General features: G+C 44.1%; 12 protein-coding genes and 2 long non-coding RNA genes across 45 annotated transcripts; 7 read left to right on the forward strand and 7 right to left on the reverse strand.

Moving 5' to 3' along the window:
• Window positions 1-470: 470 nt before the first annotated feature.
• Window positions 471-9,667, reverse strand: VRTN (vertebrae development associated). Of its 3 annotated transcripts, none has more exons than XM_085061794.1 (2): window positions 9,530-9,667; window positions 471-6,118 (listed from the first exon to the last, which is right to left on the reverse strand). In XM_085061794.1, exon 2 carries the CDS (start codon window positions 6,115-6,117, stop codon window positions 4,090-4,092), a length of 2,028 nt encoding a protein of 675 aa, XP_084917920.1. In that variant the 5' UTR covers window position 6,118; window positions 9,530-9,667; the 3' UTR covers window positions 471-4,089. The 3 variants fall into 3 exon arrangements, with proteins under 3 accessions (XP_084917920.1, XP_084917921.1, XP_084917919.1); XM_085061795.1 differs by lacking the exon at window positions 9,530-9,667 and adding an exon at window positions 9,103-9,492; XM_085061793.1 differs by lacking the exon at window positions 9,530-9,667 and adding an exon at window positions 8,667-9,079.
• A 7,982-nt stretch (window positions 9,668-17,649) lies between these two features.
• On the forward strand, window positions 17,650-33,466 carry ABCD4 (ATP binding cassette subfamily D member 4). 6 transcript variants are annotated; one of them, XM_085061799.1, is made up of 19 exons: window positions 17,652-17,748; window positions 17,967-18,091; window positions 18,209-18,336; window positions 18,551-18,690; window positions 21,873-21,989; window positions 22,270-22,395; window positions 23,253-23,303; window positions 25,909-26,003; window positions 26,949-27,070; window positions 27,907-27,998; window positions 28,181-28,270; window positions 28,539-28,747; window positions 29,030-29,121; window positions 29,324-29,360; window positions 30,500-30,549; window positions 30,831-30,883; window positions 31,235-31,311; window positions 32,465-32,580; window positions 32,747-33,466. In XM_085061799.1, the coding sequence occupies exons 1-19, from the start codon at window positions 17,654-17,656 to the stop codon at window positions 32,840-32,842; spliced, it is 1,911 nt and encodes a 636-aa protein (XP_084917925.1). In that variant the 5' UTR covers window positions 17,652-17,653; the 3' UTR covers window positions 32,843-33,466. The 6 variants fall into 6 exon arrangements, with proteins under 6 accessions (XP_084917929.1, XP_084917925.1, XP_084917924.1 ...); XM_085061801.1 differs by lacking the exon at window positions 17,652-17,748 and adding an exon at window positions 17,784-17,865; XM_085061803.1 differs by having other exon boundaries at window positions 17,650-17,748; window positions 32,465-33,466.
• On the reverse strand, window positions 31,347-44,910 carry LOC146436152 (acetyl-coenzyme A synthetase 2-like, mitochondrial). The gene is made up of 14 exons (XM_085061797.1): window positions 44,598-44,910; window positions 43,130-43,226; window positions 41,743-41,942; window positions 41,162-41,337; window positions 40,176-40,328; window positions 37,963-38,110; window positions 37,463-37,600; window positions 37,171-37,263; window positions 36,647-36,759; window positions 36,024-36,150; window positions 35,228-35,355; window positions 34,632-34,695; window positions 34,178-34,299; window positions 31,347-34,089 (listed from the first exon to the last, which is right to left on the reverse strand). Exons 1-14 carry the CDS (start codon window positions 44,908-44,910, stop codon window positions 33,916-33,918), a joined length of 2,046 nt encoding a protein of 681 aa, XP_084917923.1. The 3' UTR covers window positions 31,347-33,915.
• Window positions 42,829-45,137, forward strand: LOC146436153 (uncharacterized). Its single transcript, XR_014852547.1, has 2 exons — window positions 42,829-42,961; window positions 44,227-45,137. It is a non-coding gene; the product is annotated as an uncharacterized LOC146436153 (long non-coding RNA).
• Window positions 45,138-46,943: 1,806 nt separating this feature from the next.
• On the reverse strand, window positions 46,944-69,792 carry VSX2 (visual system homeobox 2). 2 transcript variants are annotated; one of them, XM_085061805.1, is made up of 5 exons: window positions 69,089-69,792; window positions 67,802-67,886; window positions 64,837-64,960; window positions 49,697-49,877; window positions 46,944-48,646 (listed from the first exon to the last, which is right to left on the reverse strand). In XM_085061805.1, the coding sequence occupies exons 1-5, from the start codon at window positions 69,525-69,527 to the stop codon at window positions 48,315-48,317; spliced, it is 1,161 nt and encodes a 386-aa protein (XP_084917931.1). In that variant the 5' UTR covers window positions 69,528-69,792; the 3' UTR covers window positions 46,944-48,314. The 2 variants fall into 2 exon arrangements, with proteins under 2 accessions (XP_084917931.1, XP_084917930.1); XM_085061804.1 differs by having other exon boundaries at window positions 46,944-48,709.
• A 42,601-nt stretch (window positions 69,793-112,393) lies between these two features.
• On the reverse strand, window positions 112,394-152,597 carry LIN52 (lin-52 DREAM MuvB core complex component). Of its 11 annotated transcripts, XR_014852548.1 has the most exons (7): window positions 152,446-152,597; window positions 152,289-152,363; window positions 152,071-152,108; window positions 151,534-151,600; window positions 150,440-150,523; window positions 138,075-138,965; window positions 136,068-138,016 (listed from the first exon to the last, which is right to left on the reverse strand). XR_014852548.1 is itself a non-coding variant. In XM_085061809.1 (6 exons), the coding sequence occupies exons 1-6, from the start codon at window positions 152,462-152,464 to the stop codon at window positions 113,871-113,873; spliced, it is 339 nt and encodes a 112-aa protein (XP_084917935.1). In that variant the 5' UTR covers window positions 152,465-152,595; the 3' UTR covers window positions 112,394-113,870. The 11 variants fall into 11 exon arrangements, 10 of the variants coding, with proteins under 10 accessions (XP_084917935.1, XP_084917939.1, XP_084917936.1 ...); XM_085061809.1 differs by lacking the exons at window positions 136,068-138,016; window positions 138,075-138,965 and adding an exon at window positions 112,394-113,926 and having other exon boundaries at window positions 152,446-152,595; XM_085061813.1 differs by lacking the exons at window positions 136,068-138,016; window positions 138,075-138,965 and adding an exon at window positions 113,946-116,322.
• LOC146436156 (uncharacterized) lies at window positions 140,593-142,168 on the forward strand. The gene is made up of 3 exons (XR_014852549.1): window positions 140,593-140,734; window positions 140,860-141,014; window positions 142,090-142,168. It is a non-coding gene; the product is annotated as an uncharacterized LOC146436156 (long non-coding RNA).
• A 116-nt stretch (window positions 152,598-152,713) lies between the features above and the next one.
• Window positions 152,714-163,256, forward strand: ALDH6A1 (aldehyde dehydrogenase 6 family member A1). Of its 2 annotated transcripts, none has more exons than XM_085061825.1 (12): window positions 152,714-152,824; window positions 153,005-153,067; window positions 155,191-155,265; window positions 156,621-156,782; window positions 157,366-157,444; window positions 157,985-158,287; window positions 158,992-159,113; window positions 159,355-159,544; window positions 160,247-160,428; window positions 160,840-161,019; window positions 161,212-161,310; window positions 161,751-163,256. In XM_085061825.1, the coding sequence occupies exons 1-12, from the start codon at window positions 152,768-152,770 to the stop codon at window positions 161,853-161,855; spliced, it is 1,617 nt and encodes a 538-aa protein (XP_084917951.1). In that variant the 5' UTR covers window positions 152,714-152,767; the 3' UTR covers window positions 161,856-163,256. The 2 variants fall into 2 exon arrangements, with proteins under 2 accessions (XP_084917951.1, XP_084917952.1); XM_085061826.1 differs by having other exon boundaries at window positions 153,005-153,064.
• A 120-nt stretch (window positions 163,257-163,376) lies between these two features.
• LOC146436158 (uncharacterized) lies at window positions 163,377-169,259 on the reverse strand. Its single transcript, XM_085063790.1, has 3 exons — window positions 169,244-169,259; window positions 163,748-167,022; window positions 163,377-163,685 (listed from the first exon to the last, which is right to left on the reverse strand). Exons 1-2 carry the CDS (start codon window positions 169,257-169,259, stop codon window positions 165,887-165,889), a joined length of 1,152 nt encoding a protein of 383 aa, XP_084919916.1. The 3' UTR covers window positions 163,377-163,685; window positions 163,748-165,886.
• On the forward strand, window positions 166,395-196,411 carry ENTPD5 (ectonucleoside triphosphate diphosphohydrolase 5 (inactive)). Of its 8 annotated transcripts, none has more exons than XR_014852551.1 (16): window positions 166,858-167,001; window positions 168,755-168,868; window positions 171,761-172,038; window positions 173,112-173,191; window positions 175,135-175,278; window positions 175,649-175,724; window positions 177,324-177,359; window positions 178,210-178,298; window positions 180,917-180,996; window positions 182,506-182,567; window positions 183,974-184,075; window positions 184,924-185,064; window positions 185,409-185,465; window positions 186,970-187,085; window positions 187,246-187,396; window positions 191,258-196,411. XR_014852551.1 is itself a non-coding variant. In XM_085061837.1 (15 exons), exons 3-15 carry the CDS (start codon window positions 171,822-171,824, stop codon window positions 187,330-187,332), a joined length of 1,287 nt encoding a protein of 428 aa, XP_084917963.1. In that variant the 5' UTR covers window positions 166,395-166,516; window positions 168,755-168,868; window positions 171,761-171,821; the 3' UTR covers window positions 187,333-190,320. The 8 variants fall into 8 exon arrangements, 6 of the variants coding, with proteins under 6 accessions (XP_084917963.1, XP_084917965.1, XP_084917967.1 ...); XR_014852552.1 differs by having other exon boundaries at window positions 195,182-196,411; XM_085061837.1 differs by lacking the exons at window positions 166,858-167,001; window positions 191,258-196,411 and adding an exon at window positions 166,395-166,516 and having other exon boundaries at window positions 187,246-190,320.
• On the reverse strand, window positions 190,842-200,172 carry COQ6 (coenzyme Q6, monooxygenase). 2 transcript variants are annotated; one of them, XM_085061828.1, is made up of 12 exons: window positions 199,984-200,172; window positions 198,033-198,167; window positions 197,321-197,379; window positions 196,104-196,227; window positions 195,535-195,665; window positions 195,114-195,221; window positions 194,959-195,021; window positions 194,528-194,635; window positions 193,935-194,137; window positions 192,671-192,786; window positions 192,096-192,262; window positions 190,842-191,002 (listed from the first exon to the last, which is right to left on the reverse strand). In XM_085061828.1, exons 1-12 carry the CDS (start codon window positions 200,159-200,161, stop codon window positions 190,973-190,975), a joined length of 1,422 nt encoding a protein of 473 aa, XP_084917954.1. In that variant the 5' UTR covers window positions 200,162-200,172; the 3' UTR covers window positions 190,842-190,972. The 2 variants fall into 2 exon arrangements, with proteins under 2 accessions (XP_084917954.1, XP_084917955.1); XM_085061829.1 differs by lacking the exons at window positions 195,535-195,665; window positions 196,104-196,227.
• Window positions 200,173-200,305: 133 nt separating this feature from the next.
• On the forward strand, window positions 200,306-208,181 carry FAM161B (FAM161 centrosomal protein B). The gene is made up of 8 exons (XM_085061824.1): window positions 200,306-200,650; window positions 201,838-202,400; window positions 204,104-204,441; window positions 204,837-204,964; window positions 205,250-205,417; window positions 205,926-206,025; window positions 207,438-207,568; window positions 207,785-208,181. The coding sequence occupies exons 1-8, from the start codon at window positions 200,502-200,504 to the stop codon at window positions 207,873-207,875; spliced, it is 1,668 nt and encodes a 555-aa protein (XP_084917950.1). The 5' UTR covers window positions 200,306-200,501; the 3' UTR covers window positions 207,876-208,181.
• Window positions 208,182-210,232: 2,051 nt separating this feature from the next.
• On the reverse strand, window positions 210,233-227,849 carry ZNF410 (zinc finger protein 410). Of its 5 annotated transcripts, none has more exons than XM_085061835.1 (10): window positions 227,780-227,849; window positions 226,393-226,610; window positions 217,896-218,031; window positions 217,359-217,516; window positions 216,877-217,068; window positions 215,871-216,030; window positions 215,370-215,551; window positions 212,591-212,680; window positions 211,376-211,501; window positions 210,233-210,870 (listed from the first exon to the last, which is right to left on the reverse strand). In XM_085061835.1, exons 3-10 carry the CDS (start codon window positions 217,916-217,918, stop codon window positions 210,686-210,688), a joined length of 1,116 nt encoding a protein of 371 aa, XP_084917961.1. In that variant the 5' UTR covers window positions 217,919-218,031; window positions 226,393-226,610; window positions 227,780-227,849; the 3' UTR covers window positions 210,233-210,685. The 5 variants fall into 5 exon arrangements, with proteins under 5 accessions (XP_084917961.1, XP_084917960.1, XP_084917959.1 ...); XM_085061834.1 differs by having other exon boundaries at window positions 217,359-217,544; XM_085061833.1 differs by having other exon boundaries at window positions 217,359-217,592.
• Window positions 227,850-231,585: 3,736 nt separating this feature from the next.
• FBXO33 (F-box protein 33) lies at window positions 231,586-251,095 on the forward strand. Its single transcript, XM_085061827.1, has 4 exons — window positions 231,586-232,134; window positions 238,543-238,653; window positions 244,059-244,744; window positions 248,689-251,095. Exons 1-4 carry the CDS (start codon window positions 231,620-231,622, stop codon window positions 248,958-248,960), a joined length of 1,584 nt encoding a protein of 527 aa, XP_084917953.1. The 5' UTR covers window positions 231,586-231,619; the 3' UTR covers window positions 248,961-251,095.
• Window positions 251,096-253,663: the final 2,568 nt, after the last annotated feature.

Below are 253,663 nucleotides of genomic sequence, written 5' to 3' on the forward strand. Positions count from 1 at the left end.
GGGAAATGCAATGAGGGGCTGCCAGCAGGAATTGCTGCAGGCAGGGAGGTCCTCAGCTGGCAGCAGCCAGGGAAAGGCCTGAGCCATTGCCCCAGCACAAAAATGGCAGATCTGATGTTTGGGCAATTGGCTCAGCAAAAAAGTATTCGTGAAGCATAATGGCAGGGCAATGATGGGCCACAGCTGGACTCCAGAAGACATTTTCAGCCACAGCACATGAGGTGAATTTTAATGGAAAGGAGGCAGAGCAGGTGGTAGAAGAACAGGGAACAGGACCTGGCAGTGGCTGGTGTCACCTGCTGGGACAGAGGCAGATGGTTCCCCACAAATATGCCTGGGGCACAGGAAGAAAGATTCTGTTTGAACAACTGAATTGGCTTGGCAGCACTAGTTGCTTGTAGTCTGGACCTACGGAGGGAACTATTGCAGGGGACTGATAAAAAATATCCCTTTTTTCCTCCCCATATATATATTCTTAATAATTAATTGCTGCTGTGCTTGTCAGCCCATGAGCAGTTTTGAATGGTGGCTCTGGCTTCTCTATCTTCCTGCTGCTGCTACTTCTCCACTCTGATCCCAGCAAAGCACAGGAGCTATCCTGTGAAATGCAACCCTTTCACCACCTTGATGTGCTTTTAAGAACAACACTATTGCGCTTTGCACCAAGCCAGCTGCCTGTGCAAAATCTGGAGGCAAAGCCAGGCTTGAGCTAACACATATCCACTAAGTGCCCCAAAGCTTTGCTTGGGCATAGTCAACTATTCCCACAGCACTTGGGCAGGCTCTGCTGCGCTGCACTGCCCACCTTCCACACCCCTCCCACGGATGCAAATGAGATGCCTTAGTGGCAGAGCAGAGCCCTAAATTACAGGTAAGTGAAAGGGTGCTCCCCATGTGCTTTGCAGCCCCCCAGCCTCTGTTTTTCAGTCATCTTTTAATTTTCATCTTTTCTGAGGTCAGTATTTATAAATACCTGTCTGTGAGGGAGTTTAGGTGGCACCTGAGCTAAACCTTACTGCCCACATGCAAAGGGAGAGATTCACCATCCTGTGCCTGACAGTAATGTGGAGCAGCAGAGGCTGCCTCAAACTCATCTCCCACCACCAGCTCAGTGTGAGAGCAACATGACAGTTACAAATCAAGTGCTACAATTTCCCCCCCATTTAAGCTCTGCTTAGCCATAAATGACACCAATAACTAACAAGCATCCACCATTTAGGTGGTGCCAACTGGCAGTGACCCAACATGGACCACTGCCACCGAGGCATAGGGAGGGGATGAGTATTATTTTTCCACCATGCCTCACCCAGGCATCCAGCTAAGGGCAGAAAAACCATCACACCAGATCTCTTCACCAGGGCTTCTAAAAATTGTCTTGCAAGGGGTTGGAGCCCAAGGTCAGTAAGTACCCAGAAGAGATTCATCCTGCAACTGCCCAGGTGTGATGCATGCAACCTTCCCAGTTCAAGGAGAATTGGGTGATGTGAAGCAGAAGCCATTCCTTCACCCTGCAGAGCACTGGGTCATACCACAAAGGCTCCACCAGACCCTCCTAATGCCCACCTGCCCCCAGCAGCAGCTGACCAACACCCACTGTGCTGTGCCATACTGATGGATAGCCCAGCCCTGCTGTCAGGCTCAGTCTGCCCCAGCCTCAGGGCCACCCAAATAGGGCCCATGTTGGCACCCACTGTCAGAAAACCCACTCTCTCTGCTGCTTCTCTTGGCTTAGACCACAAAGGGAACACTCTGGGGGATTTTGCATCCATTTTCACAGCTGCTGCTGCAATCACCACCACTGCTGAAAGCAGCTATCTCCAGCCTCCAGCAGTTTGGAGACATAGTTAATCTTTCTGGAATAATTACCAGCTCACTCCCTTAGAGGAGTTCATGGATGAGTCCTCCCTGGCAGCTAATTACTTCAATTACTTCCTGACACAGAGCCCAGGGCTCTCTGCACCAGCACACAGCACTGCTTGGCAACTCCCTGCCCCTTATGTGCCTCCCTTCCCAGGGCACCCAGTGCCCCAGAACCCCTCCTCTGAGACCACAGGGAGCACACCAGAGTAGATGGGTGGTGGGGAGATCTCACCATCACCAAGGACAAGGAGCTAAATGGTTTCTTAAGAGATACCCCAGATGCTGGTTCAACATGGCTGCCCAACCACAGGACAACCCTGAGCACCCCTTTCTCCTGCAGGCTGCTGAAGAAAGCTCAGCAGAACTTTCTAGCATAAGGCCCCTCTGTCTAGGAGGCTCACAGGGAGTGAAGCCAGACTACGTCAGGAACAGGACTGGGCTGCAGCAGCCAACGAGAGGTTCCAGACACCTTAAGAAAAAACAAGTTATTTGCGAGCAAGCTTGAAAGGGGGGGGGTGGGGGGAGGAGGGGATGGACTGGGGACAGACACACCACATGTGTTATGGCATCTCCTCTTAACATGGTCACCAAAGCTCCTACTGCCCTGTCAAAGGCCTCAGGATAAGACAAAACTCAGTCCTGCTGACCCAGCCTCAGGAGCTGACCTTGTAAATGCAGAGCTTGCGAGGCTCTCCCACCACATTTGTAGGTTGCTCTGACTTCTGACAGCTTCCTGGGAAACCAAGAACAGGTACTGCAGTTGTCACCACAACCCTCAGTGCTACCAGTCAGCCCCAGACGTCCCACAGCTTAGACCTGCACAGCCATGATGACAGACACCACAGGAGAACTCACACACTAAGGGGCTTTTTGGACTCAGGCAGAGACCTCCTCAGCCTTATGCCTCAAGATGCTCACAGGACAGATGCAAACAGCTGGTTTCAGCCTCTCAGTACAGCACCACCACTTCAGGGCAGGGCAACCAACACCTCAGATATTGCCTCTGCATCCCTGCTGTCAACACAGGGCTGTGCCCACTGCATTATCTCCGACCTTGCATCTGATGTGGAAAGCAAGCCCGGGCCCCTTACCAGGGAGAGCACAGCTCCAGCCAAGCCTCCAGAGAGGCAGCACACAGTCCCCACAAGGAACCAGGAAAGGACCTTCTCAGGAGCAGGGACTGAGGTGTGCACAGGCTCTCTCTGCCCACAATACAGTTTTGGAGAGCAGAGAGAGAGAGGAAAGCCTTGCTGAGAAATCATGCAGCAAGAGTGAGAAACCGCACAGGACTAGGAGTGGAAGAATCTTTATTGCTTTGGTTTCTTACAAGTGAGATATACACATCCATGTTGCTTGCTGGACAGCATAGGGGATACAGGAACACTGGGTACACAACTTTCAGTCTCTCTGCATTTTCCTAGACATCAGGGAAGAGAGACTTTAGAAAAGTAAGGCAGCTGCCAGCTGAGAGGGTAAAGGTTTGTGTGAAAGGTTATTGCTACAAGACCTGTAAGGCCAGGGACAGTTTCTCCAGAGCCTGCAAAAGACACTGACTCCCAGCTTACCATTCCAGCATAAAGATTACAGTGAGGACACAAAGAAGTCCCCTCATCTACCAGCCTCTGCTCCATCTAGGAAAGATCAGGGCAGTTAGAGGCATGTATTAAAAGCCAGAGCTTCACTGACCCCAAGTGAAGCTTTTATTCCCCTCAGCTGGGAAGAACCCAGACAAAAGATGCTTCTTACATAAAGCTGAGCACTCTCCAAACCTCTCCTCACCTACAGCTGAGCCAGTACTGCTCTGCTCACTGAGGAGATGCTGGGCACCTCCATACTAATGCTGCACATCCACATTACTTATTCAAGCAACTGCCTGGGGCAGAGAGACTTTCACATGCCCCATCTCATGAGGCCCAGCAGCACCCCATGACACTGGCACAGTACTGCCTCCCTTGCTCATACTCTGAGCACAAAGAGAGGAAAATTACCTGGCCCCTCTCCTTTGGGGCACTCAATGCCTTCTCCTTCCACTCCTCCAGCCTCTGGGGATAGCCACTGTGAGGATGCTCCCATACCTGATTGAACCACACAGAAAAGAAACCCAGAGACTGGGAAAAAAAAAACCAAACCAGAACAAAAATTAGTGAGGCCCCAACCTGGGCACCCCACCGGAGAGCCAAAGGGCACATCAGCAGAGGAGCTTTGACCAAGACAGCTGGCAACAGGCACTCAGGCATCCACCAAAGTCAGCCCATCATGCAGGGCACGCTTCCACATGTAATAGGTGGAACGGGCTGTGAGTGGGAAGCGGGCACTGAACTCTTTGTAGGTCGGAAAGGTCTTCGACTCAAAGCGCTGCTGGAGGAACAGCTTGGCCTGTGCCTTGAACTGAGCAGTGGCAATCACATCCATCACAAACATCCGGCTGTTGGCTCTCTCTGACATGGCATAGCCCGAAATGGTGGTGCTGCACGGCATGGCAGACACTGGCTTATCTATGTGCTTGGTGGCTACCTCCAAATGGCACTGCGGTTTGAGGCCTGGCTCCACTCTTGGAGGTGCCAGGGAAGCCACACGGTTCAATGGCTGGCTGGAGCTGCTCCAGGGCAGGCGATGCTGCCAAATGGCCTGGCCACTACCCTTCCAAAACCAGTAAGCTGTGGAGGAGAGAGATGGGTAGCGCAGGCGGTACTTGCAGAACGGCAGCTGCCATTGCTGGACCTGCCTCCTGGCCACATCTCGCAGCTGCTTTCTCCAGCACAGAGAAGGCTGGAGCTGCAGGAGACTCCTGGGTGCTGGCCGGTCTCCATTCCGTCTTTTCCTAACAGGCACACTGTTTGGCTTCAACTGCAGGAATGGCTTTCCTATAGCTAGAGTTTTCTGGTTATCCAAGGGTGACTGGGGGTGTTTGAAGTTGGGGTTCTCCTTGATTGCTTTTCTTCGCCAATTATAGTAAGTTGACCTGGAGATGCCAGGGAAGCTGCGTTTGAAGCACCTGTAAGGCACCAGAGTGTTCATGGAAATGCATTTCTCCAGGTAGGATTTGGCTCCTTGCATAAAGATTCCTGCTTGAATGGGGTCTAGGGAAGGACTTGAGGATCTTAAGCTCCCCTGTGGATCCACTGGCTCATTCACATCAGCCTTTTTTGGGACAACCCTGTGAAGCTCCTGCAACCTGTGGGGCTCAGACAGAGCAGATGCATTGCCATTGACCATGCTCTGCATCTCATGTTTCCAGGCATAGTATGTGGATCGGGAGATTTCTGGAAACATTTGTCGGAAGTGCTGGAGGGGGATTATATTGCCCTCCTGAAAGCAGGACTGGAGGAAGTGTTTAGCTGCAAACCTGGCAGCCGCTTTCTGCCGGTGTTCACGAGACTGGCGCTTCCAGCGGTAGAAGGTGCTCTTGGTAATGCTGTACCGGTCACGCAGGTTGGAGTAGGTCAACTGGGGGTCACTGTTCAGCAGCTCAAGGGTCTTCATGGGCTGGACAGGAGGCTCTGGTGAAGGTATTGTGGGTTCCAGCTCCTCCAGGCCAACCACAGCCACGAAGTACTGCGCTTTGAAGACCTGCCGGGAGAGCTGCTGCCCTGACCACATGATGTGTAGTGTGGAGGTTCGTGGGCCACACTTCCTGGGCCGGATGAGCCGGTTGAAATAGGGTCGGATCTTCAAGTTGCTCATGGGATAGATGGAGTAGATGTTACACTGCAGTACTGAGGCAAGAGCATAGACATGCCACATGTTGGCAAAGGTACCGGGAAAACAGGTAGCTTTGATATCAGCATCAAAGATGGCTTCCAGGATAGCCATGGGGAGGCTGGTCATCTCTGGGGTCTCCTCAGTGCAGAGGGAGTAGCGGGCAGCCTGCAGCATCACTTTGGAATCAATCATGCCATTCAAGTAGTATTGCTTGTGCAGCAGCATCTCCACCACCGTACGCACCTGCAGCTCCAGGCTGAGGCTAGGGTTGCCCCAGAGCAGCACACTGGCAGCCTCAAAGAGGCGGTTTCCTTCACCTTTGCAAACAAGAGGCAGCATGTTACTTGGGGCATCCTCAGGATAGAGGCTCCTGGCTACTCGGTCAACCTCCAGCTCCTCTTGGAACTGACTCCCACAATAGCCAGGCAGGGAGAAAGATGACAGGGTCCTCTCTGCCTCCAGCGCAGCACTGGTGAGGCCCTCCAGGCCAAAGCATTCAGTGGCTTCCTGTAGTTCCTGCAGCACCGACTGCACCAGCTGGTGCCTCTGGATCATCCTGAAGGATGGCAAAAAGAAAGAAGTCAGTGGAGATGAAGATAGTGCACACTCCGGACTGCCAGCGGCCTGACCTCCAGGTCCAGCTCCTGCCCAAAGGACCGGGTGGGGGAAAAAGGTAGAGGAAAGGCCACCACACACATTCCAAGGACAAAGGAGGAAACCTTGGCCCTCACCACGCAGACCTAGGAGCGGGACATGGGCTCAGCTTGCTCACCAGTGACCTCCTGTGGGCAGCACACAAGCACACAGCCTCCACATGTCTAACGGTGGGAAGCCAGGTCACCTCCCACCACTGAACGCCTGGCTTTGAGCCTGGCATCACCCCTACACCCACCTCTCCCACTCGTAGTTCCACCATTTCAATTTTACTAGCCTCCTACCAGCACCCAGAGAGAAGGGTTCTTCTCAAAGGGAAAAAGCTTGTCATCTCTGCAGAAAGGGACCTGTGACTGAACCACACTGCGTGGGGACATGGACACACCTGGCTCAAGCTGTTCAAGCTCAACAGAAGCACCAAGGAGCTTGCCCTCTCCCTCGGAGCAGGGCATTGCAGCTGCACCCATTGAATGCACCAAAAACTGTCACAGAACCTGGGATGAAAGTGACAGAGCCAGCTCAAGCCACAGCTAGTGCTGCATGAGCCGACACTAGATGTCACTTGCTGCTCAGCAGACACACACCCCCCCCAGCCAGGGAGACGGCACAAAAGGAGGGCTTCTCCTAGACAAGCTACCAGGCAGGAGGCAACCCAGAAGTATAGGCAGAGTGGGTATTTCAGACGCTGTAAGGAGAGCTCCTCCCTACCTGAGCTGGTCCCAGTCCTGTCCTTTGCATATCAATTCCCACTCATAAAATGCAGAGTCAAACCTGCATTGCACTGGTTGTCCAGCTTTCAGATACCTACGTGGCTCTGTCCCCACCACTCCAGGGGCTTTCATGATGGCTGCCACAGCTCTTAGCCCTAGCTTCATCAGTACAGCCCTCTTCAGCATCCTTTCGCTGCCAGCCAGCTCAGGCCCCTTCCCAGCCAGCCTACTCTCTCCCCCTTGGACCAGTTTTCTCCCAGGGACCACAACACTTTGCTCAAATAAGAAGCCAAATCTTCTCCATTTTCTCCTAAGTGTCATTCTCATATCACGCCTAATATGTACAACATCACTTTGCAGCCTACTCAATTCACATCCAAGCCAGAGCCCACTTTCTCTCAGCACTTCACAGGTATCACTATACACTCACAGCTCTGTGGGGACATGAGGAAGAGCAGAGGCAGGAAAAGCAGCAGCTCTACAGTAAAGCAGACGTCCTGCCTGAACTCTCCCAGTTTTCAGCCCTGCTGCAAATATGGTTATTATTGCTGTAGCATCTGTGGTCCCTAGCCACGACCAAACTGCAAATTATATGAGGTGCGACAGAATCAAATGGACATGAAAAAGCTCTTCATCACAAGGAGCCTCTGTGCTGCTGCTACCCACTGCCTTTAATCAGATCACAAGTAGTCACCTATCGAATCCCTTCCCCTGCTCCAAGCTCCTCCAAGATCTCCTGCATGTCAGAAGCCAGAAGGTTCTTACAGCTGTTCCCACAGCTGTAGGGCATCAGTTATTAGAGAAAAACACGAGAGAGTGCACACAGCTGTGAAGCAGGGAAGATAAACTAGTCCTAAAATCCTGGTCTGATAAAATATGGAGTTGTCACTTCAGGTCACATCTGCATTGTTTTCCTAAAAGTTTGTGGAAATTTTCAGTAGCTTATAAAAATTTTGACTAAGCCTTTGTTGAGTGACATGTGCTTGAGGAGCTGAAGTAAAAACATCCCTCAGGACAACTATAGGGCTGACAGAGCCCAAGTCCTCCCTCACTGTGGTCTGTCAAACACTTCAGGGGCCAGCCACCTCCCCCTGCAGCAGCCACCACCTCCCCTTTCAGCAGCCAAGGCCTGCTGAGCACTGTCCCCTCAGAAGTGCCAGGAAAGGCAAGATAGACTTTTTTCACCCTGGAGAAAGTGAGGACATAGTTGACATAAGCTAGAGAGCATCAGCAACAACCCTGATACTTCTGTCCTAGTGAGCATTTCCCACCCCCTTATAGACTGGGAGAGATACAGAGAAGGAGAGCTGGAGGCATAGTTTAATGGCCATTAATCTTTTCCTTCAGCAATAAATCCATAGCTTCAATGTCACTGTCAGCTCCTGCTGCCCAGAGCAATCCTAAGGCAAAACCCACAGCTGAATCAGCAGCAGGGAGCTCCCGGGGCAGGTGGAGAGGGGTTTGGGTAAATCAGAAGCAGAAGTCAGACAAGCTGTGGGGCTTGGTTCATTGCGAGATCAAACCCAGAGGCTCTCAACACAGAGGACCTGATGCAAAGGGAACACTTCTCCCTGCACACCCCTAGGGAAGCATGCTGAAGACGACAAATGTTCGCTAAACCACCTCGGCACCAAGAAGTAACGAAGGGAGCTTTCCGCAGCTGATAAAGGTGGTTTTACCTAACCTAGCCACTTTGCATTGTAACAGATAAGGAAACATTTGCAAGTCACGTTCCCTCACCTAAACTGATGGGCTGGTGGCATCCAGTAGTGCAAGTTCCCCCAGCCAGTCCCAAAAATGCTCCCACCAGCAGGAATCCAGGAGACTTCAGCCCCAGCTGCCCAGGACCATTGGTACCTCACAGGAGCAGGGGTGCCGATGCACCCCAGTCCACCTAGGTTAAGTGGCTTACTTCCCAGTCCCAGCTGCAGGTTCAGGCCACCCCAGTCCTAAAGGCTCTCATTCGAGAGAAGAATATTTAAACCACCGTGACCGTACAGCAGCACAGAAGTGGAGTCTCCAGGAGCTGTCTAGGCTAGAAATATCACCAGAGGAGCTCCAGGGGTGAGCAGCGAAGGCAACAAGGAGGCGGCTCCATCTGCGAAGACCCACATGTCCCCCGAAGCTCACGAACGGGGACATCGCTCATCGGGAGAGGGAAAAGCCTCAGACCCACCTTAACCTAGGCCGAAGCGCTGCAGCCAAGCCCGGCTTCGTCCGCCCCTCGGGGGGGAGCACTGACCGCTCGGGTGCGGGCGCGTCTGACAGACACCCCCAGCCCCACGCACCCGCGGCTGCTCACGCCTGTCCCGAAGGCGGCGGAGGTGGCTCTGTGCGGCTGCCCCGCGACCGGGACAGCCCCGCACCCCGGGTGAGAGGACGGGCGGTCGCTCCCCACGCCAGGAGACAAAGGGACGCACAGCCCCGGGGCGGGGGAGAGGCCGCCGGTGTCCGGGTAGCTGCCGAGCGGAGACCGAGGGCAGAACGGGACTGGACGCTCGCCCGCCCGGGGAAGGTGCCGCCACAGCGAGACAGCCCGCGGGTTTGGAAGGGATGGTGAGCAGCCGCAGCCCCGACGGCGCCCAGCACGGCTCCGCACTCACCTGACTCCACGGGTCAAGTCACGCCCCGCCCGCGTCCTGGGCCGCCCCGCACCTTTAAGGGCGGCGGCAGGAAGCGGCGCGGAGCCGCGGCCGCCCCGGTGCCAAGCCCCGCAGTGACCCCCGGGAGCGGGCGGCCGCGTGCGGCGCCGGGCCGGGCCGACCCGGGCCGGGCCGCCCCTCCCCTCCCCGCCGGCCCCCGCCCTCCCCTCCCCCGCCAGGAAGCGGGCCATCCCCGCGGCCCCGGCCCAGATGAAAGCGGAGCGGGCCGGGGGTCACTTCCAAAGCTAAAGTGATAATGGCCATTGTCCCGCCGCCGCCGCACTTAAAGGGCCCGCCGCCTCCGGCCGCCCTGCCCCGCTGCGCCCGGAGCGCCCGGGCACCCCGCGCCCCAAAGCATCCTCTTGCCCCTCACCCTGCCCGGGCTTGCAGTCCTGTGGCGAGTGGTGGAGCCCACTGGGGCCACGGGGTGGGAGCTGGGCGCCTGCGTGGGGCACACGGGGGATCAGGCAGGTCCCAAGTGAATGGCACTGCAGCCCAAGGGTTGGCACAGCCTGTATGTGTGTCTGCTCCCTCTCCCCACTCGCTCCTGATGAGGCCACAGTCCTTTTGTCCTGCTAAGAGATACTTTTCCCTCTCCCCTTCCCAAGTGGTGCCTTTTCCCCAGCAAGGCCAAGCTGGTGGGACCCCCCGGGCTCCTAAGGCAGATGAAGCTCAGCTGTGCAGCCCTTCAAAACCTTCTTGTTTGTCTCTGGAAGGCACCCAAATGACAGAAATCTTTTCTCTGTCCTCAGCTCTGGGCAGCTTCCTGGACATCCTTACATCTGCCTGCTGATGCCTGGTGGAGCTGTCTTCCTCCCCACTATCTCTGCCCTGCTGCCTCCTCAGCCTAATCTCGGGGGCGAGGTGCCCCTCCTTAACTCCCACTCTCACAATGGGTTCATCCTGTCCCTTGGGCATCACGTGAGGCTGTGCAAACAGAATGAGCATCAGGCACCTCGTTCCAGCATTGCTAAAATGTCAACACCAGCTCCACCCCATGGCCTCTTCACATGTCCAGAACTCTGGAGCTTCCACCAGAACCTGTCTCATCTCAGTCTACACCTCCTCAAAACAGGAACCCAAGGAGTCCATCTGCTCTTCGATGTGAGGCCTGGGTGCATTTTAATGACAGGGGTCATAGTTTGATGAAAAGGGAAGAGCTGGGATCTCTGCTAACTGGTCTCAGTGCTTCGTGTTCCTTGTGTATGTGCAGGCAATATCTTGTTTCCTCTCCCTCTCCCCAGACTATCCCTGGGGACCAGCCTGAAACCTGCCACAATCCTCCCAAATCCAGTGAGGAGCACAAAGTAACTCCTGATGCAGAGACATCAAGGGCTTCTTGCCCTGCATGCCACTGCACTTGAGGGACCTCACTGTGGCACTCACTTCTGCTGCAGCATATGGCAACGAGAGAGCTGGAGGGCTCATGGAGACACCATGAACAGGATTCTCGTGCAATTCAGGAAGAAACTAAACACAGATATTTCAAACAGGGTAAATATATGTGCCCAGCTCTCTTTTGTGCTGCCTTCCCTTCCTGGACACCTTAGGTCCAGGGGCAAGCATTGCCGTACAAATCAAGGCATACCTTCACTGCCCAGAAGCACACACCCCCGAGCATTTTTCCCCACTTCTCTTGTCTCACATTTGAACCCAGGAGGAAAGGGGGAGGCCAGGCAAGGAGGGTTTGACAGGAGGAAAGGGCTCCTTGGAAGCTGCAGACTGGCTGCTTGAGAGTCCTCCCAGCCTCAGTTAGGAGTCACCACCCTACATGACACTGAACCCCGGCCTTCAGGGCTCACAGGGGTCACTCTCACTGGACACAGAGAAGCTACTGTGCAAGGAAGAGAGATCTAAACTCTTAACTATTCCCTGGTGAGCTTTTTCCCCTTCGGACAATCTTTGTATCTCCAAAGCCAGCTCCACTCTCGCTATCAACCTGTCCAATCCTGGCTCTTTTCCCCTCCAGCAGGCTGGTGTTCATATCCGCAGCTGCTGAGCTTCCCTTCTCATCCTTCATCCTTTTAACTTCTTTGGTTGCAAATGCAAAGCGGTGCTCACAGGGCAGTGAGACACTGGTAAATGCCGGAGTCAGCAGGGTCAGTGATTAACATAGGAGCTGGAAAACACACAAAGAGACAGCTTGGGCAGTTCTGTTATGCAGATGACTGCACACACCCGCTTCCAGCTTATAAACAAGTAGTTAGCATTTTTCTGTTCCTTGGAGGAGTTCAGTGGGGGACCACAGTGCCTCCTGCTTTGGTGTAGGATGCTTCAGCATTACAACCACAGAGACCTTTGCAGTTTAGCTATGGCTGCCAGGAGCTTTTCTGTCTGTTGTGTTTTAACCTGCCTGCTTATAGCCCATTCTCTCCCAGACAAGGCTCAGAGAAAAGGTGCAGAGATGTCCAGCTGTGGGGGGTCTCCAGGCACCAGATTACCAGACGTGCTGTAAGGCAGATTTTACTGCTCCAAGTTTGGGCAGTCTTCTCCCAGGTCAAGAGCAAACTCTTTGTTCAGCAGATAGAATTCTTGTTGGCTTGAACATCATGAGAAAGGATGTCTCAAGGACTTGGTGCTGAGTTCTTGTATAATAAGATAGGGCTTGCTCTGGTTCTGTCACTGGAATGTGACTATCTTGACAGTGTCATACATGGGGACAACATTAAACACTCAGTTATCCACCCCACCAGGAAAGCTCCCCAGTCCCACCTAGGAGACTTCCAGGAGTGGAGGGAGTCAGAGCACCCTACCTACTGCAGGGCTGTCCATGGGTGGGACCAGACAAGACTATTCAGATAGGATGGGATATGACTGAAAACCTGGGCTGCCGAATGCCATTTGGGGCAGGTCAGACTGTGGACCAGTTGCCAACAACACCTCTGGAGCCGGAAAAGGTTGACCCACACTACTCTATGATACATTTATGATCTATACATGAGCTAAATTGAATGTCCATCCCCTTAATGTCCATTAATGAATGTCCATTGCTGGTGCCCTAGCTTCTGTTTTTCCCACCTTCCTCCCTCCAGAGCACTGCAGAATTTGAATCTCTCTGGGAAGTCAGGGGAGCTGGGATTGTTGAGGGGCTGATGGAAGTGAGAAGATGAGAGCTTCTAGGAGCATCCTAAGTGTCTACTGTCTTGGCTGGGTTTCTCTCCCATGCCTGGCATTGCTCCACAATGAAAGAGCAATGAGCAGAGCATGTAGCCTGAATTGACAACAGAAATAAGGGTGCTGCAGCTGCAATATGCCCACCAGTCTTAGTGAGAAGGAAGGTCAAGTGGTTTTGGTGTGATTTTGCCCAAGAGTGACCTGAAAAACATGGACTCCATCCCAATTTTTGTAGTAACTTGTTTACAGCCAATGACAGAAGTCCTGTTTTGGCATTCACAATATCTAGTGCTTCTCATTCCCAGTCCTGAAACCACCTTTGAACCCACTGCCTCATGCTTATGCTGGAGCCCTTAAAGTGATGTTCAGAGAGACCAGCTGTTGGGCTCTGCAGAGAAGTCCTGTGACACACCTTCCAGTCTGTGCATGTCTGGGACAGTGCTGGACACCAGCAAGACAGGTCTTCTCACATCATACTGAGAGGGAAAGTAACAAACTATAGGAAGTTCTCAGCCAGGAGCAGCAGAGCTGGAGTGATTAAATTATAAATAGGAGATGATGTGAGGTAAAGATCTTTTTAGTGGTGCTGAAGTGAGAACTGGCAGGCAGGGACATCTAAGTGCATTAACCTCAGTGAGGGAGAGCAGTTAACAGGAGTGACTTCAGCTGTGTGAAAAAAAAAAAGGGGGCAGCACAGGCAGCAGAAGTATTTGGCCTGAACTCTAGGACAGCTTGAGGGCAAGGCCCAGTCAGGAGTTTCAATTCCTAAGGGAAAGGGGAACTGGCCTAGGCATCAGATCCCACCTTGGACAAGAGACTGGAGGCCCCTAAATCTCTCCCACACCCTATCGCCCTCTTCCTTTGAAGTGAATCAGAACTCAGGGTTGCTCCCCATCCTCCAGCACCCCTCAGTGCCACCTGCTTCCCATCCTGCAGAGAATACCAAGGGCTCTCATTGCTGTTCTCCTCTCTCTGACTTAAAATAACTCTTTGTGGGACCAGGTGACATCAGCACTGTCTCCAGAGAGCCTCTCAGAGTACCCTGTCCCTCTCCTAATGGTGACTTCTCAGTTCATCTTCTGGGTAATGTTTGGCACTGACCAGTCTAATGCACCAGGAATGCACAGGTTTGCCTGTCCCCCACCCTGGGGTACCAGAGCCCTAACAGTAGGTCCCATCTCTAATTCACCTGCGTTCAGCTTGGGACTCTTTTTCCTTCTGGCTTCTGGCTGGCTGGGCTCCCTCTTTCTTCCCATTCTGTGAGATGGGAGGGAAAGTTTGAACTTGGTGTTGGCACTGTGCTCTTGCTTCACGAGGCCTCTGCAAGGCTCCCAAGCACACAGGAGAAAATTAAATGTGAAGCACCAAGCGCAATACCACAGCACCAAGCAAGGACTAGGAGGCCTGGCTGCATCCTGTGGTCCTGGCTGTAGGTGGGAGGCTTGAGGAGAGCTGGGAACTGAAGGAGATTCAAAGTCAAGATCAAAGCATTTCCCTCTGAAGCCCTAACACTCTCCTTCCCTCCCACTTGCACATAAAAGCACTCTGCCCTCAGCGGGCTCTTCTCTGGGGAGGGTGGTTGGAGGAGGGGTACATTTTCCCCCTTTTTCTTTTCCTGTGCTACTAATAATTCTTCTCATAGGAGAAATGGTGAAAATCCTTAACATCTCCTCCCCCATGCCTGCTTCTTACCAAAGGGCCCAGAACCGTTTCAATGACTGTGAGTTCATGGCAGACCTGGCCTGCTTTGGGGGTGTTACCAGCCAATGCCAGCATGGGGGAGATGCAGCAAGCAAAGCCTTTGAAGTGTACAGTAGAAAGACACTGTTAGAGGCAAAGCACAAGGAAGGAGGATTGAAAAGAAAGCAGAGCAGTTTGGCCCACAGGAGGGGGAAAGGCTAATTAAGACGCAGAGTGTGGAGAAGGAAAAGGCAGAATCATTAAGATATCACAGCAGGAGCCTGTGGTGCGGCTCCATGGAGGTTTAAGCCATGCTAAGCCTGGCCTATGCTGTTTGCTCCCCCTCAGTTTCCCATTCCCACTCTCTGCTTTGGGGTGGCACAGGAGCATGAGGGACTCTGTCAGTCAGTTCAGCTTGCTGATCCAGTTGAAAATTAGTTGGTTTAGGTCATACCCTAATACAGACAGAGCTGAAACTCAGGATGGGAGTCTTCATTACCCCTTCCTCACTAATGATCTAACAGGGGGTTAAAGCTTGTAGGTGATCCCACATTGAAGAAGCTTCAAGCTCCAGTGAGGACAGGTACCTCTGAGGAGACTAGAAATTGGAAACACGGGCAGGAAATGGTGGATTCCGTTTTGGAAAGCCCAGGAAGGGGATAATCTGGCAGTGCTTCATTACGCAACATCACACAAAGCCAGCAGCATTAAGAAAGACCTGGGAAAGAAAGCAAGCAAGCTGCAGAGTCAAGGCTGCAGTTCTGTGTTTCTTTCTGTGATTACAGAAGTTGCTGCTTACTTCAGAGAACACCCAGGGCCACTTACCCCACAAAGGCAGTGAAAGATGGTTTTGTCAAGCTTCTCCCTGCATCCCAGCTACAGGCCAGCAGGCAGAGAGGGACCACAGGGAACTGGAAACATAGAGTGGCAGTGGGGACCGACATGAGGCAGGGGCTGAGAGGCCAGGGAAGCAGGAGGATCTGGCTTCACTCACTGGTCCAGGGCAGGGCAAAAATGCATCGGAACAGCAGGCTGGGGAGGATGGGGGATGGGATGTTTCACACCTAGCAAGCAGGAGCAGCTGGGGTTCCAGTTAAACACCACAAGGAATTAACTTGCACGGCCTCAAGCAGCCCAGGTCCTAGCAAGCCATGCCCAACTCTCGCTTCCCTGGATTCATGGCATACGCTTTAGTGACAGGTTAGCAATGCAGAGGGGTTTTCTCTTGGGTCTGTAGCTAGTCAGGGAGCTGCGATACGGCCCTTCAGTGCAAACAGACCCATAAAACCCTGCTCAAGTTGTGATTCCCCAGTCCTTTCCCGAGCCCTGCCCCCAGGCACACACTGAAATGGCCATGGTGTTTGCTGGGGGAGAAACGTGAGAAGTAGAGCTGGAGTGCTGTAAAAGATGTAAATGTTTCTGTGCTGAGAGCAGCTAAGTGTCTAGGGCACAACCTCGGAGGGGGGATGGAGAGGCACCGAGAAAGCACTTCTCTTTTGTTCTTGATCTTGGCTGCCTTAGGAGGGTTCCCAGAAAAAATCCTGAAGCTGATACACCAAGGGAAGTTCACAGCGTGTGCTTTATCAGGTGCTGGTCGTGGGGTGCCAGTAACAGAAACAAGGGCAGCGAGAAGGAAGAAGTAGGAGGAAGGGCTTGGGATAGACAGTTATGGCCATCTCATCTCTGTGTCAGATCCTCTGACCCCCCCTGATGCGGGAAAGACATTTCACCAGTCGAGGAGGGAAGGAATATCCCCTCATCATAAAGTGGACAAGAGAGCAAAGGCGTCAGTTAAGTCCTGGTAACCACTGACAAGGTGACACACGCAATTGCCACAGCTGCAGTACTGCACCATGAGAGGATGTGACTGCCTAAGAGCAGCTCTCACTCAGGTCTGATGCAACAGCTGGGAAAAAAACCCCATGATTCTTTTAACATAAAAGTTAGTCATCACTTAGGTCAGGTTTTCAGAGGGCTGATCTCTGCCCTCTGGAGCTTAACCTTTAGGTATGACTGATAACATTGTGAATTCCATCAGTAAAAGAGCTGAGAGAAGGGAGATGAGAGCAAGGAGAAAGGGGCATTGCTTAGAGACAAGGCCATTTGCTGAGGAAACACACTGATGTGTCTCCTTTCATCCCTGGATGCATATACACTGATTTTGTGAGTGTGAAGTATGAATTATCTGGACCATTGGGCAGGTAGCAGCAGAACAAAGATGAAGGAGATTAGGATGAAGGAAGAGAAAGAGGGCTGGGAGGGAGGGAACTGGCAGAAGAACGAAGCTACTTGGCGTATGGGAAGAGGGACCCACAAGGTATGTGCAGAAGCCCAAAGGCTCTGCAGAAGAAATGGCAAAAACAGCATGGTAGGTGTGAGAGACACATGAGTAAGGAAGGCATGACAGCTCTTAGGATCGCTCATCTCTTATCACCAGGCTTGTCCAGAAGTTTATTTGTTCGAAACATTTCATAACTCAGAGTTTTGGGTTATGAAACCAGATCCCAGCCCAAATCTGAAAAAAAAAAAAAATCGGTTGGTTTCTGTATTAAACTTGGGGGTCACTGAAAAGTCAGAGAGGTTCCATTCACTGATAAAGGTAATTTCTGCTTTCTTAAGTCCCTCCATCTCTCTGCCTGGGGGTTCGCACTGCTCCGCTACCCGTTCCTGCAGCGGGGCGGGGAGCGCTCACTGCCATTCACCATCACGCTGCGGATTGCTGCCTTATCCCAACGTCCCGGCTTGAGAAATCCCCTGCAGTGGCCACTGCAAGTTGCGTGTCCTTTGGAGGCAACAAGAAACTTCACTGCCCACCCCAAAACAAGCCAAATGTGCAGAATCAGTACTGGTACTTCTTATCTCCCCTGTGACAGGTGGGCAATACCTGCTGCCCACGGCGACTGTCCTTCAGCCCCTGGGGCTCCCAGAGGGATCAGCTCGCGCCTGTCCCGCTCCTTCCTCAGGAGAGGCGTTAGTGCCGGGCTTCTCCGGCCCTGCAGCCTGTGGCTCGGCCCTGGACCCAGCCCGGCACCACGGTCCGCCGCTGTGAGCAGGCGGGCGGGGAGGAGGTGAGGGACGCGAGCACATCCACCGCGCCGGGACAACCCGCCGGGATCACCTCCCGGCTCCGCTGTGTGGGGACCCCGCGGGCGGGGCGGGGCGGGCGCTAACCAACCACACCCGCACGGCGCCGCCAGGGAGCGCTGTGTCCGCGGTCAGCGCGGCGCCTCGCCAGGGGGCGCTCCCGCTCGGTCTCGCGCGGGAGGGGCGGTGCTGGCGGGCGGGATCTCTATGGTGACGCCGCACGAGGAAGCACGCAGGAGCGGCGGCAGCGGAGGCCGCCCCCATGCGGGCGGGCGGGCGGGGCTGATGCAGGGCGAGGAGAGGTGATGAATATTCATGTCAAACGCCCGCGGGGGCGGATCTGGCCCGGGCGGTCCGGTCCGGCGGGCGCTGATGGCGGGGGGCAGCGGCAGCGCGGGGGGCGCCGGGGCCGGCGGGCGGTGAGGACGGGCCGGGCCGGGCTGGGCCGGGTCGTGGCGGAGGGGAGGCGGGGTGGGACCCCCGAGCTCACTGCCGGTCCCCGCGTCTCCCTCCGTTGCAGGGCTGGCTCCCGGCTGGACGGGTTGTTCCTGCGGCGGTTTCTGCGGCTCCTGGCCGTGCTCTTCCCTGGATGGCCCTCCCCGAGCGCCCTCATGTTCCTGACGCTGCTCGGTGTCGCCTTGCTGGGTGAGGCTGGGTGGTGGGGATGGAGGACTGCACCCCACGTCTGTTCCCCGTGCTCCCCCACCTTGCCTTGTTACCGCTGTCCTTCAATTCCTTCCTTTGCTTGCCTTTCTCCTCCAGAGCAGCTGGTTATTTACCAGGTCGGCGTCATCCCCAGTCAGTACTATGAGGTCCTAGGGAACAAGGATTTCTCCGGATTCAAAACATTGACTGCCGTTGCCGTGACTCTGATCATTGTGAACTCCACGGTAAGACCAGAGCCTCATGTGTCTTGGAACAGGTAGGGAAAGCTGCCCATGGCTTCTGGCATGATCCTGGTCACACAGGATTCAAGTCTGCCCATGCCCATGCTCCATTAGGTGTGAGATGGATCACTAGTACAAACTGCTATTTTTAATTTCATTTTGGGAAATGTTTGTTCTCACCTATCTCTATCTGTCTGTCTCTTTGCCCTTGTTTCAGCTAAAAAGTTTTGACCAGTTTATCTGCAACATGATGTACGTGAACTGGAGGAAATCCCTCACTGAATACCTCCACAGCTGCTACTTCCAAGGCCAGGTCTACTACAGCCTGCACGTGCTGCGTGAGGACATCGATAACCCGTAGGCTGCCAGCAGCTTCTTTCAGTATCTTGCTTGGCTTCTCCTGGGCTGCTGCGCACCTTTGCCTGACTTCTCTGTGTCTCTGGGTAGGGGCTTGAGCCCTAGAAGCTTTTACCATCTAGGCACAAATCTAGGCACCCTCTTCTACCCTGATGGGAGGTGATACCTGTTGCTGGGAGCTCCTGTGACTGCTGGTCATGATGGTTTTAGGGGCAGAATGTTTCAGTTGCAAGGAAAATGGATGCTCATCAGAACAGGAATGTTTATAGTGCTGCTATAAAACATAACGTCTGCAAAGTCAACCCTTGACACTCAGTGTGACATTGCAAGGGGCCTGGCTGGAGTCAGCAGTGCCTCTCCATGCCTTCACACAGGCAGTGCATTAGTCCCTGTTCTGTTTGAACTTCAACCACCAGAATTGCAGCTGAGCACAGTTCAGTTGTTTTTTTAGTGGTTTGATAACCCATGTGAGCCACATCCAGGAAGGGCTTTGTTTTGCGCTGTATGAGGGCTGCATTTCCCTTTTCCTGTTCCTAGGAAGGAAGTGTCAGGGGTGCTTTGAAATACAAGAGAAGGAGGAACATTTAGTCCCTCTTTGTTTCTCCCAGCCCACCCTGAAAGTTCCCTCTCCAGTTTGCTTTGTGCAGTGTCCTGCTTACTGCAGAGCTGCTGGTCTACCCAGGCTGTGCAGCAAAAGTTGAATGCATCCCTTCCTTACAGCTGCATGTGGACCTTGGCCTTCCAGCCTGTCCTTGCATACAGGGCACTGCTGTCAGAGCTGTGCGCTTGAAGAGCTAAAGATCCTACGTTACACATCATGTGAGAGGTCACAGAATCACAGAATATTCGTAGTTGGAGTGGACTGACATGGATCACTGAGTCCAACTCTTTAAGTGAATGGTCCACACAGGGATTGAATCCATGGCATTATTAGCACCATGCTTTAACCAACTGAGCTAATCTCAACGTAGAAGCTTTTTTCCCCCTCTCCAGAATTTGAAGTTGTTATTATTAAATACTTCATGAAAAACTAGAAATCAAGGGGTAATGCTTTCCAAATTATGCATTGTTATACAATTGTTTTGAGACTCAAAGCTCTCCTCTGCTGGAGGGGGCACCTGTTACATGGAGTGGTGCCATTTACCATGTTGATGGCACCAGAGGAGACCAAGCCCAGGGTCCTGGTGAGAAATTGCTGTCTTGCAGGTACTCTTAAATTTTACTAATAGTGGCAACTTCAAAGAATTGAAGCAGCCTCTGCACTTCGACTGCCTGGTGCTCCTGACTGCCTGTCATTTCTCCTTCATTGCACAGCAGGGTGGTCTGTGTGGCTGCTGCAAGGAAACATGCTGGGTATCTAAGGGGGAGCAGCAAGCAAGGAGAGAGGGCTCAGCTTGGATCAAAGAGCTCTACATGTTTGGCAGTAGATGATCATTATCAAGCTGATGCACTTTCAGGCTGCTGTTGGGTTTACTCCCACTGTCATTAAATGCTCATTTCTGACAGTGTTTTGCAGTGGTGTGGAGTTGCAAGGAGAGGTTAAAAAGCCATGTGTGATACCAGGGCATGCAGCATTTCCAAGACAGTGCAGCACACTGAAGCCAGCAGCTCTTCCATGCCTGTATTTTTCTTTGGAGCAGGGAGGGGAGACGGAGGACAGAGGCCCCTTACCACATGATTATTCTGCTCAGGTTTATTTTTAACTAGGGAATGTGTTCACATTGTACAGTGAAATGTAGGAGGCAACTGGGTCAGTCTGCTCTGCAGCAAAAGAGACAACTTTGCTGACCTTTGCAGACCAAATGTGTGGGATTACTGGGGAGTATTTCTCATTACACCTTGCTTCTGCTCCAATGTTCATTCTTACTGTTTAGTGTATTTTTGGTGCCACTGCAAAAATTCTCATCATCTTGCAATTCCTTGACAAGAGTCTGTTCCCTGCACCAGGTACTTAGAGAACAAACTAGAGCAACAAAGAGACCTCCCATTATGCAGTACAAACCAAACTGAGTGTTAAATGCATAGAGTCATCCACTTTGAAGGAAGAGTGGGTTCTGAGTGGCATACAAACACTTGCGGCACGTAGCAAAGTGTTTGAGTTGATGCTTATGTGTTTTCATTACATGTTGCTTAATAGCTTGTAAAAAGCAATATCCTCCTATGAGTCTTTACCACAATTGAGTTACAATTTTATGGGAATAATTACAGTCTGAGGAAAAGGAAAAATGATGACTGTAAGGTCAGTCAGGGTGAGAGCTGCCCCAAAATTAAATCCATTGCTGTTCCAGAGCTGCAAAATTGTTGAGAGATGAATGTCATTGTGGTTGTATCTGCACTGAGACTAACAGGGAGTCCATGCTTGCTCTTTATTCTGGACTCCAGTATTCAGTTATGGCCTTTCTCCTGGAGCTTAGCACAGCCGGCTGAAGCCCTCATCCATATGCTCTGGACAGATGAGGTGCTGAGGGAGTAAATACACTGAAATTCTTTCTAGTTACCCCAAGTGTAACTCCTGCTCAGCTGTGGGATAGATGGGACTTGAGGGTCTGTCACCTCTGTACCTGCTGCCAGTGAGGTGAGAGGGCTTGGCGTGCTGCTGCCTGCTCTTGGGGGCTGGGGTGGGTGGAAGCACTTCCTTGCAGCAAAGGGACCAGAGGCACTCCATGCAGAGCCAACGGACTGGCTCTGTGGAAGGGCAGCTTTGATGGAAGTGTTTGCAAATATTCAACAGCTGGTGAAGACCTGGCCTGTGACCTAGCCCGTCCTGGTGGGTCTGATGGCATCTCAGCCCAGTACTGAAGGTTAGAGGGGGAGTCAGTAGTTTTTTGTAGTATGGGAGTTGTTCCAGGAGAGAAGTAAAGGACAATGATGTGGGGACCTTCAGCACAAGTGCTGAACAAGGTTGTTGAAAGTGGAACAAGGGATAAATACAAAGAACAGTGTGAAAGCCATGGCAGGAGCTGTTCTTCCTGGGTGCCTAGAAGGCCCTTTGGTGGGTCCTGCTGGGCCATGAAAATGGTCTCCTGTGGGGGAGCTGCAGGTCCTTCCCAGGCAGGGTTCTTCACCTACACCCTGTCTTATGTTCATGCAGTGAAACATGGTGGTTTGTGTCCTGTTAGGGATTTAGTACTGGCTCTTGCTTCTGGTCTGTAACGGTGTCAGTGGCTCTTTGTGTTGAGCAGGGACCAGCGCATCAGCCAGGATGTGGAGAGGTTCTGCAGGCAGCTCAGCTCCATGGCCAGCAAGCTCGTCATCTCACCCTTTGCACTGGCCTACTACACATACCAGTGCTTTCACAGGTAAGGATGTATCCTGGCCCTGCTTGCACATCTCTTTTCTGTGTTCTTTTTTTTGAAGCCTGCCACCCAGGTGACAACTCCCAAGAGGGATGTTTGTACACAGGAGTGAGAGGTCTTTACACTCCAAAGAGAATTCTGCGCTGAGGATGTTGGGGTGTGCAATGTTGGCCCCCAAACTTCTGTGAAAGCCAAGAGAGCTGACAGCTGATTGCTTGAGCCTAATGGTGCGGGAGTATCCTTTTGCTTGGATTATTAACTGATTTCTCTTTCTATTCTGTAGCACAGGCTGGCTAGGTCCAGTGAGCATCTTTGGGTATTTCATCATTGGGACAATGGTAAACAAAGTATTGATGAGCCCAATTGTGTCTAAACTTGTGCAGCAGGAAAAAATGGAGGGGGATTTCAGGTGAGTCCTAGCAGAGCTGTGTTTTCACTCTCTCCTGGCAGCTCCTATGAAAGCTTCATTTTTGTCCCCATTCAGTGCTGTGTATGTAACTACTTCTCTTGTCTGTGACTTTCCCCACACTCAGAGTACACTGCCTGTGCAATAGTGCCTCAGAGATGGTGTACTGAGCCCCTGCCAACCATACACAGCGTTGTGTCATGGCAGACAATGCCTTTGGTTCAGTCTCACAGCTCAGTCTTCAGGCTGTTTGCTCATTGCTGGTGCCTCTGCTAGGGATGTGTTGAAGAAAACTGCACATGGAGCTTCCTTGGGTGCAGATGCAGGTTCAGTGAACTGCATCTACTGACAGAAATCAGGTTTCTGTTTCACCACCACCTTCATCGGTGTTCCTAAAAACAGCCCAGTCTTTCCATTTGCTCTGTAACTTCCTCCCCCTTGCTCGCAGAGTTGGCTGTGTGCTTAGCAGAGGCTTTGTAGCTTTCCCTGGGGCTCAGGGCATCCAGGGACAGCAGCAGAAGCTGTTGTGGCACAGGGAGCCCAGCCTAGGGCAGTTGGCTGCGGTGATTCTGTATGGTGGAGATACTGGACTAGCAGCAGACAGGAAGCCCAAAGGCTAAGAAGATGTGTGCAGAGAGCAGGATACCAAACAAATGCATCACTGAGCTGGCCCAGAATGATGGCACCTTGTATTAAGCCTTGGTCTCTGGTGCCTTTATGAGCCTGTTGAGTATTTCTGTCAAGAGATGCCTCAGATTACTGCTCTAACAGATGCAACGCAAGTTTTCTCTGGGAATGGTTTTAGCTACGTAATTCACTGAGTATTTTTGCACAATTATGATGTTTTTTTGGTTGTACAGGTTCAAGCACATGCAGATTCGTGTCAATGCAGAACCAGCTGCTTTTTACAGGTTAGTGGTGATAATTTCTTTATATCCTCATAAGGATTGTCCAGTTCAGAGCATCCTTGTTATGTTCACATATCCCAAAGGATCCCAAATTCTGTTGCTGCAGCCAGAGCTTTCTATCCCTTCCATTCCACTGCAGCATCAAACTGCCCTGACACTGTTCTTTGCATTCTGTGCATCATCTGCAGAAATAATCCACAGCAACTGGAGACAACTATTTTTCCTCTGCCTCCCTTCTAACATCCCCAGAGGCTGATGCAGATTTGGTGCTGGCTTGGAGACCACTAACTGACGTTTTCCAGGTCCTTACCTGGAAGATTGCTCAAAAGTCTTACTGCATCTGGTTCCTCCGAGGACTTGTTGCATGTTGCTTCTGGCCCCATCCTGCTGCTGCTAACCTGCATGTCTTCTGTGGGTGTGCTAGCTGCTTTCTGGCCACGTTACCTCTGCTTGCTCCTCTTGGTCAGTCTGTGCCCTGACCCTCCATACACTGTACTGGTGCTCAGTGCCATTTACCCCAGAGCTGCGTACACAACCATGAGCCTGGCAGTACCTTCCCCATTTGGTGATGGCTTTGAAGCCTGTTGAGCTGCTGCTTGTTTCACAGAAATATTGAGAACCCAGGAAAAGAGCCATGAATTTGCTGTAGCTTGTCTTGGGGTGGCAGGAGGTTGTTGCTTCTCTCTTATCACGAGTCTGCCTTTGCCCTGCATGTTGTGAAATTGCACTTCTTCCAGGAACTGTAGCACCTGTTCTCTCTGTTCTCTCTCTGGTCTTCCCTGCTTGTGATCTGTATTTGGCTCCTTCATGCTGTAATGAGTGGGCATTTCAAGTGTTGTGGTGCTGTCCCCAAAGTGGTCTGATTCAAAATCACTGATTTCATAACAACTTATATTGACAGGCATGAAACTAATTTAAGTAACTGAAATCAATCTTGGTTTGCACTGGCAAGTCTGAGTTATTTCTTTGTGGACTGGTTGATTCATACTGGTTGATGATAATTTTTTGTAATGGAGAAGATACGTTAATCACATGCCCTTATTTAAGCTGCAGTACTTTTCCTTACAATTTTGATTTTTTAAAATTCTATTACTAAGTAGAAAATGGAAAGTGGATTATTATACCAGAAAACAGAATGTCTTGGTTCAGTAGTGTTTTAGTAGACAAGCTTTACTTTGTGGGAAACTAGAACTTAACTGAGCTGTACACAACCAGGCATTTTCATGGTATGCATCATAATTAAAAATAAAGGAATTTTTTAAAAGGTTGCATTCCTAGAATCCTGCAAGAGGAGGAGCATGTGGTGAGCAGCTGGTTTTGATTGCTTGACTTTTCTAGCTTGTGATCTTGTCCTCTTAAAACTGTTTAACTGTTGTTTTGGTAAAGAAAGAAAACAAAAGCAGAGCACTGTCACCTTTTTACTTCTTTTGTTACTAAGCCTTTGGCAAACTTGCTTTAAAAGTGAAGTGAATGGGAGGAAAAGAGGAAACCAATACACCAATCTCTCCTCATCTCCAGCAGAATAATAGCTCTGGTCTCCAGTTCCTTTCTCGCCTTTAATTCATTGCATCCAAGGCTTTGTCCTTTCCTATTATGTGGACAGCAAAGATTGCAGCTCAGTAGTTACCTGAGATGTGTTATAAAGTAATGCCAAACTGAATTCTAACCAGCTGCATTTTTGAGAAAGAAAATGTATTTTTCTATTAACTGAGAATCTTTAGAAATGAGACTTCAAAAGTCCTAATTTGGATGGTTTTGTGCTGCTTCTGGCCTTATCTTCTTGGGCCCTAACGACTCCCCTGTTGCATGGACCACAGTGGCAGCCTGGTTTATGTAGAGGGCACAAGCCCGTGTGGCATGTCAGGGGCAATAGCTGCCATGGCAGGTGGGAGTCTGAAGTGAGATGTGGAGCTCTCTCTGCATTTTGCCACCTGAGGGCAGCCCAGGCCTTGTGAAGCAGCGGAAGGAGCTTTCTGAAGGTGGTGATTTAGAGACGAGATGTCTCCTTGCTCCTGGCTCAGGCTGGCCACTGCAGCATCACCACTAACTTGTGTGGTCAGTGACCTGATGGAGATAGCCCTGGGAAAGGGGGAGTTGTGGGGCTGGAGTTCCCACACTGGGAGTTGCACTGCTCAGGACTTGCCTTTGTCCCACTCCTGTGGAGTGGGGAATGGGAAGAGATGGACTGGGGCTGCTGGCCATGCAGGCCATGTGGGCTGATTATCTTGGACTCTCCTCTGCTTTCTGCTTTCTGGCTCCAGTTGTGTAGCAGTACCACCCCTCTTTTCCAACAAGGCTGTGTTTGGGAACTGTGTCTGACCTTGGGTGTGCATCGCTCTAGGCTGGAGCCTTGCTGACAGTGTCTGGTCTGTCCTCATCTGCTACTGCAACAGCAGTAGCCATGGGCTCTGAGAGAGATTTGCAGGACTGCTTGCTTCAGCCAGAGTTCCTTGATGATGCTCTTCAGGAAGGCACTCCTAGCTGTTCACTTCCTGGTCAATAAAGAGCTTCTTAGTTGGAGGCAAAGGTGCCAGACCTGTTCCAAGCTTCAGTTTTAAAGCCCATGGTCCTGGGATGTCTGTGGCATGTTGCAATCTTTCTTTTACAGGGCTGGGCGAGTGGAGCATATGCGCACAGACCGGAGGCTGCAGAGTCTGCTGAAGACACAGAGGGAACTGATAGGCAAAGAGCTGTGGCTATACAGTGAGTGACAAGTTTGGGGGGTAAAGTGGGGTGTGTGGTAGCTGCATTGTGGTGGCCCACAAGCTGGGGAACTCTACTGGTAGAGCAGTTGGGTGGGTGCTGTGTTTGCTTCTGGTTCTTGCTGGTACATGAAAGCCCTGGGATGAACAGAGGGTGCCTCCTGCAGTGCTACATGGGAATCCTGTTGTGTAAAAGCCTCATAAAGAGGCAACGTTGTGGAGGACCCAGAATCTGCAGGAATCTGGCTTTTTGTGAGGCAGGTGTCCAAAGGCCAGGAGAAGAGGGAAGGGGATTTCTGGGGAAGGAGAAGACTGTGTATGTGGTTTGGAGCTGTGAAAACTTCTTTCCTATAGAGCTTGTCCCTTAAGCATAGTTGTCCCCTGAAAATATCCATTCCCCCTTTTTCCTGAGTCCAGGTTTTGGCTTTAAATGATCTCTATAAAGACAGTTCTTCCCAATCTCAGCAGCATAGTGAGCTTCTGAGCAGTGTATGGGAGGGAGAACCCTGAACAGAGGTGTCTGTGGGAATTTGGGATCTTAAGTCTTTCTGCCTGTTGTGTGCTCCCAAGACACGCTTCATGGCAAACCACCTCACCCCACAGCTTCCTTTTTGCCCTCCCCTCCTGTTTACTGTGAGTCAGCCAGGCCCCTGAAGTGTAGCAACAAGCAGGCAAAGTGGCTTTTGCCCCACAGTAGTCTCTGCACTGTGTGTCTGGATGATGTTTCTCTGCTCAGGGGCCTGCTCCAAAGTGCTGTTTGCTTGGCAAATGGATTTTCATCCTGGTGCTTGTGCCTGTGTGAAATGTTTTTTCTGATCTGGTTCATCATAAAGGGCTGAGGCAAGCACATGGCTCTTCCTCTGGGCTCAGGGGCAGCACTTGGGCCTCGCTGGGAGAGAGGTTTCTACTTTAACTCACTGTCTTCTTTCAATGTGCTTCTACCCAGTTGGGATCAACACCTTTGACTATCTGGGCAGCATCCTGAGCTACGTGGTGATTGCCATACCTATCTTTTCTGGGGTCTACGGCGACCTGAGTCCAACAGAGCTCAGTGCCCTAGTCAGCAAGGTGAGCTAAGGGTGATCTCTGTGACCCCGTTGTGGAGGGTGAGCAGGCACTGAGGATGGAGGTTTGATGTGGGGCTGGTGACCCTGGGGCTAGATAACCTGCTGCACTTGACCTTTAGATTAGACTGTCCCTACGCACAGTGTCATGGAAATGGGAGCTTGTGGCCAGCTGGTATATGATTAACTTGGGCGTGAGAACTGTCAAGGACACATCTACCTAAGCATTTCCCAGCTCAGACCTCTATGTCTGAAAAACCAGGAGGTCAGAAAGTCTCTGGTTTTCAGCAGTGTGGGTGGGGATGGGATCTGTGCAGTGCTGTGGATTTGGGTTATGCATTGGGCTACTGCCTGTGGTGATCCTGGCCACCAGTGAGGCTGAGCTGGCTTGCATTCACCTTCCTGACCTTACTTGTTACCAGTTGCTCAAAACTGGCTTGTGGTAGAGAATGCAGAGCTAAAAATAGCTAAGTGGACACTGCAGGCTGAGGCACCCTGTTCTGAGCCATATACGGTGCTGAGGCAGGGTTGGTGGCATGGATCTGTGTGACTTGGGGCAAGCATGCCCACAGGTACTCTGCAGACACCATCCCTGGGTGACAAGACGTGTCCACCTGGCAAAAACTGCTGTACTGAACAGGGATGCCCTGCCTCTTTCGGATGTGGTCATCTTCAGTTCCACCAGCCTGGGTGACTTCACCACCCCTCATTCAGCTTGCTGAGACAGCTGATGTGGCCAAATGTGTGTGGACTTCTTGGCCGCCTCCTTGCAGTCATGGAGTAAGGGTCAGGGCCCCAGCTCAGCACTTACCCTTGCTCTGGCATGTGATTTCTCCCCAGAATGCCTTTGTTTCCATCTACCTCATTGGCTGCTTCAGCCAGCTCATAGATCTCTCCAGCACTGTGACTGATGTAGCTGGCTACACACACAGGTGAGCTTCTTTCTGGGCACGTCTCTGGAGGAAAGGGGAGTGCAGGACAAGACTCTGCCCAGGTCTGTGCTAAAAAAAAAAAAAAGAAACAGTTGTTTGTATGAAAGTATGGGCGAGTTTGGATATTGTGAGGAGGCTTCTGGAATTGTCTCTGGCATTCATGCAACCTCTTGTGTGTCTAGGATTGGTGAACTGCAGGAGACCTTGCTGAGCCTTGGCAGAAAAAAAAATGATAACTACTCAGAAGCCAAAACCAGTTGGGATTTGGATGGGTGAGTTGCCTCTCAGCAACTGGCTGGCTTGCAGCTTATATGCCAGAGTGTGGGGTTGCCATGGGATGGAGGTGGCCCTTGGTGTCACAGTCTGTTGCATGCGTTTGGTTGGAGCAGGCATTGCTTATTGTGAATTGTCATTCCCAGGGTGTGTGGGGCAGGGCTACTCTCACAGAGGCACAGGAGGTCTAAGGTGCCTGATCTTTGCCAATCTCAGCATGATAATTTACTGCCGGATCTCTTGTTCTTTGTCTTGGTGGTGGCCCAGCAGCCATTCTGGGGAGGACCCAGTGCCAAAGGACACGGCTTTCCTTCTGGAGCGAGTGACACTCTCAGTACCATCCTCAGGCAAGCTGCTAATCAAGGACTTGAGCCTCAGGATCTCACAAGGAAACAGTGTGATGATTGTGGGAAACACTGGTACAGGGAAGACATCTCTCCTGAGGGTCCTCGGAGGACTCTGGGAGAGCACACGGGGTAAGGACTGCTACTTGCCTCAGCCTTCTCTTTCTCAACCAAGTTTGGAAAGTGGCAGTGTGGCAGTTTGTGAGGCCAGAGCCACCATGTGATGTTAAATGTGTCACTGATCCACTGATTGGAGCTACCCATCTCTATCACAGTCTCTGGTTCTCGTTGCCTTGCTCTGTGTTGCAAACACACTTTTATGGGGACTTGCTGGCTACTTCATGGGACAGGGCTACACGGGGCAGTGGGGAGTTGTCACCTGGTACTGCAGGTGTGATGTGTGTCTCTGTACAGGGAGCATCAGGATGCTGACTTGCTTTGGCCCTCGGGGAGTGATGTTCCTACCGCAGCGGCCCTTCTTCACTGATGGAAGCCTGCGCGAGCAGGTGAGCCAAGGGGCTGTCTCTGCTCTGGCTTCAGCTCTGCTCCCAGCTGTGGTCATGCCCTACAAACCTGTGGGGTGCAGACATGCCTGCAAGAGAGAGGATGCCTGTGACTGCCCCTCTTGTGCCTGAGGTCATGCTATTTCATCTCTCATGGACAGTGTCCAGCTCCCTCTGACATGGTTTCTTTTGCTCTGTTAAACAGGTGATCTATCCCCTGAAGGAGATCTATCCACTTTCAGGTTTGTGGAAATCCATTAGAGCAATTAACCAACCCTGTGGTATTTGCTCACTGTTCTGTACCCAGTGCAGCTCCTCCCCTGCTGTGTCCCATCAGGAACACTCAACTCATCCATTTTGCTTTTGTTGCTCTAGTTTTCCCTAGATTTGTGTATGTTAAGGTCATCTCTGTGTCCCCTCCCTTTAGGGAGGGAACATACTCACTTGATAAGAACTTACTCTCTTAGTACAAAGAGGACGAGCTGGCCATGCTCTTCTTACTGTGCTAGACATGATTTATGTTGCTGTTGAGATACATCTGATTTGTTTGGTACAGCCTGACTTTCATCAAGCCATATTTGCCTTCATCTTATTTTCCATCCACCTCCATCTTTTACTGTTCCACATTTTCAAAATTATGTCCCAGGGCTTTACACACTGTTGTGGTCAAAATATATGGATCTTTTCTCTCCCCAGCCTTCTTCTGAAGCCAGACCACATGTGGTCTGCTGTAGCTTGAGATGTCCAGCAGTGTTACCTGCTGCTTTCAAACACTTGGGAGTCACAATCTTGCTAAGAGTAACTACAGCCATCAGCTACTGTTGCAGCTCTCCAGCAGCTTCAGGGAGGTCCATGGCAGATGTACGGCCCTTCTACTCAACTGCCACAGATGCTGACTGTAGCAGCTCAAGTATATGTTCTGCTCCACAGCTGACTCACCCTGAGGTTTTCCTCTTCCCACATAGAGTCCTTTTGCTGGCTGTTACCTGAGCTCCTTTCCCATGACTCCACCACTTGCAGTATGCACTCTCAAGCCTAAGAGAGCAACTGCCGGCAGGGCCTTGGCAGTTGAAGCCTGGATCCTCGTGCTCTGGCTGTGTCTGTCTGTAGCCTTGGACTGAGGCAAATCTCAGGTGTATCTGTGGAGCCCAGCTACCTCCTGGCATGCTGCTCATAGGCATGGTTAACATTCTTAAGGAAGGTCAGTCTTGGGGCCTATCTGTGCCAAAGCTCAGGATCTGGCATAACTAAGTGGTCAGGTCAACTACATTGAACTTCCTGAGATCCTCCAATTCTTCCCTCCTGCCCCACCAACTCCTCCATGCAATGAGTGGCCTCAGCACACATTGCCTCTGCTTATGCTGTATGGCTTTCTTCCTAGGGTCTGCAGATGATGAGAGAATTGTGCGATTCCTGGAGCTGGCTGGGCTGGTGAGTCACTGGTAGCACTGCTGCCTTCTTTCGCAGTGCCACCAGTGAGGGAAGAAGGGATGATGTTTTGTGGCAGCACAGCATGACTGTGTGCTGGACTTACATGGAGACATGGACTGTAGCTGGGACTCAACTGTCTATAGAACAGAAGGAGGAGGAGAGATGGTAGAACTTCAGCTCAAGTGGGGAAAGGGAGACTGGTGAGAAGGGGTGGTTATGCTCAGGGCCATAGGCTGACAGGGTTGGGGACCTTGTTCACAAGTCTGCTGTGCTCTCTGTAGACTGATTTGCTGGCAAGGGCTGGAGGACTGGATGAGCCGGTGGACTGGAACTGGTAAGGGAGCTCACCATCTGTGTGAATTTGGGTGATTTCTGAGTGGGGAACACTTCTAAGCAGACGCACATTGCTGCTGTGTTTATGTGTCTATCTATGTCCTGTGAGACGTGGACACTATACAGGAGCAGAGCCTTCATGCCCCAAGCATCTACACCAACAATCACCAGCTGTGGTGTTCTGCAGGCAGCTGACTGTGCACAGGGGTGCAAAGTCAGTCCCAGCATGGAGGGAGGCACAAGGGACACACAGGGATAATTGTTTGCTGGTCTCTGGTACCAGAAGCCATAAGATTTTCAGCAAATGAGCTCTGTTTCTTGAGGGAGGTGTTGAATCTCGACCCTGCTGCAGGTATGACATCCTGTCCCCAGGGGAGATGCAGAGGCTCTCATTTGCACGGCTCTTCTACCTCCAGCCAAAATATGCAGGTGAGTTACTGACTCAGTAAAAGAAAAGAGGGGCAAAAAAAAGGCAAGGCCTTTGATACAAAGAGAAGCTGATACAGAGGCAGCTCATGAAATCTGTTTTGTGCTAGGAACATGCTTTGTCTTGGCCATTCTTTTAGCAGCATAGCACACAGAGGATTCAGGTGTGAAAACATTTCATTCTTTGTGTGGAGGGTGGTAAATCAAGAGGCTGTGTGTAACACATTTTCATCTTAGGAAGCTAGTGATTAATGTTTGTGGTCCAGGTCCAGTGGCACCAGAAGTCCTTTGTCATCTTGCTCACCAATTGCTATGTAAAGAAGTGCATATGCTGGGGAGAGTGGCAACAGCTATCATATCTGAAGCTCACAAACATCTGTAGGGTTGTGGGGCAGTATGGAAAGTTTAGCCCTGGCGTGGCAAAAGACAAGGAGCAGTGGGAGAAACAGTCCTGAGAGATCACAGAGGCATCTGTGATTATCTGATAAGGCCGATTCCTTAGTCTCTGCTAGGGGCTTGGTGAGCTGTTGGAGGACTTGCCATGACAGCCAGGTTGGATGTGGGTGAACAGAGCCAGTGTTGGTAGCAGGTAGCTACATGTAAGTACCTCTCTTTACTCTGAAACCTGTAGCACGACTCAGTGCTGTCTGGGCAGAGGGAGCCTGTGGATTGCAAACTAAAAGCTGTAGAGATTATTTGAATTTATTTGCTCTGGGTCTGTAGTCTTTACCCTTAATGATCAGAAAAGTACCACAGGCCATTCTATGTGCTCCAGGTAGGGTCTGTGCTGGAAGACTGCACTGGCTGCTGTTCAGCCTGACATGCTGGTACATGGCCGGCCTGAAGAATGTCATGTCTTGGCTTTTGCAATGATGGGGATTGAGGCAGTGACTGGCAGCTGTTACAGAAGAGGAATGAGGTGAATGGTGTGGTTTGGTTGGATTCAAGCACTTCAGGGGAAGGACAGGTTTCCTAGTTGACTGATACCAGCTGTGGCAGAGAAATACCAGAGTCCAGGTTTCTTCTCACTTGCCTTCTGCAGATGCTCTTGGTGAACTCCAGTTAGTATGTGAAATGTTCTTGGGAAGTGCTGCTCTTGCCTGCAGGACATGTTTGGTTGGGAGAGGATTTGTGGGGCTTATGACTTTTCTTTCAGTGCTAGATGAAGCCACCAGCGCCTTGACAGAAGAGGTGGAGCATGAACTGTACCGTCTGTGCCTTCAGCTGGGCATGACACTGATCAGTGTGGGACACAGACCCAGCCTGGAAAAGGTGAGACAGGGAGGCAGTGCTCCATGCCTCCCTGGTGGTGGCGAGACAGAGGATGTAGAGAGGGTCTTTGGTGAGCAGAGGGGAGTGACTAAGGCTAGAGGACTTCACTGTGGGTGGACCATGCCCTTGTAGAGACATCATTCAATGTTGTGTTATTGAATTGCAGTTCCACAGCTGGATTTTGAAACTTCATGGGGAGGGAAGATGGGAGCTCACTCGATGTGAGAAGATGAAGCGGCTCCCTGCTGGGGAAGGACACTGAAAAACATGCCCTTGTCTGGTGAGCCACAGAACCTGCATATGTGTGGAACAGCTCTCAATAGCAGACATGGAGCTGCCAAGCCAGCAGCTGTGTCAGCAAAGGATTCAAACAGTGCAAGACTGGTTCTGGATTTTGTTGATGGACATCGATTATGTCTGAACTCATGGTGTGGGGTTCTGCCAAGAGCAGACACAGCTATGCTATCCTTCTCCCAGCCTCATTCTGTCTCCCTGGCTCTCACGGGGGAAAGGAGCTGAGGTGCTAGGCTGCCCTGAGAGAAGATGCTGCCTTATGGGTCTTGTAGAAACAATGGCCAAAGAAACCTCCACTTTGTCCAGGATGCAGTGGTGTGAGGCTAGAATGCAGCCTCCTTTTCTGCTCTCTGTGCCTTGCTAGGAGCTCTGTTTTTGATACACAGCTCTGCAGAACAGATTTATGTACCTTCTGACTCTGTTGAGAATTGTGTTTCCCAGCAGGAGACAAGGGGAGGAGAATGCAGATAGAGAGAAGGGGCATGTCTCTGCTCTTTTCATAACACACAGTTACAGGTGAGAGAAGCATTTTTATATTAAAATCTGGGGCCTGTTTTCAGACTTTTTACAGAGAAGAGTCAGTATTTGTTAACCAGACTGCTGTGTGTTTTCTTTCTGGGGTTTGCTTTGGGGGAGATGCTTGTATATTGGCAATGGTCCTGAACAAGATTATTGCTGAAGAGCAGAGCAGAGGTAGAAGTAGTACCTCTATCCAGGGCCGGACATCCTGCCTGCTGCTGCCTCTGCAGCTACTCCAAGGCACAAAGAACCTCAAGGAGGGCTTTTTGCCCTCTGCTTTCATGGGAGGAAACAGCTTGTCCCCCCCTTACTGTTCTGCCTATATTGAGTTATGTTCTCTCCCGTCTCACATAGGTGTGTGGAGACAGTTTTGAGGGTTCCTGTGTTGTGGAGAGGCCACTTCAAGACTGCAGTGAAGGTGCAGTCTGAGCACTTTCTGGCCACCACTTGCTTAGCAGCTTTTCTGGATGTTTTCCTGGTTTTGCAGTGAAGGAGGAGGAGGTGGCTGCTGGCAGACCCAAGTTAGTGGCCCTTCTGCTCCACAAGGTGCTTGTGTCCCTCTATGATCTGCTGCACAGCCTCATGGTCATCCAGGGTGGTTAGGTCCCCAAGCTCACTGGCCTTGTTCTCCACAATTTTCCGTAGCACCCGACGCATAATCTTACCCGAGCGTGTCTTGGGCAGCCGATGTGTGACCTGTGATGGGGAGGAGCAGAGTCAAGGCTGAGGCAAAGGGCTTGGCCAATCTGCCACTGTGGGTGTTGGACCAGTTTGCTTGCGTTACCTGAACATAATCTGGAGCTGCGTACTTGGCAATCTTCTTTGAGATGAGCTCCTGTAGCTCAGCAGCAAGAGTCTCCTGTGTGTAGCCACTGTCCTTCTTCAGCACAACAAACACATAGGCTCCTGGCAGAAGGACCACCACATTACTGAGCACTGTGCATAACATGCTCCTGAGACCCTGCCTGGACCTAGTGCCAGGAGGGTCCCTCTCTGCTGGTAGCCTCAGGGGATGGTCTGTAGTGAAATCTGTGAATGCTTTTGGCCATGGTGGTGCTGCTGCCACCTTATGCAAAGCCTAGCTGGTCTCCAGTGCAGATGCAGGTTGTGATGGCAGTGCTGAGACCCGCCCTAACATGCTGTATGGTGTGGACCCAGCATTACTACCAGTGCCACTTCCCACTGCAGTGCCCTAGCCCCAGGAGAGATGTTCTGGGGCAGGAAAGAAAGCATCTTACCTTCTCCCTTGATCTCATGTGGGTAGCCAATGACAGCAGACTCCGCCACTGCCACATGGTGATTCTGGAAGAGAACAGGGCAGGGGTTTGGCTCAGAGCTTTTGGCAGGCTGGCTGCCACCTGGGAGCTGCCCTGACCTGGCTTGGCTGCTGCAGCCCACAATAATGCAGAGAGATATGGAAGGGCCTCAGGTGGTCTCCATCCTTTTTTCCTTCTTGCCTCAGTAGGTCTGCAAACACTAGTCTTTTCCCCCTGTCCCTGACTGCTTTAAGCTTGAACCTTGTAGAACTTGTTCAGTGCCTACAGATTGCTCCACCAGGTCCCACAGATGCTCCTCTTTAACGTATCTGTTTGCTTCTTTGGAATTCACACACAGAATCAACCTTTTCAGCCTTTGTCCCTCCCTCACTGGAGAGCCAGAATGGGAGGGAAAAGGTTGGGAAGCTGTTCCCACAGGCAAGACTGCATGACTGTTCCCTGCTGCCACAGCAGCAGCATATTTCTCTCCAGGTATTTTTCAGAGAGTCCTCCTGAGCACCACCAGTGCACCTTTGCTGTATCCTTGGATGGTTTTACCTCCCACCCACACCTCTTACCACAACATCCTCCACCTCTGCAGTGCCCAGCCGGTGCCCACTGATGTTAATGATGTCGTCCAGCCGTCCTGTTAGCTGGTAGTAGCCCTCACTGGTACGATACACACCATCTCCAGTGAAGAAAAACCCTGCAGTGGCCAGAACCATGCCATAATCACTGGTTGCAAGGAGCATGTGAGCTGCTCAGCCGCCATACTCTCACCTTTCCCCCTCCTCCCCTGTGTTGGCACCAGGGCCTGTGTACTCTGCTCCTTTGTCAACTGCCTGGGGTAAAGGTGCCTATCTTCCTTGTTAGTCTTCTGCCTCTTTTGGTACCTGCTCTATCATCAGGCTTCTTCCCTCATTCTGCAGTGTACTGGCTAATGCCCTGCCTACCTCATCACCATGTGCTGTGAGCACTTTACTCCAGTGCAGGTGCCTGTGGTCTTGCTGCTTCTCCTCTTTGCTTCACATCAAGACACACAGACTCTTGGTATTGCTCAGTGCCTCGGGGTGACTGACAGAAGCTGACGGGGTTTGCAAGAGATGCACCAAGAGTCTCAGGGGAACTGGGGGCAAAAGGACAAATGCACTGCCTTCAAACAATGTGTGAGCCAATGGGGAAGGTCAATGAGGGGCAGTCCTGTGATATCAGGCCCGGGGAGACAAAAGGCCTCAGTACTGTGGAGGGGCTCTGGAAGAACAAAGCAGCAGTACCAGCTCTCCTGAATCCTGCCTCCATACAGAAAGCCACCAAGCAGACCAGTCATACCCAACCAAATATGTCTGCAAATGTCCTGCCACACATTTTCCTTACCTGGATAAGGAGTCAGATAAGTTTCCAGAAATCTCTTGTGGTCATTGTAGATGGTTCGTGCCATACCTGGCCAGGCTTGTGAGATGCAAAGAGCTCCAGAGACATCATTTTCCAGAAGGACATTTCCCTGTAAAATAGTTTCCTTTTAGTAACCATGCCTGAAGGCACTTGGGATGTTTAATGACTGACTGTTAATCAACCCTGTGATGGAAATATAAGGGAGGGCAGTGAGGAGGGTCCTGCACCTCTCATTTCAACAGGACAGTTTCTTAGTCTCTCCCAGCATATGTCTGCAACAAACTGCCTCACATGGTGGGATGCAAGGCCCCTCCAAGGAGGCTGGCCATCCCTGCCCAGCTACCTCACCTTGGAAAGGCATGCAGGGAGCCCAAACACAGCCTCACTGGTCAGGACAGTTCAAGCTAGAAAACAACTCAACTCTTGCACTAGTTGGAAGAATAGCTTCCCTGTTTGTCCCTTTCCAGTAAGGAAGGTTGCTGTCTAGCAGAGATGAGCAGGAAAGACACTCTTACAGATCTCCAGTCCTATCAGCAAGTATGCACTGCAAGCACCTGGGGGAAAGGGGGCTGAGCCAGTGCCAGGACTGCAGGTTATAAATGTACCTTGTCATCCAAGAGGGAGGGGCTGATCCCAAAAAAGGGTCTCATAGCCATGCCTGGAATGATTTCAGCGCCAGGATTAGAAGGACGGGGTGAGATACAGATGCCTCCTGTTTCTGAAGGAAAAGAAACCTTAATGCTCATCAAAATCAAGGACAAGAGGAGCACCAAGTAGCACTGCTTGGCCAACAACCTTTGCCCTGTTCCTTAGTACACACTGCACAGGCTTGGGCTGGCTTTGCCAGAGAGCTCGGGAAGGAACTTTGCAGAAGGATGATTGTGCTCATTTAATTCAGCAGGGATCTGCCAAGATGTACCATCAAATCCCTGTGTTTGTCTGGATTAGCTTTAAAAGGTATTTTCCTCTTTTATGTTTGGGTGCTCATGAGCCCTTACAGCCTTGCTCATACAGGACTGACAACAACCATTATCCCTTGGCCAGCAATGCAGCAGGTCACTACTAAAGCCTGGGAGAGCAGAAGCTGGAACAATACAGAAGCTGGAACAAGGAATCATACACATCTCACCAGTTTGCCACCAAGTGTCAACTACTGGGCATCGTGTCTCGCCAACCACATGGAAGTACCATTCCCACGCTTCTTTGTTGATGGGTTCCCCCACTGCAAGGGGAAAGACAAGGGGGCAGAGCTGAAAGATCAGGTTTAGCACAGAGCTTCCCAGAGACAGCTTGCAGCACCATTCCCAAATAGCAGTCTCCTGACTTTGGGGTCTCATGTGCTGCTGCTCTTGGCATTTGTGGGAAGAGGCACAATGTGATGTCCAAGGATTTGCTGCTCCAGCCCATGCTGCTGCACTTACCTGAGCCAAGCACTTTGAGAGAAGAGCGGTCGTACTTCTTCACCCATTCATCACCATATCTCAGGAGCAGGCGGATGGCAGTGGGTGCCCCATAGAATTGGTTAATTCTTAACCTCTCTACTGTTTCCCAGTAGCGGCCTGGAATGGAAACAGGGCCAGTTAGCATCCACACAGGTTAATATGATGGTAGGAAGGACAGAAGAAGTTCAGGAGCAGCAGCAGCAACCCCTTTTTCTTCACATCAGCTAGCTCTGCTACAGTTCCTGCTGCAGAGGGGGAGAGGGAGTAACAGCTGCACCCCTGGAGAAGCAGCAGTGGCCTCCTAAGCAGAGGAAAAGACTCTTCCTCTTGCAGCTCTGCACTGGGCACAGCCTTGGTCTGCTGCTGAGGCAACATAGCCTTTGCTGCTTGTGTCCTGACATCAAGCTGCCAGCTCCCTGCCTGCTGTGGGTCTCAGGGTGCTGTGGAATGTCCCAGCTCCCCTGAGTCATCTCACTCACCTGGGTTAGGATAGACAGGAGTGCTCTCAAAAAGGACTGTGGTGCCACCATTGCAGAGGGGGCCGTAGACTGCATAGGTGTGTCCCGTGATCCAGCCGATGTCTGCCACACAGCCAAAGATGTCCCTGTCATGGTAGTCGAACACATACTGAACAAAAGAAGAGAGACAGTGAGGGATATCACCTGGGTCTGTACTCCTGGCAAGGGGGACAACAAGGAGCAGAGTACTGTCTGTCAGCCCGAACATTACTGTGTTCTTCTGTCTTTCTACCACCTGTGCAGGGACACCTTCTTCCTGCAAAAAGTTTTTTTAAAAAATGTCAGAAAAAAATTTAAATAAAATTGAAGTTAAAAAAAACCCCATACTGTGAAGGTGCAGGAGACAGACACTTTAAAAAAAAAAAAAACCTCAGTCAAATTTGCTCTTTTCCAATGGAGAGAGATACAGCCTTTCCTTCCTTTTGCTGGTATCTAGACCAGCAAGGTTGACCTAAGTATCCTGTAGCATCAAAACAGAACCTTCTGGGTAAGGAAGGTTCCTCTCTACTTACATGACCACATGGAAGGAGAGAAGTTGTAGGCAAGGCCAAAGTGGTAGAGGACTCCATGAGCCTCCTGTAGGCACTGCTGGGCTCCAAATGAGCAGTAAACACTCAAAATGCCCTGAGCTCAGCAAGAAGCCCAGCACAGGAGCAGTGAGGCAGCAAGCAGAGGGACCATGTGATGCCTTGGCCCAGAGAAACCCCAGCCTGCTCACAAGAATTGGAACCTCTCCATCTCAGCTGAGTGAGTGCAGTCCTGTGCCTGCAGGAAGAAAGTAGAGCAAGCTCTTCTTCCCACTGCCCCATTTATTCCTCATGAGACCGATGGCTGCAAGGCTGGAACATGAAGGAGTGATGACTGCTCTGTGCAGGGCAGAACTGAGTGCTGCCATACTGGCAGCAACACAACCAGCTTCCTAAAGTGCTCTTCTTCCTTTCATTTACTCAGTGCCAGGAAACCTTCCTAGGGGCCACTCTCCCAGTAGCCTATCACTTCTTGCTTTCTGCTGATTTCTGTGGTTTCAGACCCTCTCATTTCTTCCTGCAGTTGCCTGCTGGCTTCCATCAGTGGACTCCAGGGCCTCAAGTGTTCCAAGGTGCCATAATGGAAGCCTCCCCTGGTTCCTCTGTCTCTTTTTAGTGGAGCAGTGAGTTACAGTAGCAGCAGTCTGCCCCATCCAACTGAGGGATCTGAGCATGTCAGCCCTGTGTCCAAGTTTTCAGTGCTCCTGGGAGCTAACATGGCCACAAGCTGCTCACTCCCTGCACTGCCATTCTGGAATGACAGCTCTAGCTCTTGCAAACCTGCTCTGATGGTCTTGAGAGGGTCACACATCATGCTGGGTACAGCTTTCACAGGAAAACCAAGGGCTTCCACACCTCTGGCACACACCCCAGGAGGTATAGCTGTCAGCACTCACAGCTAAGAGAGAAGACCCAGCCAGCCCTGAGCTTGCTTTGTCACAGGATATGTGGTCTGAGGTGCTACTGGAACTGCAGTCAGGCTCAGGAAGAGCCAGGTCCAAACTTAAGGGACTGTTCAGTTAAGAGCTCCCTCTTACACAGAACATTGTGTCATAGGAATGCTTCTTGCAACCACTCCTGCAGCCAAACACATCTGTGTGCGGGGCTCAGTGCCCATTTATTCAGCTCTGTTAGAGTTTGCTTTCTCGTGTGTCGTGCTTAAAGGCTTTCCTCTTCCCAAAGATGACCCACACTCTTCAGATATAGACCCTTTGTCATGAGGACACTCACCAGCTTTTACGGAGACTTGCAAATGTGCTCCTCCCAGAACACCACCTTTGATCTCCCACTTGAGTTGGGGTAGTTACTCTTAGGCAAAACAAGCCACAGTTTCTAGGAACAAACAAATTCCTCACCCAGTAATATAAAATTACTCTTGCAAGGCTGAGCGTTCTATCCAATGCTCCTGTTTAGTATGGGACAATGAAAGAAAGAAACAAGAAAGCCAAGAAGGTAGATCAGAGCAGTATGTATTTGGGAGACCCTGCTACAGAGCACCACCTGTAGGCAGATGTCTGCTGGAGCTTGGAGGGCTTCCCAAAGGCTTTGCACTGGATGCAGATGAGCTTGCAATGCAACAAGGAGCATGTCTATTCCCTGCACTATGAACTGCTGGCTCACGAGCATTTTGTGGCTGGGATCTATTACCTTGTGCGTGAGAGCAGCAAACAGCAAGTAACCAGCTTGGGAGTGAACCAAGCCCTTGGGTTTGCCAGTACTGCCTGATGTGTAGAGAAGAAACAACATGTCTTCACTGTCCATGACAGCAGGCTCACAGCATGTATCCTCCTTCATCATCTCCTGCCAGAAAGAGCACAGCAGTTCTCTCAGGGTCTCACAGCCTCCCCTGTATTGTCCCCACACCTGCTTGTGCACCTCTCTCCAGAGTGTCCCTCCCCTCTGAGCACCTGTGCCTCCCTTCTCCCCACAAACATCCTCCCTGCCAATGCACTTCTGCTCACCTTCCTCAGCAGCCTGAACTCCCTTTAGCTTTGCTGAGCTGACAAACGCTCTCCTCAGCTAGAGCAGACCTGCTGAATGAGAAGCAGCTATTTTTACGCTGCCACTGCTCTGACCAGCACAGAAGTCTTCCACAAAGCCCTTCTAGCAATAGTTTCTTGGAGATGTGATGAGCAGAGGTGGGGAGACTGCTATGCAGCTCCAGGGAGCCAGAAGAAATGTGTGGCAGGGGCTTATCTGTTCAGAAATTGTGCTCCATGCTGGTAGCCTAGCCAGCCTGTGTGCCCCGGATAACAGGCACATGCCAGGTCCACCAGCAGACCTGTGTGTGACAGTGCAGTGGCAGTCCAAGGCTGAGTTCACAAACGAGCAGGCCATGTCTGGTATGTTTCTAGCCCCGCTATGCTCTCTGGCTTGCACTGCCTGCCCCTGACAGTACAGGGCTGGTAGTGTGGGAAGACACACCAGCTGCCCATCCTGACGGCTGCTGGGACTGTCCTGAACTCATGTGCAGCTCTGACTACCACTGCTGCTGTGGGAAAACGTCCCCAGATTGTGCCAATGCCAGCAAAACTGTCATGGCCAGGCAAGATCCTCTCTCCACCCACTGTCCCTGCACCCAGAGCAAGCACTTTGCCCAGGAGAAGTGGCAAAATCGCTGGGCAGCCTCTCACCTCCTCCAGTGGCACATCTAGGGCTGTCATGGGAACCTTGCTGGTGGTCCTCATGGCAACCAGAACCCGTTTCACTCTGGGGCACTGCTTCACAGCCTGGTCCACTGTCTTCTTTAGCTCAATAACCTTGCCACCTCTTAGCCCCTGGTTCACTGTAATCACCGTCTCTGACTGGGCTGCAGAAGACAGAAGAGCCACGTAAGCAACTGTGCCCCTCACCACCAGTCACAGAGCAGTCTGGCTCTACCACAACCCTTCACCTCTCTCTGTCTCACAGCCCTTGGTACTCATGTCCTTCATTTAGCAAAAACAGCAGCCTTGCATCTTGGTTTCCCATTCATTTCTGCCTGTGTTATATCCCCTTACAGGAGACACTGTATCCCAGTCCTTCAGTCCCATGGATGAAAGAAAACCAGTTCATTATGTCAATACATTATGTCAGAATACCCTCAGAGTGCCCAGGGAGTCTTACTCAGCAAACCTTTGCCATCCACACAACCCTGAGCCCCCCAGGTGCTGAACCAACAAGCTCAGCACTGTCCCCCAAGGGAAATATGTCACTGTTACCCACTGGCTCTTACCATCCCGAATCCTGTCAGCAAGGGACTCTGCACTGAAGCCAGCAAACACCACAGCGTGCACAGCCCCAATGCGGGCACAGGCCAGCATGCTAGCCACAGCCAGTGGGCACGGGGGCATGTAGATTGTCACCCTATCACCCTGTTTCACCCCTTGCCGTTTCAAGGTATTTCCCAGACGGCACGTCAGCTCCAGCAGTTCCCTGCCCAAAGAAGCAATGACACAGTTAGAGACTTTCTTGCAAATCTTACCTGTGTGCATAAAGATGGGGGGCCTCAAAGTCACAAGGACACAGCTTATATCCCTACACACCCTAACCCTCCTCACTCTGGAAGTCCATGGGAGAACTGTAAAAATCAGTGAAAAGGAAAGGAGAAGACAGTCTCTAACACAGGCCATTATTTATGGAAAAGACATAAATTAGAATGATTTCAGTACAGCAATAGCCACTGGCAATTCTTCTGGCTCAGCAAACCCACAACACCTCAGCTGACTTTCCCAATGACAGCCTGCACATTTCTTACCAACCTGTACAACTGGTGTGACACATTACCCTGCACAACTGGAGGCCACATGTGAGAAGTTAGATATCTTCTTCCAAAACAAGGTCCCCTGCTTTGCTAAAGCTGAGGTCAAGTCCTTCAGAGCTTGTCCCAGCAAGAACAACAGCTGTAGGAAAGCAGTGACCCAAAAGATGCCTCTCCCAAGAAGGCTCCCTCCCAGAAACCACAGCTTGGCTGTCAGTGACTCATTTTGTGGAAGGGCTCTCCATGCACAGGGATTGGCAGGGGTGGATTGTTATATTTGTCATGTGAGGCCTGAAGCCAGAGAGGACAGAGGCACTTTTTTTGTATGTAGAGGGATTTCAGTGAATTCTGTGTCAGTGAGTCAGAGAGGAGGCAAATTAAGCTGGAAGGTGGGGGAGCCCAGACCAACCTAGCAGGGCGTGACAGACAGCTCCTCCCCAGAAAGCCAAAACCAGCAGCACTGCTGACATGAGGATGAGCATGGGATTTCTTGACACATTTTCAGCTGTGAATTTGGCCTTTTTTGCAGACTACTCACTCAGAAGTTTAGACAACAGGAACCTGGATGGGAAGGCACCTGTGTGACTTTCCTGTGTGTCTTACCAACAAGCATTGCAGTGCTGCCCCAAGGGGCTTACATCTCCTTCTGCAACTGGGTGGGGACTCCTCAGGGCCCAGAGGATTTAATCAGGAGGTAGGCTGAAGTGTCACATCGGCACAAGCAAGCCAACAGCCACCATACTCTGTATCCATGTAAGGGGGTGCTACAATCCCTCACATGAGAGATACCAGCAGATGAGCCCTGTGCAGTGTTCATGCATGCTGCAATATGCCTCTCATATGTTGAGAGATAATTACTGACCTGTATGTCACCCGTACCTCCTCTCCAGGTTCATCCTTCTCCCAGATTAAGGCCACTTTTTCTGGGGCAATATGGACATGACGGTCCAGACAATTCACTGGAAAGGAAAACCCAGCATTATTAACAGAACAACCCTCAGTACCTCTTACCTCTCATAAAGCCAACACTGGCAGTCCCATTTTCAGGTCAAAGTCAGGGCTGTGTGTGAGTCTTCTCAGTATTAGCCATGTGCAACCTTTGTGGATACCAGCCAGGAGATCACAAGCACCATCCCAAGCCCATTACACTCCTCACCACTCCAAAACCTGCCAATCCCCACTATCAGCTTCCTCCTTAACTGCAACCTCATGCAGTCCAGGGCACAAAACGCCTGAAGTCCCTTTGGAGGTCACATGCCCAGTGCCCTCAGAGTGCCTGGCAAACATTAACTAAGCCGTCACTTCCCCCAGCACTGCCTTGCAGCAGCCTCTAGGTTGAACTAGGACAGTTTTTTAGTGGCAGTGCTCCTAAATAACAAATGTAGGACAAAGCAAAGTTCTGCACTGGAAGGCTGCAGAGTGTATTTGTCCAAGATGGAAGAGAGCCAGGGTAAATAGAGAGTGCACAGCCCCTGGCTTTCCAGGGACTTCGTAAGCTGAGACTTTGGCTGCAGTTCTTCCACAACAAGTTTCCCACATTGCTGGCAGCTGTAGTTTCCTCAGAAGCCTTGTTCCACTCTGTGTTTTCCTTAAACCTGCTAAAGTCATGGGATAATGCAGCAGGCCCAGTTTGCACACCAGCTTTTTTCTCCTGACCATTTGTAGTTTTCCAGGAGAGAAAGAAATAAACACAAAAGGAGGAGCAGTAAGATATCAAATCCCAAAGGCAAGTAACTCTTGCTCTCTTTTCCAAATAGATTATGTAACACATTATTTTCTCAGAGGTCTGTCTCATATTTTGAACAGTGGGACCAACAGCACTGTGAGCAGGACACAGTGTCACAGCCCCTGTATCTTCCCTTGATAGCCCTGCTAAGGCAATAGCCCCAGTCCACAGAAGAGCCTCTCACGACAGTGGTGACAGTATGGCTCATTTTTCCTGTATTTTGCTTTCTACAGCTACATCTTGCCTTCACTGAGCAGGAATGACCAAGTGCAAGCCTGCCTGCTGAATGCACAGGGTTCGGTGCTACTGCCTGTGGTCATACAGGATGGAGCTGCTGCGCTGCTCTGGGGTCCTCAGGGGCTGAGGGAGAGCAACCCAGCTCCCAGCAGACACCAATCCTGCTGCAACCTCTCCAATGAAACCCAGTTGCTTCCTTAGGGTCAGCCACAACCTTACACTACAGCCACTTCAGCACTAACTGGACATTTTGGGGATCCCTCTCTCTCCAGACCTTTGTGTTCTGCTACATTCCCAGAGCTGAAGCCACACACATAGAAGCACCTGCAGGCACTTGGTAGGATCCCGTGTCCACCTCCCTCCTTACCTGTCACATTCAGCTGCCCACCCAGAAACCAGGAGATTCTGCCCTGGCACAAGTCGCAGTCCTGGACAGAGTGGAAGGGGGTGATCCAGGTGAGCCGGCTCCTTCCTAGTACTCCCCAGAAGATGTCACTCTGCTCCACTGACACCTTATACAAGTCTTGGTGGTCCTTGGGTCTGGGGAAGGCAATGGCTTCAGGCATGTAGGCAGTGAGAGGCCCGTGGCTCAAGGCTCTGGCAGCCACCAACCCAGGGGGGCATCTGGGAGCCCAAGAAAGAGCTTTGGAGCAGCAGGTCCTGGCCAGCAGTCTGGCCATCTCTGCAGGGTATCTGCCTCTCACAGAGGAGATGGGTGCCTGCAGCCCTCACAGCTGCTCAGGACACCTGGCCCAGGCAAGACTCAGGCCCCTGTGGAAGGTGGGGCTGTGTTGTCCTGGGCTGACTGGACACAAAGCAGCTCTCTCATGCAGGGTGCCCAGGCACCCCTTCTGCCCTGCCTTGTTCCTCTCCTCCTCTCTTCCAGAGCACTCTGGGAAAAAAGAAATGTAATCACTGTGAGGGAGGAGAAAGGGGTGGGCTGAAAATAACCTTCACACTAACCTGAGCCCTGACAGCAGTTCTTGAACAGGAGCCAGGTTAAGCGTGTGCCTGGGCTCCCCTCAGTGGCCGAGGTCCAGGCTCTAACAGCCTGCTCGTGCTCTCCCAGGGCTGTGCTGCATACCCAAACCCCTCTGTTTCATCCCCACTCGCCTCCCTCATACCTCCCTCTATTCATGCCCATCCCCTCACTTGCCGCAGCCCCCCCACTGCATCCCCCAGTCCTCTGCTGGCCACAAAGGCACCTTGGGGCAGGTCCCTGTAAATCTTAGCACCACCCTCATGCTCATCATGAGTCACGGGACCTATCTCCTTCCTAGAATTAAGGCACACTTCCAGCAGAGCACTAGGCTGTGGTGGGCCAGGGAAGGTTTTTCTCACTTGGCTGTCAGCTGCAGGAGGAAAATATTGCAGCCCATCCCACCTTTCTGCTGGGTGGCTGTCAGAGCTGTCCTCTCTGGCAGGCTGAGCTGGCAGGCTGGGCTCTCTGCCTCCTCCCAAGCACCACAAACTGGCTGTACCACCAGCTGCGCTGGGAGCACTCCATGAGGCCATGGTGGAGCAGCTGGGGGTGGTTTGGCATGAAACATTGCAGCCCATCTCCTCACGCTGAGACCTCCCATCACCCACTGTAGCAGTGCTAAGCTGCCTCCCTGCCTGCGAACAGGGGTTTTTTTCTGCCTTCCTTTCCTTCAGGGCTAATATAAGTTGTTTTTTAATGTAGAATTTGGAGGATTCCTTAATGTCATTGACCAAATTCCCTTCCCTTCATAGGGGGCACAAGGGAAGAGCAGAAAAAGGCTCTCCTTGCAGGTAGGGCTGTTCTCAGCCAGGCACACCTGAGGAATCAACAGTAGAGATGACAGGATCAATAGATCTCCTCCTTGCTCTTCAAAGTGCAACAGCACTCACGATCTGTGGAGCAGGTGTGTTTGGTGAACAGGCTGGACACCAGTATGGGAGACAGGCACTATTTCCCATCAGGTACACTTATCCCAGACCACACACCTGTTTTGTGTCAAAGCTGCCCTGGCCTTGGTGGGACCCTACAAGGGTGCTGTTCCCCTGGGGAAACACAGTGATTTGGGCTAACAGCCTCTCCTCAAAGTCAGGCCCAAGCAGCCTCAATCTTATTTCCTATGCATACCTGTTCTGCCTCAGCATTTTTCTCATCCCTGTAAGACATTAGGTTTTTCCACCAGACCATTCCAAGTTACTCTTAACAGGGCAGGAAATTCCTTATCTGGTAATTCAGAATAGGCTTCCACTGCTCTCACATTGGAGCTCACCTTGCTGGAAATCCTGTGGGTGCCCTTCCCTCTCAACCAGCTCCCCTGCACTTGCAGCATCAGGCTGCCACCTCAGCTCCTCAGGCCAGATGGGCCCTGCAGCCCATTCCTGGCAGAGGATGAGCCCCTGCCTGGGGATCTGTTTACTCTCTAGCGCCCGGGCACATGTGATATGGGGTGATCCAAAGCACCAGGGCTGCTCTGGATGCTGAAGTGACCTGTTCTCTCACCAGCTGTATGGTGTAACTTCTGCTCCAAGCACACCCCTTTCAGCTTTGTCTTTTGCTGCAAAGAGAGAGACCCAAGCCCCATATTCTCCATGCCTCAGTGGGGAGGAAATTGCAGACCTCTGGGCCACTTTGGATCTCTCATGTCTCTCTGGCTACAGCATGACATCCAACTCCCTCTCAGCTTTGGCTGAACTCACCCTCCTTGAACATTGGTAACTGGACTCACACACAGTATTCCCGTTTAGTTTTATTCTTCATATCTTTACAGAAAATGGCACATAAATCACAGATGCTGGATGACTAGAAGTTGTTACAGCTCCATATATCAAACACCTCAATACTGAATTATTTTCCCACTGTATGTACATTATTTACACTCCATGGGCTATCATCTAACACGTCAAACGACCGGGGGACAAAGACAAACAGGGGTTGGATGACTGGGCTTAACCTTTGACTGAAGAAAAACATTTGCTCTGGGCAAAGGGTGCTCACAGCTGAAAGCAGGACAGAAAGGGTCACCTGGAAGTCACTGTCCTACGGCTTTCGGAAGGGGAATAGTGCCTTACAGCGATGGGAAGGTGATGGTACCATGGAGTGAGTTTGGCTGTGTGGGTGTGCATGTGTTCCTATGGGATGTATATACATGTTACATGGTGTATCAGGGTGCATGTGCATGGCTGTCATTCCCTTTAACACTTGGAGGGTGAGTTGGACAAATTTAATTCAATAAATACATTAGGTGGATGTTGTTGTCGCACCTGCAATAATGTATTCAATAAATAAATTCACCATTTGTCCCCTCCTCAGGGGTGTAGGGTTTTGTTGTTTAGGGCAGAATCAGACCCAACTCTCCAGCCCTGCAGGAGCCAGTGATATGGGCTGGGGTTGCCTCAGTGTGCCAGGTGGGACCCAGATGTCATACCTGTGGACTAAACCTGCCTTTCCCTGCCAAAAAGAGGCAAAACATAACTGCTCTAAAGCTGCAATTCCCTCCCAGCAGAGCTCAATGCTGGACAGGGAGAGATGAGTGGAAGGTGCAAACCACCCTAGATGGTCATCATTTCATACAAGCACTGCCATGGGCTTGTCCTGCTGTAGCCTGGGCCAGAGGCAGAGGTGGTGGCCAGGGAAAGGTGGTGGGGCTGCCTGAAGCATGATGGGACAGGACGCAAGGACAAGGGGCCTGGGCAGCACTGGGCAGAGATGTGCACCAAGGGCAGGCATGGCAGCAGGGAACAGGTTTGCTTCAGGATGGCAAATGGGGTTTGGGGCTGCAGTGGAAGGAGAAAGCCCCAGAGCCAGTTGTGAGGCTGAAGGGACCAGAGCCTTGGTGTCATTGGTAGCAGTGATGATGTGACACTTCCCAGTCCCCAAAAGGAAGGGGTGGGGGTGAGGAAGGCCTGGTGGGGTGGAGGAGTGGGGGGCAAGGGTATGCTCAGGGGGAGCAGGCAGTGGGCACCCCTGCCAGGTAGCCCTAAACACAGAGACCAGGGCCCCTCTCCCTGGCAGGGGTGGCCAGGGAGGCCTGGCAGTCCAAGAGGGAATGTGGACCCCAGAGGACACACTGTCTGTTGGGGCTGGCTTCTGCCACCTCTCTTCCTCCTAGATCAGCTTCTCCTCCTTCTGTGATGAGTTCAACTTCTCCGTCTGTCTCTCATCCTCTGCCACTGTCGCCTCCTCCCCGGTCTCCGACTTCCTGCCTGGGGCTGGGGTGTCCCCGGCAATGGTCCCCAGGACTTTGGTGCTGTGCTCCTGAGCTTTAGCCCTGAGGGCAGCAATGCTGTTTTCTCTCAGTTCCTCCTGGGAAATGGTGGTTTTGGGATCCGGACCCCTTTCTTCCTTGTCACCTTTGTCAAGCTTGGGCAGGGCCTGGCGCTCCACCTCTGTCTTCCTCCCCGCCTCAGCCGCTGCCTCCAGAGACTTTTTGTGCATCCCTAAAAAGAATTGTTGGTATTCGGGTTTAGAAAAGCGCCTGGGCATGGGAAAGCCATCTTGAACTGAAAACAGCAAAGATAAAGAGAGGCCAGAATTAAGGAAAAGCAGAAACCCTTGCTTCACACAGCAGTCACGGCAAGCTGCTCGCTCCGGCCCCCACGCAAGGGCAGCCCAGGCAAGGCAGCTGCCTGCTGGGGCAGCCCAGCATCTGTGGACTGTGGCTGGTCCCAAAGGTCTATAGTTACTCTCCCCTTCATTTCTCTCTGTGAACCTGAAGCTAACTTGTCCCTGCATGGAGATGAGGTTCTCAGACAGCAGCACAGTTGCCTGAGCTTCACTGAGGCTGGGGAGGGAGATCTCTCATTGCCTATTTCTGTATCCAACCACAACCACCCCTCTGCCTCTCTCAGTTTCCCACACAGCAGGAGAGGACAGCCTGTCATCAAGATGCCAGACAATAATTTTGGGGCAGAACCAGCTTGGAAGGTCAGAGAGAGGGAAGCAAAAAAGCAGGAGTATGACAGGGTAGCTGCTATCTCCATGTCTGCACAGAAAACCAAGTGAAACCAGACGGAAATGCAGCTTCCCCCGGTGTCATGAGCAGGAGGAGGCAGCAGAGTGCTCCACCTGAAACTTGGGGCAAAGACGGAGCATTTGAGGGTCCTAGCACCCCATCTAGCATCACAGGGCTAGAGGAGTGAAACTGGGATGACCTCCTGCCTTGGGCAAGTTTGGAGCCCCTGCTCCAGAGCTGAACATGAAGGATGCTTGAGCCATGGAAGTGAAGGTTAGCACCAGCCTGAGCATGGGGGCAAATTCATGTCCCAGCTAGATTCTGCAAGTCAAGCTCCAAGGTCCAGCAGGAATTTGGGATGAGCGGTCAAATCCTATTGATAAAGGTCATGGGGGATGGAGGCATCAAGGGCGGCAGGATGGGGGAACCTTGCCCTGCTGCCCTTCACCTATTTTCAACATGACTCTGATTTCTTCCTTGTATACCCCTTTCTCTGCCCATTTGCCATCCCCCATGAAGGCAGCCGCTTTCTTACCCAGGAGCCAAGGGGCACAGGATTCCATGATGCCGTCCTTGGCAGACTTGAGGATGGATTCAGGCAGCGGGATGGAATGACGCACCATGGCACCATAGAGACCGTACTCAGCCATCACACTGCTCCTGCCCCAGCACTTCTCCCTCTTCCGCCACTTGGCCCGGCGGTTCTGGAACCAAACCTGTAGCAGGCAACAAGGAGGGACATGGTTTTTGTGCGTGGAGAAGGCATGCCAATCCGCTTCCCACATGGGAACGTGCATGTACTTGTGCAGCAGGATGAAAGCAGATGGGTGGATGCTTATCCCCAAGGCAGTACAACCTCTTCCCCCATGCAACAGACATTGGGTATCTCTCCCTCCCTCCCCTGAAGGCGTGGCAAGGGCCAAGTGTGAAAGCAGGTCTCATCCCTCTCTGCAGGATGTAATTAATTTGCCATTGAAACGTCTTTTTTCTAGTGGCTTATGGCTCTTGTGCCTGGGATTTTCTTTTATTATTTACTAGGTGTCTGAGCAGCAGTACAGGGCTGCAGGCAGTGGTGCCTGCAGGGAGGGCTGGGATGGGGGCGGATGCTCGAGAGAAGGGGGAAGCTGCTCTGCGCGCTTTGCCCTGAATTCCCAGTTTGAAAAGCCCCTCATCTTCTCAGAAAATTGGCAGAATAATCTCTGAGCTGTGACCTGGGGGGCAGCGAGCAGAGAGGCGGGCAGCAATGGTAGGGAGGGGGGTGATACTCGCAGAAATCTATTAGTGCTCTCTCTCCGATTTCCATTCCTCTTGTCTCCCTTGCCCTCCTCCCTCCCCGGCTCCCCTCCCTTCCCCCGAGCAGAGGCATCAGCTTTAGATGAAAAATTGCTTGAGGTCTATTCAGAAGGAGGCAAAGGAAGAGTCAGCCCCAGGGGCAGCCCAGGCCTGATTGAAAAATAAGTTAATTTCAGTTTGAATCGATGGGCCTCAGGCACTGAAATATCACGGGAAATTAAAGCAGCTGGTCCCCAGGGAACCACGCCATTGACCTGCGCTAATTAATGCCATGGAGTTACCAGGCCCCTCTCTGAGAGGCAGTCCCTCCCTCCCCGTGGACACCCCAAACACCTCCTCATTTAACTAATTAGACTCACAGAAAATTGGGTGTTAATTTGTTTAGTATTTTTTTTCTTTTCTATTTTTTCCCCTCCCTTTCCCGGAAAGTACACGGCAGAATGGAAATGAATGTCGGGGTCTCGCTGGCAGATGGATGCTCGGGGTCACTCCGCAATCTTCTCCGACTTGATTGCTTGATTAGGTCGTTAGCACATTAAAAAAAAAAATTGCTTGCCGTCTGGCGCTGGCCTGATGAGTGGGATGAGGCGGGAATCGCCTGGGTAATTTATCTTTTTATACTGCAAAGAATTTGATTTCAATCTGCAGATATATGGAGGTGCCTTTGACACCTGTTTAACATTACAGAGCTGACAGCTTAACCCTCTCTTGTCCCCACCACTCATAGCTGCGGGGTAGCTCAGGCTGCAGAGGGGAGCACTGGGGGTCTGTGCCAGTCCCCCAGCTCTGCCATGGGGACCGTAAGACTGATGCCATGGAGTGATGCCCTGGTCTCAGCTGGCAAGGCAAAATCATCTCTTCTACCTGTGCAGAGGAGAACTGCCCGGCACTGAAGCCTTATGGTAGGGACAGAGCTGCAGGGTAGGCGGGTGAGCGGCTTGCTAGCACTGGTGACAGCCAGCCTTGGCCATTTCCAGGAGTCCAGCTAGCCTGATCCCCAGAGAGCTCTGTGGAATGGGTGGGGTGGTGGTACCAGGGGCTGTGATCCCAGCTTCTCCCAGCAGAAGACACTCTGTGCATGTCAGAGAGGATTTTACCAAGCAAAGGAAGGAGGCTGCTGCACCACGTCACCTCTTCTGCATGATAAACAGTCTGATTTACACTTTCATACTGCCAATCTGTAACCCCTGAACCATGGATGGCTGCAAATCCTCCAGGGCCCAAGCAAAGACCCTCAGGAATGCAGAGCTCCCTCTCTGCCCTCTCCTCCACGCCTGTGTAAAACACGGGTTTGCTTGGCTTTGCAGCCAGCAGGATGCTGGCAGAGGGTCTCACTCCAGGCCATGCAATCCTCCTATTCCCAGAGCACAGAGCTGCAGGTGCCTCTTTACTGATGCTTTTAACATTTTCCCTTTCTCTTCCCTCCTGCCTTGATGCCCCTAACATCTTCCCCCATGCCTCATGCTCCTCTTCCCTTTTCCCTGGCCGGGTCTCAGCCTGCCCCAGCACCACCCATTGCCACTAAACCTACTGCCCTGGAGCATCCCCTTTTCCATGGCAGTGTTACGCAAATACTGGAGGCAGTAGAAGCTTTGCCAGCTGGCAGCCCAATTTTGACTAGAGCTGGTAGAAAATTTTCAATCAAAAAATGCTGATTCAATCGCACAGGAAAAACCATGTCCAGCCAGTGGAAGTGTAATCAAAATTATCTATGGCTTTCTTCTGAATGCTGTATTTTAATTTCAGCTGCCTAAGACATGCAAAATCTATGCTTTAAAGCCAAATGAGAAAATCAAAATTACATCAACATCTCAGTAAGATCATTCAGAGATTTCCAAAGGCAATTTTTGTCATTTGATGGGAATTTCCTCTTGGTTTTGATTAGGAAAAATGAAAATTTGAAATCCCAGAATGTTTCACAGAACAGAAATCAGGAAGACTGACCATCTTGTTTTAATACCAAGAACCATATCTTCATCTCAGGCATGAAATTAAGTGAAACCAATGGTGCTCAGTACTGAGTATTCCTGGGACCAGATCCCAGTCAAGCATCTCTGTCACAAGCTCATCCTAAGGAACATTGAGTGATGAGCTCCAGCATGGCACTGGCATGATTTCTTCAAATTTATCAATGTGCTACCAAAATTTTCACTTGTCTTGATTCTGAGCTGAATTACGCGGTGGTTTTAGTAATTCAGAGGTATTTTCAACTGTGTTGGTACCTCAGCCACAACATCCAAATATGCAGTTATTTATTACTGTCACCTCACTTTTCCTGGAGAGGATTAAAGCAATGTCTAGGTTTGCACACATTTCTTCTTGCCCCTTCCCACCCCATGGATTTGTGAAATGCTTTACTGATGTGGCTCTGCATCGTGCACCTTCCTTCTCACTTGTTTTCATCAGGTTCTCTGTTGCACAGTCCAGGGTATGGTGAAAAGACTGTTTCTGCTTCCATACCTCCTGGGCAGAGGTGAAGCCTTCTGATCAATTTTAGACTGAAGCATGCCACATATTTGTGCACAGCTATCACAATTTAATGTGCCGAGGTGTCTTTTGGACCAATGTGCTGCACCTTAAGAAGTTTTACACCTCTTTACTTTCACACAAACACCCTTTGTGCAAGCTGGGAAGCTTGTTCCAGGAAGCCTATTCTCAAAAAATGGACAACGGAGTAAAGTGAACAATTTTGTCTTACAGTATTGCAAAGCCTTATAAATGGGAATGTTTCTAACTTCATCATCACCTAATTCTCACCTCCAGTGCCCACTGCCCAAAGCAATAAAAGTTCAGCACTCTGTACTTGACTACAGGGTTGCAAGTGTTTTGGAATGGCAGTTTTGGAGTCAAGACTGGCAAGGATAACCTCACCAGTTTCCTCCTCTGAATCACAAATGATGACTAGTACTTCTTCAGATTATTGATGATGCAGAAGAGCAAATTGTAGGAGGAGAAATCTCTCATTTTGCAAGGGGACGTGAGACTTGACACGTCCTTATTATCCACATTCATCATATTAGTTAGTTTGTTTACCTAATCAGTGACTGAAACATTGTCTGCTAAAGACAGAAATCTCCCTGAGGTTGGCCATAATCCAGAAATCTGAATTAGCAAAGGGATATTTCAAAACATCTCTGGTGTTACTGTGTATTGTTTCTGTATTGTTTCTGTATTGTTTCAGCCTAAAATTTTCCACTGGTAACACTCATTTTCTTGGCTGCTAATTTCCAAGCTAGGGTACGAATACAAGAGAATTTGTATTGGACTTTGTCTTACTAGTATATAAAAAAAAAACCAAAAAGCTTTTCCTGCCCAAGCGTTCCTCATCCATTAAAGGAAAATTCCAGGCTACATAATGGTGAAATTTTGCTTCAACAAATCTCTCATCCTCCCTTTGATTTAGCATTCCAACAGGGGCCTTTCAAAGAACCAGTTTATGGATCACAAGCCGGTCCCAGCCCAGAGCCGCGTGAGCTGAGTGTCCACTAGATGGCCACAGGCAGATGCACGTCCACACCTGCAGACACACCGACACGGACATGCAGACACACCGACAGGTGTACGTTCTTTGCCTGTCACTTCCCCTTGGAGGATCAAGCTGCAGACCAGAAACACCTCCAGCTGCCCTCCATGTCTGGGACCCTGCTGCCACCTAAGCACTCAGTTTCTCCTGACAACTACACCTCTCCCTTTCTGCCTTCTCCCTCTCCGGCCCAAGACTCCACAATGAGAGTGGTCAAAATGAAAACCTCCTCTTAAAAAACAGTGATGTCCTCAGCCTCATATCAGACAGGACCTGTGGCCTGACTGGGTTAAATCTGAAGATGTAAGCATTGCAAAGGATGGCCTCATATCTTCCTTGGAGTATTGTCCCCACCCATACCCGTGAGCACTGGGGCTGTGTAATGGATTTCCATGAGAGCATGAGGTCTGACTGTGCCCTGGGGCTTCCTCACATCCCTCCATTTTAGCAATCACTACAGAAAAGCTTCCTGACTGCTGGTGGAGACTGCACCACTTGTGTAAGCCTGGAAACAGTTTACTGCTGTCTTTTCAAATGTAATGTCAAAGTTATTGGTACTATTTATGGTGACATCACTTTCTATGGCTGGTGTAAAGTGGTTATGAAGTTAAATGAGAGCAGTAAAGGTTGCACATGGGCTGCATGGCTGATCGTAGGACTCATCATCCCTCTTCTTGCTAAACACCGGGAAAGAGCTTTCTGAGCTCACTTCAGAAAGAGCAATTCCTGTACACAACATAGCAAGAGCAATTCCTGATAATAGCTGGAGTTGTGTCTAACCCACTTAGCTAACAGGTCCAACCAAACATACAAGATGAGCTGTGAGACAGCACTCATCCCTCTTGAGTGAAGACACAAGGGTTCATCCAAGCTTGGGTCTCCTCTAAGCTAAGTAACAGGGCACATATTGAATATGGGCTTAATCAGCACCCAGCAAAACTATACATGACATTACCTTGCCATCAGCCCTGCAGGCTAGGCCTGTGTCTGAATCCTGCTCTTAAAAGCACTACACGAGCCAAGTATAACTACTTGTTGCAATTTATCTGACTTATGCAACTAAAGCTGTAAAATTCCACATGACCAGAGAACATGTCTTAAACTGTGTTCCCTTGGTAAATCTGGGGTTTTCACCTAGCCTTGCCACCTCATGGGACAACATGTTTTTTCCCTTCTTGTAACCTTTCAGAATGAAAGAGCTTCATTTGCTGCTGGGATCCCATCATCTCCAAAGAAAAACAAGTGTGCACATGATGTGCAGGGTCAGTACACTGAGATCAGTGGTTCGGCACACACTCAGTCTGTGCATCACATCTGCACAGCAAATGCATCTCTGAAATGTTGACCTCACCATGGCCACACTGTGATTCCAACTGATCAGTAGGTTAGCTGGCACTATGGTATAGGCTGCCATATGTTGGGACCTGGCAGATCAACACCCATATTCCTCTTTTCCTAAACATGCTGACTGTAAAACACGTAAAACATCTGGGTCATACATGCATGATAGGCACAAGAAAGCTGACAAGAGTGTACTCATCCTCCTAGTCCACACAAACCCAGGGAGACATCTGTCATTGTCACAAAGGGTGATAGTGCATATCCATCCTTTGGGTGATCACAGCACCTGACTCCATCAACTAAGCTGCTATCCTGCCTGCATTGTTTCATTTTGCCTTCTTTTCCCCCACTAACACTGCTCCGCAGGTCCTCTAGCACAGAGGAAACCTTAGCATGGATCTTTATAAACGTCCATATGTAATGCACTCTGTGATCATGCAGGGACACCACATTATCACTTTCATGCTAGAGAAGGTGAGTTAGGACAGTCAGAGGAGAAATGTCACATCCCCGTCACGATGCTTTTCAATGGGCACTGAAATCAGACCATGGGATGCCAGCATTCTTCTGAGGCTGTGGAGCACTGCCTGTGCTCTGGGACTGTCTCCTGCCTGCCAGCATCAGCTCCATGATGCCCTGTCCTTTATCAGTACACACTTAGCAAAGGGCAAAGGTGTTCTCTGACCTTCTCCAGAAAAAAAAACATAGGCACTAGAGGTTGTGCACCAGCAAGAGATGGTGTCTGCAGTACTTCCCTGGTGCCCACTGTTTCCCGAGGTAAGGCTCAAGCCCACCCCTGCATGCATGGGGGCAGTCTGCAAAGTCCCCATAGAGTACAGCACATGCTCACTAATGCACTGTACACTTAGGGCATTGAAGCATTAGCTGGAACATATCTATACAAACATGAAGTTTTATAAAATGCTGTAAGATGTAATCAGTTTCCATGCTCCAGCTTGGCTGGGCTTTCAACATTCTATTCCTACCACATGTCTGCTCCTGGCTCTACTTGCTCCTCAGTTCTGTGTATCCTTAACCTTCTTTGGGTAACTCACAACTCCAGTGGTTTTCACATGACATCTTACAGCTGCAGAAAACTGATGCTCCAGGCACTGGCTACTGCTGTGCCACAGCCTGCAGGTGACACCAGCAGCTCGGGCATAGCATAGCACAGCTGACAGTGTGACCTGCAGAGCTGGCGACATGTACAGGGATGCTGCTTGCACCAGGACAGCACATCTGAGCTCACCAGCACATTCCCAGGTATCCCCATGCTTAGTCCACCCAAGCTAAGATTTCTCAGGCTGGGACTCTCCCTTAGTAGTCGCTTAGACCCTGAAGCCTTGACCTCAGTCATGGTCATCATGTAAGCTCAAGAAGTTGATCCAGTCAGCTAATAAATGGCAGTTGTAGTGACAGCCACGGGGCACTCTGAGTTGGAAGGCTGGCAGTGAAGGGACCTCAAGAGATTAGACGGATGTGGTGGACATAAAGCAAGTCATCTTGGCATGGATATCACTGGCACATCTGGCTATGAGCAGTGACAGGCACAGGTATTTATCCTGCATGTTTACATGGATGGGATGGCTAGATCCTTCCAATAATTTTTTTCTGTACAACACTCACAGTTCAGCCCTCTTTCTGGGTGAGCCAAGCTGTGTCTTTAGAAAGGGAAGGACAGCATGGTGAGAAGGTATTTTGCCCTGTGGATCATGAAGCTGCAGGTGAACCAGAGCTTCCTAGAGGCACAGGTGAGCATCCTGGCTGTGCTGGCCTGCCTGAACAGCACAGATACAAGCTAACCCAGCCTGGCAAAGTGCTTCTGCTTATCCACATTGCAGCATGTCAGCCACAACAGCCAGGCAGGAGTCAGTCACTAGGTTCCTTCTAGACCACAGAATAGACAGAACCCCTATGCTTATGAATGTGCAACATGCATGGCATGAGCATTCATATAACTCACAGAAGAGTGACCAGCTATAAGCAATTCTTGGCTTGCCCTCACTTGCTACAATTTTGAAGAGAAAGCTGCAGCTGAAAGCTCTAATAATGTTGCAGCCATAGTTTCAGCTCTGCCTTTGCTCAGACAACTGGGAGCCTACCAGCTGAAATAGAAAGCAGCAAGAAAAGTGTGCTTCGCACACCAGGCAGATCCTAAACGGAACACCTCGTGCTGCTGCTCCCAGGTCAGTAAAACTCAGGGTAGGCAGAAGAGCTTTTTCACAGCCTCTGATAAAATGACCTCTGGAAGGCATCTTTGCTATAACATACTGTAGGAACAGTTTGTTGTCTAGCTCAGTTCCTCTTTTCTGCTCCACAGAAGGACCTGCCAGCCTCACTCATGTGGAGATTGGAGTTCTTGGTATGTCTGCTGAGGACTGGCTGCTCAGCAGTGCCTGGGCCTGGGCAAAACCTGGCTCACAGAACACCCACAGAGAAGGGCAATGAAAAGCAGAGTGGGTTTGTGCTTCCAGAGAAGAATCAGAAGAACTTGTTGAGATCTATCAGGGTAAAAGATAAACACTACAGAGAGAAATAGATCCATTAAGAAATAAAGGGGAGAGTAAATTAACTAAGTGTCTAAAGTGCCTGTGTTATTGAACTGTTAGAAAAATCTCTATTCAAAGTCAGGAAAGGAAGAAAACTTTGTAATAAAGGGTCATTAAAGGAAAACATGAATGCAACCATCAGCTGGTCCCTCTGCCAGGCATCATAAGGCTGGAGAGGAACTAACTACTGAAATCACTGGGATGAGCAATTGGTTTTTTTTTTTTAAATCGGTTGTGAAAAACTGCAGTGGTATCAGAAATGAGAAAATACAGTTAATCATTAAGTGAAGGAGTGAATACAAGTGTTCCAGCACAGGGATTTTGGGTAGTGTTCCCAAAAGAGCTAAAGTGATCAAAGAACTGCAATGCCTAAGCTAACTCAGAGAAATGTTACCCTTAAGCTACTGTTGTTAAGAAAATGGAGGGATGAATACAGGGAAGAGTTGTCATAGCTTGGCACCAAGCCTGCAGAGCCATTCCTGATTCTCTTGGACATGATGGGGAAAGCCTTTGCCAAGGCACTCCACAGAAATGGGCTTCGGCATATTTTGTTGCCCGTCTGTATTTCCTTTCACAGGGAACTCGTGTACCACAATGCTTGAAGGTGTCTGATCCTTGGTGATGGTGTCTCCACACCATGGAGAGAACAAGCAGAGTCACTGCAAAGAGCTCTGTTTCCCTCCCAGTACTGTGGAGGAGCACATCGAAATCACAGTCCCTTATCCTGGGATAGCAAGAACAGAGTAGAAGGCAAGCAGAGGCAAGTTTGGTTTTATTTGTTTTTCAGTCCATTCAGAAAATTTCAGTCCATTCCAGTTCATTCAGAAAATTGGTCAGTGGCTAAAGCAACTCAGGGACTGAACATAGAGGGATAAAGCTGTACCTGGGTAAATAAAATATTCATAACTCTATACCTCCACTTCTGCACTAAAAAGACCTTTTAAAACTGCACCTAACAGCCCGAGCTGTAGCACGGTAAATCCCACAAACTAAGCATGCAATCTGCGTGGTCTCGCAACAAGCAGGAGAGTCCCCACTTCCAGTAAGCTGAAGAGTCATTCCTGGCCCTCCATTTTCCCTCTTTTCTCCGGCCACATTTTCTTTCTCTGTCCAGAAGCATGTAGTGTTAAGACTTTTCAGACAGGAATCCCTTTGGAAAGGCTTGCCTGGGCCCCTGCTCTTGCCCATCACCCAGCCCCTCTGTTTGCAGCTCTAGTAATTAACTTGTAAACGAAGTTCTAGCACATGGGCTGAAAACAGGCCATAGATAAAGGGTAATGAAAACAATCCATTAGAGAAAGGGCCAAATTAAACAACTCTTAATTGAAAAATGGAAATGAATATGAATTTAGATCAACTAAACAAGCATGTTATTGAAGAGGCAGAAAAGTGGATGAACTCCTAACATACCAATTAAAGACATGGAGGCAGAGATGCACCATAAGCCACGAGAAAAACTCATAATAATATTCTCACTAAGCCACTAAGTTTGATTAGTTTTATTACTCTCACTTGTATACTTCCTACATTTCTAGAAACATAGGGGAAGTTAACGACACTTATCTGGTATCACACAGTCATGGCTTGCCCCAGAGCTCAGGAATTATTGGCAAAGGCAGCCAGGACTAGCTGCTCAAGTCTATTTCATTATTAATTGCTGCAGGGTTCTTAAAATATATATATTTTTTGAAATGGTTGGCTCACAGAACAGCAACACTTTCAGCTTGTCCTTCACCTTAGTAATTTACCTCCAACAACCCAAACCACTCTGGTAATTTTCTTCCAGCTACATGGTCCCTATGAACATGTTGTATAGAGATACCAGTTGGAACTCACTGGCAGTGTGCCTCTTGCTGGCCTTTCTCTGTTCTGTGTGTGAGAGTCACCCAAAATTTTAACAAGAGTAGACAAGTCCTCACTTCTTAGAGTAATAGTGATAAGCTTGGAAAATCCAACACCACCACTACCTTCTGCAGCACTAAGAAATCCTTTGGCAGCCATTCCAGGCACAGATTCAGGAAAGGTCACCAACTGCATGGAGCAATCTCAGCATTCCATACTTACACCATGGGATTCAGACTACAACTCAGCACTCTGCAGCAAGCAGGAAAAGCTGGCAGGAGGGGGAGAAGCCAGGGCTGCTAGAGCAATATAAAACTAACTTTTCCTTCATATGTTCTACCATGTTTCTTGAGGGGACTCCGTGGGTTCACTCCTGAGCTCACACTCAGTGCAGTACAGGTTTTTCAGACTTTACAAATTATGTTCACCTCTAAATACAGAACCCTTTTGCAAAACTGAAGCAAGGTAAGCCTCTAGTCCTAAAAATACTCTTGGGTACTTGCTTCCCTCTAAAAGACTACTCCTTCTGATTCCTCCCTCCTGTTCAACTCCTAAAGGGCTTCACAGTGATACTGAAATGTGTAAATCTGATAGCTAAACCAATATCTTTTCAATTAGAGATGTAGTTGACCTTGTTTTGTTTTTAGCCAAAATTGGCTCCTTAGCTGCCTGACAAAGCTTGTTGGATACACAGACAATCCCCACTCCGCACACAGAGCATCGGCCTCTTCTTGGTATTCCTTTTGCTTATGCAAGCAATTTTATTTATCCCAAAATTTGTCATCCACATAATTACTGTACGATCTTTTCACAACAAGAACTGACAATTTTTAGCACTTTTAATGCCTTTTTTAATTGATTCGTTCCCTTAAAAGGTAATTCTGGTGTCCCTACAACAGCAGTCAGGATCTTATTTTTTTGAAATACTGATTAATCAATTTGTTTGATCTGTAGGAGACATACTTTAGGACAAACATACACAATCATTTCAATAATCCAAATCAAACTTTTGCCTGAACTTGAAACGACTCTGTTTAAAGCTTAGAACTGTTACATATTGTATAACTTACCTAAAATCTGCATGTTACTCTTAAGAATATTTGTTATGAGAAACAGCAATTTCAGTCAGATGTCTCAATATTTGTCAGCCTCAGGACATTTTTAATACTTCAAATTGCTTATTAAGGATATACCTCACCACAGGAATCTAGTTACCTCACCTGGATTTTACAGAATAGTCTGGGTTTAATCCAATACCGGCACTTCAACTCCTATGAATATTCTTTCAAATACATTGATGAATGTGGTCTTTTTTAAGTATCTTGCAGAATGGCCACAGTGACATCTGATCTGACTTGTGCATAGTATCTCACTAGGAAAAAAATTATTTTCCCATGCTGCCCAATGGGAGGATAATCATTTTCCTTCCAGGAACAGCCAGCTCAGCATGGGAGTAAGACAAACACAGTGTGTGCCTTGGAAAAAAATTACACTTTCATCTGCTCTTTAAATGGCAGATTTGAATTTTTTTTTTTCTGGATTCAATGTTCTTTTAAACCAGTAACTTTCTTGGTCTCTGATGGCTATTTGTAGTGTTCAGCTGAAGGTTTTACCTGCAAACAGTTCCTATATATCATTCTTTCAATTGCACTCTTTGAATTTCACTTTCACATCAAATTTCATAGGTGATTTACTTTCTCTTTGACTACTACCTCCTGAGAAATAACTCCATGAATGAAAATAAGGAATAGACATCACTCTTAAGTGAGGATCCAGGGGAAAACCACATGAAATGCTGTAGAAGTCCACAATATGTGATGCTCACAACAATCTTAGAAAACACTTTCATTAATGACCTACAAGAGGGAGAGAGGAATGTTGAAAGATGAGACGAATTGCAAGCTACCATGAAAATGCAAAACTGTAGAGCTCCCTCAGGCAGCTGGAAACTCATGCAAGGGAAAAAAATGCAACAATGTGAAATTATAAATATTGTGAGGATGGGAAAAGGTTAATTGTACGCTGTCTCTTCCAAGGGGCATTAAAAGACACTAACAGATTCAAAGCAAGATTTACTGCACTCAGGCAGTTCTGCTGCAGAACTTCTTGCCATGGGATATTAAGATATTTACATGTATTCAAGATTCTCGGAGACTGACAAAGTACTCAGTGTTACTAGATAGCTGCCCTCTTCTCATAGTGTAGCATCAACCTCTTGCCAGTGTTAGCCAAAGTTAACAAAATTATAAATGTAACCCAGAACACTGAAGGGAAAATCCTGAGCATAAAAAAAAAAATCTGTCTAAAAGAAGTTTGCAGTGACTGAATTGGATAAATAGAAATAAATAAACAAGGAAGCAAGCAGACCAGTGCTAATCCAAGGCTGTTTCTGCAAGGGCACACAAGTCCAGCTGAACGGGTGTGAACACACCCAGCATGCAGCTATAGGCATGTGATCCCTCTTCTCCAGGAAGGCTGACTGGCAGGATGGGCTTCATATAAGAACAAGCATGTGATTTAAGAGATGAGCATGTGGTTCACGAAGGACGATTTAAGGAAAGTTCTTTGCAATTTGCTTAAGCAATGATGAATACCAAAAGTGACAGTCAAGAGAAGAAATAGCTTAGATTTATTTAAAGAGTGTGAACTTTATAACAAGGGAGAGAGAATTAGGCTCATAACAAAAAGGTCTAAAGTTGAAAAGGAATAAGAGATAAAATATCAAGAAGTATGATCAATGTTGGGAATCACCTTTCATGGCTTGTCACACACAAAAAAGTAAGGACAAGGAAATTTTGTAGAATGTGTGGTAAGGGACAATAAATTGCTGACCTACTGGAAAGAAAAGTGGTGCTCAGGACTCCTGTGTGACCCTGATGCTCACCCTGGCAGGGTGCTCAAGAGATGCCACAGAAATTCTGTTGTTTATCTTTATTTGCCCTTTCATGATCAGCAAAACTGTTATTCGCAAGCACTTTCTTCTGGAAAACACATGCCATTAGTTACACCTGATGTTCAGAACAGCCATACCTTGGGGTGCTTCTGCTGTCCAAGCCTAACCTGATTTCAAGACCAGAAGGGTCACAGTAAAGAGCCCTCCTAGGTTTTAAAAACTCTGCAATACCAGAAGAGTAGGCAGCTGTCCATTAGCCAGCTGCAGAATGACAGGGCAGACAAGTCAGTGACAGCTAATATATTTTGCCCACTATTTCATTTCCCAATCAGTTAAAACACTCAGCACAAGAAGGGTGCTCTGGGTGCTGGAGCAGTACATGCAGTGTCCTGCCATAACATCTCGCTCCACCTCACACAGAGAACACAGTGAAGGTTCTCAGCTCTGGCCAGAGAAACAGGACCTCTGGACCTCAACATACACTGTGCTGCTAGATTAATCTCTACCTTGGAAAGGCCTTTTATGGGAAATCAAAGGATCTTCTTTCCAGCCTAGCATCAAATGGTTGGTGTAGGCAACTCCCAGTAGGTCTCTCCTCTCTTGATGTGATGTCCTACAGGGTCACAAGTGGAGAGGTGACCCTCTGTCTGTCTCACTCTTTCTAGAGGCAAACCATCAGGGCTTGTTTCTCAGAGCAAAATCCTAATGCACCAGGTAGGATTTCAGATGATGGGCCATTATTTCTGAAGATGGGTGAACATTGTATTAGCACACAGGTTATCTACATGCTGTTGGATCAGCAGGAGTCCTGCCAGCTCCATGGGAGAAGCTCGAGTTGCTTTTATAAAAATGTAATTTTTGATTGAGCACAAGATTAAGGGTGGTGAGGGGGGCTCAGGACAGAGGGCAAAAAAGCTACATTTTTGTTTGGGAGGATCTTCCTGTCCCTGCATGGGGTCATACCTCAGCAGCTTCCAGCATCAGTGTTATCCTGCTAAGTGGCCTCTGAGCTACATTCCAAACCCACAAGGGAGCAGCCTCCTGGGCCATCTCTTCAGCAAAGGAAGAGCACAGGCTCAAGACACAGCTCAGCGGGTGCTGGGCATGCACGAGGGATGAACAGAAGGAGGAGCCAGGGAAACCAGGACCCTCCCAACCCCAAATAGCACTTAGGACCATGTCTCTTGTAGAAACTACTATGCACCAGTCACAGAAGCCAGCCACTGCCACTGTGTGGAGGACCAGGCCAGTTTAACTTCCAGCCAGACCAGAATTATCACTTGTACCACCTGCTCAAGGCTTGGCCATTACAATCCTGTGCCTTATGTAGAAACCTGATGGGAGCAAGTCATGGGGTAAAGTGAGGCAATAGAAGCTGCTGGAGCCCACCCTTGTGAACATCAGGTTTCATCTGTCCAGTGTGCCTTCCACACTGTAAGCAGCAGCTGTTAAGTCTTTTCCAGCTTTCTGGCTATAATGCATGCCAAAGGCTGGTGCTGGCACAGCCCTGCAGCCCAGGCTGCTCCTTCCAGCTGGAGGATTCACCACACAGTAGTGATACTCCACACCACCTTGTTCTACCTCCTCACAGTGGCATGACAGGACTCACATGCAGTTAAAACCTTAATGTTAAAAGCTGTTAACTTCACAAAATTTAACAGATTAGCAAAAAAAACCCAGAAAATTATCCCCAGAAACTCTCATGGAAACTTGACTTGAGAAGGCAAATACAGCCAAAGTTCAGACATGGTGCAACTGAAACTCACCCTTCATTCCCACACTGAGTCCTACCCACAGCTGTACAAGCTGCCTGCGCCATCCCTGTGCATCCTTCTGTATCCAAAAGAGCAGAGATGAGCTCTTTCCCTTCAACAATGCCCACCCAGACATGGTCTCTGGGAGACTCTCTTCTTGCCTGTACCAGGACCTCAAAATGCTGTCATCTTTCTTTGTACACCTGTTGTCCTTCTCTGATTTAGGATTCCCTCTGCTACACACCCCCCAGATCACTGGTACAACACACCATGCACAGCACATGTTGACATACAAACACCAAATACAAATCTGCCAAGAATAGCTGATCTGTCTGCCTACCCATCAAAAGCAGGAGAGTAGGCAGCCCGGGGAAGTTTATTCAGAAAAATGTCATACTTCCCATGCCACTACCTTTTCTTCATGGAGGGATGAAAATGGCTGAGAGGTGCAGAGTAAGGGGGTCCAAGAGATATGATTACCTGTATCCTGTCTTCTGGCAACTCTGTTTTCATGGCCAACATCTCTCTAGCATATACGTCAGGATAGTGGGCCTCATTGAAGGCCTTTTCCAGCTCCTCCAGTTGATAGGATGTGAAGATTGTCCTGAGGGGAGTAAAACTCTTTGATCAAAAAACAAGAAGCAGCAAAGATGATGAAGAGTCAGTGAAATGGACACTGAAACCAGTGAAACCTGGGTAACTTGCTAACACATAGCTTTTCCCCACCTCCTGTGTTTCTGTGCAAAAAAAGGTCAAGTGCCAGGGTGAAAGGAGAACCAGAAAATGCCAGAAGACAGCATTTTCAACAGTTACAAATCACCTTCCCTTTCAGGGACTTGCCTCTGGAGACAGTCCCTCCCCAGCAGCAAGCACCCGCAGCGATGGCAGCTGATCTTACATCTCAGACTCTGCTGCCTCTTGTGAGGATCATCACACTGAGATGAAACAGCATCTCCTCAGCACCCTTTCTGGAGAGGTGCTGAGCCCTTTCCCAGCTGCTGGTCCTTAGCCTCTTCAATCTCCATGAGCAAATAATCCTTCACCTTGAGTCACAGTCCTTGGATGAATTCTCCAATTGTTTTCTCCACCCTAACCCACCACTTTTCACCAGTCCTTCCCTACTAGAGTCAGGACCAGCTCCTTTCCTCTGCCTTTACCCTGGCTGCTTCCACTCTAATATCCCATCAGCTGCTCCCTGCCAGTCGGCATTACCCCATTATCTTTTAGAAATCCTCCTGGACCGCCCTGGGCGGGCAGCAGCCCAACCTGCCTCTGCACAGCCAGTTCTCAGTTCAGGACAACCAAATTGAAAAATCAGCAGCTGGAAAGCCGAGACAGATGAAAGCCCTTCTCCAGCAGATGGATGAGAAGTCTCGGACCACTTCCACTCCCTGAGGGTTAAAACTCCCACCCTTCAATTCCTCCAGTACAGAAGACGCAATTTTTGACAAAGGCTAACAATACTGTAATGGCAAAAAAACCCCAAACAACAAATAAACAAAAAACCCCAACCAAACAAAACACAAAACAAAACTAAAACAAAAAAGCAACAACAAAGCCAAACCAAACAAAAAAACTCAACCAAAAGAAAACAAACCAAAATAAAACAACCCTCAACCCAACAACAAATTGCAGCCTTTGTGCAAAGTAAATGTATAAATATCATCAGTCTAAGAAACATGTATCTCCCAGAAGGAAAGAGGAAATAAGAGTCTTTTTCTAAAATACACCTGAATTTCAGAAAAGTCTTTCAGTTCCAGAGAGCATAAACAGAAAATCTCAGAAATATCGTCCACTATATGGAATTAAAAGGATTCCACCAGATCGATAATATTGCTAACAAAAGCAGCATGCAAATGCAAGGGACCTGCCTGCAACGAGACCGTTCTTTAAATTCACTCTTAAATCTATTCTCTTTTCAAACCGTTTTTCTTCAACTCTGACAAATCTGTGAGCTCTAGGGACAGCACAGGCACACCGAATCATGTATTTTCTCTCTCTAGGACCACAGGAAAAATTATTCCAATTTTGATCCAGTTTAGATTTCAAACATTCCCCTCCATCTTCCTCTGCCAAGAGTGTGGAAGCCTGTCTGGGCTCACCGGCAGGAGGGTTTTGCTGACATTCAGCTGAAGTTTTCCCTTTTTAGTTCATCTCCTGGTAGTCCCTGTCCCTTTTGCAATACACAATCCACTGCCCCTTTTGGTGTTTCTATACTGCAGCAATTTGCAGGCTATTGGCCAGTCATCTTCCAGCCCTTCCTTCGTACAACTAGAGGTCTTAACTGTTTAGTGAAGAATATACAACTGCAGCCAAATGTTGCAGGTCTGCTTCTGTCTAGAACTGAAAATAAAACAAATCTGAATTTCGTTTCCTCTCTCTCACCCAGATCGGGACCTGTACACCAGTCCCAGCTGCGTTATCACCCAGCCCTGTCTGGGGTGTAAAGAAAACGAGCTTGTACTTACTCCAGAGCACCCAAACTGGGAACATTTGCCTGGGGAGGGGGGCCGAGTTTGGAAATGAGCCCTCCAGGCTGAGCCTCCTGTTGCACACATAGTAGGATGTCTCCTGGGACAGTCAGTACCCTTCCACCCCGTATCCTGCTAAGCTTTCACTGGAGCATCTTTTAATCCACCTTTCCTGCATCGTGGCAGGATTGATTTAATTATTCCTAAATCACCCTCAGTGGATGGTGTTTGGCCTTCCTTTGTCCTGGCGCTCTGGCCACAGCAATGCCAGAACCCAGAACGGGATTTTCGTTTCTGTTTCTAAAGCGCAAACCAGCCAACTCCATTTTAACTGTGGGAGAAGTCAGGCAAAGTCTATTACCCTGACCGTGCTGAGGGGAAACCAAATCCTGAAGTGGATCTTCGTTTCCTTAAACAATTTCCCAGCCTTCTTCAGCTTCTTTTCAGGTTGTTTCTGATTCCCAACTACTTAATCTATTGGCAAAATATTTTTACTTAATAAGATATTTAAATAACTGGTAGGAATTCTGTCTTGCTGACAGCCAATATTAAGACTGCCGTATGTAAAGCTGGAAACGGCTTTTATTATTTCTGACAGGTTGATGATTTTTCCCTTCTGAACACTGGTGATCCGCATTCCTCCTACATGCTCATGGGCTGCTCAGGATTGCGACTCGGGATACCTGGATCCTCAGTCAGAAAAAATTAAATAAAACGACACCTGTGGCCGAACCCCCTGTTCCCTATAGGCACGTCCCCACATCCGATTTATTTTGCAAGGGGAGAAAGAAAAAAGGAAGGGCCCGGTGGAGAAGCCGCAGGGGCGCCGGGGCGCTCCGGCGGCCGGTGCCGGGAAGAATATTTTGCTCCAGGCCGGAGCAGGTCGGCTCCGCCGGGGCGGCGGGGCTCGCCGGTGGCCGGTTCCCTGGGGACTGGGGCGACGGGAGCAGACGGGGTGGCTGCCGCTCTCTTACCTGTGCCGCCTCTTCTTTCGTTTCTTGCTCTGGTTTAGGGAAGATTTGGACATTTTTCGGTCGCTGGAGGAGACATCCTCGGAATCTGCGGAAAGACAGGCAGCGGCTGTGGGCCGGGGCTCCCTCCCCGCCAGAGACACCCCGGGTAGGGCCAGGCCCGCCGGCTCCGCTCCTTCCGCCGGCTCCGGCCGAAGATTTCGTTGCGATCTCGCTGCGGACGGAGCCCGACGCCGGCCGCTCCCTCCAGCGCGGCCCCAGTGTCGCTCCCGACCCGGTGCCGGTGCGGGCAGCTCGGGGCGATCTGCCCCAGCCAGGGAAGGCTCCGGGCCGGGACCGGGCTCTAGCTCTCGCCTCTCTCCGCCAGAGTCGTTTGCTAAAGCTGCTGTTGTCTCGCTGCTAAAACGCAGAGCCCGGAGATCTCAACCAAACCATAGGAAAACGGGAAAGCCGCAGCCACCTTTCCGCGGCCGGGCAACCGCGACCGCCTGCCTCAGCCCGGGGATCCCGGACTGCGCCGCAGAAACACCGGAGCGGGGAGGGAGAAATTGAGGTTCATGGAGCTACCAGCAAAAAACAAGCCCCGGGAGGAGCTGGTGTCTATCCGCGGCCCCCGGCTCCCCAGGGATGCCACGGCCCGGGGGTGCTAAGAGCAGGGCGCCGCTGCCTTTGCCCCGAAGGAGCACCCGGGGGACGGATCAGGGACCCGTATTTCGATGCGCGCTCCGGTCCCACTCCTGCCCGCGGCGCCGCGCCACCTGCCCGGCCCCGCGCTGCTCGGCGGGCCGTGCTGCGGGCGGGAGCGGCGGGCACGGCCCGGGACGGGCACCGGGTCGGACTGCTCCGGCCGCTGCCGGAGGGAGGCCGGGGATTGCCCCCGGAGGCAGGGTCCGGCGCTGCTGCCTGCCGCTCTTGGGGGACCCGAGGCAGCCTCGGAACGGGGCCTGCAGGCAGAGTTGTGGGAAGCTGCTGCCGTCTAGGAAAAGAATGCCGAAAGACCCCTAATTCTCCGGCAACGACTTGGGGTCGCGGGGAGCCGCTCCGACGGGGCTCCACGCATCCCTAGGCCGGGCGCTCCGGGCCACACCGTCAGACCGCGGCCGCAGCCCCGAGCAGGGGAAAATACGGTCCCGCCCGCCTTTCTCCTCATCCTCGGGATCGAAACGAAATCTGCTTTCCGCCGCCGAGCAAGTGGCCTCCCGCCGGGTCAGCGGGTGCGGGCGGCTTCTGGGTGCGGGCGGCGGCGCTGGAGGGGCGCGGCGGGTCCCCGGGGGCCGGGGACGTTCCTACCTGAGCTGGCCGTCTGGCTGCTGTCCAGCTGCCCGGGGGCCCGGGCCAGGGGCTGCAGGTGGACGCTCTGGGGGTCGGAGAGCACCTCTAGGAAGGTGGGCTGGGTGTAAAAGCCGGGGATGCCGCCGGCCCCCAGCAGCCCCATGCCAACACCGCCCACCCCGGCGGGACTGAGCACGGAGCGGGCCGCCAGCAGGTGCCCGGCGGGCAGAGAGTCCAGGGCGGCCCGAGGGTGCGACGGCGGCTCCTTATTCAAGCCCAGGATCTCCTGGATACCGAAGCCGGTGCAGCGGGGAGGGGTGGGCCCAGAGCTGGACTTGACCCCAGGCGCGGGGGGCGGCGGAGGCGGTGGCGGGGCGGCGGGGGCGGTGGCCGCGCCGTCGGGCTTGGGCTTGCCGGGCAGGCTGGGGGCCAGCGCCGCGCCCGCTTTGCCCGTCATGCTGCGGCCAGCGGTCCCTGGTGCCCGCTCCGGGAATGCCTGGGAGCCCCCGGCTCAGGCCCCTTTTATCCGCCCAGCCGGGAGCCCGAGCGGGGTCAGAGCCGCGCAGCCAATCACAGGGGCCAGCCGCGATTAGGGATGCCAAAAAGCCGGCACCGGCGGCGGCGGGGCCGCTGCTCGGCGGGCTGGGGCCGGTGCCCGCCAGAGGACTGGGGCTGCCGCCCGCCCCTGCGCAAAGAAGGGCCGCCCCGGCCCAGCCCGGCCCCGTAGGCCCCGGCCCCGCTTCGCCTCCAGCCGTGCTGGGGAGGTGGGGTTAGGAAGGAAGGGAGGGAGGGAGGGATGGAGGCATCCCTGCTTTCATAAACACGCACGGCGTGGGGCACCGGCCCTGGAGGAGAGATGCGCAAAGCTTCCATGTAAGGAAACCACGAACTCTCCGGTTTTCTTGCTCATCCCATATTCTGAGATAAATAAGAGGTCAGAAGAAAAATTCAGGACCTCGGAGGAAACCTAGGAATTAAAACCGAACGTTGTTCCTTGAAGATATAGAGCTGGAAGCTTTGCATGTTGGAGAAATGTTCAGCTTCATGCCATCAGAGGAGGTGAAACAGTTGCTTGGACTCTCTAGACACCCATGAGCATGGTTTCTGAACTACACAGTTCCTCATTAACTTGCCTTTCATCACCTGTGGGCAAGATACCACACACCTCATCCCTGCCACTGTTACCCCAACCAAAGACATTAAACTAAGAGAAAGTCTAAGACCTCCGTTGTTTTGGTCAACATAAGGCAACAGCTCCACCACAGCACATACTATGATAGTGGTCAATAGTCCACAGTGTGGCTCCTGAAGCTTGCTCATGGGGCCAGTTAATCAGCAGAATACCAAACTGGGACTGTAGCTCCAGGTCAACATGAAAAGTCCATTGTCTGCCTCAGCTTCGAGGAGAAGCAGCTCCCTGTTCCTCCTCTTCTCAACTTTGCAGGCCTCTGGAGTGGTTCATCAGGCTCAATGGCTCCTGTCTTCTCATAAAGGGGAACCTGTCCCCAGGGGGAATCTCTTCTCCTGGCCTCTGCAGAAGGCTCTCCAGTGCCAGGTGCATGGTGACACAACTAGGGCGGGGAATTGTCTCTGAAATTTGTGGTGTCTGTTCAGGATGGCCACAAGTGTTTTGGACAGCCCAAAGACCATGTCCTGCATACTTCAGAAATCCTGGGTTAGAGTCTTGGCCTGCCACAGAATCGGGGCTGCTGCAGATGCTGAAAATCATGCATTCCCTGAGCAAACCAAGGGCACCTCCACTATGATGGTAGGATTGCTAGACTGCCTTGTGCAAGAGCAGCAAGGTAGTCAAGTACTGACTTGATAACTCAGATATTCCCAGCCATGATTTTAAAACAACTCATGCCTCCACAGTGATGGAAATGGTTCACAAGAGGTGAATGAAGACTGCCAGGGCACTGTGGTGGCCAGCTGCTTTTTAAGGGACAGGAAGCTGGGAGTCAAATGTGTTAAGAGTCATCGGAGCAAGATTCCCCCGTATTGGGCTGACTCAGTTTTTACTTCAGTCTTGACTTTACTCCAGCCTTCTCCTGTGTCCATGGACAACCTGAATCCCAGTAGAAGCAATGTTTGTCATTACCCCCTTAGTCTCCGAAGAAGTGTCACTTCACCTCCATTTCTATTACAGAAGCATGTTGTTGTTTCTGTCAGCACTGGGTTCAAAGGTGTCTTTGTCTAGACAGGCTTCAGTGGATAAAAGTGGCTTATAAAAAAGACAGAGAGCAACTTTTTACATGGGTAGACAGTGAGAGGACAAGGAGGAATGGTTTTAGATTGAATGAGGAGAGATTTAGACTAGATATTAGGAAGAAATTCTTTATTCAAGGGGTAGTGAGGCACTGAACAGATTGTCCAGAGAAGTTGTGGATGCCCCATCCTTGGAAGTGGTCAAGGCCAGGTTGGATGGGGCTTGGAGCAACCTGATCTAGTGGGTGGTATCCCTGCTCATGGGGGGTTGGAACTAGGTGATCTGTAAGGTCTCTTCCAACCCAAACCCTTCTATGATTCTCTGATGATTCAAACAGATATGTCAGATCTGATCTCTCCATGCTCTTCCATCTCCTCTGCAATGGTTTTTGGGTTCTTCTAGCACTGCATCAGTTATCTTGGTCTCCTCTGCAGTGGAAGTGCATGAGGCTCCTGCCTGTCTCCTTTCAAAACCTATGTATGGAAAAATACCTTGAATAAAACTCTCTCTCAGTATGTTTTTATTTTAGCTGCATTCTTAAACTTTGGGGAGCACTGGTGATCTACTGAAGTCACAGTCACTGGACATTTTTACATTATCCTTCCACCATATGTTGCATTATAGATGGATATAGGACATGATAATGCTAATATGACAAGAAGAGACACTTGCTGTATCAATAAAAACTGCTGAGACATGAAGACTGACCAGAGCTACCTGCTCACAGATGCTGTAAATTCCGTCTGTCGCATAAAGTCTTCAAATCAAGGCTGAGAATTTTTAAGAGATGATCTATAACTCATCCAGAAGCTATTGGCCTGATGCAGAAATTATTTGGTGAAGTTTTGTAGCCTATTTTATCTCAAAGTTCAGGCTAGAAGGTTGTAATATTCCCATCAGGCCCTAAAATCTTGAACTCCATGGAGCTCACGGTGTTTGACAGGGATGTTCCATCTCTATAAAAGCCTTCCCATATAAGAAGCTTCTGATGTCAACAGTGTCCTATTGAACATATCTTTTTCTTTGCATGTCAGTATATTGATCTCTAAATAATCAAAGACACAAAGTACATGATGACAGGAGATTATGGCACCTGTCATGCCCATGGCCAAATGCTTCCAGTTGGCAGCTGCTGGCTGAGTTACTGCAGCCCTGAGCAGGCCTCTCTGCTCCTGCCTGCTCTGAATCATTCTTTGAGCTGCACCTCTTAACCCCGGGGTAGAATCTTCATGCCAAAGAAGACAGCAGGACCTTGGTCACTGACATTTAACAGAGCTAGGATTTCACTTTGCTTAGCACTTCTGCATTTTCTGGGTGTTTTTCCATTATACCTCTTCTTCTCTCCTGACACAGATACTGCCATATTTCTGATATTTTCTCTCTGGCTGAGCACCTCCATTCATGCCCCATGGAACATCCAGCTGCTAGGACTCAGCCATGCCATACCACAGGCATGTGGTGTGGTTCCTCTGTCTTGCAGTTTCCTGTGGCAAGGCCAGAGTAACTAATGACACCTTTCCTCTGGCACCTTTCAGCTTGAGGCATTGGGCAGCTCTGCCCTGCTTAGGACAAGGGGTTAAACAACACCTTTTCTGCATGGGGCTGCTGAGCAGTTAAGGGCTGGATATCAAAGCTGCCAGCTTTCTTTAGCTGAATATATCAGTAACTTCCAGTTGCCTGTAAATCAGAGGAAAAACATTTAACCCTTTGGGCCAGTCTGGAGTGGGTACTGTATGTCAGTGTCCCATCACATCTGATTCACTTCCTCTCTCTAGGCAGTGCTGGATGGGGCAACACCAGAGGTTTATTGCCACTCTTTTCCAACCCCTAAAATAGAAGAGAATATTATTCAATGGATAAATATTTATATTTCCTTTTTGAAGAATATTATTAGAAGTGATTTTCATACCAAGCTGGACCCATAATGTAGATGTGCTTTTAACTCTTCCGGAGCAACTGAGCTTATTTATGTTCAACCACTTTCAAGAGTTCCAATGTTGATTCATTAGAAAGTAACAGAGCAGCAAGACATGAGCTTTACTGTGTGGACTAATGTCTGTTCAGCAGATATAATGTAAAAGTCAGTGAAAATGTAGCATAGGAAAGTAATGACATTTGACCTGGACATCCTAAATGAAGCTGACATAAATGTACATATCCACCATGACTGTTGGCCACCTCATTAGCCATTTAATTATAGTATTCATTTTTGGCTGAGGATATCCCGCTCAGTTCTAAAAAATGCTTGGGCACATGAATACTTCAGGTAAATTATACATTGTGTCAAAGGGTTTTGTCTAATGCATTTTAACTATATTAAGTGTTCTCTTCTCCTGGTTGGTGAGAAAGAGGAAATTTGGGAATCAATTTGACGTTCTTTCCATCATCAGATGACAAAATACTCTGCCTTATTTAAAGAAAAGTGTGTGTTTGTGGCTGGGGAGAAATCCATGGAGATCTAGTTTTGTTCCATGGTATGGCATCTTTAAAGAAAATAAATATATAGGAAAATATTACTAGATTTAGCTTCTGTCCATAGGTGAGTACCTGTCCTGAGGACAATATACAAAATAAAGTATCTAAAGCAGATTTCCAGCCAGTCCATGTCCTGGGTTGCACTTTGCTCTGCCCATTCTGGATACTGAGCTTCAGGACAGATCTGGGCTTATTGATCAGGGACTGCAGAAAATAATGAGATATCTAGGAAGCACACATTTCTTTAGTCTGCAGCAAAGATGAATGAAGTAAGATGCCAATAAGTCTTCAAATACATTTTTAAAAAGGTAGCAGTGGTGGTCTTCCAAAATTGTCCACTATATGTACAGAGCATAGTGGATTCACTGGAAGCATTATGGAAGATGGCTTTGTCTGCAGCAAGGCAGTAGGAGAAACTCTTTAACGGTTAGGAAAGTGTTAGGACAGGATGCTGATCCTCTTTAGGATAGGATGCCTATCTTGGAGAAACTTCACGGGGTAGGTTTAAGGACAGGTTACACACATCTCTCATGATTGCTTTGTGTATGGTGATCCCACTTACAGCTGGGGGAAGGACTAGAACTCCTGCCAAGGTCCTTGTGAACTGAAGTTACTGTCTGTATGAATAACAAGCCAAGATGCCAAGAACATCACCGATTCCACTGCTATTCAGAAGTCTTCTACTAGGGATGAAGTCTAACAATCAAATTTGGGAAGACAAGTAGCTTTTTTCCCAGAGGAAGAAATCTTGTTTTCCAGATCCTAATCATTAACTACAGAAAAAATTATTTTGCCTATAAAATTTCATCAATAATCTTGAAATTACAAAGTGAACCTAAAATGATGCCAGGCAATCTAAGCAGCCTGAAGCTCTGACGCTGCAAAGAACTGCTCTTTACTCATGCCACCTATTGCTAGTGAGGACATTTCCAATTTCACTGTTTCACTTTCTCTCTTTGGAAACATGTTTGCACTTCATGCATGGAAGGAGAAGTCTGAGCAGCTAAAGGCATGTCCTGTGGATTTACCAGATGTCTTTCATGAAGTTGGTTGTGAGGGAACTCAGCATCTTCCCAATTTTGGCAAATATGCTTGCCTATAACCCATTGCAAACAGCACCTTGCCTGGGAGTGTGCTGTGGGCTATATCTCAGAAGAATTATTCCAGTGGGATTTTTCCTCCACTGCACCCACAAATTGGTTTGAGTTTCCAAAACTGGTGCACACAGACAATATCAAAATGTTCTAACAAGGTAGTGGGACCAGCTACAACCTTCTTCACTACCCCAGTGCCTATGGGGATGTGTGAGGAGGAGGGATGCTGCAGCATCATCAGCTGCACATCAGCAGCTGTAGTGCTGCCCTTGCCCCCACCCATGCCCCTGCCACGGGGGCAGGACCCTCCTGCAGAGGTGATTTTGCCCCAGCTGGGTGATCTCCCTGGGGACTCTCATCCTCAACAGAGTATTCCCACAGACAGACATCACCCAGGTTCCAGGCTGGGCACCCTGTCATGCCCTGCATGAACTTGGTGCCACTGGGAGCTGCCACAATGTTACCAGCCCTGGAGCACAGGCGAATCCATAGAGACATTCTGGGCACATGGCATCAGCTGGGGCAGGAATGCTGGGGCCAGAATTGCTTGGAGGCTGTGGACTGGTGTAACTTCAGTTGCACATGGGTTTGGGGCATTGCAGGGCATGGGTAAAAACTACCTCAGAGAGACGGGGTCAGGAACAAAACTTCTTCCCCACAGATACTCAGCACCACATCCCTGTGTCCTGAGAGGCTGCATAAATCCATGCATATCAAGAAGGGCCAAGACCATCCAGTGGCCTCCTTACTCAGAACCCTTTTAGGAGTGATTTTAATTCGTGTAAATGAGTATTTTTAATTTGTTATACTGGCCTTTATCTCTATTACCATCTCATTTGCTTTTAAACCTAGTTTTGCCATCCTGACTGAATTCCATTTGATGCATTAGGAGTAATTCTCTTCCCAAAGGGTTAGACATTTTCTCTCCACATAAAAGTCGCTTATTTTGGATAAAGAGACGATTAGATTTATCTTTAATATTTTAATGGCAGCCAGGATTATTGGGTGGGCAGCCCCGGTTTCGGTTGTTGTTGGGGGATTAGACTCTAATAAACTCTTCAGATTGGGATTTTTTTTTTCTGTTTTTCACAAAGTACTTGTATTTATTTAAAAAATTCACTTCTTTTTGAGTCATAAATTCCATTTGCTGTTTCCTATTAGTATTAAATCAAGTTGATTAAATTCATAGTGACTATTTGCACATATATCTTTTTAATTTTAACATCCACAACATAAAATCTTTAATGGTGCAATTTGAAATACCTGCAACATACATTGCTGTTGCTGTTTAAACAGATGGAAATGAGGATCCAGAGGGAAGGGAGAGAGGAAAGGATGGAGAGATGGACAGACGGATGTTGAAAAGGGGGGGAGCTGACTATCTCCATCACATGTAATATTAAGGATTTAGGGGTTTATAACGAAATAGAATTTGGAGAAAGTTCCCTCTCCTCAAAATCACCAGCATCTCCTTGGCAAGCAAAAGGAGAGTGCAGCCTGCCCAGGGTTGCAAACTCAGTTCACCTCACCAGCCTTCCAGTGCCAGGAGCCAGGCAGCCCCTGGAAGGTGGCATTTGCTCAGAGCAGATGCCTACGGGGCCGGCTGGGTGCAACCCCAAAGAGTGAGTGCCCCTCACCCCTCGGGGCTCTGCACCCTGCCTTGGCTGTCATGGATCCTAGTTTAGGCTAATCGTAAACTTGGTAATAGAATAAAATGTCAGCAAAGTAGAAATCAATAAGTGTTAATGCTCCAGGACTTTCACTGCTGGGCTTCCCTCTCGGGCTCCCCCCTCCCGCACCATCCTGTCCCTTTGATTTCAGTCCCTTCTCTAATCCCCACCTCATCAGCTCCGGGAAGGGCTGATCTGCAGCAGAAAATCCCTCATTCGGGGCAAAATCAGCTTAATTTGCAGCAATTTGTAGCAGGTCTTTGCTGGGATTTGAGTCTCAAAATTATTCCGCGGGTGGGGGCCGCAGCCCCTTGCAATATGGGCAGAGATTTCCCCGCTCCTCTGTTCGCAGAGATTTGTCTGGGCAGTAATTACAGGCGGGGGCGCAGCTCGGCCCCCGCCCGCCCGGCGCTGCTTGCCCTCCGCCCGCGGGGCCTGGCACCGGGCGAGCGGCCGAACACGCAGCCGCCCGGATTAGCAGCATTAGCAGCCCGCGCCGAGCAGCAATTAATCATTTGCTGGTAAATACAAGCGGGAGCCTCCCCCGGCTGGCGGGGAGGGAAGGGGAGAAGGGGGTGGCCGCCCTGGCCTGCAATAGAGCAGTGAGGAAAGGGAAGGGCTGGGGAGGGATGGAGGAGCCCGGGGACCTTGTGGCCTCGGGACGGGAGATCAGAGCAGGCAACTTTCCTTCCGCTAATGCCGCTAATTACGGGCGGCAGCTCCGCCGCCGGCCGCGGAGGGCTCGGAGGCACGGGGACCCCCTGTTCCCCGGGGCACCCCGACCCGCCCCGCCCCGCCGGGCTCCCGCCGCTCCGGGCGAGCGCCTTCCCGCGGGTCAGCGCCGGGCCGAGCCCGCCGGGCAGCACCAGCCCCGGGGTGCCGCACCAGCCCCGGGGTGCCGCACCAGCCCCGGGGCACCGCTTCGCACGGCGGGGTACGAAGTGCCCAAATGCGCGACCCCAGGAATGCCGGAGGATGGGTGCTCAGTGGTTATTTGGAGCGTGACTCGGTTTGCGGGAGAGGTAAAAGCAGCGGTGCGGAGGCAGCCGCTGTCACGGTGCGTTTAGGTGCCTGGCTAGCGCTTCGCTTGGCACCCCGTCACTTTCTTGGTAAAAAATTAGCTTGAGGTGGAATTGGAATTACACGCGTTAAATGAATTAAAAGCTGACTAATTAGTGGTTCTGACAAATTCACTGGGGAATCATCCACTGACAGAGAAGTTTTGAAGATGTGTTGTCTAGAGATCAGTTCTTGGTCCATACTGTGCAATATCTTTGCGGTGACTCAGAAGAAAATACGAAACCAATGCCGGTAATGATTTCTACTTGACATAAAAATTGGTGGAGTGATAAATAATGATGGGAGTAGGTCAGTTATACAGAGCAATCTGGATCACTTGGCAGGCTCTGCTCATTTGAACAATATGTGATTTTAATATAGCCAAATACAAGACTATATATCTCAGAACAGAAAATGAAGGTCACAGGCTGCTGTCATGGGAAGCAGTGGCTCCGAGGAGGATGGAGGAGATGTGACAGATAATAAAAACTAAGCATGGATTTTTGGTGTCATCTGCTCTATCAGAGCTATGCCGTTTTTTGATCTCTCAGCAAGAAAATGTTACCTAGCAGGATGAGGATGGTCTTGGCATCTCAGGACCATAGCAGATTCATGCTGTGTCCACTTCTGGTGTCTGCATTTAAAAAACAAAACAAAACGAGAAACTAGCAAAGAACTGTAAGTTATTTAAGTAAGACCTTCATGAACAACCCATGAACTGGAAAACCTGCCATACAGTTAGAATTAGGAAGCTCAATCTCTTCAACTTCAGGTGGGAAAATTAGGAGGTGGCCTGGTCACTCTCTGTAAGTAGTTAGGAGAGACACTTTCAGAAGATGGAAGGTTCTTTAATTTATTAGACAAAGGTATAACAGGATTTAGCACTAGAAGGTCAAGCTAACTAATTCACAATTAATTTAATTAAATATTAGTATTAATATAAGGCCTCAATGAGGATAATTAGCAGAGTAGGCAAGACATTTTTAAAGCAGCTTCTTGATGAAAAAAACTCTTTGGATGGAAGTGTTTGGGCTCTGGACAAAAAATATATAGATGCTTACAGAAATCCCTAGAGCAATATATTTTGAAATAGTTTGTTTAACAAAATTGTTCTGCAATGTATTTTCTCATGTTAATTTATGCATTTTCATTTTATATTATTCTACTACTATCACATTATAGCATGAAAAATTGTTTAAATCTATTTTCATTTTAATTTTCAAACTGTTAAGTACATTTGCTACATAGTACTGAGTAAATACTAAATTGATGGAAAATCCTTCTGTTATAACACAGCAGAGAATCTTCATGCTGTCAAAAGGGTGAAATACTTTATGTGCCATGAAGTTTCTGATGACCTTAATGATTTTAAAATATAAAATAGAATTCACTATCTCTGTTGTCAATCACAGTGTCTATATACTGCAGGCATTGCTTGCTGTCAGCTGTTGCTGATGACCTGTAAGACAAGCAAAAAAATAGAATCAATTGCAAAAGCAGCATTTTAAAACTACATGGAGAGAAAATACTTTACAAGGCTAGAACTGCCCACAGTATGAGAGAACCTGCTATACAGCCATGTCTAATATTCCAAAATTAAAACTGTTTACCTGAGGAATGGTCTTTCCCACTTAGACATTCTAATATATATGCTCCAGCACAGACAAACCTTGCAGTCTTGGCTCAGGTCAGACTTGGTGACTAATGAGTCTGTCCACGTTGAATGTGGCTTTTGGATCCAGGGTGCCCTCCAGATGCAAAGGTTCCAGTCACCCAGTTGCTGCACTCTGTGTTGCACAAGGGTCATAGGAGACTCAACCTGGTGTCCTTGCAGATGAAACAGGATTGGAAGATGATGTGGTTTGAGCCCCCACTTCCAAAACCCTTCAGCCACTGATGGGTCCTCAGTCCAGAGAAGAGCTAATCCAAAGAAATCGCCCCAAACATCTGCAGTGGAGGTGCCAAGTCTTCAGTACCAACTGTTTTTAGTGTCTCCTGGTGTCCCCTAATGAATGAGTAACCTGCAGGACAGTTAGAGCCATGAAATGTCTAAAAAAATCCATGGAGCCACCATTGAATGTAGTAATGGGAAATCAGGGTGAAGGGATGGAGTCAAAACTTTCCCCTATATGGGGAACCCTAATTGGGTCTACACAGGTGACATTCCCAAGCCAGGAGCTGGACTGTGGTGATCCTTGTGGGTCTCTTCCAACTCAAGGTGTTCTATGACTGTGAAGCTGGGGCTGTGTGGAGGCTCAGTGTGACCCACGGTGACCCCATGCCACCCTTGCTCCCACAGCAGGGAGGGAGGTTGTGCTCTGCCTGCCCAGGCATCTACCAGCAGGTGTCACTTACACCACTTCGGTTTGAACCACTGGAGTCCCATCATCCCTTTGCTTCCCCCTCGGTGAGCCAAAGCACAGAGGAGGTAAAATGAGCCCAGGGTGCCCTTTTGTTTCCTCGGAATCTGTATGATCAGCTGGGATATCTCATGTGTATCCCAGCTTCGGGTTGCTTGGGATAGGTCCATTATTTATGAATAAATAAATAATTCTGGGCCTCTTTCTCAGCTTGCATCCTTGCATAATATCTTCCTATATGCATCCCATTTTGTTGGAAAACTTGTCCTGTTCTGTTGCAAAATAGCCTCTGCTTAGCAACACATCTCTGCCTTCATCCTTGTGTGGAGCTGAGCAGCCCACCTCCAGATCAGCATGGATTCTTGAAAATGCCAGTCTCACTCCCCAGACTCTTTACAGTGGAACTTAGACGACTTAAACAGCATTTTCACAGTCTGGGATGGGAGAAGCCTCTATCAGTGCTGCTGCTGTTGTGTGATACAGCACAGGCAAAGCTGGCCCTCAGCCACCTGCCGGGGGTTTGGTTTGTGTGCCAGAGGTGGAGCCCAGGGTGATGAGCCATGCATGTTTGTTAGATGGGAGTAGGTTAAAGAGAAAAGGAAGCACTCTAAGTGAGCTATGGTGTTTACAGGTCCTGGAAAGAAAGCAGTGCTTGCTGCCTAGGGATGTGGCTGGGCAAAGCCAATGGCACAGGGTGGTGCCACTGTCCCTCACGGGCGACATGCAGGAGCATCATCCGGAGAAGGTCCTGCACATGGGATGGTCTGGAGAAATCACCTGGCTTTGGTGTGCTAAAACCCACTGTTATCTAATGAAGTTATAGTAGGACTGGACTGCACTGGGCTGCTCCTGGTCCCTCTGCTCATGCCATGGCACTGCCCTTTGTTTTCAGACTCCTAGCAAAGCCCAGAATAAAAAATGAAACTAAACATTGCTATTTGTTCTTAGATTTGTTGTAAGTTAACTACTTTTCCTGAAGATCTCCGTACCAGTCATCAAGTGAACCAACTGCAAACCAAGGCTGCTCCAGAGGCTAATGAACACTAGAAAAGCAGATACCAAAACCCTGATTGAGACAATGCAAAAAGAGGGAGAATAAAATGTTAATGTGTGTTAAGGGTTTGATTATGCTTCCAGTTCACACATCCTCCAACAAAAATCTAAACCTGGGAAAATTAACAGTAAAGAAACATTTCAATAATCCCTTTAACTCTGAATCTCTGCAACAGAAATACCAAGATGCAAAACATTTTCATGTGGGCTTCAAAGATGGATTTACAAAACAGAACAAAACACTTTTTTCAAACCAGAAATCATTAATATACCTTCGTAGCTATGGCTTGTCTTGCATTAACCTAGGGGACAGATTTGCTACTGCTCCTCACATTATCATATTGAATAATACTCATGGAAGCCAATTGAACTACTTGTGAGTAAAATATTACTCAAAAAATAAGACTATCAAAGCCAAATCATATGTAAATAATATCTTTCAAAGTCTGCTGCACACGTTTTCTAGCCACAGAGTGATAACATTTTAATTATCAAAATATAAAAATGCTCACTGCAAAAGCCCAAGAGTCCAAAGTTTTGAATTAAGTCCAAAAAAAAAAAAATATATTAGGTTGAAAATTGTCGAAGGCTTTAAATAATGTATTCTTTTATTTTAGTTTTTTCTGCATGAAAATAGCTCCAGTTGGTGTTGTCAAACCTTTTGCACCAGCAGTGCTGGTGGAGATACCTTTTAATAAGAGCTGGAATTTTCTTGTTCTGCCTTAATTCTTAGAGGTCTTTGTGAAAAGCATTATTTATGCAAGTGAGATGCAAGGCAGCATTGTAACATTTAGCAACAACACAAAAATTACAGTTAGTGAACAATTTTAATTGCTGTGGCCTGTAAATTGGACATGTTACCTTAAATAGGTCTTGATCTGCTTCCTTTGGAACTGGCAGTCTGTTCTGGAGTTACCAACTAAACAGGAAATAAATACTGTGTTCTTCCAGCACTTACACAAACTAGCTTACCAGAATAAACCTTCAGAAATATTTTTTTAAGGTCAGGGTGGTGTTTCCACTGAAAAAAACCAAGAGAATTGACCCAAACTGCATATTACTGGAATGACAATGTAAATCTTCACATTTACATTTGTACTACTGAAAGGGGTTGAATGACTGGGTATTCAAAATTTTACACATTTTGTAGCAATTAATTTCTACTGCTTTTTAAATGATTGGGGGTTTTTGATGCTAACATTCTCAAAACTTTTTTTGTGAAACATTTGCTGGTTCTTGGTGAAGCTGTAGCACTAACATGAACATCCTGTATATCCTACAAATACTCTTTTATTTTAAAGAAATAAAAGGTGCATTAAAGGGTAAAATAACTACCAACTGCCATCACAGTGTCATCAGTGAGCTCATCAAAATGGTCTGTATACTAATACACCATGTAAGTTTGCTCTCTGGGCCTTAGACAGTCTTTCAGTCTCTCTGATCTCTGCTCCACTTCATCTCCAGCCAATTGCAGATGGCTTAGTGCTAAGAAGAGGCAAAAGGGGACCTGCTGCTGTGAGCATTGCTCTGAAGGGTGATGTATGAAGGGAGAACTGGGCTTTTAATTCAGAAGGACCACATTCACGTAGCAAGCCAAGACACTGGCTGTTTTAAATATCTGGTATATTATTACAGGTAGATGAGTCTATGACAGTGAGTATGTCTCAGTTTTCAGCTTCATTTTTCTTGTAAGACTCTGTCTGTAAGCAATATCCCTAATCATCACTATCATGTCTGACAGGCCCCATGTTGAACTAGTGGGTAAATTTGACTTAGGCTGTTACTGACTGATAATTTCCAAATCATGTTATGGAATCACCTGAAATAAATTGTCCACTAACATCAGCAAATAATATTTTTTCTTGTTTTAATTTACAAGATGAATAAAAACAAACTAATAATAGTTTTTAGTTATTCAGCTTCCTGCCATTGCAAATCACAGTGGGTAGTGGAGGTTTGCACTAGAAGTCCCAGCTGACATAGGCGGGGGGCAGCCAGGAGGGAGGGAGGGAGCTCTATTAGAGAAAGTGGGGGATCCCCGTGAAGCATTCAGGTAACAAGGTGCTGTATTTTTCTCTCCAATTTTTTCTGCCTCTAATACTAAGTGTGGCACTATCTCAACCTGGCTCTGGGGTATTTTGGCTGTATGCTTGAGAGAGGAGAAAATATCACTGAAAAAACCCCACGGCAAGTTTCCTGGAAAAGTCCGGGTGGTCTTCTCCAGAAGAGACACTGCAGGGGCTCAGGGACTTGCTGTTGGTTCTTCTTGGTGCAAGAGGAGAAGCCAGAGCCTCCGTGCTGCTTATGATTTTATAACATCCAGCACAGTGTAGAAATTGCTTTGCATGACTTGAAAAGACAAGAAGAGGGAAACTTTTAAAGAGCCTCACTTACGAACCTAGGGGGAAAGCAGTGATTCCAGAAATGTTTAACAGAAAAGTGAGAGTATAATGACACCATCATAAACATGGCTTGAAAGACAGGATGTTAATGCAGTTGAAAGCTATTGCTGGTTGGACCTGCCAGGACATCCCCAGCGAGACTAGTGTATCAGCAGCCGGAGGGGCTTTGACTGTTGACGTAGGTAGTTATAATCAGGAGGAGAAAGTGGAGAGAAGGCACAGGAGGATGGAGACCAAGAAACAAAAAAGAAAGAGGGGGGAGAGAGAGAGAGAGGAAAGAAAGGACAGAGAGAAAAGGGAAAAGGAGAAAGAGAGAAAATGTGGGGGGAGAAGAAGAGAAATGGGAAGGAGAGCAAGCGAGACTGTATTTCTATAATTACTGTGGATTGGCTCGGATTAAGGGCAACTAGCTATCTCTTGGTTTTTGCTTTTTATATAACAACTAATCTCCTTCTAATCAGTTATTATTAAATTATATTCCATTTTTAATTCATTGACAGATCATTGGTGGCACAATTTGGACATCTGGACAGATAATTGAATAGAGATAATTTATGTAAATGAGGAACAGTTGTGTACAAAGGTGGGGGAGGAGAGATTTCAGCTCCCAAGGCCGGTGACCTAATGAGGAGTCTCCAAAAGCTGCCCTTGCTCCCTGGGAGGACTCAGGTGTGAGGGGGGATGCTAGGAATATGTGGGTATTGTGTGTTGGATATTAACACACATACAAGAGGCCATCAAGCCTGAGCTGTCCCACTTTACCTGAGGGACCAAGCTGTATTGAATATCATTTCTCTGAAGACTGAAAACAGTGGCCAAATCAGCACCTGGAGGTGCCCTTTGCCTCCCAGGGAGAGGTTGTTTCTAACCCAGATGTTTTTATGATTTACAGCATGATACCCCAGTGCTGACCTAACTGTAAGGTGGGGGCAGCAGTGAAGAAGCTGCTTCAGCTTAGAACACCAGCTGTCTGCCAAGCCTAGTACCTTGTAGCCATGCACCACAGAGGACCTGGACTAAAGCACTGTGGTAGCAGCAATATGAAACAGCTGCCCCAAGATTCTGGCTTATTGTCATCTATATAGGAACCATCAGAACGAGCAGATGGAGAAATGGAGTCAAATACTGTCCAGAGAAAGAACACAATGTGGCAGTGGGATCCATCAGATGCAGCATGAATACCTGCAAGGTAGGGAGTCTACTTTGAGCATGTTCCCATTCTAACCAGAGGACTGATCAATAGGCTCAACAGAGCCCAGGACATGGTTTATCTTACCTTGATACAGGTGTCCACACTGGATTAGGGGAATTGCATCTCCACTGACTTTATTGATACAGAAGTAGCCCAGGACTACCTCAAGTGTGGACATCTAAAGTTAAGTAAGATGGATCCCACTGTAAGGGAGGCAAGGTATTACTCTGCTTTTGCAAGTAATGGAACAGCACAACTGCATACTCCTCTGCCTCAGAACAAGGGAAGATTAAAATGAAGTTCTTGTTCTGGGCTGTGGCTGTATTACTTTTCTGCTACATTTGGATGCCACAGAGCTAGATGCTCAAGAAAGAGGCATGATAGATAAATTTATCTTCCAAAGAGGGAAAGAATGCTAAACTCAATTGCTATAGCAAAAATCTAATTTCCATCACTCTGTCATAACAGGAAGAATTTTGCTGTGCATACTGAATTGTCTTACTATTATGGAACTGTTGGAGGAAAGCAACACCACAGATGCATTCAATGTGTGGGAAGACTACTCACAAGATTTGTTTGTCAAAATAAATTCAGGTTGAATTGCCAAGAATACAATGCAAATGAAATCAAACTGGTTCAAGTGACCTTCTTGCCCAGTGTCAGAAATACACTGGGCTTTGTTCAGCTCTGTGGGGGGGGGTTTTGTTGATTAAAAAATTCCCTTTTCAGATCTGTTCTTGAGGCTCTAATTAGCAAAATGTGAAATTGCCACTGGAAGAATTATTGTGGATTTTCAGATAGGAGTTATCAGTGATAATGAGAATGCAGCCATATGACTGAGTGCAACTATAACATTGGGACAAAAGTTCTTAGCAAGGAGAGTTTAAATCAACCCTTCTTCAAGTCTTCATAAACAGTGAAGAAAGCTGACCAAGCTGTGTATTATTGCCATTTGCAGGATACTCAGTTGGGAGAATTTATGCCCATTGGGGGAGGAGGACCAGAGTGCCACAGCATAGAGAACATAGGTGAGAGTCACTCAGCAAACTGGTGTAAGGGAAAAATGCCAGAGCCAAAAAATGTGCCTCAGAGACAGACAGCAGAGCAGTGAGAACAGCTGAGCAAAATAGTTTGGTGTGATCACAGTGTACATTTGCAATATGACAAAGCTCTAAAAAGGATTGAGACAGCTCCACATTCAGAAACATGACATTGTGGAGCAGCCTATTAATGCTATATTTCTCCAGTGTTAAAACTCAAATTTTCTGTACAGTTTTGCAATTTTGTTTTTTAAGGAAATACTGATAAACTGAACAGACTGTAGGAAAGAGGAAAGAAAACGCTTGGGAAATTGTGGTTTTGGTCTGTGAGCCATGCAGAGACATGTCTGACTTAAGTGATAACTGAAGAGAGAGGAGTAGTAATTCCTCAGGTACCAGAAAGGTACAAAATCTGATGAGGAAGACTAAGATTTGGGCTAGCACCAGGAAAAGGAGTACTAGTCACTAAGTGAAAGGCAGATCACAGATTACCTATCACAAGATAAAGGCGAGGATTGAAAGGGGATTGATGATGTTAAACTGTAGACATTTCCCCAGAGTAACTGGTAGAACTGTGGGAACCTTGTCATGGGGAACATGTAACAGATTAGACATTTTCACTCTCACACACTTGCCTGCTTACTAGTGGTAGCCACCACTGCCAGACACAGGAGCTGTGCAATGCTGCTGACTCCTTGCATCCTACCTGCTTGGCTCATATAAATCCCAGTGAAGGCAGGAAACTCCTACATAATGTGCCATGTCCCATCCCAACCTCTTTGACATGTTTTCCTGCAATCTTTTGCATACTCTGTCTTCCCCAATACTGCTCTCTCTTAGCATAATGGGAGCTGCTAAATGCCTTAGAGTTTCACACCACTTTTCCTTATGACCATTAAACTAGTTTGGTAATCGGTGATAGAGTCTGTTAAGAAGGGACTATTGCATTTGCTTGTTTGTTTTAGTCATATTTTATAATATTAATGCCTCTTTTCTGTTGTAGTGGAAAAGCTTCATAAAAAAGGGAGCACTGCTGTGTATCCTAAACTTATCCAGTCTGGGGTAGTGTATTTCCCTTGCAAACTTATTCAGTAGCCAAACCTTGTTGACATTTATCTCCATTTCATTTCCAGTCTCCCTCACTTCATCATGGACCTAGTCAACTGCATTTTCCCAAAGGAGCAGGTGGGCTGTGATGAAAATGCAGACTCAGACATAATTGACTCAGAGAGAGCTTTGAAGACCAGAGCTAATGTCCTGGCCTGGCAGACAATGCAACATGGGAATCAGCACAATGTCCAGAACACAATGGTGAGCTGCTCATAGTGACTCAGATGGATCCTGAGAATGTGTCCACCTTTAATCCCAGATATAGTGGATAAAAGTCCAAGGCTCATCTGGCCAAGGGACCATTATCCTCTCATGGTCTGTCTCTGATCTCAAATGAAAGGGTTTGTGCTCCTCAGACAGACAAGGGTGTGTGGAGCATCAAGTGTGATACAAGTGTATGATACAAGCATTCTGGTTTGTATCAGAAATTGTGTGTCCAGCAGGACCAGTGATTGTCCCCTGTACTCAGCACTGGTGAGGACACACCTTGAATCTTGTGTTCAGTTCTGGGCCCCTCACTACAAGAAAGACATTGATGTGCTGAAGCATTTCCAGAGAAGGGCAGTGGAGCTGGTGAAGGGTCTGGAGCACAAGTCCTGTGTGGAGAACCTGAGGGAGCTGCGGGTGTTTAGCCTTGGGAACAGGGAACAGGGGGCTCGGGAGAGACCTTATCATTCTGTTCAACTACCTGAAAGGAGACTGTAGCCAGGTGATGTTTAGTCTCTTCTCCCAAGTAACGAGGAATTGGACAAGGGGAAATGGCCCCAGGTTGCACCACAGGAGGTTTAGATTGGATATTAGGAAAAGTTTCTTCATGGAAAGGGTTGCCAAGCACTGGAACAGGCTGCCCAGGGAAGTAGTTGAATCACCACTCCGGAGGTATTTATAAGACATGTAGATGTGGGCTTTAGGGGCATGGTTTAGTACTAGGTAAATGGTTGGACTCGATATTAAAGGTCTTTTCCAACATGAATGGTCCTATATTTCTGTTCTGCGATTAACAATGCACGGACTAAGGAAAGAAAGTGATGATGGACAATCATACAGACTGAAAATAGCTGGGAATAGAGAGAAAGGGTGAAGGAAAAAATGTTCAGCCTTTACCTGAAATTCCATTACTTGTGGTGGATACTCATGCCAACCTCATACATTTACAACCTCCCTAGATTTCCCCAAGGAAATGTTGCAGAAATAGATATTTCTATTAAGGTACATAGACAGTTTACTGTAAGTCTTCAAGGCATCACTTGATTTAGTTTTCCTAGCAGGGAGGAGTGGTACCAGCAGTCAGGTTGGTTATCTGGTGGTGATAGGGAAGCAGTTGCTCACACCACTCTTTTAACTCTCATGGCAATGCTTAATCAGTCGTAGGCTCACATGGCAGTGATCTGGGTGACACACCTCTGCTCTTTTCCTTTAGCCAGACCCAAGAAAATGGTTAGGGCCAATACTTTGTCTATCTCCAGAGTTCAGTCAACTCTTGGATTTCCATCATTTTTCAGGTCTCCATCCTGTCCTTATTCCTGGTTAGTAAGAATACCGTGGGGTGTGAGTGAGGAGAGCAGTGATGTGTTCAGTGAACCAGTGTCACTTGCTTATGCCTCATCTCTCTCTGTGTACTTGTATCACAAACACTGCTGAAGGTTCCATGGTGCATGTCAGAAATGAGATGGATTGCTAGAAAACTAGGACTAGTGGGAACCCAAAGAAGCTGTCTCTTCCTCCCTTCTACCCTGTGCCATGACCAGTTGTACCCATCTCCTTCTTGACAGGGAGACAAGCATCCAAGTAATCTCTTCCAGTGTCTCCCTTGCAGTCTCTTTCACTCCCCTGGCTCATCCTTAAGTTTGCTCCTAATGTCTAACACAGACCTTTCTTCCTACAATTTCCTGTGCCATGGGCACAGAGGGCAGTAGTTTTCCTTCTTGCTATACAACTTTCGTGCCTGGGGATTTTCTTTTACCCTCTCTCTGTCTTACCTCTTCAAGTTACACAACACCACTTCCTTCAGGTTTTCCTTGCAGGATGTGTCTCAGATCTGTGATTATTCTCATTGCCCTCCATTAAGCACTCTCCAGTGAGTCCACTTAGAAATGCAATGCCAAAGCTGGGCTCAGTACACCAACTAAAGTCTCTCCAATACTGAATACAAGGAAAGGTAATTTTCAGAAGTCTTGACAGCTGTAGTCTTATCTATTCTTTACAGTAGGAGATTTGATTTATTTGCAACACTATACTATTTCTGACAGGGCTTGTAATCCCTTCTAACCCCTACTGCTTTTTTGGAAGAATTGCTGCATAACAAGTTGTTTTCCAACCCCTGTTTATGCATTTCATTCTTTCTACATCACTGAGATTCTTTGCATGGTTTCTTACTGATTTGCATCTACATTTTTTCACCACTTTCTAAAATTGCCAAGATGATTTTGAATGCTAAGTCTGTCCTTCAGTGTACTTAAAGTGCCTTCCAGGTCCATGTCCTCCTGATGTCCCCACTCTTTCTTTTGTCATCCATGTTGTCAATTCAATCACTGAGCAGAACCAGACCCAGAACAGATCTTCATGGAGCTATTCTCAATATATCCTTTATTTTCATAGTAAACCTCTGAGGACTATTTGCTGAGCACAGTTTTTCAACTAATTTTTCATCTATCTAACATTATTTTCTGCTAATTTTTATTTCCCTGGTTTACTCATAAGAATAGCTTTTGAAGTGGAGCTTAAACAGCTTATGGAAGTAAAGATACACAACATCTTCTGTTCCTTCTGTGATATCTACAAGACCTGTTGCCTTGTGACAGCAAGAAATTAGATTGACTGGAAGGGACTGATCCTTGACAAATCCACACTGAAAATAATTTATTGTCTCGTTTTAGCCTTTGATATTCAGAGATAACTAGGTGATTTATTCCAGAATTTTAATGGGAAAGGAAATTAAGCTGATTGGTCTATAACTACCCATTGCCCTTTCCTTCACTTTTCTAAGAGCAATGCCTGTGATTTTCCTGTACTCCACATCTCTACAGGTTCTGGAAGACAGCCACTACTGACTCTGAGACTGCTGTAGCCAAATTTCTAAGTACCTTCAATAAAGCTCATTATGCCAAATAAATCTGAATGCATCTAACTCAATAACATTACCTCTCCCATACACTTTTCTTATTCTATGCCAAGATTTTACTTCTTTATCACTGTTATTAATTTCTCTAATATTATCCTCTGTCAATAATTTTCACTCCCTGTTGAGCAGAGATCCAATATTTTGCTTAGTCTTCCTCTTGGTACTAATGAATTTACAGAATGATTTCTTGTTCCCTTTGATTATCCTGCTACTTACAAACTTATTTTATACTTGGCCTTTTTGATTATATTCCTGATTGCCTCTGCTGTTCTTCTGTACTCATCTTTTGTGCACCAAGCTGCTGCTTATCTTCTGCACGCCCTTCCTTCACAGGTGGGAGGTCAATGGAGAATTTGTGAACTAACCAGGTTGTTTTAATTTTTTTTTCCCTATTTTACTATAGGACTGCCTCTTCTGGAGCAGAGGAGGATGAGGGGCTCAGAGAAATAAGGCTGGCGTACCATGACTTTGCTGCAATTGAAGAAAGTTAAGGGGCAGGTTGTAGGTTGACAATTGGATTAGGAGATGCCAGAGGCAAGGAAATGCAGGAGAGCCCATTTTTCCCATAGTTGTGTTTGTTGCAAAAGCAATTATTTTGAGCATTATTAAAGATCATAACCACAACTCTAATGATATTTGTGTGAAGGCAGTGAGGCTGTGGCCTTGAATTCTGCAGTGAGGTGTTAGCCTGCTTCACCAACCTGGTGGTTGATCTGAGCCTCAGCTCACTAACAGTGTCAGGAGTGGGCAGGTTGAGCAGGGGTGGGAGGCCACTGTGCTGTGATGCAAGGAGACTGTGCACAGCAAGGTACCCAGGGGTGATGCTGGGGCCCTGGTGTGCCCCTACAGTGGGGCCCTGTCACCTCTCACTATGCCACCACCAAGCCCCCATGTACAACACCAAACCTTCCTCCTCAACAAAGCCAACGGCTGAGTGCATGGGTAGAGGGCTTAGGAGAATGCCAGGGTGAGGTCCTTCTCACTGCCCTGTCACATCACCTTGCCAATGCTGCCCCATGCCCATGTCTTCTCCAGAATTCCAATGTCAGCATCCTTGCCCCTTTATACTTCCCACTTTGCCTTGACAACAGGTGCTCCTCCTCCTGCTGCTGCCCTGGGCTCTATGCAGACAGCTCCCCTCCCTGTGCTCCTCATTAACACCCCTCCTAACCGGCAAGAGCAGACACCACCAACAGCTCCTTTCCACTCCAATCCCCTCCCCTTCCCTTCCATAATCTATCTAAATATTAAAATGAGTTTGTCCCTGATTTACATGCGTAAGAAGGGATGTAATAATGAGGACGTAGATTAGAAGATTTAGCACAATCGTTTGTGTAGATTGTGTCCCATCAAAGGGCAGCTCTGACAAGCCGAGATTAAGGAGCAAACAGCTGCCGCTGGAATTCAGTCCATTTGTTTGTTTGCTGTTTTCTCTCTTGACTCCAGCAAACAGTCTCATTAACATGCAAGTGATTTGCCCCTTAAGCCTTTTCCTGTTTATTATTGGGGGAGTTGCTGACAAGGGCTTTGTAGAGTCCCTGGCCCAGTTCTGCGAGATCGACATGCAAATCAAGATTAAAATGGGAAGTAATTAAAAACAAAGAAGGGGCCATGACACCTTGGTCCCCTCTTTCCTTTGAGGGATCTTAAAGTTAAGGCACCGGGAGAAGGTATGAGGTGAAGGGAAATGGAGCACTGTCCACCATGCCTGTGTGGCCCTGGCAGGTCCCTCTGGGCTGTAGTGTTGAGCTCTCCCTTTCTCCTGCTCTCCTCTGCTCCCTCTGCCTCCCCCTCCTCAAAATATCTGTCTACTAAACTCATTTGCAGCCTTTGCTTCAACGGCCTCGTTTGGCAGCACCTTCCATATGGCCCCTGCTGGCTGCCCACCACAGCCTCAGCACGCTGGGCAGCACATCCTGCACCCACTGCTGCCTTCAAGTGCACAGCCCCTGGCCCAGGGCTGTCTGTGCCCTCTGCTCCCTTAGCAGTGGTGTCCCATCCTGCATCTTGAGCCTACCAACAAACCTTGGTACCCACAGCACCCACAGTGGGTGAGGGACTGAGACACACAGGGGTTGTGCAGCACCCATGCTCATCTGCTGGCTCCCTGAGTCCAGTGCACCCTGTCTGCAGCTGTCTAGGGATGACAACTGTGAAGAACAGCACCAAGGATTTCTTGGGCTGAGAGAGAGAGAGACTGTCACATAAATCTCCTGCAAAGCAAGCAGCCCTTTCTCTTCATTTATCAGAGCGCTTGCTCTATCCCTTGCAAGACAAGTAAAAATATAATGAAGCCTAGAAACTTGCTCTGGGAAGCGGCCATGGTTATTCAGTGTGTGTCTACACAGACAAGCAGGGACAGATGTGGCTTGCTCTGGCTGGCAGCTGACTCCTGCCTGGCAGCATGGAGCACGGAGCATCTCCACACCCAGCCTCACATCTTGGTTACCCTCAAGGCTCCTGGCTTGGGCACAGCTGCTCCTGGACCCAGGGTGATTCCTGCCTGGGTACACAGCATGCTTGCACCTTGTTAAGCAGACTTGCATGTGTACATGTGTGCATACCCTCAGTGCCAGGATGAGGCTGTTCACCAGGTGCGAAACTGAACATTTCTGAAATTTGTGACTTTCCTTCACGGTTTTCTCAAAATCTTGATGTTGACAGGCTGCTGTGCACCTTTCCATGGGGCCCAGGGCAAGCAGGAGCTGAGATCAGGCAGCCTGCTCTAGGTCTGCCCAAAACTCTTGGCCTATGGACTGGCTGCTGTTTTCAGTGGTTACCCAGTTGTTACTGAAGTTGTTTTCATGCCTGGCTGGGGAGAGACTGCAACACTACAGATATGTGACGGCAGATTGCACTGTAATGAACGCGTGTAGGAGAATCACAATGTTTAAAACACACGTTTTAAGTATTTTCTAACCTTAGTCCTTTATTGTGGCTAGCACAGACCTTTCCCGTGAGAATTCTTTCTTTCTTCTTCCTGTGTTTTATAAACAAAGATAAAGTTTGGATGTTATTAAAACAGTTTCTCAAGATGTGGACAGTTCAGGCCTGGCCAATGGGCCTAGGGGGAGGTTTCGAACTGACCAATCTGTGTGACCTTTGAAAGTCTATGTAAGTTGGAATTAATTAATAAAATATCTCTTTATGCCACACTGAGAACCTGAACTTCTTCTCTCTGCTAGCAGTTCAACAGTGACACTTTATTTTTATAATCGTGGAGAAGAACTGCACAGAGGGATTGGTCAGGAAAATCTCACTCTCCACCTTGCTCCACTTGGCTGTTTAGCCCAGAGAAGACCATGGCTTTCGTAGAAACAACTGTTTAGAGATGCAGTGCCTTCCCCTCAAACTACTTCTGCTACTTGCTAAGGCAATGCAACAAGGAACGACCAAAGCAAAACACGGCCAGCCTCAATGTTACGGCATTGCACAAAGTAAATGAGATGGTGGCCATGATCCTTGCAAACAGTATTGTGTACAGACAGAATGAAAGGCGGGTGATTGTGAATTCCCTGCTGTTGTTTCCAAGTCATTGGCCAAAATAATTAATGAAATAGTTATAGCTTTTGCTTTTTCAAACTCAGAGAATGGCACAGCTTCACTGCTTACCCAGCTTTTTTTGTGTGTTTGTTATGACAGTGCCAAGGGGAAGAAAAGCATTTTCCCAGCTGGGGCACTACCTGCAGGACAGCATAGTCTGGTACAACTGGAGTGGCCAGTCAAGTTCAAACAATGTCAGAGATAGGAATAGATATCTGAACTTGAATAGCCACTGGATTCCTATGATCTGCTGTGATCCCCTGTACCCTCCTTTTCCTCTCCAAGAGGTACCTCTCCAGCCAGTGGCCAGGCTCCAGGTGTGCTCCCAACAGGGCCTGGCCATATGCAGTCCCAGCCAGGCCCCTGGCTTCCCCAGCAAGGCAGCACTCAGTTGTACAGTGCCTCGCATGCTCATGCAGTCCCTTCCACAGGGAGGTCTCCAGGCGGCAGCAGCAGCACCCCAGCAGCAGCACTGCCTCTCTCAGCACCATTTCTTTACCTGTAACAACTCAGCCCTTGGTGCAATTGATTTGCAGTGGATCATTGAAAGTTGCTCCATCAGGCTAGTCCTAACAGATTTCTACTGCCTGTTTCTCTGTCGTTTTGGGTTTTTTTCTTTAATTTCCATGAAGATAGAGTTTTGGTTTATAATGCGATAAGGGTTCTGTGGCTTGTGCACTTAAACTCATAAATCCCCAGGCCATTTTTGCTCAAACACAGCACAGTCAAAGAAAACACTGCTTCCCTGGTTAGAGATCAGATCTGGAGAACGCCACACTCCCCAAACAAAAGAGTTATGAGTGATTAAGAAGACTGCTAATAAAATGGTTAGTCAGCCTTGATGTAAGTAGTTTGAGTGCTCCAGCTCTAGATGGAAATGAGCAGGTGAAATTGTTGTGCATCTGCAGCATGCCTGCAAATAAACAGGGAATCGCTGGAGAGTGTTGTTTGCCTGCAGCTCATGTCACCATCCATGACACCATCATGCAATGCATCCCTCCCAGAATGGTCCTTGTGAATGTGCTGATGGATCCCAGAGAGTGGGATCAATGCTTCAGCAAAAGGAAGACATGTGATGGGGAAAGGGGCCTAGAAAAAAAAACATCAATGAGAGAAGCAAGGATACTGGAGTGGTTCCTGATTCCCAGAAAAATGGGGTTTTCCCCCAGAAGGGTCTAGTGATCACCATGAGATGTCAGGTGCAGGAGAAGCTCTGGGAAATGGTGGTTTTGACAGGGAAACAGAGGGGACACTGAGTCCCCCAGCATCTCATAGCTCTTGCCTTATGTGTGCAGAGGGGTCCCTGTCCAAGCCTCCTGCTGTGGTAATAAGTGCTTGACTGAGAATAGGGCAGGCAGGAGAAAAAAAGGGGCCTCATGGACCCTACTGCAGTGTGTGCCACCATGTGAGCTGGGAAGGTGAGGGAGTCTCTAATCCCTTGGGGTCAGGCCAGCTGCCAGGATCCAGCTTGTTCCCCAGCATGGCAACTCTGCAGCCTCTCTTGCACCAGCTGATGACACCCTTTGCAGGGCAGGGGCTGCCTGCAGCCTCTCTTCTGGGGGCTTGTGCTCCAAAGAGCTGCAGGCACAGAAATGCCAAGCTTTATGTGCATCTTCTTTTGGAAGGTCCAGGAAGCTTTTGTAACCTGCATAGACATTTAGCAGGGTCCAGGGGGAAGGTTGCATCACCTAATATGTCCCTGTAATTGCTGGTGGTTTCATGCACCAACTTTGCCAGACCTATGCTGGGCTGTTGTTTTTCCTCTCTGTCAAGAAAAAAAAATTATAAAATTATTCCTATGGACATAATGGGGATTTTAAATCAAAGCCACTGCAATGCAGGGAGCTTCTCTCTTCAGACCTGGGATATTCCACCCACCCTCCACTGCATCCTTCTTTTGACTATGATTATTGTTGCATTACTATTGCTATTATGTCATAAATTGACGTCTTGTGTTCCTGTTTGTTATCTGGGGATTCTGCTCTAATCTTGACAATCGCTAATGCAGTGTAAATCCAGCACGCTGGGTGATAATCTGGCTACATAAAAAAAAAAAAAAAAAAAAAAAAAAAAAAAAAAAAAAAAAAAAAAAAAAGGACTTTCTAGGCATAATCAAAACCTTTCACTTTAATATTGAGAACAATACTTTTACGATGAAATTGCATTTCCCCCAGCTCTTCTCTGCAGCTCAGAAGGATACTATGCTCTGTGTGCCTTTAGATAAAGCGAGTGCTCGCTGGGATTTACTGGACAGGATTCAGGATTCGGACCCCGGCAGAGGGGAGAGTCGTCCGTGTCCTCTGCTCCAGTGACATCCAGAAGCTGGCAGGAGCCTTGCTCCTTCCCTGGCTTCGGCAGGGAATGTCTCCCCTTCGCCAAACCGAGCTCTGGAGGATGGATGGGGGCTTTCTTGGATTCTGTCAATTCCACACAAAAATTAATGCAGTACGACTCATTTCTACAGGTAGTAATTAGTGCCTGTTGAAACCCCGTTTTCCACTCCGATGTGTCTTCGCGCCGTTAAGTTGGTGTGCTCAGAACTGAGGAGGGCTTGGGTCAGGGAGCGGGGCGTGTTTCACTCCCTGTCTCACAGAGACTTGAGGAAGGCTACGAGTGCAGAAAGCACAGCAAGCCAGGGAGAGAAAATGCGGAGGGCAAGAGGGTGCTGAGGATTGGTGGTGCGGACATTCAGCAGGAAGAAACGCCCCCGCTATGCCCGCACCATGGCTTTTAGCAGGCCCAGGCCCCAGGCAGCACCAGGGCCGCCCCACGCCGCCGGCGGGGCCCCGTTCATGCCGCCCCTCGGCCCGGCGGGGCCCCGTTCATGCCGCCCAGCAGGACGGGCCGGGGCGCCGGGGGACCGCGAGCGGGGCGGGCGCCCGGGTGTCGGTGGCGCGGCGTCCGGGAATGCGCCGCTGATCCTAAACAAGTTTGCCAGCCATGCTTTTCTCATGGCTCCCGCACAATGGCCCGTTTTCTGCCCACCTGCCGATTATGCTTAATTAGGCGAGGAGTTGATTAATTTGAGGTAATTGACAGCTAATTACAGGCCTGAGGGCTCATTAACTTGACGTCCTGTCTGAGGGAATCAGCTGGAGGGGGTCAGGTGATGTGCAGCCCCCGTCTGGTGCCCGCTTGCTGCCCACTCACCTGGGCGGCCCAGGGTGGGACGAGCGGGGCTGCCCGGCGGGAGAGGGGATGCTGGGGGCCATGGCCACAGCGCGCCGGGTGGACACGCACCCCAGAGGGGACGCAGCGTGAGGGATGCTGCAGGGCGGGAGGGCTCCCCGTGGTGATAAAGCAGGAGGAGAGGGGTTTGGAAGCTGGTGATGGGCTGGGGGCTAGAGGACAAGAAGCCAAGCGTGCAGGCAGGAGGGGGAGAGGGATGAAGCTCCCAAGGCTACAGCTCCCTGTAGGCTGGGCCAGCAGTCCCGCACCATGGCCATGACCCCAGGAGGGTGTCCAGGGTGATGGAGAGATGCCACAGGTTCATCCCTCCAACAGGAGTCCACAGCAGCTGCCAGCAGGCTCAAACACCCATGCTTGCTGTACTGCAAGGCATCATTAGTCACTTCATACTCACATCAGACAATACAACTACTGATTGAAAAAAGAGAATATTTTTTTTAATAAGACTTTTCTCAATTGCTCTTTACTGCATGCAAATCATAGGACAGCAAGAGAGCTGTTTACCTAACGTCCTATTGATCGCCCTCAATGGAGAATTCAGGCGTGTCTTCTGGATTTACAAATGTATCTTTATCTCACCTTTCTGGAACTGGCAGGATCCCTGCATAGAGAAAGGCTAAATTACATAACCAAGGTTACATTGAAAATCTAAGTTGGATCCAGCTTTTTGAGCCTTACACCCAGGACCTTGACCATAAAACCATCTTCACCATTTTCTTCAAGCACAAGACAGATTACCTGAAGATGACTGCCAGAGGTCTGGCCTTATGACTACTCTACTTCTGGGGGACTGGAAGCTCACAGGTCTGGGATGTTCCTGGTAATGCTGAGGAGAGGGGCAGAGCATGCCTTTTTAAAAGTCTGCCATCTGATTATGTTAGAGCAGATGTGGCTGGAGAAATGTACTTGAAATGTCACAAAGGTTTGTGATGGCTTCTTGTTGCTGTGGGAGGGCTCACAACCTTAAACTCCATCTCATCTTCAGGAAGTCTTGTCCCAGACATTATGGATGTAATGCCTGATTAGTAAGCTTGGATCAGGATTCAGTGGTAAGCCAGTACAGAAAGTGGCTGAGAAATAAGCTGTGCTGGTGAGCAGAATGACTGCAGGACAAAGTAATAGCTGGACTGTCTGAGCAGCCACAGGCCACAGTACCTTGCACTTCTACAGGCAATGAAGGCTTGGATAACAGAAATTGAAGGAATGGGATCTCCTGGCAAAATTGCAGGCAACTCTTCCTCTGTGAGCATAGGGAAGTCTGATGAAGAATCTAAAAAACTATCATAAATCACAGTTTGACATGACCACTGGTGCTTTTCAGCCAGAGGAAGCTGTGTTGCAACTGCAGCCTTCTCAGACATGTCCCTTCACACATTGGCATCATTCCTCTGCCTTATTTTGGCTGTATTTCTGCCTCTGGCTCCCTCTGAAAGTGCTATGCCATCCATTCTTGGTGTGATCAGAAAGGATGAAAAATATAGGTGTCTCATCTGCATATTGCTGACAGTGGCTTTTAGAAACCTGACTAAACAACTTGCTTTGATATCCTGCTATTGCATTCCACAGCTAACTTGTACACTGCCCTTTATCCCTTTGAAATGTACTGATGTTTCATTTTCTAAGCTCTCTTGTTTAAATTTAATGGAGTTGGGTAAAGCTGACTGGTCTCTATGGCAATCATTATTTAATACCCTTCTCCCATTTGTTGTTCCTTCTTTCTACCCTAAACACACCCAGACCAGGTGATGATTCACGGTATGGAGGCCAAATGGACCCATGTGACAGATAAATTTTGCTCACTTGCTTAGAACCTTTCCTGTGTCTGTCTCTTTCAGGAGAAGGTGTCCATAATTTAAGTTGCATTTGAGAGGAGAACACCCCAACAACTTTTACAGTGGCATTTATCATTTAGAACTTGGGAGAGCAGTTATTTGGAGGAGCCCAGACAGGTAGTTTCCTCTTTTTCTCTCCAAATCCATTGTTGAAATTGGCTAAACCTTGGCCATTTCTCATCTTGACTATTACAAGGCTGTTGCCTTGTAGTATAAATACAAAGACTGTACATTGGTGCAATAATATTAAGCATTAGGCATGGCACTGGGTTACCTCCTCATGAATTTCTTCCTCTTTCCTATGTTGACACAGATTTCATCAACAGTGCCTAAGAATCTCATAAACAGGGATACATTTAACCATATATATTTTCTATGAGCTCACTTAATGTTATCATCAGCTTACAGATGGAGTACTAGGACTGAGGTAGATTAAGTGTTTGCCCACATTTAACAGGATGTCTGAGGTAGATCCATATAGGAAAAGTGCATTCTGCATGTTGTAACTCACTGAACCTTTAGAGCTCTCTCTCGCTATAGAAATCCTCATCCACCAAACACCACCCTATGATGCTGAGTGCCTTGCAGAAGAAGGAATATTTAATAGGATCCATGACCACCATCTGTAATCAGTGACTTCTTTTAAAAGAGTGACCTGATGATTCTCCAGTGCCTCCATTTAATTTAAGTGCCTTGCAGAAGAAGGAATATTTAATAGGATCCATGACCACCATCTGTAATCAGTGACTTCTTTTAAAAGAGTGACCTGATGATTCTCCAGTGCCTCCATTTAATTTGGGTACCTCTCAATGATGTAATACAACAGGCTGAGAGGACTGCTCTGAGCCTGGGGAGTGGCCAGAGGGAGAGCATCTTACGCCCGAGTTTCCTGAAATATTCCCAGCTCTTTTTCTTACCTAAGAATTTCTTCTGCAACATATGGAGGGAGTGGCCACCAAAAATAAGCTCTTTCTATTGAGTCTGGCTCCAGAAGTAATTTTTTTTCCACATACACAGAGCCTGTGTGAAGTAGCTTAACGTTATGGTGCCAACAACACCAGCTTGATAAAATGCTGCTTTAAAATCCATAACTACTATGTACATGCCTGTATTTGTACATCTGTATATCTGTATATACTCTGCAAGGCTGGATGATAACTCTACCAAAGCAATTAGAAGGCTGAATTTTAGGTCAGGATCCTGCTAAACAGCTTCAAAAACAAATATCCACAGCCCATGGTTACATCAAACAGGTCAACCTCCCAGTTCTGAAGTTCAAAGAAAGTTATTTTTCAGGTGCTGTCTAAGTGACATATCTCCCAGTCACGGGAAAACCAGCTTGTATTATAAGTTTAAATGAGATCTCAGGATCAAAATTCTAAGTTCCAACCCAAATGCAGGAAATTATGCACAAATTTCTGATCCACAAGCTTCATGTACTGGAGAAGCCAGTTAGCAGAAGAGTGTACACATGAGCACAGACATTTTAGGTAATTTCAAATATCTTTCACCTTAAAGAACTGTTAAGTAACTATTCTCTATCAGTATCTGGGTTTCAGAAGAGAAGCTGCCTGATCAATTGCCTTGCTCAGGAGTAAGAGAGTTACTGTAATTATCTTGTTTGCAAGAAAAATAAGAGCATTTATCTCATTTTAGGTTAGCAGAAGAAATATCAGTTGTGAAATTTATCATTAGCCCAAATGTATTTTTATTTGGCTGATGAATAAATGTTGAATGACTGACCTTTGTGCTAGTATTGTTCCCATTATTTCTGTAGAAAATTTATATTAAATCTTCCATTAAATGCTGGAATTTTTCAAGACATTTGACCAACCCAAATAAGAACAAACCACCTTCTGTGTCCTGCATTTTAACATTTCGAGGTGAGAGAACCAAAAGCCATGAGTTTCCATGCTGTATAAAATTAAGAATATTTTTGAACATTCACCTTACATGATACTATGTTTATGCACAGCAGTGCTGATCTGTTGCAAACTTGCTTGAATTAAACTGAAGAGCCCCAAGTGGGATCTTATATTTAATTTGTTTAGAGATGCTGCAAGGCAGTGTCAACCACAAGAATGAAAGAGAAGGAAACCTTTCTCTTATTAGATCAGCAGGTCACCAGGAGGATTAATCTCCTGGAGTGCCCCAGAGCTCTTGGTCACCTTGAAAAGAGTAAGACACCAAGCAAGTTCCTCCTTCCTAGAATGCATCTCTCTGTACATCCAAGTAAGGACCAAAAGTCCAGAGTAAAGAGGGCACCTTGGCAAATGTGGGACTGGCATGGGGATGTCAGATGAACTGCCATCCAACTGCACAAGTCAGGCACAAGTAGCAAAGGTTTGCCCCTACAGTGTCTTCTGACTAATGCACTCACATATCCTGCAGATCTGGAGAAGTGACTCTGAGGAAAGATGTAGAGGGACAGCTGATTCTGAGCATCTATCCATACCTACTCCCAGCTAAAGGTATTTTGAAGTTGTGTAAGTGCTAGACATGAAAAGACATCAGATACTCAGCCCTTGAAAGTACAGACACTTTACTCCAAGCTGGGATTTATAACCAGTGTGGTAGGACAGCTTCTCAGAATTTATAGGGGCTGACTATTTAGGCATTGTTTTGATGACCAGTCTTCAATCCAATGCTAAGACAAAATTAATTTACTGCTCTGATAATATAGTGTTCTTTTTGTTAGCTTCCCTCAGTAATACTTAGAGCTTACATATGTATACAAATATGTATATCGCTTATTTGGATGCTATTTTTATTTCACCTTAGTTTAAGACTTTCATGAACATTATAGTACAAATGTCCTCCTGATACTTCTTCAGTAGGCAATAACAATTGACCAGAATGGATATTACCAGGCTAAAAGCCTGACTGGATTCACTTAAGAAGTCAGTGATTTCCACACGTTTGTTTCACTGACAGCACATTTGGTTCATCAGCTATATAACACTTTGCCTGTACACTCAGGTTTTCAGGACAGGGGCTTGTGACAAAGAGACATCTATCCACTCACTGCAAGGAAAATGAAAAATATTACTTTTTTGTCATGGACAGTTATTTTTTTAAGTTACAAAAACCAGGAAAACTGCCTAGAGAAAATGAATTGTGTTACAGATCATTAAAACAACAAAAAAAAAAATTTAAAAAGCAGCAAATTTTGAGTTCCCAGGAATATCTTTTGCCAGTAAAATAATAGATTTTTTTTAAATGGGGAAAAATCACCCCCTAGAGATAACAAGCATCAGTACTAGGGATTTCTAAAGAACAAATGGTGCTGGAGAGACCTGATTGCTGTTTAAAATAGAATTACAAAATTAGTGGATGATGGGAACACGATGGATTTGATACATTTGGATTTTAGTAAAGATTTGATACATAAATCCTACTCAAAATTAATGCAAATGGGTTTGGCTTCACCACTAGATGGAATGAAAAATTGGCTGGAGACCCACAAATAAAGGATAATGATGCATAAAAAGGTATTGTATTAGAGGGAGTGATCTCTCTCCCAGAGATCAGCAGTCAGCTCTGTCCTATTTAACACCTCTTGACATGACACCTTCTCCCTGAAAATCTGGAAATTTTGTTAAGATAGTGAAATATGGAAGGACATGAGGGGTAGACCAGCTGAAAATGGCATCCCAGTAAAAACACAAGTATTGTCCAAACCACACTATACAGTCATGAGGAGGTCCCTAGAAAACAGCGGATGAGAATAACTGTAGCAGGAACCAATGAGATGGGAATCTGCAGTGCAGGACAGCAGAGAAACAGCTAAAGTGTTTGGGTAATTGAGCTGCAATTCACCCCAGCATGGAAAGACCAGAAGGCTTTTGCAGTATCTTTGTCCCACATATGCTTTCAGTGAGGTCCCAGGCAAGTTTTGATGGTGTAGCTGGTAGGGCAGCTCCAGGAATCTCTCTTGTCGCATGCTGGAGACAAAACTGCTGTAAGAGATTTTTCTCCCCAGGAACAACCAGTGTGGACACAGTGAAGTCAGCCTGGTTTGGGAGGAGGGCTTTAAACAGATCCTCATTCATTTTTTAAAATTATAAAACCAGGAAAGGAAATGGCAGTAAAGCAAATTAAATGCATTAATAGCAGGCATAAATCCCCATTTTCCTAATGTTTTCCCATTCTCTATCACTCACTCACTCCATTTGCAATTTCAGCTATTAATCATCTAATCTTAGCATCCATCCACAGGTATACATGAGTGTCCCAATGACTTTTGAACCTGTAGGCCAATTTCAGACAGCTTTCCAGGTAGGTAATATATTTCTGTACATTTTATTACATTAATTGGCTGACTAAGAAAGAAATCCATTGACTGCTGTCACTGAAGTGTGAGAAAATCTCCTGTAAGGCATCAGAGAATCCACACATGATGCAATCATAAGAGACACATCCACAAGGAAAACCACACTTCCTTGGCTGGTGCCACTGCTCATGAAACTTCTGCTTTTCTCTGACCTCTTTCTTGCTGAAAGCCACCACCTGTTCCTATTTGCTTCCTGTGTGGTTTGATTTTTTCACTATTTTTCTTCTTATACTGCATTTATAACAGTCTGCCTCCTTCACTCCTTTGCATTTGCTCCAGCCTCCTGCCCATGCTTTTCTGTCTGTCAAAATGTACTTTTTTACCTCTCTTGGTCTCCCGTCCTCGAAGTCCCTATTTTTAAACTCTTCTCACTTACCTGTATTTTTCTTTCAGTCTCCATATCACTCTATTTCCACAATCCTCTATTACCAAAAAGCTTGCTATTAATATTTTGATACTCGCTAGTAAAACTCCTGTTAACTGTACCCAGATGCACACACAAATGGGGTACACTAATATTTACTGCAGCAAGTTCCTCCCTCTCCAAATTATTGAAATGAACGAGAGAAATTATCTCTCTTTTGCTAGAGAAAATAGTTTTAAGCTCCCTGGAGAGCCGCAGTGATCGTTTAATAATGTTCTCTGTTAAGGCAGGATCAGACCCACAGATCATCAGACCAATAGCAAGGTTTTCAACGTGGCAGAATTAGGAAAATTGCATTTTTCCTGCCCTGGTCTGTCAGCAAACATTTGGACTGAGCAAGTGTGGAATTACATGAAATCTGGAAAGTACTACTTATGCCCTTTCTGCATGAGTGTAAAAGGCTCAGCAAGGTCAGAATAAGTGCTCTACATCAGTGAAGATGGTATAATTATTAATAGGATCTCTGTAATGCTCATAGCTCCCTCCTAAATACGTGTGTACACTGTGCACACTGTGGCAGTTAACAGCACTGTGAGGAACCTTCATTTTTAGTGTTCTGTTTTTAAATTCTCAATCTTTAACAGTGCATAAAGTGACTTAAAAATTAAATTCATAGAATAGTTCTTACAGGTCTTCAAAAAAAGATTAAAATGTCTGGTATGGCACCAAAATTTATTGTTATTTAAATTTCTTATGCCTGTCAGTTGCTTAGGCATTTGCATTTTTATTTATTGATTTACTTTAAAACCCGCATCTATTTAATGAAACAACATGGCAGATGGGAAGCAGTGGAAGGGCCACTCAACTTCAGCTAAGAAGTTACAGGGTTTGAACTGTACTGGATAACCTCTAACAAGTCTTTCTATATCTTGATGTCTCCTTTCCTCCTCCCCCTCTTTTACTGTTTCATTTGCCCTCACCTCTTGAGGACAGAGACCTTCACCTAATTATGTGTTCCTGTGATTCACAGCACAATAGAGTTTTGGTACTTGCTGAGGCCACCATTAATTAAATTACTTAATAGTGCACTTGATAACTCACACTGCTGAAGAGATGTCCTCCAAACACCACTCCAGCCCACAAGCCAGGTACCATACAACTAGTGAGTGTTACATAAATGCCAGGAGGTCTCAGTGAAGGCCACAAGAAGCCATTGCACCCTTTCCCTCCATCTGCATATTTTCACCTGTCTTTAAAATGTTCTTGAGTATTGCTAAACTGTAAGATGGGTGTTCGTCATCAGAATGCCACCCTCACAAGGACACAAAATCAACACTTATCTGCATTTGGAAGGCAGAAATTTGATATATTATCAATACAGCAAGATGGCAGGCCAGTCAAATAGAGGTGCAACAAGCAGAGACACCAATACTTCCTTGGGCCAAGAAATGGAGATAAATTGGCAAAATCAGTGTGTCTTTTCTCCTGGTGTCTGCCAGTAAGGCCCAAACTCTTGAGGAAAACCTGACATAGGAAGTGTCACCAGCCCTTACTCAGGGAGGCCACTCAACTCCTGAGCTTCCAGAGCACAAAAATGGAGATGGGTGTGATGGTCTTTAGTTTTCTTCCAGAGATTTGGGACTCCTCCTTAGACCAAGGCTGAAGAATCTGGAAGACAAGGTAAGTGGCCACATGGTGGAACAGGCAGTAATTTTTCCTTTTCAGAAACTGCTCTGCTGTGACACTGGAAAGCAGTGCAGACATGGGTTTCACTGAGCATCCACCACAGAGCCTCAGGTTAGGCAGAGTGCTTTTGTTGAGATTTTTCTCTCTGCCTCTTTCTATTCGTGAGGCAGCATAAAAGCTGCCAGCTCACTGGGGTAAGGCAAGAGCAATAAAGCTTTTCTCCTTTCCTCTCTGGGTTTTTGTAAGAGGATTACATATCTCCTCCTTCTAGAATAAACCTCTTTGCAGAGAAGATACTTCTCAAGCCCTCTTTGGAGATCAGGCTCCTAAGATCAAGACTCCTAAGATTCAAGCCATCACAGCAGCCAGTAGGAAATGAACCCCAGTTAAAAGGGAAAGGCTTTTACAGCTTTGCAGGACTGCAGGGCTTGGGCATAGTGTACATGGTGCCATGGCAAAAGGATCCTTGTTTGGTTCACAACTATCGGAGGCAGAAAAACAAGGAGGAACAAGCACAGGGCAGAGTTCAAGCTCCATCCAAGATAACAGGAGACTGTGCTAGAGACTTGGGAGGATATAAACCCTCCTGCTGGAACAGCTTTACCACCAGGGACAAATAACCCAAGAAACGAAGGAGGGAAGCTCTTGGAACTTTAACCATTGACAAAATTTGTCTGAAAACAGTACCCAAGCATGCATGAGTGCATGCAATGAGTACATTGTTAAAAGAAAGCAAATTAAAAGCTTTAAGACATATTTATACGTTTTACTACATTTAGCTCAAAGATACAAAGGACCTTTAGAATGACCATAACATCCAAATCTGACTTCATCACTAATACAATCCCGTAACTTTGGAAACATCAACCAGCAATTAACTTGTGCAAGTTACTCTGTTTACAAAACACCTATGCATTAAAATGAAAGTCTGTGTGACAAGTTAATAAAACTACTACTCCACCGAGCCTCCTGGAGAACACATTATTCTTCCCTTCTGCTGAGGCCATCTCAGCTGCTGTGACACTACTGACCTGCTCTGGCTCCTGCTTTGTCTTCTGTCTCTCTCTATTCCCTCTGTAGTAGGTCACTCTCTGCTGTCACTCTCTTTACTCTCACTGTAGTAGTTTCAGGCTAATGGCACAAAAGTACACATTTTGGTTTTAGCATTTTCTATGGCTCCTTTGTTCATCATCTTCACCTACCTTAACCTTTGTCCATAATTTCAATGTTGTGTCACTACCTTTTGGAGCAAAATAATCATCCTGATATGTATGTACATCTTGCTTTTCATCTCAGACCATAAGCATTCGATCATCAACATATAGAGGAATAGTTTAATTCACCTCCATGTCACCTCTCATCTTTCCAGCTTTCCCCTTCCTGGCCACACTGAGAGCTGCGATGATCACAACTCACAGATTTATTTCATGATGGCACCTGCAGGTCCTGGCAATTCCTCAAGTCTCTCCCTGCTACCCACTTTCCAGGAGCAGAAGCTGATGCATTGTCCTCTGTGTTAAGGGAGGTCACTGGGGAGAAGGGACTGCTGGGGCTTGATCTGCTACTACTGCAACTATGTCCTTTCTGTCTCTCTATTGACCATTTTACTGGTCCTTCTGCACTTTTGGATGGCTGATGGATGCGTCATACGTAACCCCCTTTCCGCTTGTACACACAGTGTTTGCCTGGCTTGCCCAGTGAGCTGGTTGGGTTTTGGAAGCACCAGGTGCAGCTGCTGGGACCACTGGTTGGAGAAACATTTGCCTCCTGAGCACGTTAATTAGCACAGTAACGGTAACTGTGCTCCATTAGCCAACCCATGTGGTCAAGTCCCCTCTCTGTCCACCAACCTTGCCCTTAATGAGAGCTGGAAGGGGGACACTCACAAAACACTGCCTCAGAATAATATTCGGCTTTGTCCACGCCGGTAACGAGAGCTGACAGGATCACTACGTCCATTTCTCTTCTAATTAGCACACTTCCAGCTCGGCCTGAGCCAGCAACCAGAGAAAAGCGATCGGACAACCGTACCGAATCACAAACACAAAGAGGCCCATTCCCTGTAATTAGGTGAGACAATCCCTCAGTCTTTTCTCGGCTGGAGCTTGCCGGTAAGACTCTCGCTGTTTTGGTAAGTCCCAGCAACACAAGTTACACGTCTCCCCAGGACACTAATAAGCCCCTAATTGTCTTCCGCTTCACACGGCTCGTACCATAGGTCTGACTTGGGGGAATTCTTCTAACGAGCGGCAGCCAGCACTCCCTGCGCCGCAGACGGACAGGGAGCCGCCTCTCGGGCACCGGCAGGAGAAGGGGAACAGGGAGAAACAGCCAGAAAACCAGTCCAGGCACTGGGGCCCAGCTATGTGGCACGAGGCTGGTGGCTGGGCAACAGCCACACCGTGCTGGGGACATGGGCCTTCTCCGTCCTTTCTACATCTCCACTGCCCACCTGCATGGTGAAAACCTGCATTCATCTCTCTAGATTGTCTTATCCTCTGTCATCTCCAGCAGTACACAGGTACGCTCACTTCCACACAGATATGCACCATCAAAACCATCTGACATGTGCTTTTCTCCAGTGAGGACCTGCCATGGGTCTGCCCCAGAGTTCAGGCTGGGAGGGAGCATGTGTGTAAACAAGACCCTGCCAGTTCTCTTGTAAGGAAATGTGCTGGGTCTCACAGGACAAATTTCTAAGATTCTCACAAAATTATTAAAAACATGACTTGTGAGGTGGGTAGGAGATCCCAGCTCAAGCTCTTTTATCAAAACAAGGCAAAGAAGCACACATGCTCCCTCTAATTTTCTTTCTTTCAGAAACCATCATCAACCAAATCTCTTTCAGGAAAACATTTCCCCTAATTTTTGATTACAAGTTCATATTGACCAAATATCACAGCTGATCCTGTTAAGGATACTCATGGCCTACAGAATCACTTGCCTCCTGTGCAGCTGATTACAAACTGATCCCTTCTGCAAATCAGGGCTCACCCTAATTCCTCCCACAATGGGCCTCAACAGAAGCAATTTGTCCCCTGTTTTTACATGTGCTATTTGGCTTCAGTGTGCAAAGCAGGGGAAAAACCTAAGACAGGGTGACAAGAGAAAGACAGGTGCCACTGCTTACCCTGAAAGGCAATCTGGGATTATATATATATATATATATATACAGAGAAATAAATTAAAATTAGCTCTAACTAATGAATTACTTTAATACAGAGAGAGGAAAACAAACTGAAGTCCACAGAACCAGGCAGCCTGAGCATCTCTGCCCACTTGGGTCGCTCTGCTGGTCTCTTGTCCCTCATTCTTATGTAGCTGATGAGCTCTCTTCCAGCCTTTTCATACCTAGCCTTCTGCATTTTGGGCTACTGTATCAAGTGGAAGAGAGCAAATGGAAAACTTCTGCTACTTCAAAATAAGCTTAAAATTCTGTGACTATGAAGAAAATGGTGCCTGGTATTTATGAGAGAGAAATCCTCCCTGGCATGTAAGTGTCTGCAAGCACAAAATTTAATTACCCTATATTACGCCTACTCATCAGCTATGGGCCACAGAGCCAGCCTTCCAAGTGATACAGAACCAAGTCAAGTACTTTGTCCTTACAGAGATCTGGTCAATAAATAAGGTGCAAGGTCATTCTTATTACCCATTTTTTCTACTAGCAATTAAGTAAGAGCTTTCAAGCTCAGCCCTCTTCCTCTTTTCTGCTCCTTACTGAGGTGTCTATAACAGAGACAGGCAGGGAGTGTTCTGGCTTCACTGGTCACTGATCTGTATTATAGGAATCAGCAGGCAGGGCAGAGGTCAACCACACAAACCCAACAAGAAAACGCCTATTCTGTACACTCATCAGCTGCCTGGAGTCAGTCATCCTCCTCAAAGAGACACAACGGAAAAGGTCAAGTCTAAAAATCGGCAGTTTCAGTGGACGATGAAGTCAAAATGTGAAGAGATCCATGCTGCAAATCTAGCACAATCTGAATATAATTGGCATTGTTGCACATATTCTACGCAGAATGTGGATTACACTCTATAGCAACTGGATCAGTCTGGATTTCTGGCCACTTAACCTTTTAAGTATCTTTATGTGGACTTTATGATTGGCCCCAATGATTGACTTCAGGATATTGCATTTCACATCCTCCTGAAAGAAAAGCATTGGCTTGAAGAAATAATGTCTCTAAAATAGGTTTGATTCCCAGAATCACAGCATTATGTAAAACCAAAAAGATCCAATCTTTTTCACATGCTTATCCTTGATTTTGGCTCTCTTTTAAAATCTTTTTGTCTCTTCTAAAAATATTGAGGTGCATCTCTTATTAGGGCAATGCATATTTGGTATCACACATGCAATACCTTTTGGATGTATGTGGCACCCTGGCTGATTAATGTGCTGGGATGTGCATGTAGAAGTGGGTGTGGGTTTTGGTATTTCTGTAGTGGGAAGGCTTTGCTATAGTGATAACAGAAGTGTGTTTACAACATTTGCATTTGTTCTTCTAATCATTTTTATCCAGCTCAGAGTTGTTGCTCCATGTGAAGTTTCTGTCCAGCTATAATTTTCCTGGGCTGAAGATAGAGAGACAATCTTCTAGAAAATTGTCTTTCAATAAATTATCATCTTCTACTGAAGATTGTTTAATTACTTCTTAAAAACTGTCAGTACAGACTGGCATATGAAGATAGGGGTAGAACACTCAGAAGTGAGGATTATTTTCATGCTGTATCAAGTTTGCATGCCACGTTCAGATAGTTCACTCAAAGATGTGACACATTTCCCCACTACAATTACCCTTGTTGCCTGAGGTTCTTCCTTAGGAGAAACTCAAATGTGAGGATGCTTGAAGTGCTTCTCTCGAGATTTGGTGTTTTTGAATGACTGCTGGTTCTAGGGGAGTGTATGCATCACTGTGGACTTTCTGCCGTAGTAATTAGCCTTTTCCATTTCATTGTGTATATTTAAAATTTTGTATTGGTTTAGAAGTACTACAGAAATGTTTATGAGATGTTACTGAACTTGTGGGAGCCTGGAGTCCAGGATTTCAGACCATGTGACAAAGATGTAATTTATCTTTTTTACATACTGCATAGGCTGATAATGGAATTGCTAGGTGTCAATTCATCAGCATGGAATGGTTGGCATTGTTGTCACTGTGATTTGGAAAAATTGTTGTTTGCCCAGCACAAGTTACTGTAGGTGAAGTGGATGAGATCAGCCACAAATCTACTGATGATCCTGTTTCTAGACATACTCAAAACAGGATTGAGGCCCCGATGCTGTGTAAGAAAACAGCAGAGTAACAAAATACAAGCTATAATTACAACACACACACTTCGCAGTAAGCTTGCACTATGAGTACTCTGCAATTTTGATTATGCCAGCTCAGGCTGTAATAGAAAACAGACAATTGAACATTGTGAACACAAGGAAGGTGAACATAACCATGGAACAAAAACCATAGCAGAACCTTAAAAATCATGAGTAGTGCATGGACAGCAAAGAAGAAAAAATCCAAACAACTGTTTCTGACAATAAAAAAAAATGAAAGGTTCAAAATGGAATTATCAGGTAAGCAGATTTAAAACAACTGCCCCCTCCCTCCCCTGCCCCCAGCACTGAATGATGGAACTCCCTGTCCTGGGGCATTTTTGAGGTCGGAAGAACAAACAAATTAGGACTAAGACGAATTTAGAGAGGGTAGGGTCTACTGTGGACCAGATTCAACTAAAACAGATTGCTGGATGCTGTGTAAGTTACCCTAAAGCAAAATCACTATGTAAGCCTTTTGTTTATATCCTTCCCTATCCTTCTACAACTGTTCATAAGCAAAGAGAAGATTACAGATAAGACGGGCTTGTGATTTGACTTGTAATAGCACCTTACATTTTTACATAACATAACAATCAGTAAAACCAGAATAAGGTTCAAACATTACCTCCAAGCTGGATAAGTCAATTTTCACTAATCTGTCATTTCTAGGTGTCTTGTTGAGGGAAATATGAAACAAAGTTGAGAACTGTGAGTTACAGGACTGTTACAAAATTGTTAATTTTGTAATGGCAAAGCACTGAGTTAAATGGGAAATCATGTTATTCAATTGCCAGTGCACACAGACTTTTATTTTGATAACAATTAACATAACAAACAAGAATTTCTTCTCAGTTGAATTAAATAAAAGCATTTGATAGTCCAAGACTGAAGTGAATAGCCTTTATAACTGAATGTGTGTAACACTGGCATTTAAAACAAACCAAATAAATATTGAGTTTACTTCCAAGAAACTCACAGTAACATCTAAGACATGAAAACACTTTAAAAAACAATGCATCAGCTTGATTACTATTATCAAATCTTGATTTTCTTACACTCTTCATTCCCATCCCAAAGTCACTCAAATTTTCATGTATAGATAGATGACTGCATGGATGTCAGGAAGGGATATCACTGAAGGCAAGAACAGGGTTCAAAAGGGTATGAAAATCCTTAGTAGCATTTGGATATTGACAAATATTTATTTACTGATGAGAATGGAACATCTGCAGGCTGCTCCTGCAGTGAGGAACAGTGGTGACAGGTAGGTAAGTGAAGAAGGGCCTGAGGAACCGTATTGCCTAGGTGGCCAAGCAAAAGTTTTTGCATCTCAGAGGGCTATTCTGGAAACCCAGCAAACCTCCGAGGTTTGCATTTGCATATTATCAAACCAAAAACAGAAAAAAATTCCCTATAATTGGCTAACACACAAAAATACATATAAATATTACTGATAAAAAATAACATCACTGACTCATCTCTACAGACGGTAAGTAAAAAACCAAAAAATATCACAATTCTAAAGTGTATGTTAATGGCTCCCTGTAGAAGATTAAGTACTGTGTATGATAAAGGGCGATTTTTCTTCATTTTTTTTTTCAAACATATGTATGTTACTAAAAACTACTTAGAGTTTGAAATTCCTTACTGCACATATCAGAAAATATACATATACTTCCAGGACAGGCTTTCATATATTTTCCTATATTCTCCTTTCAGATCTCAATTCCTTAATGTGTTTTGGACCAAGAAACCTCTAAAAAATGCACAAACCCATACTCGTGATACAGATGAAGTATTCCATTATGTAATACATATATGTAATAATATATGTACATGTGTACATATATTACATATATAGTATACAAACTTAAATTTGCATTCAAAATGTATAATTCAATGCTTAAAGCCACATCTACACCAGTTTGCACCACTGGGCTTTTTCTATTCCTGAACTACCACCTTCAGCTTCTCATTCATTTGTCTTAATTTTTGTGCTCTCAAGGGATGGAGTTCCTGTTAAGCTCAGCCCTGCATAAACTGTGAAGGATATTATTTAAATTATTATTATTTATTTAAAACTCTGCTGAGTTTTAAATCAGACTCCTGACATTTCCAAATTTGTGTAGGGTCTTTCCAGGATGTGGGATTTAACTACTTAAACTTAGTTAACAGGAGCTGTCCAATATTAGCCTAATTTTGACTGGCAATAACCAAAACTACAGACTACAAACCAAAGGGTCACCATCAATTTAGTAAAAATTCAGAAGTCTATTTCATTAAAAAAATCTCCCCCTCTTTATTGCACATGCACCTGAAAAGAGTCTCCTCTCTCTGCAAAGCCAGAAAAATGCAGTGCTGTAAGGACAGCCTGTTGCATGTACTATTTCCAAGTAATTTCTTCTCTCATATGTGACTACAGCCTGAGAAATTACAAGTTTTGAAGAGCCTGAAGGATTAAAAATAAACATTTCTAAATAGAAAAACCCCCAAACTCTTCATCCCATGTTTCAACATGATGTTGTACCTTAAAAAAGAACACATTTACTAATGCTAAAAAAGTTGTCTTTTAGAAAAAGGAAAGAGAATGGAATGAAAAAAATTATTCTCTTAAATAAAAGTCTGAACATGCTCTATACCTCTTCCAAGGGGTGAATACATAGAAGTACACAAACAGAAGAAAAAGGCATTAAACTGTAAGAACAGTGTGCTGAAAGGGACAGGTCACAGAAATTTCTATCTTAAAAATTCTGGTTTTGTAGGAGAAGAAAATTTTGAGGTGCTGGTTTATAAGCAATTATAAATATCACAAAATGTTATTTTCAGAAATGCTGAGATCCTGTATATAGACAGACCATCCTCACAATGCGACTAACAATCCTGTTGCCACTTCTTGGAGTGCTAACTGAAAACATTACCATCTTTCAACTTTGTAACTCTTTCCAGTTTCTAGCTCTGCAAGAAGCAAAGAATTGCAGAGGACTGACAAAGCTGTTTCTTTGTGCAGTGGCCAAAGCTTCTGTGAGGATATCTTCCTTGAGGACACAGCAACACTTCTTACTCCCTCTCTAAGTGAAAGTTTCAATTTCACTTAGAGAACCACCTAGTGAAATAAAGCTCCTGGCACACTGAAGGTCTGGAGGTCTTCTTCGGGGTACCAGATGTGCTTCTCTGAATGCAGTGAGCAACTGGAATCTAATGCAGAGACTGCATTTGGCTTCTACACTAAAAGCACATGCTCCTGCTGAACCAGTGCTCTTGGTCAATCCACACCCCAAACTATGCTCAAATCCTTCAGCACAGAAGTCGCACACAGGAAACCAATGTATCTAAGACAAAAGACACACAAAAGGGTCAAGGCCTCATGATGGACACTGGCCAGTGTCAGATCTGCTGTGCACCTCCAATGGGCTGCACCTGAGAGCAGCTGGATAAGAAAACTGGCTGTTCACTTTGAACTGCTGATTAAAACAGGCAACTGTGTCACAGCACGTCAGGGCCAAGTCCTCCTGTTGGACATTCTATGGTCAGATGAAGTCCGAATTCCAGCGCAACAAACTGCAGTCTTGTGACCTGTGCATATTGTACATATTCCCCCATAAAGAGACGAGCTGTGGAAGCAAAAAGAGATATTTGCTTCTGAAGGTCTAGAGCAAGAGCTTTGTTCTTCCTAGAAGTTCTGGGCTTCATCTGGATCTGCAGTACATAGAATGACCTAGTTGGGGAATTTTCATCCAAATGCTAGATGCAGCTACTTTTTGGGTTTCTCTAGGATGTTCAGGAATTTTCCTCGAGTCATTTCTCTAGCTGAAATCATAAAAAGAAAAAAGAAATCAGTATTTTTTTTAAAGCCAAGAAACTCAAACAATTGCATAATTTTTACAATTGTGTAACATATTCTAACCATACGATAAGAAATTCATTAGGTTTGTGCTTGTATCAAAACCGAGAATTATTTTATTTATCTATTTGAGTGGAAAATAAATAAAACTGCATTACATCTTGAATTCCTGACATCCTATAAATGCAGGCAGGGTCTGGAATCTTCTAAACTCAGCAATAATTCCCACAGGCTGTCTCATTACATGCAATCTATGCTTTCTATTCCTACTGCATTATGCTCTTGCAGCACCTCCTTTTCTCTGTACTATCCATCTCTGAATGGTGAAATCCAAATCTCCATCACTCTCTCAGCAGAATTGTTCCTGGATGTTATAATCTGTCAGAGATTATGGAACTCTTTCCATTTCAGGATTATTGGTCCCTGGATGCTGTGGTCTTGAACAGAAATTAGGCAGCATTTTCTCTCTCTCAGCAGCGTCAGTCCCTGCATGCTGTAATATAATGGGGCTTATATTCCTTCAATGTAGTTCATCTATGGATAGTGTAATAAAGTAAAGTTTATAGAGCTTTGGTCTTCTCTTTCTCTTTGCATTGTCAGTCCTTCAGTGTTTAATACAGCAAGGCAAGGCTTATGTGTCTCTCTCTCACTCTTGGTACCATCAATCTCTGGTAGCTGTACTACAGCAGGGTTTACACAGCCACTTTGCTGCATGAGACATTTCTGATTTGAGAACTCATAAGCTCACAAACTGGCAGAGCAGCCCTAATACTATCCTTGTCTTGCAATAACAATACAATGCATCAAAGACAACACCATTTGCCATTGAGGCCTGGACAAAGACAATCTTCCCACTGGTGCCTCTTCATTTGTTTTCAATAAAGGTGTAAGCTTTGTGCTGGACTGGCAGACATCAAAACATGGTGAGTTTTATTCAAAGGAATGTTGAAAGCATGCATGTTTCCCACACCTAGCCTCAACAACAATCTAGCAGGGGATGGGAATTCATTTTCCTGACCTCTCTACTGAGACAAACAACAGAAATTGAAATTAGCATAAAAACTGGAGGTGGGTTTGTTGTTGATGTTGGGTTTTCTTTTGACATTATTGATTATCTGTCAGCACAGAACTAAAATATAATAAAAATGTTCAGCTTAAAATCCTCAATGTGCACTCAGATAAAGACATTTTATCATTGTTTACATAAGAGTTAGAACTTGTGTCTTAAAGCCTCTCCTTTAAATTATTACATTCTAATTTGTTGACACAAAATTTTATCACAAGTTATTGTCATCATCAAAATTGCTGTAAAACAACTAATTGTATGTAGATATAACCTGTCTGTTACACACTGATACTTATAGGTTGCAAAGTCCACTGTTCTGAGTGGAACATGCTTCAGACTGGCTGCAGGTTCAAGCAGATCACTGCACTATTTACTTGCCTCATGCCTCCAGCTGTGGGTTATATCACCTGCAATCCTGCTTCTGATTCACAGCATGAACTACCACAGAAGTACTCATTTGTACCTCTGCCTCCCCAGCCCCAAGATAACTTTTATGTTTTAAGTGCCGTTGAAGTGACACAGGGATAGCAGGTGCTGCAGAAGGGCAGAGTGGCTTGGTATTTTGTCATGAACTAAGTTCTTATGCACAAAGAACATGACTACAAAACTGAAAGATTTTTAAAATTTCAGCTTGGAATAGATTCTTAGTGCTTAGTTCTTTGACATCTCCCTGCCTTGCTCCAACAACAGTGCATGGTTTTAAAACACTCAACAGAGAAAAGCACAAAGCTTTGTTGATAAAGTGGAAAGTTTTCCAGAGTGCAAGTCCCATACAGGAGATATACGAAGGCATGACAATTCTGTTCCCCCAAAGAGGGCTGCACCCCATAAATCAGGCAGAAAGCACAGACTCCTTCTGTGCGCTCAGTGAAATTACTGTAGGTTGGAGGTTGCTCCAGAGCACGTGCCCGCCTGTTCACTTGTCATCGGAGATGTTAACATTTCTGATTAATTCACAGACCTCTCATTTTATTCTTCATTCCTTTATCCTTGCTATCCTGTTCTGCTGCAGCTTAAAGATTCTTACCGACCTGCTACAATAATCACCACCCGCTTCCCCCCCCAACCTGGTGAAATTGTTTAGTGATGCCAACCGCGCTTTTAATTTGCAAGACATCAGACACAGAGGTAATTTATACCAACATCTGTTCATTTCTGACTTCTGAAACAAACTCGCACATGCTGCTACAAAATCCCATTAGGAGCAGGAGACAGCCTTCTGCTATTCTGTATTCCTCATCTCCTCACAGACTCAGGCTTGCAATAGGGTTTTATTTTTAAAGATACGATGCCAAACTAAGGGAAAAGAAAAAAAAGAAAAAGGACCTTACATCTTTGTATATGTATGAAAATGACCAGGAAGTAACATCCTCATTTGACACAAAAATCACAGCCAAACCAAGGGCAAGTTTCCACAAATATTAACGATCTTGCCTTCCCTGCTTCAGCTGCTTCCCTTGTCTGCCCAAGAACCATAGTTCAATGTATTCCTGGTAAACACAGGCCAAATTTTTATTACATGGTACTGCATTCAACCATCTTGGCTATTCCTTCACATTTGTTTCTCTTTAATCTGCACTGGAGTATGATTTGATGGATTTTGCACAGTAAAAGGCTCTAATATTAAACTGATTTCTCTGCTCAGTATTGCTTCTGAGAAATGAATTCTTAATAATAAGAATATTATTTCCGTTGGGGTCTTATGGAGCTTGCTGGAGTGAAGGAAGAGCTTGTGAATGAAGAAACCATCACCCACATTCCAAATACAATTGCAGGCTAAGAGAGATGGTAAAACCAGTTTTAGGCAACTACACAAGGGACCAGCACAAGCCATTTGAATAGTAGATAAAGGTGGATTTTTTAATTAAAAGGTTGGACAAAACTATAGTGAAAACCTCAGGGATTTTTTCTTTACAATGGTTGTTTAAACCATGGACTTCAAGAGAAGAGAGGGCTTGAGCACAGGTTTCATAGTACCAGCAGACACTACAGAGGCTTTGCAGCACAAAACAGGAGCATGAATCTGCATGGCAAGTCACAATTTACAACCTTGCCTACGCTGTGCATCTACTACAACAGAAAAATCAACAATGGATACCATTGCAATAGTTTAGATACAAATTAACGTCACCTACTAGGGAGGAGGAAAACACTGAACTCCACAGAAAAAAACACTTACAGGTGATATCAGCACTGGTTACAATGGAAGTGGTGCTTGAATAAACTCAGATAAATGTATTGATAAATGGTATCAGGCTGTTATAATTACCAGAGAAAGCTATACTGTAAGGATTACGTTTGCTGCCTGGCAGATCTGCCAAGCAGATCTCAAGAACAGGTACTGGGTAGGAAAGGCTGGGGTTGAAAGGAGGAGGAGACATTTCTACTTGATAGGAGAGCAGAATAAGGTTTAATATAATCTCCTCTTTAAAACTTCAATCCCTCAATCCCACATTTAGCCTTGTTGCCTCAGGCTCAGTTTTTACTACAATTGTCCCCAAGCTGCCTCTCCGCAGTAAATTTTGTGGTTGCTGGTTGAAAAGATTCAGTAGTACAGATTGATTTCCTACAAGTGAGGAGATGAGGGATTACCAAAAGCAGTCCTGGTTAACAAGATTGGGTACAGAATCTCCTGCTAGAGCAGCCCACTCTGCCAGTGCTTTGCATCCTTTCACTATGACATATGGGTTTCATTACACAAAGATTTTCCTGATTTTAACTTGGAGGCGATTACATTGGAAACTCAGAGCTATCTTTACATCTGTAGCAATTTAAAGGTTAAGTAACTTTTAATCAAATGACAAAGACTCATAATGTTTTTTCCCCGACTGAAAATGAAAACTGCTGTTCCGGATATTCCTTCCAGTGACAATTTAATTAGAAAAAAACACTGCACTGGAGATTGGGGTCCAGCCTGATTGCTCCCCATAAAAAGCCTTCTCACACGTATGACAGCACAGGACATACTGTGTCATAAGGTCTGGATAGCCAGGAAATAATGGAAGGATTTACTGCTTTAAAATCAGCAAGGAAAACAGTGATTTATACTTACATAAGCAACTTTCATCCAGGAGAATCCCTAAGCAACACACATACATGCACACTTTTTAAACCTAATATACACTTAAATATATCCACAACACACTTGGGGATAAAGTCTATGTAAAAGATATATGTGACAAAGTGTATTCATCACTCATTCATCACGAACATTATACCTTCACTGCTTACTAATTTCTGGGCTTATCTAAAAATCTCAAAACAAAGCTTGCAAGTATCTTCAAATTATAGATACTTTAAAATGAAGTCACTTGCTAAAGAAGCACTTCTTAACTTCTCTCCCAGATGTACAACTTACAGAACAAATTTGACTGTGATCCTTCTCTGACCTGACAATATAGCCTTGCTGAAATCTAAAGGTCTTGCTACTAATAAACCCCAGAAATACAATTAATGTTTTTAGCTCTGAAATGTCTTGCAGTGTCACATTTTGAATGCTACATTCTTGCCTACAAAAAGGTTATCTTAGGCACTGTTACACTTTGTTAGCTTATCAGTTATTCCTCCGATTCAGTTGTATTTATGGTAAGCAAAGAACTTGTTTTTCAGCATAGAAGGATTCCTTTAAAGTACTAATCATGCACTCTCAAACTACTGCTGTGTCTTTGAACTACACAGAAAACAAAACTAGGAAGTTTTATTTCTGAAGCACTGTCAGTGGAAATTACCATTTTACAGCAAAGAACATGAATTACAGAAAGACAGCAGAACACTTCTCTGGTTTTTAACCTTCTATCACAAATGTCTGTTGCATTTGAAATTATATGTGTTGACGTGCAATGTTAGGATAAGAAGACACAATGATTCTTAGTTGGCAGGGCAAAAAAAGGCCTAGAGGAATTTGCCTGCGAGTGACTGTGGGAGTTTTGCTTGACTGAACTTGTGAAAGCCAATTGCACAGTCACATCTTTTAGCTGGGCTCAACTAACATTGCATGTGGAAGGAAAATAAAAAAGGTGGGAGATGAGGGTTGAAGGCAAAAAGACAATTTAAAATCAGCAAAAATATTTAAGATTGACATTATTACTGAAGATCTCTCAAAGAAAAGAAGAGGCATATGACAGACAAGACCAAGAAAATTTTATTACCCAGACAACATAATCTGAACTTCTGTTGGAAAGATAGAAAGTGGTCCAGGCAGATTTATCTCAAACCAGACCCCCAAAATCCTATCACCACCTGGCACCATCTCACTCTCCTTTCTTCACAGAAAGAGCTCCAATTACTCTGCTGTGTACTTCCTAATATAAGTGTCAAATGAGCTGCTGCTTGAATACTGTGGGCCTTTGACAAATACTTGCCAGTGAATGCTACCCCAAGCCCAGTTTCAGAGGGACCTGAACTGCCATCTCAGGAGAGCAGTGGTTAGTGAAAACAAGGTCAGTCATCTTCACTGGAGCCACAACTGGCACATGCAGACACTCCAAGCTGTTCTTCAGGAACTGTTACACTGACACTGAAGCCCACTGCAATCACCTAACACTCCTGAAACACATTCCTCAGGTAAGATGGCAGAATCAGCATAAACCTCCAGGTGTAATAAACTTGCATTACCATGGCATCTCAGTAATCAATATCAAAGCACTTGCAAAGATTATCAAGCCTTACATTATTCTTGAAACATACAGTAGTTTAATTCCCATCTTACAGATGGGGTCACAGCCTCAGTACAGACTGTTGTGCTTTCACCCCAACCCAGCCAGCAACCAAGCCCCATGCAGCCATTCACTAACTCCCTCACCAGCAGAATGGGGAGAGAATCAGAATGGTAAAAGCTGGGAAACTTGTGGGTTGAGATAAAGACAGTTTAACAGAGAAAGCAAAAGCCATGTGCACAAGCAAAGCAAAACAAGGAACTGATTCACTGCTTCCCATGGCAGGCAGGTGTTCAGCCATCTCCAGGAGAGCACGGCCCCATCACACATAATGGTGACTTGGGAAGACAAACACCATCACTCTGATCATCCCACCCCTCCTCCTTCCCCCTCCCACCTTATATACTGAGCATGATGTAATGTGGTATAGAATATCCCCTTGGTCAGTTTGGATCACCTGTCCCAGCTGTGTCTCCTCCCAGCCTTCCATGTACCTCAAACCTCTTTGCCAGCCTAGTAGTATGGAAAGCAGAAAAAGCCTTCACTCTGTGTAAGCCCTGCTCAGCAATAACAAAAATGCCTCTATACTATCATCACTGTGTTCAGCACAAATCCAAAACACAGCCCCATACTAGCCACTGTGAAGAAAATTAACTCTACCCCAGCCAAAACCAGCACAAGATGGATATTAAAGGAGTCAGCAACTGTGCTGGAATTCTGGCTCTGAAAGATGAGCTCTGTCAAGACTTGCTGCAGCATTTTTAAATAATAACACCTGCTTGGTACAAAACATCACCATGCTTGCCTTGGTGAATGAGACAGCAGAATGTGCTCTTCTGTCAGCTGTACTTCACAGTCTGGCATGGCTTGTTCTGAAATGCCAAAGAAGGTGAAAGCTTGCACAAAGCTAGGCTGTGGATCAGAGCAAGTGAGGCACATGGACAGCTTCTCCCAGTGTGCTGTGAGAACAGTCCTCTCTGACAGAGAAATGGTAAATAGGTTAGACTGATAAAGTTTTAAACCACTCAAACAGTTCAGTGAGTGTTAGCTAGAGCCTTAAGAATTGTAACCAAATACCTAATGCTTTCCTGAATTATGAAATCCTCACGTGACCTCTTTCCACCTTGTTTTTCTCCACACATAGTAGTCACATTTCATCTTATACCTGATAAGAGATCTCAGAGATCATTCAGGATTATCCAGCACAATGATAACAGATCTGCTGCAGATTAATAATTCCTCAAAAATCTTATTGTTGCTATCAATAAATACTAAAATTATATCTACTCTAAGAAAAATTAGATTCCTTCTCTGCAAAATAATTTACCTTGTTCTCCTAATCAGATTTCCCTACCTTGCAAGGAAGTTACCATTCTGTTTGCATTCACTTGCAAACTATGCTGTTCACAGAGCTTCAAATGGCAAAACTACAAACAGCATGCATTCACATACAGATGATCAAAGTCAGTCAATGAAAATGCTCGAAGCAAAGGGCAAAGACGACCCTGCCAGTGACCAGGGAGCTACTAAACTTACGTTCCAGGCCACAGGTATTAGGCTGTGCAGGTATTTTGTCCTGAGTGACCCCCATTTTACAGTAAACTCTTACAGTCTGCAGGGAGCTGCCTGCAGCCAATATCCTGTAGGGCCAAAGATCTGATCCCTTTGACCCGCAAAGCAGGGAAAGAGTTACATCTTCTCTCCGCAAAGCCAATAAAAACCTCTTGATTATAATTTAGATAAGAGCCACTGGATTGAATAATAATGTCTGAAACTCCCCTGGCTGTTTCACCTTGAGACGTCCATCACTGGGTTAAACATGATGCTAATTGCATTTGGATTGATTAATTTCTCTCACTCCTGTCTATTCGAATAATGCTTAACAAAATAATCACAGCACCCAGAGCCAAATCTTCTCCGTCAAAGGAATGAAGCCATCAGAACCAGCAGAGATGAAAGAAATGAAGATGACCCGTAATTACTGCTACGGTGATATCATTACCATATTACAGAAAATGAGTGTATGTGGGGGGAGCGGGGGCTGTGATTATTATTTATTTTTTAATGGAACCTCACATCCCAAGAATACAGATCCAACACAGTGAATGGAGCATACAGAAATACAGAACTAAAAAATTATTGTGCATTAAATTCCAAAATACAGTGAACACTAGGACTCCTGATACATCAACCATCCTGTACTGTGAGCTGCTGTTTATTCACTTCACTATTTTTTCATCGCAATAATATTTTGTGTACGACTAGCATAGAGATTTAAGGTGCCTCTCTTCGCAAAAAGATCCTCAAGGGCCTGCAGCAGAACTCACCCATAACCTTGATGCTAAAGTAATTCTCTTTTAATATTATTACAAGTCATCTTATTTTCAATGCTGGCATTCAGATTTTTAAACCACAAGACCTAATTTGATGCTCAAAGAAAAGCAATCACACGAGAAATTTTTATTCTTCAGTGCTGATTCCTATCTGAAGGCAGTTATAAACTGCATCCCCAGCCATAGTAGATCACTTTCAACCATTCAATATGCTAGTTCTGTAAAGATATCAAATGTATCAAGTCTGGAAGAATTTAAAGCAGGATTTGAAAAAAAAGAAAACCAAAAAAGCCCAAACAATAAACCCACAACCCTAACAGGCAAGTGGAAGGCCTTCTGCTCCCTTTATTCTCCAAAATGCACTCCCAAAGCCCCTCTCATTTGAGAAACAAATAGCTTGGCAATTGTGTAAGATCTACAGACACCTGTGCACTGCAATTCTAATTGTGGTTTATACAGTTCACTTCTCTCAGTGCTCCTTATGTCTGCCCCCTAATCTCAGACCAAAGACAAAAAAAACCTACACACAAATAGTACCTTAAAATATTTATTCTGGAATAAAGCCAAGGTCAAATACACAAGAAAATTTCACATACCAAAAATGTCAAGACCTAAGACCAGGCCCTGACTCATGGAGCTAATTAAACACAGAAAAATTATGTTCAAATATTTTGTAAGGCTGAAATAAAAAAAAAAAGAAGAGTTATAGTCCTAATATCAAAAGCAGTAAAAAAGGCAATTTTCCATTAAATTCCATTAATTTCCATCAAATTCCAGGATATTTTCAAATATACATGAAAGGTACTTTACTAGCATATGTTATCACTGGAAGAGCTACAGCTTGAAAGAGCTCTGACCACCAAATCCCACAGGTGTCACAGCCAAGAGGCAAAATAGCAAAAAGCACTTGAAAAGGCCTTTTTTCTACTTGCTTGTACCAAATGGAAAATAATCTCTTCCTGGCTTCCAGCACCTGCAGTGGATCAAGAGCTCTTGATAATTTAGGTTTTTCTCATCACAGTAGCCCAAGGAAGAATCTTCTTTATCAAACAGCCTGGAGAAATGAGATCAAAACTGTTTGCTCATGAATTCTCGAGCATAAAACACTTGAAGAAGCTCACCAAGAGGTCTGCACTGAACACGCCTACACAGCCAGGCATGAAAGGTTTCTGGAGGTGAATGGATATTTCTCAGAAGGCACGGGGGCAGAAGTGCTGCCCATGCCCCCCCAGCACAGTGCACCAGGATGCACTGCCCCTGCCTGCTCTGGGGAGCACATATTTACTGCTGGGAGCAAAGCAGGTAACCCTCAAAGTAACAATTTTTTCAAGTTTTATCAGTGGCCAGGGCATAGAGGCCATGGCCAAATCTGAGCCCAGGAGCCAATAGAAACAAAGGGATTAAGAGTTATTAGGAGCAGAGAGAATTACATATTTACAGTACAGTTACTGAAAAATAATCGTGTAATGATTATGTAAGTCCCTATAGTCCTTTTGGCTAATAATGCTGGGATACAAGCTGTATGGTTATGCAAGCCAGGGCACACAAATCCAATCAGAAGACATCAAGGCTTGTTTACAGGGAGGCTTGCAGTGCTGGATCAAGAACAGTACAGCTTCCTTGACCTCCAAAAGGCAGAAACTAGCCCCATCAATAGGTTACCTAATGGCTTGAACTGTGAAGAAGAACTGAATTTTTAAATTTAACTTCTGTCAACAAACTTAATAGAAAGTGATGTCTAGATGAAAGAAGCTCATAATATGGTAGTCTGTATTTATTTGTTCAGAAGTATGTCTTTACTTTAAAAAGCAGACTAAATCTTTAAAATGTTTTCTAATCCCAAGATTCCTTATTGAAACATTTTTCGATTTAGATGACTGCAGCTCTTGACACAACAATGAATTAGCAATATTGAAGGTCTCTGTGAAAAGAAGATTCATGGGTTTTGACTGAAAAATATTTGATTTACACATGAATTAAACCAAGATTCCTTTTGCAATTAGCATTATACAGCACATTAAATTACATAGAAGACTTCCATAATTTCCAAAAATCCAAGGAAAAAGTCTGTATGGCCAAATGATTGAAAATTATGCAAAAGACTGAAATCTCAGTGTTCCAAGGTCAAAGTCTCAGGCTGAGTTAAGACAGAATTATGGAAGAGCAGCAATATGCAGTTTGTGGGCTGCAGAAGAAAACCTTCAAAACTGCCTTCATAATTTCGTTCTTTCTGCTGCATTAATTAAAGATACTTTATATAACAACTACCCTTACCCTATCCTCATCCTTCCCAGTATATTCACTTCTGGCTTTATTCCAGTATTTTAAGTTATTACTTGATTAGTTTCATGTGTTCTGCCCACCACAATACTCTTTGGGCAACAATACCCTGAGCTGAGGAGTATCTGAGAGACCAGAAAAGGATTCAGGAAATTCAAAACCATCTTTACCCACTCCAAGTTGTTCACAAGACATCTGAGGAAATGCACTGATTAAGATATGTTACACTTTTTACAGCATCCAAATGCTACTAGAGTCAAGTTTGAATGAATAGGGAAAAACTGTTGTTACTCAGAGAATCTATGACTAGTGTTAATCTGACCTACTTGACAACAAAATTGTAATACCACTCAAGGCTATTTGGAATGGGTATTAAAATATAAACAATGTAGGTTCTGCTACAATTATTACAGTTTAGCTGTTAATGAGCTTAAAGGCAGTTAACTAGGCAAGACTCAGCTGTAAAAGCAGATGTAAAAGATGCACCCAAAAATACACAAGGAAATGTGAGAACATTTTTCATAAACACCCTCACACTTCTAGTACCAGTGAGTTTTGAAGAAAATATTAAGAATACAAGAAATACGGAGGGTATTGGAGTCTGAAGATACCTCCTGAGAGTAGAGGCCAGAAGAAACTCCAGTTTTTTGAAACCCAGAAACAAAACCTAAACAAAAAAAAACTCATTCTTTTTCCCTCCAGATCTACTGAGAGCAGCCCAATAAGCTTTAGTACTCTTTTGCTTCCAAAAATCCCTTCATGTTTATTCACAATTCATGCATTCCACTGGTCTGAGGCCACCTCTACCATAAGTTACTTCTCTTATGAAAGCTGAATGCAATGACACTGCTATCTTTTAATGAGAAATGTTCTTCATCCATTACTAGAAGAAAGAACAGAGGCACTGCAGCAAAGCAGATGGCAAACCATCCACAAGACAGCTCAGAAAGTAAAGCAGAAGGTGGTGATGGCCATGAAGACTCTCCACAGATAGGTGACTTCGAAGACTGCACTGAGGGTTGAGAGGCACTGAAGCAATTTTGGAAGTCAGGAGAACTCTGAAGATTCCATGATCCAGAGACAATGGAACAATCACATGTATATAGAGTTAGCAAGGCATAGCAGAGTAGAAGAGGTATAAGTAAAAGAAGGATACAAGGAAAAAGTGGTTAGTGAGGCAAATTTAATCTACCAGAAGACAACAGATCAAATAAGGTATACAGTAGAGTATCATCTGAGCAAAATTGTACAGAATCAGAGATTCATTCTGATTTGATAGAACCTTGGCAGGTCTCCAGTTAATGTTCTGCTCAGAATAAACAGGCTGCTCAGGGCTTTATCTAGACAAGTCATAAAAACATCCATGGATGGAGATAGCACAACCTCTCTTGGCAATCCTTCCACTACTTGAATGTTCCATGCCAGAGAACTTTTGTCTTGATTCCAGTCAGAAACCTTCTTGCTTCAATTTATGATTATTGTCTCTTGTCCTCCCACCGTGCACAGCCTGACTCCATCTTCTCAAATAACCTCCCTGCAGGTTCTAACAGGCAGCTATCAGGTCCCTGTGAGGTCACCTCTTCTCCATGCTGAACAAACCCCATTCCCTCAGCCTCTGTTCACAGGGCAAGTGCTCCAGCCCCTGATCATCTTGGTGGCCCTCCACTGAACTCACTCCAGTTTAATGTCTTCTTCATGCTGGGGCATGGAGGACACACTGGATGTGGCATTGCAGATAAGGAGGCATCACTTCCCTGGATCTACTGGCCAGGTTTCAATCAACAGATGTATATGCAATCCCACATTCCTTTCCCATACGCTACTTACTTGCTGTTATTTCCAGTGTATTTCCAACACTGTTTCCTTGCCTTTAACCTTCCACCTACCACTGTTTCACTTAATGTTCCAGGAAACCCAAGAACCATAGTCAAGAGTGAGGGCATTTTATGCCCTAAGACAGGGAGGACCTGTTTGCTCCTTTCAGTTTCATATGTGCATGTGAGTAAAAATAAATGGTAAGCTTTTTTTTTATTTTTTAAATTAATGTGCTCTCTATTTTCAAGTAAGCCAGGTACTAGACATGGAAATATTGAGGCAACCCAGAGACCTATTTGTTGAAAACCAAATGAGAGCTTGGTCTGCTACCCAGAAACATCCATCACCCAGCCCTTTTCTGTAGGGATTTGTGTTGAATGACGTCCTCTGCAGGTTAACAATTAGTTTTTAGCATAAGAGTCCTGTGTCATCGTCACCAATTCCCCAGGAGACTGAAACAGGCTGAGTGATTTTTAGATTATATGGTCTGATAGCACACAGGCTCCTGACTCGCTGTGTGCTTGTGCCATGCAGGCCACCTGCTCTATGGAGCTGCCACTGGGGACACCCTCAAAAAGCTTTAATAATGATGATCTCTCTAGAGATGTAACTCAGAGCACGTGCAGAATTTACATTCTATATCACTAACTAGAAATTTGTATATAAGATCCTATATATACATAGGATCCATGACTAGTTGCTAAAAGATTGTAGAAATGTTATTTCCTATTAAACAAGAATCTGTCTGCTCTGTAGTCATAAAAACTGTAAATGCACAGGAATTGACAGAGCAGGGCAAATCAGTAATCTACCCAGTCAGGTATCCTGTCTGGCTGCACCCAAGATCAGAAGCATCACAGGCAAAGATAAATTAGGGAGCCACATTATGAAGACATATGGAATAATTACTACTGAAAGATTCCTCCTCTTCTTAAGTGTTTGTTTTATATCCTGAAGCAGCTGATATTTCCTACTTAATTTTAGATTTTATACTGCTCTAACTAAAAATGTTCTCATCATCCGTTTAATAGCCTGATTCTTTTCCAATTGCTGCTAAGTACTTTGTCTTAAAAAAAAAAAAAATAACCCCAGTGTGGCAGAAAGTTCCACATCAAATTATTCACTATGTAAAAAGCATTTCTTTTTTCTAATTTTAATCTGACTAGCTTCCATTAATTGTTTTCTGATTTCCTCCCCACTCATTCTTTTCAGGTTTGGGAGTCAATAGGAATTTTCAATTTATCTTCTCAGTTGCAGGGACGTAAAATAACAACTGTGCTACCTTTCAAAATCAGAGATCTTCTTTTTTCCTCCCACATTTTCATGAAGAAAACTCTTGATTTATAAGCAGCTCTCTAAAAGTGAATGGTGTATTTTGCACTATCTCAAAATTATTCCTACCAAAAGACTGCCTGAAGTGACAGAGTATCCAAAGTTACAAAATAGAGAATGAGACTTATTTCCTTCCTGGGGAAAGATTATTAGATCTTATGCAAAAACATAGGTTGTAAAGCATAAACAATTATTAAATTCAAGCAGAAAAGCTGGGAGATAGCATAATAATTTGTTGCGACCTCGAGACTCACTCAAGCCAGAAGATACACAGGAGTAGAACAATCTGCTCAGTTTCACCATGCTGGGGACCTGGCTATTCTGGACCTGGCTGTTCTGGACAATCCCAGGAGCTCAAGAGGTTTGAGGGACACATGCAAAACACAATTAAATGCTGCCACATTCTTCAACTGAGCACAAACCCCAATTACTCTGAGTAAATTCTCCAGCTAGTTTAGACAGATTTGTCATAAAAATTCTGCCCAACAGCAAGCTTTTCATTCAGAAACACAAGAGTCGTGTAAAAACCTACAACATACAGAACATCAGAACCATAAAGAAAAAAAACATGAGAAAGAGAAGTGGAGAGGTGGTCTGATACAATACTGAAGTGTGTGTAGAAATGTATGGAGATCTTGATCGCAGTCAAAATAATGAGCTCATCTTTGTGAGTGGAACGGGATTGGTTAAGATCAGAGTAAAATATTCTAGAAAAGCTATATTATAAGAATTTGGCTAAGTGTTGTGTAGATAGATAGGAAAGGTTTTACTCCAAAGATGTTATATCAAAAGATGGATGAAGATTTAGGTTATGTCTTGGATGCCCAGACTTACCGGAGAGTCAAACATTATACTTGGTCACAAGGTTAAATGAGCAACAGAACAGCAGCAGTGCTCACAAACATTGAAAGAGGGATCACAGACAATCTGTTTGGTGCTGGAGGGGTAAAAAGCTCCAGTTTCAACAAGTACTGAAGCCCCTCAGATATAAGGGAAATGGAGGGGCTGCTAGGAAGCATTTTTAATACCACAGGTTCTAGAAAGGTAGCAATGTTCAATAGCTCCCAGTGCACTCTAAATACTCTGAAATACGTATGTTTTTAACTTACAGTCACAATATAGAACAATATACAGATTATATGAGACAGACAAAGCCACGCTACATAGTTCTGACACACGCATTCACACTAACTCTACAAGATAGTTGTGTTTCATGTACATAAATTTTGTAATGTTTTTCAAATTACCTGGCTTCTTAGAAGTAATAAAACACTACCTTGCATGAGCATGGTAGTGCTTGCACAGAAATTGTATTATCAGAATTATTTACTGAAAAGAGAATAAAGATAAAAGAATACTGAAAAGGGAGGAAATAAAAATAAAGTGTTAGAGAACTGACTTTCTCTTCATTCATAGTACAGAGTTTTCACTTCCCAGTTTCACTGCCATAACCACATACAATTTGAATAATTACAATACATCTACATCCCACTTTCCTCATCATTTAATTGGAAGCTAAGTAATATCCAGTCTAAAAATATCAACATTCACCATTTCTCCTCCTCTCATTGGCACACATGCAAAGGGCCTATAAACTCCAACTGTCACCTGCCTAAGACATGCCCTTCGCTGGGACAGATGTTGCTACTGGCTTGAAGAACTTGTGCCCTCTCTGGAAATCCAGCAGCAGGTCTTTTTTTTATCCAGTAGGCAGGGGGCATTCAAAATCCTGGTTAGGAAGTGGTCCACAGCTATGTACCAAAGGGAAGAGTCCAGCCTGCAGGATTTTTGATTTCATTTAAGGCAGTGCTTCGCAAGAAGAGAGAGCAGCAGGTACATTTTCAATGCCATCTGCTGGATAAGAAAGACAACTCTAATAATGGCAAACCCCTGCTGTTTTCCATCTATCACCATCAACTCATACCAACAGTTCCCTCCTCTTTGTATCTTACCTAAACAAAGATCAAATTTGAAGTTGTCTTAATCCCCACTCTGTTAATGCATCCAGGAAAGCAAATAAGCCAATATTTATGAATATTGAATTTATGACTGAAAGTGTAAAAACTACTGCATTTTTACTCCAGGTGAGAATTCAGGGGGTTCTGACAGTGAAAAATATCTTAAAATAGATTTGATGAGAAAAGCCTGATACCTGTGCTGCAAAACATATTCCTGCACTGCACTAATCTAATCTCCCATTCTAGAAGGGCTAATAACACTTCTTTCTAAAGAGAGCCATGAAAAAGTCACAACACAAGAAGGTTTTTTCCTCTTGCCTGAAGGGTATTTTTCCCATTGGAAAGACCACGAGTGGAAAGCATTCACTCAGCTAAACAAGTAGAAACAGACTTTTATTTCACAATAAAATGGAAGAGACAACCACTCTAAAGAGGTAAATTCTATTCCAAAAGAAGTCCAACACAAGATATCTCAGGATTTGAGAACAGGTATTAATTAGTTCCAAGCGAATAAAATGTTGGTTTGATCTTGAACAACTTTCTGACTTTTGTGAAGTTTAACTTACATTATAGTCAATCAAATTGCAAAGCTTCATTAAACGTGTCTCAACTGTTCACAGAAATCACCAACACTATGGATATCTGCAATTTCTCACAAAGGACATCCAAGCACATTCCCCTTGTGACAGTGTTACCAAAGAACTTCTGAAGACTCTGGTAGAATGACCCTCTTGCGCTCTGTCATGCCATTTAGCCAGCCTATTGGATCACCTAAATTCAGTAAAAAAAGAGGGATTGGCATGAAATGAACTCTGGAATGAGTTTGATATAACTCATGTAAGAGATGAAGGAACAGATTGCACTCCTTGGTCCTCAAATACAAAAATTGTACTTGCTGCCATGAAAAAACAATTGTTAATAAACAGATATTCTACTCTTCAACACTCCATATGGCAGTCTGATGGATTAAACACCAGCAGAGTGTTGATCACTCTAAAAGCTCATATTGAGATGATCTGGAAAATCTGTCTATCTACAATTTACAAATTCTGGTTAATTTAATTAAAATGTTGCATCACTAAGTGCCTTAATATGTGGAAAGCCATAAGCTTGTGAGGTTTCGGGCACATGCCTGTCTTCAGAAGCAGCTACAGAACAAATTAGCAAGAGTCTCCTTTTAAGTTTGGGATATACAAAGGAACACTCCTGAGCTAAAAAAATCAATCTAAGTGTCCATGCAGGAAGAAGAGAGCAGAAAGATCTCCAAAATAGGCAGACGGACAGGTGATATAGTAATACAGTACGGCTAAGGATGCCAGTAGCATAAGAAAAAAGAAGACACAGGCTGTCAAGGTACAGGTGACTTCTTCGAAAGGGGTCAGCTAAGGTTAAAGGAAACTGGACAAGTTATAAATAGCAGACTGAGAAGTGGAGAGAGAGGGGTGGAGTTCAGGAAAGGAAATGTCCCCTTGTGAGGCGAACAAAGGCCAGGAAGTCCCAAGGAAGAAGCCCATGATCAACATGCTTGGCCAAAGTCAAACCCAGTGGTGTAATCTCCCTTTACCAAGGGAGGCTTGAGACCTGGCTTCTTCAATTGAAACCATCTACAGCACATACACAATCAATTACTGCAATGGAGCTAAAGGGTGGTACCTGGTCATTTTCAATTTGGTGTGAACACCATGAAAGAGAATCCTTGAGGCCAAGCCAGTTTAGAAAATTTTTTCTTCCTAGAAGTATGGCTGGATGAGAGAATTCAGATATTCCCAATGCAAAAATCCTCTCACAAAAGACAAGTGAGTAAACTGCTAGGATGTGGAAGCAGATGATAGTGTGGAAAACAAACAGAAAACCATGTCTGAATGCAGCTCTAAGTTCATGGAAGCTAAAACATTTCCAGTATGCTCACTACCATCTCCAGAATCACCCACATATCTTAATTCTTTCTTAATACTTAATAATATCTACTTTTCTTCTTCTTAGAAAAAAAATTTAAGGTGCTGGGTTCACTTCTTAGCAGTTAAAGCCGGGGATGCAGCATCAAGGGTTTTCTGGGCACAGCTGATAATATTTGAGAGGAGTCTGAAAAAAAAGAAGTGGTTTTTATCAGAGATGTTGTAGAAGAACAGTCAGAAGTCTGCGTGTTACTGTTGTCTCAGTCCACTGTAATTCAGCAAAGCGTAAATCCCTTCTTTTCTCTTTCCATTCTCAAAACTATCTAGAGTAAAGGAAAAAAATTCTAGATGGAAGAAACAGCAATTATCTCTAGAAACATATTGGTTTAGGCTCATTTCTTGTTCCAAGCCATTAAACAGAAACAATTTTGGATTTTGTTCTGTGGAAGGATCATCTTACTTGGAAAAACAGGAGTAGTTTCTCCAGTATGGCAGTTGGTCCTCTACTTGTATGGGCAGAGGATGTTCTGCCTGCAAAACCCAAGAGGATCTGTTGACTTTCTGCAACAGACGATAGAGCACATGAGGTTGTGAAGAAGGCCTGGTTGTCGTCTACGTCTAGCACAGTTTTATACAGAAAGACAATCACCCTTTAAATGCCACTTCAGCTGTGTTTCTACAATTCACTGTGTGACAAAAAAGAATATTGACCTTTTACAATGCACACCCCTATAATAATCTTTTCCGTAAGAGTAGAATTCAGAAAAATTGATCTGGAGTAAATAAAAAACAAAGCCATGTGCTTAGAAAATAAAAACCATTTTTAAAAATTTTGATCACATTTACATCTCCATGCTTCCTCTAGACTATTTCCAACTATCTTTCAGAACATGTAGCTGAGCATGTTGGAGCCAAAGTTAATTATTTCCATAATCAAATACAAGAGTACTGATCTTCTATACTATTACAAGCATAAGAGCCAATAAAAAGTGCCAAAGACAGAAAGCAAGGTGGGAAAATAACCTTCCTTCCCCTAAGTCTTCTCTGCTTCAGAGAGACCAAGCAGGCTGATTTCAAAACAAGAGCAAGTGATATAACCAAACAAAAGGAGATCTGAAAGGTGAGCAAACCCCACAAGCCACAGAGTCATTATTACTGTGTCGACAGCACACTTGTTAAAAATGTATATTTTAATTTTCTGTATTGCTAAAGGTCCCAATTTGCCCAGGGATCTAGCTAAGCTGCCATTTTCTACCACGACACAGTCTAATCTTTATTTAATGGATTTAGCATCTATCTTCACTAGAGTGGTCTCTAAGGGGAAGGGGAGGGGAGTATGAAGGGGCATGAAGAGATGATCAGGGCCCCCCTCTCCTTCATCCATCCGGCGCTCATGTTTGTGTTCAAAATTCAATTACCTCCTTATTGATACTTCACAGAGATATTTAAGCTGCAAACATGAAGCCCTGATTTCCCAGGGGGCCATGCCCCTCTCTATTTCACTGCTCTGCTTCCCCCAGGGTGAATTCCTGAGGCGTCCATATTAATAGGTAATCAGTCACAATTCATTTATTAAACAGCTAGCAAGGTTTATCAGCCTGCCCTGATTAGCCGGAAGAAGCCACTGAATTCCTAATTTATTTATGGAAATCTAAGTGTCTTTTTGAATTCCATTCATGAAAGACAGAGGTGCCATGGGTCTGGCACACTGAATTCTAACAGAGAAGCACTAGGCAACCTGGACACTGAGGACTTTGCAACTTCAGCCTGGTAAACACACTGTGGTGACCCCAGCATGACCAAGAGATTTAGACCAGAACCTCAGACAAGGATTCACAAGCCAGCTCTTCAGAGAGTAGGCATTGCCACTCGTTGCAACTAGAGGATCACTATCCTGATGGCTCAGTGTGTGGAATGGCTGGAAAAAGTTCACTAAACAGAGCCATCAATGCAACAAAACTAGGTCAAAATAATAAAGAAAATGAAAGAAGCATTTTTAAAAGTTTCAATAAAACATTCAGAACAGCACTGAAAACAACTGCCAGGTAACATTAATATATGCATTTACCCATAAAGTTCAGCTTATTGAAAACTGCAGACTGTTACAACCTTTACATTATTTCTGCTATTATCATTTCAACTAGACTGGTTTTAAGATGGAACATCACTTCTGTACATTCAAACTCAGACACAGAAAGTCAGTGATGCTACTGATTACCAAAAACTGAAAATTGCTAAAACCAATAAAAAAGTCAATTCTCTATTGTTTTAAAAAGAGGCATGAAGTACCCAGTAAAAAAAACAGATCTTGAAGTGAAAAGACTTATATATGCACTTGATACACCTTTAGGCAGTTAGAATGCAGCTTCATATAACATAAAGCTTATACACACAGGCCTCTGAAGGTTCAAGGCTACCACTGGTAAAAAACTCTTTTTATCCCTGTCAGCTGTGTAGTGATCTCCAAAACTCACATGCACCTGAATTTTACCCACCATAGTTACTTCATCAGAAAACAACTAGGAATGGAACAAAACCAAAAATGTTTATTTCCTTTTCCTTCTCCATACAAATTTGTGCCAAGTAACTTTCAATGTGTCCCTCGCTGCCATTGATGACTTTCCCAAACAGCTTCACAGGGAAGTAAACATAGGTAAACATAGTAAATATAGGGATTGTATTTTCAAATGCTCTGAAAATACAATCAAGGTAAATGTCCCTCAGAAAGATGCAGAAGCCAAAAGGGTATTTTTGACTAATTTTTTCCTAAAATATTTAGATCTCAAAACTGACAGAATTTAACAATGTACAGTTTTACATGAAATATACACGGAGCATTTCTGTTAACACTAATTCTGAGACACTGTTATGAGACATTTTGTTTAATGACTTCACTCTTCTGATCTGATTATCAACTGATTACAAAAGTATTCAAAACTAACAAGTCAAAGCATAAATAAAGAGGATGCAGATGCCACTCCACAATTCTGTACCACAGATTGAACGAAAATTATTTCAGTTCAATCACAATTACTTGAAAATATATTTCAAAAAACAGTCCAAAATCCTACATAGTTTAAAACTGGCCACACCTATATCCTCTGAATTTACAAGCACAAGCTCAATAATTACATTAAAAGTTTAAATTTGTTTAATATTTCATTACACCAAACTTGCACTAGTGCTTTAAAACAGATATAAAATCCCCACTTGAACTGGACTAGTACAACCCATAACCTTAAATAAAAAATATATTATTTCCTCTCAAATTACAGTGGTTAGACATGAAAAGATTTAGTACATGCAATAAGTACATCCAAAATGCTAGGAGGACTCAGCGTTTGAATTCATCTACAACCAGAACTTGTAAGTTGCAGGTGTTTGAAGTCAAGGATGGCATGAGGAAACGAATCCTGAAAGAAGCATCTATTTACTGACTGAAAAGGTAATCAATAGCTTAATTGTTATTAGTTTGTGTTTTCCACAGATAAGGGTGATTCAGTGTATTTTTCCTACGATGAAAAGTAGTTCTTAGAAGAAGGAAAAAGACACAGAATTTACATGAAAGATTTCTCAATACCTTTCCTGCACCATATAAGGGTTTTCACACTGGCACAAGAGGCAGACACCACAAGATTTTACAACAGACCCAAACATCTAATCAAGTTGTGGCTCTCAACTGCCAGTTTCTCCAGCCCTCTTTGCTTGGAGAACTGCAAATGCTACAAATGAAAATAAAAACCCTCTTCCTTTCCTGAGTCTATCCACGCTTCACCTTTTCCCCCTTCAGCAGTAAATTCACAACAGTGATTTCAAACAAGGGCTTTGCAGAACACACAAGATAGAACTTACCATGGAGCAGGCAAAATAGGACACTGTTTTCTCTGGGAAGCTCACTGAGCATCAAACTTAACGTTATTTTCACTCCCTTAATATGTAAGCTCCTTATTATACAAAACACTGCAGCACTGTCCATAACAGACATCCAACCCATGATGCTCAAAGGTGCTGGAAAATGTAACCTGTAATCATGTTGCAGTTATTTCTAGTGTAGACATGTTATTTCTAGTCTTGTACTTTTCACAGATGTTACTTCTAGTTATTTCTAGTTTTCACTGCTTTTGAAACACAACTGAGTGAAAGCAATGTAGCACTGGCACGTATATGGAAAAAACCCTACAAAACCATAAGATAATAGAATGTACTATTACAACAGAGAACACAACATTACAATCTTTTACTGCCTGACTCATTTTCAATCTAACCATTTTAAAGTCCATTTTAATGCAACCAAGTCTGATATAGATACCCAGTCAAACCAGCATGTTACAGCCTGCCCACCAAGCAGAACTGGAAGTCATAACCCTGTACAACACCCAAAGGGTTTGAAAATAAAAACCAGAAGTATTACATAGGTACTCCTTCCTTTTTAAATGCCACTTGATAGAACTTGATGACAAACACCTATTTGCTGAAAATTACTCTTCATACTTTCACCCGGTCCCGTCTTGTCCTCCATCTTATACATTTATTTCCAATTCTCCTCAAAGAACGCCCATATACATTTCAGGCTACTACAGTAACAAACTGCATGATTATAATAAAGCCTGGGATGATTATTTTCTGGCTTTCTTGCACAGTCAGTGCTAGCAACATCATACTTTTACTGACTTAACAAGGAACGTCACAAACTGCACACCCAAAAATTACTTTCTACGCTACTTAAAAGCTGTAACTTAAGTGACAGACATTTACATGCAGAGTACAACACAGTTCAGAATAAAAATGAGACTCTTTAATTGACACTGGAGAAAATTAGATTCTAATTGCATATGCTATATTTTGCGGATGACAATGAGGCTAGCATTTGCAAAAAAACTGTTATGAGTTCCTTAACGACCATCAGGTTATTAAGACCTTTGTCATACAAGTCATTAGAAATGTGACATTTCCAACAGCAGAGAGCCCTCTAGAGCTACCATGGGATAACAGTTCAGCAACCCTCCAGGAGAAGGGCACCAATGCTGCTTAATGCAACACCTGGGCTCTTCATGGATTCCCCTCCAGCTACTGACCAAACCAAATTTTACCTGGTACAGCAGAACAGAGATCAAACCTCACAGTGAGAAAACAGAAGTCACATTTTAATTTGAAGTATATGAGAGCCAATATTTATTGAATTGCTAGTAAACTTGGAAAGCTTTAAAATGTAGTAACAGGTTTGGGGGATCTTGTGCAAGGACTCAGAGATACTTATTTGTAAAACATGTATTTGTAAAACATCATCAAATACCTGAAAAGCAAAATTTTACACCACAGTGCATATTGACACCAAAATAATTATCACTTTATGAAGTTTAGACAATATGTGGATATATGCCTCATAGCACAAAAAGCTCTCCATATGAAAATGCCCTATCAATGTAAAATAATTTCTATACAGAAAATATATTCTGCTATATTTATTATAAGGTTTACAAGCTTTCATTAAAACAGTTCTCAAAATAACACATAAATGAAATCTACTTAATCAGTTACCGGATGTCTTTCAATTACCTCAACTCTTGTGCTTGTGCTGTAGCAACCAATCAGTCAAAAATAAATTACAAACTGAAAATCTTTACTTACGCAGCATGGAGTTTCCTATTCCCACCTCCTCAATTACAGTAAAAGTTGTAAGATAAATTACATGAAAGTAACTAAACTATATCCTTTAGCTTTACTGTCAAGACTTACAACCGTGAAAAGCAGTAAGCACAACTTTATCTCCTCATTGTGACCAAAAATAGCAAGAATAAACACACCCATTTTCTCAGAACCAAAAGCCATTGAAACATATCATTTTGGGACTGACAACTGAATTACAGCATACCGACTACAGGTTTGGGTACACATTTTAAGTTAACCATTTAAAGTTATGAGCTTAACTTTCTGCATGCTAATTCATCAGACTTAATCATGATATGAGTTTGCAGTGTGCTTAGGGAACAACAGTCTCTTGGACACTTTAAAGAATCCACAAACAGCCTTCAAACATGCTTTCATGGGCAAGTATAAAGTAATGTTTTATTACCAAAATAAATTTCTAAGAGCCAACACTTCACTGGAAGGGGGAGGTGAAGAACAAACTTGCAATGAATATGATGAGAAGAGGTAGTATGTCTGCTCTACTGGCAACAGCATTAAGCATCCCTTTTTGATCTCCAGCTAGAGCTCAAAAAAGCCACAGCAAAACCTTCCTGTATAGACAGAGGCAATTCAAAATATCTCAGCACCCTGACAAATTCATGTTAGGATCCTGAAAGTCAGGAGGACAGTACCCTATTTGGGCTATTTTTATCTCAGGCCCACTGTTATATTCAACAATGCACTTTTAAACAAGAATATTTTCAGAATAAAAATCACTCAGTTTAATGTAAATTGGTTATTTCTCTGCCCTAAACTTCCAAAAACTCCCGGCCATAAAATCCAGTCATATTGGGACACATGGATGTGCTATGTTTTTACAAGATTTTTATTCTATCTTACATTCAGTTTTCAATGCCTAACGAAATGCAAACAGCTGTCATTGTTTCCATGCTATTAATAGCAGCAATCCTTTGATATTCTTAAATAAAGTTAGTCTTCTTTTAGAACCAAGTACAATCTCTGTGCATCAAAAAGACAACACTTAGACATAAAAGGTACATTCAAGAAATCTGTTGTAATGCCTGTGCAGACACCTAGCAGGTCCACACCAAGACTAAGGGGAGCAAGAACACAGTCAGCCTGTGCAGACACCTAGCAGGTCCACACCAAGACTAAGGGGAGCAAGAATACACAGTGATCCTCATTGGAAACATGTCCCAACAGTAACTATATGTGTACACCAAGGGTCAATAGCAGAGTCCTCAGCTCCTTTTCCCTATCTCCTTAAAATGTGTATTTCTGCAGATGTATGGGAACTAGTTATGAAAGTCAAGCAATTAAAAAACATTTCTGAGGTATTCATGGGACTGTACCAGCCACAAGTGCCTGACAGCTCTGCGCGTGTGCAAGTCCCTGGAGAGCCATCACACTTCAATTACTATCACTAACATTAGTCATTATCAGGCTGGCTTCAGTCCCTGGGGAAGGCAGCTTGTGATGACAATATCCAGCCTCTCCTTGTAAAACAATTCATTAGGCAAAGCGGAACAGCTGGGGCAGCCACGTGGCTCTCTGCAGAGTGGCCCCCCCCACCGGGACCTCCAGCCCCTTTTTCCTTTTGGGCAGGGGCAGCCACCACCCCCTTGACAGCTGTAAAAGCCTCTGGGGACACTTCAGGTTTAATCAGTGCTCCTTATACTCAGGGGAAGCATTTGATTGCAAACTTAAACTAATGGCACTCACAAGGTTACAACAATCATCAGATAAGAGGCTTTAGGGAATTTTTATCTTGTTCTAATGCTCACAAGTTAATGAGGCAATAAGAGACAGATACTATCAGACTTGGTCTAGCAACATTATACAGACTGGATGTTCAAAGCTGCATTTACTGCAGATGCAAGAGGTAAGGTGGCAAGTTCACTATTGATCTTACAGAAGACTTCATGCTCAGAACAACTGAAACCACTCAATAAAGTGACAAAATGCTTAGTCAATTCCCGCATAGCTTTGTATGCATCATCACTTGATCCAAAATGGAGAAAACTGAAAAGGAATACAGCAAATGAAACATGTAAATAATCTCTGGCATTAGAATGGATACATACTAATAATTTTTAACCTTTATGCTGCTTGCAAATAGAAATCCTTTTATACATATAATATCTGTAAACAGCTGAAAATAGCCTTGCTTTTCTTAGTTACCCTGCTTGGGTCCCAGGCTAAAGAGCACTTGATACTGGGATCTGTTTTATCATCATATTCTCATTTTACTTCTACTGATGCCCGACACAATATTCTAATGATGCCTTCCTGTGGAATATAATAGCAGCAAGCAGGGGGAAACAACAAACAGCAGCACACAGCAAAGATACTTAACAATAGAGGCTTTATATGCTGTTTTTAAAAATCCATTATTTTTCCAATGCCTTGCAAAAGAAAGTTAACATGTACTCCATATTACAGTTGGGGACATAGGAAGGGGCATGTAAGAAGGCAAATAAATCAACCAAGCAGAAGAGGGGTAGTGCCAGAAACTGAACCAAGTCTCCAAAGTCACCCTCCAGTGTGATTTGTCACTAGGATCAGCTGCTGCTCTGCAAATAGGTCCAGCAGCCCATACTGGAAGAAAATTCTCCCTTCATTCCTGCCAGAAGCTAAAACTTACAGGAAAACATTTCAGACAGAGATAGTACAGGGATAATCTCTCCAATATTTGTAAATACAGAGTAAATGTTCAATTAATGCTGAAGAAGAAGGGAAGTTTTAATTGGATAAAGGCATAGACCGTACAGATTTTTAAATAATAAACAGAGACCAATTGTAAAGATTCAAGAGTCCCTGCTAGAATGACTCCTGAGATTTGTTTGGCATTTTTGTGTTTTTAAACTATAATAGAAAAATGCACATAACCTTATGCTTGATCAAACTTTTCCCCATCCTCAATTCCTCCACTGACAGTAGTCTACAAGTTATCCTGTCAGAATGAGAGTAGCAAAAAATAGGCTTCTGACAGTATAATGTAAGAACATTTTGTTTGTAGTCATGTTTCTTTCTGTGCCAAGCATGCGGAAGGTAGAAATGCTTTAATGTGACAGCACATTCCTTTTACTTTCATGGCTAAAAGCTCTTCACTCAAGCCCCACTGACCCTCTGCTTGTCTCAACAGATGAAGTTGGTTTCAGTGTTCATTTCAGCTGAGACACACAAGAACCTCTGTCTTTGCTGAGGACCATTCTCCCTCCCTGCTTAAAGAGTTATACTGAATGGACTGTATCTCCTTATGCAGAAAAATATGCTCTACAGCCCACATTGCAGACCCATCATCAGTTCTGTCAGTGGAAGTACATGAAAGTCCATTCATCATCCCCAAAAGCCTAAAAGCCATCACTCTGATACAGGAATTCTTAGGTTTCTTGTTCCTAATCAGCTGCTCCCGTAGAGGCAGAGCAGAGTTGCACCTGTCCAAAGCTCATCAGCTGAACCATTTGGTGCTGTGGGAAATGCAGGCTTTGAATGCACTTCTAGTTCTAGAGAGGATCTTAGATCACAGAAACATGGACTCACTGGATAATCAGGGTTACAAGGGTTCAGGAGGTCTCCTGGTCAAAGCAGGGTCGATTATGAGGTTGTACCATAATGCTTAAGGCTTTATCGAGTCAGGTCTGGAAAACCTCCAAGAACAGAGAATGCAAAACTGGTGACTGCACAATGTGTTCCACTACTTGACTGACCAATGCTAATATTCCAGATGTCTTCACAAAGCACAAACTGGTGCTTTGAGTAGTATACCAAAAATCCTGCAAAAGTTAATGGTGATGGATCAGATGAATGATTTCACTGTGTTCAGAGCAGTTTGGTCAATTAGTTTTCAGATTAACCAGATTTCTTCCTCTTCTTCCCCACTATCACTGAAAAGGCTCCCTTCTCTTTAACACAGGAAGTATCTAGATCAACCTTCACTCTATCAACATAAATTCAAAAAGTCTTTTCCAGAAAGGATCAAACTATTGCAGAATTTCTTCCTACTACTGAACAAACTACAGGAGACAGAGAGGACTTTCAGAAGATATATTCTTAGAAACTAATCCCAGGGTATAAAAAATGTTCTGTGGGTTGTTTTTTTTTTATTGGTTTGGTGTTCTTGTTTGCTTATATTTGTTGTCTGGGGTTTCTTTTGGCAGGGGGCACAGGGCAGGTGTTGTTTTTGTCTTGTTTTAATAAAGCAAGTAATACACCCTGGCTGAAGTACCTTTCAGAGGAAACTTTTGTTTTAACAAAATCAGATTCACAAGCTAGGTAGGGGCATATAGAAAAGGTGAGGAGGAGGATGAGAGAAAAGGAAAAAAAAAGACATTTCAATAAATATGAGGTAAAAAGCATCTCATCTACTCAGCTTTTATTTAGATTTTTGCTGTTGCATTGAGCATCACTCACTCCAACAGCAGTTATCTGCCAGCTTTTGGGCCACTTAGCATGTGATCCTTATATATATAGCTTTGGAAACTCAGTTATCATAGCTAGATGGGACACTGTCTACCACGGAAAAAATTCCTCTTTGTACTTCCAACTTCAGGCGCCAGAATTAACCATGCAATGGCAGGTGTCATTTTAGCATTTCTAACACTTGACACCTAACCACATTTTAGAGCTTTCTACACAATCACAGAGTGTATATGGTTTATTATAATCTCCCTTTGGTAAGAGGTGTCCATCAGCTGCATTTGGGAGTCTCAATGCATACTTGATGTCATGGAAATTTGGGGTTTTACAGTCACTTTGGATATTTGAAAATAATTCTGTGGTAAAATAATTACCTTACAGTGACAAAAATTATTAAGTCACAGACAAAAAAATCCAACCCAATTTGTAGAATCTAACAAAAGAAGATTCCACATAGACAAGTATCTACAACAGGCATCCAACAGAAAATAAAAGCCCATAGAAACTGTTGAAGTTTAAATTTCTAACACATTTAGAAATTTTAGAGAATTTTTTTCCTTTTCTTGAACTTCAACAGGACACACCTCCTTCTGCAGCAAGCAGAATCATGCTTGGAGACTATGATGATGTATTAGTACCACAATAGCATCTTTCCCTCAGAGTAAGGGATAGGCAAAGATGCAGAAATTTCTTGAAACTTAAAAAAATATTCATTGTACTTTGCCAGCAGACATAGAACACCCTAAAGATCCATGCAGTATTTTTTCCATATATGACAGTTACCTAGACACAGCATTTGTTTTATGGTAAGAATGCACAATTTATGTGTATGGGTAGAATCACATCTGGTATCACCAGTATACTGTATCTCCCTGATTTTATATTTAAGAACAACCTGAACCTGCCTTTTTTTTTTTTTTTCTGCACAGAGAGAGCAACTCACCTACACACCCATTTATTAAAAAAAACAATAGCAGCCATGGTCTAAACTCCATTTCCATCCTCACCATTGGAACCTAGTCTCCTGGCACGTTAATGCAAATCAAAGTGAACACTTCTCTGACACTGGTAGCAAAGCGTGTTCCTCTCCCAAGAGAGACCTGTAAAACAGGACAGTCACTGACAGCAGTACAATTACTGACACAGATACAGACTTTATGGACATGTTTATCTCTGCTGTAAATCCACACTCTCTCTCCACTCCGATTCATGAGTCATAAAGAAATTGCAGATAATGAAAAAGTTGGAGAAATTTACAGCGTGTCGGAAACCTCAGACAGCCAGAAGAAATTAAAGAGCTGACTGAGGATAAATCACACAGGTACAATTAAAACTTCCTATGCCTCCTTCACTTCCAAACTGGGGCACAAGCCAATGGAGATGATGAAAAGTTGAGGTCATGACTCCTCTGACTGTAATCATTTCTTAACTACCTACATGTCAGAATTAGCCAATTCACAGATCATGTATGAATGGCAATTTCAAGTTGGCATTCTGATGTCTGGCTCTTTCAACAGGAGGTGCCCCAGAAAAATTCTGCCTGTAAATAAGCCACCCAGCAAACAGTACAAGGAGAGGTGATTTCCTTGTCCCTCTGCAGGTGCAGAGTATCTTTTACCACAGCATTGTGCATTAAAATGAAGCAGGAGATCTACAGTGTGGGAGGAGAGTATAAAAAGAATCGGGAGGAAGGCCAAGGTTTCACATGGAAATCATAGCACCTTGGATATTGTGGTGACAGGGCCATATAAACATTTTAACAGACAATTTAAGTGTTCTTTTCACCTCTCTGAAACAATCAAATAAGAACCAAGAATTACTGTGAATGTAAACTGGAAACAGCCTCCATATTTTTCCTACTATGAAAAACTAAACCAACCATTTCAACTGATTGTGAGCTCCTGAAATTCTCTGTCATCATCTCCTAACCCAAAAAGGAACCATCCAAAATGTGACACATTCTCTGGGAGAAGTCTACTAACTCTGCTAAGTAACTCTTCAAGCAAACTGTGTATTACAGAAATCCAGTGTCCAAAGAGCATAATTTTGTTGTCCAGCTATAAAATTCTGCCTTCAAGCATTGAAGTACATGAAGTATATTATTTCACATAAAGTCCTTGCCAAACACAGTACTAAATAACAAAATCAGTGAGAAATATGCTTTCAAGCAAAACTGAAATATGATGAAGATTCACTCAGCAAGGCAGGGAATATAGAAAACTAACCAAGAAAAAAAATAGTTGCTACAAAGAAAATTCTAAGCAGATCAGAAATAACTGAAGCACACACACCTCAAATTGCTTCCTCTTATGCAGGACAGTTCACCTTGCAAGTAAAAAACTGTGTATTTTGTTTAAGAACATAACAAGCACTAGACTTGGCAGACATTCTCTTCTAAGTCCAATGTATTTAGAACAATGTAGGCAATCCAAAACATATTTTCTTCCATCATGTTTCAGATTAATACAGGCACACAAGTGCTAGAAGCACAATACTTCTGGAGATGCCAGCTTTTAACAAAGAAAAAGTGAGTATCCTTCTCACTCATTTGTCAGCAGTCAAGATGGTAAGAACACTGCTGTATATTTCTAATAACTGGCACTGAGGCTGCTGTGGGATGTAGATCCAAATCACATGATTCTCTTTCACTTTCTTTCCTTCTTCCCTCTCCAAAAGGCAGTTCTCCGGCTCCACCGTAACACTTTAGGTAGTCTTATTTCTCCAAGGAAATAGGGAAAGAGTTCATTTTAAAGAGTCTGCTCTTCTACACAGATTCCAAAACCTCATTTTGCCTAGTAAGAAGCTATAAGAGTACAATTCACTTTTCCACGCAATTTCCCGGACTGCAGAGAGAGGACATACAACTTTTACTAAAATGGACCAACAAGAGATTTCAGAAGCTATCTTGAGACATATTAAAACATACTAAAACTTTTACTTACACGTATCTTTTCATATGTTGGTTTCCTACAAATACAAGAACCTGAAACATTTTAGTGCTAACAACTGTACATACACACCAGAAAGTGCACCAGACAACTGTAATGCAGAAGTGAGGACATGTCCACAGATGTAAAGCAAGGCTTCTGAGCTTAAAAAGCCTTTGTGTTGCCAGGATTAAAGAAAAAGTGGTTGTGATCAGAAGATATTTTTATCTGATTGATAAAAGCCTGCTCTGGTACAAAGGCCAGGTGTTTTGCATAGGGCCTAAAAAGGCTGCATGTTTGTGCTACACGGAGACACTCCTAGGAAAGCCAATCCATTACACAAAAGGAAGAAGATGTTTCAGTAAAAGGATACGTTATCTTCCCTCCTTTCCTTATGTTGATTCTAATTCAACAACCTTGTATATACAAAGTTCAAGTGCAGTAACTGTCATGACCTGTCTTGTAGGTTAATAGATAACATAAGTTCAGTCCACCAAAGATGGAGTCCAGTTTAAACATATCCTACCTACGATCAGCATCCAAATGAGGTAAAAAAAGTAAACGCCACCCAAAACTCAATGACAACAGTAGCATGTAAGGATCACTGGCAGAACTAAGGGTGTATGTTCAAAATACACTAGTTAAATCCTGATGAAGAAAAAAGACAGAACTGCTCTGTTCCTCCAAACCTATAAAAAAAGCTGGATTTGCAGGCAAGAGATCACGACAGACAGCATTTATCTGAAATGAAAAAACTGAAGACTACCAATCTAAGGAAAAATAGTGATCTGTACATAGCTTGGAGTTCAGAAGTACTCCTTTATGATTTTCCAGAAATTTCCGAGGCTGCTGAGTCCTGCAGAGGACTACATTTCACAACCAAGGACAGCTTAACTTGGGAGCAAGGTAGTTGTTCCTCATTCATGTGCCCATCCATCTCTTGCTGTCTCTGGAAGAGTCCCTCCATTACAGGGACCCCTCAATGATTTCTGGTAGTGGTTGCTCAACTACCAGGCAGTTTACCCTATTACTAAAATAAATAAAAATATCCATTGCCAAACAAAAGGTCCTTCTAACCCACCACCCTGACTGACATGCCAACAGCAAGCAGCTACAGAAGAGTGTAAAAGCAGGGAGGCACATGGCTATAACTGCTTTCTGCATCTCCAAGGTGTACAAGCCACTGGTGACTTCTCAGCAGTCAGACACCCCTGATGGATTTATGTTCCAATAATTTATCTCATTATTGAGTGAGAAACTCCATGTCCACAAGATCCAGTGGCAATGGGGTCTGACTTTAATGCACAACACAAGCATCTCCTCATGTCTGTCCCAACACACTCTTTTATTTTCTCTGGCTCCTGTACTATGAGAAACAGTGAAGAGTCATTCCCTATTCACACTTTCTCTGTATTAATGTTTTACAGATTTTTTTCACATACTACATCAGCTGTTTCTCTCCAGGCAAAAAAAACCCCTAGTCATTTATTTATTTATTCTTCATATTAAAGAAAACCATCATGGACTGACTGAACCTGGGCTAGCTTCTCCTCTATCAGTGTGATGCTACAAGATGACCAACCTTTTGTTGTTCACCTGCAATCTCCCAGGTCATCGAGGTCTAATTTGTGGGCCCTTGATCAAATAGGTCTTCCACTGCACCTGGTACTTAATTTGCTTGAACATATATGGAAAATAAATCAGCATTACAAAGAAAATGGGAGTATAGTTTCTAGAACCTAGTGAAAGCCAGGGTGCACAAAACCATATGAAACTATAAATAGGGAGACTTGGTTGAGCATGTTTGGGAACTGTCTCATTGCTCTTGAAAGAGTATGAGGATTTGACATTGGATAATACAGCCATTCCTAATTTTGCAGTAAGAACATAACAAACTAGCTTCAACTTCAAATAAAAATTTAATCTAACGCAAGAGATGAGACTAGCAAAAATCACTGACAGGGAGATTATAAATGATATTCATGTCTGTTTGGTCAGCTATCCCACATTTTCTAATATTTAAGGCACACACAGCACCAAGGCACCATTACCTTCACAAAGATACTGGGGCTTAAAAAGAACAGGCTTTGAAGGGAGTCTTGCACTGACAGTATCACTGAAGCTGTACTGGGATGGCATAGCAGCCAGATAACCTCTCTGGCCTCAGTGGGATTTTATAAACATGGCTATGGTACCAGCTATGTATATTTACATTTCAGGATCTCTGAACCAGTATAACAGGTGTTATCTGAAAAATATCAGGTTCACAGAGAAACAACAGCAGTGCCTTCAGAAAGTCCCTAGACAAACACATTCCTAAGTGCTTTTCTCATTTTCCCATCCTACATCTCTGTTACTTTTATACATAAGTTTTTTTTCAAAGTTTGGAAAAAACAAACTTTTAATTTTTTTTGAAGAAAAACATTTTTCTTTATGTATGTAGTTCTCAGATACATCTCTCTGCATACATATATTCCAAAGGATGACAGGGCATATCTTAAATGCATGGACTGGTTGCCAGTTCATGAAATCAATTCCTCTAAAGTCAACTTCGACTCAGATGCTGTAAAAGGTGCAATGGGTCATAGAGTGGAAAAACAGCTTGCAGTCTAAATTTGCAGTTATTTACATTATGTGCTTTGAAACCTACTGCTTGGTGGACCACAAACATTGTCAGGGTCTGTGACGGCGTTACTAAAAAAGAACTATCTCCCCCTTGCTTGCTACATTAGCTGGGGTCTCCTCATTCTGCATTGCTCACTACTCCACTCCAATCAATTGCAAATGAAAAAATTAAGGGACACAGAGGGGAGGAAAAAGGCTCATAACAAGGCATATGCCTATACCTTTTTTTCCCCAAAACTCAGAAATGAGACTCACTGAGTGGCTGCAGCTCACATTCAGAAGTTACTATGCCTCCCAAAGTCACCCTAACAGCATGAACAACTAAAAGTCAGTGCATTCATTGAGCCCACTTCCTTCTCCCTCAAAATACCCACATTAACAGGAACTGTAAAACTGACACAAAACTAGACTTCTAACACTAAAAGTGGTTTCAATATATTCTAACCAATAAAGTAATTCATTAACAGAAGGAAAACAGAAGCTCTAGTGTGAGAAGATTGGACTTAATGATCTTGGAGGTCTTTTCCAGCCCAAATGTTTCTGTGATTCTAAGAACCAAAGCAAAAAGAGAAAAGCAGCTACAAGCAAAAAGGACAAGGTAGAATTTTACAGAGGATACACAAGCTGAGACCTCAGAAGAAGTGCTGAAAAATAATTTATTTTTAAAAGACTTTATTGATACAAGGTCCTGAGCCTGGAAGCTGCTAGAGAACTCCAGAATCACCTTTTAGCAAAGAATAAATACACAAAAGAGACCCAAGGATAGCCTGTCCTTCAAGAGGAAAGTAAAAATTTTTTAAAAAATTAAAAGTTGGTTCATGCTACAAAAATCCTGCTTCATTCAAGGAAAGCTATCCTTTGATGTGAGTTCTGTGCTAAGGGAAAAATATTCTGCAAGGAATATTCTTAGCAAAATCCACCTATTAGCATGCCAGGAAGAAAGCAAAAGAACAAGCTGGAAAGAAAAGCTAAATTATATGTTAACAAATTAATTTGGTTCACAGGAGCCATGGGGCAGTCAACAAACAAACCAGAGTTCCAGAAAGTAAAAGTAACCTTATGGGGAAAAGAAGGGAAGAAGATAGTAGTAGAGAAAGGAAATCTGTGAAAAGCATGCAACCAAAAGAGGAACTGAGAAATCCATGGTCAAAAAGTTAGGGACAGCTGGAATTATAGATAATAAAAATGTGGAATTCAGATAACAGGATTCAACTGTTCCTAGATGAAAGCCATCCAGATGTCCCATGAAGATGGACAAAAGATTCAATACATTCGTTCCAAATCTATCAAGAAAGCCCACTTATATAGACAAAATATTAAGAGTTCATATGAATTCAAAAAACAAAGCATGTAATTCAGTAATTATTAATATATCAAACTATGTCATGTCAAATCAATTATTCAGATTTCAATGTTAATGTTGCAACAGTACCTCAATGAATAAACTTTTCAAAAGGTACCCAGTCCCACAGAACTTTGCCTAATTAATTCTAATATAAAATTGACATAAAGTATTTTGTGAACTGGGTATAACAATAACAGATTTCACATGGTTGCAGTGTCACTCAAGAGACACATTTTTCATGGAGAGCTGCAGGAATCACCCTGCTCCTGCAGAGCATTTTATTAATAACTTGGATGAAAAGAAAAGTCTTTGAAAATATAAAGAATTTGAGGTGGGATCTAGAAGAGAAGAGCTGGAAGGAAAAGTAAGTTGCTAATACAGTGAAGCATAATTGTCTCTCACATTCACTGCTGATGAAACACTTGAAAATACCATAAGAAAAGACAGTGCACATTCTGAAGAGAAAATACGTCACAAAAAACAATCTTGGAATAAACAACTTCATGACTGAAATGTCAGAGCTCTATAAAACGAAAATAAGCAAGACTTCTGCAGGAGGCCTCATGCTGCCATCTAGAGGAGATTGGTCAGCAGCAGGTTTCATCCTGCTTTTCACAGCCAGTTTCAATTAACCAGCCAAGTCAAGAAGGGACTACTAAACTTCAACACACAAAGATATAACCAAATCCAATACCTCCGAGACAAAACCACAAGTCCCTTAACTTTAATGAACAGATCTTTTGGAATCTTTTTCTTATTGTCTCACTTGTCTAAGACAGTAAGAGAAAATAACCTAAAGACAGTATTAGAAAAAAGTCCTGAGCAGCTCTGCTCAAATTCCACAATTAATTTTTGGTTAATATTTTCCTAAGATAAATGTATATTACAACCACAAAATACTCAATGGATTACAGTGTAAAGGAAAACTGACATCAGTGACAAGAAGTTACAAGCATGGAAACCTTTCACAAAGCTTGAAAATTCAAGACTTAAGTTATAACTGTTGAGTCTTTCATACTACAGTTTTCACTCAGTTCGTCTTCTTTACGTATGTACTTGGTCTCAGTAAAAATAAATGGAAACAATGTGCAATATGGAAACAAACACCTCCATAGCTTTATCGCAACTCATGCTCTGCTAAAGTCCATTTATCAGAACAACACTGTCTGACATCAGAGCCTACAACTTAACTGAGAAAGCCAATCATCAGCCAATCTTTGCATTTGACTCAGTTTTACACTGTTATACTTTAACTTCTACTCCACCAAATTCTTTACTCAGTCTTAACAGATGTTAGCACTGAAAGTAAAATAAACTTGAAGTATGTCAAAACAAGCTTAATGATTTGTTATAGAGAATTAATTAGGCTATCCTAGGTTTGCAGTCAGAAAGACTCTAAAGGTTTATTACTAAGTTGTGTTATCCACTGAAAGGAAGGTGAAAGACTTAAAACTTTTGGTGCTTTGTGTAGCCCAAGAGTAATTGCAACCAAGGTCTATGTTAGAGTAAAATTAAACAGAAAAAACACATGTGTCAGTATGTATGGGTAGCATTAAAACCAACTCCACAATACTCTTGAAATCCCCAAAGCTGGATCAACCTGCTAACAAGAGAGTCCTAAATGAAACAATGAAAGCAGCTTCTTCTTCAAAAATTCACAGTAAGCGTTGGCTGTTTGCAATTGGGATGAAAGTCAACTTTATTACTTACTGACATCATCTCCTGCAACATTAAGTGTAGAAAAAAGTAACACTTACAGATGCAGGAAACAGTATGAACACAGAGTGACAGGAGAATCCTACACGCAAGTGCAAGTTTCCCTGTGGAGGCACTGCATGAAATTTGAGAGAAGTACCTCCACAAGTATTCTGAGAAACAGCTTTAGTATCTGAGTGGAAAATTAAGCAAAGCAGCCTAATTTATGCAAGACAACATAATAACTCAGGAACAGAAGTCTATTTGCCACTGGGTAACACCAGACTGACATACAAGCACAGGTTGTTTCTCCTTCCCCCATGCAGGCAGGCTGTAAGTTGGAGATGAACTCATCCTGTTGTGGGAGGTCACTGTCAAATACTTGCCAAATCTGCCAATACGCTTTTCCAGCTACGAATGTACAAGCACATGCCTCAGTGAAAAGATTTGCTATGCAGTCAGTCACATCTGTTTACTGCACTTACATTCATCCAGTCCCAGCTGATAAGCCAGGTTCTGCAGGCCACGAACTTTTTCCATCAGGTTAGCTGTAGTGAGGCTCCCCAGCTCTTAAGAAGAGAGAAAAAGATGAATTTTAACACTGTCTGTAGTCCCCCAGTGACAGCTCACCTGCTTAGTACTTTACAGGGCACTTTAAAACCATACTTCTACCAGGATCTATTTCAGTGAACAGCATATGTTCAAAATTGAAGCTGACTCCACTCCTAATTTTAACACAGTGGGAAAGACAGCCATGGATCTAGTTAATGCTTTAATCTGCCACCATTGCAAAGAATCTGACCCATACTTTGGAAGTTCCCGTGAGTTCACATTGCTACATGAACAAGTTACAAAATAGTTTGCAAGGAAATGAACTAATTTTACATTAATAATTTGAGTTTAAGCCCATTTCTTGCAGCACATCAGACTTAATTCATCTCACTTTTACTTTGTAGCGGTGACATGTCACTGTGACATGATCACATATCACCATCTGGAATTCACAAGAGGTAGAGCATGCTCAAGGATGTTTACTGACAACTAACAACTGCAACATGCAGCAAGAGTACATGCTAGCTAATCCTTCTGTAACTTGCCCATACAGCTTCACCATTGCATTAGAGCTCCTGGATCCATGAGGGCAGACACACATGTAGAGCATCTTGGAACAAGACAATGAACAAGTCTAAGCTAGTCACCAAGTGATCAGCTGAATCCCTCCAAAACATTCATGCTACTTCTCAAAACACAGGAGACATTCATTATTCTTATGCAGTGATTAAAATGACTAATTGAGGTGCCTGAAATATACACATTACACTGTTTGTTTTGAAAAATCAGCCTGCCACTGACATCTAGATAGTCTCTTGGCAATAACTGGTTTAATGAAAAATGTCTATCATTAACAAGATAAAGAGATTCCTGAGTTGAAGATTCTGCAAATATGAAGGCTAGAGATTGAGGACCCAGGGCCATCTCCAGAACACTTAAAGAAAAAATGTCTTAAGCCTCTTGAGTAAGTACTGCATTCCCATCACCTTTGGCAACCTCAATTCCTGCCCAAAATATCCATACTCACCCTTCAACATATCGATATCATCATTTTCTAATTCAGCCATCCACTTGGGAGGAGAACTTGTAATGGGCTGTTTAGAAAAAAAATAAAAGTTCATGTTCTGAAAAGTCCATGTTTAGAATTATACAGTGAAGTATGATCTGTATTGAAAACAGATCAAAAACTGACAGCAAAAATATGAGAGTTCTATGTGCTCCAAAGAGATACTTCTCTGTTTAATCTTGTCTTTTTCTGGATATTTTAGAGTTAAAAACGGCATACTACCATCCACAAGCCAAAAATCAGCACGAAAAATAGGATTTTCTGAAGTCTAAAACGTTTTATTTATTCCAAAGTATAATTCTCATTCACAGTAAGCTGCATAAGGTATAAACACACATATAAAAGGTAAATTAAACCCAAAAGGTTTATTGTAGCATATATTGGAGTTATAAGCGAGATGGGGTTCACAGAACGAACATGCAAAGCCTGCATAAGAACCCGCAGATCCACCATCACACGGAAGGGGGAAACGCGAAGGGCAACGCAGCGCTCACTCACGCTTTTGAAGGAGGCGGCGAACTCGGCAACCCCGGGCACTGGGAAGAGAAAGCGGAGGTTGGCGGGGCCGAGCGCCTCTGCGGGCAGCAGCACCGCCCCGCCCGGCCCCGGCCAGCCCAGCCCGGCCCGTGCAGCTGCCCCAGGGGTCCCGGCCGGGCCGAGCTCTCCCCTCCCCACCCCGTGCTGTCAGACCCGGGCCGCGGGCCCGCCGGACTTACGCTGTTCGGGCCACAGGTCCGGGGAGGCGCGGTCCAGCTTCTCGAAGCTCAGCAGCGAGGCCTCCAGGTCGGCGCCTGCAACAGAGAGGGGGTGAGGGGAGCAGGGGCGGGGAGCGGCGCGGGGCAGCGGCGGTGCCGCCCGGCCCTCCCGCCTCACCGTCCGCGGGAGCCGCCATCGCGCGCGCCTCACGTGACTGCCCGCGGGCGGCGCCGAGCGGGAGCGGAAAACAAGCCCCGCCCCCAGCCGCACGTGCCGCTCCCGCGGTCGCCGCGGGGCGGCGCTGGGCCGGGCCGGGCCGTGGCGCTCGGAGGGCGGCTCGGCTCCCTCCGCCAATCCGCGGCCCGGCACGGGGGGCGGGGGCCGCGGGAGGCGCGGCCGGAGCGCCTGCTGGCGGCGATTGGCTGGAGCCGGGCGGGGGCGGGGCCCGAGGCGGGGCGGGGCGCCGTCGGGGGCCGCGGAGCAGCGACCCTCGGCAGGGATGGCGGCGGCGGCAGCGGCTCGCGGAGCGTGGGGCGGGCGGCGCCTGGCGCTCAGGGTGAGGCGGCTGCCCCCGGCCCGCAGCGGCTCCCGCGGCTCGGGGAGCGCAGGGTGGTCGCGGCTCAGCTGGCCCTGGCACCGCGGGGGGATCTGTCCCGGCTGGGGAGCGGCCGATGGGGGGCCGGGGATAGGTGCTGCCTGACCCGCCCTGAGGTGTTCTCTGCTTTCCCCCGTCCAGCTGCCGCGGAGAGCCGGTGCCCCCTGGATCGCCTCAGTCGCCGCGTCGTTCTCCTCCTCGGTGGTGAGTGCCCGTCCCGTGGAGCGGAGCCGGTGGGCAGGGGAGGGAGGCGCGGCAGAGCCCCGGTGCCGCCGCCGCTGGCCGGACACTTCCCGCGGGTCCGCTCCGCTGAGGCCGTTCCTGCCGGCTCGGCTGGAGCCCCGGTGGGTGCGGGTGGGTCCGGTGGGACAAACACCGGCGCTGCCCTCGTGCTTGACCGGAGGGACGGAAAAAATGTCCTATTTGTCAGACTCCGGAGCTGAGCGGTGGCCGCCCGGGCAGCTCCCGCCGCGGGTCGCGGGGTGGCCGCTCAGGGAGTCACCTCGCGGTACTCCTGGTGACTCTGGACTGGCCTCATGGCATCTGTTTGCAGCACAGAGAGGACCTGGTTTCCTTCGGACAGTATCGAACAGCTTTAGTCGATGTACTGCCTTTTTTTCCCTCTGTTGTCCATGTCTGAACACTCTCTAAACTCCGAACCGTGATTCCACAAATAGTCTCTCCTACCGTCCATGTTTCCACAGCAGGTGCATTCTCTACAGAAGAAAAGAAAAAAAAGGCGGCGATGTTATGGAAAAAGTACAATTAATCTTAATTCAGCGTTTCCTGGCTTGCTTAAAATATTTTTTGCTGCATGTGCAATTTTTAAGATATCCTTTTTAAGCAATTTGGAAAAAACATGAATTCAATTGCACTGAAGTCCATGTGGGTCTTAAAACACTGGAGCTTGTAGCTCCATTGCAGATAGATGGCACTTGAGCTAATGGAATGATTGACAGCCGTAGCAGTTTGTCATTCTTTAGACCAGCACTAGAACAAGCATCTTTTCTGGCAGTTAGGAAGCTCAGTCAAGGGACTCAGATTTCCTGTGCTTCCTTCCAGGTTTTAGAGGAGATTGTGTTTTCGTAGGCACAGATTTCTGCCTCTCTTCCCCAAGTGTTATTCCAGCTACATAATCATCTGCAACTTTTTAATTCTCTCCTAGTGTTGCTTTCCAAATCATTAGGTCTTGCTTGGCCAGTAACAGACTTATTTTACACTTCTTATCCTAGCTTTCTCGTCTCCAAGCCTTCTCAGTTTGTTCCAACTAAAATAGTTGTTCACTTTTTTTCATTTTCATCCAGTTTTCACTGTCGTTACTTGTCTAAGCAATACCATTTATATTCTTGATTCTTTCTATGATCTATTTCCGTTACACCTTCAATAGCATCCAAGTCCTCATCTCCCTTTCATAATTCCACATCATAATTTCTTCAGTTTTCTGATCTATTTAGGTTTATGTCCCTGTTCTGTTGTTCTGCCCCATTTCAATTATTCATGCAGAAAACCTATTTCCCCTTTTTCTTACCTGTTGTCTCCAAGTCACAGTTTTGTGTCATGATTAACAGGTTCGTGCTTTCTTCTAGTTCTCTCCTTAACCCCAATGTCAACTCCTCTTTTCTAGTTTCTTAATTTATACAGTCATAATCTTTTCCTGCATGGCACAGTTTTGTTGCCTATCTAGTGCTAATTACAGCATCTACATCTGCTTTCTATTCTGTTCAATGTTTGCCTGAAGCCTGTATTCCAAACTTTCCTTGTCCCTCCTCTGTGTGTGAGTGAGAAAATTCTGTTTTCTGTGCTGCTAGCCAGGACAGTCACTGTGAACTTCACAGAGGCAGGTTCCTTGCTCTCTGTTGCAAGACCAAGCAGGGAGTGGGGAAAGTCCAATTTTCTGCTTGTAGCTATGAACTGGAAAGATGAACCTGCTTAGTGGCTTGATGGGAAGGAGGCACACAGGACACTGGTACAGTCTGCACTGAGTTCACAGAATTCTCACAAAGTGAATTATTAACCGTTTCTTTTGAACGTTTATGAATTGCAGTTTTTCAGGTTTTGATTAAATAGACAAATTATTCTGAACGTAAGTATAGGAATGTATTTTTTCTAGTAACTGCTTTTAGAAAGAATTTTGGTCATTTTGGTGTAAAGTGGGAGAAAAATGGGGTGGAAAGCAATTAGCTGGGTCTTGCTGTGAAGACTGGATCTAGACTCTCTAGTGGTTCACATAGCAGTAAATGATGAAGGCTTGCATGTAATATGGCACACTGTTTTTAGGCATGTTGAGATTAAAAATAACTCACTGTCCAGTGTTTTGACCTCCACAGCCAACAACCAAACTTTTCATTGATGGGAAGTTTATTGAGTCCAAAACTACTGAATGGATTGATATCCACAACCCGGTAAGTGACATGGTCTCAGCTTAAATAGTAGTGATCACTGTGCAATGGAGCTCTGCGCCTTTCTTCAGAGATGTGGCAGAAGGGAAAAGTACATATGTTTCTTGAGAAAGGTTTAGACTTGGAGCTTAAGATAAACTACTGCTTCTAAGTTTCCTTTTCACATGAAATGTCAGTCTCAGAAAAGTTACTATCTCCTTTTCTTACCCGATGTAGTAAGCCCCTGATCTCCAGAAAGGAAGCCTAAACTCTGGTTACTTTTTTTTTCCCCCTCATAGAAAGGCTCTGTGGTCAGTATGTCAAATTTCTGAAGGGTTCACCCTGTATAGGAAATCAACTGGGTGTAATTTGATGCCAGCTGAATGTGAAGTCCTAGTAGAGACTGATATTACTCTCAGAGTAAAAAGGTGAAAAATCCTAACAGCTGAAGCTCCTCACCTTTCAGAGAGCTTCTGTCTGTGACCCACAAAGAAGTTGGATGCTATGCAGTGCAAAATAGATTAGTATACTTGTACTACTAATCTAAGTGTACCCCATCAAAGACTATTCCACCAAATGGAAATGAGGTTACACTCAGAATTCTGACCCTCCTGACCTCCCTAGTAAGCATTAAGACAACAGTTTCTAAATCTTCTCTGTAAAGCTCTATTTTCGTTTGTTGTGTGGAAGTTATCAGAGCAGCAAGCCATGTTTGTGAAGCTCATTTGGGCACTATGTAGCAACCAGTGTTCTTGTTTCATTTTCTTCCTCTTGTTTTGAGTAGTTTCTCTCTTAGTAATATATCTGAAATTTTTATCATATCAAAGCAGATTTAAGTTTTAGGAGAGTATTAGAAGGAGGTTAAACTGGCAACGTCAAAGTTAAAATACTGTAGAACTAAGGTTGGTTGTAAAAATATTACTTTGGCCTAGGGGTATATGTAAGCTAATTGCCAATTGCACAGTCATGTACTGCTTTTCCCAAAGGAATATTGCCTCATTTAATGTGCAAGAGGGACAGCAGATGAAGATGATGGACAGGGAGAAGACCACAGTCCACAGAAACTTTTGCCTTATACTCTCTAGAAGTTTCAAGACAGACAAGTCACTTCAACTCCATCTTGGAAATCAGCACTTCATTCACAGTTTTCCAGATGCCTAGTTTGAGGTATTTGGAGTGCAGGTTCTTAGAACTACTCCAGTTTTAACCCAGGCATTTTGTGTCCATCAAGGAAGGATGTCTCCTTTGTGCTCTCCCCTCAGAAGTACAACTTCTTATAGAACAAGGATATTAGGTGTGTGCTGTGAAAGGACTGTTGAATGGTTGGCAGGAACAGATGAGAAAAGCTGGGTTTTGATGCAATTTGCTTTTTCTTTCAGGCCACAAATGAGGTGGTTGGCTGTGTACCGAAAGCCACAGCCAGTGAGATGGAGGCAGCTGTGGCTTCTTGCAAAAAGGCGTTTTGGAACTGGTCAGAAACATCCGTTTTGAGTCGCCAGCAAATCTTTCTGCGTTATCAACAACTCATCAAAGACAATCTGGTGAGATGCCACAGCTGTGTGTGATGGCTGAGGCTGAACGCATTGCAGCTGACTTTAGGAACTAAATGGAGAGACTTGGGGTTTACAGAGTTCTTGATGAGAAGTTGCCATGATCAAGGAGCCAACTGAGACACTGTTGAGAGATGCAGCAAAACACTTCCCATCAAATGGTAACAGAGAGGCAGTGCTTCTTAGGGAATATTATTCTGAATTTGTCCCTTTACCAAGAGACCACAAAAGGATCTTTGAGCCTTGATGGAGAATGTGCCAGTTGATGAAGACAAGTATGTTACTATGTCTTTGGGTTTCCCTGATTGCTTTTTTGGTGTGTATGTGGTGTCATACCTGAAAGCATTAGAGTACAAGCCAATACTAGGATGATTTTTTTCTAAAATGTCACCTTGTGTGGGTTGTTGTTTTTTTGTCTACAAGAAGCAAATCAGTCAGTATAGGCTTTTCTGGGTTCTGTTCAGTCTGTTCACTGTGATGTTCAACTCTCTGCTGATTCTGTGTTGTCCCTGTGCTCTATTACGTGGGTGAGCACTTTTCTGACATTCATAAACTTTGTGTTTTCCATTTGCAGAAAGAAATTTCCAAACTCATCACCTTTGAGCAAGGGAAGACCCTGGCTGATGCTGAGGGAGATGTGTTCCGAGGCCTCCGTAAGCTGCTAGTTCCTACTATTATAAAAGGGGGTTCTCAAACTCATAGGAAGGGATGAGGTCTCCTGAGCAACTGATTGCTCTGTATATGTTGCTCCCTCTAGAGCCCCTACTCAAAGAAAAGTGCCAATTGTAACTCTAAGCTGAAGAGTTTTCTCAGAGTATTGTTAAATCACTTCCAAGTTGTTGGAGCTTGTTCTAGGAGTGACTACAAATTACTAAAAAGGGATAAGAACTTCTTGCTTGTGCTCAGATATCTAAGGTTGAGTCCCAGGTGGTACAATAATATTGTACGTGTGCATTTTGTACTGGGGCTGTTGTGCTCCTATCACAAGGATGTATAGCATGGTCAAGGGAGAATCCGTTCATAATTTGCTCACAATGCTTGGCAGAGCAAAGGGATTTTCTGAAGCACAATGAGTTTTAAGCTATAGGAGAAGAGGCTGGAAGAAAGAGGTGGGTCAAGGCAGAAGTGAAAAGGGAGTTTGGGGACTAATTGTTAACAGACCATCCAGCAGCACATTGCCCCTTCTGCTGCAGAGGTGGTTGAACATGCTTGCAGTGTGACGTCCCTCATCCTTGGAGAGACCATGCCCTCCATCACTAAAGACATGGACACTTACACCTACCGCCTGCCTCTGGGCGTGTGTGCTGGAATCGCACCGTTCAACTTCCCAGCCATGATTCCCCTTTGGATGTTCCCCATGGCTATGGTTTGTGGAAACACCTTCTTGATGAAACCATCTGAGCGCGTTCCAGGAGCACTAATGTTCCTTGCCAAGCTGTTTCAGGATGCTGGTGCCCCCGATGGGACCCTGAATATTATCCATGGACAACATGAAGGTAATAACAACCCTTCCTGAGAGGTGACAAGTGTACGTGTTGTGGTCTGTGCTCAGTGGGAGGTACCATTGAAGAGTCTGAGACTGCTGCTGTTAGATGGGTTCAGACAGATGCTTCAGCTCTATTGGTGAAGGTGAAAGGTGAGTGAGACAGTCTCTACCACCTTGCACCAGATCTTTCAGGAGATATGGTGGATAAAATTTTGGGGATTGGGGTCCGAGTTCCCAAGGTATGTAAGTACTCAAATTCTATTTAGCAACCTAACTTGCAACTGAAATAAGTAAATAAATCATCATGGTTTCCCAAGGAAGCCTAAACAAGAAGTAAATGCCTCACTGAGTATAAAGCGGATGCCAGCATTCTGGCTCCTAACATGCTATTTCTTACAGCACACAAGTAGCTTCAGGACACAACGATACAAATGGAGAACTGTAGCGTAACTTTGGCATTGCTCAGACACACTGGGAGATGCCCAAAGCATAAAGAGATGTCAGAGAGCCAGGAGTATGAAGACAAGGCAGGAGTGTGTGTGCTCAGAAGTGAGTAAAGAGATGTACAGACAGGCTTTAAGGAAGCTCAGATGTAGGAAACACAGAGGCGAGAATTCTGTTAGGAAGAAACGTGCATAGATTTGGTGCTGTGGGGATGGAACAAAGGGAAGCATTTGTGCACCACAGTTATAATGTATTATTTCCTATTTGAAGCTGTGAATTTCATTTGTGACCATCCGGATATCAGAGCAATCAGCTTTGTGGGATCTAATCAGGCTGGCGAGTACATCTATGAGAGAGGATCCCGGAATGGCAAGAGAGTCCAGGCCAACATGGTAATGTCTCTGAATGGAGCACATTTTAGCACACAGACTACCTCTGTCTCCTGTGAATGTTAAGAGGACCACACCACTCAGCAGCAGGAGCTGACTTTGCTGCTGATAGTTAAGTGATGAGGCTGCCCTCTTGCCAGCCTGTTGGTAGCAGTCATAGCTACTCTAAGAAGTCATTGCTGTAGGGCTAGAGAAGGAGCACTTTGGGATGGTTAATAATGGGAGACCGTGGGTTGTATTTCAGGGAGCCAAGAACCATGGTGTGGTGATGCCTGATGCCAATAAAGAGAACACCTTGAACCAGCTGGTTGGAGCTGCTTTTGGAGCAGCTGGCCAACGATGCATGGCCCTGTCCACAGCAATTCTAGTGGGAGAAGCTCAGAAATGGCTGCCAGAGCTTGTGGACAGAGCCAAAAATCTACGTGTAAATGCAGGTACAGACTGTGATAATTTTTTGCAAAGTACTTCACTTCTTTACAGCCATAACTTTTTAGGTCAGCTTGTTTGCCATACCGTGTTGTGACCTTTGGAGCTATTGGCACCATAGGTTTGATGTGTAGGAGTAGGAGCTAGCAGATTGTCTGGATTGGGAAACACAGCCCTAGATTTGGAGGTAGGAATGTTTTCAGTTTGCTGGTGGGACTGTGATGCAATGTTTGCAGGATCAGTCTTGTTTTAACTGCAGATTTGAGGTTAAATCCTATGTTTAACTCAAATCTGCCATTTATATAGCAACCTCATTTCAAGATCCTTCCAATTTGTAGTAAGCATACAATAAAAAAAAGAAAAATGGAAGCAAGTACTTTGGAAAAGCTAGACTGTTATTAATTTTAGGGGAATTATCTTTTGTTTATATTCAATAAAATGCTGTAAAGGGGAAAAGCTTCCTTTCTGAGAAGAATCGCTTGTTGAGTTTTGGCTTCCTAGTGATCTAAAACTATGCTTACAACTTCTCTTATTTGTTGATTATGAGAGCTGCAGGCTATTATTCCTGTTCATCAATGTCTCAAATCTTTTTTCTGTGTCTTAGAAACATCAACATTTTCAGATTTTTCCTGCCTGTGTAGTTATCTCCCTGATGCCTTTGAAGAGGAAGTTGTCACAGTTAAAAACTTGGTGTCACTGCCTCTTCACAGGAGACCAGCCTGGAGCAGATCTTGGGCCTCTAATCAGTCCCCAGGCTAAGGAACGAGTTTGCAGTCTGATTGAGAAAGGAGTAAAAGAAGGTGCTAGCCTTCTTCTGGATGGACGTAATGTCAAAGTGAAGGGTTATGAAAATGGCAATTTTGTTGGGCCAACGATCCTTGCCAAAGTCAAGGTAAGATGACCAAAACCAGTGTTTGTTAGTGTTTATTTCAGGGTCAGCTGAAAAATAGGTTAGCCAAATCAGTCAGTAATCAATGATCACCAGGTAGAAAGCCCATAAATGGTTCAGACTTCCCTTGCACAGTGTCAATGAAATACTCATTGTAATGCAGGCAGTAAAAGCAGAAAGCACTCTGGAGGTGAAAAATGGTGCCTTCTTTAGTGGACTAGATAGGGGGTAGGGCTTGGGAAATGGTGAAAAGGTAAGGAGGACTGAAGGATGGCCTGTGGCAATGCAGTATGATCAGTAATCCTAGGAATATTATGAGTACTAACAGCCTGTGTCTTTCTTATATCCTATTTATTAGCATGGTTTTTTTATATCCTTTATACAAGCTGATTTTTCTGCTGTTTGTATTGGCAGCCAAGCATGACTTGCTATAAGGAGGAAATCTTTGGGCCTGTCCTAGTGGTGCTGGAAGCAGACACTTTGGATGATGCCATTGAGATGGTGAACAATAACCCCTATGGGAATGGAACTGCAATCTTCACCACCAATGGAGCCACAGCTCGGAAGTATTCTCACTTAGTAGATGTGGGGCAGGTATGTTCCAGCTAGAATTGGTGCTTTTAGCCCTCACCATTTACAGTGGGTAACCATTCAGCTGTAATCACTGCCCTCTCAGCCAGCAGTACCCAGCCTCAGATATAAGGAAACAAAATGCAGTAACCTTTGGAGAGTGCTCTGCAATCTGCTATTTCTTGTGACTAATATGGCAGCTTTCCTTTGGTGCAGGTGGGTGTCAATGTTCCAATCCCAGTACCTCTGCCCATGTTCTCTTTCACTGGCTCTCGTGCTTCTTTCAGAGGGGACACCAATTTCTATGGCAAACAGGTAACATTCTGATTCAGAGTACTCTGTTGGGTTGAATTGTAATAAATCATGTTACAAATAGCAATGGGGAGATGGTCATCAGACCTCATTAATGAGGAGATTTTGAAGCCATTTCAGCCAGGAAACTGAAAACCAGCCAGTGATCAGAGCACCACAGTGCATGTTACAATAATAGATAGCCAATTCCTCTTTCTTTTTCCCTTAGATATAAAAATGCAAGTCTTTTTAGGAAATTTGAGAAGGGAGCAATAACTAGCAAGCTTTCTCACAGAACCACAATTTTTGTGGAACTGGTAAAAAGAACAGGCTGACAATTGTTTCCACACAAGAAAACTCTAAACTGTGTTGATAAAGCAAAAGCTGTTCAATATACCACTAGTGCAGACACGAGGAATTTATAAAGCCAAACATCTGATCTGTGGGTGTCTCCTTTCCTCCAGGGAGTGCAGTTCTACACACAGCTGAAAACTATAATTTCTCAATGGAAAGAGGAAGATGCCACCATTGCCAAGCCTGCTGTGGTTATGCCAACTATGGGAAACTAAATCAGCCTTTGCAGATGCTGTTCCTGGTGTCCTTCTATGCTGCACTGTCCAGCTTTGTCCTGACTATCATCCTTTAGCTGGGAATGAATTGAAAGCTCCTTTGTCTCAAGGATCTGTTTCTGTGCAGATTGGGCAGGCTCATGTCACTCACAGTTTGGATTTTCTGTTACTGTCAGTGTTTTTTTGGCTAGCTGAACTAATTTTTTCCCTACCACCTATCACAGACTAAACAGCCTTATCTAACTGAAAGGGCAGCAAATTGAGATTGGTCTTAATTTGTGTTTCTTTCCAGACCCTGTGAACTTGAACATTACTCTGGTTTTCACTTTAGTATCTTTAGCCTTAGTGACTCACTCCTGGCTACATCTTGTACCAGGTTTATTTACCTCTTTATCTTGCATATTAAGAGTCTGAGTTCACCTTACTCAGAGTACTCATTTTGAGTGACATAACTGGGACACCTTGGGTGTCTCATAGAAGTGACTTTACATACGATGCAGACGGCAAGTTGTCGAGCCGTTTCCAAAACATTGGGAAACAGCTTTGTAAGGATTTTTCAGAAAAGCATGTTTGATTGCTTGTCTGAGGATGAAAGAAATTTCCGTGTGGTACAGTGACCTTCACTGTGCCTCTGACAGCTTGGAAACTTCTGTTCCTGTTCTGTCTGTGGCTTGTACTCTCACGCTTGCCAGCAATTCCATTATACCTGAAAGCTGTTTGGTGCCTTTTCACTGTGCTAATAGATACAAGCCTACACGTCCTGTAACATAATTGAAACTGTGGAAGCAGAAACATAACCATGTATTATGTATCTTTGTGTCACAGCATCATGTGGGTCTGAATAAAATAGTGTAAGTAGAGAGGTCAATAGGAAGAAAAAACACATTTTTTAATCACAAAGCACCCCGACCTTGTCTGTTGGTTTCCTTTCCTGACTGTAGCTGTATTTCTTGTGTTGATTGATCGACTCCTTGTCACATCTGCTCAAACACAGTCATGTACTCTTGGGACTGCAAGTTCCTATTGCTAGAGAAGAGTAGGGCTTGGTATATACACTCTGGTTTTAAGAATCTGTGCATTTGGAACTGGAGAATCTATATTTTTATTTCTGGTTTCTGAAAGATGATGCAGCCATGAAGGATTTGCAGGATCTGACTCAAGCACCCATGGGACATAATATTCTTCTAATGATTATAACCATTACTTGTTCTAATGAAATAATCTGAATGTGAACACTTTGTATCCTGCCTCCTGGTAAAGATGCCTTGTAACTGATACCTCTATATTAGTGCAATTGCTGTGCATTCACTAATGTTTGTATCTTGTTTTTTTCCTTTGGTATACACTACAGGGAAATTCTCACCTTGCAATTAGATTACGAATTAAAAACATGCTTATGTATTTCTGCAATTTATGACTGTTCTTTGGTAAGACCTTATATGTGTCTGTTGATAGGTGTGATGTTGATTTTATTCCCCTCTTCACAGGAGATGGTCTGCAACTCCTGTAACCCATGTGTACATCTTCCTTTTACAGTATTTCAGGGACCTCTGTACCAATTTCCTTGCACAGCATTTCAAGGAATGCCTTTTTTCTGGTTCCAGCATGGACACATAATTTGATCACAGAACCTCTTAATCTTCATGTAAATGGCTTTATTACAAATGAAAATACATCTTCACCAAGTTATACCAACTGTTTATATGCAAGATTCTAACCACTACTCCAAATCCTAGTGCTTTGTACAGGATCTTGCAAGCTCCTGGCTTGGGAAATACAGCCTTTAAGAAGAAGAAACAGAAGTATATTTCAGATGGATTTAAGAAGAAACTTTGAGAAGAAACTTTAAGAAAAAGAAACATAAGTATATTTCAGATGGATTTCAAACCCACAGTCAAAGCAGCAGAGCAGCAGACAGGGGATCTAGAATTCACAGCCTTACTCAGAAGCTGGCTTCCAAAATAAAAAGTGCAGATGAGTTGCTAATTGCTGGCTCTGTTCATGGAAAGTGTATAGCTGCCTTACTTGGTCTATGGTGTTAACATCTGAATATGTGGAAGGATCACTGCAGAAGATGATGAATCTGATAATGTGGCCTGCTGTATAATAAATACTAGGTTGGCAGAAGTACTTTCTGTGTTGCAAAGGTAAAATATTCTAGGTAAATCACCATTGAGACACTGGCATTCACTCAAGCACCTGGGAAAGAAATACTAATTAACAGCCTCTCCTACTGTCTACAGTCATCTACTTTCAAAATGCCTTAATTTTCTCCCTAATCAGCATTGCTATTCTGACTTTTCTGTTGTCCTATTGAAGCCCATTAGCTCTTTCCTTTAGAAATTCTAAAATCCATCTTCTCCTATAACAAAAGCAGTCTATAATCAGTGTTACCTGCTCCCTGAAGAGTTGCAGGACTATCCCTGCACTTTATCAGGATATCTTCTAGACACCTGTATGATCTTTTCATTTGTGTGCAAGCATATTTTCTAATTATCTGAATTTTCAATGGCATTTTTACACAGATAGTTTAAAATAATTGTACTAGAAATACAAATCCTGTATGTTCCTTTTTTAATAATGAATTGCCTTTTTAGATCAAGCTGCAGATGCTATTTGATCATGATGTACCTGCCTCATCTCACTGCTGTTGCTGCTTTCCACCCATCTGTTTATTCTCATTTTTATTTAATATTTGACATAAAAATAAGCTAAATAATGTATCTTCTATGTTATACAACAGTATAGTCTAAAGTATCTAATAATAAATTTCTTTTGACTATTAAAATACAATTTTGTAGTCAACCCTTTGAATCCTATTAAAAAATAGTTTCTTGCCTAGAAGGCACTGAAGTCTAGATTCTAAAATATATTTAATACTCCTAGGTCCAAAAATTGTTTTAGAATACTTTAATCACCTCTGAGAACTGGGCCCTGTGACTTCTACTCCTAGGGTTTTTTTTTCCTATCTGTGTCCAAAAAAGGCCCCAGTCCACTTCCACTTCCATTTTGGAAAGAGGCAGCCTGCCTTTCCAAAGGAAGTGTCTCACATCTTTCTTTATCTTTATGTATAAATGCCTCCAGGGCTCCTGCTTATGAACTTTATCTGGTAACTTGATGTCTGAGTATTACATTTTGGCTTGTGTGCTTGACTGCCTCACATCTGACAAGCTGTGCCTGCCAGAACCCCACCCTACATATTCCTGCAGGGTAAGCTGACATTGCTTGCCTTGGAGTGTTATAATTAGCAGTAAAGTTGTATCTGAGTTGGTATCTGAAAACCAGGCTTATGAGTCTTCATCATGGTCCACTCTCTCTGATTCTATACTGAATGCAACATCAGCTGCATAGATTTTTGCCTTTTTAATCAAAACTCACTGTGCTAGCTGAAAATGTGTCTGCTTGTATGATCATGGACTTTCACAAGAGCATCCTCCAGAAATTATAAAGCTGCTTTTCAATAAAAGAAGGCTTTAGGGGATCATGAGATTTTTTTTTTTAATGGGAACTTAGTCTAAATGCCACAAAAACAAATTTTAAAATCAGTTAAAAAATCCTCACTCTTGTCACACAAACATTCATGGGCATGTAGATACAGTATTATAGATTACATGGCCCAGTTCACAACTTACAATGTATTTGATGCTGCTTGAACTTTGAATTTCTAGTGCAAGCCATATTTTAGGTATGTTGGTGGTACAGTGCTGAGGAAGTTCAGAAAAGGAGAAAAAAAGGCATACGGTGAGAAAAAGCCTGCTGGGAAAGGTCCAAGTAAGATCTTTTTTACAAGATAGGCTGAAAGAAAGCATTGGGTCATGAGCAAGAAAATACTCTACCAACTGACCTCATCAACGTCCTGGGGCTCAGGGCTTTGTATCTTCTTATTCAAGAAATAAGATGTTAAAATACTTGGATTTTCGTTCCATTTTCACTTTCTTTTTCTAACTGTAAAAGAATAGTGCTTGGTATTTGGATTTAGAAAAGTAGGAATAGGTGTAAAGTGAAATAATCTGTTATAGAGGAAATGGGAGCTACAGCATAGGGCTTCTGTTGCATTGTGCTCTGAGTTTGGCTCCGTGTTCTCTAAAACCTTCTCCAAGTAGCCAAACCCAGCAGATTCCCTCCCAGCCTTCTCCTCTTCCGAGCTGAACAAGCGCTCCGGCATCTCCGCGTCCATCACGCACGAAGCCCCGGCCGCTGCGGCGCCCCTGGGCTGGGCTCGCTGCGGTGCTCAGCTGTCCCCGCGAGGAGGGCGGGGCGGCGACACGGGCAGCGGAGTTCCTGCGGGAGGGATGGAGCGGGCGGCAGGCGGCAGGGCACGGGGGGTCGTCCCGGCAGCCCGGCCCGCCACGCGCCTTCCGGCCCGCGGGGGGCGCTGCTCCCTCACACGGCCCGGCGGGACGGGCGCCGCCCGCGGGGAGCTCGCGCAGTCCCGCCCGCGTCCGCCGGCGGCGGCAGCAGCGCCGTCCCAGCCGTCCGGAGCCGTGCCGCCCGCGGCTGCGCCGGGAGCGGTGTCCGGGGCCGGCGGGAGAGACGCCCGTTCCCGGGGAGGCCGGGGGCGCGCGGCCGCCACGCGCAACTGCCGCGACGGGCGGCGCGTCACGCGGGCGCGCTGTGACGCGGCGCGCGGGACCGGCGGGATGCGGCGCCGCGAGCGGCCGGTGAGCGCGCGCAGCCGGCGGGGGCGGGGGGAGGGGCGCGGCGGCGTCCGCGCGCTGCCATGGACACCGCGCGCCCGCCGCGCCCCCGGGGCCAACGGCGCCGGGATCGGGAGCGCGCGCGGGGTTGCCGCCGGCCCGCCGCTCCCGGGCTGGGCGAGCCGCCCCGAGCCGCGCTCGCTCCCGGCGCCCCGGGAGGGCGCTCCGCTGGGTGCGAGGCCGGGCGGGCGGCGGGAGACACGCGAAAGCCGCTTTGGCGGCGGCGTCTCCGTTACTCCGGGGGGCGGGCGGGAGGACGCCCCGTCCCGGTCGAGTGACAGCGCGGGCCGGCCGGTGAGGAGCGGACGGGCGTTTCTCTGCGGGTGTTCCTGCCGAGCGCCACCGGTGCCGGCTCCGGCAAGAGCCGCGGGGTCCCGGGCCGCGCTCCCCGCCGCCGGCGGGACGCAGGGCGGACCGCGGAGGCTTTGGCCAGGGGAGAGGAAAGGAAGGTAGGGAGGGTTTTAGGCGCGCTCAGGGCGAGGGTTCAGGTCGCAGCTGTGGGAATGGAGCGAGGCAGGACGCACGGCAGGAGCGGCGGGGTCGAGCGGGGCCCTGAGGCGCCAGGGCGGTCCTGGGCAGCGGAGCGCTCCCAGCCTGGCACGAAGGAAAAGTCCTCCCCTCAGCGCCCCAAAGCTGTCCACAGCCAAGGTTTTGCAGGAATCCCAGCTGTCCCAGCAGTAGGTGCCGTTACAGTCCCAGCTGTGCGGGGTCACCGCTCTGAAGGAGTGCCCGCACCGCAGGAAGGTAGGGTAGCGGTTTCCTGGAAAAGCTCCCTTGGTCTAATTAAAGAGGAAAATTGAAAACCCACTTGGCCAGAAAAGTGAATAAATAAATAATGCGTATTTGGAGCCTCAGTTCGGCGGAAGAAAGATTAAAACTTCTGATAACGCACGTTTGTGAGTCGGTTCTACTTTTTTTCCCCCTGGAGTTTAAAGCTCTAGAGCCAGAATTTTACCGAACAAGTATGTGGGCAAAGAATACTGTGCCATTATTTTTATGGAAATACTGGGAAATTCTACCATTGAATTCTGTTATTCTTTCTATTGTGTCTTCTAAACTGTACTTTTAAGAAGCTTGAACTTTTGTCAAAATAATCCAGGCAAGCTGGGGATTTTTTCGTTAGATAAAATAAGCCTAGAAAAAATGTAACTTTTTTTTCTGGGGAAAAAAAAAAAGAAAGGTTAAAATGTATTTATTTAGTCATGAGTGTTAAGTGTTAAAGCTCTCATCTGGGAAATAGATCCTGTGACCATAAGAGCTGCTCATCTGGAAAACAGATTTTGTTAGTGTTTTAGCACAGAGAACTTTCCATTCTCAATGATTTCTGATGTGCTTCAGCATGGAAGTACAATATTAATTGAATTATGTAATTTGTCTAGTTTGCTTCCTAAAATATTTACCTAGCCATTTATATGTCATTAATATTTACAATTATTCTTGAATATTTTTGTGTATCTCCAAATATTTCCCAATATTATATTAAGAAACATAAGGGAGATGCTTGTGTATTTCAGATACACTGCTTTTCCCTCCCCTCAGATCATGTTCCTTTTTACAGTGAGATGCTTCTGTTGTGTGGTTTGTTTTACCTCTTATTTTGTCAGAAATATTCAAGTATTGAATATTTCTTGTCTTTAAAATTACCAGTATTTCTGTGTATGGTGAACTCTTAAGTGAGGTTGTGTTTTGCTGTCTTAAGGTTAATTATTACTATGGTATTTTTTTTACTTTTGTTGTTTAAGGAGAGTTTGGTTGGCATTTTTGTTTGGTGGTGGTGTGTTGGGATTTTTTCCTTCCTATTCATGCTTTCAGTCTTGTAAGTCTTAAAGCAACATCCCAGTATTTTTGGAATTTTTATATTGGATGTACTTCAGCTTTTTCATTTAGTGTCTAAAATCTGCAGTATACAGATGACATTTACATGTGTTTCTCTGTGTTGGGAAATGAGTGTTCTGTCCTGTTTTGCTGGGCTCAGGCCAGGGATGTTGAGGTCAACTGTAGCATTTGTGTAAATGTTTTACTAACGTGTTGAACTCAGTTAACTTTCAACTTCTTGAAATTCAGCCGGTGTAGTTATATAAGCATGTTTCACTGCTTGTATTAAGTAATGATAAACTCAAAATTGAATAAAACAACTCAGTTGATATTTGATGTGCCTTCATGACGTTATAATTTGCCTGATATGTAGTCCACTCCCATTAGCTGGCAGCGAAGGTGAAGAAGTGCAGGCACAGTGTCTTTTGCCGTGGTGCTCTGAAGGAAGTTTTCATTAGGAATCTCTGGAGTGGAATAGCTGTTGCTTCCATCCTGCTTCAGGTATGTGCCTAACATGTTCATGATCAATGCTGATTATTATTGCTTATTTTGAAAGAGAGTAACTGAGCCTATTGATGGGATGTGTACACTTTACCTTGCTGAGCTGCTTGATTGTATTAATGAGCTTGTGCTCACATTACAATTACCCTGTTTTCTCCTTTCTGTTTGTTGTTCATTTCTCCACCTGATACCAGCTAGGACTTTTAAGTTGTTTGAGGGGAGCTGTTTTGAAAATACTTTTCCTTCTCAGTAGCTTATCTCTTGTCTGTCTCTACCCTAAACTTCCATACCTTTTGATTCTGTCTTTCCAAATTACTTTCGCATTGCTATTTCTGTTGTGCTTTGCTAATTTCTCTCTTGTCTCTGATTTCTTACCCTCATCAATTTTCATGCTTCTTGTGGACCATGTTCTGCTAGTGTGCTTGATTAAATGGACTTCATCAGTCATTGAAGAGGTTCAGTGTGCTTTTTTTCATTCTTAATGCGGGAGAAGAAAAATAAAATCCCAAGGTGATCAGTTGTGAATTTGTTGTTTTGTTGGGGTTTTGTTTGACCTTAGAAGTATAAAAGTGGAAAGGAAAAAAGTCAGGGGAAATGTAAAAAACAGAAAGTGTGAAATGGTAGTGGATGTGTGATAAGGGATAGAGAAGAGAACCTTCGTGAGGGAATTTAATGGGAGATTAAGTTTCTTGTAGATCTGGCAAGAAAACTATGAGTTAATGATGGCAGTTGCTCAGATATTTTCGGATCATCAGAGATTCTGAGGCTTACATAAGTGTCACATGTGCTGTTTGTAATAGGACTCTGGAGTTTGTTCTTAAGGCAGGTGCTTGGGTTGTATTTGTGATAGTTCGTTAAACAAAATCCATATTGCATGAGAATGAGAACACCTCTTCGGACCTGCTGGAAGGAGGGTCTCACTAATGCTCCTTATGTTCTGTTAAAGCAGTGCAGCTTCTTGGATTTTCGATAGTCCTCCTTTCTGTGATGAAGCAAACCTGGGTAATGTCAGCTGCATCCTAGTCCACAGCTCCAAAACTGCCAAACTGCTAGGTACTTCCCAACTCTCTTCAGGAGAGAACTTTGTTACGGGACTAAGTATTTAGTTTCCTTTCCACATAAAATATAGATGCTTTAGAAATTACTGCAGTTGGAATTGATCTGTCACAGAGGCTGGCCAGGGATGTTGTCTGCTTGTGGAACTGTGGTCAGTTCTTCTCAGAGTGTGCTTCTAAAGCAGAGAGGATCAGGAGTTTTTGCTTCTGCCCGCATCTCTCTGCATGTGTTTTGAACAGGAGGATAAAAATAAAGGTCACAGCAGACAGGTGAAGTTACCCTTCTGCAGCAGGCTGTGCACTTTGTTTGCCCTAGACACAGCTGAATGCTGGAGTGAGTGAGAGAGACGCCCGAGGAGTGTGACAGTTTTTGCTGAGAACGGGTGAAAGTTAATCTCACTTTGCTGTAACGGGGGACAAAGGTGAAGAATGCAAATAATAAAAGTCTTAGAAGGGCTGAATCTGGGATAAAAGGTAGTGGAGTATAAGTGAGCTCTTTGGGCGTGGGAGAAAGGTGTACGGAAATAGAGGCTATAGCAGGCTCACACAGAGAAGAAAGGAGAGGGTTTAGGAATGAATAAGTGTAGGATAGAGACAGCAAGTAAAGATTTCAAGGCAATGAACATGGTGGGGCTGAGCAGATTGCTAAAAGACAGTCTAAATGTAAGAGCAAGTGGTGGGTGGGGGTCTTGGGCAGAGCAGATGAGCAGCCATATAAAGTAGAATATTCAGTGCTGTGGGTGGATGGATGTGTTACCAAGTGTCTGGAAAGTGATAAGGAGCTGTTTGCACCTTCTGTATGCTGAGTGCTCTGTGTGTAGGTTGGTGCAGGCGATACTGCATATGGTGGGACATCTGGCCACATGCTCTTTTAAAGATGCCTATATATTCTCCTTTTTACCTGGGCACCCCATAATTTTTGAGCCCATGTCTTTTACTAGCATTTCTTAGGAAAAATACATGCAAAGAGTTACATGTTAACGGGAGATGTAGCTGTAGCTGATGCCCAATACTGTGTAATACAGCTTTAGGGCTTTGGTTTGTGAAACTGTTGTTAGAAGCTGTATAAGCAACCTGAGCATTCAGGGCAACTGCTTTAGGTTAGTGAAGGTGTGTTTTGGGTTTTGCTGGGTTTTTTTTGTTGTTGTTTGTAGTTCTGAAAATAAAAGCCAAACCAAAAAGACAGAAAGGAAAAATATTTAAAAATACTGAAAGGCAGAGCCCAGGTGCACTTTACAGTTAAGCCCCCCTTGTGAGCACAGACTTTTCTCAGAGATAGGGATGCAACTGGAAGGATATGCCTTCTTTCTCTCTGTGTGCTAATCTCTCCCAGCAGCTGTTCTTAGCCTGAGATGAAATTCTCTTTGTTTGTGACTCTGAATAACACTTGTGTTCTGCCACAGCATCTCAAGTGTGTAAATGTTTGAGTAAAGTGGTTCTGCCCAGAGTTCCCTTTGGTGATGCTTCTTTTCAGATAATATTTTGGCTTTTTGGAGGTTCTGGAGACTCCGAATGTTGAGAATCTGCAAAACAAATAAGAAAAGGGAATTGTCTAAAAGTCAAAACTAGAAATATTGGGAAGCAAACCACTTCATCTCTTCTGCATTTGGGAAATGGAGAAACCTTTACTCTGAAAGAACAAATCACTTAGATGTAGTTGTAGCACAAAGTGCAATTAAACAAATCTTTTTGAATGAGGTGTTGGAAAGCACCTAAAGGGCAGAATAGATGTGTACAGAGTGATTTATTTGGGTTTTTTTTTTTTTTTGACAGCGTTATAGAAGAGAGAGTTCTTGGTAATTTCCATACCTTTTTTTTTTTTTTTTTTCCTCTTCAGGACCTCCTGCAGCTCTGTGATTGCTGATACATGCTTGACAGCCTCAAAGAGTCCTGGCAAGATGGCATCTTCCAGACTTCCCATCCTTATAGTACTGGCATTTTCCTCTTTGCCCTTTGTTTTGTCACATTCAAATAGGGTAATGTGGTTTCAGGATTTCTTTCCATCTAATGTGTGCCCTATAAATGCCAAAGAAGACACTTTTTATGGCATCATGTTTGACGCAGGAAGTACTGGAACCCGTATTCATATTTACACCTTTGTGCAGAAGAGCCCAGGTAAGACCCCCATGTATGTTGACTTAGGTTCCAACTTCCCAAAACAGTTTTGTTTTTTGCCAACGCAGCATTTGAGGGCAACTGAAGATTTCAGTTTGTCCTTCAAATGGCCCTCAGGCAGCTGCTTATTGTCCATGTGTCTTTGTGTTTTGCTGTATAAATATCTTTTTTGTAGGTCTTTTGAGTCTCAGAGATACAATTCTGTGTATACTGGAGAGTTCTGAATTTTCAAACATTTTCATTTATGCAGCTGTTTAAAAGGAATGTCTCATTGAGATGAAAAAACTCGCTGTTTTTGGTGCTCAGATGCACCACACTCCAGTTTACCTGCTGCTCACACGGTGCAGAGGTGCCCAATTTTGGCTGCACACGCAACAGGGTTCAGGAGGATGAATTAGCTTGGGTACAGTGAGCCAGCAGATTTGCAAAGGGTGGAGGCTGTTTGCTGAGACTTGTGTCACATAGTACTTACATGTCTTTGCATGACTTCATCCATAGTTTGGAAGGATTGGTACAAGGTCCAGTTCTGATGGACTCATGGCTTGTGATATGCAATACTCAGGAATAGCTTCTACACCCAGGCTGCTCTGCGAGCAGTGGTCAAACTTGTTTGGCTTCTCAGCAAAGTACTTGAGCACAGTCAGCTCTGTTCTGTCTTTGTGAGTTGTATGAATCACCTGAGGATAATCAGGAGTTGATTGTGTGTGTCTGAATATGCACTAGTACTTCACAATTAGCTTGGGGACAAAGGGAAAGAAATTTTACTGAGAGTGGACAACAGTTATGCTGCATTGTTGTAACTTATTGTAGTTCACAAACACTAAATGAACACACTTTTAATTATAGCAATGTGTTATTAATAAATTGTTTGTGAACTTGGAGGATACAAGGGCAATGTTCTGCGAGACATGTTCCTGAAGTGAAGAAGCAAGACTTGTTATAGGAGGGGAAAAATATTGTTTGCAAGGAGAAATCAAGGGTAGTCACTTTACAGGAGTTGAGGGCAACCTTTTGGAAATAAAAGAAAAAGATTTGAGTTGTTGACTGTATCATGCAATGTTTTGTTTGTGCAGAAAACCTTCCAGAGTTGGAAGGGGAAATTTTCGAGTCTGTGAAGCCAGGTCTGTCTGCATATGCTGATCAGCCTGAAAAGGTAAGACTTTCCTTCATTCCCTGGCAGTTCGTCTTGCGTCTGTTAATATCACTTAGATTCTACCAAGCAGTTCAAGTATTACTGATTGCAATTGCAAAAAGTCAAGAAGAAATGTAAAAGTTCTACTGCTGTTTCTCCAAACCTGTTGCTCTACTTTTGTGAGTTAATTTCTACACAGTGAAATAGGAACTGGTGTTTTACATATTTCATCAGTGGAACAGTGGCTTAATTAATTGCTTAAATGTTTATATAACTCAGAGTATATGCCTTTGAGAATTTCAAAGACAAGTGATTTTTGTCTCTAGCAGCATCCGTATTCAGTGTTTATTTCCCCTATAGCTACCCCAAATATGAATAAATACATACTCTGTCTCATTTACAAATAATTTTCTCAGGTTTTGGTTGAAATTTTCAGTGTTAGTTACAGTTCAAAATGGGTATATTTTGCTTCGATTTGATTAGTTTAAAGGTAAGGAGTTAAGACTGGAGAGAGGGTTCTTTTTAGTCATGTTATACTGACAAGCAAAGAGTGTTCATTTCTCTGACTCCTAGTTTTATTTTTATAGTCAGGGTATAATCAGATCTACAGCAGTTGGTTTTTGTGAGTAAATCATGGAGAATAAAGATGCACTTTGAAGCCAGATCTTATAATCAGAGTTCCATCAGACTGTTTGTTTTGGTTCTTTGCTGTTACCTTTGGAACTATAGCTCCTAAATCAGTGCTCAGGGATAAGTAGGACTCATTTGAGTCATGCTCAGTTCAAATATTTGATTACAGTTTTAGCTGAATAATGACTTACATACAAGCAGTTTTTCTTCTACTGCCTCAGGACCGTTGCTGTTTGGTTTATATACCAAGTCTTTTGAAACACAACTGTATGGTTACATCTTCCACAATCAGATGTATTAATTAACATAAAAATTTATATTTTTAATTAAAAATTTGAAGTTAAGTACATCCTTTTTACTTTCAAATGTGGGTGATTGTAAATTAATGTGCAGTCCGCTCTTTCCGTGCCACTCTGTTGGATCAGGAGTCAGAAATGAAAACAGCAGAGACAGCTAAAATAAACCTGTTCTTGTGCAGCACAGGGACAGTTCTGAAGTAAGCTGCCATTTTCCAGACCCCCTGAGCTGACAGGAAGCTCTTTTGCAAACTAAAGGAGGTGCCAGAGAAATGATAGATTAGATACACTGTCTTATGTGCTTTAGCAGCCTTGAAGCTGGGAGCTAGCATAGTGGGGGTTTCAGGTTTCTCATTTTGCTCAGTTGGATTCCATGTTAGAAGAATATGAGTGTGACATTTTATGGAAGAGTGAATGGATTTTGGTTTTTTTTTTAAACTTTGATAAGATCACCTATGAGTTCAGTAAGTCCTGTTTGTGGGGTAGGAGAGGAAAACTCACCCCATAAGAAATTTCTAGGCATTTCACAGGAGAATATTTATTGCTAATGCCAAACTGTAATTGTTAGAGCAGTGGAAATAATTGAGAGCCAGCATTTAAATTACAGTATTTGCTATGGACACACTTGGAATTCTTATGTTAATTCTTATGTTATTTAGTGAAATCTACAGATGTTTCCCCTTGCCTTGGTAGCCTCGGTCAGTATTTGCACCATTTAGTTTCATCATACTGCAAGATGTTTAGGTTTGTCAGGTAGTCAGTACTCTCACTTCCCTCCATCCTTTCCAAAAAATGCCTTCCACAAACAATGACATTTATCTTCTCTAAAATATGTTTTTGAATACAGCTTTCCTTCCAATGCAGACATTCTCTTTAATGTTCTAATGAGATGTCTAGCATGGTTTTTGTATTTATCTTTGGTGTGGGTATTTCCTGCTATTGATTACTGTTTTCACAAGTGTTGAGGGGAAACTGAGAGGCCTGTTCTCTGATGGCCCATAGGAGGAAACCATAAGAAAAACTTATTTTTCTTTTTAGGGTGCTGAAAGTGTCAAAAAATTGCTGGACATGGCCATAGATGCTGTGCCACCTCACCTCTGGAAGAAGACCCCAGTAGTGTTAAAAGCCACAGCTGGACTTCGCTTGCTGTCAGAGGAGAAAGCTCAGGCTCTGCTTTCAGAGGTAGTACTAAGTTCTTTCGGATGTACGAGTATTGTTCTCCCTATTTCAGTTTTTTTTTCACTCAGTTCTCTATTCTGTTTAGCATAAGAGAATTTCTTCTGTGGAAAGAGGCTGTAATCCCATGATAGCATGAAACTCACAGAACATCTTGTATGGTCCTAAAATCCTTTGTCTTTCTGTGGATGCAAGGCATGGAGAGAGACCTATGATCCTTTTTTTCTTTCTTTCCTAGCCCTTGAAAGAGGAAGAATATTGTCTATTCCACACAATTGTCTCATTTTCTACTGCTGTGTAAAATTAAACTGTGTCACCTTCAGAGTAGAGCAAGACTCTGAACACCAGGAAATCTAATCACTATTTCTTTCCTCAGGTGAAAGAAGTCTTTGAGGAATCACCCTTTCTTGTTCCAGAGGACAGTGTTGGCATTATGGACGGATCTCATGAAGGTATGCTTTAGAAGGTGTAAAAAGTAAAAGCAAAGAGAAATGGGAAAAATAGAGATATCTTATGAACATGGGAGGGAAAGAGAAATGATCCCTAAACTAGGGGAAAAAATAAAAGATTTCTAGTCCTTGAAACAATGCAATCCTGCTGTTCCTAGGAGGTGTTGATTACTTGGTCACCTGTTTGGTTACAAATGCAGATACACAAATAGATTTCACAGGTTTCAGAATGAAACCTCATCTCAACAATAAGTATTCAGGCTAATGCAGGCTGACCCGCTGAAGCCTGCTCTTGGGAAGTGGTGCAAAAAAGCCTTTCATGTCACCTCTGAAAGGCTATCTGACAATATATAGCAAGCTGTGAAGCTTATGGAAAGTGTCTTGTAAATTCTGCATTACGAATGACCTATTATGATTAGCTCATCAATTTTCAATTTAAAATTGGAAGGATTGTGAATATTAGAGGAGAATTAAGGATAATTGGCAAGTATTAAAAATAGATAACTAAATAATAAAATAATAAGTTAAAAATACTCTGTTGGGAAAAATGCAGCTACTAAAGTAGCAAGGAAGTACTGTAAAATACAAGAAAAGGTGAAATATGTTATAGGTTTAACGTGAATAATGATTTTGCAGTGCAGAAAAAAGCACGCTAACATTTTGGCTACATGTCTAGACATACTTCCTTGGAGAATAGTTGGGTAATTATCATCTGTATGGATGCCTGATGAAAAGAGGCATCCTGTCATGTTATGTTCAGCTCAGAACACTTCCTTATGGCAGATAAATTGCCAGTTCGGAAGGTGTTGAAGGAAAACAAGAAGAATTATCACAGTGCTTAAACAACTAATTAATGGAGGAAGATTAAAGAGTAAAATCTGTCCACATGGGCTGAGAGAAAAAGAAAAGTATCATAAAGTCTTCAAATACTTGTTAAGTATGGTGCAGTGCATAGTTTGTCACTAGGATTAATGGGTGAATTGTACAGTAGGGAGAAGTTTTGTATTGACAGGGGGCAGGACCAATGAAGCATAATAGAGCACAGGGCAGCCTGCCAAGTTTATTTAAAATCCCTACCTCTTCTACTGTCATATGTTGGCCTGTGTTTGGGTGAAAATCATGCCAGTGTCCAGCAAGCCACTGGAGTCAAAGTAACTGTGTTTTACTGGTTGCTGTTCTGTCTGTGGTGTAATTATAGAAACCGCAAGATTAAAACACAGAATGGTGTGATGAATGCAGTTTTCAGATTAGGAATTGAAATGCTGGGGTGCAAAAATGGGCCCAAAGAAACTTGTGTGCTGGGTCAACTCATTACTTCATTGTATGTTGTTTGGATAATAGATATGATTTGTGCATGCTGCAGTTGCATGGATATTATGAAGTTCTATGTATCCCAGCTCACAAGACTTGTTTGAATCAATAATGCATCATATAATTTAATTGAATTAATCTCTGAAGTCTGGGGTGGTTAGGTTAAGTTAGTAATGACTTCCAGGAGAATAAATAACATGTGGAGGGCTGGTGATAGTGGGCAGGAGTTTGTGGAAGTATTCAGTAGTGACTGGTTTTTTTTTGTTTTTTTCTTTTTTTCACTCTTTGCAGGAATTTTAGCCTGGATCACTGTGAACTTTTTGACAGGTAGTTAAGTCTGTATAACTACTCTCTAAACTTGAACTTGAGTCTCTTCTATGGAGGTGATCACTCTAAGTTCCTCTGCCTTAGCCATGCTGTTTCTCCCCATTCTGACACCAGTGCTAAAGCAGGGGATTGTCTTGGGCAGACTGTGTTCCAGAGTCTGCAGTAAGAAGGAGACATCTTAATCTCAAAGGTGCCAGAATTTACTTAGGTCTGGGAGGCACTAGCAAGCTGATTTCTCTAATGCACACTGGGGAGTGGTACTGCTAATGTGTGGGAAACAAGACCTTGCAGTGTTCTTCATCCCAGTGTGAGCTGTGCAACTACAGTGGTGTTGCAGGGCATGGTGCCTTAGCACTACTGGCGCTAAGAGCTTCTGGGAATGCAATCTAGTGAAAAGAAAATCAGTACTCTAGTAGATAGATGAGCAAGCAAAAAAGCTGCTCTGAGTGAAGAGAAATTACTATAGCTGGCTTGGCTCTTATTTCCCTTCCTCCCTTACTGCTTTTGACCAGCTATATTGTGGTTGCAAAATTTCTGTACTCTCCCTGACAGTCTTCTGCAGGAGATACTTTGTCTCTAACTTTGAGCTTTTGCTTCATACCTGGAGATTTATCTGCTTCTGTCTCTTTGGAAGTGAGATTGAAATCAAGGAAGAAGGTCTACGAATCTTACCATAATACCTTTTGTTTGCCTACCTGTTGTCTGTGAGGTTTTTTCTTTGAAGGGCAGCTCAGCCCTCCTGTATTGCTGTGATACTGTGGTCCCCTGGTGGCTGCTTGAACGCCCACACAGTATCCACATTTTAGCATTTGTGCACTTGGGGCTGTTCTGAGCATGGTGTTGTTTGCAGGACAGCTGTCTGGCCAGAACCAGCAAACTGTTGGGACTCTGGACTTGGGAGGAGCCTCAACCCAAATCACATTCCTGCCACAGTTTGAGGTGAGGAGTGGTTAAAATTGCGCGGGTTGGGACTGCAAGGCTGGTGGAGAGTCCTGAACACTGCTGCACTCTCTGATCACTTTGTCAGCAGTGGCACAAGCACAACATCTGTCGTTTACAGAACATCTGTATTTCTGTTCCCTTTGAGATCAGCAGTTGGCTGATAGGCGCTTGCAAACAAAGGCAACTGAATAACAAGGAAATGAAAAAGAAAGCAGATGAGTAAAACCAAAAAGAAAAAGGCTTTTGTTTTCCAGACTCAGGCTGAGAAAGCCTCATTAATGTTGATATTCATGTGTATTCAACAAATGTAGAACATTTCTAGGGATTATTCTTGAATATTAGAAGAAATGTAGGGTCTGGTCTATCTTTTTTCCTTTTTTTTCCTTTTCCAGTCTGACAAAAGATCTTCACTAAATTTTTGAGCGGGGCAGTGTCATATGGGGTAGATGTCTTTAATAGTAGCGCAGTGAGTTCTCTGTTTTCTTACCAATTTCTTCTTATTCCTTTTGAGAATTCCCCTCTCTGTCCCTCTGACAGCTCTGCTGGATTTCTTGGTAGTTCTGTAGCTCTTTAGAAACAGTTTGAACTGAGACCCAAGTTTGCAGTTTGCATGGGAAAATTACATGAGTAATGGAAAGGCACTATAGCATTCTGTACCTTTATATCGTGATGTTTATGTCACTCTTTCTGAAAGAGTAATTTCTTTAACATTTTTTGTTTATAGAACTCAAGATTCTCAAAGGATGTTTGGTGGCCACAAAACACATGGCTTTCACATCAGTTTATTTTAATTCTGCAATCGTGTGTTATGTTGAAGCATGACATGCAACCTTATCCTGTTCAGCAAAGCCTCAAGTATACTCTGGGCTCGTCCTCTGTTTTGTGTTGATAACACCTGCTGAAGTGGGCAGTGGACCAACAGGAAAGGGTGTTGCATGTCAGGGTTTTGGAGAATAAATAGAACTGTGAAATAGGCTGAACTGCAGCTCTGGATTAAAACGTCCTCCTAGAGCCTTGTGGGAAAAGGCCTTGAGTGTTTGCTGCTGACCAGGACTAATGGTGTGAATTCGTAGGGCAGTGTGGAGTCAAGGTTCATGTTGCCTGCTTGTATGCTATGTCTGCTTCTCACCTGTGTTGTCAAGTTCGCATAAATAAGCTCAGGATGTTTTTGGGAGTTTTTCCCATATGACAGAATTAGCGGGGATACCTCCCTTTGATTGCAGTGGGGATTTTTTCTTCCTGAAATCTGAGTCAGTCACATGTTTGCTTTTGTATTACTTATGAACAAAATACTGTAATAGTACTGTAATAGTAATAAAATTAATTAAATATTAATTACAAGCAAGTAGAAAACATGTAATGATAACTGCATGGAGCTGATTTTAATTTCATGGCATTATTGCCAAAGATAAAAGCAACTGAAAACCAATCATAATAATTACTAAATTGTCTGTCTGGTGTCTGCCTGATTTTTGTGAAAGTAGGGCATGAAAAAGACAATTGTTTTGTACTATTTTTTTTCAGGATCTCTCATTTTAAAAAGTTTTTGTGATACAAGGTTTAGAAACAGAACTCAAAATATGGCAAAGTCTGTGTGTATGAGAGCAAGGATGTGACTTCCATTTCAGTGATAATCAACTTGAGACCCAAAACAAATTTTGATTTGTATTTGTTCAGGAGAAGCTCAAGCTGAATATTGCCAAATTCCTTTCAGCTTTGAGCAGGCTTCTCTCTAGGACTCTAGAATTACAGAAAAACTAACTCAGATCTGGATCTCCGCATGTGAATGGTAACTACAGGACTATGCAGCTTCAGTTCTCTGGGAGATTCTGCTGCTTGGCCCAGAATAACAGTGTCTGATGTGAGTGCACAGGGCCAAGAAGGGATGGGAGAATGAGGCCCTGACAAAAGGAGAGACAGAAACTGGGATTGAGAGCTTAGGGACTGGACACAAAGAAACAGAAAATGAGCCCTAAACTGGTTCTGCCTTACAAGAGTGTGAGTTAGTTTGTCAAGAAGATAGGGCAGGGTACCAGTGGGATGGAGGTGCACACAGAGGAAGACTAGAGAGAGAAAGAAAACTGGAGGTGGTGAGACAGGGCTGCTTCAGCTAAGGTAGCCTCTTAAGACTGGGTGTGAGCGATCACAGTGTTTCCTTGAGTATCAGGAAGACATTTGACTTGGTGAATATTTGGCCTATGCTTTGCATTTTTAATTCTTCTGAGTTCCTCGGTTTAGATGCCTAGTGTGACTGGCAAAAGTTCTTAGCACTTCTGGTGCAGCTGATATCAATGGGGACTCTGTGCATGTAGAGTAGCATGGAAGTACTCTAGAAAAATTCAGGTTTCCTGAATTAGAAAGTGTTTTTAGCCTGTTCTGTTGTGTTTCTCTTTTATACATTGAAGTAACTCAAAGATTCATATAAATAAAATCAGTGTTAAAAGCTACAGATATTACAGTGGTGGCACCACTGGAAAACTGTTCTTTGTTTTCAAAGGAGATCAGATGAGTGTGCAGCAGACCCTATGGGTGTATCTGTGATGTTACATAAAAGTTGGTTATTCTTTATTGCATAATATAAATTAAAACATTTTTTTCTTTTACTTAACTCTTAGGAAACTCTGAAGGAAACCCCTGGGGATTTTCTTACCTCGTTTGAAATGTTTAATAGCACCTACAAGCTCTATACCCACAGGTAAGGAGCAAAAAGACTGCTGTTTCCCCTGGGGAAATCAGTCTTTATGCAGCCCCTGAGCTAACCACAAATGGCCGTGTCATCCTGGTACAAGCAGCAGAGACCATGACTTTTTTTACTAGTTATCTGCATGAAACAGTAGTTGAAGTGGAACATGACATTAGTAGGCTGGAAATGTTCCAGGATCATGGTTAATGTCACTGCAAGGGAATATTAGGCAGTCTGTGAAATGAAGAGGAAGCTTTATGAGTCACTATATTTAAGGAGAAGAATTCTTAATATTGGATTCAAGCCAAATATTCTGAAATAAGCAAAAATCTAGATATTGTGCCAGTAGTCAGAATTAAACATGATCAGAGATTTGGAAAGAGGACCTTCCTGAGACTTCTTCCGTGGTTCAAAATTCCATATCTCATCAGCAACTGGATAAAAAGTAAAACCTAGACTGCTGTAAATCAAAGACTCACAGGGAGCTGCTACCAACCATGGAGCTAAACAGATTCTTGAACCAAATGGAGGGAATACTTGGCCTGGAATAATGTAATTATGCCTACTACATTAAGGTGACAAGTCAGAGATTTCTGCAGTGAAATCCAGGGAGTTTACCTGCATGACTTACAGTCCAGTGAGAACTAGATCCCGTATAATAGTTGGTCTCAGCTCGTTACTAGTGGAGTGAACATTATCATCCCAGTCAGTTACAGTATCTGCTTACTTGACAGCAGAGCTAGTCTGAGAGTCCTCCTCTCCTCCTCCTTACATCTGCTGATGTAACTGATTACTGTAGTCATCAATACAGTCCATTAGATCATTGAAAATAATTAGGATTGAAAAATCATCTCCTAAAAATTGAGAGAGAGCTGGAGGTTAGTTTAACTGATTATTCTGCAAACATGTGAAATCACACAACAAAAGGGGTAAGTGGCCAAACACAGAGGTGGGAATGAAAGGGTCAATGGGATTTTAATCTAGCTGAGTTGCTGCAATGTGTGATGACATTCTCATAAACACTGTCCACATTCTAGTTATAATGAATGTAGCAGTTACCTGTGGAGTCAAATAGGTGAATTTCCCACAAAGCTATGGTTCCCATTTAGTGGGATGTTCTTCAGTCTGCCCTAAGACCACACAGTCTTGTGTGTGTTACATAAGAATGGGTGCCCTATTCCCCATGCACTGAGCATATACCCTTCTTTCTCCTTCATTTTTAAGATGGTGCATTTTTGCTTTTCATGATCATCTCGTATAAATATCACATCAGCTCTAACCACTTTCTGCAGTTTCAGATTTACCCATTTTACTCTTCTTTGTACTTCTTGGGTTTTTGTGTCACTCTTTTGGCCCTCAGGGTTCTGACAAAGGAAACTCTGTTTTAGAGAGGGGAGCCTTGTGGGAAACAGAGGAAGGAAATTTGGTTTGGGTGTTCCAGGACTTAGGAGGAGGGGTATAGGTAAAGCATACCAGATGTGCAAGAATTAAGACTATAATGTCTACCTTTGTTGTTCACAGCTATCTGGGGTTTGGACTAAAAGCTGCAAGACTGGCAACACTTGGAGCTTTGAATATGGAAGGTATGTTCATGTGATCAAACATCCAAGATTTTTGAAAAGACGCTTAGACTTAACCTTGTGTCAGCAGCCCATTTCCTGTGTGTCTTCACTTCTGTATCTTGTGCCTTTTTGTGTTTCTGATGGTATATATTTGTCTGAAAATAGCTATCACTTGTTAAGGAGTTGTCCTGTGAGACAGCTGCTTTTCCCTATTTTTGAGTTCATCCAGCAGTGACCCTCAAGTGCAAATTCCAGAAATGTACCCGTGGGAACATACAAACACTATATAGACCATATGGCCAGCCACAAGCACACAGCTTTACAAGCATCCACAGAAGCATAAACAGCATGAATAGATCCTTTCCCTGAGGATTGCTGTTTAGGCCAAAACCACTTCGTAGGCCCCTCTGGCACCACCTGGCCTGTGGTGTTCCCCAGACTTGTTGGGTGCACTGTCTAGTCTAGATGGAAGCCCACGAGCACATCTCACACTCTCGCTCACTAAGCTGGTGCATACTCACATTTCTGAGTCTTTCCAGTCTCTCACCCAGAGCTCAGGCCTTTTGTCCAGCCTCTGACCAGGTCCTGGGCTCTTTCCACTTTCTGGATTCTTACTTGATAGCTAGATGGACTTGTGATAATTACTGGAACATACTCAAAAATAGTTGGGAATAGGGGTTAAGAAGATAGGACAGACTGCAGTGATTGGTCACAAGGCTTGCACAGAAAAGCACACTGACCAGCTGCCTGCTTACTTGTGACTGTCTTCTTTTAAAGTCCCCTCTGGTTTGCCATACTTGCACTTCCCTGATCCCTTGATTCCACTCTTTCCCAGCCTTTGAACCTTTCCCTAAGCATCCCATAGTAAATTCTGCTGTCCCACAGTCTGCCTCAACCATTCTGTTAGAAGTTTACTTTTTCTGCGAGACCTGTGTGTGCAGCAATAATCATGTTTTGTTCATATCAATTGCAGTATTTCTGGTTGAACCCTTCAAAGGTACATTCAGTGGGTCCTGTAGTGGCCATTGATCTCTGTCTTAGGAGATTTTGTCTTCATTACTCTGTTGCTTTTTCTGTCTTGGTTATCTGCTGTCATTAGGGTTCATGTATCTGTGTGTTTATTACCTGTCAGTTTTTGTCTTTTTGTGGTGAATAGCCATTATCCAGATTTCCTTGTACTATTTCTCATCAAAAAATGAGCAGCCTGGCTGCTCTGCTGTTTGCAGGACAAAATGGACACAGCTTTTCCAGACTTGAGACTGGTCCTTAATTCATAATGAGTTAGTGCCACATCCATCAATCCACATATTTGTACTTTTGCTTAAAGACTTTAATGAAGATCTTTCAGCCTTTTCTGGTTCTGCATATTGATCGATAGCTGTGTTAAATTCTGTGCTTTCTGTCTTTCCTCTCTGCTGTCATTCCAGTTGTGGATGGACAAATGTTCCGCAGTTCTTGTTTGCCAAAGCAGTTGGAGGCTGAATGGCACTTCGGGGGAGTGAAATACCGGTATGGTGGCAACAAAGAAGGTAAACTGAGGAGAATTGTTTCTTTTACAATCAGTCTTGCCTGAAGAATCTGAAATTTTCCTTGTCAAATATTCCATCAGTTAGCTGATGATGACTGGGATATGAAGGATACCTGTCCAGTTATAGAAGTTGACTTCTGAGAAATCCAAATTAAAATCTGTAGCTGTAAGAGTAGCTGACCTGTACCCCTGTCCTCTGACTGTGAGCTCTTATTACAAATCATGCCTTCATAGGAAATGTTGAGAATTACTTGTGCAAATAAGAGGGGTGTTCCGAGGCTTTGAGCAAAGTGCAAATATTCTGTCTGTGTTTGGATACAAACATTAACAACTACCAGTTAGTGTCACTTGTGGAACTATTTCTTAAGAGTCTCTAATAAGTTGCTAATGCTACATTACAGAGGATGAGCCTGCTACCATCGTAGACTTGAACCGAGTGGGGAACATGAGAGCTGAGTTGCAGATTTGGTGTGTGTGGAGTGGGTTGGTAGAATTACAGTGTGATGGGGAGGGAAAGCAAGGTTTTATCTAACAGGTGGCAGCAATTGTAGAAGGTTCTGCTGACCACAGAACATGTCAATGGGAGTTTTGCCTGATATGGAAGTAGTTTGTGTGGTGCATCTTTTCAGACATAGCAGTGATCTGCTCTAACCAGTTCTACTTGATGATGATGTTTTAGAGTCCTTGCCTGCATGCAGATGCCATTCTGGATTACAGAAGGGATATCTAAGATCTTCTTACTTCTGATGCTTTAATCTCTGTTTCTTTCATTTTTCATCCTGTTGCCACTATTTCTTCCATCTCTTGCATGTGCTCTTTGGCTCACCCCATCTGTGTTTTTCCTGACAGGAGAAACAGGATTCAAGCCTTGCTACTTGGAAGTACTCAAGGTTGTCAAAGGGAAACTTCACCAACCAAATGAGATTCGTGGAAGTTCCTTCTATGCTTTCTCCTATTACTATGATCGAGCAGCTGACACCAACCTAATCGGTAAATTTGGGATAATCTACATGTGAGCATGTCAACCAGAAGGTAGACAGAACAAGCCTGGAGGCTGGAGCCATGGGAGCAGAGAAAAGGAATGGTCTTGAGAAAGGGGAGGTACACAAAATGTATTGAGGGAATGACATCTACCCATCAGTGCAGTTCAGTGGTCAGAGTTCAACACATGAAATGTGCTCAGGGCTCCAGTTACACCTGTAGCTTTGTCTTCCATTCCAAACAGGTCTCACTCCTAGTGCAGCATTGCTGAGTTGCACTCTAGGTTCAATTTAGATAAAGAGCTCAAATGCTTTCAGGTCTATAACAATGTTTTCTCACATCTTCTTTTTCAGATTATGAACGGGGAGGTGTTTTGGAAGTGAGAGATTTTGAAAGAAAAGCCAAAGAAGGTAATTGTCATGAGAATTGGGAAACTGGTTTGGACAAGAAATTAAAAATATAAATGCGTAGGCAGTAGATAATGTGAATTTAACTTTGAAGAAAAGCAAATTTTTTTAACCTTTATTTCACTTACATGTGTTATGTTACTTTTATTAGTCACAATCTCTAACCAATGCAGAAAACAGTACTGATAGAGCAGTGAGGGGTTGGTGGCTTTACAGCTCTGTTCAGGAGAGGAAGGAGATAGTTCATGTCAGTACAAAACAAAGTGAATTTGCTGTATCAAGATCTCCTGTCGAACTGCAGCTTTCTGAGTTTGAGCATTGACTTCCGTAAGTCCATCACCTTAAATCCTATTTAATCTCTAACAAAATGGAGGGAGAGAGTAGAGGTTGTTAAAAGTCTGACAGCCTCTTCTGCATTCCTTTACCTCCCTCTGTCTTTTTTCCTGAATGCTTGTTCTAGTTTTGTACCTCCTGTGGATAAAGAGCTCCCACCTTGCCTGGCTACTGATGGCTGAAAGCAAGTTACCTCTGTACTGTGATCATTCTCATGAGAATTAGCAAGACTGTATTTTTCAGCAGAAGATGCTTAATTACGTAGTTCAGGACTGACTTTTTTTCTAAAATAAGATCTAAGTTCTAATTATTTTTGAGTTAAACTTAATCTCCCTGGAAACTTGGATGATTTTGAATAGGGTGATTAGGCTCTAAAGTTTGAGTGTGGGTTGGTTGTTATTTTTTCCCTGGATAGTGAGAGAGCTTATTTCCAAAAACATGGCTAAGATGTTACCTAACATCATCAAACCACTTACTTAGTTTAAGAGTATCAGGAATCAATTCTGTGATCCTGAATTAATTCTCCTCTGTCTCATTTCAATAGTAGAAGGATGCCGCTTATCTTTTCCTAGAAGGAAGAGAATTCTGCTCTTGCTGCCTGTAGAACAGGGCAGTAGCAGTAGGTCTGGAAAATGATGCTTAGAGTAAAAACATTTCCCAGTTACTGTCCCCCTGACTGTGGAATCTTGACTTCGCTGCTGCGAGGGAGTGGTTAGTTGGGCAATAGCCTCTTCCATGTCCTTGGGCATGTGTGGTTGGAAAACACAAAAGAAGCTGCTGTCCTAGAAGGTGGAATCCATTACTGGAGCCATCAGTGGAGAGTAGATGAGGAAAACTAGTAGATGAGGAAAACTAGGATGCTGTTTTTGAAAAAATAAGTAAACACCCTGATAGTTATCAGTTGAGCAGAGGTTCTTCAAAAGAGCTGTGTGGATTATGTTGCTGTAATAAAAGGTGTGCTTATGATGGAGTTGAGAAACTGGATGTACTATGTGGTTTTCTCCCCAACACTCTATAAGAGCTCTGCAGCATGTACCATGTGTCATATATCCCCACTAATAGAAGACGGGGCTTGTTTAAGTAAGCTTTGGCTTGAAGTCAGTTCAGATGTACCATGTGGATAAAAGCTCTTATTTTGCTGAGATCCCCTTTTTTTTCTTTTTTCCTTCTCTAGTCTGTGATAACATGGAGAGGTACAGCTCAGCCAGTCCTTTCCTCTGCATGGATCTCGCTTACATCACTGCTTTATTAAAGGAAGGTTTTGGATTTAGGGACAACACAGTCTTACAGGTGAGAAAAAAGTTAAATCCCTATGCATCAACATGCATTAGTTCATTTTTCTGGCTAATTACCTGATTCTTTCCAGATTTGTAAGATGTAGTTGCTGTCATTTGTGCAATGTGCGAATCTAGAGAACTGTCAGAAACAGCTTGTTTTTCTTCCTTTATAGCTGACAAAGAAAGTAAACAACATAGAGACAAGTTGGACTTTGGGTGCTACCTTTTACCTGCTGCAGTCTCTGGGGATGACATATTGACCTGGGATACTTCTGTGGACTTCAGCATTTTTGAAAGGCTGAGAAAGCAAATTGAAATCTCCAGGTACATTGTTCAGCTGGGACTGGTCACAGAGCAGAACATGGACCAAAGATTTACGACAGATCTTTACCCTGGATTGGCATTGTGCCTAATGAGAGTTGCCACAGTATGATTTATAGTTGTGATTGCCATAAATGATCCAGAATCTGCCTTACGAAAGTCAAAAGGCCTAAACTGCAGCAAGAGAATACGCAAGGGGCTCAAAACCAGCTTTCACCAGCATGTTTGTTAGAAGCACAGAGTACCTGGATGTGGTGGCAGACTACAGACACATGACTTCCCCTACCCCCTTCTATTTAAAACATACATAACTTAAGTTTGCTTTGTGAGATGTTAAATTCAGAAATTAAAAATAGCATCAGCAGTCATTCAGAGAAAAGTGAACAACTCTGGATGCTGCCAACCTCAGTGTTCCAAGAATCCAGCTGCTAGCTTAGCTAATACATGGCAAGAATATTCCAGTCTTTCAAGAAGGGCCTATAAGTACACTTTATGCATGGTTTTGGGAAAGGTGTTGGCTAAAACATAGTAACTTACCAAGCATTTTTTAGGCAATAGTCATTTCCTAAGCACAATGTGTGCCTGTGTTTCAGTTTTGCTGCCCTTTACAAGTCTGTGCAGCTACACCATACATCTAACTACCAGACTTGATAAATTTATTCATTTAGCATGTAGTCATAACACATAGTTGTGCTGGCACAACGATGCAGCAGTGCCAGATATTGAAACTCAACTGCCAGGAGAAGTGCTTGTCACATTCCACCCACAAGGAGATTGCAGTCAGATGAAATGGCTGATCTGACAGCTCACTTTGCTGTGAGAGCCAGTTCTGTTTCTCTGCTCTCAGGAAGGCACTTCCACAGCCTTCCTCCCTCTGCTGGGGGTGCTTCTCAAGTTCTTGGGTGAACCATTTTGGGACACCTGGTGAGGTGGTGCTCATCCGAGGGTCTAGTGCTATCCCAAGGGAAGCAGGCATGGCACAGCCCAGCAAGACCTGCTGGGCCAGGGAGCTGTGTGAGCACCACACCGCTTTTTGTTGGAGTGAGCTCTAAGGTGTGGTTTCCCATCTGAAACCCATCCACTGCTCTAAGGAAAAAACAGCTGTAGAGACTTTTTCCACCCCATGAAATAATTGGCAGCTTGCTTACTGTCTTCCCCACGAGATACGTAATATACAGATGAATCTACCCCTCTCAACAAAGAGCTACTGCTTGTGTGACTAAGGAAAGCTTTTATCCACTGATCTCTTGTGATGAACACTTTCCCATTGGGCAGTTGCAGTTACCTGTTTGCTCTAAAACACCTTTCCCGCTTCTGTCAAACCAAAGACTGCCCTCACACTCCCTTCTCTGCAAACTGGACTTGAAAATAATTGGTAATTCCCAGCAAGGGGAGGAAGTAGTGCACTTATATCTTCAATGGTCTTGCCAAGCAGTTTGGAGACTTAGAAATTTGCCTTACTGTGAACATTAGTCCTTTTCCTCTAGTTAGCAGTGCAAGTTTGCCTGTGGCTTTCATATCTCAGGTTTTACAGCACAAGGGTGCAAGGCATGCTTTTGATTGAACAAGTTCAATCAGCAACAAGAAGCAAAGGGTTGGGGATGGAGCCATCCATACTTATCCCATCACTGACACCTTGCCATAAATTCAGGCTGCTTTCTTTGAAACAGGATATGCTCATCCTACATGTGTATTCCTTACCTGAATATGTTTGAGATCCACGTTGAGAAATTCCTCAGTGTCACACCAAAGTTCTGTTCCTTCCTCACTAGGAGTTTCTCTTTGAACATGAGGAAAGTAGTTGTGGCCTCTTCTCACATCCATAAACATTTCTTATTCCTGTTCCTAGTGTTTGGCAAAACTTAGTATATGGCCTGATCTGCAGAATGAGGTGACTGCAAATGCATTCGTTTTGTTTTCAGTGAACACTTCTGTATTCTCAGAAAATATGAAGTAGGATGCAGTGGCTACTGGCCAGGCTGCATTATCCTGAGAATGAGCTAATTTAATAATCCAAAAGTCATCTTTCGGTCTGAGCTGGTGCTATGACAAATTCTTACTGGATCTTGGGGCTAAGAGCTGTAAGCAGTGAGGCTGATTTCAAACAGGAGGGGAAGGTGGGATGCTGTATGTAAGGAAGAAACCAGCAGTATCTGCCCCCAGAACACACCCTAGCCCTGAGGAGTGCTTGAGGGCTGGGTTTTGTCTGATGGGAGGAGAGGCTAGAAGAAGGGCACCATGGAGAGGAAGTTGTTTTTTCTGCATTCTTTTCCTCAGACTGTGGTACTACAAATGCTAGGGGGATGCATGTGCTTCCCAGTACCAAAGTTGCATTTAATCTGAATGCTCAGGGCCTTCATTTGGCAGTGGCACAATTCATTAAGTGAAGCAAAACTGCTGCTCTCTATTACTAGCATGATCCTTCAGTTATGGGAGAAACAAAATCTCTGTTAAAAGGTTTATTTGTGCAAGAAATTGCAGAATTGAGCCCCTGCTGTTTACATCTGAACTACCCAAGTGGGTGGGGGAATCTGGAGAAGCCAGTCAAGTCCCCACACTTACCCTAGTGCAATGAGATTATTTATTACCTAAACTAAAGAGTAAGCAGCTTTTTAAGAGAACAGCTCTGCTTGCAGCCCTGATTTTTATCTCCTCTGTAATGTCTTTTTGCCAGCCACTAACAGAAACTGCCTAATATGAGTGACTGCAGAAGCACAAGTAATGGCTTTCAGTTCACAACTACATTTCATTCTTTCTGATGTTAATTCCTGATACTGGTCAACCATGTGTGTAAATCTTGCCCAGGGGCAGTGCTTACTTTTAATTTTGTGAGTGGCAAATGTCTAATGTGAGAGGCTGGTGTCTGGAACCTAAGACAGAATACCTTAAATTGTCTATTTTAGTAATTAAAAGCATTTTTAACAATATTCAAGATGTTGTGGTATAGTTTTATTTCCTAGATACTATTGTTGCCTTGCATCTTTTCCATGGAGCCCTTAAGGCTAGCCAGTTCCACAAGAAACACCATTATTAAATAAAGCACCAAGAGAAAAGCAGGGTAAAGGGTGAAAGAACAAGAGACAGAGTTTTAAAACTCTATCTGCCACTATGAGTTTTCTCCCTCTGCTGCAAACTCTGACTCCTTTCTGAGCTGAGGTGCCAAGAACCCAGGAATGACATTACAGCTCTAGAAATCACATCAAAGGAAAATCAAAGTAATTAAGCAGCACAAGCTGTTAAAAATTAACCACTAGTTGGCAAAATTCAGCAATGTGTTTGCCAAAAGACAGACAGCTGTTTCCACCTTGGTCTTCAATTCAGGATGCCCAAATTAAAAGCACGTTGTACATTTAGTTCTGTGGTGGAAGACATACTGGTACTATGGAAAGAAACCCTAAATCCTCTTGAGGAGGGCAAATGAGACAGAGCTTTTGCATAAACCAGTGGATGATGTAATACAGAGCTCAATCCCTCCGTTTTATTGTAAATTAAAATAACAATTCAAAGGTTCGAGTCAGGCACAGTCCTTTTAAGGGCAATGCATTCACAGGCAAGCTGCTGTTCCAGACTGACAACAGATCACTTGCTGGCAAAAGCCATGATTTGCTCCTAAAAGAGAAGAAAAAGAGAAGTAATTCATAAGCGTGTGTTGTAGGAAGAAGCTTTAGGCACGTTCCCTTTTATGTAAATGAACAACAGGTTTTGGCCAGTCTTTCTAGCCACATGCAGAGAACCTATCCCTGTGTCCTAGAAAATTAACAGAATTGTAGTGTTCCTTTTTTTCCCAAGTAGCACAAAACTGGTGTTACAAACAGGTTCTTTGCTCAGAAAAGAGGTCTTCATTTGTTCTTTTCTTTCAAACAGAGAAAGAGAAAAAAAATTCTGACCACTGAAGCCGCAGCATTGTCTTCTTTAATGAAGACACTGTGCCAATGGCAGCTGCTTTGCCTTAGGAATGTACTGATTTTCAACTCTGGAGTGTCTCAGCTCTGACCACAGCACAAAGGAAACAGAGCACCTCTGTTTAATATGAAGAATAAATGAAATAAAAATTGAAATCCAGAAATGAGGAATCTAATGTGGTGGTGCTTGGGAGCTTTGAGAGCAGAGGGTTTAAGGAACCTCACAAAAATTCAGCAACTAGGTCAAGACAGTGAGTTCAGGCAGATATTATGCCAACAGAGGGTCTATGTTTAAGACAGAAGCTCCTCACCACTGCCTTCCTCAGGTAATTTCCATTTTAGGGACTTGAACTTCTGCCACAAGGGAACAATTCACAAGGCAAAAGTTAAGTCTGAGCTGCACACTGCATCTGTAAAGTCACATGATGTCTTAGTGAAGACATGTCTTCCTAGGGCTTGGTTTTTTTCTGTGCATTGCCGGAATACAATTCAAGGTTTGATTTTCAATTCGATAGCAAAATAATTCTGATGACCTCTAACTCCTGACTACTGATACAGAATGTAAGACACTTAGATCCTTTATATTCCCTTGTGCTGCAGGGATACAACCAGTCTACTACTGACCCATCAGTTATTTAGGAACTCCTCAGGCCCATTCAGGACACAAACCCCCTAGTTTAAACAAGTAGTATTTTCCAACCAAAAATGTTTCATTTAAAACAAACAAAAATCTTTACATCTTGTGTATATTTCACTAATAGTTTTGGACAATATCTACACCCCTGAAGTGAGTTCCTTACTTTGACAGGAGGCAGGGCATTTGTTGCTTGCAATCCCCATGTCCTCAGCAACACCAGAGGAGCCAGTGTGGTGGAGTACAGCCTCTTTAGCACATCAGTAGCAGCTATCAAGGAGACATTGTGCCTCTGACGTTCTGTTTCAAACTTAAGGAGGTGCTTTAAGGAGCCTGGAAGATATAATTGAATGCTTCTATTACACTTGATGTGCCACAAACAACTGTGCATCTTGTCTATAGAGCAGTTTCCTCTAGCAACTGAAAGAGAACAGAGAAATGGTCCATTCCAATAAAGACCTCCTTCTACCAGCTAGTGCTCTTCATCTCACCCCGTCTTTAATTACCATCCTGCAGAGCTTTATTTTTTGTAAAGCAGCTTTAAGATTTGTGGGATGGAAACTGCATCCAAGAATCTTAAACTGTTCCACAGCCAATAGACATTAGAACACCTTTGCTTCAACAAAGCTCGTGCTTTCAAACACAAGACAGGAGCATGCTTAACCATGCTTGTCCTGGTGTAGCAGCAAAGGCCTGGAAGACCAATCCTCTTAGTGCTACTGCATTGTTTTGGATCCTTACCCAGATCGCTCCCATTGAAGGCTGCTGCACTGAGGTGATGAGCTAAACATGCAATATCACCAAAGCCCAGGTTTACACCTTGTCCTGCAAGTGGGTGGACTCTGTGTGCTGCATCCCTGGAGCAAGAGAAGATAAATTTATTTTCTTTCTTGAATAAATCCACAATGGCTGACTAACCCCAGAAGGGATCAGTGTAGCACTCCTCACCTCTTTGCAATGAGCCACTTTAGAGCAGCATATGCGCTTTATCCAGCTTTATCCTTGCATGCTATGCTGAACTACCTGACTGCCTCTCCAGTTGTAAGAAGCAAGACAAAGGGGAGATAACAAAAAGCAGGTCTGAAAGGAAAAATTACAAACACGTGACTAGCAAAAGTCCTCTCAGATCATGTCTGGAACAGGCCTTAATGTTTTTTAAGTGGCCTCAGCACAACAGAAGCTCTGTCAATGGCACATTGCACAAACACAAAGTGGACAGGTCATGAGTGTAAAGAAGTGGGATATCATTGAATAGAAACAAAACCAGGTTCTTCTATGAACAAACTTATCTGTAAAGGACAAAGCAGACATGTTGATATGGGAGTCACAAAGTTAGAGAAATTAAAGGAAGTTTTGATACAAAATGCAAGATCATGTACTTTACCAAGCTATAAAGCCCAGAATACTCCCAAGAATAGAGTGGCTCGCAGATTGGAAAGATGAAAAGTGTAGTACACTGAAGTATAGCACAGCATCCAAGAATTAAATAAAATAAATGAAATTTAAAAATTAAATAAAAGCTACCACCATACTGCAGCTGTGGCAGAGAAGAAAGTACATGCAACTTTAGAAATTAAGTAATGAGGTATTTTCCTATTTCAATCGGCCACCATAAAAACGTCTCTGACATCCCATATGGAATAATTTTTGTCATTTGTGTTCAAGAAGGGTGAGTTTAAAACTCAAACTGGTGCACAGAATGGCTGCTACAATGTTTGGGGAAGTACAGATCCAGCATGAGATACTGGATTGTTTCACTGGACTGTACAAACCAGAAGAGGAAAATAATTCTCATTCCATTTACACAGAAAGCACACATACTGGGCAGAAAGCTACTCATACAAAAGGACAGGAGGGCACACAGAACAAACTGGATCTGGATAAAGTCAAACTGGAACAACATCTTATCTCTAACATCTGATTTGTTGACTAGGAGTTGCTATCCTCACTTCATTTCTAACCACACGCCACCCACTCACCCAAGGGCTCCCGCTGAGGAGCTCACCCGATCAGAGCCACGCGGTGCTGCACATACTCTGTCGCGTGCCCCATTCCAAGAGGGAACATGGCTCGGCTCTCTGCATCGACCTTGGCAACGCTTGGCGGCAGCTGACGGACTGCAGTCCCCGAGGGCTTCAGGAGGGAAACGGCAGAACGAAACAGGGCCCCAGCAGTGTCAATGAAGTCGGAGTGGTTTATGTTGCTCCACTGAAAAAGCCAAACAAATCTTTGGAAGTTGACCCAAACTAGACGTATAAAAGAATACAGCTGAAAAAAATCTGAGTTCCAAATACTGAGTTTTAACCAGTTGGACAAAACTATACAGTAGAAAAAACTATCTTCACCATTTTAGGGCATACCATTTCCAACTAGGGTGAGCCTACCTTTTGGAAATTTAGGTCAACTTCTGTGACTTTCAGAACTAACCTAATTCAATCCCAAGGGGTCATCTCTTCTTTGCTAAGTGCCTTTTTAATTTCATTCTCACCAGAGGAAAGAACTTCAAAATCCACCTCTCCCATTACTGTTGTTTAAGCTACAGGGCTCTATTCTATTTTTCAAAGCCTCATACCTGCCTCATACAAAGCTGATACTCACAAAGGCAGAGTTGATGCTATCCACAAAACTTTCCTCATCCATAGCGAGAAGTTCCGATGCATGGTCATGAGACGTAGACCAGACCAGAGAGCTGGCAGTGTCAGACAGCTAGTTTAAGAGAATGTGAAGGGTAAATATCAAGAGAAAAAGTAGCAAAAATAAATATTCAGAGCAAAGATTTCCCCACTGCCCTGCCTCACACCAGCCCCTCTGAAAATTATGCTTCCAGCCCAACTTGTAACAAGTGGGAAATACCAAGGATAAAGTGAGAGGGCAGGAGGCAAAAAACCCAATAAATGAAGCCTCAAGGGCAGATGCACAAATTCTTAAGAGACAGAACAAACACAGAAAGACACAGACCGAAATAAAGTTAATAACTACAAGAAAATAAAATTTTTAAAAATCATCCAAAAAATACAGAGTCACCCTACCGGAAGAAGTGCAATTGGCCCGGTGGGAAGGAACCTCTGCCATGCTACATTATTGTCTGTGGCCTACAGTGGAAAGAAGCAAGTGGGCAGTGAGCCAGATCACTCTCTTAAGCTGTTCTGCTGCTTACGGAAGAATCAATTTAGCAGAATTTTACCTCAGATAAATGGAGAGTTGCCACCACAGCTGACTGGTCATACTGATGTTCCACATTCTTAATTTCAGCTTCCTTCCGGACTACAGAGTTATGACCATCTGCACCAATCTGCAAAACAAAGATATGTGTGCAACTTCTTCAGCAGCTCCTAGAAAGCCAGTACTTCACTCTACAAACCTCAGCCTTTATATATTGTCTGTTCATTCAGAAGAAAAACAAACTCCCCAAAAAACAGAAGAGGTGGCCCCTTCTGCTCTTCTCCAGTTCAGCAGTGTCTCTTTGCCCTGTGTCCCACAGCCACTCACCTCACTCTTGCACTCCACGTGGGTGGAGCAGCACACATGGAATCAGAACCAAATCCAGTGGAAAGGACTTGGGTTAGAGAGAAAGCCTGACCAACAGAAATAAAGAGCTTAGTTACCAGCAGCTTGGTCTGAAGTCTGCGTCCATCAGCTAACTCAACTTGCACCCAAGGGCTTGTGTCGCAGCTGTGGGAAGGAAGGGGCCAGGTGTACTTGACTGCTCTGCTCCTGTAGAAAACCTCCACCCGGTCTGATGGGAACACAAAGCACCATGGTCACAGCATGACACACACAGGAAAAAAGGAAACATTGCTGTAACAGCCAAGGCCATGCGTGTCTTAACAGCACCCTAGCAGCTGACCCTACAATTCTCAAGGCACCCTGAAAGAACAGATCTGGACAAGCCCTTGTCACTGCCAGGCCTGCTCTGGACAAGTAGCTACAGATCTTTTAATTAAGTCTAATTTTGGAGAGACTGTATTCTGGAGAACTACATATGCAAGTACTTTCCTACTGGGTAGCCTTTGGAAGACAGATTTCTCCCTCCCTTCCCAGTTCCAGAAGCTGCCCATTTCTCAAGAGTTACTTGTTAGTCAAATTTCTCACTCTCAAGACTTAGTACACTCAACAGAAGGCAAGTATTGAAGCTATCTGCAGGAAATAAAACATTAAAGAAGTTGTCCACTACCTGCTACTGCATCTAACTGTTTTGTGAGAGCAGACATAATGACATCATTCTCCACTATGTAACCCATGTCATCTAAGTCATCTTTCTCAAAAACGATCATGGCTTCTGAACAAGCATCCCACACCTACAAAGAAAAAAATACATTACATGAAGCTATGTGATAAAGAAGTGCTGTCCATTTCTGGGACTTAACAGCAAAAAGACATGGCAATCTAGAAATACAGAACTAGAGGAAACATCTTGGATTACTGTCTGTTCCCAGCATCACATAATTAATTTCATTAAATGATTTAGCTTAAGCTCAAGAAGTAATTCCCGGTCAAGTTTTTTATCCTTACTTTCCTGTTACATAATTGACAAATAAAGCTACCCTACAACCTTGCTGTAGATTAACCCTAGCAGGCAGCTCAGCCCCATGCAGCTGCTTCCTCACTCCTCTCCACTGGGATGGGGAAGAAAACTGGAAGGGTGAAAGTAGAAAACTCATGGGTTGAGGTAAACACAGTTCAATAGGAAAAGCAAAAGTCACACGTGCAAGCAAAGCAAAACAAGGAATTAATTAATTCACTGCTTCCCAAGGGCAGGCAGGTGTTCAGCCATCTCCAAGAGAGCAGGGCCCCATCAAGCATACTGGTTACTTGGGAAGACAAACACCATCACTCTGAACTTCCCTTCTTTCCTTCTTCTTTTCCTTGGCTTTTATTGCTATGCATGACACTATATGATATGGAATATCAGTCAGGGTCAGCTGTCCAGCTGTGTACCTTCCCAGCTTCTTGTGCATCCCTGCTCACTGGCAGGGCAGTGTGAGAAACAGAGACAGCCCTGGCACTGTGAGCGCTGCTCAGCAATAAGTTAAAACATCTCTTTGTTGCCAGCACTGGTCACAAATCCAAAACACAGCCCCATAAAAGCTGCTATGAAGAGAACTAACTATCCGAGCCAAACCAATATGCTCTTTACCATTATTTCCTGACTAACACACATCTCAGTATCTACAGCTTCCATTAGGAGTGCACCTTTCAGCCTGTAATACCGAGACCCTGAGGACAGGTATTTCTGAGCAGACTGCTACCCACAAAATAGGGACAGGAATAAACATAAGCATGACCTGCCCTTTACCAAAGAAAGAAAAACCTTTGTATCATTGATGTAAGTACTTTTGAGAATTCAGAGTAGACAGACACATAGTATATTTGCAGCCCTAAGTCAGGCACCTGCATTCGTCGGAAGGGTTTGAATCTCAGGCTGCAGACATGATCCCAGGCACCACAGCCTGAAACAGAAAAAGGATACAAATACATGGAGATACAGGCTCACATGTGACACTGAGACCAAAACAAAACTGAAGCCCACTCCATACTCTCCTCCACCCTTCCCTGACTATGCTCAGGTTCAGCTTGCACCATCCAGACAGGGCCAGATCTGCCTCAATGCTATCATAGCTCCAGCACCACACTGCTTTACTGTTAACACAAGCCAGCAGGAGAGAAACAAGAGCTCTGTGTGAACTCTCACTGGCCCATCACTGGGTAATAAAACAGACACAGAAACACACAGCCATTATTGTAGGGAACATTTCTTTCTCCACAAGGAATTAAGGCTCAAATATGTCTTTAAAATGACAATCCTCATTAATTCAGGATTGAGTTACTAGACTACAAAGCACTAAGTTTCATTTGTGTATAGAACATTCCAGGTGCTGTAGAGAGCACCTTTCACTAACTTAGTACCCCAAATATTTATATAATAACAAATCAGACCAAGATACCAGAACACAGATCCCTGTAATCAAGAGAAGTCTGATTTAATAACCACAACTAAACATGTAGGATACTAAGAAACAAAGGCAAAAAAGAAGAGTTTTTGCTTAAACAAAACAAGCTTGAATATAAATGTTAAAAATGCAAACAACAAAATCATACTTACTCCTTAGGAGGGTTGCTGATCCTGGGGAGATGGAACTGACCCTGTTACTGTAACTGTCTGGCATGTGATCATATTCTTTCCTAGGACCAGCCTCCAGCAAAGCAATCTTCTTATCATGGAAGTGGATATCATGCCCTAAAATAAGCAAATACATTATTTGTTTCAAAACTCCTGCCAAAAATCTCATTTCCTATTTCTGTCTCAGTAACACCTGAATCTTTGTAATAATACAGAGTAGATGCAACATTTCATAAAGAAATACATTTACAATACAGGTTTTGACCTGTGTTGTATTTTAAAGCTTTATGACTTGTATTTTAAAGACTTTTGTATTTTAAAGCTTTATGACTACAGTCCTGTTACTGAGATGGAAAACTCTTTTCCATTTAAAACAAGGACTACATATTTTCTTTTCATATAAAGTTTACATTTTCATACAGATTTGTGCCATTTTTTAAAGAAAATTCATTAGTGGAGTATTAACAAGTGAAACCTGCAGTGTTTACTCCATGCACAGAACACATGTTCCAGAGCCTAAACATAAATTCACCTTTTAGAAGAAGAGATCAAAATACTCTAATGTAGTATCAACTTCTATGATACTACATTAATTATATTAATGTTTTTTCTGTCCTTACATTCTAACAATGGCATAGTACAGGCAGTTTAGACTTTGAACTTCCAGTTAAAGGGAACTGAAAAAAATGAAGACTCAAGTAAAGCATTAAACACTGCAGCTGAGCTGGCCATGCTTGCTGCATCCAACCACCAGAGATGCAAAAGGTACTGAGGACAGAAATTATGTCCTTGCAATCTCTAGAGCTTACTACTACAGCAGCCCTAAAGACAGCAGTGTCCTGGGCATATTTTCTAGATTATGCACAGTAATAACCTCATCTCTTGAGAAGTCCCAAACCTGCTTGTCAGCCTTAGATATCACTGCTGGAGGGGATCCTTATACTGTCTCAAATCCACTGTGCTCTTGTCTCACAATACAAGCAGAACATAAGTATGCAAGGAAAACCCTTATACTCGTAAAACACTTATTGCTCAGGATCTTTGGCTCTTCTGTGCACTATTTTCTTTAGGTTTCTGTCATTATTGCACCCTTCTGAATCCATGTTGCAAATAAAGAAGCAGCCCGTGCTCTCATGGTCTCTAATGATACAAAACAAGCAGAAATCCATTTTAAATTGGTATTCCAGTGTTTAAACTAGAGGGTTAGAGAATGAAACTTGGGATTAGATAATAACAATTAGAGGAACGGAGCAACTCACCTACAAGGAAAGGGTGAGAGAATTGGGTTTGTTCAGCCTGGAAAAGAGATGGCTTAGGGGTGACTGAATGGTGGCCTTCCAGTACCTGAAGGGAGCCCACGAGAAAGACAAAAAGGGACTTTTTACAAGATCAAGTAGGGACAGGACAAGGAGGAATGGATTCAAAGTGAAAGAGAGGAGGTTTAGATTAGGTATTAGGAGGAAGTTTTTGCTGTGAGGGTGGTGAGACACTGGAACAGGCTGCCCAAAATAGCTGTAAGTCTGCAGCCCTGGAGTGCTCCAGGCCAGGCTGGATGGGTCTATGGAGGGTGTTCCCACACACAGCACGGCGGGTGGAACTAGATGATATTTAAGGCCTCTTTCATTCTACGATTCTATGATCAGAAAAGGATTTTCAGTGACGGGTGACATTACCACCAGCTAGTCAAGGATGAGCATGTTTCACAGAAACACGACAGTCTGCAGCATTCCAAGTCCTGGCTCCACTAACAGCTACGCTCACACACGGATGGGGCTAGGCTCATCGCTGACCAGCTCACCAAACAGCTTCAAGTCAATTTTAGAGCGTTGCCATACGAGGACGCAGGACCAAGGAGATCCCGCAGCAGGATCTTGGACATTGAGATCCTACACACGCTTATCTCACACTGCGGGCGAGTGGGTCACAGCCTTACCGAGCACGGCGGCCATGGCGCTCCCGACCATACCCCCACCCGACACCACCACATCGTAGACCGGCGGGGCGGCGCTGGCGCTGGCGGTGGCGGTGGCGGGGCGGAACGGGGCGCGGGGCCCTGGCCGCAGCCGCGCTCCGAGCGGGGCCAGCAGCGCCCGCCCGCGCAGCGCCGCCATCGCCGCGGAACTGACGGCGGCCGGAAGTGGCGCCGCGAAACCACGACAACGCCGTGCGCGCCGCCGGACTCGTGTCTGATTGGCTGCTTGATGCCCATGGGGCGGGGCTAGGCGGCGCTGGCGGCGCTGATTGGCGGAGGCCGGGCTGAGGCAGGGCACGCAGTGAGGCGGGGCGCGGCCGCGGCGCTCCGGGCGGGGGAGGCGGTGGAGTCGCGCTCCCGAAACGAGCGCTTCCCGATTTATTTCATCTCTTCCAGGTGACGCGACATCCCCTTAAGCTGTAATACGCCGATTGCCCGTTTCCCAGCGCCGGGCAAGGAGCTGGGAGCATCCTCTCGGGATGGGAGGCCGGCGGTCTCCGTTAGAACCGGGCGTACCGTGCCAGGCAAAGTTATGGGATGACCTCGGGGTGTTCGAAGAAGATGAGGAGCTGGAGGGTTTCAGGAGGGAGGCGGAAGTTCTGCGTGAGAAGCTGAGGGAGGCTCTCAGGTAGGATGATGATACCCGGTACGGAGGGCAGGATGGGGTGCGGGATTCCTGCTCGTTCTGGCCAGTGAGGAGGCGGAGCATGAAGTTCCAAAATGCACGTGTGTAGTGCCAAAACACTAGCCACAGGTGTGTTCACAACAGGGAGGATGGGGTCAGTGGGTGCCCACGTAAGCAGCATTCACATAAAACACGAACAGCACAAATCCTCATCCCACTCACCAGCTGATCATGCTTAAAACGTGCCAGCAGATCACACACGCTTCTGTCCAGCATCCAGCCTTCAGAGCTATGGTCTTTCCAACGCTGAGCTCTCAGATGTCTTTCTCTGTGTTTAGTCTAGCTTGACATTCAGTAGCAGGTCACATATGCATGCTCTTACAAAGAAAATAGTTTATGAAGAAGAGAGTGCAGCAATCACCAGCAAGTGTATTGACCAGGAGTCTGTTCACACAGGATCTGCACCTTCTGTTTCCCCCCTTTTTTCCCTTTCCTGTTCTTGGTCCACTGTGATTCACCTTGATCCTTCTTTTGCCTGTATTTGTTCCTTCCCTAAAGTCTCCTAAGTTTCACTCACTTTCACAATTACCCTCAGACATCCTATGAGACATTTGCTATTTTAATGAGACCCAGGATAGTGTCAGGTGGGGTTTTTTTCTTACTATCAATAATATGGTCATCTTCTCAGCTACAAAGTTTCCAGCTGAACCTCTCAAGCATCACACTAAAGCAGTTTCTTGCAATGGCATTCCCATCAGCATCCCAGGAATGCTAGTGCTTGGTACTGTTTGTTAGGATTTGTGCATCTGCGTGCATAATTTATTGCCTCTCCTGCGTTTGTCTTTTATGCTGAGTAGCTATTAGCACGATAACCCTAAAGTTGGAAATTCCTGGTTTGCTTGTGGCCTTTTTGGCAATAGAGTTCTAGCAGCATAATAAATTGCGTGACAAAGCCAAATAGGCCTAATTTCCATTTTATACATGGAAAACATAAACCAAGCAAAGCTTTGCTCACAAACTTTGGTAGCAAAGCAAAATATGGAGTCTGAGAATGACAAATGCTAGGTCTGTCTTTTAACAACCAGCTCAGCCTACGGGGTCTCTCTCTCTTAATCAATAGTGTCTCCCTTCTTTTAACTCTGTTTGTTAATAATTTCACTTATTTCCCCTTCATAATGTCTTTGTCTTAGTCACACATCTGGTAACAAAAGGCAGTCCAGTTCTTTGACCGACCTCACCTCGGACAGTACCTGGGATCAGCAAAAGCCTCACTTGTTTCCTAAATCCCGGTTGAGGCCCAAAAGTGCTTCATCTCCCTGGATTCCTTCCATCACCATCCCTCAGCCTTTCAAAATGACACTACGGGAAGCTCGCAAAAAATCCGAGTTGATGAAGTCATACATGTTTCTTGAACTAGACAAACAGAGAGACATAAGGCAAAGCCAGGATGAAGCTGAATGTCAGAAACAATTCCGGGCACAACCTGTACCTGCCCATGTGTTTCTGCCCCTTTATCAGGAAATAATGGAGCAGAATGAGATTCGCAGGCAAGCAGCAACACAGAAAAGAAAGGAGCTGCTACTTTCAACACAGCGGCCCTTCAGTTTTCTGGAGAAAGAAGAGAAAAAGAAAGAAGCTATCAGACAAAAGTTCCTGGCAGCAGCAACGCCAAATGAGAGCTCCAAACAGAAGCAAGCCAGTAAAAAAGTTCCTAAATCTACTTATGACTCACTTCTTGGAGATAAACTCAAAGGTAACATGCCAGGGCTCTTTCTGTAAAAGCACCTCCCTGCCTGCCCCTTGCTGTCTCCATGCTGGGAGGTAAGATCATGGCCCATAGGGCATTACTTGGAGCGTAAGGCCAGTGTCATTATATCCCCTGGTGTTGTTGAGTCTCCTGTGCGTCACTGGTCATTACATTTTGTTTAGATACCCTTGCAGTAGGGATGCCCTAAGTTTATTAGTCTTTTATCAGTGTCAGCAGCAGCAGTTCATTTCCACTCCCCAGAAAATCTCAGCACATTGAGCTCTTCAGACAGATTTCCATACCCATTTTGCTGCAGATCGTGACAGTTTGGGATTCCATACCTTTGGTTATGCTAAAGGGACTGAGATGATTTGTGGCACAAACATGAAGACAGATGTAGTGCCATAGTCTCTAAGGTCCATGCCGTATCTTAGATCTGACAATTTTACTCCTACCCAAGTGATCCATGCTGTACAGAGCCCCGAGGAGAGGAGAAAAATATTTCCTGAGCCCAAATCAGACAATTAGTTTGGTTCTAAGTGACAGTGTAGTAGTCTGGTCTCTCCTACCATTCTCTGATGTTCCCAGTTACCTTCCCACTTGCACTGGCTTAAGTGCTAAAACAGGGGAAGTAGGTGCCAGGACCATTCTAGTCAGAAGGACAGCCAAGGAAATGTTACTGATGCTTGCTTGCTTGCTTGCTTTTAGATGGCTTAAGCCACCACAGTTGAAAGTTTGAAGTAAGCAGTACAGACTTCATGCTTGAATGTGGGAACTAAGCCAGTCCTTAATAATTCTCATGGCTTTTCTCATCCTTTTCTCTTTTTTTACTTGTTTCCCAGTGATTTCTGCTTGAGGATACACCAGTTCAGTTTCCGTCAGAAAACATTCTGCTGGGGTGTATTAACCTAAATAGATTAGAAAGATAAAAGGCAGCAAAGGACAAACCACTGTTCCATTTCTATCTGGTATACGAGAAGAGAAATGAACATTTCATACTTCAGTCAGTGAAAACCTATAAATAGACTCAAAACCATCTTATTTTTGCAAACAGCAGTATTGATTTTTTTTCCTAAAAGCAAAAAACCAACCCCCAGCCAACTGTCTGCATTTTCACAAATACTTAGTGCTGCACAGGGAAGGACTTCAGTTTGATGCTATAATCTGAAACACATTCTTTCTCAGGAAAGTTTGTCACAGAAGTCACAAAATGTGATTTATGCATCAAATGTTCCTTACTTAAAAGCTTTTCCAGTATAGACAATTACTGCTGGACATTACATAGAAAAGCCATCATCTGTTACAAGTATACTTGAACAACTCATTTGTACCACAGAGTCAACACTGTAAGTCCCAGATAAAAAGTACAACCTTGATTAACACTTCTGCAAGACAAAGGGCACAAGTTACCTGGCACCCCTAAGAGTAGAAGACCTGTTCAGTTATTGCTCTAATAAGTAAAGGAGATATCTAGAAATTAATGCCTAAGAAAGAGACCCTACCATAGTTTTACTGCTATCTTTGAATTATTTTTTCCTGGGAGGCAGAGGAGAGAAGGGCTGAAAAGGGTGAGAAGAAGTGCATAGGATGTTTGGTCTCCTGTATGTGTAGCTGCCATCATAATGGAAAGTTTAGACTTGGGTGGTGGCAACTTTGCAGCTTTTTATGTCATTCATACTCTTGTCATTGCTTTCCTTTGGATCCATTAGAAGCTGAACTCTACAGGGAAATTCGCATTCAAATGAGAGCAAAGGATTTGCTCAAGAGCTCCGTAGCTCCCATCGATACCAGCAACTGTCGGAGGGAGCCTCAGTCCCGAACTGCGACCAGGACTAAGCAGGAAAGACTTGGCTTCTTACAGGACAACGGTTTCAGCTTCAAGCCAAAGATTAATCCAACAATACCAGATTTTGAAGAACTTTACTGGGCATTTCAGAGGAAAGCAGTAATGAGACAAGAAATCAAAGAGCCAACTCGTAATAAGCCATTCAAGCTAAGAACCTCCAATCTCCATGCCAGGCAGAGGCAGGCTAATGAAAAGATAAAGGTGAGATACCTGGATATTTCTGTGGTACTGCTTTCTCCTGTCAAGATACCAACTTCTTTAGTTTATAGCACTTAATTATGAATAGTTAACATTCTGTGACCTCTGCCCTTGTATTGAGAGTACTGCAGAATTCTAGGCCAGACCAGAGAATAAAATTCTGCACAAAGAGATGAGCTATGACAGCTAAGGCTCAGTCACCCTTTCATAGCTCTAATCATGTCTCCTTCCCCTTGTCCCTCAGCCCATCCACATGTAAATCTCTGCTGATGGAAGAGAGAAGAATGAGTGCATTCTCATACCCCAGCTGTTCTCTTTGGTAGGCAAAGAACAGAGGAGATTCTGTACTAGCAACTCTCTGTGAACAAATACACTGAATGAAGTTTCATTTTTTTCAGGATTCTCAGAAGCTTTCCAAGGCTTCAGTGCAAAGAAGTCACTCTTTGCCTGGACTTTCCTCTCTCTCTTCCAACACCCTTCCTCTGCATATTACAGATGCAACTAGAAAGAGGGAATCAGCTATCAGGTAGGTAGAAAAGTTTGTCTACAAGACAGTATAGCTATGGACCAAAATGGAGGAAAAAACATCATTGTTTTCCCTCATCACATCAACTACAACAACAATACATTTCCTAAACGTTTCTCTGTCTTTTTTCTTTGTCAAGTCTTGCTCTGCCTCCCAGTTGATTTGGAAACTGCACACTTGTATGGCTAAAATTTTGCTTTTCATCCTTAGAGGACTACAAAAGTGAAATTCCCAGCTAGCATGTGGCCTGGCAGTGGGCTCATCAGTAACTTTTTTTCTATATAGATATGCCCAAGATAACAAAAAGGAAGGGGACAAAGAAGGAATTTATTGGCTGGAGAAGCAGAAAATGAAATGTCAAGCTATGCAAAAGTCTGTCAACAGCCGAGCAAAAGCACTGGATCCTCATAAAAGTCTGGAGGAAACACAAAAGGAGAAATCAAAACAGAACCGGTCAGTATCCTATTCTTCACAGAAATAAATGTTTGCTCCACTAACTGAGCATCATCAGATAATTCTTTAGAACAAATTGGGTCTGAAAACATTCCTAGCCTAACCTTCTTTGGCTGTTGTATCCATTCCACATTCATTTGGATTTCTTGACAATTCCACACTACTCCTTCCATATAGAACAGTTTCCTTTAGATTAACATTTGTAGAAACTAATTTGTACAAACCATTAAATTGTAATGTGTAACTTGGTACAGAACACATAAGAGACAAGGTTTTCTAAAAATGTGAACACTGCTTCCTTTTTTACAGTCTAGTAGAAGAGTTTTGCTAATAGGTCCAGCACTTGTCAGCAGTGGGGTATTTTCCCAGCATTCAGAATCAAGAAAATTACCAGAGTGATTCAAAGAATGAAACAGTTATCCTTTAAATCACATTCTGAGAATTCATCATTCCTGATCAGCTACAGTCAGAGGGAACCTATAGTAGACAGGCACTTTTTCCATTTCAGGCAAAATATGCAACAGAGAACAAAAGAATACAGAAAGGAGCTGGAAGAAATGCAACTGCGAGTCAAGAACAGACCATACCTCTTCGAACAGGTCACCAAGGTAACTGGCCAAAGTCCCAGAGTGTTTCTGGGAAATAGGATAAATTGTCTTTCATTTAAGACAGGGATTAAGAAATCTAGTCTCAAATTAATTAATGGATAAGAAGGTACAAACGGTTGCATAGTCTCTGGACTGCACTCAAAATACTACATGGAAAAGCCACCAAAGTGTAATTTAAATTCCTTCCTACCACTTGAAGCAGACATTCAAACTTATTTCTAGGAGCTTGCCAGTTCCTAGTATGTATTCCAATCACAGTATATGGTCTGATCAAAATCAAGGCCTTATCACACCAGAAATTATATTAATACCTATTCTGCACCTGAATGCCCTAAACTACAGTCTAGAGATGCAAAACTTTTTTCTTAAAACCTTCTCCAGTTAAGCACTTTTTCTTTGTACTTCTACTGCTACAGAAGAACATTAATTATGTTTACATCGCTTTTATCACCTGTAGGCTCTTCAATCTGGGGCTGCATTCAACACATCTCATCCATCACACAGTACCAGCTGCTAATCTGTATTGCACCTGAGGTGTAGATATAATAATCTGTACTGTGTCTTTTTCCCTGGGTTTTCTCTTCCAGTTCCACATCCTTGCAGGAATGACAGCTGCTTAGAAACACAGTGACAATACACTGACAGTATGCTGATTTTAAAATTTTCAACAGAAAGTACCTTCCTGGGTTGGGCTTTCTGTTCTGATAATAGAGGCAGAGAACACAAGTGTGATAAATATTAGTAACCTTTCTGTGTACCAGATTGAACACTATTGATAAGGGTGAATTCTTACCACTCATGTTGATACTACGTTTCTATTCTTCCATATAGAACACCTTAATCTTTAGGAAGTAACCAGTCCCTCTGGAAAACCCTATCTCAGACTATATCCATTTGTAAGGTTCATTTGGAGGCAGTGAGGATATAGGACCCAAGATGCTTGATTTTTAATTGAGCTGATACGAAGCTATTTCACAGGCACTCTCCATTTATTAACGCCACTGTTGTTAGTTCTTACCAATTACAAGCAAGCATGCTTCCAGGATTTCCCACAACTCTTTTTTGCACATACTTTTGATTTGAGTGTCAGTTAGGACTCAGAAACAAGTATACTAGTCTGGTAAGACCGGTCTGCAGTAGAAGGAGGAGAACAGAAGAAGGAAGAAAAAGAACCTGAAGCATGAAAAGGTGAGCTCTTGCTTTGAGAGATGTTAGACATTGTCCTACTATTCAGTTTTGGTACTATACTATATGGATTACAAAAACTTTGGACAGGAAGTTTCACTGTCCACTTGTCCCCATTAGGACTTTAAAACAAGCTGACTGTTTACAACACATCACTTTAAAACAAGCTGACTGTTGTGGGGAATCCCCAGTTCTATGTATTTACTGTTTAAGTTTTGATTTCATAGCATGATGCTCGTCAAGGAGCAGAGCGACACTACAGACACACCCTCCAGCAGGTTGGCCTAAGTGAAGAATTTGTAAGGAGAAAAGGGAAAGATGCCACTGACTTGCTGGAAGAAAAATCTGATGTTCACAGGTAATAAAAACAATGCAGTACAGCTCTTTTGTTTGTGACTAAAAATATTCTCCTTGTTCATGAATGTGAGCCAGTTTCTATAGTGTAGGAAAAATTAAATCACCTTCACTGCTCTTATTGAGCAGTGACTTTTCTCTCTGAATTCCTGTGACTGCACCCTATTTCATAGGCACAGGGCAAACCATTTCTGGTATTAGACAATAACTGTTTCTGCAGACTGCCGGAGCCTCGGGGTGAACAGGGTGACAGTACGGAACAGGAAGGAGTACCTCAGCAGGAACAGAGTGGAAAGGAAGTGGCAACATAAAAGCTTGCAGAAGAATCCATCGATCAGCTCTTTGACTTTTTTAGTTGAAGATTCTCCAGGTTAATCCTCAGGAACTTAATAGTTTAAGCTGACACCTAAGAATTGCGTGGGGTGAGATGGGAGAATTTAGTAAAAGGGAAAAAAACCCCAGCTGTTGTTTAGAGCATGTCTTGTTCAACCCAGCAAACGCTGCAGCCTCCCTTAGTCTTCAAAAGTGTCCCTCCCTTCAACAGTGTGAGCTGTTTCCCTTTCTTTAATGGGCAACAAAACAAGTTCAAGGGGTTGAAGCACTATCTTTGGATAAAAGTAGATTCATTCATGCCACAGTAGCACACAGGAAAGGGGGAATGCCTTCCAGTGTGCTAAACCTTGTTTTAGACACACATTTGGTAGAATGCTTTCAAACAAGGTATTTCTACAAAAACAATTATCAGGATTTGACCTACCTTGGGAGAAGGCTCAAAGAGAAGTCTTTCTCAGATGTTAATTCTTCATTCACTCACTACCAGTTCTGCTTCTTCCTCCCATTACTAAGAAGCAATAGTCATCCTATATTAAAAAATCTTCCATGTTTCAACATCTTACCAATTTAGGTCATTAATCTGGCCTAAGAAACAACCAAAGTTATGAAGAAGTTTGTAATTAATCAGTGCATCACTTTGAATTGCTTTTGTCCTAATTCTGTGATTACTGTGATATCAATGATCGATTTTGGAGGAAGAAAGATTAGGTATTAGGTATTAACTACCAGCATGTTGCACTCAAATGCCTGGCACATCTTGGTGTATCACACTGTAGTGTGATCACACTGTAATGATCTCCCTTTACCTGACACTAATAACCATTTCGAAAATAAAAATCCTTACCACCTGGAATGTTTTCTGAGAATTTTGCACTTTGAGATTAAAATATTTTAAATGGATATCATGTTTCTGTATTGCTCAGTTTCCTTATCAATTATCTTTTTTTCACTTACCTAAATAGAAGCTGTCTCTTTGTCACCTCAGTCCTTTTCTCCTCACACTGTAACAACACAACCTTATCATCAAATCACAAATACAGTACCTATTAGAGCTACGAAAACAGACAAAGATATAAAATGGAAATAATGACATTTTAAATCATAACAATGTACTAAATCCAAGAATTTGTGGCCCAGGGGTTTCACACTGCTGTGTTACAAGCTGAATGCCCTGGACTGCAGCAGTCCTCATTCCTGACTCAGACTTCACACCAAGAACAGGTTTAAGCACCTCGGAGGGTGCCAGGAAGGCTGTTACCAGTGTACCACTTCCTACATAGGTTTAATCATGTAGGACATAGAGAGGCTGTTCTTTCTCTGGGTAACCATATTGTCACCATGCCTTGCCACATTGAAAGAGGAAGGAAAGAAGATTACTTCCATGCTCTGTCTGTGGTCTAAAGCCTCTTTGTATGGATATATTTGGAGCAGTGGGATGGAATTTTAATACATACATTTTAAGAGGTATTTATTAAAATTGGTTGCTAATTTCCATAAAAATAGTTAATGATGCTGAAAAAAGACATTTCCAAGTATGTAGAGTGTAAAGGGAAACCTTACGAAAGGAGGAACAAAAGTTTGACTTTAAATTAATACATGATATTATGCCATATCCTTTTAACAAATACTAAGGTGACATGCATGAATATAGTAACAAATAAATTCAAGTCTTAACATTGGTCCCTAAACAGAAATTGCTGAAATGGGATCAAAGTAAAAGTATCAAACTAAGTAACTGAAACTGACATCTATATCTCTTGCTAAACAAAGTTTTGTTCTGAAAGGAGGATTACATTTCTGTGATCCTAAAAGAGATCTGTAATCTCTTAATATGTCTCAAAAATGGTATGGAAATAAAGAGTTTCCACTATGGTTGTAGATTTTTGCATCTTATGAAAATATTTTGTTATATTTAGTTACAAGATTTACAGCTGGTTCAGCTAACCTATAAAAATACTCTAGAAAAGAAGACATCTTGTTGGAGTATCTCCCATCAATTGTTGAGATGACAGCCTAAAACTGCATCAGACTTTGATTCCCAGGTACCTGGTGGAGCTTCTGCGGGAACCTCCAGGTTACAATACCTGTACCAGCAGCAGCACTTCATTTCCATTCAGATAGGGAGAAATGCAAACTCCAGGCATTCTCTTTGCATAGAAGCTATTATAGACACACAGTACCTTAGCAAGACTGCATTCTCAGTAATGCCAGTTCTGAAAAAAGTCTCTAACAAGAAATTCAAAACACCATGTGGTAGACTCATTTAAAGAGCTTGATATACCAGTCAAATTTTGGAGGAAAATGACTGGGGAAAGCAGGAACAGAACACAGCAAATGTAACGAAATGATATCAAGTAGTACATTTATTTCATATAGTAAGTCAGCTTCTGACAGTGAGATGTATTAGAATATAGTCTCTGAAGGTAAAGGGTGGAAGAAAGGCCTGTTGCTCAAGATACTGAATATTTGAACAGTGCCTAGCACAATGAGGTCCTGGTCCTTAGCTGGGGCTCCTAGGTGCTCCAGCAAAACAAACACTTTAGGCTTTAGGAGATGGACTGCATAAGCAGTTTTGAAATGGCGTTCCACAACATGGGTTAAGTGACACCTAAGCAGCAGACTTCACCTTTTGAGCTCTGCAAGAGAGAAGCTTGGTCCGGCAGATCTTCTCCAACTCCAGTTTTAGGATTCATCCACCATCTACCCACCCCTCTGTGCACAGTTAAAGCAATGTTCATTCATCCCACTGCAATATGGTGAGCCTCTAGGAGGAATGATTGATCCCATCTCAGTCACCACATATAAGAGGGCGGAAAAAAGAGCAGCTGGTCTCACCCTCCTCTACACCAATAATAGACTCAGTGTCTGGCAGGTGCAGAGACTCAACACCAAGGCTGGGCTGAGAGTTCACGGAGATGAGATTCTTACTATGCACTGTCGATTCTTCCAGCAAACTGCTGCCCATCAGTGACTCTATTGTGAAAAAAAAAGGGTAAAAGAAAATTCTCGTGATGCAATGACACTGCAATATAAGATACAATCCCTGTCCCACTTCAAGTCATATTGACTTCTTCACTAGACACCTACTTTATCCATTCCTACTCTTTGGGCATCTATGGTGGAATCTTATGCAAGATTGGCTTTCTCTTTAAACAATTCACATTGTGTAAAAACCCAGGCTACTTGCAACAAGAATATATAACCAAGGGGAAAAAAATGCATGCGAAAAACCCCAACTAGATTCATAATCATTTTGGAAACAATAAACTTATCTGTCCCTTAACAACAATAAAAAAATACACCTTTGTCTTCTGTCCTAGAAAAAGGGAGGGTAAGCAATCCATCCTCATATCCAAGAGGAAAAGACTTATTTCCTACTGGCTTGTAGTCTCCTATTTTGAGAACATTTTTTCTTTTCTTTGACCACTAATTTGTCTCCTGCACTTCTCCCCCAGAGTGAGTGCACTCCCTTCTTTACCTGGCTGTTCTCGCTCCCTGCTGCCAGCTGTTCCAATTCGGGAGTGGTGTTTCCTCATATGCACATTTCTGCTACCACTCTGGGAAAATGTCTTCCCACAAATTTGGCACTGATGGGGCTTCACTCCTTGGAGTCAAGGGGGAAGAAATATCCCAAGAATTATCAAACTGGGAGAAAAGACCTCATCAATCAAGAAACTAGTAACACAGTTTTGAAATGGCTGTTAATACCACTGGTGCTAATTTTTCAGTAAAAACCAAATGAGAAACATTCCTGTCTCCTGGAGGGAAATAAGCTTCTAGAACAGAAGAGGTTTAGATTTCAATATTGGCAGTTGTTGGAAAATTCAGTTCTGAAGAGTAACAAAGTCTTCAAGTCTGGCTGATGAGAGGGAACAAGTTATTTGAAATAATTTACTGATATGAAAATATTTGATGTCCCACACACAGAATAAAATGACCAGAGGCAAGGAAGCCATCTCCTGCCATTACACAACAAATTGCAGCATCTGGTTTACATTACTGAGCAGAGACTTGATGATTACTTGTCACCATGAAAGGATTTGTTTTATAGAGCAGTTCATCATTTTCACCATACAAGTAGGCTGTCCATGCTTCTTAGCTCAATGGCATGAAAGCCAAGGAGACAGGACAGAAAAAGCATGGAGAACTCTATTGCAAATGTTATTACCCCAATAAAATCTCCCATTTCCCAAACAGACCCTATTCATTGCTGATGATATTTAAGATAGATCAATCAAAACAGAAGGCAGAAGCTTTGAAACACTTATGAAAAACATTTCCATCAAAACCTTTGTCCAATTAAAGGTATGTAGTGGGAAAAAATAAAGGAAAACCCTACCTATGGCAGAAACCCACTAGCATGAGATTTCAGATTCAAATGGCTGTGATTAATATACAGAGATTCTAGAGTCTTTTAAATAAGCAAATAGCAGCTGTGAAAAAGATATTCAACTTCATGACATTTTAGAAACAATTTTAAAAATATTTTTTTAAATGTAATTTGAATTTAGAAATAGAAACAACCTAAAAGATTTAAGTGCACAGGCTACAGGCACCACGAAAGGGAAGTAATGAAACACTATGACCAGAAGTTCTGTAGAAACCAGGATTTTTCTTACAGAAATCAAATCAAAGTCCTGCAATAAAGGTCTTTTCTCAGACAGATCACAGAATGTCAGATGAAGACTCTTACCCGAGTGGACAACCAAATGTTTCCGAAGGCTGGAGTATTCAGCAAAGGAGCGACCACATCCCTGTGCCTGACACAGAAAGGGTTTTTCCCCTACAAGGGAAAAGTAAGTTCTTAGATTTTGGGATCACAACTTAATCTGATTGCCTAAGTCCCTGAGAACAGCCTGAACATCTCTACTCCCTTTTGGCCTTACATGTATCACCATTCCATGGAAATTACACATCTTTCCTAAGCTTACTAAGGCTTTTACAGCATTCTCTTCACCAGAGGAAACAGTGGCATTATTTTTAAATATTCTTAGACCATCATTCACTGAAAGCAAAGCAAGGGTCCACTGCTTCTAGATAATCTTCCAAGTATATAAATACCAATAGAGTAGTTTTATACTACTTGATCTATGATGTATCTTCTATATGCAGTTTTCAACAACCAGCTCTCTGTTCCACACACTCGCAGGACTCACAGGGTCCTGCTCCCTTTCTGCCTCTCAGTGCCAAAAATCCCATTAACTGCCTTTCCCTTCATATCAGATTCTATACTTTATTTCAGATCAGGCTGAACTTGCCAAAATCCTGTGAGAGATGTGTCAGTCATTTATATTTATGTGCAGAGGAACTGTAATTCAAGGCACAATTATTCTTATAGGCTGAAATTTATTTATGTATTACAGCTATTTTTGATTAATTTAAATTATGAAAATTTGGAGGTTACTACACTAACGCAGTGCAATAAAATGAATTTGTTTTGAACACTCTCTTAATAAAGCTAAGACATAACTTCCCTGCAACATCCCTCTAAAGAACTCAATATACCATGTTTAACACTATGATTTCAAGTCTTTAACTGGACCCCTCTACAAGAGTAATAGCAAGACCACAGGAGATTAAGCAGGCTATTTTAACTATTTTATTGTACAACATATATGCACTTCTTTTAGAGTAAACTTGTTTTCTAAAGGTGTTTCTACTGTGACTTTGCCTTTAGAAGTCTTATTCCTACAGCTCATTTATTAGCTTCTTATCTACAATAGCATTTGACAGCTGTAAGCAAAAAGGATTAACACAGCATGTTTCAATTGGTGTTACAAAGCTGAAATATGTAGCAGGGTCTCAAACACTGATTGTACTTTCTGGCTTGCTATAGATCTTTAAAATTTCAGAAAAACTACCACTGACCAAAGTAATAGCGCACAGTTCCACCTGTAAGAAAGTCTAGAGCTATTTAGACCTGCAGTTTCATTACACTTTTGGTCTGACCTGAAACTCTTAATTGCACATTATCCTTTTGCGCCTTAGAAAGTTATTATTTACTCCTCCAGAAGCCACTGCTCTGTTGGTTACAGAATGCTCACTCTATCAGGGAGGATTGTGCATGTATTAGCTGGGCCTATTAACTTTATCTGCACCTTAGCTGGGAGCTTTAAGTGCAAAAGAAAACTGAAAAAAATATGACTGCTGTTACTACACATTCAAAATTTTATTATTGGTATATACAATTTTTAACTACATCCCAACATCTGCCCCCAAACCATGTGTTCCAGCTAGACTGCACATAATTTAAAATAGCAGCCTTTTCCATGTGTTTCTACAAACCACATACCATAAGGCAGTGTTTAAGTAAGGCAGAAGGCACAAACAGCTGCTGGCGACCCACATAATCTGTAATTTCGTTTTACTAGGGAGACCTTGCTCTCTCACACTTGTCAAGGTTATTTTGAAATGTTAACCGACTGTAATCCAATGCTACCTTCCAAGGCTATCAGGAAATCTCTAACAATATTCTGAGAAGCTTGAATTGGGCCATTTGTTAGAGTGTTGTGATAACCCTGAATCTTAAAAAATGAAACAAACAAAACCACCAGAATATTCACTATGAACTTTGCTAACTATTAAATTGCTGGTCATTTCAGGAGTAACCTGTGTGCCTCTCTCAAATTTTCTAGTACAAAGACACCTAAGGCTGCTACACCAACTTCTAAAAATATTGACAAGACAAGATCATATTATCCAGAGGAGACATCATAAACAAACCATGTATAAAATACAGCACTATGAAATTATGGTCCTCATTTTATTTACTATAAAAAGCTGAGCAAGAATTGGGAGTATACAGGCTCCAGCATATGGTAACATCAGCACAAACAGAGCAGTTTGCATGGCAAAATGCTCTCTTCTAATTAATGCCTGTTTCTGCTTTTCTTTGCTACTATATTTTTGCTACTCATTCCACTATATTCCTCATTTCCCTGCATGCCCCAAATGTAGTCATTCTACAAGCAGCATAGGTAACACAAGCTAATCAGTCAGGCAGATGTCAGTACAGCTCCTACTGTGTCCACCAGGACTCCATACTGGAGAAATATCTAAGCCATTGAGCCTTTCAGGAATTTCAAATAACCTCTTTATAAAACACAATTACAGAAATTGTGTTCATTAACTATTCCCTTGATAACACTCCAGTTTTGTCCACCCCTCCTTTCAACACACAACTTTAAGGGGAAAGGCAATCTTCAGAGTATGTGTCTAAGCAGAGTACAGCATCGCCATGCAGTATTTGAAGGATGAAACCTGTGTGAAATTACACAGGATAGTAAAAGAGATTAGCAGTTGATTTATCTGACCTATAAATCAATATGATTTGACAGAAAAGGGACATTAATGGCAGGCAGAGGTAAACAACATAATACTCTCAATAGTTTGAGAACAGAGGAGGAAGTGGTTTATTCCTCAGGAAAGACCCCACCTCAGCAAACCAAAAATAGGTGAGGTCTAAAACACACCAGTGTGAATTCGTAGGTGGTTCTTCAGATTTCCAGCTGTTGTGAACTGTTTACCACAGCCCAGTTCTGTGCACACAAAGGGTTTTTCACCATTGTGAGTTCTCATGTGCACCTTCAGCCTCTGCAAGACGTAGAAACTTTTTCCACAGCCTTCTGCTGGGCAGGTGAAGGAGCGGTCATTTCTGAAAAGCAATAAAAAGCTGCTTCATTACCAGCTACCGCAATGCATTTTTTCATGAACGCTTGATTTCTTTCTTTTATTAAATATGTGCACCTGTTAAAATACAAAAATTCTAAACCAAGTATAATAAGGACCTGCAAAAACTATTTAAATCTGATCAAAGTTTTTCAGCATCAGTGACTTAAAGCAATAAACAGGCCTAGTATTTATAAGAATAATACCAGGTTTACACAGCTTGCCAATGTCAAAACCTAACACTATCTCAAATGCAGAGCACAGTTTTTCAAAGTCATAAGAACAAATAGCTTTATTCTGCTCACCGGTGTGTTTTCAGATGATACTTGAAGTGAGCTGGCCACACAAATGTTCGATCACAGCCCTCAACTGTGCACTTCAGCTTCCTTTCCACGCGGGATAAATGAGGAATGGGACTTGAGTCTTTTGGCTGCCCATCTGCTGTGCAAAGATGAACATTCTCACCTGAAAAAAAAAAAGCCCACCAAAATATAAAAAATATACAGATTACTATGATGTGCCAAATTTAACAGAAAAAAATAGCATCATATATGTTACAGAATTGCAAAGCAGATATGTGTCTGGCTACTAACTGTTTAGCACGTCATACATGCTGCTGCCTAGCCCATAACAGGGATCAGACACAGACTTGCAAACCTTACCAGGCTCATAAACTATTCCCAACAAGCCATCTGGATCAGATCAGCTGCTACCAGATAAGGCTTATCACAAAGGGAATATAAATCCAATGCACCAGAAATTGTAAAAATGGTCTCTATATCAATATCAAACAACCAATTTTAACTATCAGCCAGGATAACTCTTTTAAAAAACACTTTAGCTAAAATATTGCATTTGCTTGCAATTATTTATTAAAATAATTAAGTCGCAAAGCATGGAACTAAATCCAATTATGTATTCTCCAGAAAAATGATCTCCAAACTCACTGGAGCTAAAAGGAAAGTATAATATACAGTCTGTATTAAAAATAGGCTCTTAAAAGTGAAAATGAAAGTTGAAAAACAAGCAGCTGCAGTCAGAAAGAAGACATTCTTTACATGTACTGGAGAACTAGTAGACTACAATGAACAGATGGCTCCACTAGAGTTCATTCCCTGAGAAAAAAACGAGAAGCCTATTTATACTGAAGAAAAAAAGCATAATTGTCCTGTATAATTCTGTCACCGATGGTCTGAAGATGTCAGAACTGATTCAAAGCAAGAGAGAATTAAAGAGAGGAAGAAACAACCTGAAACCAAGGGTCTTGTATAAAACATTAAACTTTTGAGCCACAATCTGGGGATCTCCTACCATTATTGCTTGCTTTGGCATTCTTTGCGAGCTGTGCCCGAGTGGCAGCAATTAAACTGTCATGGGCCAATTCTTGCACTCGTAGGAACCATGGGGTACTGCTATCTGTGCTATCATGAGAGAGAAAGTCATTGCCAGAATCTTCTGCTTCATCTTGAACAAACACCAAGTGCTCTGCAGGAGACCCCAGCCCTAGAAAAGAAGACAAATTTGTGAAAGAGAATAATGCAATGCAGGGAAATTCTTTTTGCTTCTCAGAGATCAGTGTTCATAGCATGGATGAAATAGCTTCCCTGAAAAAGCCTCCACTGACCTCTACATTGTAGAAAGATGTTGATGACTAAATGCTCCTAAAATATCCAATAATGCCCAGCAAATTTCATGATCTTTCCTCTTCATAAGCAGCAGGGACAGAGCTGTACTTGTACCTCCTGCATTCTTCTGGACATATCCAGCCAGATGACAAACAGAAGTACAATTACCTGCTCTTGTTAGGTTGAGAAGAATGAATGAAGTGCTGTCGCTGGGCTGGAGGTCTTGCAATAAACTAGAAGTTTCTGGAGTTGACAGAAGTTCAGATGGTTTCTGTACATTCTGTGCCCTTGTTTCCTCTCCATCAGGGCCTACATTTACCTGGAGACTTCTCAAGACAGCAGATGAAGAAACATCTTTGGAAGAATTAGTGTGACTTGGAGAAGTGAGATCTCTTTCATCATCTAGTGAGGAAAGTGAAACCAGAGTAAACAAAAGGAAAAATGCACTAAGGCTAAAAGATACCTATGAAGTTATTTTTCTCGGAAAAAAAAAAAACCAAAACAGAACTTGAGAGACAAGGGAGAAGAAAGTTTCTAACTAGTCAGAGTTCACTATTAAATGAGAAGATTCAGTTACTCTGCTGAACTTTTTCCTCCATCCCTGGAATGTCTTTCTTATCAGCAAGAGACAGTGGGGCCACAGTGGTGAAGTAAAGAAAGCTGTATGAAGGGTAAGGTCACAAAAATCTGCCACATAGATTTTACCTGGCAACATGAGTCTGTTGCATTCTGAGGTCTCAGCAACAGGAAGCAGAGAGAGACAGGTGATGTCTTTTGGCTCTGATTCCACCAGTCCTTGTCCCAGTGGAATAGAAGTATTTTGGACAAACTGAACCAGCAGCTGAAAAAACATACTGAAGATTAGGTTAAGAGCAGCACAAATCATTTTAAAAGGTACTAAATCCAGTCAATCCAGTAGTCCCTACTGTCTTGTAGGAGACATTGAATATAATCCCACAAATATACACAGAGATAAATGAAAACTTTTCAATTTGCATTAATACAAGGAAAGAATTGTTTGTATTTGTCATCTCTGAAATGCCTATAAAATTCTAGTTTCTTTAACATAAAATAAACAGCTCTGGATCATTGCAGAGTAAGTCTAGTTAGTCTATATTTATTTTTAATTAATATTTACCACTTAATACTTTACTGTGGTCTCCCCTTTCAAGCAAATGTTTTCCACACTCAGCCTTTGGTACAGGTATTTTTTTTAATTGTCTTTAAATACTTAACTGAAAGTTGGCCTCTTCTGAGTTAAAAAAAGCAATGAAAAGACTAGTTACAAAGATGTCTATCATATGGCTATTCAAAATAAGCAGCTAACAATCAGAGAAACACGGCTGGGATGAAAAGGGGGAGAATACAGCCTTATCCATCCAAATCAGCTACTCCTAAAACCACCAAAGATGGACAACCAACCCACCCACTAAGGGGATTAACAGAAGAAACCCTTTACAAAATACTGCATAAAACAATGGGGACTATTGCATAAAGCGGTATAGGACTTATACTGAGATGCATTCCCCAGGGAGGAATTTGGGACTGGATAAAAGATTTGGAGAGATTGTACAGGATTTACTAGGCACTCTTGAAGGGAAAGGCCAAAGGCAGGAAAAGGAAGGGATCAAGTTGGATCAGGGTAGAACAAACGCAGGCAAATGGAGAGGGAAGGATAAAAGAGGCCCATTGCATATAAGAAGGAAGTTGGTCAATTCAGTTGTCTGGCACGCCTAACTCTCCCACTCCATCCTGTCTTCTTATTAAACTCTATTCTTAACTACTTCCTGTGTAATCCTGCTCTCTTACAGCAGGTCTCTAGTGGCACACATTAGTTTCTAGTGTGTGTCATATGCTAATGAACTCCAAGTGAGACTAGTTAGCAAGCAGAATGAGAAGTGTGGGGATATCTCCCAAAGAAATTCATGAAGGCTTTCCCTAGGCAGCAACCCTTGAACACAGAATCAGGCACTTTGTGCTGTCCATGTTTATGAGGGTAAAGCTACAAGAATGAGTGTCTGTGTTCTTCTGTTTGGTGCCAGTCACATCTGTACAGAGTGTGTGTGTGTGTGTGTGTGTGCACATATATTCAAACCTCAGGTACTAAACCTCACTAGTGACTAGATCTAATATGAGAATTTAAGAGCTGTCCTCATGTTTCTTGATGAGCACAGGAGGTGAGAGGTCATTCAGTCCAGCAGATTTAGCCATCCTTAACATCAGTTAGCTCTGGCAAAAATTTCTTCCAGCTAACTTCTAAAAATCTTGAATTATATAAAAGGAACCTGACAATTGAAACAGAAGTCAGAGAAATGCTTTTTTCACCCCTGAAAGTCTTCACATATTTTTAACCTAGCTCAGAGCAGCAAGGTATGTGCCTTGTTTACTCATTTGGATGAACTTCAGATTTTTACTGCATCTGTGTCTCCAGCTCCAGCTCCTACTGCTCCTACCTGGATTCTGAGTAGACTCTGGCCCTGGTTCATCACTTTGCCTTATCCAGAGCTGTGGATTCCAGCACCTGTCTCTGCCTTCCATGCTCAGGCGCTGTAATATTGTGCCCTGGTCAGTGAGGGCACTGCCTGGGCTGGGATCACCCTTGACTCCCTGCTCACCCTCCCTTAGGAGCAGCCTGTCATCACTACAATTACGAAGCTACAAATTAAGTCTTGAAGTCATTCAGGTGGCAAGGTGCCATTTGAACTAGGCCACAAGCCAGATGGTAAGCTTGAAAGGTTAGATTTGTTTCATCTTAGATATAAGATTATCCAGAGGACCTGTTAAGAAGACAGAACTATTTTTATGTTGTCAAAAAAATACATAGGCAATAAGAGACAGTCCCTCCCCCAGGGCCATGCATTCTAATTTAAGATTAAAAAAGTAGGAGAAAGAGAAGAGAGAATTAATGAGCAAGGCAACCAGAAAAAAGAAGTAGGGACTAAAAACTGTGAGTACTAAGAGAGTTCCAAATTACTGGATTGTCTTTCATGTTGATGAGCCCTATTGCTGCTTACTCCACCATAAAACACTTGTTTGATGGACTCTTCTATTTTTATACAAAAAGACCTAACTGAAACTTGCCTCCTACAAGATGAAAGCTTTGCTTTAAACCTTCCACTTCAACACAGCAACATTAAGCCACGAGGGAAAAGCAAAATGCAGAAACCACAAAGAGATGCTCAGAAGAAAAGATATCCTTTTAATTTGCTTTGTAAAGTAATGACAAGCTAGTATAGAGAATTATGAGAGGGCAAAAAAGCAGAAGGAAACAAATGGACATGAATCATGCTCATTATTAAAATCTGGAATAAAAAAAAACCCCAATCCTTCACATAAACTAAAGCAAACCAATCACCAACTCTATATCAAATAATTCAGAGAAAATAAGAAGTTTTCAGGTTAGTTTTACCTTGACAGATTTTTCCTAAACCCTCCTGTTCAAAATCATTAAATGCCTTTGTGGACAACTACAGCAACTGGAATACAGGAAAGAACTCATAGCAAACATTGTGTCATGCTTTCCTAAGTTTCTCTTAATATGGTTTTGCAGCTGAAAGTAAATAGGAAATTATAAGGGTATTTGATAATTGGTTATTCAGCATAGAAATCTAGGAACAGGACAGGTGATAAATTAAATAAACAGATACACAAACACTAATAAACTCCAGCAGCCTGCAGATAAGAAAGAGTAAAAATACCCAGAACTCCTGGGACACTGATGGATGGGCCAGTACAGGAACAACTTGAGTGTGACCTTGAAAAAATTCAGCCAGAAACTTTGTAAGGAATAGGAACAATGTTATCATGGGTTACCAGAACATCTCTCATCCGCAAGAGCAAACTTCTTACAGGATACAGGGGAAATTCTGGGACTGGGTAAAACTTATTAAGATATCTTGAGAGACTGAGACTGTGAAAAACTTATGGATGTTTAGGGGAAGGACCAAAGGCAAGGAAAGGGAGGGATGAAGGTAGATAGGAGAGAAACAGCTATTGGGAACAGAAAAGGAATTGGGAGTAATATGGGCTGACCACATTAGTAGGCTGCAGGTTGCTGCTCTGTATTACTGCTGGGGTCTATCTCATCTTCTCTAATGCTTTTTGCTCCTAAATGGTTTCTGAGTACATTCATTTTATTAAATTCAAATAGCCTGTGAATTAGAGAAAACCACAGACTGGAAATCCAAGATCCTGGCCAGAGGCTGAATTAAAAAGCCCAGGGCCAGGAGATGGATACTGAAAGGACTCAAGATTTGGCAAACACTGGACAGATGAACAACCACAAGCATGCACATCAGCCAAGGGAGGCCACGTGTGATATGCCAGGAAATTTCAAGCCTCGTTACCTGGTAAGTAGGAACAGGATTAGACCATTTGTGTTTGAGGGTGCCTTTAAAAACACTATCCTGCCACACAGCCATAATGTCTGTACTGTCCATGTGTGCACAGGCACATCCTTGCAGTTCAGGCCCAGGTGCAATTCTGTGTGCACCCGGGAACAGTCTGGTGTTCCAGGTGAAAGACCAGGGAGGGAGGAATCTCCTAGATGATACAGTTTGACAGATCCCATAACCAAATAACATCTGGCATCACAAACTGGCCCCAGATGGGCAGTAAATATTGCTGAGATGGTGACTGTAGAATCCCTACACAGAGAGGAGACTGATCCAATATGGCCAAAGTGCTAGAATTTGTAACCTATAGGTCAGATAGGTCACCTTGGGACACCAGAATAGGTAGGGAAACTGAATGTACAGAGTATTAACAGAACACAATAGGAACAATAAGAGGTGTGAGGTGGCTTTACTCTATAGCTAAGACAGCCCTTGGAATTTGAAATAAATTTTAATATTGCAAAATATTGAATCTCTTGACTTAAGAGATTCAAACTTTATGGGACAGATGTGAATCACACAGAGAGAATCTATAATCCTTGAAGGGCAAAGTTCAGCTCCATCTTGATCTAAAGAATTTTATTTTTGCTCTGCTGTATCACCTTTCTGAATATACCCTCCTTTAACTACTTCTGCTGAAATGCCACATAACTCTGGAAATTCTGTAAATAATGCAAACAGTGTATGTAATAAAAAATGTAAAATATTTCTTGGCTGTTGCCACTAAGGAAACAATTGTCATCCCTGCTGGTCAACAAGAACTGGTTGGACAGGATGATCCCAGGGTCCATCACTGCAAGCAATGCAAAATGCTTGTGTTACCAAGAGGCTTGGATAATGTACCTGACCTGAAAGGGAAAAAGACTCTCACAACAAACAACCAAAAAATTGTTTAAAGAGCTGAGAACTTCTACTAGAGATCCTTTACAAAAAAAAAAATCCAAACAAAACAACGAAACCAGAAACAAATGATAATACAACCACCTGGGACGGACCATCATAAGTTTGTGTCCCATAACAGATGATTCAAAAGCCAAGAAGTGTCTGCTCAAAAGCCAAGAAGGCTGCTCTGGTTGAAGCAAGGGTGGCTGGGAGGGACAGGGTTAGAAGGTTCTCCAGAATATCAGATCTATCCGCCCACTAGACAGCTGGAGAGCTAGACTAGATTCCCAGAGCAGCAGGGACCATGTCTTTAATCAAAACCATTACTGTTCTAAATTTAACCAGTGAACCACAACAAAATAAAGAGGTCAAAAGAAAATTTAGTGGAGAGGGAGGAGAAAGAAGGGGCTGGAGCTGAAGAGTGTGCAGGGCAGAAGGCTTGTTACCTAGAAACTGCGATGTCTTCCTCCCGTAGAGCCTCTGGGGAGCTAATTAAATCACCAGAGTCTCTCCTTGTGAGGTGCTCAGAAGGAGAGAAAGGAGAGACTAAAATACTTCTCCTCACCTCCTTTTCAATAACTAATTCAATTTACAGAACAGAGTTGTAATTCACTTGATTGTGATAAGAGTTACCCTGTGGCTAGCACAGGTTTTTCCCATGAGAATTTTTCTTGTGTTTTATAAATAAAGATAAAGTTTGGATGTTGTTGGAACAGTGTCCCAGAACTTGGGCAGTGCAAGCCTGGCCAATCAGGCCTGGGGGGATGTCGCTGTTGAGCAGCTAGCAGAGTAATGAATGCATCGGTTCTCAGTGGCAAGAAGGAATGACCTTTATTGTTTTGATTTCATCACATATATAGAGTTCTCAAAAGTCACCCAGATTGGTCAGTCAGAAGCCTTCCCCCAGGCCTGATTGGCCAGGCCTGCACTGCCCAAGTTCTGGGACACTGTTCCAAAAACATCCAAACTTTATTTACAAAACACAAGAAAACTTCTCATGGGAAAACCTGTGCTAGCCACAGGGGAAGGCTTCTGACTGACAATCTGGGTGACTTTTGAAAACTCTATATATATGATGAAATCAAAACAATAAAGGTCATTCCTTCTTGCCACTGAGAACTGGTGCCTTCATTACTCTGCTAGCTGCTCAACAACGACATTACCCCAAGTGCAGAAAGCACCCTGAACTGGACCAGTATGCTGGAGGTGGCTGGAAATACTTGCCATTGTCATAAATCACCTTGAAGGGTTAAAGCATGCAAAATGCAAATCTTAGCAGTTCCCTGAGGAATGATAATTACATAGCTTTGGGGGCAGGGAGTCCAGAAGAAAAAGCAGATCCATCTGTCCATACAAGCTGTCTCCAAGCAACTTTGTAACTTTCTGTGAAAGGAGGATTCACCTCTACTCAAGCATTAAATATTTAATGGTATGTTGGTGGCTTCTTTTGGGATAAAACCAGTAGCAAAGTCTACGCAATACACACATAGTTCCTTGACTGATGTAATCTACATGTCACACCAAATACAGCCAGATCTTAATACATTTCTCACATGGTAGGGTGTATGAAAAAAACATCTGTGGCTGCAAGAATTGTGGTGCCATGCCTCATCAGTGGATAAAATCATTATTTACTTTCAGAGATATCTGAACTGCTATTTGAGAAAAGTGTAATAAGGGGATCTACCCGTTTCACATCAAAGGAGTAGAAAATCGTACTAACCTAACACTCAAGTTTCATAACCAAAACTAGAAAAAGAGGCTATGTATGGACAGACATAAATCAAAATTTTTAGTATAAAATAGCCTCGATGAAGATTGAGGAACACAGTTTAGGAGACAGCATCTATAGAAAAGAAGCCCTCTGCAACAACCACTGAAGCTTTTATGTACCAGGCCTGTTTCTACTGAAGAATAAACACCCCATTCTTATTGTGGGCTTGCTGGAAAGGAAATGCAACTCTGCCATGAGGAAATAGGACTATTATGTAAACATGCCTAATTAACAAATACCTTACTCAAGTCGAGAAAAGACAAGGCCCAGTTACAGCTCCTATTTGAGGAATGAGGAAACGAGCATTCCAACTGTCCTGGTCCTTGGCTGTCAGAAATAATCTAAGGGAATCCACCTATTAATGGACAGAAGTAACGAAGTCCTTCCACCTTATTGCTCAGAATTCTAAAAAAGTTTGATAGATTGTATGAGATATCAAGGTCAATGCACAAGAGAGGAACGCTTTGCAGATCATGCTGAGACTTCTCAGGGCTGCTACGAATTTGCAGTTACTTTCCCGAACAGTGTGATTGGAAGGGCTTTGGCTGCTCTGTTAAGAAACAAATGCCTTATGAGCTGTAATGAATTACCTGCAGGTAACCACCATTCTTTTTAGAGTACCACTTTAAGATACATGCTGTATTGCTTATGGACTGAAAAGGGATAGAAACAAGACTCAGTAAAAACAATTCGATTAAGACTTGCAAACTTCCCCAAAAGGTGCTTCATAGCTGTACTATGTCCTCTGCTCTAGGACTTCAGCAGTGTGCAGTGTTACAGCTGAGAACCAGAAAAAACAAAGACACCAAGTGATGCAAGCCCCTGCATCTTTAAGTGGGGGAATGCACAGATAGCTGGCTAATGGACATTCAACCTGAAAGATATGGTAAAAAAGGAGAGAGGCAGCAGGTGGTGGTGTTGTTGAATCTAACAAAATGCAGACACTTATATCTAGCACATTGTAGGTAAGAGTAACAAAACCAGAATTCCTCAGCAACCAATTAGTGAGCCACTGCTAAAGTGACATCTTGAAAAGGTTTAACCAGAAATTTAAACTGGTAAGAAAACAAAGCTGTTTTGCCTTATCAGAATGGGTCTCATATGACAGACCAAACTTGCTATCCAATATAACAAGGATGGATGTGTTAAGCTTATTATGCTGTGCTTAGGGAGAGAATCAAAGGGAGAATCAAGGTGGATAAATGAAGAACCACAGGTAGGAGGTAGAGAAGAGACTCCAATCATATGTTTGCTGGCTGCTAGTCAGTACACTGCTGTGCCTGATCACTGAAGTCCCTCCTATCTACTTACAATCATATTCCTAAATATTCTACCTACAAGTGAGTCCACTACTAGTGAGCTTCTAGTTGACTAACGCAAGTAAGAGGCTACCACTGTCTGGAAAAAACCCAAAACTATTTCAGCCAAAACTGGATAAAAAGTCCTGGGTCTGGCAGAAAGACTGTGGGCCTGACAGATGTGTGAATGCGAGTATGTGTGAGAATTGAGTGATGAGGGTACAGCTATAGACCACTAGCAAATCACCGTTGCTCATGCTTTACCTATGTATGTAAAAATGTGGGTGTGTATGTTCATGCTTTACCTGTGTCTATGGCCAGCTGTGCATGCACACAAGTCCCTCCAATTGATGCCCAGCTGTGCTACCAGCTGAACCTGGGAACAGTCCAGCAGCTTCACCCAAGCAACTGGGATCCCCTGGGTGCTGCTGCCTACCACTTCTGCCAACTGCTTACTGGAAATATGAGTACTTTGAAAAACAGGACTGGATGATGCTAACAAAACAATGCAGATTATCCAAAACCAAGTAAAGTCAATTTGGTTTGAGGGAAATAAATAGTCAATTCATTAATTTATTTTATTTTTGTAACAGAAAGAACACTGTAATAGTAGAAAAAAAAAAAAGTAACCTGAGAACAGCCAAGAGTATTGGCTGATACTTGAAAGGAGCTAAAAAAAACTTGCGATATTTTCTAATTTTTTACCATTCAAATCAAAGCATGGAAGCATTAGAAGACATCACTGAAAACACTTGGAAAATTAGTTTGTAAGCAGCAATCCAAATAAACTCACTGAACTCTAAGTGTTGCCCATAAACATTCCTGGGAACCAAATCCAGTTGATAATTGCTCACCTCAGGTTTGGATTCTAACTCATCCGATAACATTGATTCAAGTGTCCAACTCCTGCAGCTGTCCTCAGCAAGGCACAGTTTTGGTGGGGTTTTTTTGTTTTGTATTTTTTTATTTCAGAGAGAACAACACTCCCTGATTACTTTCATATTTTCCTAAGTGCAAACCAGTGTGGTGGTCCTTCTGCAAGAAGGTCTGTTGCGCAAATAATAAATTTAACCTAAAACAACAAAAAAGGAAATATAAAGAAAGAGGAACTGAAAAACAAGAGCAAAGCAAAAAGAAGTGAACATGTTGATGTAACTGTAAAATATACTTTGAGGCATTGGTAAAACTCATTTACCGAGATTCCTGGATTTCTGTTTTCACTGAATCAACAAAACAGCCTTTAAAAATTAATTTCACAGTGTTATGATGTTATTTACTACTTTTTTTTTTCAATCACTGATTTTCAATGGAAAATTGCCTTGTTTGTTATGGAAACTTATGGGATCAACTGCAAATCACATAAAGAATGCAAGAGATGAAGAGGCTGAATTCCCAGCCTGCAACACAGTGGAATTATCCAAATTATTGATAAAAGGGAACCATATACAAACAACCTATCAGCAGGAAACCTCAGATTTTCCTGTCAGTAAATACTTCACAGAATCAGAAATGTCGTATCTTGATGAGCCCAAATAAACAGAAGTTATTTCACAAATATCCACATGGTATTTGTGCTAAAAGGCAACATGAGAACAAGCTTTTATCAATTCTTGCCTACCGGGAAACACTCAGCCACTGCTGATGGGAGAATTAAGTGAACCTCATACAGTTCTTTCCCTCTTCCATCACAACTACCAAACTATCACCTGCGTCAAAAGATAACGAGAATACTAGACCAGCTAACAAGAGAACCTAAAAGCCTTCCTCTCCCACTCCTGCCAGCAGCACTGCAGCACGGAGCTTCACTTGCCGGGAAGGGGCAAGACATCGCACACAGCGAGTGCAGAGTACAGCACGCAGCGAGCAGGGCCCGGCCACACTCCCGTGTCCACCCGCTGCCCCTGTCAGCCCGCACCCGGCACGGCGGGCCCCGAGCCACCCGCGGGGACAAGAGCCAGAGCCGCCAGGCCCAGCTGCCCGCGCTCCGGCCGGGAGGAGCCCGGCGGAGGCCCGGGAAGGAACGGGGCAGGGCGGAGCGCCGAGGCCCGGCGGGGCAGGTGCCACTCGCCCCCCCGCGCGGGTCCGGCCAACGCCGTGAGGGGCAGCCCCGGCGGCGGGGACGGGAGGCACGGGAGGGCCGGACCGCCCCCCCGCGCTATACAGCTCGCTGGGTTCCCGCACCCCACGGGGGTCGGTGAGTCCCGCAGGAGCAGCCGGGCAGCCCCCCACCACCCGCCTTACCGGCATCTCCGCCGCCCGGACGTGACGGGCCCGGCCGGAAATACCGCGGGCGCGGGGCGAGCGCGGGGCGGGGCGACGCTGCCGCCCGCGGCCCTGTGTCTGCATCGGCCCCACAGACAGCGGAGGAGCAGCTCGGGCTTGGGTTTTCCCCAGCTCCGTTGGGGTTGGTATCAGGCCTGCAGTCTTCAGCTGCAGCCTGGCTCCTCTTCAAGTAACATTTTTTAAATGGACTGTTACCGTACAGGTGAAGATTATGCTCGAAGTTTATGGTCAGGTTCAGTCTGCTGAGCTCCTCTTTTCTTCCACATAAATCAACACGGAAGACACGTTATCCCAGTTCGTTGCAGCACACGTGGAAACACTGGTTTCCTACTAATACGTTGTTTCTGCTTTGCTCTGACTTGCTGCTGTGTCTGTTCTGCAGCTGGTGATGGAAAACTCCAGAGTTCACAGCAGCTCACTAATGACACATACTAAGTTAGTAATTCCAGAGGCATACATGTCTTTGCAATGTACCTAAAAAAACAAAAAAAGGACTGAGTAATTAAAAAAACTTGCACTTTGGTTTTAGCTCATTATCTGTAGGTGACCAGGACAAAGCACCTGTGGCAGCCCCTGGTTTTGATACTAGCAGCAGACCCAGTGACCTTCAGGTCCTGTAAACTTTAACTTGGTTACTGCTAGCCCATAGCTTTGGAGCCACATGTGATTCCTGATTACCGTGCCAGCACAGCTGCTCGTGGTACACTGCTGGTGCTGATAGGCAATGAGAACCCCACTGATATGGAAGTAACCCAGCAGCGGCTGTCACAGCTGGCAAAATCAGATTTTCTGAGGCTCGCTAGGAACACAGCCTGTTCTAATCCATGGTGGACTGTGCAAAAACCCGTGGTCACTTCCTGGTAAATGGCTGTCATCTCCTGCCTTGAACTACTTTAGAATGGTTTCTTTTTTGCAGCCCCTCCAGAATGTGCAATATGGCTTCACTACCTTTCAGAAAATTTGAAAAATTGGACTTGCAGCTTAAAGACTCACAGTTATCTCCCTCAGCATTAAATGTTCAGTGAATGACTTCATGAAGGGCAATGCACTGGCGTCATGCTGACAGCCTAGTGCTTCAGCAAAAAGACTATTGACCAGTTACCTGCTGGAGCCACTTGGTAACTCCATAAAGCCTGCAAGTAAGTTAGATGCATGTCTTTTTCTGAGGTTAATTATCTCATCAACTTGCAGGCATTGCATTGATACTAACAAAAGCCTGCACTGTGAAATCAGTTTTCAGTCAAGCTGAAGCACATTTCCATTATACAAGGCAGGGAAAACTGTGATTCAACACCCAGAGTCAGTAGTCTCGGAGACTGGGCTGCCTCAGTGCCATAGTGGCCCTGCAGATGGATTGTATCAGGGAACCTAGAAAGTCTGGCATTTGTCACTTTGGACACCTCAATCACATAGTTGTGGTGACCTGATACTTTAGACAGATTCATTTATTCAAGCATACAAAACTGAAAGTAACACCTCCCGATATTGAATTTTTTAACACAATCCCAAAAAGCTGGAGGTGATTAAATGGCCATGCAACAGTAACAGTAAAAGAACATTTCACTGTACTGTTGAGGAATATATTCAGTGCAGGTAGGTCGATTTGCAGCTGCAGTGTAAGCTGCAGATTGAGCTCTCTGGATGGCTGGAGTCCAGGGCAAGAGGCCATTTGACAAGCTCAGGGACCTGTGGCCCAGCCAGGTGACTGGACACTCAGAGACATGGCAGGAGCCAAGGACCCCCAAATTTTCCCCTGCTTTGAAAAATTTGAGGGTATAAAAACCCAAGGTTTCCTTTGTTCAGGGTCCCAGCTCAAGCTGCTATTTAGTTATAGTATCAAAATTTAATTATTTTAAGGATTGGGACCACTGCAACTCTGCTATGGGAAACCTGTGGTTGAGCAGTAAGGAAACCTTGTTTGACTTTGTGAGCGTGGGGCGTGTGGAGAGTCAGGATCACTGCAGCCACACACTGGGAAGGGGTTTTGGTCCCAGCTTAGATGGTGAGAGTGTGACTGCCAGAGAGGCTCCTGGATGGTCAGACAGGAAAGTTTCTTTAACCCAGCACGCCATGTTTGCTGATCCAATACAAAGGTAACCAGACATGCAGAACTACTAACTTCATAAACCAATTTTTCTTGCTGCTACTTTGGTAATCCAAGGGAACTGAATCATAAAGCTTGATTCTGTTTTACATTAAGATACTCGGTAATCTCGGAAGTCCTTTGACTCATCATCAGCTCAACAATGTGGAATTGCTGAGTAGATATTAAAATATGGAGACATGTAGGCGCATAAGTTCCTTTCATTTGCATCCTTCTAGGCCAGATGAGTTTGACTGCTTCAGAACTTGCATCTTGACTGCCTGGGGAATTTTGGTGGAATCCGCAGTGGGAGCAGCACAGCACTTACGTGAGTTGTTTATGCTGGTTCAAATCACTTGTGCAGGTGTGTGAAGAAGCACTGGTCCCTGATGAGAGAACTGGCTGGCTGGGAATTCCCTACAGTCTCACTTTTACAATAACATCTGCCTCTACAGGATCCTTCTCTCTACAAGGAGAAATGGAAGACTCATTTCCCCCATGACCAGATTCAAGAAAAGATAAGGATACGGTTTTTTCACCCCTGCTGTGAGACAGCAAAAATGGCTAGTCATGGAGTACGGGGAGAGTGGTGGTTTAGCTTTGGTTGTTGATGAATCTGGTTATATGTGTCTATTCCGTACAGCAAGAGGAGCCTACACTTGATTTCTATTAGCAAATCTTTTATTCTTTTGTGTGTAGATTTCTGAACACTCAGATATAAAGTTGTTATAGAAGCTATGCCCATTATTCTAAGATACTGGCAATAATCAATTTTATTTCGATAAGTTTTTTTGAATCATAAAAATGTATGCAATTACCATCATTTTGTTGCAACCTTTACAGCATCGCTATGTCACAGACTTTTAAATTCTCTTGAAACTCTGTATGCACAGAGTCACCTTTACACAGCTACAGCGGATGTTATAAAAGCGAGTGAGATTTAAGAAACTGAGAGCACTGAGATTTGGAGCTATTTCTCCTGTGTCCCCCAGACTCACACCCAGCTCTGTCACATGTCGGACTGCCGCGCTCCACCTTTCCTGCGCAGTCAGCGCGTTTCCCGCGGCAGCAGCAGGAATGCTGCTGAGGTAATTTCGCTGGCTCAAAGGCGTACGTGCGGTCCCATACGGGGCTCCGCGTCGCCGCCACCAGACACCGCCAGACACCCTTCCCAAGTTTTCCTAAACATCGAGCACGCGGGGCAGGCGCACCCGGCGGGGGCCGTCCCGCGCCTGCCCCCGGCAGCGGCCGGCGCTCCCGCCGTGCAGCTCGCAGGGAATGTGGTCCCAGGGCCGCGCCCCGGGCAGGAACCGCCGCCGCACTGCGTTGGGAGCCGCCGGAGGGGCGGGGAGCGGGGGAGCCACGCCGCCGGCACGGGGGGGTTGAACGGCCAACGTCCCCCGCGGGGCGGGCGCGCCGGCCCCGCCTCCCGGCCCACCGCCGGCACGTTCCATTTTCCCTCCGGGGTGAGCCCTTCTCCCTCCGCCGCGGCGGCTCTCGTCGCCCCGCAGGAACAGAGCGCGGAGCCGGCGGTGTCTTGCTTCTCACGCTCCCCTCAGGTGTGGGTGGTCCTGCCCACCTCTCCCCGCCGTGCCGGGCGGTGGTAGCGCCCGCCCCGCCCCCTGGCCTACCCCCCCTCCGGCGGCGGCGCGGGTGGTGCGTCCCGGCAGCAGGCGCGTCCCGGCCGGCGCCCGCCCCCCCGCGCCGTGTCATTGATGTTGTTGTTTGTGTCGCAGGAGCCGCAGGCCAGGCCGGGGCCGCCGCCCGGGGCCGCCGCCGCGGGGCTGGGGCCGGCGCCAGGGATGTCCGTGTGCGGGGAGGCGGTGGGCGCCGGCTCCCTGCCCAGCGAGCTGGTGGTCCACATTTTCTCCTTCCTGGCGGCCCCTGACCGGCTGCGGGCCTCGGCCGCCTGCTCGCACTGGCGGGAGTGCCTCTTCTACCCGGCGCTCTGGCCGCGCCTCCGCCTCAGCCTCCGCGTCTCGCCCGCCGAGCGCCCGCGCCTCGAGTTCCTCATGCGCAAGTGCGGCTGGTTCGTCCGTGAGCTCCGCGTACAGTTCGCCGCCGACAACTACCCCACCGGCGGCGGCGGGGCGGCGGCGGCGGCGGTCGAGGGCGCCGCGGTGGCGGGGGACGGGGAGGCGCCGCCGCCGCTGAGCCCGCGCTGGCTCGACCTGCTGAGGACTTACCTGGAGCTGGTGCTGTGCGTCCTGAGCAGCGTCCGCAACAACAGGTACCGCCGGGGGAGCGACGGTGCCGGGCGCGGGGGCAGCGGAGCCTCCCGAGCCGCACAGGGCCGGGTCCCGCCGTCCCGCCGGCTCCTGCGGCGGAAACAACGCCCGAGCCGGCGCCGGCCGGTTCGTGCCGGGGCTGTGCTCGGAGCCGCTCTGTGTGTGTGAGTGTGTGTGTGTGTGTGTGTGTGTGTGAGTGTGTGTATAAGGGCTGGGCAGAAACGGGGACGCGCCGCTTCAAACTACCAAATTTTTGTCATGTAGTGTAGATCGATGAGGAATATAAACGCTCAGACGTCCAGTTGGCGAGCGGCTGGTCAATACGCAAACCAGATACAGATGCAGTAATAAAAAGTTCTTCGTCTTTTGGATGGAAGCACGGAATGCAGCTCAAACGGAGCAAGTGAGACCCAGGAGTTTGAATTTACTGCATAACGAGACACGTTTCTCACTTAAAAAATATAAGCCTTACAACGGACAGGCTTTAGACCTTGTGTATGCTTGGGAAAAAAAAGTAATGAGAAATTAGTAAGGGGTGTTAAAGTTACAGCACTGCTGCACTGAGTTACCGTCCCGATGAAATACCTTTCTAGCTATGAGGTCTTTTGCTGTAGAAAAGCTGAGCTTTCATGCCAGCTCTCATGTTACCTGCTAATCTGAGGTTTGAGGAGGTGTTTATACTCGTTTATTGAAAAAAATCGCTTCATATATAGGACTTTCTTGACCAAGTTGAATTTAAATGATAGAATTATTTTCTTGTGGGTTGTATTTAAGATGTGTTTTTTGCATGCTTACTTTGGCAGGTTAGATAATTTCTTCAGCTTTGAGGTCCTTAAAATGAAAATACTTGCATTCTCTTTACTGTGTGTGGGTGTGATAAATAGCTGCTCTAAAGATAATCAGATATCCTAATATATGGCCTCTAGTCAGCACGTAAGGCAGGAAAGTGGGGATATCACAGTTAGGTTATGATGAGTTTGTAAAGCCATGTAGATTTCAGGATAGGAAAGGGTTAATATTATTTCTTCTCTGCGCATATAGCTTCACCTATCAAGGGAAGAAAAAAAAGCTGCAAGTGTTTCAGGGCATCTCTAGGATGAATTAAACCTTGTGGATAGCCTTTAGAAAACTAACTGCGACTGAGTCATGATCTTGTTACCGCCCCCTTTGATTCCAGAGGTATGAGAGAGTAGCTTGTGGCCTTCCTTGCGTCTTTATTTTGAATTGGTGCAAGAGAAGTTTAAATCCAGTTCCTCGTTGGTTTGAGATGAATATGTGGTGTGTGAAGTCTCACTTTCGGTTCCTCTGCTCTGTTGCGCCCAGCAGGTACTTCCTGTGGTGCAGCTGCGATGGTTGAGAGTCACCGACCTCGCTTCAGAAAACAGCTCCTTAGTCCCAGCTCACCTTTATCTTGATTCATTTCTTGCCCTGTGAATCCTTGGTGTGCGAATCGTGATCATTTGCCTTGATTGGTCTTCTCTTGCCTTTCAGGAGCTTTTAACTGTTGAATCTTTGGGAAATCGGGCTAGTACTAAAAGAGGAAAAAACGTTGAAGTGATTGTGGCGATTGTCTGATCTGAGATAAAAATCATGATATGGGCTTGGAACTTTAAAATAAATAGTATCTGCAGGAGATGTTGCATGGGGGTGTTGTTAGAAAACTAAATTGTTTCTTTTTTTCCACACTAAAATACAAGGCTGTCAGAATTAACTGTGATGTGAGAAGGCTTTTGATACACTTTTTCTTTTGAAAAAGATTCCATCTTCATGGGTTTATTTAAAATCTGTACGTGGACACTTCCTTTCTGAAGTTCATTTCACAGATTCTGTATGCACAGTGTGACTCAGGGCTGCAGTAAAGTACTGTGCAGAAGTTGTTTCTCTAATACCTGTTCTCTGGTAGATTGGAATAATTTTGGTGGTAAGAGAAGGATGAAAAGTTATCAACTTTTATAGGTTTTTGCATCGCTGTACTTCCTTGTTGTCTCTAAATCATTTATATGCTGCTCTTTTGGTTTGAAATCAATAATGCATGACTGGGGAACACAGGGTACCTGGTAATTACAGCAGGCCTTTTTTTAATGAACATTTTAAAAACTGGGGGGAGAGTGGGATGATGTATGTTAAACACTTGACCTTTTTCAGTTTTAGTTTCTGAATAGACTCCTTTTTTTTCCCCTTGAACAGATTAGGTTTTTAGTTTATTTTGATGTTTGTGGGGTTTTTTTCTTGCAAAGTAACTACCAATAACTGATTCGTTTTAGTGTAGAACAGTGGGTTTTAGTTCTTTAAGTAGATTTTTGAGATTGTGAAGAGGTGGGAACAGTATTAGCATATGCCAAATTGCTGCTTAGTTCTTACTGTGACTACCTAATTCTAAACCAGAGACATTCTCACTTGCTTGATGCTTAGTTTTGTTGAAGGAGGGGCTGCAGTCCAGTCCCTTAATTTCTCTGCTTCTCTTTACTTATCTGTAACTCAAGGATAATGAATAATTTCTTCTTGTTTTCACTGTATTTCACTGTACACAAGATAGCTATTGTAATTTCCAAAATAATGGAAATAGAAGTTTTTAACTTCTCCGGTGGCTGAATCACTGTAAATGCATTCCCTCTGGAATTAAGTTTAGAACAGGACAGTCTTTCATAACTCCTGTGAGCCCTTATGATAGCTTTTTGGCAGATAAGTTCAAAAAACTTTCCATCTTCAGAGCTGAAAAGGAAGAAATCTGCCTTTTTGGTGCTGTTTCTTAACTGTGTAGTGTTGTGGGGTTTCAAATTTATTATTAAGCGATGCAGTAGCAACCCCCCTCCTTGCAAGAAAAAAATTACATACTTTAGATGGCTACAGACTTCCTTGAGGATTTACAATACTGCAGGACCTAAGACGAGTAATTACTAAAAGTAATGAAATTTCTAAATGCTCTCTTGGCTAGAGGAGAATGATGAGTGGTTTTGCTACTAAGAGCATTTTCTGTACAACATAAAATTGCTAGTTTCTAAGCAAATCTGTGTGTTAAGTCTCTAGAAAAATATTTTGGAATTACTTTTGCTAGTTCTGGTGGAATTGAGGAAATAACAGCTTGTCTGCAACTTGTTCTAAAAAAACCTGAAAACTCTCTGACAAATATTCCTGCTGCCAGCCAGTTAATATCCAAAAAGGTATGTTCAAGGTCTGTCTCATATTTGAAGTAGAGCTCAAGTTGTTTTGTGGGTGGCAGCATATTACTCCTAAAATATTGCTTTAATAGCATTGGGACCTTGATGAGCTCTAAAAATCTATTATTTATTAAAAGGTACTAAAGTAGCATTTATAGTGATCTGTAACTTTTCCATGAGCTTTTATGTTTATGACAGCAAATGAAGCAAAATAACAAAGAGTATAGCTTTTTAAAAGCTGATGTTCTACTTAATACTGAGAAAAAGTGTGTGGGTGGGCATGATGTTTCTTAAATCCTCGTGATCTCCACCTTCTCGACCTGATCTTTCAAAACTGAGTTCTTGAAGGCAAGGGAGGGAGCGTGACAAACTTTGTGTTTGCACTTATGTGCATCCAACAGCTAATAAGCAGCCGGTGATCACTCAGTAGGAAAATCCTCTTCTTTTATGTAACTCTAAAATACCAAAGTATAGTCTCTCTCCTAGTCATCCTTCCTTGCTTACAAAGGAAGATAGAAAGGTAGTGACACACACCCTCCTTTCCTCTGCAGCGTGTTAAATTGTATGACTTGTTTGATCTTTGCTGTGGAAACAAAAATGCACATTACCATAAAATTGTGTTATCTTGGTGAAGTATGGTATCTCTTGAAGTTGCCAAAAATTGGTGAATCGCTCAAAACAGTAGACTGCATCTGTTTTTAATGTTCTCTAATGACTGTTTTCTATTGGTCTGAGCAGGCAGCTGGAGCTGGGATAAACTAGTATAGTAATACAATATGTGCCTTCCCACTTTGTTCGCCTTGAATGTAAACTTTTTTTAAATTGGGTATTCAAAAAGACCAACCAAAACTGAAGATGCAGCATAGTAAGAAGCTTATTACTTCTAGTGCACTTTCTGAGCTAGTGGAAAGTAAACGTTTTAGAAATCCCTCCAAAACAAGTTTTTCCTCAGCTGTATGTATGGATGCTACACAGGATTAAGATGCCATTATAACTTCTATCAAAAGATGACAGTTAACTTGTAAATAATTTTATTTAAGTAGCAGTCACTTACTCTGAAATAAAGGTGAGTGGTGAGCTGAATGTCACAGAGTTGTATAACACTGCAAATAGTAGCAAAAAATCTTACATTATGTTGAACTGTGATCAGATTTGTTGATGGTAATAACTGTGCTGTGAATGGAGAAATAATTGGATGTTACCACTGGTGAAGTTTTCAGGTGGAGAACTTTTCTATTTGTCTCTGTATTGCCTGAAATAGCAGTCAAATAGATGCAGTGAAGATGTGTGGGGTGCTGGTAATTAGTGTTCCCTGTGTCCTGTAGTTTGGTGCTCCTGTTAATACCTGCCTACACGCCTATGATAGCATTGGCTGGGGGTGTGAGTGGCACAAACCAAGACCCGTGTTTGATGTGAATATGTAGGGGATTCAAAACTGTTTTGAAGGTTGCATTTCGGCTCTTGGCTCTCACAAATAAGTCACCAGGATCAAAAGATAAAGACTTAATTGTAACATTGGCTGTGAACAGCGCCTTTCACACCAGGTGGAGGTTTCTGCTACTTCCCTGTCATACCAAACCATGTCTTACAGCTTTTGAGGAAAAAAGAGCCCAAAATATTCTTGGTGGTCATGCCAGTGTTTTAGATTTCCCTGCCAAGCTTGTTCTTCAGTATGAAGAATGTCTTAGTCAGATTTGTAGAATATCAATCGTGTGGTAAAGGCTTAGTTTATTTTAGTGTGTCGTCAGTACAATAGTCCTGTATTTAAAATACTAAATATTAAATTGTTAGAATTTCAGACACAGTTGTAAATTCTAGGTATTTGGCTCCAGTATTTTTCAGATTTTATAAGAAGCTCGTGTATCTTGCTATTAAATTGTTGTTCTCCTATAGAAGAAAAGTAGCAGGTGCAACAGTGAATAGATTTCAGGCAATCAGTGTGCTGTTTTTGAATACAGTAACTTCAGAGCAGGTAAATTATGATCTGTGGTAGATAACAATTAAGGACTGCAACTCACACCTACTAAAAACCATAAAACTTGGCTACTTAATCCTTTTCTTCCCCCCATCCCCTTGGTAGAATATCGGGTTGTACTGTGGAGGTAGTGAATTGTACTAGAGCTTCTACTTGAGCATGGCAATTGTACTGCATTGTCCTCAAAGCCGATTTGAAGTACTAGCATATGATTGGTAAGCCAGAAGAAATAAGGAATTATGGTAACTCACTTAATTGGCAGCTATGGGTTAATTGGCATCAACTGTTCAGGATTAATTTAATTTATGTGTCCATTTGTGGTGAAACTGGAATTTCTGCCTTGTTAATTATCAATTGCAGTCTTGCCCTTGCATGTTAGGAGTAAATCTAATTTATAGCAAGTATAAACAAATGTTGACCCTAAACTTAGCAACAAAAATAATAATACTAAATGCTGCACAGCTACTTTAAAACTGCAGTTGTTTTCATAGCTCTTGGTTGATCTGTTTTAGGAAAAGAAAAGATGCAGGTCAGGAAACTATACTCGGGAAAGGAAGTGACTGTCTATTGTATTGTGTCATGTCCAGCATCAACTTAGAGGTTCTTCTTTCACTTCTTTTTAGCTATCCCTTCTTAAAGTTTAAATCATATGTTGTGGTGGACTGCTAACCCTCACTGATAGGAAATATTAGAAAAGCCTCCCCTACTTTGATATAACAGAAATCAAACACTGATTAGGGTGTGGGGAGCTCTTGTTTTTCTGTCTGAGGTTTGTATTACCTTGATTGAGGCATGTTTGGGCTCCCATTTGTAACCCAGCTGATGTATGTAAGTGCTCAGACAGGGTTATTTGTGGTTGTGTTCTACTTGGGCATTAAATGCAATGTTAAATGTTAAAAGGAGTAAGTATTCGATGTTTTTATCTGTGGCACTTGACACACATGTTCTAAGGATTAAAAATTGCATGAAACTGCTCCTAAATTTTCTTTGTGGTGCTACTGGCCTGCTGAAAATACTCCTGTGTTGACTGAAAACCAGCATTTGCTATTACAGCTGGTTTGAGCAGTTTGTGTAGTCTTCTTCCCCTTTCTGCTTCAGTCTCATTTTCTGTAGTTCCATATGTGCCTATATTCCAGGACAGTAGTAAGTTTCCCAACACAGACTATGTGTTTCATGTAATAATAGGGATTTATTGCCTGTATTTGTCTTACCCAGAATGATTTCTCACACCGTTTTAGTTTTGTGTACAGAATCCTTTTTATTTTGTTGTTTCCTAGGAACCTCCAGAAGTTAAGTCTCTTTGGGGATATAAGCATTCTGCAGCAACATGGAAGTATATCAAATACATACCTTGGAAAGGTTGACCCTGATGGCAAGAAGATTAAGCAGTAAGTTATATTTGTAAATTATCAAATACAATACAATAATAAAAATAGATAATGGAAGACAGAAATTCCTGAAATATGTGAGTGAGAAGCTTTAAGTTTTTTAAAAGGATGAAAATCTGAATTCTTGTTCCTGCTATTTACATGAAATAGTCTGGTTTTGTGGCTGTTGTTTTTTTTGTTGTTTTGGTTTTTTAAAATTTTAAATTTTTTTTTCTCCCTTCTCAGCAGGGTGAGAATCCTTACTTTCCTCTTTTCATTGTTTTCTAGAAACAATACTCTGTTAATGCCACAAAAGGGGAGGAGGGATGAGGGGTTGTTCCCAGCACCTTTTACTATTGCTGTACCTGAAAAAAGCTAGAAAAGGAAGTAATCTGTTGTATTTCACAAGAGTTAAAAATATGTTCGTGCTTATGTTCTCTTTCAAGTTTACTGCTATAACTTATTTCAAGTTGCATCTGAAAACTAGGTTGTGTATTTGCAGAATTCTGGAAAGATTGCAGCTCTCAATGTGCTTGTTTAGTTCGGAGGTGTCTTTTGGCTTGCCATAATTACATTACAGGACAGTCGTTGAATGCTTATAATCAAAATAGTTGTTCTTCTTTGAAAAAGATTAAATACAATATAAACAGCCACTGACTTCTGCCATAAATTACCACAGAGGGAGTACTTAACTATTTTAGCAGTTCTGCTAAAACTTCCTGTACAATAAAACTTGAATATCATAATTTCAATTTGTATTGGTTTAAACATTTCTCTTGGTAGCTTGGGAGTGGAATAAGTACAGCCACTCTAGATCTTTACTATTTTTTGTTTTGAATGGTTTTTAGAGCCAGTATAGGTATATTATTACATCAATGTGTCATCAAACTGAATGTTTAGTCCTGACCTAAATTTGCAGACCAGTGCAAATACAGCTGTGAGACACAAACTGTGTCTTTGTCGTCTGTTATGTTTAGAGTGCAGAACTTGGAGCAATTTGTGATTCCATCTAATGTATGTACTGTAGTGCTGTGTGCAGGTAAAAGGCTCGTTTGGTAAAAGCTCATTTATTTGATATCCTTTGTGAAAACGTGAATATATAATCAAATCTTTGCAAAGGGACTTGAACAGAGCCATCTAAGCAGATGTTTACTCAGCTGAGTGCATGGTTAAATGTTTCTTCAAGCAAGTATGCCCATTTTGAAGCCATAAACCATTGAAAACCCATTTTGCATGTTTTGGAATGAGCAGATAAATGCTACCTGCTACCTCTTTCTATTTTGGTTCATTTTGGTGTTGCTTTTTTTTGTTTGTTTTTTGTTTTTGTTTTTGTTTTGTTGTTGTTGTTTGTTTGTGATTTCTTTGGATTTTTTTTCTAGAATATAAACATGTATTTGGGCTCTGCTAGTCCTTGTCTAAATTAGGGAAAGCTGGCAGTGTTTTATTCAGTTGTCTGAAGTTTGAGAACTAGTAGCAGACTTACTTCAGAAAGTAAATCAATATGGCTTCTTAGCCTTCTTTTTTGCACTTGGGGTATGCATCAGTTAAGCTGAAAAACATGGATGCTGATAACTAACAGTGAAAGGTAAACTTTGGAGACAGTGTTATTGGTAGTTGAGCATTTTTAGAATCTGTATGCTGATAAACTTTACTAGATGTTTCAGAAACTTCCTGCAATTAATGCAGTCAGGGAAGAACATATGATGTTTCCTGAAATCTGGCTTTAAGCTTGGTGTAACAGACTGGGGGTGAAATCTCAGCTGTTACAGAGCCATTAGGATGCTTGTCCAGGTTAAGGCTAAGGGTTGTCCTGATGGGGAGGAGGCTTTGGATTGTGTTTTAAAAATACACTTGCAGTGATCAGCATGAGTTTGTAATGGTTATTCCTTTTCTGTATAGCATGTATGTTCCTGGTTACTTTCTAAAATTCTCTTTACAACTCTGTTTCTTAGAGTTGGGGAGCTCCATGTGAACAGTACATGTGTATTGAGTTGAACAAAGGGTAGTTGTTTAAAATTTTGGCTTTCTGAAATCTGCTTCTCATCATTGATCTGTGTTGTTCAGATAGTTTGGTTTCCAAAAGAACCAGTTTAGTCTCTGTTATTAAACAAAATATTTTGGTTGATAGTATTTAATTAAATAAATGGCCTCCATAGGGACCTTAGTAGTATGTTTGCTTCCTCTCCAGGGCCATGGGTTTACTTCAGTCCTGGTTAAGACAGGTTTGGGGGCTTAAACAGTAACTCAGCCTGTCTAGTCAGGCTTTAGTCCATCCTCTGGATGAAAACCCCATTTGGGGCATTAGTTGTGAAAGTACATTATTTTAGTTATTTATTTTTTTAATAGTTTGCTTCAGTATAGTAATTTGTAGGTTACAGATCAAGGGTGACCATCCCATAACTGCTGCTTACAGGGATCAAAGGGGACTGATGACACTTTTTGAGACATCAGTAGGTTGTGTTGCTTTTTGGCATATGCTGAGTTCTGCTTGTATGTTCTGTTACATGCTCAAACTTCAGTTTTATAAGTGAGCTTTGAAATAACTGTGTTAAGTTAGGATAGACGTTGTAGTACATGCTAGGCAGCTGAAGTAAAATTAATATGATAATAAAGTAGGTGTTAATTTCCAAGAATTCACACGTGTCTAATTTTCTAGAACACAGTTCAGATTATTTTTGCAAACTCTAGTTAGATGCAATCTGTGTATGAAAAATAGAATGTGCATAAGAATTTGCAGGGGAAGGAAAAACCAAACCTGCTAGGGTGTTTAAAAAATGTATTTGAAATATGTTAAAATGAATGACCTGTAGCTTATATAGTGCTTTCTGTCTGGACTTACCTAAAGCGGGTACTAAAAACAATTCAGAAATGATTGCTGTTAAATATTCTCTATTAATACATTTGATCTCTTATTCAATTGGCTAAGAAATAGAGAAAGTTTCCTTAGGACCTACAGGTCATTAGACCAGCAGCACAAATCTAAATACTTATATAAATACTTCAGTGCTTGCACTAAAAAGTTAGTGTGCACATAGCATTAAATCATTCTTTCTCTTTTAAGAAGTTTCTTAGTGCAATTCCCATTGGGGAAAAACTCATCCTAGAGCTGCAGAGTTCTGTGTCATAATTATTTTTATTAAATTTTGCAGGTACTAAAACAGTGTTCTTCTATGCTCAGATGTTTAAGTTGTATAAGAACTTATATATGTTAAACAGATTTTTAGTGCAGTGAGGCATATAGATGGTAGTATTCTACTGAACACCTCAAAATTGATTTGTCTTCAATAGTTGTGTAAAATATTAGGAGCACTATTAAGATTGATTACCTGGGCTATTACAAAATAAATTCTACCATTGCTGTAACCATTACAGCTCCTTTTATAGATGTGGGGGGGGGGAGGGAAGAGTCTTTGGAAGAAATTTGAGATCACTATGGTAGAATCTTTTTCTCTGGGGGATTGTGAGATAATCTGCCTTCAATTTCAGCATTGGCAAGAATGATTATGGAACAAACATTGCCAGGATCAAATAAGGCTCATCGGAACTTTAAATAAATTTAGGAATAAAATAGAAAAACTACACTGTCTGTTAGTCTTACCTATTGTTTTAAACAGTTTCATTTGGTCACAGTTGCCGGTCCTCAGTTTAAAGTAAAATGTTTGAAGAAATCTGGAAATACTGAAGTCTTTTTACTTGGTGACTACCCTAGGCAAAACCTTAGGAGCTGAGGTGTAAAATAAATACAATAAGCACACCAGCTGTTCCACTTGGGTGAAATCAGACCTTGCAAACCTAGTACCTTCATATGAGAAGGAAGAAAGCACATGAAGGCAAGGGAGGGGATGAATAAGGATTTGTTGAGGGGCAGGATGAATGATTACTGATCTTTTAACTTTATTACAACAGCAGGGTTATGGGGCATCAAAGGTAGTAGGTGACAGGTTCAGAGCAAACAAGAAGAGGGGGGAATCACACTGAAAAGTTCTTTGCTATTGGATGTTATGGTTGCTAAACACTTGCTTGGGTAAGGGAGGAACATGGATAAATTTGTAGAAGTGAAATCTCTGAGAGTTACAAAATACATAAAGCCACCTCTGTCTGCACAGGAGGTCTGAGTTACAAAGTTTTGGAAACTAGAGAGATATTTGAGAAATATCCCTATGTGCTTTCCTTGTTCTGTCACCTTAAGGTGTTCATGTTTCTCTGCTGTCAGTCAGGATACTGGGCTAAACCGTTAATTTTGTCTAGACATCATTAGAGTTATGTGGATGAGAATAACAACTTTGTAATGTTGTTTTGCTTAGATGTGTAAAATACACAGCTCCTTGTAGCAATAAAGGAAAGTGTTCTGTGCAAAACCATTACCTGATTTGAAAAAAATTGCTGCTGATTTTGTACTGGAGGTGTTTGCATTTTATTTATTGATGTTTCATGGGACTGTCCTACCCTGGCTCAACTGCTTCCCTGTAATGCTGGTCTTTCCCTCTGGCTTACAAATCAGACACATGCGTCTAATATGCTAAAATAACACTTGTCATTTGGGCGGGAGGACTCTTTCAGGCCATTACAGCTGTAGAATGAGGACTGGAAAAATACTTGTATGGAGAAAGTTTATAGCGTGTGACTGTACTATTTGAATTTCATATTGAAAATTTAAAATACTTCTGTTGCGTTCTGGAAAATAACATAAAGAACATCTATTCACTAAAAAAAAGGGGTAGTAGAGGTGGGGTGCATCAGAAAAAGTTCGTAATAATCTGGCACTGATAATTTGAGATTGAAATGTTACTGGGTCCAGGTTGTTTTGGTAAAACATGAACCTGTTAGCACTTGAAAATCCAGTTAGTTGTACATTTGGAATTATTTAAAGAGTCTTCTTGCATGTATATTCTTTACCCTTTAATGAGCAAAGTCAAGCTGATAATTTCACGTCATTCTAATTTACACTCAAAATTAGGTTTCTGCCACCTTTCATTGAAAAGGACCTGTTTTCCATACTAAATTTGCAGTTCTAGAGAAGTTAGGAAATACAAAAAGCTGTTTTTAAAAATAAGAGCTGCATTTGAAAAGCATTACAGGTTTTCTTATTTGCATAACTTTAAAATGTACGTGGGAGGGTGTTAAATACATGCTGGAAGATACATGAAGTGAAGGTTTGTAGCGTGCCACCGTTTTAGATAAACAAAGTACATTTTAAAATTTTTTTAGTTTATGATTTTAACCTTTTAAGTGTAATGGAGGTTGAAATGCTCTGGGAGGTCTGCAGTCAGGTTGCTTTTCACAAGCACTATCACAATAGCACCTTCCTGCAGAATAAGGCTATAAATGAAGGAGGAATAATTCTTGAATAAAAAAATGGAATGGTATGCAGTTGGTAAGATGAAACCATTTTTAATAGGATCATTGTCTGTTTTGTTTACTTGCAGAATCCAACAGCTGTTTGAAGAGATATTAGGCAATAGCAGGCAATTGAAATGGCTGTCTTGTGGGTTAATGCTGCAAATAGTAACTCCCACATCATTGTCCTCCTTATCAAACCCCATAGCCAACACCATGGAACATCTGAGCTTATTGGACAACCACATCCCTGGTAATACCACTCTTATCACTGCGGTTGAATTGGAGCGCTTTGTGAATCTGCGTTCGCTGGCTTTGGATTTCTGTGATTTTACAGCTGAAATGGCAAGAGTCCTGGCTGACAGCAACCATGTGCCTTTGCATCGACTGTCTCTCCTGGTCCACAGTGTTTCCATAATGCACAAGTCATTGGACAATATGCCAAAAGATGAGAATTGGCAGGCGCTGACTCGCAACAGCACTAATCTTCGGGTCTATATAATGGCTTTTGATGTCAAGAGTGATGATATGTTGAGGATTCTTAAGCCCAGTATCCCCCTAGAGAGGATTCACTTTGACAGCTATGTCACTTGTGTTTCAGGGGCTGTAGTTGACCTCATATCCAGGCAGTATGACAAGTTCCTCACTCATTTTATACTAATGAATGATGTGATAGATATGTCTGCCTTCCCAGATCTGAGTGACAACCGGAATGAAGATCCACTTGTCTTATTAGCCTGGAGGTGCACAAGACTGTCTCTCCTAGCTGTTCATGGTAGGTAACATGTTACACCAGCATAGTACATGACTTTGAAATGCTTATAACCCTTCAGCCTTTCTAATCGTAGTGTGTTTTAGTGGCTTGTTATTCAGAGGGCTGCTGCACAGTTGCTATGCATGTTGAAGGTATTTATTGTATATGAGTTTTCAACATACTTTTATCTTAGTAATTTCTGTTGAGAAATCACATAGGATTTTATTAAACTCCTCACAGAAATAAGGATAACTTAAGAAGTGAGCATTCCAGGAGGCTTATTCTACATGGGGTCTGCACCATGCAAGTTCTACTAAATGACTGGTTATGTGCATGTGAACTGAAAACATTTGCTGTTTTAATGTGAGCTCATATGCTGGCAAGATTAGATGATTTTGCTTCCTGTTTGTAAATAACATGCGTAGAGTGCCCCAAAGCTGAGAGAAAGAAATTTGTTACCAGTTTGATAAGACTACCAGGAGATGAAGGCTGAAAAATATGTGGAGGAGGGTGTCTCAGTGAGTGCATTGTTTTCACCAGTAATACCAGAGCTAAGTTTGTCCCACCTATTTATTTGCCATATGGTAGCAAATAACTGACAACTTAGCTCTGTCATCAATACAGCACTTGGTGGTAGAAGTTACAGCAGTTTGGCAAATTGAAATACTGAAACTGAAATAATGCAGAATAATGCTTTTTTGTTTGTGCTGGAATCAGCTTGCAAAGACCAAGCTTGCTGATCCATGAAGGAGTTAAGTGATGACTGTATTGTGTTGCATAAGAATGAATGTGTTTCCTCGAACTGCTTGGGGGACTAAATCTCCAGTCATTCAGTACGAACAGGAGACATTCAGCAGCAGGAGGTGTACATTCACATTTCCATTGGTTGAAGTTAGAAGGTCCTGCTGTATTTGCTCTTTTTTTTTTTTCCTCAAGATCTTTTACTGTAAAATCATTGCTGGGGGAGGCATGATCAATTCAGCTGTCTCTCCTTTGTAGTTTCCAAGTAAGACAGATTTTGGATGCTGGTACATGACTGTACCAGTCTAGGTGTGGATTTTATCTGTTTCTTCTAGAATTTGGATGCACATTTGAGGACCTTTTAAAAAAAATCAAAAATTACATGTTACCTTAAATTATCCTCCTGCTACAGAAAACTCCTCCAATATAACTGGCTTTAAATGCTTGTAAAACATAAACTAGTGTAAGTATCGTTTAATATCAGCATGTGTCTATTCAGTGGAAGGTATTAGTCTGTGCACAGCATTGGGAAAGCAAACGTTTTTTACAGTTCTGTCTAGCAAATGGTTGTTGCTACATCACCTTTCTTTGGAGAGATGCTGTGTCTGCCTGTGTGAGTGAATAGCCAAATATCACCTTGCTGTTATGTTGGGATTCAGCTTCTTTACCATTCTTTTTCCCCCTCCTTGCGGCCAAAGCTAGCTGAGCTGCTTATAAATGCCTCCTGATCTTTTCTAAGCTGTGAACATGACTTCTCTAGCACTATACTGTAAAGATCTTTCTTGGAGAGTAGTAATTTTAGGAAGAACACTATTAGAAAAAAATATCCAGAATGCTGTGATGCCTCAGTACAGCATCTTAGCCTCATGCTTGGATTCTCTGAGGTTTACCTTATAATGTTTTCTGGCTCCAGTTGTCATATTATACTGTCAAATTGCTTTCAGAAAAAGGAGGTGGTTTTGTTCAAGGTGTTGTAATTCTCTTTAAGTGCTCAGGTTTCTTCTTCTGTCTCCTGAAGTGGTTATTCTTCAGTTTCCAGTGCTTCTCAGGCTTTTGTGTGTGTATTTATGTGTATGTTTCCTCTTCTGCTTTTAGTTTGCTTTTGAAAAAGCTTTGATTTACATCTAGTTTTGGCTGCCACTTGTCACTGACCAAAAGAGGAAGGAGAAAACATATTCTAAGGACATTTTATATGCGGTGCCTTGAGATTGGCTTTTGTGGGAAGTCATCATCTTTCCACCAAGGTAGCATGTCCAGGAGCTAGAGGAAGGCAGATGTAAAATACATTCTTGCAGAATGAAGAAAGGATGTAAAGAGTGTGTGGCCATTTGGGATGGGATGGAGACACAACAGTACTTGTAGTGGTGTGATCTGGCACTATGAATAAAAAGAGGCCTTTTTTTATTTTCTTTCTTCCTCTTTAAGGGAAGGATACTTCCACATGGACTTTTATGAATTTGTGTTATAAACATACTGGTGAAGTTTTATTCTGTCCCTGAGCAAAACAAAAGTTAAAATTTTTGCTAGCGAGGAGGAACAAATTGCAGCGTATTCATGGTAAATTTGTTGTTCAGCAATACCCGTAGTGAAGTGATCATTTACTATTACCTCTGAATGCTTAGCTGGACAGAGACTTTTTGGCAGCTGGGAGGTCACTAAGAAATTTCAGGCAAAACCTTTGAAAGGAGAGTTAATTTAAAATGAAACTAAGCTGGGAATAAGATGGTTGTTCCAGTGCATAGAGGATCTCACCTTGATAAGTTACAGCAAAAGCCATATACCTGACCATAGGATGGTAAAAGGGTTTTGTGTGCCGGGTTTTTTTCCCTTTATTCTTGCACTTTCTTTCAAGGATTTATTTGGTAAGTTCCTTTACAATCAAGATAACTGGAAGGTGGTGTGAGCTCCTTCATGTCCTGATAGGAGAGTGTCACCATATAGGGAGGAATCTTCCATTGAGTTTAATGTCCCTCTTAAGGAAGGGACAATGAATTAAGCTGCCTGTCCATCTTCTGTGGACAGTTGTGATGGAGGTGAAGTACCCAGCCAATGAAGATTGTGGGAATTCAGGCATTCCTAATGGTTAATATATCAGAAATGAGCCTTACAGATGTGTGCAGGCTTCTTCCTTGAAAACATACCCTAACCAACATATTTACAGAGACACAATAGCAAACAGAATGGAAATTCTTTTCTTTATTACTTTGACATCTTTCTTCATTCTCTATCAATTTTATTTTGATACATTATGATGTATAGCACATTAACTGCATTGTTGGAAGACCAAACCACAGTTAGCTTTTACTTCTCAGCAGTTTAGATTTCCCAGTTCAAATATTGTGCAGACTGCAGCTTTGCTTGGAATCTACTTGGGCATCTCACCAAGAAGCTTAGCACCTGCAAGAATGATGATGAAGGCAGAAATGAGCCTTTCCTTTTGCAGTGCAAGGGCTGATTTGGCAGAGCTCCCCAAAAGGGAAGTTCCCAGACCATCTGTGGTTTGCATCTGAATAGGGAGGAGCTCAGCATTTTTCTTATCCAGGGCACAGAAAGCTAACAGGTAACTGGGGAGTAGTTTTTAAAGAGGAATGCCAATATATAATGTGAAGAGAGGGAAGCTTTGTAATTGTGTTTTATCTCAGACAAAATAACAAGATACATGTTGTTTGTTTTACATCTATATACACACATTGGGGTGACCTGAAGAGGCTGGAGTGGCTTCTGGTTTGTGTGCATGTTGACTTTTTGTTTGTTTGGTGGTTTTGTTTGGTTGGTTTAAGTCTACTTCTAAAGCAACAAAAGCAAATATTTTTTAGCATAAGCAGAATTTTAAAGCAGTCCTTTTATGCATTCACTTAATTGATAACTCATTTTTTTCATTTTATTTATATTATGCAGTACATCACAGGAGGTTTGAAACTGTATATATAACTTACAGTAGTCCACTGCTCTGCAAGTGGGGGAAAAAGATCTAGAAAAGCTTTCTACCATTCAGATAGGTGAAACTATCTGAAATATTTTTATACTTCCTCATTCAGAGGATAAAACGGGGGCTTCACTACTTAAAACCAGAAAGCTCATACCATGCCCTAGGGGAATTCTGCCAGATGGAACATGACAGAATAGGTTGAGAGAGATATTGAGATGGTCTGGTATTAAGTACTAGAGTAAGAAAATATCTTGTAGGAAAATGACAGAGCGACTTTGTTTGTCTTTCCCCATAGGTTACACAGTCTGGGCTCATAATCTTATAGCAATCGCTCGTCTTCGTGGCTCTGACCTGAAAGTACTGGAAGTCACAGAAGAAAGCATTGAATTCGACCAAGGAGAACTGGCTGATCAGGATGTTGATCCAGTACACAATTTCATTGAGCAAGTATCTCTCGGATTGGGTCGACCTTGGCATGCCGTCATGGACATAGAGCTGCTTAGTGTCTTCACTGAGCCAACCCGTCACTTTTACAGAGAGATGCAAAGCTTCAGTGAAGGCATTTAGCTCCTTATTTACAATTCCTGTGGTTACATATGCAAGTAGGGTCCTATTATGTTTTTTCGGTAGTGTGAATTAACCCCTTTTGTGCTGTGTTTAATCAGTATTAGCTATATAGAATTATATATGTGTATTCTACTTCTTGATCAAAGAACGTAGTCGGGTATTGGTTTAGAAGCTGAAAGTGGCAGTGTTTAGGGTTTTCACGGTTAATGGACTTGTCTACCAAACCTTGCAAAGATACAGCCAAAGGCTGTCTGAGGTTGCCGGCTAACTTTACTTTAATTGAGTAACTGCATTTTGAATTCTTTTGCTATTATATTGGAGTCCTGTGCTCGGGAGCCAACTGTTTTTAATACCCATATCCATAGCCCAGTGGATTTCTATGCTGTCATTGTGTGCTTAATCCAGTAGCATGCTACTTAATAGGCTTAAGGGACAAGAAGTCTCTCCAGGGCTGTTCACTGTAAGACTCTTACCTTGCTTGATTTCATGTGCGGATTCTGCAGCATGGCTTAACTCCATTCTCGGCTTTCCGTACCTGTTAAGCGGCGGTGTGAAACACTAGCGTTCAGGTTCCTGCACTTACAGATTCACTCCATAAGCTATAGTCTTTTGGATTCTTTGCAAACTCCTCCTTGTTTGTTCTCATGTTCTGTCATCTTCCTTAAAAGTTAGCTTTGGGCCAAAGTTTAAAAGGAAAAAGCAAGAATGTGCACTCCGGTGAGGTAAACGCATAACAGTGAAGATTTCAATACAAAGGTCTACACCTGCAAACAAACATTAGTCGTGAAATCCCTAACAACCAAGTCACTGGATTTTCTCTGTCAGCGCCTGTGTCAGCTGCCAAAGAATAGATTAAAAACGAAGAAGTGCCCACATGCTGGCAGGGGCAGGCCAACTTTTGGCCAGCCAGATACTGCTAGATTGTAATATATAAGGTCGAATTTCGACCTGTGGTACACAGCTGTGCTGTGGCTCAGTCAGCAACCTCAGAACTCTTAACAAACATGCACCTGTTTCACTGTGAATAGTGAATGTAAAGGAAGGAAAGGAAACAATTACAAAGCTTGTTCTATCACAGGTATGAGCTGCTATGATGCATGAAGAACATTCCATGAAGTATGTTTTAAAATCTTGTTATATCTGAGAGGCTTTAGAAGCCGATGTAACTGTTTCAGGGCAACCGCGGTACAGACGTGGTCTCTGTGAGACTTCCACCTGACCCCAGTTTTAAGTGGTACGAATGTTGTGCATTTAATGTTTAAAGGACAGTCTGCAATAATAAAGTAAGTGGCCAACGTGGGTGCCCAGCAGTGCTGAGACCTGGCTGCTATATTGTAAGCTTTGGAAAACACAATTTATGCAACAGATGTCCAGATATGATTCTATTTATGGAAAAAGTTTATATGTGTTTTACAAATGGTTTTACCATCTTATATTAAAATGACCTTTTGACAGGTGTGCGCTGTTTTGTCTCCAGTGAGCACATACCATGCGGATTTTATATGTACATCAGTAGAGTGAATCCACTGGCACAGTGTGTGTATATGCCAGATGTGGTGAGATTTTATCTTATAAATGTGATCAGATTAAAAAAAAACTCCTGACAGAAAATGTAAGGAAACCAGCTGAATGTTTGAATTGATGACTGATGTTGTATGGTTTATGTTAAATGTTATATTCTTTTAATCAATGAATAAAGCATTAAAAATTGATCGCTGTATAAAATACTTTATTGTTATCAGCATGAAGATTTTTAGAATTAAAATGCAACATCGTTCATAAGATGTGTATAACTAGTAGCTCCTGTTGTGTTTAGGTCAGCAGAAAATCCTAAAATAAGTCACACTGAATTTTTTTTTTTTTTTAATTTGGCTGAATTTTGTCAACACTTTTTGGGGTGGTGAAGGAATGGGAAGGATGCTTTGCTAAAGATCAGACCAGTTAGCACAAACAATATATCATTATATGACCTATTAGACCGATACAGTAAACTGTGGATTGTAGAATATAGAAGACTATTTTTGAGAAATTACTGCATCAATTGCAATTGCTTAAAACAAAATCTAATGTGCTCAAGAAAAATGTGTAGTACTTCTTTGGTGTCCCACTATTAAATAGATTATGAATACCTGCAATGCTTCAGTTTGACGTTTTATCTGTACTCAGAGTACACAGCTGTGCCTTCTGAATGAAAACTGTAGATGTCTGGTCAGCTGTCGAGGAGCTGCCATGCCCTGCAGTGGCTGACTGTGCTGTGAGGCTTGTCAGAGTGGCTGGTCAGAGTGTGCGTGCCAAGCACGGACTTCATTTGAGCTTCTGAACTTCGTGTTACAATAGATAGCCCAAACTGCTGCCAAGCGGGAGAATTGCACTGCTTGTTGTTCAAGCAGCTTCCCAGAGCTTCTAGATTTAGGAAGCAAGGTCATTTGCCAACATACTGAAGAGATGCTGAGGGTAATAAAGATAAGGCAAATACAATTACAGCTTTTCATGTTCCAGTAAACTGAAATATTGGGACTTGTCTTGGCACCTTTCAGGGCTTGGCCTCAGGGTGGGAGGTTTATGTAGCAGTTGAATCTGATGGTGATTGCTCAGCAGCATCTGAACCTGAAGTTTGGTTGCGAAGGGTTCAAGATTTCAGGAAGTCGCAGAAAAAGCTGGAAACGAAGCAAATTCTGTGACCTCTGGTTTAAAGAGTTGCACAATGCTAATTTTATCTCTGCAAGTTCCTGCATTTTATGGGTAACTGCCTTACTAAACAGAGTTGGGAAGTAACCTGTTTGCCTTTCTGTTATATGAATGTGTTTTTAGTCTGTTTGGTCTAACCTGTTTTCTGCTTTGTTTTAAATAACTTAATCTTGAAAGGTAAAATGAGAGGAGCAGGAGAAGCAGCCCACCTGACTACAGCAGAGAGATGTGCAGCCCTTTCACTCCAGGTGCAGCCAGAACTGGCTCTTATCAATGGCTGTCCCTTGTTAGTGCTCCAGGTCTGATTTTTTCATGCAGTCTGAAGTCTACTCACTGGGTTTGGCTTGTGTTCAGGGAATAAATCAATGTACTTAAAACAGAGGGCTAGAATCTATCTTGGCAATTATAGAGAGTCCAGTAAAGCAGGAGTGTGTGGTAAAAGCAGTGTTGGAGAAATGCACCCCTGATTGTTCTCCTGTTTTAGGAAGGGATAAAAGAGGGGTTTGTTTTCTGCCTGTATTTTCAGCAGTAATCTTTATTAGTGATACCAGGATGAAGGGATTCAAGCTGAAGCTTGAATCTTTAGGAATAGTAATCTTTAGGAAATTCAGATGGTCCTAATATTTCCTTGCATTTGGAGTGGGACCTTATAAACTATGTGAAATTACTTTGAACTTGCATAATTCACAAAAGGAATTTTACTTTTACTTTGTTTCTTTGTATTTCGAGTGCCATTGTGGGCATAGACTGTTTTGGTGGAGGAGGAATTTTTCAGGGTTAACTTAGAACAAATATTTAATCCACACAGAGAAAATACTGTGGTTGCTCAGAAAATGTAAGATACATTCATAAACAGTTTTTGCAGCCTCAGATGAGTTGGGCAAAGAATGGAAAAGGTTTATGGCAGTGTTATCTGCCCAGGATTTCTGTGCTATTCCCTGATTCTCTGTGCAGGGGCAAGGTTGTATTTGGCAGTTCTGGTTGTCCCTAGGGCTGCTGACAAGGGTAAGGGTAAAACCCAGTAATTCTTTTGAAAATCCTGGTGAAGTCTCTGAGGCAAACTCATAGCAACAATTAATTGGCTAAAAGTGATGCAGCCAAATTAAACTACGTAGTTAATTTAACATGGATGATGCTTTAAAATGTCTGTTGTCAGAATCTGTCATTGAATTGCTAGAGTACTATGGCTTATCTAAATGCTTTGAGGGCTAAACTATAAGCAGAAAGGATAAAGAAATTACAGGAATGAGGCAGGGAAGAGTTCTAGAGCAGAAAGAAGTCAATGTGGGAATAATGGTAGGAGCAGGAGTACTGAGCTACAAGAGAAAACACTCCCTTGGCAGACTTGACCTAAGCAATTACAAAAAAAAAAGTGGGCTGGAGGTTTTTTTGGTAACTTCTAATTATGGGGTGTGGTGGCTGCATTTACATTAAAGCCTGAAACTGTGTGCTATGTGTGCGTGCATGCAGCGAATGGGGACTGGTGGTTGAACTGCTGCTGTGAGTCGGGGCTTGCTAAAACCACTCTGCTTCTTTATTTATCTTAGAGTGTCCCTTACAAAATGACTGAGTCCTAACATGGTTTTCAAGTTGAAGCCAAACTGTCAGAACAGCCACCAGCTCCTAGCAGAAGTCTTTAGATTGTACAGTTGTCTGTAAATGCTGAGCTTGGCTCTATCCAGATGCAGCCTGGCACTGGCCAGCCCATGCCCTGGCTGCAGGTGGGTGCAGTGCTGTTGGGACAGCCATTCCTGGCAGGGAAGCAGCATATGGGAACCTTGCCTGAAGAGGTGAGCAAGGTAACACACCAAATGCTTTTATAGACACAAACTTAGTCATGCTTCAAGTTTGCCACTTCCTTCTTGTACTTTTTAATTCTGCTTTTGTCCTGCCCAGCTTTTTCCAAATGCTGGTGTTAAAATCTGAAGCCTAATAAACTGAGTTCATGTTGAGACAGTTAAAAAAGCACCCCTCCTATTAGTTTGCTGCAGACATATGTCTTCAAAGGCAAGGGC

This window comes from Lichenostomus cassidix, chromosome 5 (genome assembly GCF_008360975.1).
Source record: "Lichenostomus cassidix isolate B80296 chromosome 5, HeHo_3.0, whole genome shotgun sequence".
NCBI lineage: Eukaryota > Metazoa > Chordata > Aves > Passeriformes > Meliphagidae > Lichenostomus > Lichenostomus cassidix.

Coding starts and splice junctions, on each gene's coding strand:
- FBXO33 (XM_085061827.1), top strand. CDS start 231,620: ATGTTGTTGTTTGTGTCGCAGGAGCCGCAGGCCAGGCCGGGGCCGCCG. Junction 232,135..238,542: donor AGCAGCGTCCGCAACAACAG/GTACCGCCGGGG, acceptor GTTGTTTCCTAG/GAACCTCCAGAAGTTAAGTC. Junction 238,654..244,058: donor GATGGCAAGAAGATTAAGCA/GTAAGTTATATT, acceptor GTTTACTTGCAG/AATCCAACAGCTGTTTGAAG.
- COQ6 (XM_085061828.1), bottom strand. CDS start 200,161: ATGGCGGCGCTGCGCGGGCGGGCGCTGCTGGCCCCGCTCGGAGCGCGG. Junction 195,222..195,534: donor GACTTCAGACCAAGCTGCTG/GTAACTAAGCTC, acceptor TTTGTTTTGCAG/ATTGGTGCAGATGGTCATAA. Junction 195,022..195,113: donor CAACTCTCCATTTATCTGAG/GTAAAATTCTGC, acceptor TTTCCACTGTAG/GCCACAGACAATAATGTAGC.
- VRTN (XM_085061793.1), bottom strand. CDS start 8,689: ATGCCACCAGCCCATCAGTTTAG. Junction 6,119..8,666: donor CCACCAGCCCATCAGTTTAG/GTGAGGGAACGT, acceptor GCCATCCTTCAG/GATGATCCAGAGGCACCAGC.
- ENTPD5 (XM_085061837.1), top strand. CDS start 171,822: ATGGCATCTTCCAGACTTCCCATCCTTATAGTACTGGCATTTTCCTCT. Junction 185,466..186,969: donor TGAAAGAAAAGCCAAAGAAG/GTAATTGTCATG, acceptor TTCCTTCTCTAG/TCTGTGATAACATGGAGAGG. Junction 187,086..187,245: donor GGGACAACACAGTCTTACAG/GTGAGAAAAAAG, acceptor CTTCCTTTATAG/CTGACAAAGAAAGTAAACAA.
- ABCD4 (XM_085061803.1), top strand. CDS start 17,654: ATGGTGACGCCGCACGAGGAAGCACGCAGGAGCGGCGGCAGCGGAGGC. Junction 17,749..17,966: donor CTGATGCAGGGCGAGGAGAG/GTGATGAATATT, acceptor CCTCCGTTGCAG/GGCTGGCTCCCGGCTGGACG. Junction 21,990..22,269: donor ACATACCAGTGCTTTCACAG/GTAAGGATGTAT, acceptor TCTATTCTGTAG/CACAGGCTGGCTAGGTCCAG.
- LIN52 (XM_085061807.1), bottom strand. Junction 151,601..152,070: donor TCGCCGCCTCCTTCAAAAGC/GTGAGTGAGCGC, acceptor TTTTCTAAACAG/CCCATTACAAGTTCTCCTCC. Junction 150,366..150,439: donor TCAGCTGGGACTGGATGAAT/GTAAGTGCAGTA, acceptor GTACATTCGTAG/CTGGAAAAGCGTATTGGCAG.
- ZNF410 (XM_085061830.1), bottom strand. CDS start 226,425: ATGTTATCGGATGAGTTAGAATCCAAACCTGAG. Junction 212,681..215,369: donor CCACCTACGAATTCACACTG/GTGTGTTTTAGA, acceptor TTTCCCTTGTAG/GGGAAAAACCCTTTCTGTGT. Junction 210,871..211,375: donor CAGGGAGCGAGAACAGCCAG/GTAAAGAAGGGA, acceptor TTTTCACAATAG/AGTCACTGATGGGCAGCAGT.
- FAM161B (XM_085061824.1), top strand. CDS start 200,502: ATGGGAGGCCGGCGGTCTCCGTTAGAACCGGGCGTACCGTGCCAGGCA. Junction 200,651..201,837: donor AAGCTGAGGGAGGCTCTCAG/GTAGGATGATGA, acceptor TCTTTGTCTTAG/TCACACATCTGGTAACAAAA. Junction 204,442..204,836: donor AGGCTAATGAAAAGATAAAG/GTGAGATACCTG, acceptor CATTTTTTTCAG/GATTCTCAGAAGCTTTCCAA.
- VSX2 (XM_085061804.1), bottom strand. CDS start 69,527: ATGACGGGCAAAGCGGGCGCGGCGCTGGCCCCCAGCCTGCCCGGCAAG. Junction 67,887..69,088: donor CAGCCAGACGGCCAGCTCAG/GTAGGAACGTCC, acceptor GTCTTTCCGCAG/ATTCCGAGGATGTCTCCTCC. Junction 48,710..49,696: donor CTGTGCCCCTTGGCTCCTGG/GTAAGAAAGCGG, acceptor TGCTGTTTTCAG/TTCAAGATGGCTTTCCCATG.
- LOC146436152 (XM_085061797.1), bottom strand. CDS start 44,910: ATGGCCAGACTGCTGGCCAGGACCTGCTGCTCCAAAGCTCTTTCTTGG. Junction 40,329..41,161: donor TAGATGTGCCACTGGAGGAG/GTGAGAGGCTGC, acceptor TCTTTCTGGCAG/GAGATGATGAAGGAGGATAC. Junction 37,601..37,962: donor TCCTGTCTATCCTAACCCAG/GTGAGTGAGATG, acceptor TTTCCATTCCAG/GCCGCTACTGGGAAACAGTA.
- ALDH6A1 (XM_085061825.1), top strand. CDS start 152,768: ATGGCGGCGGCGGCAGCGGCTCGCGGAGCGTGGGGCGGGCGGCGCCTG. Junction 158,288..158,991: donor TATCCATGGACAACATGAAG/GTAATAACAACC, acceptor TCCTATTTGAAG/CTGTGAATTTCATTTGTGAC. Junction 160,429..160,839: donor CGATCCTTGCCAAAGTCAAG/GTAAGATGACCA, acceptor TTGTATTGGCAG/CCAAGCATGACTTGCTATAA.